Below are 288,358 nucleotides of genomic sequence, written 5' to 3'. Positions count from 1 at the left end.
ACTTTTGTCTTGCTCATTAAATATTTTAATATGGATCAATAGTGTGATGCTGACTTAAAAATCACATCTCTATTGCAGACAAGGCAATTTCGGAAAAAGCCGATGCCACGCAGCTGGCTTCCAAAGAAGGACCAGAGGGATGAAATTCCTTTAATCATGGTGGAACCAAAGGCAACCATAAACCAGGCTGAACCAGTGGAAAAGAAAGAGGAACCAGTGGAAAAGAAAGAGGAAGCAGCGGAAACCAAAGACCGAATCATAAGGCAGATGAATGCCGACTTACAAAGACTTATTGATGAATTACCATTTCAGATCCGTAAAAGTAAAACATTGGATTCACTTAATAAAATTGTAAAAGTACATAAAAAGTAACCATTCACAATAAAGATTTTACATTGACCTAATGTTCAGAAACCATTCAGTTTAAATAATTTTCTGCATTTCATGCTATCTCTTTTCTGAATGTGGTGTAAATCAATATTTTAAATTGGTTTAAATAAAAAAAAAGTTTTTTAACAGACTTGATTTAAATTGAGTTTTCTTCAATCTGAAATATGTATTCATTGCAAATAATATAAAAGGCTTCACAATTGGCATAATCTCAATGAGATCAAACGTTCTTTCAAATATTTATTAAGTCTTGTATGAAAATCACTGTTTTTAAGATTAGACTTTTTTGGCAAAACAAACATTGTTTTACAAATACAAATGTAATTCTTAGACAGTTCAAGTAATCAGTTAATTTCAAGTTGAATTTCATATATAGCAGCATTAAAATGTGAATATATCATATAAGAATAAGAAATAAGAACAAATACCTTAAAACAATTGGTCTGCTTCTCTCAGGAATTTTTGGCAGAAGAAATAAATGTAAATCAAATACAAAACATAGATATTGCCACATCCAGTAAACAACAAACAACTAGGTCAATATGTGAATATGTAAACTAGGTCAAGGCATTTCTGCCATCCTGTGTGTTTGTGTGTGTGTGTGTTCATCAAAGCACTGAAATAGAGGCTGCCAGTCAGTCATTGACTTTAACACTTTCTGAAAAAACTCAAAAGTGATTTTCAGTTCTTTTGGATACTTGAGGTTTAGCACATATGTCAGTCCAGGACCTCTGTGCTCTCAATGAGAACCCTGGTGTCTGTCTCACTGATTAAGACGGCCATCGGTTGCTCCAGTCGATCAGCTGGCATATCCTGGCGAGACAATACATAGTAATGATTAAAGAGTGCTGACCAGACAGTTGATGGAGTATCTCAGAAAATGAAAATATCACATAGAACCAAAAAAAAAAAAAAAAGTATTTGAAATACAGAAATGTATGCCTTAAGAAAAGTATGTTCATGTTCATCTCGTCAGTGATTGGTTGGAATACTTCTTTGGTTTTGAGTGGTTGGTAGCACTGTTGCGGTCTGTTCGTTTTGTGTACAGATCTCGGAGCCGAGGCTGCCTACAGACGCGTTTTTTTTTGACGGCCTGCTTATGGGGCGTGCAGCTAGCGGATCGTGAGGATGAATATGATAATTTATGTTTGGGCCTGTGTTACGATCCTTTTAAAGTCTAGGAGATGTTACGCAACATTTGTTTTATTAGTACTGCTGATGGATGAATACGGTGGAGAGGAAACCATGACAGACTCAACTTGAAGAGAAAGAAACTGGATTTTATGGTCACAAAGCCGAAGCCACTAGTTCCAGTTCGGATGAAAAATGAGTGTGCTATTTACAATGTTTACAAATATTACAATAATCAAATAATAGGAAAGAGAACCAAAAAGTGGCGCCAAAGAAAAGAACAGAATATAACAAAACAAGCCTTACTAAACCTAAACCTAACCAAAGGAAAAGGTGAAAAGAAAACCGAAATCTTCAGTGCATTCGGCACCTAAATAAACTAACTATTAAACAAAACATACAGAGTGGCGCTCACTCCTAACCTAGTGTATCTAACAAATAAACACTACGGGCATTATGTATACCGCGGAACCTGTCGTTCTCTTTCCCAGAGAGAGTCGAATTACAGGACCCCACAGCGTCAAACTGGGATACACATTGAAACTATGATCTCTACGACTAAAACATACTGAATATTAAGGTACATATAAACAAAGCATAAAGCACCCAACTCATTCCACTACAAAGAGCCAGTCATCACTTTCTGAATCTCCATTCACAGGTTTAGTAACCTCACAACGCTACACGAGCTCATGGCCGCTTCCGAGAGATCGAATGAATGAAAACGCCATCCTTTTGAACCCAGCTGGACAACTCTGATTGGCTCCCGGGCGCCGCCCCAACGATGAGTGACGTCCCGCTAGGCCAATCACAACAGCCTGCCAGCCAAGAGTGAGCTAGAAACAGAAACGAGAGTTACGTATGTAACTGCGGTTCTATGAGTTCTGGATGACCGCCAGAGGCAGTGCTTCACACTGGATACTATCTCTCGTTGCAATGCATAGGTCGAGTCTAATACAAACAATGTCCCTCGTGACCAGGATGACTCGGGGTGCTCCCCTATTTAACCCCGTGACTTCCTGCAGACTGTCCCTACGGAATCTTCTCGCCTGACTCCGAGTGACAGAAAGCTCTGGCGGTCATCCAGAACTCATAGAACCGCAGTTACATACGTAACTCTCGTTCTATTTCGTTCTTCCTGACCGCCAGAGGCAGTGCTTCACACTGGATGACTTATAACAACAAGGTCACGAGGAGGTCCTACTCACCCTTAAGAGGAAGTTGAGGGTCCGGAGAGGACAGCTGTTCCAATATTACCGGAAGCAGCCACATTTACCCTGTAGTATCTGGCAAATGTATTTGTTGATGACCACGTAGCTGCTGCACAGATGTCACTTAGAAGGACCCCTTTTAATGCAGCCCAAGACGTTGATATTCCTCTTGTCGAATGGCATCTCACCCCCAAAGGCACTGGATATTTATTAGATGTGTAAGCGTGGGTGATAACCTCCACTACCCAGTGCGACAATCTCTGCTTTGAGAGGGGCTGACCTCTTTTCGGGCCCCCGTAACAGAGAAAAAGTTGGTCTGATTTTCGAAAAACTTCCGTGGCCCTCAGATAGCCTCGGAGAGCTCTTACTGGGCACAGCAGTGTGCTTCCACTTCCTTCCAGCGCGTTTGACACCGGAGGATTAAACACTGCCAGCTCAATAGCCTGGTTTCTAAAAAGGGCAGAGAGCCGCTTGGGGAGAAATGCTGGGTTGGGCCATAATGTCACGACTGAGCCATCTGCGTTCCAACGCATACAGGATGCGTTAACTGATAACGCGTGGAGCTCACTCACCCGCTTAGTCGACGCAATGGCCAAGAGAAACGCTGCCTTCAATGAGATCCACTTCAGTTCGCTGTGCTCTAAAGGTTCAAACGGGGGCAATGTAAGAGACTTTAAGACTAGGCCCAGGTCCCATAAAGAAACCCTAATGGACTGAGGGGGGCGCAGTCGCTGAGCACCTCTAAGAAACTGAGTAACCAAGGCATGAGAACCCAATTGTTGACCATCTATTCGTACGTGATGTGCTGAAATTGCAGCCACATAAACTCTCAAAGTAGCAGCTGCTCTATTCTTTTCCAATAGTGACTGCAGAAAACGTAAAACCAGAGGAACAGGGCAGTGCTCTGGGACCACTGCCTGCTCCCTACACCACTCAGAGAAAAGCTTCCATCGATAGGCATAAGCACTCCTGGTGGAAGGTGCTCTAGAGTTCAATATGGTGTTCTGGACCCCCTGATCGCAGGCTCCAAAGAGTGGTTCCGGCCCCTCAGAGGCCACACACAGAGCTGCAGGCAGTCTGGGTTCGGGTGCCAAATCTGACCCTCCAACTGCTGGAGGAGATCCTTCCTCTTGGGAAGGGTCCAAGGAACCCCGTCTAGGAGCCTGTACATCACTGGAAACCAAGGTCTCCCCGGCCAGTTCGGCGCCACTAGCAACAGCCTGTGGTGCTCTTGAAGAACCCTGTGAACAGTCACTCCGATCATCGGTATCGGGGGAAAGGCATAGAGTAACCGATCTGGCCAGGCGTGGGCTAGAGCATCCTGCCCCAGCGGACTGGACTCCTCTGCTAGTGAGAACCAGAGACGGCAGTGGGTCGTTGTCGCCGAGGCAAATAGGTCCACTTCTGCCCTGCCAAACCGCTGCCATATCATCTCTACCACTTCCGGGTTGAGCCTCCACTCCGTCGATGGAATTCTGTGGCGTGACAAGAAATCTGGAACCACGTTTGATACCCCTGGGATATGCATTGCTCTGATGCTTGCAAAGCGAGGGAAGGCCCAAGTCAGCAGTTCCTGTGAAACTTGAAGGGATTGGCTGGACCGTGTGCCCCCTTGGTGGTTGATGTGATAAACCACCGATTTGTTGTCCGACCTGACGAGAATATGCCTGCCCTTCAAAAACGGAGCGAGGTGCTTCAGAGCTCGCAGAACTGCACGAAGTTCCAGGGTATTTATATTCTCGCCGTCTTCCTGAGGACCCCACTGTCCTGTGACTGCTCTGTGTTGCCAGACTGCCCCCCAGCCAGTAAGGGACGCATCGGTCTGGACTATCTCCCTCCGAGAGGGAATCATGCCCAGAACAACCCCCTTGGTCAGATACAATCTGCTCCTCCAAGAATTCAGGGCCAGAAGGCATCGCTGTGACACCTTGATCAACCTGTTCCTGTGCCAACTGGGGTTCAAGTGGAGACTGTTCACCCATATTTGAAAGGGGCGTAGTGAAAGGAGACCCAATGGTATGACTGCCGCTGCTGCCGCCAACATACCTGTGAGCCTGAGGAAGCACCTGAATGGAAGCCTGGCCTGCCTCCGAAAGCGTTGAAGGAGGAGTAGTATATTGTCCACTCGTTGTTCTGATGGAGCGGCTTTCATTGACCGTGAGTCCAGCGTGAGACCTAGGAACCTCACAGACTGACTTGGAGTTAATCGGCTCTTGCTGAAATTTACAGAAAGGCCCAGTCGAGTAATATGTGCGAGCAGCTGTGTGATTTCTAACACTGCCTGCTCCTGAGAGTGGGAGCAAAGGAGCCAGTCGTCCAGGTATGGAAGCACCTGTAACCCTCTGGCTTGGATTGGAGCCAGTGCGGCCGCCATGCATCTGGTGAAGACTCGTGGCGACAGAGAAAGGCCGAATGGGAGGACACGGAATTGATAGACCTGGTCCTGGAATGCAAATCGGAGGAACGGCCTGTGTTGAGGAGCAATTGGAACATGGAAGTAAGCATCCTTTAGGTCTACCGTAGTAAACCAGTGCTGCTGCTTGACCGCTTGAAGAACATCGGTTATGCGCAGCATACGAAATGGTAAGATCTTCAGGAACTTGTTGAGGCCGCGAAGGTCGAGTATGGGCCTTACACCGCCATCTTTCTTTGGAATGATGAAGTAAATGGAGAAGAACCCACTTAGCCGTTCTGACCAATCTACTGGTTCGATGGCACCTTTCTCCAGGAGTTGTGCTACTTCTTGTCTTAAGGCAAGTGAACTGTTGGCGTCTGAGACTACAGTCATCCTGACCCCTTTGAAGGCGGGCGGCCGCCGTCGGAACTGCAGCTTGTACCCTTGGGTTAGTGTTGCTATAACCCATGGGTCGGGAGTTGTTGCTTCCCAGTAACTGAGCTGCTGATAAGAAAACTGTCCGACGGCTGGCCGCGGACCTTCAGGACCTACGTCCATGGCCTCTAGCATCCCTGGTGGGCCGTTGGCCAGGTGCTCTACCCCTAGGGGCCTGAAATTCTTGCTGACCCCGAGCCCGGGGCCGCTGAGCAGAATTTCCTACTCGCGGTGATCTCGAAGGCTGGCTCCTGTGAACATCACCTGAGCGTGCTGAAAACGTAGAGCGTGGTAGTTCATACCCCCTAGAAGGCTGACGGTAATTTAAGTGAGCCTGTGGAACTCTCCTCAGGTCAGCAAACTGCTGCCTGGTCTGATTCACCTGGACACTACGCTCCAGTGTCTCCTGTGCAGCTGGCCCAAAGAGTTGCCCTGGAACTACTGGAAGGTCTCTCAGTGTTCTCCTACATGCCTCAGACAGAGGTGATTGTGCAAGCCAGACTTGGCGGCGTGCTTGTGTGAGCGTTGACATCAGCCTTCCCAGCTCCCTTGTCATGAATGCTATTGCCTGAAGGGATGCATCACTTAAGTTTTGGTTAAAAGGATCACTCCCTGATGATTGAAGGGATTGAGACAGGGCCAACATGATATGGGAGAGAGAATTGCCAATGCGACCCATTCGTGCTGCTGTGTTATATGCCTGGATAAGATGGTCATCTGTAATCCTACATTGAGGCCGGGGGCAACGAACATTAGGCCTCAATACCTCCTCTGGGGAAAGAACAAAAGAGGCAATAAATGGATCAACCTTAGGCATCTGACCCAAGCCATAAGTGTCTGCATCCTGCATCGCAGCCAATGCCCTGCTTGCACTAGTGGGGTGCGTAAGCGACCTAGGGTTAGCCCAGCATCTTTGCAACTCCTCGATATAATCCTTTGATGGTGGAATTGTAAGAGGAGAGGGTTGCGCTGAACCTCTGAAAAAAGCACTAGAAGAGGTTGCCACAGCAGGGGCTGCGTCAAGACCCAAGCGAGCCAATGCAGCCTGAAGAGCCTGCTTCACTAGCTCTTGCTCTGACTGTGGACCTTCTGCAGATCCATGACCAGCTTCCTGGGAGCCATCATGGGAGAATTGGGATTGATGATCAGATAAAACCTGCATCTCTCCATCAACATCATCATAGAACTGGCTCTGAGAAGCCGCCATTGAAAGGATATCCTCCTCCCCAATGGGCGACTCCATAGCAGGGGCTTCGACTGAGGATACTAGTCTCTCGCCCGGTTGCAACTTCATAAGCAAAGCCTTAATCTGAGCAAACTCAGCCGCCAGCACGTCCACCTTCTTCCCTAAAGGGTCTTCCTTGGATCTTTTACCAGCGGAAGCACTGGTTGATTCAGTATTTTTACGCTTACTTGTTGTTTTACGTGGTGGGGGTGGAGGTAGCGACTCCCCCAAAAGCCCTTGCACCATGGTTATCCTTGAAGTCCTCCTCTCTGAAGACATGACGCTACAGTTCATGCAGGCATCTTCTGTGAGGCCCTGTTTAAGGTGTTCTAGGCCTAAACAGGAGGGGCAGCAGTCATGCCCATCATCCGCCTGGAGAACAGCCATGCACAATGTGCAAGTATGAAGTAACTTTTCCATTTAGGCTCCGGAAGATATTTGGTAGGTCGAGCGGAATCACTCTGACTGTTACTGTCCTAAGCAAGCCTTGCCAGAAAACGTTACTAGAGAATAACTTCTATACAATATATTATACACACACAATTATTGAAGTGTACATGTAAATAAATATACTACAAATATTCTACCATAATTATTGTGTGTATATTGTTATATACACACCAGGCACAAGCTTAACCCTTTACAACAATGCTAGACTAATTCAATAACACAGTAGATGAGTATTGTACCTATTGTAGTCCAGATACCAATCGCCATACAGAGGGCACACCCTCCAAGCGTGGTCTTACTAACTTACTTACAGCTGCAAGTTGTTATGGCCCTTTCAACGAGCGAAAACACTCTGTCTAGCGACCAACACAATGCCAGGAAAACGAGAACGAACCCCAGCATAAATGTAAACAAACTCACCAGCCGTGTTGCTTTATTTCGTTATCAATGAATCCGTTGCAGCCTCTGGAGGACGCGCAGTCGCGAGACACCAACGAATGTTTTCTGTTGCGAAGCTGTGAAGAACGGATTCCAGTTATTTTTTTTTATATTTTTTTTTTATATAATCTACGACCTGCATACGTGCACGCGAGAAGATTATAGGGACAGTCTGCAGGAAGTCACGGGGTTAAATAGGGGAGCACCCCGAGTCATCCTGGTCACGAGGGACATTGTTTGTATTAGACTCGACCTATGCATTGCAACGAGAGATAGTATCCAGTGTTAAGCACTGCCTCTGGCGGTCAGGAAGAACGAAATAGAACAGATAATGAGCATATACTATCAACACGAGCGGAATATGCCAGCGTGCACAGACTAGTGAAAACAAAACAAACCCCACGTGGAACGTAACAGCCTGCAATCGCTGATACAACCTTTAACCCTCTGGGGTCCTTCGGCCCAAATGGACCCGAAGCATTTAATTTTTTTTTTTTTTTAAATCATTGCTTTATCGGAATGGTCCGAAATTTGGTGACTTTGTTGGTACTTGGCATATGAACACCCCAAAAAATTGGGGACAGGATTTGAATAGTCTAAGTGGTTGTAAAAAAAATAGTCACACTCAGGACCTTCGGGTCCAAATGGACCCGCATAGGAAATGAATGGGAAATTGGCAAAAATGTGAAAATACAGAGTTATTTTGTGCGTACAAACTACAAATCAGCCACGATCCAGAAAAAAAGCACACAACAGTGAAGGGGTGAATCTATAAAACATCAAGAGTGCAAAACAGACACATCCACACACACACACACACACACAAACACACTTTTATACACATAAACACTAATAAATTCAGATTACATATGGGTTTTGAATTTTTAAAATGCTCAGTTTGTCCACCAGATGGCATCCATCTCATTTCAAAAATTGCTTTCATGAGGCCTAGGCTTGACTCTAAAATGAAATACAGCTTTAAAAAAAATTAAAAAAAATAAAAATATTTTTTTTAAATTTCTATTATATTCAATGGGGAAAAAATAGGTCATAATTATTGCATTAATATTAATTATAAATCATTTTTATTTTTGAAATTATCTCAAAACACCAAAAAAGAAAAGAAAAAATATTATAAAAAACAAGTAAAAAAAAAAAAAGATGATTTTTTTTAAATAAATATTAATCCCACCCTTCCGGCCCATTTGGACCCGAAGGTCCTGAGTGTGACTCTGAAATGAAGGACCCCAGAGGGTTAAAACAACCTGGGCATTCAGCTGTGTCACATGCAGATTGCCTCCATATAACACCACACTGATGCAGCAATTCATGCAAAAGGAGGCCAAAATACGTGACCATAGCTATAAGCTGCAATCAACAGAAGTAACACATAATTGCGTGAAATATTTCACTTTGTGTAATGAATATATATAAAATGCACGAGTTACACTTTTTTACCGAAATTACTGAACTTAGACTACATCCTAATTTTTTTAGCCCTACCAGTATGTACAGTATGCAAGTATGTGCGTGGATGGCTGAGCAATGTACGTAGGGGAGAGCGGGGGCGAAAGTACCATTTTTCAGAAAAACATCTTTTTAAAAGATGATGGTTTAGACAGAGATATATTTTTGCTGTGGTCAGTTACTCACACGTGTGGTCTATCAATACCAGGTGGTATTTTGTAAAAATGTAGAACAACTTCAGTATAATTTCACTTTGAACTTAAGACTGCTCATGTTACTTTCGACCCCATCAGTTGGGACGAAAGTAACACACAGGTGGGTCAAAAGTAACACAACAATATACAAGCTAGATTTTTTGTGTTACTCTTGTTTTTTGTTTTGTTTTTGTTTTTTGCCTAAATATACCCGAGTATGACCTTGTTAACATGTAACTGCAAACATATTTTAGCCTTTATCTTTGCAAAAAATTGTTAATTTACATTTTTTCATTTTAAATTTCAGTTTCATCAAATGTTTCAAAAGTAACCCAACAGTACATACTTGAATTGTTTAGATTTTTTATTTTTATTGTCAATCCATTTTATAAAATGTTTTTTTCAACATGAAAAATATGAAATTAAATTAAATTAGCATAATATAAATTATGAACATAATGTAACAATAGTCATGTTTCCATCCAGCTGTTTTTATGCATAGCCTACATTTAAAATGTGCATAAAAAACATCTGGATAGAAATCCTGCAAATGCATAGGTGGAGGTGTTAAAGCTATAAGGTATGGCTAAAACCTAAATGTGACTAGGGTAAATGGAAACAGATTGAGTGAAAAAAATGGTGACACAGAAATCAGCTGATTTAAATGTGACTTAAGCTTTAAAAGCCCCCTCATAAACATCTGCCATATTCTGTTGGTATAATATGACATAAATATGTTTAAATAAATGCTGCAACACACAGAAAGTCACCACATTAGAGGAGGAACAAAAGAAACGCTTGTTTTCCCTATAGCGGGACAAAAGTAACGAGTGTTACTTTCGTCCCGACAGGAACTCCTGACATTTAAACCCGATTTACTTTTATACTGAAAAACTCTGACCAGGCAAACTTCAGGATGTGTTACAGCACTAAATAACCTATAGATTGATCATTACTGTGTGACACATGAAACGAAAAACACAACTTGTAATTAAAAAAAAGTACCGCTTCAGAAATTTACTTATCATACTGGAAAACTGCTTTCCGGACCTAACCGCGTGAAACGATGATGAAATCACGTGATATTTAGCAGCTCGGTCACTGGCTGCATGCCGAACGTGCTGTCATAGGTTGAAATGCAAATGTAGTCAGGGCTCAGAGAAAATCGCTTTGTTACTTTCGTCCCGTGTTACTTTCGCCCCGGTTCTCCCCTACCTGAATTTCCTTGATGAGATGGTGAACAGATTCACCAAAGTAGATGATTAAACATTTAAGAACTGATTCCCTCCTTGTGTTGATGTCCACGACCTGAACAAAATGCATTCATTAAAATTACATGCTCCTTTTTTACCACATACAGGAGAAATCCGGTTTGAAACAGACAAAAAGTATATTGAAACATGATAAAAAATTTGACCATTCATCATGGAGCATTTTTTTATGTCATGCCTGCCTTTAAAGACCACATTTAGCCTATATGTGCAAAAGGCTCACAATATTAGTGTTAGGGGCATCATGCTCGGTCCTATAATAAATCACTTTTTTTAAACCATAAACAAGGCTCAAAGTAGTCCCACACTTTGTTGGTAGTATAATTACGGTTCTAACATTTGAAATAAGGCATTGAGAACTTTGTAAGTGTACATAGTTTATTTAAAAAAAGACTGTTTTTACTGAAACGCAGTACTCTCCAGTAGAGAATCATTTGCTCCAGCCCTGCAATCAGTATTGAATGTAATGCACGAATGAATCACCTATTGACCCCAACCCCCCATGGCAAAAACAACTTACCAGTGTCAGCGAAGACTTGTCAGCATACCTGTCAACACTCCCGTTTTTCCCGGGTTTCTCCCGTTTTTTAGCCCTATCTCCCGGACCCCTCCCAATTTGTTATTTCTCCCGGGAAACTCCCGTAATTTGCATGGCCCAAACTCCTTTATGAATAATCGGACCAATATGTTTGTCTAATGTTGACCAGTTGCCAAATCTTGTATAAATGCATTATATTCACACAATTAGGGGTGTTACCGTTTCGGTACGAGGCTTCCGGTTCGGTACGCATACAAACCGAACGATTCCTTGGACCATTTTTCCAGCCGACAAAATCTTTTTTTTTTTAATTATTATTTTTTTAATAATGCTGAGAACAAGACCATACAAAAGAGAAAGCATACGTACATCACATAATATTAACCAAAACAATCATAAAGGAGACTTAAAAAAAAAAACCACACACAAAAAAAACACAGCAGGCTATATATATATATATAAAAGGAAGTAGGGCCATTACATCACATACAGATGTTCACATGAAGAGACCAAAGGCAGTGCAGATTCTAACAGTCCCTACAGCTTTCTTATTAGTAGATACTGAAATCACATTTAGATCATTTTCAATTTCTTTTAAGAAGACAGAGAATACAGGTTTACATTTTGAAAATTTGCATTTGTGAATGTAAAATTTGCTTATGAAAAGAATTAAATTAATAACAAAACAGATGTTTTCATTTGTGGGGTCTGAGTCAAAATACCCAAACATAATGTTTCTCATATGTATTGAGAAGCCTGACCAAATCTTACACTTGATAAATACATCAATCTCCTTCCAAAGCTTCTGAGTGTAGTGACACGACCAAAATAAGTGAACCACTGTTTCATCAGAATTCAAACAAAAAGAGCATGTTAGCTCAATGTCAGATTTAAATCTTTGTAAAACTTCTGCATCCAGCGCCCTCTACTGTACAGGAGTGAATCTGCATTTCCATCAGCCTGAGGCTTATTCACTTCACTGTTGGTGTGAACGGGTCTTTACATTTGCAGAAATAGAACTTCTTTTGTTGTTATTAAAAAACAAGCAAGCCCAGCCGAGGTGAGGAAAAAAAGTAATGCAAAAGTATTGTAACGCATTACTTTCCATAAAAAGTAACTAAGTAACGTTTTTAGGGAGTAAAGCAATATTGTAATGCATTACTTTTAAAAGTAACTTTCCCCAACACTGGTTAGTAGAGACACTTAATGCATGATCTATTCTGTGTTTTAACTGGCCATTGCATGCATGTAACTGTCTTTGAGTGAAAGGTTTCACCAAGCGAGCCTCAAATCCCACTTTTAGTGTCTTAGCAATTTGAAAAAACTGTAAAACAAACTGTCACAGCGGGATGTGCATCTCCATAGCTGAGGCCGATGCGATACGCATCTCGATGCATAGCCAACGATACGATACATTAAAGATACATATAAGCAGCTACCGATGCGATGCAATACGATTCAGTACTATTACGATGCGGTGCGATCCGGTTTCGATTCGATTCAATGTAATACGATGCAATGGCGCAAAATATGATGCTATGGAATTCAATATGGTATAGATAGTTAAAAATTTTCTTTCTTTTATTCAGACATACAGCAAATCATAAAACAGCTTAAGTGCCATCTGACTTTTAACGCATGGTTCTTTCATCTTTTTTTCACAAAACCAAAAGATTAAATAAAAGCAGGTGCTGTTTTAACATAAACAATAAAAAAAATAAAAACCTTTCACAAACAGGTCTTTCATAACTGTATTCAAATGTAATATATATATATATATATGAAAAACTATTATTGGCAGTCACAGGCTGCTGTAAACCAGATTAACTTAAATGTCCTAGTAGGTAGCCTATGACTCTCAGGACACGCCTCGCACTCCGTAGTGTTGTGATACGTCATATTCACGTAGCAGCTGCAGCAGTGGTGATGAGAGAACGCGCTTGAGCAACAGTTCAGAAAGGAGAAATCAATCTAGTCTATAGCATTCCGATCGGCTCTTTAATATAACTTTGCAACATGCACTCGTTACAATGAACGTCTCACTCAACGTCTTAATTTTTTTTTTTATTCTGCTATTTATTCCATTCAATTTAAGACGCAGACGTGACGCAGACGTGACGCAGACGTCACGTAAATCACGTGTGGCAGTGAAGTGTATTGTCAGACGTTTACGTGTCATTCACGTGTAGCAGTGAAGTTATAAATTGTTTTTTTCTCTAACACGGGTTTAACACTCTACTCAGCACAGCTCAGTGTGCCAGCGGTTATGGCGCTTGATCCGTGCCAAAATCAAACATTCGACCGACCGACCGACCGATCGAACGTCTATCCGAACGTCTGTCCGAACGTGTTGTACTTTTGAGCGTCTGACCGAGCGGGTTGACCCACGTGACGACCTGACGTGACGTCAACGTATTGAAATTAGCAGTTTTTTAGCCATGCAAGTATCCAAACTGATGTGTAAAGACTATAAATTAATATGAAAGGTCATACATATAAATATTGTATCACTAAAACAACACCAAAACATTTTTTTCCTGAATCTTGTGCTTGTGAGGCAGTGTTTTACTTTCATTGAGCAGAAATGCTGTAGAATAGCCTAGATACAGACATTCAATAGTCTTAATTTGACCAATATAATAATTTAAACTAGTTTATGTTGTTAATTGTATTGTCAATGTTCTCACAGTTTATAAAAAAAACACTCCAAATTAATAAATGTAGCCTACTTTTTGCATTAATATTTAAAACACAGATCCAGAAGGTTTTCATAGATTTATATCTTTGGATATCCATATATATACAGCATACAGTACAATGTATTCTGTCAGTACCAACTACTATACTTTGTTTTACATAAAACTGCAAAATTGATTTTGTTACAATACTCTTTTTCTGTAACTGCTTACTTTGGATGCTGTGTTCTCCTTTTTTAGATAGTGTCTAATGAATGATCTGAAAGTATTTGATTTTGAGCACAGATAAAATGGTTTTTTGATTTTGACAGAAGAGTCAGATGTTCTCTGAATGTAGTAGTTAGAAAGTTTTGTGTTTAAGGTTTGAGAAAATGGGTGATGGTTCCAAGACATGTTTTTTTTAGCAATTCAGGAAACCTGTAATAAAGATTAAAAACATGCATAAAATGTTTTATAGGCTACATATAATTTTTTTTTTTTAAATTAATAAAAAGTGAATCTAATCAAGCTTAATCTTTTATTTCAAGAACTTAGAGATCTCAACACTGACTCAATCTTAATAGAATTTTTAAATTATCATAATTTTTCACAAATAAACATCATAAATCTTAAAGTGGGTTTATTAAAGACACATGTATACGAGTTCAAATATTACATTTAGACATAATCAGCTTGATATACTTTACTTTGTAATAAGGTTCGTTGATTTTCATGTCTGCCACATATAAACAATGAGGCAAAACGAAATTATTGATCATTTTCATAAAATGATCTGTAACACGTTCCTACATGTGCTGACGTGTTGTTAACGCGTTCCTATGGCGACCGGTCGGCAGTGCGAGTAACCGATCGTCTTCCCAACGTGTTGTTTACGTGTGAAGACACGTTGTAACACGTTTGTGTTTTTCTTACCTTTGTTTGACTTCTTATGCTTCTATTGTATCCTATAACTAGTCCACATTTGATTAGTGCAATGGCTGATGGCTTACAAATTTATGTGCGGTGTAGGCTAATATTAAAGTTAAATATAGCAGAGGCTAAACATTATTGACAAACCTGGCATGCTTTAACGGCTATTTCGGAAAAACACGTTATTCTACATAATTTTTCTCCACCTCCCTTTAAATCGGGAGGTTCAGGAATAGATATCATTTCGGATTGTGTTTTATTTAATAGAAATATACGCTGCAGGCTAAGTTACCATATTCAAATGCAGCGAAACCTGCAATCAGTAACCTATTCCATCTGCTTTGCCTAATTTAAATATAAAAATAATACGCAATGAATTATATAAAGTAGGCTACATAAAATATCCTGACCATTTATATCAGACCAATTGACATCTAATAAAAGTCCGGCCTACATTTATGATACCTTTAAAGTGAAATGTAACCCTGACTTAATTTCAGGTGTAATAACAAGAATTAGGCCTACATGGTTTAAATCAGTTATAACTTATAGTTTTATGATTGTTAACTGAAATATAGTAAATAAATGTGGAAGAGGAATAATTCGAATAAGATGTATAATTTAATTGACAAATGAGACTGAGAAATAGAAAATACTGAGAAACTCCAGCTTGCTGAGTCATTAGAAGCAGCGTGATCTAACAATTAAGCGAGAATTCTCTAAAAAAGAAGGAAATAGTGTACTGTTGACTGTTTTAGATTTCATGAAGAGACAGTTGAAAGAATCCAGTTAATTTTATGTTCGTGTGCATGTATTATCTTGTGGAAATACTATATGTGGTAATCGAGTTATCGTTCGTGCTGTTTATTTTGAAATAAGCACAAGACAATTGTAAATAAAAATGTTTATTGAAACTGTAAGATGTATGTGTTAATTGCATGTGATTTAGCAATGTATAAGTTTAATCGTTGATGAGTTAGGCTAATTAGTCTCACACACAGAGCTGTAATTCACGTGGCTTTGACGTGATAATATTAATAGGCTATGTGAATATTGATTGTTGTAATATAAGGAAATTAGTTACATGAGGGATATTAAATACAGATAACTATATATTGTGTTGCGATCTCTGGCTTTTTAATTCAACAGAAACCCTTATTCTCAGCATAACAGAACACTTACTAACAAATGACTGTTTTTATTCACCTCACAAAACAATACAAAAACAAAACAGAGAACATTTCAGAGAACAGTCAACAGTTATTAAATATTTTAAACTGCATTTACAGGTCACAACAGTTTCACTTAGGTTTTCAAATAAAAAAATAAAAAAAACCTTCTGGATTTGGATTTAAATGACAGATTGTTGCCAGAAACACTGAAGCAAAGAAAACTCAACGACAAGTTCTCAATGGTGACATATTGAACTTATATATGTCATTATGAAATAATGGAAATAATAATTAAGTAAATGTAACATACAAAATGGCCCAAAGGTATATGAAAAAAAGAGAAAGTGATTGTATGAGTTAAGCAATGCCAAATGTCTTGGCACAAACTATGGCTAATGCCATGCCTTCTGAAAAGTCATTAAATGTTGAGCACATTGGTAAATTGAGGCTCACTGAGCAGGTGTTGGCTGTTGGAAGGCTTCGGCCTAACCCTGGTTCCAGGAATGTGATTGTTGGTTTCTCCTGAAATCCTCCCAGTGGGACCTTAGATGCCCCACTGGCAAAGATTAAAATATCCTCCAGCTTCACGTTGTCAACATTTCCTTCTAAAATTAAATAGAAAACAAAACAAAAATGTACATTACTAGAACAGCAAATAGCAAAACTTTTTAATGTTTTTGTCTTGATTACTATTGGACTGTTCATGTCTTCGTGATTCTTTGCTGCCTGCCCTGGACTGTTTTCTATTGTGGACTGGATTATGTAAGTTTGCTGCCTGCCCTGACCTTACGCCTGTTTTCGGTTTACAAGTTGCTTTATCTCTGCTGTTGTGTTTGCGGGGTTATTTACTTTTCCCTTGAAAAAGTAAAGTAAGGGATTACTCTTTTTTTTCTTCTACTATAATTTTATTAGTTACTTCTGATTTTAGATAATACTATAGACTGTAGAACAATTATAATACATTAGTAGAATTAACATTCAAATTTGAAATTGAACTTTAAAATGTTTTTATGTATTCTCACATTTGTAATACTTTGGTTAGTTAGGGTTAATAAGAATCATTTATTTAATATTTTATATTATTTATTCAAATTTATTATGAGTCGTTTCATGTCCATCCTTGAATAACTTAAGTAGTTGAGGTTGATATAGGATTTAGAAATTATTTAGAAATGAGTCATTTTGGAGAGAGTACTTTGTCTGATTACACTATTAAGGGGTGTAATTTGTAACTAGTAATTAATTCCTTTTTTTGAGACACCTACCCGACACTGTATAACATTATTTTTTTAGTAAGTAAATACTAATTCAAAAGAGGAAGCCACTCAGAGGATGCTATTTCAGATGAAGCCCAATCCCTGAAATGGATGGATCGTGTAAGGGAGACATCCAAAATGTGTACTGTTGGTGTGCCTCCAGGAAGATGGTTGGGAAACACTGAAATACATTTGCATCATTTAACTTACCTTCCACCTCCAGTAGCCAATCTCTCCAGAAAGCAAGAGTTCTGTTCTCAGACCTCCTCCTGTTGCTTCCAACTGGCGAGAAAATTGGTTCAAAAAGATTGACCATGTCGGTTGAAGTCAAAGGCACAACAGATTCAGTGAACACTGTGTGGAATATTTCGGGGTTGGCCACAACCTCATCTAGGACCCCCAAAGTCATTAGACCTTCCTTTAGCCTAGGGTGCAAGACAGCACAGAAAATTAATGATTTAAAACAAAAACAAACAAAAAAACATAGTAAATCCTTCAGCTAGTGTTATTATATATATATATATATATATTTTTTTTTTACAGGATTGCCAAAAGTAAATATTTTGAAATTAGAAATATAAATAAAAAACAAACGTACTGTGAAAGAGCCTGTGCAAGTCTGTCCTCAAGATAAAACTTCAATGCAATCTGTGTTACCCTATCCCGCTCTTCTAAATTTTTGATGTAAGTGAAGGCCCCCATAACACTTAGGGTGTCAGCAAAGTCAGAAATTGCTGCCCTTGCTTCCTCCACAGATCCTGCTGTGTTGATCTGAAACACAAAAACATTGTAAGAGCTCAATATTAAAAAAATGTATACTTCACATACCATCTAGCCCAGCAAACAGTGTGTTTTCACAGTGATTGCTGAGCATGGCAGTGAACTAAAGACAGTCTCAAAAACACGGTTTGAAATCGCCAGTTTTTCTTACTTTCTCCAACTGATTCCGGATGTCACGGTCGGCAACTTCCTCCAAAGTAAACTTGGGTGGCGGCACAGCACTAATTTGGCTGTAAAGCCTCTCTGAAAAAAAATGGATCGGCAACCCTCCCTGAACCACAGCCACCGAAATCATTTTACCAATGGTTCTATACAGCCCTTCTTGCACAGCTATAAAGGAAAATTTGTTATAATTAAACCATACATTAGCAAAACAATGGGAGTAAGTAATGCAGAGTGACTGTGAAACTAACTTACCATCACCAAGAAGGGCTAACGACCTTGATTCCTCTGGCCCTTCAAATATCTTGCAGTGTTGAACTTCCTGCATCAAAAGGCGCAGGAATTCACGTCTGGGCCCACCGTCATCAACTGATCCTTCCCCCCTGCCTTGGACATCAACAAATGCAACATCAATGCGGGCCTCTGCACTGAACCTCTGCCTCTGGAAGGCCCGTATGGCACAATCTAATACATCCTCCCTGTACACATTTATAATATTCGCTCTAGGTGGCTCTCTTTGTATATTTTGCTGAAGTTTTTTTATTAATTCATTAATATCAGTTGCAGAGTTTGAAGCCGGCATAACATTTTCAGGACCCTCTTCGTCCGATTCAGCCAAGACAGGGCTTCTCGCTGGGAGTGGTGAATGGACAGGTGAACCCTCTTCATCCGATTCAGCCAAGACAGGGCTTCTCGCTGGGAGTGGTGAATGGACAGGTGAACCCTCTTCATCCGATTGAGCCAAGACAGGGCTTCTCGCTGGGAATGGTGAATGGACAGGTGAACCCTCTTCATCCGATTGAGCCAAGACAGGGCTTCTCGCTGGGAATGGTGAATGGACAGGTGAACCCTCTTCATCCGATTGAGCCAAGACAGGGCTTCTCGCTGGGAATGGTGAATGGACAGGTGAACCCTCTTCATCCGATTCAGCCAAGACAGGGCTTCTCGCTGGGAATGGTGAATGGACAGGTGAACCCTCTTCATCCGATTCAGCCAAGACAGGGCTTCTCGCTGGGAGTGGTGAATGGGATGAATAAATTGAGCTTTCCATTTTCTCTGACCCGTCAGATGATGTAGCCTGAGGGTCAAAATGAACAGATTAGAGATTAATTAACTGTGAGGGTATTATATTAGCTATAATAAATTATAGTTATTTTTTGTACATTGTTAACCTCTGAAAGTTCATCTGGGTCAGCGCCTGTCATCTCATTGTCCATCTACAACAAAGACAAAAATTCAAATCTTGTCTACTAATGCATCATGTTATTTGTTCAGTATATCTCATTTTAAGTCAGGAATGTCAGGAATCAAACAATTGCATAGCTGTTGTAATTATTTTCACACTGTTGAAGTAAGAAAAAGTTTTCTTTTCCCAAAAAGTAGTTGAGGGAAAACATTGGCATGGTTCTAATTAATTAAAATCAGCCTAAAATTAATGTTTGTGTCCCTAATAAAAAGGCATATACCTGTGGTCTGATATACAGGGCAGATCGCCCAAGTTCACCAATAGCCCTGATTGCAGAAGGTGTCTTGATTGGGCAGGTCAAAACATGCAGCCTTCTGGTCTTGTCCATTCGGCAGAGATCAAAACTGTTTTGGCCAAGCAGTGGAAACTCTTTTCGAAGAAACTCTTCAAATTGCTGAGCATTTAGTGTCAGGGGCACCGTAATGCGTCGCATCTTATTTGCTGAGAGGGAAAATTCAAACATAGTCAGATCAGTAATGGCAAACTCTAATTTCAGCAATAAAAAATTAATAAAATAAAAACTCATGTACAAATCTTAAGTACTTAGTTCAGCATTTTTCTAAATATTTAGCGTTTAAATCAATGACATCTTCAAACAGTACCTTCCTAAAACTACAGCAAATAAAACCATAGGGTAAAGTTTAAGTTCTGTAAAAGAAATTACCATCTTTTGAATTATACACGTCCATGAATGGGTCATGCACCAGTACCACTCTTAAGGAAAATGATGGTTGCATATGTAAAGGGTTTTCATGGTGAGGGGTGCTGTGAAAAACAGGATTTTTTTAAAACCTGAAATATAGCATGTTGAAGCAATACAGATATTCTTCAATTCAGACTAGATTATCCCACAACAGGGCAGCACACAATACATAACACCAAATTATAAACCCCTTTCACATTTCTCAGAAGCGGAGGTCGTCATAGATAGGTAAACTTCTATAACGGAGAATGAGAGACTACATTAAATATATTTTTTGAGTTCCCATTTGCTCAAAAGAAAAACTCCCAGTATTAGAAACACCCTCACAGCAGCATTAACTAGTTTTTTGTAAATTGATACAAAGGTAATATAATACAAAGTATAGTGTTATAAATGAATCCACGTAAACAAAAATACATTTAAATATAAAACAAACTTGATTTACAATGCTGATGACTGTTTAAAAACGTCATCAGTCTGTGAAAAGGTCTATTGAAGCTGTAATGTAACTAAGTATCCAGAAAGGTCTACTGTAGTGTGCACTGTAAATGAACTTCATCTACATGTGTATTAATGGGCATTTATAACTGCCACCTCAGATATATTCTAATATATTTACATATACATTCATGCATACTTAATTACTAAATGCATTACAAAAATAGACGATTAAAGAATAAAGACTTACGGAGTACTCTCGTGCATTTCTGTTTGTTGATCTTGCCCTTTGGACCTTAAAAAAAACAAAAAAAAAAACACATGGTTTTATGTGGAATACTCAAACCAGTTATTTTTTATTGCATCTGAACAAGTTTCTGGGTTAAAGAATAAGCATAAGTATATAACAACGTTTTAAACAAAATAATTATGTTCATTATTTTTTTCAGAATGAAAATCATAAGAGATTATGAAAAAAGGGTTTGGTCTGCTAAAGAAGACAAAAATGTGTGCAGGAAAGGAAGTTTACCTTTTGCACTGTTGGATGTGTTTCTCCAGGTCAAAAAGGGGAACTACTCCAGAGCACTCCTGGCAGACTTCCTTTACAACATCCTTTACATAAACAACACACAACAACAACTCATATTATACAAGAATAATTATGTTAAATATTTTTGAAAGTATTCATTAACTACTAATTATTTATATATAATTTAGAATTATACTACTATTATTTCAGAATGTCTTCCTACTCTATATAGGTGTATTGAATTTTCACTTTATTTCACATTAATCTTACCATATCTTCTGTTGATGTTTCTGCCATTACAGATAGCAAAGGAAGGTTGTTTTGAAGTGGTGCAATGTAGGCTGTGGCTTTATTTAAGCCACGCTGACCCTTGAGGTAAGGTATGGAATACCCAGAATTTGGAATCGGTATCCCAATTAAGTTTTGGCTTCGAGTGCATCTTAGTATTTTAAATCCATGTGCACTTTTGAGAGGAGGGAAAGCACTGGTTAGATGGTTGTTTAGTTCTTCAAATGTGCCTGTCATGCACACCAGAACCACCCTTTTTATTCCTAGGCCAGATAAAGCCAAAATTTGGCGTTCTTTCTGGGAAGGAGGCAGTATAGAGTTCACTTCAGACAGACAACAAAATGTTTGTGTGTACTGAAAAGAACTTTTTGCCTGTGCTTTTTTGTATGGACTAAAAAGACCCCTTAACACAGTCTCTGTCTGTGTTCTCCTTCTGCTAAATGTGTGAGATTGTGTAGGCATATATGTCACTGAAGACAGAGGTGTCAGAGTAGCTGGTGTTGCATTGTTTTGCAGGTTGTTTTGTGACATGTAGGGTGTATTTGTCTGCAGTTCAGTTGGAATTGAGTTTGGTTGAAAACTTTGGATGATGGACTGTCTTGAGCTCTGCAGTGGCGTTGGTATGTATGATACAAAATTAGCTTGTGATGGTGTCAGAATGGCATTTGTTTGATCATTTTGTGACAAAGTATTTCTGTCCAACAGTCCAGAAATTGAAGATGATTGGATTATTGGGTTTGAATGCAGTGTGGATGTCTGTGTGAGAATGGAAGTGGATGGATGGTGTTGCGGGGGATTTAAGGTAAGGGAATTTGTGTGGGGAGATTGAGTCGGGATGAATGTGGATGACGGTATGTTTTGTTGTCCTCTGATCAAGCTTGATGCTCTACCAAGCATTTCAGAAGCTTGTAATCGTTCTGCTCTGTAAGGAAATAAGAGTCAAGTTAGAAATAAATGCTAAACTGACAAAACACATAACAACATAATAATTTATTCATATTGAAAATATAATGCAACAGTTTGTGGGAACAAATGCAAATAAATAAATAAATTGGAGAAAAATATCGTGAAAGAAGCTATTGCAAATTCATATTAGTGTTTACATAAAGTACCCCCACCCCCTCTTTTTGACAGTGCGCCAGTATTGTGTTCTCTTTTGAATCTTATTCTTACAACTCAGTGGGGGCGAGAGAGAACGGGGGGCTGGAGCGCGGTTGTTCAAACGAGCCGTTTTATTGGTTGGCACCAAGTTAATTTTTTTTTTTTTTTTTTTGACAATAAACAAACATACAAACAATAACATGACATCCAAAAAGACAACAATCCAAGATTTTCCAAAGTAAATTTAACATAAATAAACAAGAGACTAAACTAAAACAGATAAAGGAAAAAAAAAGAAATTAAAATAAAGGGGCTAAATTTAACTGTTTATAAATATAATAGCTATGAGAAGTTACAAACCAAGTCAGTATTGGAGAAAAAAAAGAAACAAATAAATCTTCACTGTTCAATTATTTTCAATTCTTTAGCAAATACAATTGTGTCAGTGCATTTCTTATTGTCTATACATTTAAGAGACTCAATATACAACATAAAATCAGCCAAAAAAAACCTTAAAACAAGGCTTAGAATTACTAAATTTACTTTTATGAATGTGAAATTTGCCTAATAAAATCATAAGATTAATCATAAAATTTACAGACATAGTTTTTGACTCAAAATATATAATAACATCTTTGGGTGTTAATACACAATTATGACCTGATTTCCGTTGAAAATATATAGATAGATTTTCCCAAATTTTTTTAGAATGATGACATTCAAAAAAAAGATGTAGAGTTTTTTCTGGTTGATTCAGACAAAATGAGCAATTCTCATCAATATCCATAAATTTTGATAAAGTGTAATTACTAACATAAATGTTATGAAGAATTTTTAAGTGTATTTCTCTATATTTGTTAGGAATGCAAAACCGAAATGGAAGCAACCAAGCTTTTTTCCAAATAATGTCTGGGAAGCAAATATTCCAGAAAAATTTCCCTCTAGGCTGAAAGGACCTATTTTTATAAAATATATTTCTAATGAATTTATTGGAGCATTTTTTACTATTAAGTTCTGGCACCAAGTTAATGAAATGGAACTATTGTATGCGATGATGTCACGAAACCCGCGTCCTCATGAGACGCTCTGAAACGCTATCATGGCATGCATTCGACTGATATTAAAAGAAATAGATGATATCAGTAAACCAAAACTCAATAAACACCATAGTAATAATGCATACTATGTACAGAAAACAGAATAGAAGATGAGCACAGAATATAAACGCAACTAGTTTAAGACAATGGCAGCCTATTAAAATACCAAACTCAGGAAACACTAAGCGTAACGTACAGAAAAGCAAATGAGCACAGAATATGAACGCAAAGCGTTTAGGCCTACGTTAAGTATTTTTCTCCCATGATAGAAAACCAAGAAAGCGCTAAATTTACATTAAGTGACTTACGCATGAGAACAATAGAAGCAGTTAAACAATTGGACAACAATATGCAAGTGCTATGACCCTTCTCAGTTTAATCTAACGCAGTACATCATGTACTTCTTTTTAGGCTTAATGTACCAACGTTATACAGATAAATAAACATACACAATTCGTTATACATTATTAATAAAACACAGGTTTATCTGCACTGAACACAAATGTGCTTTTCTGTAAGTAGTAGGCTACGCTTAATTAGTATGGTGTTTACTGAGTTTTGGATCCATGAGTTTGATAATGTCATTTATTTATTTTAATATCAGTCGAATGCATAAGCCATAGCGTTTCAGAGCGTCCCCGAGGACGCGGGTTTCGTGACATCACCACGTAGAATAGAAGTCCAATTTCATTGGCTTGGCGCCAACCAATAAAACGGCTCGATTGAACACCCGCGCTCCCGCCCCCCTTTCTCTTTCGCTTAACTGAGTTGCAAGCGGTTGCAAGTGCACAATATCGCGAAAAGATTAGCAAAAGTCAAGGCGCGAAATTTGAAATTGCAGTGACAGATTTGAAAAGATGCAATTGCAAGTGCCTAATTGAGCTTGTACTGCAAATGTGAATGTAAGAATAAGTGCAAATTTCAAGTTTGTGTCATTGTATTTCTGTAAATGGCATTTTACACATTAGTGACTACTTGTTTGCAGCTTCACATTCGGAATACAAGTTTGTGACTATTGTCTGCGAGTGCAAATTTCAATATTCAACTTCAGATTTGTATTGTACAGGTTTTCACATATTGGAGCCGTGAGTGTGTACAAGTACACAATTCACATCTACGTGCTCTGGAGTTGCTACTACCTTCAGGGACCCCCAATAACACTTGGTTCAATTCGAGCACCGATAATTGCTATAATTCATCAACAGTAGATTATGCAATCGGCATAAACATACGCTTATCATTGATCGCAAAATGCACTGAAACCGCGAGATGTGGTCCAATAGTTTTTTTCTCTTAACTTTGAAATTTGCAGCGCTCGTTTATGTTATAGCCTCTTAAAGTTTAATTTAATCATCAAAATAGGCTGTATCATAACTGTTTATTTACAGTTTATCCACACTTTTAAGAATTGAAATGGTCATTAAGAATTTCGTTATACTATTTAACCTTATCACCATTTGATAATGAACAAGACCTACAAGAAACTTTGTGATGTGCAGAACTTACAGACAATAATTAAAAAAAACATTACATAATTGTATTCTTATAAATTGGCACCTTAACAGGTTCTTATACATAACTTAACCATCTCGTTATTTGCTGATGCAGAAATTAGTTGTAGACAATAATGAACTTAGCCAAGACCCAGGAAACAAATATATAGTCTGCTTTTAAACATTAAAACGTCATAAATACATGATAAACTTAATACATATTAAGATATAAATAAATAAATAACTGCAACTTACGGAAATCCACCGCTCTGCATTATCGCTGAAATGAGGCGCGCAGCTCTGATCAAATTTGGCGGGCTGCACGCTTGCCTTCCCAAGGTGCAATTTTCAGTCTTCTAATTGGTCAATTACCCGCCCAATACCCGCACCCAAAAAAATCTGCCCATATTAATTAGTTATAGAAATCTTATTTTCTAAAGGATTCTCACACATTCACGATTATTTTATTTTATTTTATTGAAGATATAGCTACATATGTTTTATGTAGTTGATAATACCAGACATTACAAACAGTGACAGGTATTGTGTTTTTTTTTAAAGCAGTGGAAACAAAATGAACATTGGTTGCTTCTGTATATGGCTCTTAAGCAGCATGGGAATAAAACAGTAATCATAAATCTGTTTCTATATTATTTACACCACAAAGTAATTACAGTTACTTGCTGTTAATAATACATCAAGCAATTAAACTAAATCAATCCAATGTGCAAGCAGAGGCAACTCTTACAGCTTCCTTGTAAACCTCCATGCCAAATGTGTTACTGTGCATGAAAGGGTCAATACTGTCCTGTAATTTGGCCACAACCACCTCTCTAAGTAAGAAAAGGGGTTCTGGAACAGAAACTGTTGATACTTCATCAATCTCTGTGACGACCGGTCCATCCCAGTCAATGCTCAACTGATCAGATTCCAACTGAAATAACAGAGGGAAAAAAATTACAAGGATTTTGTGAAAAAAAAATTATTACTATTATTTTAAATACAGAAATACACAGCTATCAGTGCTTACTCCACCTGATCACACAATGTTTTTGTGCTTGAAATTTGTCCTGAAATCCAAAGTTGCTGAGGAGATTTGTTGCCTTGTGAAGAAAGAGGGTGTCGGTCCCATGTGCTTCTGAAAATATTAAGGTGTGCATTTATCCTGGGAATCATGACAAATTGTAGACATAAGATGTGCAGGTCATTGTTGGGATCTAGAAAGCCAGAGTCCTCAAGATGATGGAAGGCTGCATAATAGTTGCTGAGAACCGAGCACCACAAGTCACGCCATAATCGCTCAATTCGTTGATTGTGCACACTTCTGCCTGTGATCATGCTCCTTTTTTCTGCCAAGTAAAAAGGAAGAATTAAAGGTACAATGTTGGTTGTGTTAGTAATGTAGAAAAACAACAACATAATGAATATCAACATCTCATTCCATATCTATATATAGCATGCACCTTTTACGTACAGGGGATGAGATTGTAAGTTGAAAAATAAAGAAATATTGAAAGTTAAATTACCTGATCCCCTTAAGGGATGTTCTAACATGAAACGAGCAACATCAACATTTTCACCACCCTTGTCACTTCGGACACGAACAGGCAATCCATGACTCTGTACAGCCTCCAAAAAACACTCAAGCACTGTTGAGGCTTTGTTGTTGGTATTAGCTTGAAGGTACATAATTTTCCTGCTATACCCATCAATGCCTCCATGGACAATTATTCGCCATCTAAAAAAAGAACAGCAAAATAACAATTATTCCAAAGGAACACATGCGATATGATTGTTACAAATAAGTGCACCTTGGAAAGTATAGCTGATGAATAATGTATGCATTTAATATAGTGTAATATTACAGTTTTTTTCGAAGTGCTTGTACACAATTTCAAAGCTTTAGCTTGTTTTTTCTCAACTTTACACACAAATCCAAGAATTGCACACACAAAATGCAAAATGCCTAACATTTCTTGAAACATCAAGCACTGCATTCAAAATATCCAAAACAAAAGCAAACATTTGTTTTATGTTGCAAATGCCTTTGCCATAATATTATATTTTTGGATATATCCTAAACACACAGTTATTCAAAACCTAAAGCTCTTCTTTCATGAGGTCATTTGTACATTTCTGTACAGGATTGAAAGTAATGTAAGAGAGATGTTGAAAAATTCATGGTAAGCATGAAAGCAAGATTGAAACCAAACTTTTTATTCTTGTACTGTAAGCATTGTTGGTTGTGAATATAGTATTACAGAGTCCAAAAAACCTATAACTTGACCTTTGGGCTATTTATAGGCCTATCATAAAGCCATGATTAGTTGGTGTTAAGTAAAGCAATGAATGTTTGCACATGAGGAGTGTGTGTGAGGCTATGATGAATTAGTGTGGCATTTTGATAGGTTTGCGTTTGAAAAAGGAAATCAAGATACTTCCTGTTAGATTTCTATGTGTTGCATAGAGAATTGTGTGTTGTGGTTGCAAAAAGTGTTTTATAAAATTGAAAACTTAGTCCAAGGCCGAGAATTAGTGTACGGTTTTGCAGATTTGGTGTGTGGTTCTGGTGTTTTGACTGTCAGGTTTCAGAAATTGTGTGACAAGTAAGGATTTTGTGTGTAAGCAGTAAAAAAACAAAAAAAAAACGGTAAATGTATACAATCTGTATACACCAAATATTAATTTATAAAATACATCGACTGTATCTAGTGAGCCGGACTTGTAACTTGAAGGTTGGGGGTTCAACTCTCAGTACCAACAGGAAATGGCTGTGTGACTGAGGTGCCTTTGAGCAAGACCCCTAACCCTCAATCACTCCCCTGCCACCGTAGTGAATGTGTGTGCGTGTCCACAGTTTCAATTGCCATTTGGAGTGTGTGTGTGTATTCAGTACTCCTAATGTGTGTGCACTAACTTGGATGGGTTAAATGCAGAGGACAAATTCTGAGAATTACCATTCTTGGCCTTCACATCATGTCAACTTCCATAATTCTACACAGTCATAATATGTAACTGACATTGTTAAAAGGAAAAGGAAAATAATGAAAAAGGTTAGTTAACTTTTTTGTTACACATAGCTAAAATATAACTATAAAATATTTATAACCATTTGATTACTGATCAGTTTTAAAATTGCACAATTACATCAAAAATTTATATATATTTTCACAAAAAAATGTCTTTCAAGTATCTTGATGGTAAAATACATTATAAAAATGAAATTTATTTCATTAATATATAAGTTTGCTTTTAATTGACGGAAAAGGGAAACTGATCAACTAATATACTACTATTAAAAAAAGAAGTACCATCATAAATAAAAGACACTATATCCGCAATTTTGCCATCTATTAATCTGATTACTCGTTTTAATTTCAAGATTGAAAGTCTGTAAGACTTTTTTTAAAAACTTGTATTGTCTCCATGATGTATGGCTGAACAGTGGTTTTATTTTTTTTATTTGTGGATTTTGTTGAATTTGAAATTCTTTACATTATTGAATAGTAGGAAGTAAACAAAGACTTGCCTCACAAGCTTGTGATTTCCATCTATGTGCCAAAGTGACAGTGGCGAGGGAACGGAGTAGGGTCTTCTTGGTATGAGCATGACCTCAAGGCCTCGTAAGACACTTCCAATAGGATCAATGGATCGGAGAGTTGCTTGGACTCTTTGCTGAGTTATCCTTTTAAAGGAAAAAATGCATAACACTAAAATTCAAGTCAACAAACTTGCATTATCACATGTATGGAATCTATCTTAAAAAAAAAAAACGTTTGCCATGTATTTAGAGTTATTTTATTTCTTAAGTAAAACTTGTAGGTTAAGAACATATTTTTGGAGTACAATATAGTAAGCATATTATTTGCCATACCTTATGCCTATGCTCCTCAGATATCCAGAGATCATTCTGTATCCAGAATTGGGAGTGGTTGTAAGAAAGTCTGCCACAATTCGTTGGAGATCTTCCTCACTAATGTCTGTAAAACTCTGCTTCACTGATAACTCCAATTCTTTCATTCGTCTTCTAATTGTTCTAACACTCACATCCAAAAGTCTAGCAATTTCAAGAACAGTGAAGTCAAATTGAAGAAGGAATTCAATGTGCTCTTTTGATATGTCAAAACGAGGGCGTCCCGTTTTTCCTGATCGAATAATTGGTGCTTGGTAACCATTAAGAACTGTGCACTGACAACTGTCTAGTATTTCCAATGCAGACACCAGATTCAGCAAAACTTCTGGAGCATTTGGTATTAAAGTGGTTTCAGAAAACCTGGACAATACATTTAGAACTTGTTCAATTCTTATATAGACAAAGTCCATGTCCTCATTAATGGATGCCAATCTACATTTAAGGTCGAGCAATATGTTGGAGACCTCATCCAAAAATTCTTGGGGTAGCTGCCGTTCATCTCTGAAAAGAGAAGACAGCATCACTGTTTTTGGACAAATGTTACAAATACATGCAAAACAAATGTCATGGCTGATAGACAGAGGAAGAGGAGATGTGGATGTAAAAAACAGGTTATGCTTAAACAAAAACAGAAAAGGTGATCCATCATGAAACAAGAAAAAAATGCAACAGTTTAAGACAACAACCAGTCAAAGATTTGAATCAAAATAAGGGTAAACTAACACGTGATTACGATTAATTCAAATAGAAACAGGTGTGGAACGAAATGAATAACAACTAAAGCAAAATACTGACTAATAAGATCTGACAAGAACTAATAGGAGAAAACAAGAACAAAGAATCGACAGGGCAAAAATGAATACAAAATAATAGTCCTAGTCTAGAACACACAGACACACAAAGAAACTTGACAGCTGTGTTTGGGATTTTTTATGAAGGTTTCAAGCAGATCCAAGCTTTTCAGTTGGGGATCACTCATAACAAGTTGAACAAGGAATTAGGGATAATCCCATCAGATAATGATGAATAATTGCGCCAAATCAAACAAGTAACAAGACTTACCCTGAACTGGATTGGTTCATTTTGATAGATTTTAATTCGCCAACAAACATCCAATGTTAGTGAGTGAGCGGAATAGGTGCAGAGCCAGATTCAACGAGATTAACGCAGCAGGAGACAGACCTCCCCCCGCAGCCAATTTCATTGGTCAACTGGAGTAATGGGCGTGCAAGAGGTCTTCACAATTGGTCGAGAAAGCTGCCTATTCCACGAAAAGGCGGGCCGTAAATTTTAACATCTTTGGCCTAAGATTAAAAGGAAGTGATAAATTCAATGTAGACAAACTGTGTACATGTATTCATAATCCTATCAGATCAATTCTCTTCGTTAACTGTAAAATTGGCGAAAATAATATAATTTTTTTTTTTTGAAAATAGACCTAGCCTATTCTTCCTACATTCTGCATGGCAGCGAGTTACTGATACCTACACTACCACGATTTTTTTCTTCTTCTTATATTTCAATAATCAAAATTGTTACGTTAGGATGGCTATTTGTGCCATGGTGCTAAAACAAGCCTGCTGAGATGCTCGTGTTGACATGCAAGTTAAATTTATTCTCTTAACTTCTCACTATAACCATATCACCACAAATATAAATAGCGTAATCAAATAAACAATTTACAAATAAGCTATTATTTGAAGGATACAGATTTTTCTTAATATAACAGTTATTAAAAAATATTTTTTGTCTGCTTGCATATGATTGCAATGTGTTAGAGTGGAATTGTCTGTTTTACCTGTAATACAACTATGATTTTCAATTGCAAATTTTGCATGAAATTTGGTTGCACTATTTCATGTCAACCAAATAGATATGGTTGATAATAAAACATTTACCAGACAATTATAAAAATGGCTGTTTAGTAACAACAGTTTAAACATGCACACATGTCTGTCAACAAAAATAAAATAGATTATATTTCATCTATAAAAAAAATAGTTATATTTCAATTGAATCTAATAAAGAGATGCAATCTCTATGGATGTGATATAAATGCATTTAAGTTTAAATTGGGGTAAGGGCAGGGATTAGTATTTGCTTGACATGTCTATATCTTGAATATGCTGCGATTTTGTTATGTTGTTTCCTATTGTGTCAATATGCTATGCCTACACTGCCCTACAAAGGCAAAGCGCAGTAACTACACATTTGGTCAAAAATGAGTTAAGACTTGTAATGGCCTTTATGACGTGTTCCGTCTTGTGAAAAAAATATCTGGGTTAAATTATGTCCCGTTTAAGAGATGCATTACCATATAATCTACCCATAACATGTTTGACTGGCTGATATAAAAACTTACATTTTGCTACGCGTAACATTAACATTCAATAAAGCATTTACCAAAATAAACAGCAAATCTTTTATCACAGCTTGATCCATCTGAATCTAATCTCATTTCGACCTCTTATTTCAGTCTCCTGACTCAAATATACTGTGTAATCAGTATGTAGCCCATTTATATATAGCCTATAAATATCTATCTAACTATCTATCTATCTATCTATCTATCTATCTATCTATATATATATATATATATATATATATATATATACACACACACACACACATATACAAATATATAAATATGAAAACCTCCTGGATCTGTTTTTTAAAAGATTAGCCTTTGCAAAAAAGTAAAAAAAAAAAAAAACAACAACAACAACAACAACAACAAAACATTATGCTAAATTTATTAATTTGGAGTGTTTTTTTTTATAAACTGTGAGAACATTGTACAATACAATTAACAACATAAACTAGTTTAAATTATTATATTGGTCAAATTAAGACTATTGAATGTCTGTATCTAGGCTATTCTACAGCATTTCTGATCCTTGAAAGTAAAACACTGCCTCACAAGCACAAGATTCAGGAAAAAAATGTTTTGGTGTTGTTTTAGTGATACAATATTTATATGTATGACCTTTCATATTAATTTATAGTCTTTACACATCAGTTTGGATACTTGCATGGCTAAAAAACTGCTAATTTCAATACGTTGACGTCACGTCAGGTCGTCACGTGGGTCAACCCGCTCGGTCAGACGCTCAAAAGTACAACACGTTCGGACAGACGTTCGGATAGACGTTCGATCGGTCGGTCGGTCGGTCGAATGTTTGATTTTGGCACGGATCAAGCGCCATAGCGGTTGCGATCGGTTCTTTAATATGACTTTGCAACATGCACTCGTCTCAATGAACGTGACACTTGCGTCTGTCTTATAACGTCACGTCTGCGTCTGTGATTTATATATAGGATTTTTTATTTTAAATAATTTTAAAAGGCCAGCACTTTGGTAAACTAGAAAACAGACAACTCGATCGCACAACCACTGTTTCTGTAGATCCTTTAAATAGAAGAATAGAATTAAAAAATAATATTTTTTATAAATAGGCCTATATAAAACTATTAGGCTATAGGCTACTAAAATGGTTACAAAAACATAATGTCGGATATCCTAAATAATAGGCTACTACAATCTGCAAACTCAAGGCTATGAACACAAAACAGTTTAGGCTATGTCCTATTGGACGTCGTTTGTTTGTTTGTTTATTTATTTATTTAGCCTATTCAGTTTTTGTAGCAGCAGCATAATAAACAAGACGTGTTTCGTTTGTCACATGCTATTGTTTGGGTTTTCAGCGTATTTTTATTCCAAATGTTCTATAGCCTATAATTGAATACAAAAGTTTTATATTAGCCTATATATATAATAATATTATTAATAATATTTTTTGTTAATAGGCTATCTTCATTACATAGAGATATAATTATACAAAATACAAAAAGTAGCCTAGTCAAAACGCATAAAGAACATTACATTTAATATTTTTACTATATATTTTGTGCTTATTATTTTTAATTAACGAAATGTCAATCATCTTTATAACAGAAGATACAATACAATCCTTTTCGTGTAGGAACAAGCAATGCTAGTGTAACACGCCTCGCGGCTAGAACACAACCCCCACTCTCAAACTACGAAATATGCAGATGAGCATGAAGAAGGTGCACCGCTCTAAGATTTGGACCAGCGATCAGAACTCGCTCAAGAGACTCGCTCAAGAGACCGTGTGAACAACAAGGGGAAAGAATCAAGGACACACTCGAACTGCGTTAGAACAGGTAAGTATATTTCGAGGAATTGGTAAATAAAATAAAGAAATAGAAGAATGATAATAGGACAAGGCAGTAAAATTTCAAAACATTGTCACATAACTCAAAAGAGGAAAAATAATAAATAATCAGGAAGACGGCAAAAGTTTTGTTCTGGACAAGTGAAAATGTGACTTCTTTACACTAGAGTTAACTCCTATTTAGGTTCAAGCTAATAAATTTAATTTATTCTCCCTTTCTTTTCTTTTTTTTTAATTATATATATATATATATATAGAGCTAATTTGACCTATTTATACAATAATAATTTAGTTTTAGTAGAATAATAGAATAATTTAATTCTAATTACAGTTAAACCTAATTTTAGCTATGTTTAAATCTAATTCTAGCTACAACTTTTTCACCCAATTACCCTTTAAATTCTCCTTTCAACTCTCGTCACCTTAGAAACAAAATAGGAAACAAATGAGAAAAACAATACAATATTCAATCAGAATAAAAAAATATAAAAATGAAAATATAATAAAAATACAAAAGGACTTGAAACAATCAAAAAGAAATAACAGCAAGGTGGAAAATTTGAAATCACACTAAGTCCAATTTAGTGCTCAACCAACAGTGTCAGTTTATATCAGGTTACCGAATTTCAGCTTTAGTCTGATGATCCTTCCGCGAGATCCTTCTTCCGCAATTCAGGCTTAGTCAATACAGAAAAGAAAAGTGTGCACAATCCTACCACTCAGCTCATTTCCTTGATTCAAGACTCAGTCCTTATATGGGCATGGCTCGCCAGTTCCCGCTCACAATGGCTTCCTTTCTGATGTGCAACGGGGACAATACACGTGCGAAATCTTCGTCAAACTCGTTCAGCATCCAGGAATGTGCAACGTCCGTCTCAGCAAATGAACATGGAAAGGGGAAATATAATAAAAGTGTCCAAAAAGAAAACAAGGGAAAGGGAGAAAAAAAAAAAAAAACCCAACCTTGCAAAAGACAAGGCCAAAGATACAATTAGTCATTTCTCTCATTAATATACATCATTACAACATTTAATCTAAATATAAACAACATTCAACATCCTTAACTTCAATTTCATCTAACTTTTAGCACATTAAATTCACATAAATGTACTGAGAGCAAGTTTCAAATGACGCGCTTAGGCCTCATCTGCTCGTATTAAATGTGCGTCACAATCGGCCATTAACTCATAGCTCGAATACACGACAAAATGTCGCCAGAATAATATCTGTTAACTGTTCAAAGTACTTTTAGCTCGGAAACATTAATTATTTGACCCAGTCACGCAATATTTCTTCACATTTTAGACAAAATATTAAAGGAGCTGTATGTAAGAAATTTATTTCAATTAATCATAAAATGGCCCTGATATGTCACTAGACATTGAGAAATCATGTTCATTTCAAATACTTATATCACTGACAACAGTAGTCCAGCCAGGATATTGTCATTTAAAAAGTGAAGTTGCAGCCCTCAACTGATGTTGATGTTGTCATGTTGTGTTTTGGTCTGATGCGCCACCCTCCACCGATCTACCAATCACGGAGTCAGTAGTGTTGCGGCATCCCGGTTGCCAGCTCTGCTCTAGTTACCACAACTGCAGAGACAAGCGTTCCTGCTGGATCCTGCAGCCTATCTGGCAACCTCGCGTCAGGGGGAGGGGGAGGGGGAGGGGATATACCAGTCTACAGTCATTTGAAAGTGATTGCAGTACCAGTTTTGGCCACAATCTTACATACAGCTCCTTTAACTCTTATAATCTCTTTTACATACGAATGCATATAACACTAGCATTTAATATTTAAACACTATTTAATCGACATTTAAACAAGGAAAACTCTTTGTGATAGAAAATATAATTATTTCGCTTACCAAGAGGACTCAATTTTTCGATTATGAAGGTTTTCAAAGGCAACTCCTACTTTAGGCCCGAATCCTCTGCAGCCTAACGTGCAATCAGTCACACGTTCGCCCGTACTCATTCACCGATGAAACTCAATCCTTACTTTAGTTTCAAAGTCTCTCAAAAGTTATTTCTCCAATACAACTGATAGTTATTCTCGGTTCTAATTCAAATTTCTTCTCTCTTCAGAATCGCACCATCCGCTTCTCAAGATCGTGCCATCTGCTCTCTCTCTCGCAAGGAGTGTTTCATCATCTTACGTTTTGGCTCCACCCATTAAGGCTCATTCTCTGCTCATCAATTTAGAATAAAAATGAATTTAAATTCATGCATTTTCTCATTTTTCCTCTTTCAAGATATTTAATAAAATTACTTTACATATATTCATGTTAAGTGTCAGTGTCTTCTTTTTTTTTTCTTTTTTCCCTTATGTCAACAATGTCTCTTTAGTAACCTGGGTTACACCCTCCCCTCTTGAATATATGCACGTCCCGCTGCATCTGCATATTTTTGGGGTTGAGTCACAACCACAGGCGCATCATCAATAGAAGCAGCATTCCTCTCCTCCAAAGTACTACTGAATGCTACACTCAGACCTTGCAACAGAGATTGAATCACTACGGTAAGTGGATTCCCTAACTGTGGATACTCAAGCCTTTTTGCGGGCCGTCGCTCTCTTTGCGAACGCCTGGGAATAACTCCTTCCTCGAACTCTGTGTCATTCTCTCGTTCACTCTGATCAACTCCAATATTCACAGTTTCACTCAGAACTGTATTCTCTTCAGTTCTACTCTCAACCTCACAATTAACTTCTGGTTCAGCCTCATGAGAAGGAAACTCAGAACAAAGATCAAATCCTGGCTCTTTCCTCACCGGAACCTCTGAATCAACACAACTAGATTCCATCTCAACAGGAGGAACTTCTACTTCTCCAGATTCAAGTAAGTTCTCTCTCACAGATTCCACTGGATCCTCCTCTGAGAATCTACAGGTAGGTATACTTTCTCGTACAGGTTCAACGGCAGGTAAATCAACTGAGACATTCTGAGGATTTTGGCAGGGTAAGTGCCCAGGGCTCACTAGAACTCGGGTTTCAAAATTCAACGTATCCCCACATACAGGATTAAAGAATTGATCAGTATCAGACCCATATTCACATTCAGACTCTGGTTCTTGTAAATCATCGTTACTCACACAAGCTCTAGTTCTGGGCTTGCGACCCTTTTTCTCAGATTGCTTCTCACATTGACCTGGTTGCAAAAATCCACAGGGCAACAACAAATCACGATGTACCGTCCTGAGAGGACCACTCTGCCCAACAGGTCGAATAGTGTACACCGGTAAGTCTCCCGCTCTCTTAACCACTACTTGAACACCTTGCTCCCACTTGTCAGCGAGCTTATGCTTCCCTCGCAACCTAACATTGCGCACCAGGACCCTGTCCCCTTCCTCCAAAGTAGAAACTACCACGCGTTTATCAAACCTTCCTTTGTTGCGCTCTGCTAACTTAACAGAGTTCCCCTTAGCTATCTCGTAGCTCTCTCGCAGTCGATCTTTCAAATCTTTCACGTATTGAGAATGCGATTTGACTGGAGCTTCTGCTGGTAGACCAAAAGCTAGATCCACTGGTAAGCGAGGCAATCGCCCAAACATGAGCTCATATGGAGCGTACCCGGTCGTGTCGTTGCGCGTACAATTGTATGCATGCACTAAGGGCTTCACGAACTCTTTCCATTTAGACTTTTTCTCATTCTCCAGCGTTCCCAACATTTGCAGAAGCGTCCGGTTGAAACGCTCTACCGGGTTACCTCTGGGGTGATAGGGCGTGGTTCGAGTTTTATGAATACCCGCAATATGACACAACTCCTTGATTGTACGGGATTCAAAATCAGGTCCTTGGTCACTATGTAGCTTCTCAGGAAACCCATAGTGCACCAAGAAGTTTTCCCACAGACATTTTGCGACGGTACGAGCTGTCTGGTTCTGAGTCGGTATCGCAACGGCGTATTTCGTAAAATGATCCGTGATGACTAATATATTCTTAGTGTTACTTTGATCTGGCTCTAGCGACAAGAAATCCATGCAGACCAACTCCAACGGCCTACTGGTCTTGATGCCGACCAAAGGAGCTGCTCTGTCTGGGGGTCTCTTTCTGCGAACGCAACGCTCACACGTCTTAATCTTCTTTTCAACAGTCTGAGACATCCTGGGCCAGAAGAATCTGGACCTCACCAAGTCTAGAGTTCTCTCAATACCTAAATGCCCCATGTCATCATGAAGGCTGCACAACACTAACTTCCTGAATCCAGCTGGCAACACTAACTGATAGTGAGAGACTCCTTGTTCCTGTCTTCTCCTGTACAGCACTCCATTCCTTAGTTCAAGTCGACTCCATTCCCTCAACCACAATACCATTTCAGGTGTTTGACCCCTCAAAGTAACTGGCTTAGTCCCACTCTTCATCCACTCAATTATTACTTAATCTCTGGATCTTTCCCTTGCCACTCTGCTAACTCCGCCTCTGAGAGATTGGGAAGGTCAGGTAGACCATGCTCAGCTTCGTGTCTTAACTCATTCGGCAAAGCATCGACACAATGAGTGAGGGACTCAACCAACGCAATTGAAGAGTGTGTCAACCCCAAACCTTCGGGTAAACCAATCACTTGATGTCGCTCACATATGGCTCTTACCACATCGGCCATGAGAACATCAGAGCTGTTTCCAGACTCCGCGAGGTGGTGAAGTGTAAACTGCCTGATCCTCTCCCTTTCTTTCTGGGAGACTAGGTCATCTAAAAGCTCACCGTGCGGACGCCGAGAAAGCCCGTCTGCGTCTTGATTCTGACTCCCAGCCCTATATTGGAGCTTAAATGTGTAGGTCGACAAACTAGACAACCAACGGTAACTGGTAGCGTCAAGTTTCGCGGAAGTCACACGTACGTTAGGGGATTGCTGTCTGTTACAACCGTGAAGTCTACACCATACAAATAATCATTGAATTTGGCTGTTACAGCCCACTTTAGTGCCAAAAATTCAAGCTTATGTGCTGGGTATTTTGCCTCACTTTTTGTCAGTCCCCTACTGGCGAACGCTATCACTCGCATCTGCCCATCTTGCTCCTGGTAAAGTGCCGCGCCAAGCCCTGTAGTACTGGCGTCGGTGTGGAGCGTATACGGAAGCTTAGGGTCAGCAAATCCCAAGATAGGAGCAGAGGTCAGTTTAGAAATGATAACATCAAAGGCATTCTGACATGCAATAGTCCAACGATCACCGAACTGCTCTTTAGTGTTAAAGTACTCACCCCCTCTCGTTTTCCACTGCGGCCCCTACGAAGTGGAGGGTACCCTTCAGTGAGTCCCGTGAGAGGTTTGACTATCTTCGAGTAATCGCACACGAACCTTCTGTAGTACCCTGCAAAGCCTAAGAAAGCTCTCAACTCTTTCAAATTTGTGGGCCTTGGCCAAGTCTTTAGAGCTTCGATCTTAGCCGGGTCAGTCTTTACCCCGTCCCTCGAGACAACATGCCCCAAATATTTTACTGATGTCTGGAAGAAACGGCATTTCTCAGGTGCCAACTTCAACCCATACTCTTTAAGCCGATCGAGGACCTGTACCAACCGCGACTCATGCTCTTCCAAGGTCTTTGAAAAGACTATCAAGTCATCAATAAAGACTACTACCTGCTTCCGGTGGAGATCACCCATACATCGCTCCATTAATCTTTGGAACGTACTTGGTGCATTTGTGATTCCCTGAGGCATCCTATTGAATTCCCAGAAACCAAGAGGGCACACGAAAGCAGTCTTGCACTTATCGGCCTCATTCATCTCAATTTGGTAGAATCCAGACTTTAAGTCAAGCACTGAGAACCACTTTGAACCCGTAAGTACCGAAAAGACTTCCTCTAAGTTGGGTAGAGCGTACGCGTCCTTGATTGTCTGGGAATTCAGTTTACGAAAATCGATGCAGAGCCGTACCGAGCCGTCTTTCTTTCGGACTACCACTATAGGCGAAGAAAAAGGAGATTCGGACTCACGAATAACTCCAGCAGTCATTAACTCCTGAAGATGCTTTCGAACAGCATCGATGTCTTGGGGGTGAATCGGACGTGCCCTATGCTTGAAAGGTGTCTCGTCAGTTAGTCTGATTTGGTGCTTCACTTGACCCGTACGACCAAAATCAAGATCGTGTAAAGAGAAAACTTCACGCATGGAATTCAACCGGTTTGAAATTCGCTCCTTCCAGTCTGAAGACAAAGGAGAATCTCCGAAATCAAAGGTAAGATTAGCAGAGGTGGGTGCTGGTGATTCTACTCCGCTAGGATTCTGGGCTGCGTTCTCTATCACTTTCTCTACAGCGTGTATCTCCGCAAGTACAGCTTTAGGAGGGACCGTTATGTCTGTCTGAGTGTCATTCTTAAGCAAAACTGACAGCTGAGAAAATCGTCTAGACGGCAATGCGTGTACACAGCTTGCAACTGAAAGACCGCTTAGTGATGGGGTTGACGGTGGTTCAAGAGTTACCCATTTCTCCATACAAGGCTCCCAAAGCTGAACATAACCATTCAGGACTACTGTGCTCCCGGCAGGCACAACCTCAGGGATACTCCCCATCAATTTCACATGCCCCAATGGCTCACTGCTAGCTTGTCTCCATCTTGCTTCAAGAACATTAAGCACTGCCTGATACCCATGGAGATTCGAACAAGGATTATTCTGCTTTTCTCTAATGCAGTGGCCATAAAGTACATCCAGGGAGTTGGTACCTAGCAGAACTTGCGACAGACTCTTTAGATCCGGAACTACCAAAGCTAAGGTAGGGACTTCGACTTCTGCGCCTACAAACTCTTTCGGGAACTTCAAAGCCAACTCGATGTAACCCAAATACGGCACGGCTTGCCCATTGGCCCCCTCTACCTCCAACAAATTTTCCAACGACTTCAGCGGGTGATCAGATAGATGTGACTCGTAGAACGACTGAGGAACTGTAGTAACTTGAGATCCTGTGTCTAGGAGACAATTTACTACTTTACCGCCGATAACGATCTGCGCAGTGCACTTTACTCCCACTAACCCCTCCGGCAGGTTCCTTAAAGGTATTTTATGCTGATTGTTCGCGACAGGTGCTTGCTTAGCACACTTAGGGCGGGTTCTTTTACATCTCATCTCCGTATGCCCCACTACAGAGACGTCCCTTAGTTTAAAGGCAAAGAGGAATTCCCATGCATAGAGTCCCACTGAGCCTGTTGCTCTCTCAACTTACAGCGCTTTTCCTCAACTTTCAGGCGATTTACCGGATTATCGCAGGCAACAGCCAAATGACCATCCTCTCCGCATCGAAAGCAATATCCGGGACGAGGTCGATTAGTCATTGGTTTGGCCCTTCTAACATCTCGGCCAGTATCGGTTTTCAACAAATTCTGAGGCGGAAAAATTTGATGACTACCGGTCGCCCGAAAGTGATCTCTAGAATTCCTTTGAACAGCACTCTGAGCTTGCAGCTCAGCTACCTGTCGTCTTAAGTTAGCGACTTCTGAACTATCTGAATGTTCCCGCTTTACTTCTTGGGTCATGGAAACTCTCATGGCGGCTACCTGAGCGCGCAACTCTTCCACTACTCCCCTCAAAACGTTCAATTCTGCTTTCTCAGAGCATCCGCTCTGGCGTTTCTGATCTGGATTTCGACTTAGAGTAGCAAGTTGAACCTGAACATCTGCAAGTTGTTGTCTTAGAGAATCGCTTTCAGAAGTGCTAGCATTTGGTGCCTCATGTGAATATACTGACACTTGCTGAGTGGCCGCTCGTGGTTTCGGGTAAGCAACAGGAGTTTTCGACAACCCAAGATGCTTTCTCATTCGCTCTTCTTTAGAGGTACGCTTACTCTCCTCTGCTCGTATTAACACAACCAATTCAGCAAAAGTGGGTGGCCGGGTTCCGCTCTTCCCTAACTGAAGGCTGTCAATGAGACCATTATCCCAACATCCCCTCATAAACTGTTTCAAAAGACAACGGTCATGATCTCCCTCCGCGATGCCTCCCCTCTTAATCGTCGAACTTAGAAGAACTTGCAACCGGTGCAAGAAATCTGACGACTTTTCACCTTGGTTCTGTAAAGTGCCCATAAACTTGGCCAACAGTTCGTCACCATCCTCTACTGAACCATACACTGATTCTAGTAACTCAAGGTATACCGCAGGCAAAGCTGGAGGTCGCACATGCTTCACTACGTCTGCGGCAGGAGGCAATAAGCTATCTAAGATCCTACGTACCCTTTGTAAATCGGAAATGGCCGGATCACTTAACAGGAGCTCTACACTTACTCGCCAAGTGTCAAAATCAGGTTCATTTGGAGGGCGCGGGCACCTCCCTGAGAAATTCCTAAGGCGAACTGAGGTTTGCTGAAACATCGCAGCATCAGCCGACTTCACTATGTGCTCTACTACCATCCTTTGAATACCCGGTGGGTCTACAACGTTCATGGGGAAACCAGGGCTAGTAGTCACTGTGACACCATCAACGGTGGTCTCTGGATCTGGGGAGGCCATATGGGCCATCCGTCTCTTGGTTGGGCTTTTGGATTCTAAAATTCGCATCCCTACTGCTTCTGTATTGCTGAAATCATCACAGCTCACTTTTCGCGCTCTTTCTGGAGTACAGTTAGTGGAGTGAACTTCTTGGAGTTCGTCCAACTCCTCCTGAGAGACATTTGAGAGAGGCTTTTCACTAGTCGTCTGGTTACAGACGCTAGCCAGAGCTCGTACCTGGAACATAACGCTTGGGTCCGAAAGGCATCCCAGAGTTAAGGGTAACATCGGCGTTAAGTTCAGCATCGCAGAGTTGTGAGCATACTCTACAATAGCCTGCTTATGGAACTCGGAAGTTTGGTCATCAATTATCAAATTGCTCTTAATTGAGCCGTACTTTTGCAAAAAGTTTACTAGCTCTTCGTCTACCTCGGTCAACGTGAGGCCTTTGACTATGATCGCATTTCCCACGTTCACGTTCTCTTTCTCTATGATCTCCATAACCACGATGTAAAGACAACACTCGGAAAAAACTGATTTCACGTCACAAATCTGCTTGTTTCCTGCCTCCCTTACCGGTTGCTAACTTGTTGCTAAGCAAAGGTCTCCTGGCTGGCTCGCCAACTTTCTGTAACACGCCTCGCGGCTAGAACACAACCCCCACTCTCAAACTACGAAATATGCAGATGAGCATGAAGAAGGTGCACCGCTCTAAGATTTGGACCAGCGATCAGAAGACTAGACTCGCTCAAGAGACCGTGTGAACAACAAGGGGAAAGAATCAAGGACACACTCGAACTGCGTTAGAACAGGTAAGTATATTTCGAGGAATTGGTAAATAAAATAAAGAAATAGAAGAATGATAATAGGACAAGGCAGTAAAATTTCAAAACATTGTCACATAACTCAAAAGAGGAAAAATAATAAATAATCAGGAAGACGGCAAAAGTTTTGTTCTGGACAAGTGAAAATGTGACTTCTTTACACTAGAGTTAACTCCTATTTAGGTTCAAGCTAATAAATTTAATTTATTCTCCCTTTCTTTTCTTTTTTTTTATTATATATATATATATATATATATATAGCTAATTTGACCTATTTATAGTATAATAATTTAGTTTTAGTAGAATAATAGAATAATTTAATTCTAATTACAGTTAAACCTAATTTTAGCTATGTTTAAATCTAATTCTAGCTACAACTTTTTCACCCAATTACCCTTTAAATTCTCCTTTCAACTCTCGTCACCTTAGAAACAAAATAGGAAACAAATGAGAAAAACAATACAATATTCAATCAGAATAAAAAAAATATAAAAATGAAAATATAATAAAAATACAAAAGGACTTGAAACAATCAAAAAGAAATAACAGCAAGGTGGAAAATTTGAAATCACACTAAGTCCAATTTAGTGCTCAACCAACAGTGTCAGTTTATATCAGGTTACCGAATTTCAGCTTCAGTCTGATGATCCTTCCGCGAGATCCTTCTTCCGCAATTCAGGCTTAGTCAATACAGAAAAGAAAAGTGTGCACAATCCTACCACTCAGCTCATTTCCTTGATTCAAGACTCAGTCCTTATATGGGCATGGCTCGCCAGTTCCCGCTCACAATGGCTTCCTTTCTGATGTGCAACGGGGACAATACACGTGCGAAATCTTCGTCAAACTCGTTCAGCATCCAGGAATGTGCAACGTCCGTCTCAGCAAATGAACATGGAAAGGGGAAATATAATAAAAGTGTCCAAAAAGAAAACAAGGGAAAGGGAGGGGGGAAAAAAAACCCAACCTTGCAAAAGACAAGGCCAAAGATACAATTAGTCATTTCTCTCATTAATATACATCATTACAACATTTAATCTAAATATAAACAACATTCAACATCCTTAACTTCAATTTCATCTAACTTTTAGCACATTAAATTCACATAAATGTACTGAGAGCAAGTTTCAAATGACGCGCTTAGGCCTCATCTGCTCGTATTAAATGTGCGTCACAATCGGCCATTAACTCATAGCTCGAATACACGACAAAATGTCGCCAGAATAATATCTGTTAACTGTTCAAAGTACTTTTAGCTCGGAAACATTAATTATTTGACCCAGTCACGCAATATTTCTTCACATTTTAGACAAAATATTAACTCTTATAATCTCTTTTACATACGAATGCATATAACACTAGCATTTAATATTTAAACACTATTTAATCGACATTTAAACAAGGAAAACTCTTTGTGATAGAAAATATAATTATTTCGCTTACCAAGAGGACTCAATTTTTCGATTATGAAGGTTTTCAAAGGCAACTCCTACTTTAGGCCCGAATCCTCTGCAGCCTAACGTGCAATCAGTCACACGTTCACCCGTACTCATTCACCAATGAAACTCAATCCTTACTTTAGTTTCAAAGTCTCTCAAAAGTTATTTCTCCAATACAACTGATAGTTATTCTCGGTTCTAATTCAAATTTCTTCTCTCTTCAGAATCGCACCATCCGCTTCTCAAGATCGTGCCATCTGCTCTCTCTCTCGCAAGGAGTGTTTCATCATCTTACGTTTTGGCTCCACCCATTAAGGCTCATTCTCTGCTCATCAATTTAGAATAAAAATCTAAATGAATTTAAATTCATGCATTTTCTCATTTTTCCTCTTTCAAGATATTTAATAAAATAACTTTACATATATTCATGTTAAGTGTCAGTGTCTTCTTTTTTTTTCTTTTTTCCCTTACGTCAACAATGTCTCTTAAGTAACCTGGGTTACACAGAACTTTTACATTATGATGCTTTGCAGTGCATTCATTTTTTGTTAAGACTTTTGAGCCATAAATTACACACTGTGTGTACTTAGACAGTATGCCATTCAGTAAAACAATGTTGTACAATGAAGTGTCACAAGTGTATTGGTTGTTTAAATTGATGTCTTTGTTCATTGTCAACACTATTCTTATACTATGTTTACATAATGATGTTGACCACTTTTTAAAAAAATCATATATATATATATGAAACGGTGGTATAAAGGCGTTTTAAAAAGTGCTTATAGTAAAATACCAAATTTTAGCCTGCCTCTCAAATATGTCTTAGAGTTTTGCACAATGACCATGATTAGATATCCCTATGTTCAGTAAAGATAGTATTTTCTTTATTAAACGTTTTAAACTACATTACCCATGAGCCTCTATCATTATAAGCTATTTGGCAATAGTCTTTGTTTGTAGTTCAGTTAACTTATACTTAGGGTTAGGGTTAGGATCTCGGTAAAGGGGTAATTTCTCACAACAAATCAACACCACATTGTTAACTTTATGTATTACTGACGTAATTATAACAGCAAAACGTACTTTGCAACATTAAACGTTTAGTAATATGGGTTTAAAGATTGTCCAACAACAGCCAGTCCTGTAGGTGCCAAGGAAATGTCAAAGCCAATGACAACCCAGTTGAGCAGATGCGTCACACTTACTTGTCCATATATGGTCATTTATGACAGGATCTTCCAGGTTCTTGTGGTGAATGGACAAATTAAACATTTATTTGTCCCCATTAAATATAAAACTAAAATGACAGATTGCATTGCATAACCCGATGCAACAATAGATTACACGCAATAGAAAAATGTTGCAGTTGGATACTGTATGACAAATAAGTATTAAAATAATTCAAAAAGTTTCATTTGCTTACAAAAAACTAATCCTCTGATAATTATTCAAGCATTCAGTATTTCTTAAACAAAGATAAGTTCAGCTACTATTCAAATGTAGGAAATATAAATATAGGAATCAGAGCCGGCCCTAGACCTTTGGGGGCCCTAAGCAAAATTTGGTTGGAGGCCCCTTTGACCGTTTTAAGGCCTAAAGAAAAGCAATGACTACCTTATAACTATTATACCATACTATATAACTATATTATACTGTATATACTATGTTTGATGTCTAACAGGAAAATTATGATACCACTGAGCTGAATGGCAGTGCAAGACACACACACACACACTGATTAACTTGCTGAATAAAAAGACAGATAAAGTGATTTTCACTGAACAAAGATACATTTTTATTGACACAAGAGTTTAAGAGTCACAAAAAACTACAGCACATATATATATATATATAAAATTTAAATTAAATAGAGCAAATAGAATAACATTTAAATATAATATTATATAAAATAATAAATAGATTTTTCAAATAAACAAAATTAACAATAACATCTAAAACACCACAAAGAAGATCAATAGTAACGATATTAAGAATAAGGTAACATTTCAATATAACTATTAAAATCCAATCCAAATAAAGAAAATAATTATACATAAAGTTAGACTTAATTTTTAAAATGCAGAAGGTTATCATTTTACAGCCCCTTTATACTCACCAACAGCTGGAGCTTTGCTTACTGGCAGCATATAGCGTTACTTTAATAGTGCTCCTAAGGGGACATAAGGAGTAAACTAATGTTAGCCCTTTAGTGTAGAATCCAAACTGGGTTTATATTGTTCTGTTAAATGCTTTAACAGTAACACCACAGCAAATGGTATAGGCCTAATACTAAACCAATTTTATGCAGCATGTTATTAGCATGTAAGTTAAACAACTGTAGAAAATTAATACAAGCACGATTTAGGCTAATGTTAAGACTTTTAGTGCAGATTATCCATATTACAGAAATCGGAAAATTAAGCCTACAGGCTTACGTACCTTTATCTTCTTGCTTCTTCTCTTCTTCCAGGCTCTTTTTTGTCGTTTTTCTTGGCCAGAAAGATATTTTCGTTTCTTGTCAGACATCGTCGATTCGTCGGAGTCGCTAACTGACTGACCAAGTGACAACGAGTGACATCATAGGGGCAGTCGGGATCAAGACGCGCGCGCGCCTTCGCGGGGAGCTCCCGGTTGATTTGCCATAATACAGAACTAAATAAATAACAACTCTGTGCTTATCATGATGCCTGATAAAGAGCGCTGTAGGTCCATTTCTTTTTATTTATTTATTTTATGTTACTTTCGTTGTCCGATTTTTCCCCCCCACTAGCTAGCAGGGGGCCCTCTGCTGGCCACGGGGCCCTTTGCAATTGCAACGGTCGCTTAGTGGCTCGGCCGGCTCTGATAGGAATAAAAAAAAAGCTCAAAAAAAGCATAATGAATGGACACATTTTGTAGTAATTTCCCAATGTTTATTTATATGTCAAACTGTTTAAATACAAAGATAAGCGCCAAGCACAGCATCCTCTGTCACACAGGTACTTCTCCAGTTTGCGCCACTATGTAGAAAAGAAAACAAAAAATAGGTTGGTTATATAAAAAAAAATCTGCATTGAGGTAATCAATTATAGTGAAAAATAGAAAACTCTTAAAAAAACACTGATTGATAAAGTAACTGATATGTAACCGAAACCCCAACAATGAATAGTATACAACAAGTAATTTTGATTGGCATTTCAGATGGATGGAGAAAACTGAACTGGAATGATATATGTAAGGGATTATATATCCTTTTGAATGCTAACTTCCTTTATAAAAATCAATAATCAAATATATCCGCCACCGGAAGCTTTTGTTGCTGAAAACTCTCACCAGGGACCAAAACTTCATCCATGAACTGCTGCATATCCATAACCCTTTTCATCTGTTTTTTCACTGTTTGATTTTTCTTTTTGTTCTGCAAAAATAAAACCAACAACATATTATTATATGATGTTTTTTTCCCCAACTGCTAACATCCTTTTGTCCAATCTGTAGTCACATTTTCAAAACTCTAAACTCTGTCTGGCCGCCTTGGTCAGTGTGCTCCCTTACCTCTGCTCCATTGGTGATCATTAAAGACTTCTATCAAAAACATTTGAAGAAAAAAATCTTTATTCTTCCAAACTTTTGATAAGTAGTATAGTGTACACATGTAAACTCCTACATACATTTGTATATTTGTGTAATCTGTATTTTTGTAATCCGTGATTTATTTATATTTGAATTGCACTGCATATTTTAGGTTAATGCAATAATTATGATTTTGTAAACCAAGACATTTACTCTATTACATTTTTAAAAAATATTCTCTTTTTCTTCTTTTTGGTATTTTACCTTTGCTTGACTTAACTTGTTGACTAATTCTAGTTTTTACTAAACCCATGAATACGGCACTATGACAAATTGTGATGTTCCTCATTTGTAAGTCATTTTGGATAACAGCATCTGCCAAATCAATAAATAGAAACATAATCAAATCAGTACCTGCTGTTTAATTTGATGGACATTAACCTCGTAGTCACGTCTCGCCTCATTGTCTATATCAGCGTAGTCCTTTTCCATGTGAAACATTACATTCTCCAAATCCACACTCTCCTGCTGGTGCTGTGAAAGAATCTGCTCCCTGGAATTGAAAAGAAATAACATACAGATGATGCTACATCGGCTCAATCCTTCGCAGTGCATTTTCATGTCCCCATATAGATCTTTTTGTTTAGAATATTATACCATTTTTTGTGTGAAATCCTGTTCATGACATCACTTTTGGTGGGAAAACATTGTTATTAATGCTCTTGTGAATTAAGCAGTGTTGGTATTAGTTGGAGTTTCTTGTATTAAATTTCATAAATCCTCATGATAATATCAATATTTCAATAGATAATCAGAAAAATATACAAATTCAACAACAACATTGAAATGAACTTCAAGCTGACACCCTCGAGTTTACTTCTTTTTTAGAGCTGGGTTCAATCCTGTTGTTAACCTTGTGGTTAAAGTTTATTATGATAGTCCACTTTAGACATTCTACTATCTCTAATTAATTTGCACTACATTTCAAATAACTCTCTCTCATAGACTATTAGGGTTAGTACAATATGTTAACATGTACTTGCAAAGTTACTCTAACTGCGTCTAACTATGGTTGCAGTCAACTTGCTCTCGAATGTTGAACATTCACAGACTGGTTTTGACCGTTCCAGTATGGCGGACGGCTTACGTATAGTGGCCCACTGAAATGGCCGCTAATGGGGCATTTATGTATATCTGTGAAGCAGACAGTCTACTCTAATGACTGCTAGTTGACATAGTTGCAAAGATACTTACATTTATAGTATATAGAATGTTTAAAGCGGACTATTAAAATAAAAGTGTTACCTAACCTTCTTGTCATTGCAAAAAAAATCAAATGTGGTTTTCAAAAATCCATGGATACAAGTTGGGGTGGTCCCCCTAGTGGCAGTTATCCATAAAATCCAAATTGGCCCCCGCCGAAAAGAGAAAAGGTTATATCTCAGCTTCCTTTAGTCTTAAATTGTTGTATAATGTATTTTTTTCTACTTTGTTTAATACAAGGAATCCAATTCTGATATATTCTTCTTATTTTAAGTCCATTTCCTTGTTAAATCTATTATCATAGTCATATTTAGCGCAAATAAACTGTCAATATCTCGGAAAAAGTCACATTGAAATATTATTCCGGCCTCTAGACCCATATTTTTACCTCCAATGTATGCTTTTCTTTGTTGATTGGACAGGTCACTATCACTATAGTGTCAAAAATCACATGTTGTGACCAAAAGGACCATTGTTGAGGCTTTAAATGAACACAAATTCAGAACTATGCCACAGTGAAAAGTTATATTAGGCTTTTCACCATGTTAAGGATCAATATTACATTTTGATCAGTCAAATAACACAAAAATACAATACATACTTAAACATCATGTATTTATAAAAAAAAATCACTCTTCATCATTATTAGTACAGCCTCCCTCACCCTTGCACAAGCACTGCCCCTCTTCCATGCGTTCAAAGGATGTGACGTTGTATCAGCAATGTATGGAATTGGCAAAAAAACTGCATGGGATGCGTGGGCAGCTTACCCAGAAGCCCCCGACACCCTCATTGTGATCACCCAAGACCCAACCAGCCTCACACTGGAATTAGTGCACATGCGAGTTCTCGAACGCTGGACTGTACTCATGTACACTCTGAAGGGTTGGTCAAAATCCCTTGCCTCTTCAAATACATCTATAATCATATATCCTTTTGAATGCTTATATACTTCCTTTATAAAAATCAATAATCAAATATATTCATTATCACATAATCATTTTTATATTCTTTGTGCTTGTGAAATTATATTTTCTTAAATGCATGTGGTGTAAGTATTAGTAACCAGTTTCTTTTAGGTGCATTTCAATCTTACTTTGAGATTGCACGCAGTACACGAAGGCCACGTAACCCACAAGGCCGTTTGTCTCTTTCTCTGGGATCAGTAGAGGGTCCTAAAGGCAGCGTGGACACATATGATTCTTCCTTGGACATATGGTCAAGCTATATTGAGCGTTACTATCGACCTTTAATTGTTGTATTAAAATGTATTCTTTCCAGTATATTTCCTTCCTTGGGAGTAAATGCCAGTTATCTGTTTTTCTCCCAAACGAGTGAATGTTTTAGCATTATGTTTTGGTATACTTAACTGATAATAAGGAGCTCAGACTCTCTTCAGCCTTGATGGGAGCTGTTATTTGCTAGTGTCTGTTATTTGTGTGTGTGTGTGTGTGTGTGTGTGTGTGCGTATGACATTCTATGTAGGTTCTGGACGTTCGGACCAGACACCCCGGCGCCCTTCTCTAACCTGCGAGGCCACCACAGACCTAAATCTAATGAGTGGACGACAACTATCTTTTGACTAATGGCGATAGGCACCCCTATCTCCTCACATGTGTTAAATTGCTTAGGCTTTCATGTTTCTTAGCCAATGAGAATCATTCAACCTGAAGTAATGGCGTAGCTTAGACCTTGGAAATGGTATAACTGCTGTGATCTTTGTAACTGTAAGCGAGGCGGCCTACGAACTCCTGTGTGAGTCTTGAAGCTGACTTCTGCTGATGAAACTGCAACCTATCTTCAGTAAAACTTTTCTTTAATTTTTTATAATTCTGACTCCGGGTCTTCATTCTTCATATCTGGTTCTGGGTCTTTGACTGTATACCCCTTACAGTGCAAATCGTCATTCACGTATGAATCGCCTTGGGTGTGTGTGTGTGAACTAACCACGAGCAACACATTTGTTACTGTATAATACAACTGAACTGTTAATTGTTTATTCATGTTATGTCACAGTCAGTGCATTAACTATGATAACAAATACAACTTTTGATTTTAATGTTTTAGTAAATGCTGAAATTAATATTAACTAAGATTAATAAATGCTGTAGAAGTGCAGTTCTTTATTAGCTAATGTTAACTAATTTAACTAATGAAACCTTATTGTAAAGTGTTACTGATTCATGATAGCTAACACTGTCTTTCATACATATAATACATGCATTAAATTTGCAACATCAACAAAACTAAAAATAAATTACCTTCTTTATTCTCACTGTTTTGTTTGGTAAAGTAAATAATATTAAGTAATATTATCATCATCATTTCCCTATTCTCATTTGATGTGTTATGCATTCTAATAATTGTATCAACATATTTTCTTAGAATGCCAAAGAAAGAAATAATAAAATAAAATAAAAAATCAAGGAACTCTCTGATGCAGGCAAAGGAAGCATCCCTCTCACAAGTTGGCTGAAAAGAGAGAATAAAATGCAGGTACTGTTAAATTAAATTAAATAAAAATGTAGTGCCCTTTTTGGTCCCTCCGCCCCTGAGGAGGTCTGTGCACACCACTGATTAGGAGTGAATATCCAAATCAGTGAGTTTTGCCTTCATTTGTTGATTAAAAATGAACTACTGTTGCTTTCATTGTGTAATTGCCTCAGTATGTGTGATGCAAATAACACTGCCCTTATGACCCAGCTAACTTGGCTAACGTTCTGGCGAGGTTCTCTCCAAGTTATGGACAAACGTTCTTCCAGTCACGCAAATAGAGCGTTCGTTCAGAGTTATGTGGGCTTTAATAACGTTCTCACAATGTTAGCACAAAAAAAGTTATACCAGTAATTGTTCATGGAAGTTTTTTTTCTGAAACATTTACACGTTTGACTAACGTGTTTTATGTTAATACTTGTTTCAGAATGTTCCCTTAACTTTATTATAACCAAGACAATTTTCAGAAATAACGTTTTCATAACTTAATAAGAATGTTAGCAAGAATGTTAGCAAAACATTCATATTTTTGTTAGCTAGGTACATTAGTGTGTGTCTCAGAAGTGAATCGTACATGCATCATTCTCAAGGAATGCATGGACTGACACAAATGTTTACCTTGAGTCCAATTCAAGTCGCTTTTTAAAATGAAATTTGCCAGACGCGCTTGCTCAATGACCAGGAATCCAAAGACTGCGTTTGTAGATTTATTTGCGTTAGAAATGCATTTTACAGCGGTCAATAAAATAAGACTTCCCCCGCCCCCTATGGTGTTGCTAGGTTGTTGCTAGGGTATTCTGGGTGGTTGACTAATGTTAATATATAAAACCTTAAAGTTACTCAGTTACTGTAAAATGCATTTCTAACGCAAATAAATCTACAAACGCAGTCTTTGGATTCCTGGTCATTGAGCAAGCGCGTCTGGCAAATTCCCCTATCAGCTTCTCGGCCGACAAACTAATATGGCTTTTGAGATTGTCGCCCACAATAACTAAATGTATGTCCCAGGAACCGTTTGTGAATCAAAAAATTAAGACAAACAAAACTAACATAATAAATTAATACAATTAAGGAGATTGGTTTCATCAACAGAAACTCAAAATATTATGGTACTTTACAATGTAAAAATAAATATTAGTAGCCTACTACATTTATATCCCGGGAATCGTGTTTGAATGACGGAATCAAAAAATGGAGACAAACAAAACTAATATATCAGGAAAAATTAAATATTAAAAACTACCGTCTTTAAAAAAAGGCAACCTCAAAAAGCAGGATCTCTCCAGCTAGTTTGGACTGGTCTCAAATAATCTCCATATGCTTTTCCAAATGTTCTAACGTTTAAACGTTTCATTCTCCGCCGCTCTTCCCTGAGACGGGTGGTTCTGGTCTGCGCGGGCCGGCTCTGATCCAGTCCAGCGCTGGCGTGACGGTCCCGTCTCCGCTCCGCTGGGAGAAGCAGAGGAACCAGGCCCAGATGAACACGCAGCAGCCGGAGAACAAGGAGAACCAGGGGCCAGGGAGAAGTTCAGGAACTGTGAGCCGTGAAGAGCACTGACATGAGAACACACACACACACACACACACACACACACACACACACACACACACACACACACACACACACACTGCCCTACTCTCAGAGCACAAGGGACAAAAGCTGTCAGCGGGACACTTCCCTGTCTATTAAAAAGCCATAGCCTGCACAATTTAATTCCTGTTCCCCTTAAAACAGTCATCGGTGCTTTCTGTAATATGCATGTACTTATTTATACAGTGTAGAATAGGGTTGGAACGGTACATGTATTCGTATTGAACCGAAACTGTACGGGCGTCACGGTTCAGTGCATGAATATACACGGTATAAAAATAAATAAAACTTATTTAATGTAAATGCAAATTAATTAATGTAATGCGGAACTACTTTATACGCGGGTTCTTTAGGGACATAATCTGAGATCGCAATGCTGGAATGTGTGTGTGTGTGTGTGTGTGTGTGTGTGTGTGAGTGACAGAGGCGCGGGCGCGATCGAACAGTAGAAACAATGTTGTTTTTAATACCTCGTCATTATGTTCATACAGGACATCATTCAAACTGCAAAGTGTTAACTTGTTTATCCTCGCCAGCCATAACCTCCGTCGTTGTTCTGACAAAAGCTTAGTCTTCTCATATTCATGAACCCTCGGCACGATTTGAACATCCCTTGATTGACCCAGCAGGAGATGACCATTTTCACTTTTTATCACGAAATTAACTCGTTTCAGCTTCTTCTTTATTCTGCCCACAGAAATGGCGTCGGGTCGACAAATGTCCGTATGTTGTGACGTCATGTAGGATCTATATAATGATCAGTGGGTCAGAAGAACCATGGTCAGAACGTCATCAACTGTTATTTTAGTGATTTGAAAGATACGCGCGCACCGCTGGAAATATGTTGGTGGTTGCTAGGAAACGGTCAACAGAAACGTTTCACAGGCGGACATCACAAGGTAAGACGATGGGAAATAATGCTAGTAGCGCTAAAATATAATTATTTTTACCAACCACAATTATAAATATTAGAAATGGACACGTTTTGTGTATCTTTTTCAATTTCTACAGCTTACTGCGCGGAAAAAGTTTAACCCTCTGGGCTTCTTCGGTCAAAAATGACCGAAAACTGTTACGTTTTGAAATGTTTCATTTTTTTGCTTCATCGGAGGGGGATGAAACTTGGTGACTTTTGTTGTATTACCTATGTGAACACACAAAATAATCAAGGAGATGATTCGGATATGTTAAAGGGTCGTAAAAAAATAGTCACACTTAACGTTAGCTTCCTCCCGCTCAAAAATGACCGACCATAGGAAACTATTGGGAAATACGAAAAAATAGGAAAACTCAGAGAAACTTTTGGTGCTACAAACTACAGATCAGCCACTGTGCAGAAAAAAGTAAGTGTACAGCTTTATCAAATACTAAGTAACAAAAATCTTTGCATTGTGTTCGCTTTCTATTGTAATCATAATTCAAAACCTGATACTTATCTAAGAAAAATGTAATTTAAAAAAAAAAAGTCTTTTAGAATATCTAAATATATATTTAAATAGAAAAAAACGAATAAGAGAAATCATGTCTAAAACAACAATAGGAATCAAAAAGCCTTTCTATGTATTTATATAGGCAGCCTACAGGCGTTACAGGACATTTCACACTTTTATATATTTTTAAAGCCACTGGATGGCGCTCTTCTCACTTGATTTTTTTTTTTTGCCTGCACTCTATTTTGATGAGAAATGCTGCATTTATTGGATTTTTTTTAAATAATAAAAAAAATATATATTATATTAATTGTAATGGAAAAAATAGCTCATAAAAATTATATAATTATATAATTAATGCAAAGTATCATAAAAATCTTAAAAAATTCTAAATAATAATTAAAAAATATTATTGAACAAGAATATATTTGATTGGGGGGGGGGGGGGGGAAACGTTAAATTTTAAGGCTTCAGTCTTTTTTGACCGGGAGGAAGCTAAGTGTAACTCCTAAACGAAGAAGCCCAGAGGGTTAACGAAGCTCTGCATGTCTGTCTGTCTGTCTGTCTGTCTGTCTGTCTATCTGTCTGTCTATCTGTCTGTTTGTTTGTCTGTCTGTCTGTCTGTCTGTCTGTATTGACAAGCCAGTTCTGATTTTGTGTAATAAAATACATCTTCTCTTTTGAGGACTTTTGAATCTGTGATCCACAGTCAGCAAACATGTCTAAAAAAGCAGGGAAGAAAGGAGGTGGAAAACGTGCCGGGATGACTGAGGAGGAGAGACTTCTGAACATGCAGCAAAAGGCTCAAGCTGAGGAGGATATTGCCAAGAGAAGAGAGGACATGCTCACCCACTTCCTCAAGGTGTGACAAGCAGCTGACATATTATATATGAGCTGGAGTAAACATTTTAGATTTAGAAATCGCTGAGTCGTGTCTATATATTTGTATAGTGCTTTTCAACAATACATCGTTTCAAGGCAGATTGTCATATACAGAAAATGTAACGTTATGTCAGGCAAATGTTCTGTCGGGCGTTTCATATCTGTAGAACCAGCGGTTCCCATCATGGGATCATTTTATGGATTTAGTTTTAATTCAGTAATTTTGATTTTATATATTATTTATTTTGATGGAATTTTACAGCATGTAAACATACTTTATCACTAGAAATTTTTTTAACACAAAAGTATGCAATCATTTAAGACATTTCTCCTTATATAGAACCAAAGCGTTCTTGAAAATGGAATCAGGAACACTAGGGTTCTGTATTGAACCCCACTGGACCCTTTTTAAGTCCTAGAAGTCCAATTTATTCATTTATTTTATTTTTATTTAAAATAATTTAGCCAAAAAGCCTTGGTCATTGCAATAAATAAATTCTTTTGTACGAATTACGATAATATTTAATAAATATAGCTAAATGAAAGATTTTAAGTACAATTCACAGGTCTTTGGTTTGTCCTAAAATCTAATTTTGTAAATAAAAGTTTATGCATAAAATATGTCTCTATGAATACCCATCAGATCATCAAAAAAGTTATTTTTTAATTTATTATTATACGTGTTCACGGTTTTTGGTGCATTGCATAAAAATCTGAACTTTTTTCTTTTTTCACAACAGTTATTTACTTCTTAGTACTTCTACAGTTTTTTAATTGCTATAGGACACATTTCTTAATACTTAGGTCACTTTTTCGAAACTCTTCACACAGTTAACCAACTTTCAAGTTGGTCCAACAGTAAATTTCACATTCGAAATGCAAATTAACACGTCATTCATGTTTCAAATCAAACCATTCTTCCAGAACACTAGCAAAGGTTTTTACCCAACAAACTCACTTTGTCACTCATACCACAACAACCTAAAAACACTAACAACCGGAAGCATCATACATGGGTTTCCATTGTAAAATTTCTTTACAAAACATGAATGACTCTCTCTACTGTTTAGAATTCACTGCAGTTTATGTGACATGGTCAATGTTTACATTTAGTCTCTTTTGTCTAGAATAGATGGTAATGAAACTGAAAGACTAACACCTGTGTAGGTGTTCAGCTACATCTAATTGTTTTGATAGTAGGTCATTATTTCGATTCTGAATATATTCCAATATGGCATTAATGTAGAAATATAGCAAAATACTGTCTTATCTTATTCATTTGTGTATTATGTTTTCAACAGTTTTGAAAAGAGTATATAAACATGCAAATTAAAAGATGTAGCCTAATCATCGAATGCATTTTGTGTCAAAGCAATGATAAATGATCCAAAGTGTAGCCCACATAGACTGCTGTTGTGCTCACTGCACACTGTGTGAAGAGTTTTAAAAAAGTGAGCTATTGAGAAATGGGTCCTGGCTATTGTAAAAACAAAACTCAGGCAATGGAGTTCTGCACTGGAAATGATTTGTTTTTTAGGATAAACTGCAGAAAGAGGAGAAGAAAACCTCTCGTAATGTGGCCAAGCTGCGGCAGCAGTGGCGTGCTATTTCAACACAGGCCGAGACAGCAGAGCTACGCGATGACATCTCAGTCCTCAGCCAGAGCTTTGAGAAAGTCCTCGACTGCAAAGACAAAATCATTAAGGTGACTGTATATAATATATAGACTTGACTCTCAGTTTTAAATTCTATAGCTTTCATTACAGAGTCTGGGAGTAACAAACGTGTGTGTGTGTGTGTGTGTGTGTGTGTGTGTGTGTGTTTTTTACAGAGTTTGGTGGATGATCTGTCTGAGAGGGCGCAGCGGTCAGAGCTGGCGCGCAGTTCTCATCTGCAGAACGTGGACTGTCTGTTAAAGCTTCATAAGAGTCGGCTGGCAGAACTAGCGTCCAACTTCAACACCAGTGTCGGAGAACTTAGCTCAGAGTATAATACTGAGAGGTAAACACACAAACAATCACACAAAAGGTAGTGTTTTGTTTTCAAGGGAGTGAATTTGGCCAGTTTGCCAGTTCCTGACTATTTAAATCGGGTCATTCCTTTTAGGATATACCTTTTAACTTTAGAAAATGACAATGCTTTGGTTGTAAAGAAACAAATTCATATAAAATGGTATACCAAACTTTCAGAAATAAATTCAGGTCAAGCTTGGGCACTTTTTAATTATATCTTTATTATTTATGCAATGACAAGAAGGTTAGGTAACACTTTTATTTTAATAGTCCGCTTTAAACATTCTATATACTATAAATGTAAGTATCTTTGCAACTATGTCAACTAGCAGTCATTAGAGTAGACTGTCTGCTTCACAGATATACATAAATGCCCCATTAGCGGCCATTTCAGTGGGCCACTATACGTAAGCCGTCCGCCATACTGGAACGGTCAAAACCAGTCTGTGAATGTTCAACATTCGAGAGCAAGTTGACTGCAACCATAGTTAGACGCAGTTAGAGTAACTTTGCAAGTACATGTTAACATATTGTACTAACCCTAATAGTCTATGAGAGAGAGTTATTTGAAATGTAGTGCAAATTAATTAGAGATAGTAGAATGTCTAAAGTGGACTATCATAATAAACTTTAACCACAAGTTTAACAACGGGATTGAACCCAGCTCTAAAAAAGAAGTAAACTCGAGGGTGTCAGCTTGAAGTTCATTTCAATTTTGTTGTTGAATTTGTATATTTTTCTGATTATCTATTGAAATATTGATATTATCATAAGGATTTATGAAATTTAATACAAGAAACTCCAATTAATACCATAAAACACTGCTAAATTCACAAGAGCATTACTAACAATAATGTTTTCCCACCAAAAGTGATGTCATGAACAGGATTTCACACAAAAAATGGTATAATATTCTAAACAAAAAGATCTATATGGGGACATGAAAATGCACTGCGAAGGATTGAGCCGATGTAGCATCATCTGTATGTTATTTCTTTTCAATTCCAGGGAGCAGATTATTTCACAGCACCAGCAGGAGAGTGTGGATTTGGAGAATGAAATGTTTCACATGGAAAAGCACTACGCTGATCTTGACGATGAGGCGAGACGTGACTACGAGGTTAATGTCCATCAAATTAAACAGCAGGTACTGATTTGATTATGTTTCTATTTATTCATTTGGCAGATGCTGTTATCCAAAATGACTTACAAATGAGGAACATCACAATTTGCCATAGTGATTCATGGGTTTAGTAAAAACTAGAATTAGTCAACAAGCTAGAGCAAAGGTAAAATACAAAAAAGAAGAAAAAGAGAATATTTTTTTTTAAATATAATAAGAGTTCGAGTAAATGTCTTGGTTTACAAAATCATAATTATTGCATTAACCTAAAATATGCAGTGCAATTCAAATATAAATAAATCACAGATTACAAAAATACAGATTACACAAATATACAAATGTATGTAGGAGTTTACATGTGTACACTATACTACTTATCAAAAGTTTGGAAGAATAAAGATTTTTTCCTTCAAATGTTTTTGATAGAAGTCTTTAATGATCACCAATGGAGCAGAGGTAAGGGAGCACACTGACCAAGGCGGCCAGACAGAGTTTAGAGTTTTGAAAATGTGACTACAGATTGGACAAAAGGATGTTAGCAGTTGGGGAAAAAAACATCATATAATAATATGTTGTTGGTTTTATTTTTGCAGAACAAAAAGAAAAATCAAAGAATGAAAGAACAGATGAACAGGGTTATGGAGATGCAGCGGTTCGTGGATGAAGTTTTGGTCCCTGGTGAAAGTTTTGAGCAACAAAAGCTTCCGGTGGAGTCTTCTTCAACTCTACAGACCCCCGCTGCCACTGAGAGACGCGCTCAAAAGCGCCATGTGCTAAAAAAAAAGCGCTAAGAAGCAAATATTGTGCAGAAACAAGGAATAAATGTGAAACGTGTGTTTCTGGAAGAAATTAAAAGGTTTTATGCCTCTTGCATGCAGTCGGTGAATCTGTTTAATGCAATGACCTCAGTATATTTTTGATTAAATTTAGGATTTTAGGACACTTCCTCAAATCCCACAGCCTTTTCTTACAACTTTATATTAACTTGTGCAATTATGTAAATGTGTTGACCGATGCTGTTTCATCACCTCAAGATGTCGCCAAATCATTGAAGATTGTCCTTTATACATCTGGAAAACAGGTCGAGGCATTTTAGAATGAAAGGTGAAGTTGAAAATAGACTACATTTTTGAATTATTTGAAGACATTTTGCATCTTGTCATTTAATAACAAATAAGCTCAGCTATAACTATAAGCTCTATCTCTCATGGATGCATAGCAAACCTCAAACACTGATGCGTGATGTCTTTAATAAAGACATGCTGTATTAATCTAGTACAAAACAGGGCAACAAATAACATGAAGCTATGTTTTATGGAACTTGTTAACTAATGCATAATATTAATATTATTATGGAATCTTCTGGCCAAAGAAACGCATCAAAATACTGAAATGTTTTATTTTGCACTGCAATAATAAAAATCAAGGCAACATGAATAGGTTTTTTTAATCTCAAAATGTCGTCAGTAATTTGTTATTTAGCCAACTTGCAAAACTGTTGTCGGCTGTTTTTTTTAGTGAGAAACAAATCCTCAACCTCAACATTACCTGTATCATTTATGCATGTCGCAATGCATGCTGGGAACACACACACACTCAAACACAGACCTCTTTACACAACAGCAATGTTGTTCAATACAAAATGCTTAGCACAGTCTATCCTTTCCAAACGGTTGAAGACAATGCTGTAAGATCTGCTGACTCTTGAAAATCTCCCAACCTTTTAAAGCTGTTTGACCTTTAACCCTTCCTCTCCGCTGCTTGCTGATAATGCTGGACTGGTCACCTGGAGGAGAACACTCTTTCAAGAGCAGAGAAAGTCAGAATTACCCTACGTTTTGAGAGGCAGTATGTAGTGCTTAGTACTTGATTGAATTTTGGCCAGCAGAAAGACCTTTCACCTGCAAGACATGTAGTATCCCATTATCTCGATCATTTTAAAAAGCGAGTTGAATTGGATTCAAGGTAAACATTTGTGTCAGTCCATGCATTCCTTGAGAATGATGCATGTACGATTCACTTCTGAGACACACACTAATGTACCTAGCTAACAAAAATATGAATGTTTTGCTAACATTCCTATGAAGAGTCACGCTACAAATGTGTAAGGGACGCAGCACCTGTGTTAAAAACTGGTAGGAAGTGGTCAGCAAAGAAATCGGTGGTAGAGCCAAAGGCTGCCCTTCAAATTGGGGATATCGTGGGACAGGTACAGCATGGAAGAGGGGGTTTTGGGCTCAGTTTAGCTCCTCCTAAATGGCAGGCCCAGCTCAAAGGAGGAAGCTGGTAGTCAACGAGGTGCGAAAGCAGGAGGAGAGGATGAGGTGTATAAAGGCCATTTCCCAGGCCAAGCAGGGAGAGTGGATGAGATGGGAGAGTGTGGAACAACGCAAGATGGGCTGGCAAGACCTTTGGTCAATGGAAGAGAGTAGGATCAGTTTCCTTATCAGGTCAACATATGATGTTCTCCCATCACCGCCGAACCTAAACCTCTGGGTAGGAGAGGATCCCTCTTGTCCTTTGTGTTCAACACCTGCCACATTAAGGCACATTTTGACCGGATGTAAGGTGGCTCTTAGCCAAGGTCGGTTTACTTGGCGCCATGACCAAGTACTGCGATGTTTGGCTTTAGCACTGGAAGGCAAGCGTAACATGACCAATAAGTTGCCGCCTGTTCTAGCAAAACATTACACGCAGAAGACAATATTCCTCCGCCCAGGCGAGCAACCACCAAGAAAAGGTGTTAAAACCAATTCTCGCCCAGGACAACTGGAAGCTGCTAGGGACTGGAAGATGCTGATCTTGATCAACGGCTTATTTTTCCACCTGAGATTGCCACCACTAACCTACGACCAGATATTGTTTTGTGGTCTGGATCAGCACGCATTGTTCAACTGATAGAGTTAACAGTGCCATGGGAGGATGCGGTAGATGAGGCATATGAGAGGAAGAAACTGCGGTATGCTCATCTGGCCACTGAAGCAGAACAGCGAGGATGGAGAGTCCAGGTTTATCCAGTGGAAGTGGGTTGTCGAGGTTTTGTGGCACACTCTACAACCCGGTTCCTCAGAGACGTCGGATTCAGCGGCCAAGAGTTGCGTCGCACAGTAAAGAACTGATCTGAAGCAGCAGAGAGGAGCAGCAACTGGCTGTGGTTGAGACGGAGAGATTCTAGCTGGCTGTGTACAGGCCGCCACGCTACGGTTTCGTAGAGTTCTTGAAAACTTGAAGAGTCTGTTGGTTTATTTGTATAGGTTGTATAGTATTTACAGTCATTCCGTTCCTGTGGATATTGCGTGAATGACGGGTGGTTGGGCAGATATTGTGTTTTGCGGTAGGTAGTATGCCATACGGAACCGTTGACACTGAAACTGCATATTAACGCACCAGTGGGGCTCGACAGCCTTAGTCAAACGGGTTGGCGTGTATGGTCGGGTTGCGGAGAGATTGTGAGATTGTGGTTAGGTCTCAGCAGCAGGAGGGAGGTAGAGGTCAGTAAGCTGGGCTGAGTTGGGTGGGGGACGGAGGGGGGGGACTCTGGGACGCCAGAGTCACTGTCGAGCCCTCTTGATGTGTCGTGGGCTAGTCGACGAAACACTGAGGACGGAAGGTGCCCACTTGAAGACCCTAGAGATGTCCCCTACTCGGCTCAATCCAGACGGTTGTCGTGCTGGTCCACTGGGGAGACCACACTGTAGTTGCAGCCGTTGTGTGTACTGACGCGCCAAGTACACTGCAGCCGTTAACGCCGGACAGAAGGAGATTCACATCACCATATGGAAAGAAGCGTAAATGGATGGAGAGATGGAGAGAGAGAAGCATAGGTTACTGTAAAGCTACGTCTTAGCTTGTGCTTATCTTGGCGAAAGCCGAGTACAAATCAGCATGAGGTTTAACATCTACTCTCGTGTAATAGTTATGAAAACCTTATTTCTGAAAATTTTCTTGGTTATAATAACATTAAGCGAACATTCTGAAACAAGTATTAACATAAAAAAACGTTAGTCAAACGTCTAAATGTTTCAGAAAAAAAACTTCCATGAACAATTACTGGTATAACTTTTTTTGTGCTAACATTGTGAGAACGTTATTAAAGCCCACATAACTCTGAACGAACGCTCTATTTGCGTGACTGGAAGAACGTTTGTCCATAACTTGGAGAGAACCTCGCCCGAACGTTAGCCAAGTTAGCTGGGTCATAAGGGCAGTGTTATTTGCATCACACATACTGAGGCAATTACACAATGAAAGCAACAGTAGTTCATTTTTAATCAACAAATAAAGACAAAACTCACTGATTTGGATATTCACTCCTAATCAGTGGTGTGCACAGACCTCCTCAGGGGCGGAGGGACCAAAAAGGGCACTACATTTTTTTTAAATTTAATTTAACAGTACCTGCATTTTATTCTCTCTTTTCAGCCAACTTGTGAGAGGGATGCTTCCTTTGGCTGCATCAGAGAGTTCCTTGATTTTTTATTTTATTTTATTCTTTCTTTACTCTAAACGGCGAACTTGCACCCGGGGAGAACAAATCCATCAAGGAAACAACCATACCGGTAGTAACTGTAAAGACATCCATGGACCTATTCCTGTAAACCCCGTTTTTAAAAAACATCGCAGTTTTAAACTTTTTAAAACAGTTAATCATTCTAGAGTAATCTGGGATCCCCAAAAGAAACCCAGGGGACTATTAGGAGGGCATTTAAATATCCGTAGTGTAATGTCTAAAATTGAACAAGTCAAACATTTGTTATGTGACTCCAATCTAGACTATCTATGTCTTTCAGAAACATGGTTAAATAAGAACTCACCATCGGCAGCTTTGAATATACCCGGATATAATTTATTTAGACGAGATAGAGTTAAGGGAAGAGGTGGTGGAGTCATGGTTTACCTGAAGAATAATATTCACTGCACCCAGATTCAACTATCTAATGTAAATCTGGAATGTATTGGATTAACTATTACTCTTTCTTCACAAATGTCTTTTGCTATGTTTTTACTCTATCGTCCACCTTCTTCTACCAATACCTTCTATGATGAATTTAAAAGGTTACTCAAAGAATGTCATTCAAAACAAGAAGTTTTACTCTTAGGTGATTTTAATATAAATTGGGATGACAAGAGAAACAGGAATTCCTTAAAAAGAATTACAGATAATATGGACTTTACACAATTAATTAAAGGTCCTACTAGATTAACCGCTTCCTCACAGACGCAAATTGATTTACTTTTCACCAACAGGCCAGAAAGAGTTGAGAAAACATATAACCTCATTACTGGATTAACTGACCATAACCTAATTTTATTCTCAAGAAAGCTTACAAATAATAGATTTAAGACAAATAAATATCATTCTCAGCATTCTAGAATTCCTAAAAGTGAAGTTGAGAATTTCCAAATGACTATAAATAAAATAAACTGGAATGAAATTATAGCTGGGAGGAATGTAGAGGAAGATAGTGAGAGATTTATAAACACAATTCAAAGTATAGCACAAGAGTTTACAAAAACATCCCAAGGTACGAAAAAAAGTAAAAAGAACTGTCTACCATGGTTGAATACAGACTTACTGAAACTGATGAAGGACCGAGATCATGTATTAAAAGATTTTCTTAAGTTTAAGTTGCCAATTGATAGACAAAAGTTTATAATGTTACGTAATAGGGTCACTCGAGAATTAAGAAAGGCTAAAGCAAACTTTTTTATTATTATTATTTATGAGTCTAGAGGTAATACTACACAAATCTGGGAGCATATTAAGAAATTAATTGGTGTAAATAACAGTGGATCATCAAAGCAACTACAGTTAAAGCTACATGGTAAAATATCTGAGGATCCCTTTGAACTGGCTGAAGCCTTTAAAAGATACTTCATTGACTCTGTAGATGAGATTACTCAAAGTTTCACTGAAACAAAGAATAACATTTTGGTGGACTGTCAGCTCCAAACTTCTAAACCCCAATTCTGTTTAAGTAACATCTCCGAGCAAGAGGTATTAAGGATAATTAAAACACTTAAGACTTCCAAAGCTAAGGATTGTTACAGAATGGACTCTATAATGCTCAAGTCGTTAAAGGACTGCTTAGCTCCAACCATTACAAATATCATAAACCTTTCAATATTTCAAGGGATTTTTCCAAACACATGGAAAACGTCTCGGGTTATGACTATAACCCTTGTTCCCTGAGAAGGGAACGAGACACTGCGTCGAGAATCGACACTTTGGGGACGCTCCCTAAGCGTGCGCCTCTGAAGTATGAATGAAACTAATCCAATCCTGATTGGTGTTGCGTCGTGACGTAACATGTGACGGCATACCCGGAAGTATAAAAGTGACACTGTCACAACACACACTAGCCTCGCGATGAAGCAAGACGCTCCAAGGCCTCAAGGGGCGTGGCAGAACGACGCAGTGTCTCGTTCCCTTCTCAGGGAACAAGGGTTATAGTCATAACCCGAGACGTTCCCTTTCGAGGGAACTCTACACTGCGTCGAGAATCGACACTTTGGGGAACGAGTGCCCACTAGGCCACGCACCGAATAGGCCTGTCCCGGAGTGAAACTGTTTAGGCACTCAGCAAGGACTGAGCACGTGTGTGCCAGGCGTACTAGGAAGGTGGAACCTAATAAAAGTATGTGGAGTAGCCCAACCGGCTGCCTCACAGATCTCCTGTAGAGGAACTCCCGAAAGAAGGGCCCTAGAAGAAGCCATGCTTCTAGTTGAGTGAGCCCTCACGGCTAAAGGTGAAGGCAAATCGCGCACCTTGTAAGCCTCAGTAATAGCCTGAACAATCCAAAAACTAATAGTTTGCTTGGATGCCGGGAGCCCCTTCTTAGGTGACCCAAAACATACTAATAATTGGTCCGACCTTCTCCAAGAAGAGGACCTCTCAAGGTACACGCTCAAAGCTCTGACGGGGCAGAGCAAATTAAGCTTCTCTTCTTCTGCCGACACATGAGGTGGAGGATGGAATGCCTGAAGAACTGTAGACCGAGCCGTATTCGATACTTTAGGCACGTAGCCCGGACTCGGGTGCAAAAAAGCTTTACTCTGCCAGGGGCAAACTCCAAGCAAGCTGGTGTACCAGGGCTTGGAGATCTCCCGGCCTCTTAAGTGAGGTAATAGCTAAGAGAAAAACCATTTTCAGCGTTAAGTCCTTAGGCGAAGCCGACTGTAGAGGTTCGAAGGGGGCCAGGGACAACCCTTCCAGAACTATTGCCAGGTCCCAGGCAGGAACCCTGGACCTGGTTGCCAGTCTCATCCTCCAAGTACCACGGAGAAAACAAATGACCAACTGGTGCCTCCCCAGAGGCCCATCACTTAAAGGTGAGTGGAAAGCCGCAATGGCAGCCACGTACACCTTAAGCGTGGAAGGGGAGATACCCGCAGAGAAACGATCTTGAAGAAACTCCAGAACTGAAGCCACCGGGCAGTTAACTGGGTCCAACTCATGTTCTCTACACCAAGTGAAAACACATTCCACTTGAGGCCATTTAATCTCCTAGTAGATGGAGCCCTAGAGCTAAGTATGGTTTCAACTACTCCAGCTGATAGACCAGCATTTAGGTACTGAACCCCCTCAGAGGCCAGACCCACAGCTTCCACAGCTCTGGGTGAGGGTGGAAGACTGTGCCCTCTGCCTGAGACAACAGATCCCTCCTCAGAGGAATCTGCCATGGCGAAGCTATCAGGAGTGATATTATGTCTGAAAACCATACTCGGGTCGGCCACCTCGGGGCAACCAGAATGTAGACTGATGCCCTCTTGACGGACCCTCTCCAGGACTCCCGGGAGCAGAGCGATCGGGGGAAATGCGTACAGGCGAAGCCTCGGCCAGGCCTGTACCATGGCATCCAACCCCAGTGGGGTTGGATGTGTGAGGGAGAACCAAAGTGGACAGTGGGACGTCTCTCGAGACGCAAACAGATCCACTTCCAATGGTCCAAACCTCTCCCATACTGACTTCACCACATCTGGATGAAGTCTAAATTCCCCGGGCCTCAGCCCCTGCCTCGACAGGATGTCTGCTCCCTGATTCTGAACCCCCGGAATATACATTGCTCTGATAGAGAGTATTTTCCCCTGGGACCAAAGAATGATCTGATGCGCCAGTCTGCACAGAGGGCGCGATCTGAGTCCCCCTTGTTGGTTCAGATAAGCTACCACAGACGTATTGTCTGATCGTACTAAGACATGGTAACCATTAATGTCTGGGAGGAAGCTCCTCAAAGCCCTGAACACAGCCATCATCTCTAGACAGTTTATGTGCCAAGAATGATGATGGTCCTGCCACAGACCCCTGGCCAAAGCGGCCGTCCATGACCGCGCCCCAACCAGTGAGGGAGGCGACTGTCGAAACGGTTTTCCGGCGACATGACGCTCCCAGCACTGGCCTGTGGGATAGGAACCAAGGTTTCTTCCAAATTACCAGAGAACGAAGGCATCTGCGCGTAACTCTGACTATACGGAACAGATTCCCCTTGAGGGAAAAAACCCTTGGCTCTCAGCCACCACTGAAGGGGCCTCATGTGTAGAAGGCCCAAATGTATAATGTTGGATGCCGCTATCATGAGGCCCAGCAGTTTTGAAACTGCTTTACAGTGATGGCCTGGCCTAGCTTTATCCCGGACACCATGGCCAGGATGGATTCGATACGAGCAGGAGACATACGTGCCTGCATTGTAACCAAATTCCATTTCATGCCCAGAAGAGCAGTCTTCTGAGCTGGTTCCAACACATAGTGTTGAGTCTCAACCCCCGATTCTAATCTTGACCAAGGACGACATCTCAATGCCGAACTGCCATTCCTCGAGACTGGGCCAATAAGAGCCAGTCGTCGAAGTAATTCAGTGTACGGATGCCCTGAAGCCTCAGTGGAGCCAGAGTCGCATCCATAAACCTACACATGAACATGCGGGGAGAGAGTGCTAGGCCGAACGGAAGAACCCGATCTAAGAGAACCAGCCTCTCGAGACTGGCCTCTGGTGGTTTCCGAGCACCCTTCTCGACTGCCTGAAGCAGAAGACCGGCAGGCTGTAGTCGATACGGTTTTCGTAACCATAACTGATGCTCGTTTTTTTTTTTTTTTTTTTTTGAGGAAAAACGACGCATAGTGCATTCGCTGGAAAATGATGCGGCCCGAAGCGTCATAGACGGCGGGCAGTACACATCGTTTCCGGGCCCCGCTGCAAGAACCACATCCGATCCAGCCTCTCGAGACTGGTCTCTGGTGGTTTCCGAGCACCCTTCTCAACTGCCTGAAGCGGAAGACCGGCAGGCTGTAGTCGATGCGGTTTTCGTAACCATAACTGATGCTCGTTTTTTTTTTTTTTTTTTGAGGAAAAACGACGCATAGTGCATTCGCTGGAAAATGATGCGGCCTGAAGCGTCATAGACGGCGGGCAGTACACATCGTTTCCGGGCCCCGCTGCAAGAACCACATCCGATCCAGCCTCTCGAGACTGGTCTCTGGTGGTTTCCGAGCACCCTTCTCGACTGCCTGAAGCGGAAGACCGGCAGGCTGTAGTCGATACGGTTTTCGTGACCATAACTGATGCTCGTCTTTTATTTTTCGAGGACAGACGACGCAGAGTGCGTTCCCTGGAAAATGATGCGGCCCAAAGCGTCATAGACGGCGGGCAATACGCATCGTTTCCGGGCCCCGCTGCAAGAACAACATCGGTTGCCCTGCAACTGAGTGGACAGCCCCAACATTTAGATCTACCATGCCAAACCAGTCCTCGGATCTGATTTGGTTTCCGATAATGGAAATTGTAAGCCTTTTGAACCTGGATCTCCTCAAAGAACAAGTCAATAGCCTTAGATCTAAAATTGGCCTCAGTCCAACATCCTCCTTTGGAACTAAAAAGTACCGGCTGTAACACCTGGACTTTCTATCTGGTAGGGGAACACTCTCTATGGCCCCTTAACTCCAGTAGAGTCTGTACCTCTTGTTCCATAACCCGAGCCTGTTCTGGAACCCCTGCGGTCGGTACGACCCCAACAAAGCTGGGAGGTCGGTAACCGAACTGCAGTCCGTACCCATATTTAAAAATATTCAGGACCCATAGAGATAATTGGAAGGCGTTGCCATTCTACAAAATCTACTAAGGGAACCAGCCCCTTGGGACCGGCCTCGGGTGTTTCTCGAGCACTATTCTCGACTTCCTGAAGCAGATGACCGGCAGGAAAAAGTCTAGAAAAATTTTGTGATCATAGTCGGTGCCCGGTTGCAAGCTCTTGGGGTGAACGCCACGGTGTGCGTTCGCTGGAAATCGATGTAGCCCGAAACGTTCAAAAACGGCGGGACAACATATATAGTTTTATATATATATATTTATTTTTATATATATATATATATTTATTTTATTTATTTATTCATAAACCTGTCGACGATAGAAGTTACAGCGTCGGAGAACAGGCCAGAATGTGATAGCGGAGCGTTCAGCAGAAAATATTTGTCTTCCCTTTTTTATACCAGACAAATTAAGCCACTGATGTCTCTCAACCATCATAACTGCTACAATAAGCTATGGTACGTTTAGTGCCATTATACGCCTGTAAAATTGTCTTAGAGTACAGGTGAAAAAGAGTGTTTTTTGTTTGTTTGTTTTTTTCCCGGAGAGTTCTTATCTCTTTATTTGTAAGATTGGGGAAAAACAGTTAGCCCGGCACTGAGGTTGTGACCTGTGCTGCAGGAATCATCAAGCTTGCTTTCACTTGCGTTCCTTGCTCATCATGTGGCCAGCTAATGTTAAGTCTGGCCACAGCACGAGTCACAACCTCTACCAGCTCCTCATAGCTTTGGCCGTGAACTGGCGCGCTCAAATCACGGTCATCCGCATCAATACTGAGCACATCCACTTCCTCGGAAGCAGAGAGCTCAAGCATTGGGACCTGATCGTGGGCAGGAGAAGCCGCGATGCGGGCTCCTGTACCACTCTCAGGGGCTACGGGATCCTCAGACGAAGAATGAGAAAGTGCCGCAGCAGTCTCATTCTCATCTGTAAGATCCCGCTGCGAACCCCGCGATCTCAATCGTCGCGCCGCCTCAACGGACGCGGGACCAGAACCGTGGGGAACGCGAGCCTGACCGTGCTCATCAAAGCACGCCAGCCGGGAGCGCAGCACTCTAATAGGAAGTGCTTCACAGTCTGCACAAACAGCTCCCTGAAGAGCTGCTTGTGCATGCTGTGCTCCCAAACAATTCACACACAAAGCATGTGTGTCCCCACCCGTAATAAAACGAGGGCAAGGATGCACACATCTTTTAAATTGTTCGCTGGCCATTCTGATCAACTGATTGACAAACAACACCAAATAAGACAGACAGTTTCAACACAGAGCGCTTGCTGAAGAGCGAAAGCTAGTGTGTGTTGTGACAGTGTCACTTTTATACTTCCGGGTATGCCGTCACATGTTACGTCACGACGCAACACCAATCAGGATTGGATTAGTTTCATTCATACTTCAGAGGCGCACGCTTAGGGAGCGTCCCCAAAGTGTCGATTCTCGACGCAGTGTAGAGTTCCCTCGAAAGGGAACTGCTATTGTGTCACCAATTTTTAAAGGAGGAGATCCCCAGATTATCAGTAACTATAGACCTATCAGCATTTTGCCTGTTGTATCCAAGGTGATGGAGAAGTGGGTTTCAGAGAAAATAGTTTTTTATTTGAACAACAGTGACTTTAGCCTGCATCCTATGCAATTTGGTTTTAGAGCTCACCATTCAACAGAGACTGCTACCCTTTTCCTTCTGGAAAACATTAAATCTATGATGGATACGGGTGGTATTGTGGGGGCAATTTTCTTGGACCTTAAAAAGGCCTTCGACACTGTGAATCATGGAATACTTGTTAACAAATTAGCTTCTTTTAATTTTTCCAATGATACCATTAAGTGGATTGATTCATATTTAAAGGGAAGAACAAATTATGTAAAGGTTCAAAATCATAAATCCACTGCTTATACAAATAATACTGGTGTTCCGCAAGGTTCTATACTTGGGCCATTGCTGTTCAGTCTTTATGTTAATGATTTGCCTTTAGTTTGTCCCGATATAGAAATCCTATTATATGCTGATGATGCTGTTATTTATGTACATAGCAGCACAAAACAGCAAGCTGCTTTAAAACTAACAAGTGCAATGAACTATATCACAACATGGCTTGACAGATCATGTCTAACGTTAAATGTTTGTAAAACAGTTAGCATGTTCTTTTCAAAACGACCATGTAGCGTTCCAGACCCTGACATAATGATATCAGGTCAAAATTTGCAAGTTGTGACTGAATACAAGTATCTTGGTGTTTGGATTGATTCAAATCTCAGTTTTAGAACTCATGTAAAAAGTATGTGCAAACGAGTTAGATTTAATTTAAGTAATTTCAGATTTGTTAGGGAATCATTCAACTTTGAAACTGCTATGATATATATGAATGCCATGATTATCCCGCATTTTACATACTGTTTGACAAGCTGGGCACAAGCTAACAAGTCTACAATGAAGTCACTTGAAAGTCTTTATAAACGTACTCTTAAAGTTTTAGTTCAGAAACCTAATAGTTTTCACACCTGTCAAATTTTAAATACCCTTAGACTTCTGAGTTGGGAAAACTTGATCACTTATAGTAACCTTTGTCTAGTTTATAAGATATTGCATAGCACGGCTCCACCTCCACTGAAGAGATTTGTTATGCAGAGAGCAGGCACTCATGTCACCAGAGGTATCACAAGAGGGGACTGTATCATTCCCACTCGAAAAAGCGCCTTTAGTCAGTCAGCGTTCTCTGTAACTGCAACTAAACAGTGGAATCTATTGCCAAGTCTGATAAGAGAAACAAAGACTTATCGTTCTTTTACTGGTCAGCTTAAGAACTGGCTAATTGATAATCAGAAATGTGCACATTAGACTACTGACTGCCTACTGATAATTGTTGCTTGCTAGCAGATTGTCTTGTGTCAAACTTGTTTATCTCTCATTTTATAGGCTATGTTGTGTGCTGATGTTACTTGTTATTTATTGTTGTGTGTTGTATCTGTCTTATCATTACTTTTCTATGCTGTTATTATTTATGGACTGTAAAGAGTCATTTTTGTTTTTATATCTTGATTTTAGGTTGCCTTCATAATAACTGGCCAGGGACAACAGATGAAAATTAGCCTGTTGAGCTAACTCTGGCTCATTTACAGTTATTTTACTGTTAATTAATGAGCACTGTCCCTGTAAAATAAACAAATAAATGAAATTAAATGAAAAGTCTTCGCTGACACTGGTAAGTTGTTTTTGCCATGGGGGGTTGGGGTCAATAGGTGATTCATTCGTGCATTACATTCAATACTGATTGCAGGGCTGGAGCAAATGATTAGCTACTGGAGAAGTCAAGGTACTGCGTTTCAGTAAAAACAGTCTTTTTTTTAATAAACTATGTACACTTACAAAGTTCTCAATGCCTTGTTTCAAATGTTAGAACCGTAATTATACTACCAACAAAGTGTGGGGCTACTTTGAGCCTTGTTTATGGTTTAAAAAAAGTGATTTATAGGACCGAGCATGATGCCCCTAACACTAATATTGTGAGCCTTTTGCACATATAGGCTAAATGTGGTCTTTAAAGGCAGGCATGACATAAAAAAATGCTCCATGATGAATGGTCAAATTTTTTATCATGTTTCAATATACTTTTTGTCTGTTTCAAACCGGATTTCTCCTGTATGTGGTAAAAAAGGAGCATGTAATTTTAATGAATGCATTTTGTTCAGGTCGTGGACATCAACACAAGGAGGGAATCAGTTCTTAAATGTTTAATCATCTACTTTGGTGAATCTGTTCACCATCTCATCAAGGAAATTCAGGTACGTACATTGCTCAGCCATCCACGCACATACTGTACATACTGGAAGGGCTAAAAAAATTAGAATGTAGTCTAAGTTCAGTAATTTCGCTAAAAAAGTGTAACTCGTGCATTTTATATATATTCATTACACAAAGTGAAATATTTCACGCAATTATGTGCTACTTCTGTTGATTGCAGCTTATAGCTATGGTCACGTATTTTGGCCTCCTTTTGCATGAATTGCTGCATCAGTGTGGTCAGGGCCGGCGCTAGCCATTTGGGTGCCCTAAGCACAAATGCTTGGTGGTGCCCCCCCACCCCACTCACCCCCTCACCCACCCAAGGAATAACAACCATTCAGAATTTCTTAGTCTGATGAAGCACAATATAATAATTCTGTACATAATTTGTAGGGCTGGGAAAAGATTAATCGCGATTAATCGCATCCAAAATAAAAGTTTGTGTCTACATGAATGATATATGTGTGTGTACTGTGTATAATTATTTTGTATATACACTACCGTTCAAAAGTTTGGGCTCGGTACGATTTTAAATACTTTTAAAAGAATTCTCTTCTGCTAACCATGGCTGCGCTTATTTGATTAAAAATACAACAAAAATCAGTTATAGTATTAAATATTATTCCAGTGTAAATCAGCTGTTTTCTGTGTGAATATATAGTAAAGTGTAATTTATTCCTGTGATCAAAGCTGAATTTTCAGCATCACCAGTGTCAGTGTCTTCAGTGTCAAATGATCCTTCACAAATCAGTATAATATGAGGATTTGATGCTCAAGAAACATTAATTATTATTATCAAATTTTGAAACAGTTGTTGGTCTGTCAGTTGTACAGTTTTTTTTTTTTTTTTTTTTTAGGATTCTTTGATGAATAGGAAGTTCAAAAGACTTTTGTAACATTATAAATGTCTTTACTGTCACTTTCAATCAAATTAACTATTCCTTGATAAATAAAAGTATTGATTTCTATCCTCCAAAAAATAAAAATAAAATTCTCACTGACCCCAAACTTTTGAACGGTAGTGTATATAAAAACACATTTGCATGTATGTATTTAAGAAATATTTGTTATTTATATATAAAATATTTAAATCCTAAATTTAATAAAAAATATACTGAGATCATTGCATTAAACAGATTCACCGACTGCATGGCAGAGGCATAAAACCTTTTAATTGCTTCCAGAAACACACTTTTACATTACACGTTTCACATTTATTCCTTAAAGCTGTTTCTGCACAATATTCGCTGCTTAGCGCTTTTTTTTGAGCACATGGCGCTTTTGAGCGCGTCTCTCAGTGGCAGCGGGGGTCTGTAGAGTTGAAGAAGAAGACGCCACCGGAAGCTTTTGTTGCTGTAAACTCTCCCCAGAGACCGAAAGTTCATCCATGTACTGCTGCAGATTGATCTTCAGTTGTTCATTCTCCTGTAACAGAAGCCCTTTCTCTCGCTTCAGACACAAACTGTCAAGCTGAACCTTGTTGTAACGTTGCCAAAACGTCCCAAGAGGAGAATAGTCATGTATTAGCTGTGGACAGAGGATAGGACAAGGGGAGAAAAGTCAAAAGACAACACAAATGATATAATGAATTTAACAGATGACTAGAATAATGCAAAAGAACTGCTAGTACACATCAAATTAAAGTAATGAATCTGCATGAAAAATCTGAAATGACTTCCCCCAAAGCGACATATATCCGAGTGAAACAGGATATCCATTGAGAAAATAAAGATCTGGAATTAACTGGATTGTAAAAAGCGGCCACTCCATGTGAAAATGATGGCAGATTTAAAAGCAAGTTTACAGTGGTTTGTGGGATTGTGATGGAGTGTGATTTGAATAAACCTGAGGGAGTTTCTCATTCGTCGACTTCATGGCATTGGCTTTCTCCTGACTCAGCTCTTCTTCACTCAATGATGATTTGTAGAAGGGCAGAACCTTCTCGTGCTCCGTCTCCATCTTTCTGCACAGCTCAGAGCGACGCATCAACCTTTCCCCCTATGGAAGAGACAGAGTGGGTGACTGACTGGATGTTGCTGAGAGTATTGCTAAAATGAATTCACTTAGTTCCAGAATGACATAATCTCTACTTCCAAAAAATATACAAAACGCATCCCTGTTGCAAGAAAAATAAAAAAATATTCCTGGTCTACTAATGATACAAGACACAGTTTCTCCTGTTTTTTTTTTATGCATAAAATGCTTAAATGTAAATGTATCATTAAAGGGCATTCTGTGTTCTGATATGGTTTTGCATGTAGCATGAAATTATGATGTTTTTGATATGTCCATGATTCTCATTTTCAGCATGTAAAACATATATAAATATAATAGAATTTTAAATGTTGGTCATTACAGTTATTGGCCAGAGGGTGAAAATACTGTATAAAGCAATCCCAAATTGCATCTCACCAAGTTCCAACATCCTTGTTGATCCTGGAACAACATTCCAATCAACCAATCAGATTCAAGGGCTAGGCTTACAGTTAATGTCCAGTTTAGGCTGATAACAATGGTTAGTGGTTTTTGGACAGAAATGTTGTTGCAGGATCAACAAAATGTAACTATTACTTGAAGGCATAAAGCACTTGTTTGGAAAATTGTAAAAAAAAATTAAAAAAAATTAAATGAGTGTATATATTAAATGTGGGTGTAATAAATGTACCAAAGCGTTTGTCTCCTGTAGTTTTTTAGCAGCATTGTTGCTTTGAATGGTAAGTTTAGTGAGCTGCTTCCTCCGAGTGGTTCGGTCCGCAGCGAGCTGGACTCTGCGATGTTGAAGTTTCTGGGCGAGCTTGTCACGGTCTGAACGAAGCTGCTGATTTGTTCCTTCGCTTTGACTAGAGCTCAGCTGACAGCGCTGAGCTGTGATGGCCTCCTGCAAAAGTTTTGTACAGTTTAAATTTCAATTACAGTAAATCATCAAAATGATGAAATATCACAATTGGAAGGAAAGTGCTTGTCCAAAGTAGTCAGAAAAAACTGAATTTTTGTCTGACCTGCAACTCCTGAATCTGCTTATTATGTGCGTCAATCTCTTTTTCACTCTGTTTATTCTTGAGATCCAGAGACTCATATGCTTTAGACAAGCTTTCGATAGACTCTTTGTGTTTGTGTAAATCCTTCAGCTCTCGCCACAGTTTATCCACTTCTCCTTTCTTCTCGGCTTTTTTAGACATGTTTGCTGACTGTGGATCACAGATTCAAAAGTCCTCAAAAGAGAAGATGTATTTTATTACACAAAATCAGAACTGGCTTGTCAATACAGACAGACATACAGACAGACAGATAGATAGATAACGATAGATAGATAGATAGATAGATAGATAGATAGATAGATAGATAGATAGATAGATAGATAGATAGATAGATAGATAGATAGATAGATAGATAGATAGATAACATAGATAGATAGATAGATAGATAGATAGATAGATAGATAGATAGATAGATAGATAGATAGATAGATAGGCAGATAGATAGATAGATAGATAGATAGATAGATAGATAGATAGATAGATAGATAGATAGATAGATAGATAGATAGATAGATAGATAGATAGATAGATAGATAGATAGATAGATAGATAGATAGATAGGTAGATAGATAGACAGACAGATAGATAGATAGATAGATAGATAGATAGATAGATAGATAGATAGATAGATAGATAGATAGATAGATAGATAGATAGACAGATAGACAGATGGAGATAACATAGATAACATAGATAGATAGATAGATAGATAGATAGATATATAGATAGATAGATAGATAGATAGATAGATAGATAGATAGATAGATAGATAGATAGATAGATAGATAGATAGATAGATAGATAGATAGATAGATAGATAGATAGATAGATAGATAGATAGACAGATAGATAGATAACATAGATAGATAGATAGATAGATAGATAGATAGATAGATAGATAGATAGATAGATAGATAGATAGATAGATAGATAGATAGATAGATAGATAGATAGATAGATAGATAGATAGATAGATAGATAGATAGACTCTGGGCTTCTTCGTTTAGGGGTTACACTTAGCTTCCTCCCGGTCAAAACCAATCAAATATAATCTTGTTCAATAATATTTTTATTATTATTTTGAATTTTTAAAGATTTTTATGATACTTTGCATTAATTATATAATTTTTATGAGCTATTTTTTTCCATTAGAATTAATATAATATTTTCCTATTATAAAAAAAATTTTTTCAATAAATGCAGCATTTCACATCAAAATAGAGTGCAGGCAAAAAAAATAATAATAATTCAAGTGAGAAGAGCGCCATCCAGTGGCTTTAAAAATATATAAAAGTGTGAAATGTCCTGTAACGCCTGTAGCTGCCTATATAAATACATAGAAAGGCTTTTTGATTCCTATTGTTGTTTTAGACATGATTTCTCTCTCTTATTCGTTTTTTTTTATTTAGATATATATTTAGATATTCTAAAATACTTTTTTAGAATAGTATTAGGTTTTGCATTATGATTACAATCAAACAATAACATTTGGTTAGAAAGGGAACACAATGCAAAGATTTGTGTTACTCAGTATTTGATAAAGCTGTACACTTTTTTTCTGCACAGTGGCTGATCTGTAGTTTGTTCCACCAAAAGTTTCTCTGAGTTTTCCTATTTTTTCGTATTTCCCAATAGTTTCCTATGGTCGGTCATTTTTGAGCGGGAGGAAGCTAACGTTAAGTGTGACTATTTTTTTACGACCCTTTAACATATCCGAATCATCTCCTTGATTATTTTGTGTGTTCATAGGTAATCTACAACCAAAGTCACCAAGTTTCATCCCCCTCCGATGAAGCAAAAAAAAAAGAAACATTTCAAAACGTAACAGTTTTCGGTCATTTTTGACCGAAGAAGCCCAGAGGGTTAAACTTTTTCCGTGCAGTAAGCTGTAGAAATTGAAAAAGATACACAAAACGTGTCCATTTCTAATATTTACAATTGTGGTTGGTAAAAATAATAATATTTTAGCGCCACTAGCATTATTTCCCATCGTCTTACCTTGTGATGTCCGCCTGTGAAAGTTGACCGTTTCCTAGCAACCACCAACATATTTCCAGCGGTGCGCGCGTATCTTTCAAATCACTAAAATAACAGTTGATGTCCTTCTGACACTAGATAAAAAGTCAAACGATTCCAAATGTATTCCCCCCCCCCCCCCCCCCCCCGGCAAAATCAATATCATATAGGCCTATTATTGTCCAATAATAAAAAAAATTTCAGCCAAAATCAATATCATATAGGCCTATTATTGTCCAATAATAAAAAAAATTTCAGGCAAAATCAATATCATATAGGCCTATTATTGTCCAATAATAAAAAAAATTTCAGGCAAAATCAATATCATATAGGCCTATTATTGTCCAATAATATTTTTTTTTCAGGCAAAATCAATATCATATAGGCCTATTATTGTCCAATAATATTTTTTCCCCCGGCAAAATCAATGTCATATTGGGCCTATTATTGTCCAATAATATTTGTATATTTTACCACCTTGATGCTTAAATAGGTAACTGTTTATAACTGTTTACTTATTTAAAGTCAAGAGTTTTGTTTGATTATCATTACAACATAAATTTGCTACATTCCAGTAGAACCGCAGCCGCTGCACAAACGACAAAAACTGATGAAGGAAGATTGTCAGCCGATTGCATCAGAAAATGAAAATGAAGAAGCTCGTCTTTAGTCTGCTAAATTATTGTGTAATGTAAAAGAACACTAAAATTACTTAAGTTTGAAACCAAGATCGAACATTTCAAGGTTTAAATAGTGTCGGGGCAGTTTTTTTTTATTTTAAACAGGGTTGCATCGGGTTTAGAGTTTATTTCTTTTGCGATGCTAAATAAGAAACAATAGGCTAATCTTATTCTTGCGACATTTTAAATTTGTATTGCCAAAGAAATTACAGCTAAATTAAACAATTAAAACAGTACAAAACGAAAATTGTCCAAAGAAACATATTAAATTAAAAACATGCGTTTTTCTTTGCCTCTCTCGCGCTGGATCTCTTTTTAACAAGTTTGTTTAGTCTCCCTCGCTGCGCGCGCCGGGTCTCTCTCGAAATTAAACATTTCAGGGTAAAAACACATCATACAGCTGATAATACTGTATATGTCGCTGCGTGTCAGCCATTCAAATCACGAAATAATTATTTAGCCTTTAATTGTTGCTTCAAAGACACAGCATGCCTTGTTGAATTCACCTTACATTATACTTTCTGATATCATCTCATTCAATCCTGTGGTTTTGTAACATAGAAACCTGCATTTTCTGTAAAGCTGCCTTGAAATTATATGTATTGTGTAAAGGGTTATACAAATGAATGTGTGAATTAAATTGAATTGACTTGAAAGTGCCATTGCATGGTTTATGGACCCAATCTGACAATACAGAAGAGCTATCACATTGTTGGCCCATTTGGTTTTATGATGATTTATACCCTGCATCTGTGCTTGAATATAATCATGCACAATTTCAGATATTTTTACTGTATAACTTTGAAATCATGGACCCATGAAGTTGACATAGTACAGTTAGAAGAGCCATTGCATTGTTGGCTCAACTGGGGGCTCTATATCTCAGCTGTGTTTGAGGGAGCGTTAAAGGTGCACCGGGGCCTTTATACCCATTGTGCTTGCCTGTCACCCTGCACAAGATTAGACTTTTTTTTACTGTTGCATTTTGAGGTTATGCACCCATGAAGTTGACAGATGTCAACTATGCAGTCATAGGAGAAGTTGCAGTTTTGATTTCAATTGCATTTTCTGCCCATTACGCGGCGCTGTTTCTCGGCCGGCTCAGAGGATGCGTTAAAGTGGACATGAGTACATTATAGTAGAGCTACTCCTCGAACGAAACCCAAAATTTGAGCAATTATTACTGTGGAATCTTGTTTTTATGAAGCTTTGAACTTTGCACTTTACACAATGCACAATGAGCCGCCTATTGCATTTTCTGGCCATTTCGCGGCGCTGTTTCTCGGCCGCCTCAGAGGGTGCGTTAAATTGGACATTGTCCCATAATATGACAGCTGTTCCTCTAATGAAATCCAAATTTTGAGCAGTTTTTACTGTATAATTTTTTTTAATGAATTTTGCATTTTACATAGTGCTCAATAAGCCGCCCAATGCATTTTCTGGCCATTTCGCAGCGCTGTTTCACGGCCGCCTCAGAGGGTGCGTTAAATTGGACATTGTCCCTTTATAGTAGAGCTATTCCTCTAATGAAATCCACATTTTGAGCAGTTTTTATCCCGCTTCTGGTATTTTTGTGGTTTTGACGAAGACATTTTCCTCTCAGTAACATTCAGATATAAAAACATAAAATTAACTTGCTAGGGTAGCAGATATGGTAATTCGCAACAAACCTCCGTATTCTGTTTAACACACATGTGTCAATTACAAGGCCCGCGGGCCAAACACGGCCCGCCACGACTTTAAATCAGGCCCGCCAACAAATTATGGTGATCAATTTATAATGTGGCCCGTGCGCTGTTTAAAAATACGGCTGTGAATATTACAACACCGCGTTTCCATTACCCTTCAAATTGCGCAAATTGAAATTGCGAATTGAAAATACGCTCAATGGAAACACGCCCATTTCCCAAAAACTCCCGTTTAGGCCTATCGCAAAAAAGTTTTTACGCTCGCAGGAGGTTTTTCAGGCAATTCGAAAAAGGAATATTTCGCAAAACTGCAATGGAAACAGGTTTTGCGCATTTACAGTCAGCTGACTTAGAAGACGCAGGGATAATAATAATAATTATCATCATTATTATAACATTTATTAGGCTACATATGTAGAAGACGCTTTTATCCAAAAAAGGAACAAAGCAATTCGTCACATCTCATTCATAATACAGGGCTAAGATTATCACAAATATAGGCTAAACAAGATTTTGACCTATATCCAAGTGTGTGTGCGAGTGTGGAGCGCGCACTGGATGGCGTGGGCGCGAACACTTGCATTTTCCTATCAACAGTGGAAACAACTTAAAATACACTATCATTTCTGGTCATACAGAAAATAATAATACATTATTCGCAACTACTTTGTGTAAACTCACAATAACAAGAAAACGTTGTGCTTTTGTAAAATAAAATAAAACAATCAGGCGCGCTTCATGGTCTCCGTGAACTGAAGCGCTAGAACTGAAACAAAATATAGCCTAAGCTAAAGCTTGAAATGTCCACTTTAAAACGAACAAATTCGAATCGAAAGCTAATACCTTCTGATTATGTAATCCGTATGAAAGGTGCATTTCTCTCCAAAGGTGCATCCGCCTTACAGTGGAGATGTTTTAGCCGACACTGATTTTTTATTAATAAACAATTAAAATATCTTGTTATTTTTTCATACACATTTATTATAGCCTATAACTCACCTATAAATCACCTTTCTGTGGGCTGTGGACCTGTGGTTATACGGCTCTTCTCATTCAGCACTGCGGGAAAAATATAATTTCCAGGTTCTAATTTGGCCTTAGAAAACCAGTAAAATCTAATTTTTTTCATATTAATTTGTCAATATTTTAAATGTTTAATAAAGGGGCAAAAAGTCATAAACAAAAATCTGAAAATTCGTCGATATTTTTTTTTTTTTTGCGCAGCATTTGGTTTGTGCAGTTCAAATAAAAATTTTGGTGTTCAACTTTGCGTTTTAAAAATACAACCATTCATTTTTCGTTTTGCAATTACGGGTTAAATAAGGAAAAACGAATGGACACAAAAGTACACTGACCGTTTGGACGTAATACAAGACAGAGTTCTTTCTTAAATTCATAAAAGAAACAATAATTACAGGAATACTGGATTCTAAACCTCAAAGAAATGCCACAATCAAGACCTCGGAGCAGAAATGAGGGAGAAACAGCCAGGAACTCTTAGGCTACATGTGCCGTTCGCAGTATAAGGGTCTGCCATTAATGCTTGGATAACACACCACGTCTCCTTCCATTAATAATAATAATGTCTAGAGCGGTGGCTGTGATATCTATAAACCTACCAACATCCGTTACCATGATTTTTGGAATGACTTATCGCGAGAGCATGGGCGGCGCTAGGGAGGGGCTAGCAGGTGCTTCAGCACCCCCAAGAAAGACCAAAGCACCCCGATAGCACTCCCCAAAATAATGTTGCCAGGGAGGCTGAACAGGTCCTTCAAATTAGGTAATGTTGAACACATTTATTTATAGCTGATTTGCTAATGAATGTATCCTTAGTTTATGTTTTATCAACTCTCCTTAAAGTCCTTCCTCTCAAATAATTTGGTCACGGATCATTTTTAACACACTGTCTCAACATGTATATATTTCTCTTTGTTTCAGCTGAAAAGGAAGTGCTGTCAAGGGCTTGTTAAACCTGTCTTCGTGGAGAGGGATGAATTCGGCCATCTTGTGCGTTTATGGAGAAGGAAAAAAGCTGCAAAGGCAAATGTTTCCAATGGTATGTCTGTGTTGGTCTTAACCCTTGATTGAACATTACTGCAGTTACATTTTGCACAGCATTTGATGTTTCTTAAACTTTGTTTTACATACTACACTACCCCATCAGTAAAGCGTCACTTCTGATGTAGAAATAGTTCATACAATTGACCAAGTCAGCAAATTCATGTGATATTGTGCAAGTGCACTCGTACAAAATTCTATAACTTTTACTCCAGCTGCTGTCATTGGCCATTGCCTCAACTCTCTTGCAGATTCTGCCCATTAAGTAGTCGGGACGTTTATATCAGAAAGTTCATATCAAGTCCATTGTATTCTTTATTAACCTTTAGATTATTGGCGCCGTCTCTTCTCGTACCAACAGTACATGATATCTTTCCACATGTTGATTTTTATTGACCACATCTGTTTAAGAAGCAAGAGTCTGGAAATGCTAGTTTAACAAGTTACGTGACGCATCAGATCTTCAAATAACTTGTCCTAATCAGATCACTTAAACGATTAGTTCACCCAAAAATAATAAAAGTAATTACTCACCCTCACCCTCATGTTGTTCCAACCCCGTAAGACTTTCATTCATCTTCAGAACACAAATTAAGATATTTTTGATGAAATCTGAGAGCTGTCTCACTCCTCCATAGAAGCTAAGGGATCGAAACTTGCCGGCCTAGAAAGTTAGAAAAGACAATGTTTAAAATAGTCCAAGTGACTACAGTGGCTCAACCTTGAGTTTATCCAGCGACGAGAATACTTTTTGTGCGCAAAAATAACGACTTATTTAACTCTTCATTTTCTTCTCTGTGGGCCTCTGAGTGAGTTTACGTAGTGTAACAGCGCAGCGCTTCTGTGTTGTACGTCAGAACGTAGGCACGCTATTGGCCGACGCAGGTCATGTGTGTGATGCGTGTGACGTACAACACAGAAGCGCTGCGCTGTTACACTACGTGGCTCACTCAGAGGCCCACAGAGAAGAAAATGAAGAGTTGAATAAAGTCATTATTTTTGCTTGTTTTTGCGCACAAAAAGTATTCTCGTGGCTTGATAAACTTATGGTTGATTGACGAAAGTCTTACGGGGTTGGAACTTGTAACAACATGAGAGTGAGTAATTACTGACAGAATTGTCATTTTTGGGTGAATTAACCCTTTAAGTTCGTTCATAACGCCAAGAACAATAACTATAATGATAACTATTCTAACATCCACAACAAACGGACGATAAAGTTCTGTTTATTATCAAAAGTGTGTGCTGTGGTAATGTTGTCTGCCATTTTAAGTGCTTAAGCTTTTTAAAGTCGAGTAGATTCTGATTGGCTGTCAAAGATTTTATAGTTCATCAGCTGGAAAAAAAAAAAATTTCTGAAAGTGATTCCAACGAAATTGTTCCTCTGTGTCGTTATATGTTAAATAGCTGCAGTGTGGGCTCATCCTTTGTGTGAAGAGGCCTTTAAACTAACAATACTGGCAGCAAGTAATCATGTTTAAAGGAATTAATTTATTAATATAGCTTGCTATTGAAGATACAGCTTTTTCTACCACCTTTCTCTCATTTTTAAAACTTACACCCAAAATTCTGCCAGTCTCAGTTCCTGTCTTAATGTATATGTTTAAACAACAATAGTATTTAAACATGGGTTCAATAGACATTTCTTGTTTTACAGCTGAAAAAGAGCAAGCCAGGCAAACCAGTATTCACCAGGACAACCAGTCCTGTTGGGGATGAGAAATGAACATGGCCTTCTCATGTATTCATAGATACTCATACATACATGTTTATAGCTGGAAATTACTTTATATGGTGAGTACTGACAGTTTTTCTGGAGTTTGTCACAAGGTGACGAACCAGCAGCGGAACTATATATTCCACGGAGGAATGTTTCCACCCGGAGCGCTTTCAACGGAACCCCCAGCCAGCCTTGTATGCATCACTACCATGGCAACAGCAGCCGCTGATGACAGAGTGGCAGCAGGTGCGGCGCATCAAGGGGCTGTTTGATGATTGGGACACACAGCGGTTGAAGCAGATAAAAACCAAGCTTTGGGAGACCAAGGGGGTGCAGTTCAGTTCAGTGCAGTGTTCTGTGTTCGGGTGCTGTGTCCTGACTTTGTTCCGTCGAGGAGGGCTGAGAGTTTCTGTGGGACAAATCGGCTGGTGAGATCGACCGCGGAAGGGAATCCGCTACTAAGGATTGGGTGGTGTGGAACAGAGAAGCAGAGGAGAAGTCGCCTTGGAGATATCAAGTCCCCCAGCTAAAGCCGCTTGCATACTGTTCCATCATCACTGTTGTGGAGAGCGGAGGAAACCCAGGTATCTGTTGTTCTGAGTGTCGTACATTCCAAGCCTGCTGTGTTCCGATTCATCATTGATGCTGTCCTGGAGAACGGAGGAAATCCAGTTATCTGCTGTTCTGAGTGTCAGATAATGTTTCATAATGTTTTTATGAAGTCAGACAGTGTTTGTACATGTGTGCTGAGCAGAGAGCTGCTTGAGTTATATTTTGCTTAGAGGTACAGTATGTCTGCAATGCAATGTTCACGGAGACAGTTGGCATGTTCTTTGCAGGGAAAGGAATGTTTCCACTGATGCAAATGTACCACTAATGTATACAACAAGGTTAGTTCTTAATATGGAAGTGGATTGTGCCATGTTTAAGCATGACGTGTACATATGACATATGTGTTCTAATTTTAAGAAGCTCAGAGCAACATGTTTTGTTACCTTACAAGGAAGCTGTAAGACTCTCTGTGATGTATAAAAACTCAATCTTACTGTACCACCACAGAGAAACATAAGGCATGAGGAGGTGAGAGGAAGGAGTAAACTTAGAGATGATGATGGGGTGAGAAGATAGACAAATGGGGAACAGTTAAATCTAGAATGAGACTTCCTCACCGGTAGCCTTATTGTTATATGCCTGTTTCTCTCTGTCTGACATGACAAACATTTAAATAATAAATCTATTGGCAAAAGTAACTGGTGTAGCTTCCGTGATTCAACATTAAATGGGGGAAGCATGATTTTCAAGTCTACACTATAACTAAGTGATTTTGTAAATAGGCCTAAATTGCAGGACAGTCAACAAGAGGTTCTTAATGATTCTGTGTGCAATCTGCACGTAATATGAGACCTACTGTTTGCGAAGTTCAAATCAGGGACAGAAAACTAAAAGGTTTTGAGCTAAGCACTCACGGAGTTGACCCGGCAGATGTTGAGAGTGTGGACTGGCCGGGACTGAATCTGCTTAGGGCCTGTTGCGGCGGCCTGACGCTGGAGGAAGGCCCGTTCCTTTGCGTTAAGAGGGCAGCATTGCCGTGTCCATTTCCCTATGGCAGGAATTTTAAATGGTCCGGTTTAAAGAAATACGTAGAAGTAGATTGGGAATGTTTCGCCCGCGGTTGCGAGGACCCGTTTGTTTGGCTTGACGCCCTAATTCTGTCCTAAAGATTCCTAATTCTGTGGATGAAAGATTCTTTATCGAACAGAAAGCTCGATTCGGACGTGTTAGGAAGGTACTGCGAGCCAAACGCTGCTAAACTGTCAGAGAAATGAGGTGAGACTGCTGAGTCTATATGTACACGTTTAAATCATGATTGCTGAGTGCTCTCCACCCGTGTTAATTATCTGAACGTGCTTCTCCCGAACTTTGTTAATAAAACATCATTTATTGAGTAACAACAACTCAAAGCACTTTCTGTGTCGTGTATGTAGCTTATGTTCTGTAGAACATGAATACATCACATTGTGTTGTGACTCATCAAGTTGAACTAAACAATAACAAATAAATGAAAGGCTTATTTCCTTTAGGAAGTAGATCAGAACCAACATACTGTAGAAATTGGACAATTTTCTTCTAGAAAGACAAGGTGTTGTTGAGGTGGAGGAAGACTGCAGGTTGCAGTCGAAACATGTCAAGGTAAAGAAAAAGTTTTTTCCTCCACCCGAACACCTTGTCTTTCTAGAAGAAAATTGTCCAATTTAATCATTAAGAAGACAAAATGAACATTTTTGAACAGCTTACTGTAGCTTCAGCTTATACTGTACTGTAGAAAACAGTGACAAAATGCAACACACTAACTAGACAGGCCTTTATAATTTAGTGATATGTTGTTCTTTGAGTGTAGGCCTAGAGTCCTCACTTCTCTCTGGTAGTTTTCCAAACTCCCTGAAAACTGCAGTTGTCAAGGCCCTCCTGAAAAAGAGCAATCTGGATAAGACCATCTTGAGGAACTATAGACCGATCTCAAATCTTCCTTTCATAGGCAAGATCATTGAAAAAGTTGTCTTCAATCAGCTGAACTAATTCTTAATCTCGAATGGATACTTCGACAATTCTCAATCTGGTTTCAGATCGCATCACAGCACTGAGACAGCGCTCATAAAGATAATAAACGATATTCGCTTAAATACTGATACAGGCAAATTATCAGTGCTGGTACTACTCGACCTCAGTGCTGCATTTGACACTGTCGATCACGACATACTTCTTGACAGGCTGGAAAACTGGGTGGGGCTTTCTGGGATAGTCCTAAAATGGTTCAGGTCATACTTAGAAGGGAGAGGTTATTATGTGAGTATAGGAGACCATAAGTCTGAGTGGACATCCATGACTTGCGGAGTCCCTCAAGGCTCAATTCTTGCACCACTCCTGTTCAACCTGTATATGCTCCCAATGAGCCAAATATTGAGAAAGAACAAAATTGCTTACCACAGCTATGCAGACGACACACAGCTCTACTTAGCCCTATCACCTAACGACTACAGCCCCATTGACTCCCTGTGCCAATGCATTGATGAAGTCAACGGTTGGATGTGCCAAAACTTTCTTCAGTTAAACAAAGACAAAACTGAAGTCATTGCGTTTGGAAACAAATATGAAGTTCTCAAGGTGGATGTCAGGAATCTTGGTGTGTCTCTAGAGTCAGACCTTAGTTTCAGTAGTCATGTCAAAGCAATAACTAAATCAGCATACTATCATCTGAAAAATATTGCAAGAATTAGATGCTTTGTTTCCAATCAAGACTTAGAGAAACTTGTGCATGCTTTCATCACCAGCAGGGTGGATTATTGTAATGGACTCCTCACTGGCCTTCCTAAAAAGACCATAAGACAGTTGCAGCTCATACAGAACGCTGCTGCCAGGATCCTGAGCAGAACCAGAAAATATGAACATATCACACCAGTCCTCAGGTCTTTACACTGGCTCCCAGTTACATTTAGGATTGATTTTAAAGTATTATTACTGGTATATAAATCATTCAATGGGCTAGGACCTCAATATATTGCAGATATGCTCACTGAATATAAACCTAACAGATCACTCAGATCATTAGGATCACATCAGCTAGAAATACCAAGGGTTCACTCTAAGCATGGAGAGTCTGCTTTTAGCTATTATGCCAGCCGCAGCTGGAACCAGCTTCCAGAAGAGATCAGATGTGCTCCTACAGTAGTCACATTCAAATCCAGACTCAAAACACATCTGTTTAGCTATGCATTTACTGAATGAGCACTGTGCCACTGTTCATCCGACTGTTTTTACTGTACTGGTTTTGTCTTTGTTTGTTTTCTAATTTCTAATTTATTTATTTTTATAATCTCTGGAAGAGATTTTGAAGGAGAGCGGGAGAGCCTTCACTCCGATGAGGCGAGTGAAGGAGTAAGTTATACTGCTGTATAAGAAGTCGCTGAGAGCGTCGTTAAGGGTAACGGCAGCAGACAGCGCACACGAAGCGTGCTCTGTGGGGGCCCCGCTGGGCATTACTGGTGTAGCACCACCCCAGCAGAGTACATCCCTGGGCTAGAGGTCCAGTGGCACCGTAAACCGTCTCAATCTCTTCCATCTCAGATAGGGGTGGACCAGTACTACTTTATTTTATTTTTTATTCTAAACTGTTTTAATTATTCTTATTTGTTTTGATTATTTTAAATTCTTCTATGTAAAGCACTTTGAATTGCCATTGTGTATGAAATGTGCTATATAAATAAACTTGCCTTGCCTTGCCTTGCCTTGCCTAGGCCTAGAGTCTCTAATCTCTAAAAATCTCCAAATGCTCGACATGAAACTGCGGTCTTCCGTCCGACCTTTTACTATCGTGTCAATTGATTTTGATATGCGCGAGGGAGAGAGAGACCAAGACAGCGCTCGTGTTGTTTGAAGACGTGAGAGTGCGCGCGCGCGGCCGGGGCTCTCTCTCTCTCTCTCTCTCTCTCTCTCTCTCTCTCTCTCTCTCTCTCTCTCTCTCTCTCTCTCTCTCTCTCTCTCTCTCTCTCTCTCTCTCTCTCTCTCTCTCTCTCTCTCTGCTCGCGGCTGTCAAGCGCAGCAGTCATTTTTTTCTACATCACTCACCGATCAAAAAAGGCTTTGGCGGGACAAAAATGTGCTTTGGTGGCCATATGAAACGTGTCATATGGCTTCTCATATTTGTCGTGTTTTCCGAAATATTTTAGTTTTATTCCACAAAGCTTACAAATAGTGTGGCTCTTGTCCAGCTCCCCCTTCAACTTCACAGAAGCCAAAATATTTCCACACGTCAGCTTTTAACGAGGAGGGTGTTTGGATCAGTCATCGCGTCTCTGTTATGTGCACAACACAGACGGTCCGGGCACTGCACTTCCGCGCTTCAGAGTTCCGTCAATATATTACGTTATTATACATATATATGTATGTAACCCAGTAGGTTATAACTATGTTGTTAATCAGTTACCTCAATTTATTAGCTTGTATTTGTTTAATTCAGAGATAAAATGTGAATTAACCGTTCATCTTTGTTTGTGATCATACGTGTATTTGTGCCTTTAAGAGCGCGCGTGCATGAGATACAAGTTTGATCGAGGTGTACATGTGGAAAACGTGGCTTTAACCATCAAGTTAGGTGTTTGATTATTTTATTGGTGTATGTGAATTAAGTCCCGCCCTCACTGGTGTTTTGTGTAATGTGAGTGGTTGTTCGGGACATGAGAGTTTTTGTTGACAAGCGCGAGAGAGAGAGAGAGAGAGAGAGAGACGGAGATTCAGAGAGACGCGTTTGCGGGTACAGAGTGATTTGATTGACGATTTATAAGTTTAAACAACCTTTAACTGTAATGTAGATCCAAGATGAATCGCTTGCGTGTGGGTCTTTGAGTTTGTAGCCAGTGTTTTTATAGTTTTTGTTTCGTGTGGCTAACCTGCCGTGTGGGAGCGAATCCGAGTGTTTTTCGGTTAGTTATCACTGCGCATATCAGCGCATCTGAACTGATAGTTTACAGCGACAGTTATACAACTGACTAAAGACTGTTTAACCTGGTTGTCGTCCTTCACCACGAGGGAGACCTTGAGGACCAGATAGCGCCCCAAATACCCGCGTTATTTGGGGTTCCTCTGGCGGCGTGGGAGGTGCATTTCGTCGGCTGACGAGGGAGAGAGAGGACGAGGAGCTGCGTGAGGCCTGCTGCAGGATTCCGGAGTTGCAGTATCATTGCACGTGGAATTGAGGTATCTTTGTTTGATTGATTTTGTGCTCAGGAGAGTGAAGGGGCCATTTTTCAGTTTCCCGGCCACCACGAACACGAGCCACGATTCAGGCCTGCAACGGGGTGGGTTGTGTGAATGACTGGTGTGTATGTGTGGGCCCACCGCATTAAATATTATTCAGTGCACTGAAAATAATATGTGTATATTTAGAGTATCGTTTGTATAATCTGAGTGGGTTATTGTGTACATTTCTCCCGTTTGAGGTCATTGGTGCTACCTATACCAAGTATATTTGACCTGGAGACTAATTCCAGTAGGTCTGGCAACTGATATAGATTGCCTTTAAAGTTTCAGTGTTTAAATTGTGTCAGATTTTATGGCAATGTGATTTTGTGAATATTTCACATTCTGAAATGAATGTGCTTAGCTAGTTATCCTTCAGTTACTTTATTCCAATTAAATCTTTTATTTGTTCTGTACTTTTACTCGTGTGTTATTCCTTTAAAAGTGTTGGTTGATGTCATTAGTCAGGGGGTGAGAGATTTAATTCTGAGTAACTCGTAAAAGGAAAGTATAGATTATTATTCTAATTTTCTAAAAGATAATTAATTCATTTAGTGACACCAGAGGGGCCTAACTTCAACATCTGTAGGCATTTAGTTATTGAATCTGGAGCGCTGTCCTACTTAGTTACAAGAAAGACAGGTAGGGGGCGCTACATAAAGTGGGGGCTCGTCCGGGATCTCCCTCTGTGAGTCACACAATAGTTGATGCTGAAAGAAGAAAAAGAGGAATTAACCTCAACACACCCCTGTAATTACATCATAATTAACTGAAAAGTGCATAAAGTGTCATCATGGCTCTATCAAAAGACCCCAGTCTCCAAGCAGAGTTGGCCAACTGGTGCAAAGATGCTAGCATTGAAGAGACTCATGCTTTAATGCTGTTAAACGTACCCGTTCACACCGAAGTGGCCGAAATTGAAGAGGCGATGGAAGCTGTAAAAGCTCTAGGGAGAGTTCGTGTAAGGGACACGAGGGAAGGACCCACTTCACATTACCTGCTGGTGTTGTGTGAGTGCAGACAAGCCATCGACCCAAAGCGCATACCTCCTGAAGTGTCACGGGGAGACAAGAAAGAGCCATGGCCAGTCATAGTAATCCAGACAAAGGAATCGGCTGCTGACACCGCTTCTGCAGGTTTTACAGAAAAGTTTGCGAAGTTCCTGATGGAAGAAGGAAAGTCTCTTAGCGATGTACATGCTTTGATTTCTCCACACAGTGCCACCGACAGTTCCCCTGAGTCAATTATACGCGCCATGGGGGAGGTCCTGGAAAAGACAGTAAAGCACTCGAGTGACAGCAACACCTACCGACGCCTGCGCACCTTTTCAGCCGTAGTTCCAACCCCCATGGGTGAGGAGAATATGGAAAATTGGATTGATCAAGCCAGGCTGCTGATAACTGAGTGTGACTGCTCCGAAAAAGAAAAACGACGCAGAATTGTGGAAAGCCTCAAGGGACCTGCAATGGACATTGTAAGAGCTGTCAGATTCTCTGATCCTGAAGCTAGTGCCTCACAGTATCTGGAAGCGTTGGAGAGCACCTTTGGATCATCTGAGTCTGGTGAGGATTTATACTTCAAGTTTCGTCTTATGCGCCAGGGAACAGGGGAGGCCTTGTCTGAATTCCTGAGACGGATGGAGAAGACCCTCAGCAAAGTAGTGGAAAGAGATGGACTGACTCACAGTCTGGTCGATAAAGTACGAGTGGAACAGCTGATTAGAGGGGCTGTGAATTCTGACATGATGTTGCTCCAACTGAGGCTGAGGGAAAGAAAAAATCACCCACCTTCTTTCCTGAGTCCGTTGAAGGAAATCCGTGAGGCGGAGGAGAGTGAATCGGCTCGCCACAGAATGTCTGCAAAAGCTAAGGCCATACATTTCCATGAAGAAGAAAGAGCCAGCACGTCTGTTATCCAGGAACTCAAGGCCGAGCTTCAAGAATTGAGAACCCAAATAAGGGGAGTTGAGCCAAAAGCCATGTCTACTTCATCATTAGTGATTGAAACTAAAGAAAAACCATTCAAGAAGACTGAAAAAACTGATGATTCAGAAGTACAAGAGTTAAAGAAACAGGTCCAACACTTACAGCAGCAGTTGGCAGTTCTGAGTGTCAGTTCTACTCAATACTCACCTCATGTTCCAGAGCAGCGGCCAAAACCATCCCAGTCTGTTTCCACGTCGTTAAGATACCAGTCAGCCCGAACAAGAGATGACTACTTCTGCTACAAGTGTGGAGAAGATGGCCATATTGCCACAAAGTGTCAAGCGCCACCAAATTCTGATCAAGTGATTCAGAAGCTGATTCGTTCTTTGAGGCAGGTAAAGGGTGGAAAGCCTGAGACGGCTGACAATAGAACTACTCAAAACCAAGCCTGTTTCTCCAAAAAGAGCCAGACCACCATCCATGAATCCAGCCGTCTTCCTAAAGGACTAGTAGGACCGGCATACACTGTAAAAGTGAAGCTTAATGATCGTGTATGTCAAGCACTGTTAGACAGCGGATCACAAGTGACGATTGTGTTTGAAAGCTGGTATTCCAAGAATCTGCCTGATGTGCCCATTCACCCGTTGACTGGATTATCCATATGGGGCCTCAGTTATTCCAGTTACCCGTACAAGGGATATATCATCGTGGATGTCACATTTCCCGCCTCTGTCACTGGTGTGGAGGAGCCGTTGTCCATCCTGGCTCTTGTATGTCCTGAACCCCAGGGTCCTTCCCAATTGCCAGTCATTATTGGTACCAATGCCAGTTTCTTCACCCGCCTTGCGGCCCTTAGCCATGATACAGAAGGATCCAGTGTTGCACGTGCTTTGAGAATCCAGACTCGACACCCTGCAATCCATCTGTCACAGCCGAAAAAGCCGGACCCTCTTCCTGATTCACCTGAAGGAGAAGTTCGATGGATAGGACCTGGCGATTGCGTAGTTCCCCCGAGGGGAGAAGTGTGTGCTGTCTGTAAACTGGAGACTGACAAGCCGTTAAGAAAAGAGATTTTTGTGGTGGACACGCCTGAGGACGCTAGTCTTCCAGCTGGAACATTCATAACCCCAGTGGTACTACCATCATCCGCCGTAGAAGGACAACGCATCCAGGTGATGATTCATAATGTAACATCAAAAAATATCTCCATTCCGGTGGGAACAGTAATTGCCAATGTATATCCAACTGACACACTCACTGCCAGGACTGAAGAACAGAGCTCCCAAGCAATAGACCCAAGTTTGTTTAAGTTTGGTGAGTCGTCCATTTCTGAGGCCTGGGAACGGAGACTGCGCCACAAGTTGGCCACCAGAGGTGATGTGTTTTCTGTTGAAGAATGGGATGTTGGATTAGCTCGTGGAGTGGAGCATCCCATCAGACTGAAAGACCCAAAACCGTTCCGCGAACGCTCCAGACGCATCGCTCCTGCAGACATCGAGGATGTACGACGTCACATCAAAGACTTGTTAGCAGCGGGAATAATTACAGAGTCCAGGAGTCCGTATGCATCGCCCATTGTGGTAGCACGGAAGAAGAGTGGGGCAATCAGAATGTGCATCGATTATCGCACTCTAAATGCTCGTACTATCCCTGATCAGTACACTACTCCCAGGATCGACGATGCCTTGGACAGTTTGGCTGGTAGTAAATGGTTTTCCGTGCTGGACCTCCGCAGTGGGTACTATCAGATAGCCATGGCGGAGGAAGATAAAGAAAAGACAGCGTTTATCTGTCCCCTGGGATTCTTCCAGTTTGAACGGATGCCTCAAGGGATCACTGGAGCTCCAGCCACCTTCCAGCGGCTCATGGAGAAAGCTGTTGGTGACATGCATCTCCTCCAAGTAATAGTATACCTGGATGACATCATTGTGTTCGGACGCACCCTTGAAGAACACGAAGAGAGGCTGTTAAAAGTCCTGGACCGTCTGAGAGAATGTGGCCTGAAAGTGTCAATAGATAAGTGCCAGTTCTGCCAGGCTCAAGTTCGGTATGTGGGACACATTGTATCAGCTGCTGGAGTATCACCAGACCCAGCCAAGGTTGAAGCCGTAACACGCTGGAAAAGGCCCACTGACCTAAAGACATTGAGGTCGTTCCTGGGGTTTTGTGGATTTTACCGGAGGTTCATAAAGGATTACTCCGCCATTGTAAGGCCTTTAACAGAGCTCACTAAAGGTTACCCGCCAACATCTGGGCAAAAAAAGCAAGTCAAGTGATGGGAAGATTTACTTCAGAGTATCGGAACCCTTTGGAGAGCGTTGGGACGACACTTGTACAGCAGCGTTCCATAAAATCATTTACTGTCTCACCCATGCCCCAGTACTTGCTTTCGCGGATCCTGCCAAGCCTTATGTACTGCATGTAGACGCTAGTCTGAGTGGACTGGGGGCCGTTTTGAATCAGGAGCATTCTGGAGGAATGAGGCCCGTGGCCTACGCAAGCCGGAAACTGAGTGCATCAGAACAACGGTACCCCATACATCAGCTAGAGTTCTTGGCACTCAAGTGGGCGGTAGTGGATAAGTTTCACGACTACCTATATGGAGCCCAGTTCGTGGTAAAGACCGACAACAATCCCCTGACCTATGTGTTGTCAAGTGCCAAGCTGAGTGCGACGGGTCATCGTTGGTTAGCTGCCTTAGCTACCTATAACTTCAGCTTGCAATACAAACCAGGAAGTGCCAACATCGATGCGGATGTATTGTCTCGCTACCCCTGTGAATCAACTGCTTGCTCTGAATGGAAGGAGATACCCAAGTCAGGAGTAAGAGCCATCTGTCAGTTAGCAGTGGTTGCTGAAAGTGGAAGCTCATCATCCAGACTGGTGGATCCGTTGGGTGTGTTACCTGAGGGTATTCCTGAAGCTTTCTCTTGTCCCACAGCTTTGGGGCTTAGTCAAATGGAACAGTTGAGCACTACTGAGTTGAGGAAAGCTCAAGAGGAAGACCAGGTAGTTGGTGTAGTAAAGCGAGAAGTGGAGTCAGGAAGGATTCTTACTGGTACTAGGAGTTCTGATGCTACCATTGCTCTGTTACAGCGGCAGGGAGACAAGTTAAAGATAAAGAGTCAACTTCTGTACAGAGTCACCAAAAGTTCCTGTGGTAGAGACAAGACACAACTCGTCTTACCCGAGAAGTACTGGGCTACTGTGTTACAATCATTGCACGACGACTCTGGTCACTTGGGAGTAGAAAAAACTACGGAACTTGTGAAAGACCGTTTCTATTGGCCTAGAATGTCTGCATACATAGAGCAGTATGTCAAGGATTGTGGCCGGTGTGTAATGAGAAAGACGTTACCCAAGAGAGTGGCCCCACTGAATCACATACACAGCAGTGGGCCATTCGACTTAGTGTGCATCGACTTTCTGTCAATTGAACCTGACTCAAAAGGTATTGGTAATGTTCTCGTCGTAACAGACCACTTCACACGCTACGCTCAAGCGTTCACCACCAAAGACCAGAAAGCTCTGACTGTGGCTAAGATACTGTGTGACAAATTCTTCGTTCACTATGGCTTACCCTCTCGCATCCATTCTGATCAGGGTCGAGATTTTGAGAGTGGTCTCATAAAAGAGCTTCTAAGCATGTTGGGAATCCGAAAGTCCAGAACGACTCCCTATCATCCACAAGGAGACCCACAGCCAGAAAGGTTCAACCGAACACTTCTTTCCATGCTTGGTACGCTGAATCCCGCAGAGAAAAACAGATGGAGTCAGCACATTAACAGATTAGTACACGCTTACAACTGTACTAAGAACGAAGCAACTGGGTTTTCCCCATATTATCTTCTGTTCGGAAGAGATGCTCGTCTGCCAGTGGATGTGTGTTTCGGGACTTCGCCTGATGGAAAGGAAGCGGGTAGCCATCGACAGTATGTGGAGAAAATGAAATCAGAGTTACAGAGAGCATATCAGTTAGCCACCGAAACTGCCCAGAAAAGTCAACAAAGGAACAAACGGTTGTACGACAAGCGAGTGAAACACCAGAGCTTGACTGTGGGAGATCGTGTGCTGATAAGAAATCTGGCCATGAATGGAAAGAACAAACTTGGAGACAAGTGGAATTCTGTTCCTTACCTGGTGGTGGAAAAGCTAGAAAACTTACCAGTGTATCGCCTGAAACCTGAGTCCGGAATGGGAAGTGCAAGAACATTACACCGAGACCATCTCTTGCCAGTTGGGGATCATGTGAGGTTGACAGATGCTGGAGAACCTACAAGAGTTGTTGCTCCGGCTGAGACCTGGACAAGATCTAGGGAGAGAAAACGGAGAAGAGGATTAGGAGAAAGAAATGTAGTGCCGACAGGGTGTGAGTTGAGAAACTCCTCTGAAAGTGAAGAGGATGACGTGTGTTATTACTACTCGGATAGAGTGGAGAGACAGCACAGTCCAGAGTGTGTTACACTGGAGGACTCTACAATGGAGGATGAACCGGTTAACTGTGGATGGGAGGTGGATAGACCTTTTGACGACATGGCAGAGCCGATGATCATGGAAGAAGGCCCTAGAGAGTTTCCCGATCGAAGTTCAGAGACTAGGGGAGATCCTGGTTTAGAAGGGGGAGAGATGGAAAGAATTAACGCTACTAAAGAGGTAGTAGAGACAGTTCATTCCCGCCCAAAAAGGGAGATACGACCCGTAGTCAAGTTGAGCTATGATTCTCTGGGACAGCCCACTAACAGACCCTTAACTCTGATTCATAGAGGGATGGTCATAAATGTAGAGGGTGGGGAAGGTTCAGAAAGGAAACCCTGTAACACCATGTGGTGTCATCCTATGGCACAATGTGTTCGTTGTACTCGGGTAAACCCTTCTACTGAGCCTAAAGTCACCATTAAGGTGTTGAGAAGTAATCTCATGGGGTCATGAGATGTTTAGAAGGGGGAGCATGTAACCCAGTAGGTTATAACTATGTTGTTAATCAGTTACCTCAATTTATTAGCTTGTATTTGTTTAATTCAGAGATAAAATGTGAATTAACCGTTCATCTTTGTTTGTGATCATACGTGTATTTGTGCCTTTAAGAGCGCGCGTGCATGAGATACAAGTTTGATCGAGGTGTACATGTGGAAAACGTGGCTTTAACCATCAAGTTAGGTGTTTGATTATTTTATTGGTGTATGTGAATTAAGTCCCGCCCTCACTGGTGTTTTGTGTAATGTGAGTGGTTGTTCGGGACATGAGAGTTTTTGTTGACAAGCGCGAGAGAGAGAGAGAGAGAGAGACGGAGATTCAGAGAGACGCGTTTGCGGGTACAGAGTGATTTGATTGACGATTTATAAGTTTAAACAACCTTTAACTGTAATGTAGATCCAAGATGAATCGCTTGCGTGTGGGTCTTTGAGTTTGTAGCCAGTGTTTTTATAGTTTTTGTTTCGTGTGGCTAACCTGCCGTGTGGGAGCGAATCCGAGTGTTTTTCGGTTAGTTATCACTGCGCATATCAGCGCATCTGAACTGATAGTTTACAGCGACAGTTATACAACTGACTAAAGACTGTTTAACCTGGTTGTCGTCCTTCACCACGAGGGAGACCTTGAGGACCAGATAGCGCCCCAAATACCCGCGTTATTTGGGGTTCCTCTGGCGGCGTGGGAGGTGCATTTCGTCGGCTGACGAGGGAGAGAGAGGACGAGGAGCTGCGTGAGGCCTGCTGCAGGATTCCGGAGTTGCAGTATCATTGCACGTGGAATTGAGGTATCTTTGTTTGATTGATTTTGTGCTCAGGAGAGTGAAGGGGCCATTTTTCAGTTTCCCGGCCACCACGAACACGAGCCACGATTCAGGCCTGCAACGGGGTGGGTTGTGTGAATGACTGGTGTGTATGTGTGGGCCCACCGCATTAAATATTATTCAGTGCACTGAAAATAATATGTGTATATTTAGAGTATCGTTTGTATAATCTGAGTGGGTTATTGTGTACATTTCTCCCGTTTGAGGTCATTGGTGCTACCTATACCAAGTATATTTGACCTGGAGACTAATTCCAGTAGGTCTGGCAACTGATATAGATTGCCTTTAAAGTTTCAGTGTTTAAATTGTGTCAGATTTTATGGCAATGTGATTTTGTGAATATTTCACATTCTGAAATGAATGTGCTTAGCTAGTTATCCTTCAGTTACTTTATTCCAATTAAATCTTTTATTTGTTCTGTACTTTTACTCGTGTGTTATTCCTTTAAAAGTGTTGGTTGATGTCATTAGTCAGGGGGTGAGAGATTTAATTCTGAGTAACTCGTAAAAGGAAAGTATAGATTATTATTCTAATTTTCTAAAAGATAATTAATTCATTTAGTGACACCAGAGGGGCCTAACTTCAACATCTGTAGGCATTTAGTTATTGAATCTGGAGCGCTGTCCTACTTAGTTACAAGAAAGACAGGTAGGGGGCGCTACATGTATATGTATATGTATATGTATATGTGTATATATATATATATATATATATATAATATATATATATTTTTTTTTTTTTTTTGAAAATCGATTTTTGACATTTGCGAATCGATTCAGAATCGTCCACGTCCGCATCGCGATGCATAGTTATTATGTCTTATTACAAAATCTAATTGTGTATTTACCAAACACAATCCTTAATAAATAATATTCACCATATTTTGTTATCCAACACCATACAAAACTTTACTGGATAATACAGCATAAATACAGCTAAAGTAGCATATAAAGACTTATGATATTTGAGAGAAATAAAAAAAGGGTTGTTATAATCATGATATTTATCTCCCTATCAAAATCTTCTTCCATGTATATAAGCAATTTGCAATTGTTATCGAGCACAGTACAGTACAAATGATGGACAAAAGATGTGATCAAATCAAATAATTTTATTTTCACAAAACCATGAACCCAAGTGTGTACAGGTGATGAAATTCTTTTTTGCAAACTCTGCAGAATGACAGTATGGATGACAAGTATAGCATATTTACACAACACATACAGTATTCATATACACAGCATATGTTAGGGACTCAATACAAGTAGAGAACAATCTATGGTACAATATTATACTACACTGTAAAAAAGGATTCGAGGCTTTTGCTTCCTCAACTCATTTTCATAAGTCAGTTCAACTAAAATGTTGAGTGTACTTAAGATATCAAGTTTACCTGTGCCCAACTACTTCGTTGAATCAGAGTAGTTCAGGCAACATAGATTTCTTAGTTGTATGATGAGCGGCCCCTGCATGAATAGTAGGGAAACCCCGCAGAGCAACGGCTTACAACGCGTGCAACCTACGAGAAACCTCCATTTTGGATCAAGAGTTCCTGAGGTAAGCTTGAACTTCTATCTTTCTTGTTTGTATGAAAATGTTTGTTAAATTAATTGTGTAAACTAGATACATATTACACAGGGTTGTCAGTGGCCACGAATTTGTCCTTTGTTTTACGAATTCGTTCCCTCTATAACGTTAGTTAAGTCTTGTCGTCGAATTAAGAATTCATTCACTTAACTTATTAATTTGTTCCCTCGTTTTATTAAATTGTGGCCACGTTATACTACGTTCCCTGAACTTCCCTCATTTTTAATAAATACGAGTGAAGGAATTATAATGCAGCACGAGGGAATTATTTTTTTAATGTGTGATCACAATTTAATTAAAACGAGGCAATGAATGAATATGTCGTAGGGAACGAATATAGAATAAAATATAGAATACGTAAGTTGTCTCGTTTAGTGCTGTTTCAAACCTTAGATATCAATAAAACATCCAACAGTAATGTTAAATTTACCTCAGAAAAGCCATAGGGTATCTTGCTAAATGTATTACATTTTTTTTTAATACTTTTATCCTAGCTTGTTGAACATTGGTGACCTTGAATGTGCTCTTATTATGACTGTTGACTAAGGGGGTGTGAGTCTAAGGGGTGTGGTTCGTTCATAATGTTTTTCAGGTGTTGCAATTTAATAAAATGACTGCATGCTCCTGTGTGAGTGTGCACGACAGTCAAACGAAACCCGATGGCTCCGTGAGTTTATTCCTGCGTCATGTTTTAGCCGGTTTTCTACCCTTTATGTTATGATGGCGAACTTAACAGGTTATGGGCCCAGGAAGGAGTTTGGAAGCCGGTGGAACCGTTTATGTTTTGACGGGGATGAGAAAAAGTATGAACTGTGGGAAACTAAGTTTCTTGCGCACCTGCGTCTGCTCAGTTTGAAGAGCACCATACTGAGCGAACCACCTGATGATGACGGTGTAGAAGAAGACGCGGAGAAAAATGAGGACGCGTATGCAGAACTGATTCAGCTGTTGGATGATAAAAGCCTTTCCCTTGTGATGAGAGATGCAGCGGATGATGGAAGAAAGGCGCTAAAGATTCTGAGAGAACACTATGCTGGTAAAGGGAAACCACGAGTGATCAGCTTATACACAGAGCTTACGTCTCTTCAGAAAGCTGTCAATGAGAGCGTCACAGATTATGTCATTCGCGCAGAGACCGCTATTACAGCTTTGAGAAATGCGGAAGAGACTTTAAGTGATGGCTTGTTGATTGCAATGGTTCTGAATGGCCTACCGGACTCTTTTAAGCTATTTTCCATCCACATAACCCAAAGTGATGAAACGATAACTTTCACGGAGTTCAAAACAAAGCTGAGGAGTTATGAGAGCACAGAAAAGTTTAGTGCTGCTTGCTCAGAGGATGACAGCGTGATGAAGGTGAAAGCAAGAGACGGGTGGAATATGAAATTGACCTGTTTCAACTGCGGACAGAAGGGACATAAGGCTGTGGAGTGCATTTCTACGAGTGAGCATAGAGAACAGCGACAGTGGTGTAATTTTTGTAAAAGTTCCACGCACAGGGATGTGAATTGCAAGTGGAGAAAGCGGGACAACGTGAAGCAGGTGATGGATGAGGAGGACCATACCTTTGCTTTTAAGGTGGGCCAAGTGGATGCCGTCCTGGCCAGCGAGGTGAGGGAAAAAGGTCTCATGGTTGATACAGGAGCCACGTCGCATATCATCCGGGACATGACACAGTTCAAGGACTTTGATGAAAGTTTTGAGCCACATAAGCACATCCTAGAGCTGGCTGATGGAGAGAGGACCAGCGGTATCGCCTTGAGGAAAGGTACGGCCAAAGTTCGCCTGAGAGACAACAATGGTCAAGTGGTGGAAACGATGCTGATGGGGGCGTTGTACGTCCCATCTTTTCCACAGGACATCTTCTCAGTCAAGGCAGCGACGTCCCAGGGAGCGACGGTCATTTTCAAAGAAGGTCAGAACAGACTTGTTCATAAGAACGGTGTAACATTTGACATTCAGGTGTATGATAGACTGTTCTATTTAAGCACGGTTACAGACGATGTTGATCAATGTCATGTATGTTACGATATCCACACATGGCATGAAATTCTTGGTCACTGTAATTATGAGGATGTGTTGAAGCTGGAAAATGTCACAAAGGGGATGAAAATTAAAGGTAGAACTGAAATGTCTAATTTAAAATGTGAAGTGTGCATACAGGGAAAGTTTGCTCAGAGCAGGAACAGGGAGGCAGATGAAAAAGCAAAAGTTCCCCTTGGACTTGTGCATACAGACTTAGCTGGACCTATGGAGCCGGTAGCAAAAGATGGTTTCAGGTATATCTTGGCCTTTACTGATGACTATTCAGGTGCAATCTTTACATATTTTTTGAGAGCAAAGAGTGATACAGTCAAAGGAACCGAGAAGTTCATTGCTGATGTTTCACCTTATGGTAAAATTAAATGTATGAGATCTGATAATGGCACCGAGTTTGAATTTCAGTCCCTGCTCAGCAAAAATGCAATTAGACATGAAACCTCAGCTCCCTATTCACCCCATCAGAATGGGACAGCTGAGAGGAGCTGGAGAACTTTGCTTGATATGGCAAGGTGTATGTTAATCGAGAGTAGCTTACCAAAAATGTTATGGACGTACGCAATCCAGACTGCAGCTGTTATTCGCAACAGATGTTATAACAGACGTGTAGAACAGACCCCATACTATATGCTGACTGGAAAGAAGCCTGATCTTTCAAGAATGAGAATATTTGGGTCAGAGTGCTATGCATACAAACAGAACAAGAAAAAGTTAGACTCTCGATGTGAAAAAGGGATTTTCATTGGTTATGACAAGAATAGCCCTGCATATCTAGTTTTCTATCCAGACTCAGGAAAAGTGAACAAAAGTAGGTTGGTGGAGTTTATCACAAAGAGTGGGACAGAATGCCACACTCAGACAGATCAGTTAACGTGTGAAGATGATGTGCGTAGGGAGAGCGCCGAAACTCACCTATCAAAACCTGAGAAAATAGAATTAATAAATCCCCAGGACATAAGATCTGAAACGTGTGACCCAAACCCCAACACAGGTGAAAGGGAAAGTGTTGAGAGCAGGCGTTATCCACAGAGAGAGAAGAGGCCTCCACAGTATTTGAGGGATTATGAGTGTGGAATAAAATGTGATGATGACCATGCACTAGCCAGTATTGATTATTGTTATAGAGTTGCATGTGATGTACCCCACACTCTAAAGGAGGCTATAAGTTCACCAGAGTCAGAATTGTGGAGTAAGGCCATGCAGGAGGAGATGAACTCTCTTAAGGAGAATGATACGTTTACCCTTACAACACTACCTGAAGGTAAAAATATAGTGGGAGGCAGATGGGTCTACACATTGAAGGAAAACCCAGTTGGGACAACATACAAAGCTCGGTATGTGGCGAAGGGGTATAGTCAAGTTGCAGGCATTGATTATAATGAAACTTTTTCTCCAACTGCTGACATGACATCAATACGTAGTTTAATGCAAATTGCAGTTCAATATGGTTTAGAACTGCATCAAATGGATGTAAAGACTGCATATTTGCACGCCCCTATTGATACTGAATTATATATGGAACAGCCAGAAGGGTTTGAGGTCAAGTCAGAAACAAGTGAGAGGCTTGTCTGTAGACTTAACAAATCACTCTATGGTTTGAAACAGTCAGGGCGGAATTGGAATAAAATGCTAGATGATTTTCTGATTCAAAATGATTTTATTCAAAATCCTGCTGATCATTGTGTTTACAATAAACAAATTGGAGGTGAGAGAATCATACTGATAGTCTGGGTTGATGATCTTCTTATTGCAGCAAGTGATAGTCAGATACTCAGAAATGTGAAAAGAATGTTGGAGGAAAGATTTAAAATGAAAGATCTTGGTAAACTTACACATTTCCTGGGTATTGATTTTGCACAAGGAGATGGTGAGATAAAAATGAACCAGAAAAGGTTCATTATTAAGATTTTGGAGAGGTTTGATATGATTAATTGTAAACCAAGGTCAACTCCATGCGAAAACAGAATGCAATTTGATAATGAAGGTGAACGTGTTGATCCAAAGCGGTATCGAGAAGTGGTTGGTAGCTTGATCTATCTAATGACTTGTACTAGACCAGATCTAGGTTTCATTGTCAGTAAGCTGTCACAACACTTTTCTGAACCAAAGAACCAACACTGGGTAGCAGCTAAGCATGTATTGCGATATTTAAAGGGAACTGTGAACAAGGAATTGTCTTATAGGAGAAATGATGTAAATCTTAATCTCTTTGCATTTAGTGATGCTGATTGGGCAGCAGACCAAAATGATAGAAGAAGTACAACTGGTTACTGTTTTAGTTTGTCTGCCACTGGTCCTGTTATTTCTTGGAGATCTAAGAAACAATCCACAGTTGCTCTTTCCACATGTGAGGCGGAGTATATGGCTTTGGCAGCTACTGCACAGGAAAGCCTATATCTTGTCCAGTTATTAAACAAAATGGACAATGAATGTGTTTACACACCAGTGACAATTTATGAGGACAATCAAGGGGCAATTGCTTTGTCAAAGAACCCCATATGCCGTCAAAGGTGTAAACATGTTGACATTAAGTATCATTTTGTTCGATCTGCACTTGAAGATGGAAAGATAACTATTGAATATTGTCCTACAGCAGCCATGGTTGCAGATATTCTGACCAAACCTGTAACCAAAGTCATGCTTGATAGATTTGTGTGTTTTATTTTTGGTGTGATGTAAATGTACATGATAAATGTATGTTATTCAGCCTAAGAGCAAGTGGGGGTGTTGAACATTGGTGACCTTGAATGTGCTCTTATTATGACTGTTGACTAAGGGGGTGTGAGTCTAAGGGGTGTGGTTCGTTCATAATGTTTTTCAGGTGTTGCAATTTAATAAAATGACTGCATGCTCCTGTGTGAGTGTGCACGACAGTCAAACGAAACCCGATGGCTCCGTGAGTTTATTCCTGCGTCATGTTTTAGCCGGTTTTCTACCCTTTATGTTATGATGGCGAACTCAACATAGCTAACACACAACGTAACGTGACAGTTGCATACGTTAATGTATTCGTGGGCCTACTTTTTCTTTTGGTAATTTCATGCCTTGGATATAATAACTGACAACGTAACTTCGACGTGGCATGCCCGTAATTTCAGTACCATCACAAGTTATTTATGCTCTGATGATCGCAGCATTTGCTATTTAAAATGTGCAATGAAACGTCAGACACAATATTGTTGAATTTGCTCTTTATACTATATCTTTTTGACAGTATAGTGACGTGAAATGCAGCGCGCGCGCCTCCACCAGGCGCACTGTTTTTTTTGTTTTGTTTTTTGCTCTGGCACTTTTTACTTAAACTGCGACCTGAAGAAGGAATTCGTTTTTATGAAGTGAGTCTTACACTTCACAATAATAAATAGCTTTTATAAAAATTTATAAAATAAAGTAGGCCTATATACTTGAACTCTGGAAAGAGGCTAAAAACGTTATTTTATGTATAATGCTGATGGCCAACCGTTTAGTTGTCATGCTAACCGCGCACTATTTTTTTATTTATTTTTTTGGCACTTTTTACTTAAACTGCGTCTGACGAAGGAATTCGTTTTTCTGAACAGCTGAAAAGGTAAAAACGGACAATATAGTGTAATTGATAGTGTAGTATGCAACTATAATGTTTTGTTTGTTGAACTGTTGTATAAATCAATATTACATATTACTACAATATTGCATTACTGAAAGCCCTTCACAACCTCAAAAGTATTTAGAAGTCAGTATGACTTTGACTGACTGTCTTTTTCTTCAGAGCTGGTGGCTGCACTGAGACTACAGAGCAACCTGTCCTGTGAGTCATATGAACTGGTAAGTACTGCACATTTTCTTCTGCCAACCAACGCAGCATTATAAGGCATTACAAGCTAAAACACGGACACTTTAATAGATCTTGCCCCTTACCTTGCATTTACAATGACTGTTTGTGCTCCTTTAAGACACAAGTTGCTCTTAAAAAACATTTGTTGAAACATTTTCCAGAAAATGTAACTAGACAACAGTGATAATGTGTATGAAATGCATGGAATTCTGTGTTAGAAAAATCAAAAACTTTTGGGCACCACACATTCCATTTTTTTCAGGATGCAAGCAGTAGTAGTTGGCTTTTTCAGTTAGCACAAAAAAGTGGGAACAAAAAAATTGAATTATTAAAACCATCACAAAGTGATGGTAAGTGACACATCAGCGGCATGCTTAGTCCTACAGTTGTCACAGTTTGTCTAACGTTCTTGTTTTTGTTGTGTGTCGAGACTTCAAACCAGAAGAGAAGAGCAGCTGCTTTGCTCGGACTTCCATATTACCTAAAGGAGGATCCCAACAGTTTCATCCGTGTCTGTGAGGTGCGTGAGTTGATATGACATGGGTAGCCTAACTGTTGTCACAGTAAAAAACATTTATTAAAGGTATAGTTCACCCAAAAAAAAAAAATTGGTGTTATTATATGGTGTAAATATACTGAGAAATATATGAAATAATATATTGCGTTAATATATTGTAACATTTAAGGCAATCGGTTTCCACGTTATCTAAGTACACTCAACTAATTACATTTTACAGTGTAAATATATTGTAAATACATTTTTTAATATATGAAAAGCCGCAATTTCTTATGTATTATTCAATATTTTCACGTGTTTTTTCATATATTTTTCAGTGTATTTACACCATATAATATATATTGATCATAAAAATTCTCATGATGCTTCATAACATTAAAGGGATAGTTAACTTTGAAATTAATTTTTGGTATGTTTTAGCTTACCTCAAGGGCATTCAAGATGTAGGTGTCTTTGTTTCCACAGTAGTTTCAATTTTGATATTTTTACGTAAAATTTTTCAGATATTTTTAGGATATATCTTGTCTGTCAGTCATATAATGCAGGTCTATGGTCACCACCTCAAAGAGCATCCACAGAGAAGTCCAAATTAAACATGATTTAATGACTCGTAAATGTAAGTACACATTGATGGCCTAAGACACGAAACGAGCTGTTTGTGTGAGAAAACGAACAGTATTTATATCGTTTTTACCTCTTGTAAACACAGCCACGTCCAAGTGATCTGAGGGCGCGGGCGCTTCGGTCTGGAAGTGATCTCTCGCGCGTGTACGTCACTCATTGTTTACACAGAGATTTCGGAAGTGTTACCTTTCACTGTGAAGATCTAATGGTGCGTTCACGTGCTATGGTAATTATGGTAAATACCAAAAGCCGACGTGGAAAATACACATGAACACCCCCTCATGTGGTATTTTCCACTGGGCAACTCGTAGAATATTTTGATTCACGAGTTGCCGAGATGAGATAATAACCTTTTGTGGATAATAACCTTTGACCTTTTGTGGCGGAGAGCAACGCGAGTGCGAGAGTCGTGAATGGTAAAAATATGTACTATTCATGATCTAGAAAATATACAGCATTATTTACCGTTTGAGTTTTGATAAATAATTTTCTTGCTGTAGCAATGACTTAAGCAATCTAAAATAGTTTTAGCTAAATAACAGGTCTGGATCTCCATCTTTTTACCACATTACGACAACAAAAGCACTTGAACGCAACACACTGGTAAATACCAGTTCACAAGTGGAAAATATCATATTTTCCATAGCACCTGAACGCACCATAAACCTATTTAGATATACATGAAATCGCAATGGAAGACGATTTCGATATATCAACAGACAACGTTGAATTTTTTTAGATCACTTTCGGCGCTTGCGCAGACCGAAGCGCCCGCGCCCTCAGATCACTTGGACGTGCTGTGGTTACAAGAGGTAAAAACGATATAAATACTGTTCGTTTTCTCACACAAACCGCTCGTTTCGTGTCTTAGGCCATCAATGTGTACTTACATTTACGAGTCATTAAATCATGTTTAATTTGGACTTCTCTGTGCATGCTCTTTGAGGTGGTGACCATAGACCTGCATTATATGACTGACAGACAAGAACGCTTTGACCTAAAAATATCAAAATTGAAACTTCTGCGGAAACAAAGACACCTACATCTTGGATGCCCTTGAGGTAAGCTAAAACATACCAAAAATTAATTTCAAAGTGAACTATCCCTGTAAGGTTGAACCACTGGAGTCACATGGACTATTTTAACGTCGTCTTCACTGCCTTTCTGGGCCTTGAAAGTGGCAATAACGTTGCGTCGTTATGCATAGTATCTTAATTTGTGTTCCAAAGATGACGAAGGTCTTAGGGGTTTGGAATGAAATGAGGGTGAGGAATTAATGACTGAATTTTATTTTTTGAGTGAAGTAACCCTTTCAAATATATTGTAACAGTACATGCTTAGTTACTAAATACTTCATTATGTTCTTTAGATTACCAGTTCCCGAAAAAGAGGCTACAAAAGAAGTTGACGTTGGCCTTCTCATTGTTACTAAGGAAGGCAGAAGCAGGCAAGCACTACTGGCAAAGGAGATAGTCGATATTGCAGCTGTGCTGGAAGAGAACATCATCATACGTGAGCTAGGAGATGTTGCAAATGCCTTTTCCTCACTTATGGGTCCTCTTTACTGTCTTGACATAGACTATCCCAAGGGACTGAAGTACACATTCGAGATGGTACAAAAAGTTTTCATGGGCATCGGCAGTGGCAATTGTTCTGTGAAAGTTCATGGACTCCGCAACAAGTTGCTTCAAGGCAAAGTGTAGTGGCAAGTTGGCCAAGTTAATAGCAGCAGTGTTCACTAAAGACTGCATCACACCACCCTTTCCATATAAGTATTATATGGGATAGGCCTGTATAAGTTACAGACGAAAGTTTAATGCAGAGGTTCTAAAAATGTTATTAGAATGATATTGTGTTCAGTTAATCTGCTCAGAGATAACCTGCTACCAAAATGTTTGTGCAATTTAACTACAGCACTTTTAAGACAGTATGGTTTTATATTTCCCAAGTTCAAGGCAGATTTTTATATTTATATTTTTCTATATTTACTTTTGTGTACTAGAGCTCGTTTGCATTATTTTTTTTAGATAAATGTTCATGTAACATGTTATGAAATGCCCATTTTCAGCTTGCAATTAACTACAGCACTTTTAAGCCAGTATAAGCTTTTTTTTTATTTCACAACTTCAAGGCTGTAAGATTTTAATTCTATATTTACAGTTTTATGATAAATGTCCATGTTAACAGAAAGGTTAATATGAAATGTCAACGTTTAGCTATGTGTTTTAATGGTAAGGTGTTTTAACATGCAGTACATTAATACAAAGAAGGATTTTGTCTACTTTGAAATAAAATAAAATAACATTCTGCATGTTCTTCTATCCCAATGAATCATTTTTATGTAAAGCAAGGCAAGTTTATTTATATAGCACATTTCATACACGATGGTAATTCAAAGTGCTTTACATAGAAGAAATTAAAATAATCAAAACAAATAAGAATAATTAAAACACTTAATAATAAAACTTTTCTAATGTAGTACTTTAGAAAACAGAAACTTAAGTTGTGTGGGCAAATTGCGTAGTTCAGTCTGTTGAATGAACTTAACATTCCAACTAAAATGAACTATTCTTGAAAAAGTAACCTGGCTGCCTTAAAAAAATAAGTTAATTCAACTAAATTAATAGTTTAGCCAATTTTTATATTGTTTGCACAACTAATAATTATAAATTGACTCAACAAGATGCTTAGTTTAAACAACTCAAGATAGCAGACAAGTTTGTTGGTGTCACTAATTTTATGTTGTCTTAACTGGGATTTAGGTTTACACAACTTTTAATGTCTTGTTGGAGTAACTAAAAAACTAATTCATTAAACTTTAATTAAAGTTGATCAGACTATTTTGTCAGCTTCACCTTTGTTACCCCAACATATAATTCTAGGTTTAAAGAACTCCAATATATGTACAAACAACTGAAGTTTTTTAGCTTACTTAACACAACATTTTAAGGCAGCCAGGTTACAAATTATTTTAAGTTGAATGAACTTGTTCGTTTACACCCAAAACCACGGTGACTTTGAGATTTATCAATATGGACGTTGGCGTACGGCACGCTCAAATCCTACGCCAGCTCAGGAGGTGGTGTACGCACGTTTTGAGTTAGTGCGGAAATGTGCAGAAAAACAATTCCTAACACCACAAAACGCACTGACAAACTAAAAGATATTATATATTATGACCCACAGTAAAAAACAACAACAACATAGTAATTATAAACTTCAGTGTTTATTTTTGTGCAACATGGACTTCAATGTTTAATTTGTGTGACTTTACCAAAGCATTTGATTTGTAGCCATATGTATTCCTTCAGTTGCGAGCCTGTGCGCTTTACCCTGACGTTTCATGGTTAGGCCCGGCAGGTGCGCACGGACTGAGTTCGGTAACGAAAGGCTTTCAATGACCAAAAAATAATTCAGACTGACAAAATAATAAAAAATACATTCTTCTTCTTTTAAATAATAATAATAATACAAATAATAATAATGACATTCTTCTTCTAAATAACAAAAAGCGTCATTAATAATACAAATCATACTTATAATAAGAAGAATATTACAAATTGTCATGCAATTATTAATGTGAATGAATGGTACTCCACATCACATCATCATCATCACTATTGTAGCCTACACCCCAATACATGTAACGTGATTCGAAATTGAATGCTAATCATAGACTGTAAGATGCTAATTCAAAAGACGTGCTGTAAAATAATGCATTGTGATAGGTCATTTCGGCTTCACGTCAGAGAAGTTTCTCTTCTATGCCGTCTTCCGTGTGTCCATGGCGTAAAATGAGGGCGTGGGGGAAGCGGAGACTTGAATATATAGGGGCGTGTTATTCTAATGACGATCGTTTTTAGCCGCGGGATTTATCAAGGGCAGGCATTGCGTACACCTGGATTTCAAAGGTACGCACAGCTTCATAAATCAGGCGGTGAGAGGAGTGTAAGCATAATCTTACGCCAACATATACGCCCGTTTCTACGCAAGAATGATAAATGAGGGCCATTGTCTCTGGACCATTGACAGAATTAAATGATATCTTAATAATTAGGTAAGATATCATTTGCAAAGGCCATTTGTCTGCTTATCAATTTTTTTTATGAATTATTGGTTTGTCACAACTTGGGCTATTAATACTTTAACTATTTCTCATTTTACATTTTCACCCGTTCACATTAACACAAATCTCAAAATCTTTAAGCTTTTGTAGTGTGCTGTTTATTAAACATGCTTATTTTTAATTTATTTTAAACAGGGGCTCCCTCAACAACAATTTTGCATTGACTGTGGAATCTTCATGATGATGATGGTGAGTGAACAGTTTTCCCGTAAAATATAAATTTGATTCATGATCTTTCACAAAATGGCCATTAATGGTGTCTTGCCCATTTCACACATGCAGCTTTTTCCTTTCCTTTCCTTTACTGGCATTGGACTTGTGTAAATGGAATAAGGCCCAAATGGTGGCAGCACCGTGTCAGCGCTCTTTGACGCAGCTTTAGTTTATTCCCTTCTCCTCAGTTCCACCTAAAGCAGTTTTTGTTAATGTAATGGAAATCATACTGTTGTGAAAGAGGATTCTCTCTTTTTATTTTCACATTTAATTCACATGCACCCCCCCCCCCCCCCCCCCCAAAAAAAAACAGAATTACAACTTTAGTACATTCACAACTTTGCTATATTTGCTGTACTCCTGGTATGCTGTCATGGAGGCTCCATTTGATTTCACAATTGTAAGTATAACTTCAATGCTCATAGATATGGTTATATTATGTGGAATTTGGTTTTTGCTTTTGTCCAGGAAGTCCTTCCTGATATTTCTTCCCTTTTTACCTTTGGGGTTTTTTGAGAGAGTTTTTATTTTCTTACTTCTATGGGGGTTTAAGTCAGGGATTGTCGTCCTTTTTTGCTTGATATAAAGTGGGCCTGTTAAGCCCTATCGGACTGGAAAATTGAGTTGGGCCTCAAAATTAACTTGCAACTTGAACTGTAAATGTATTGTACTCCGTTCTCTTCTTCAGCATGACATGCCGTGCTTAAGGAGGTGGTGGTGCACAATGTTGGTGGAGAATCTTGAGATTGAAGGGTACCAGTGTCTTTACATTTTTTTTTGATAAATTTGAAATATCATTAGCAGTAATCTGCCGCAGCAAGGTCATTTTTTTTTTTTTTTTTTTTTACTTATTACTACAGCCATGGCCGGAGGTTTGCCCACTTTACCGAGCAGGGCATACAGATGGCCAGGGGAAGTCTGGACCCAATTTTCCGCATCCCTAAAAGAAGAGGAATATGATGAGGTCACCATGGTAAGAATTATGGCGCAATTTTTACAGGTCCAAAAACTTGGTCTAAAGTAATCATCTTTCTTGTGCTTTTACATGTACTAGGCTATTATGTAATATGCATCTCACTCCCTTGTTTTAAAGGAACCTGTCCCCTTAAAACGCTGCAAGGCGAAGGAGCCATGCAGAGTCGAGTCCTCTCCAGACGGAATTGCCATTTTGCAGGCATGTATCTGTGAAGCACATCTAGGAGCCATAGTTTAAACTCACTCACAGGATCACAGTTAGTTATATGTGCACTCCATGTAGACATGCCAGCTTGCCACTTCTTACATACTGTAGCTTAATCCAAGATGCAACAATAACTTCATATGGCAGAGGTCTTCAACCCTGCTCCAAGGGACCCACTATCCTGCAGAGTTTAGCTCCAACTCTAATCAAACACACCTGACCTCTTCAGGATCGCTTGAAAATCACAGGCAGGTGTGCTGAAGCGGGTTGGACAGGAGCAGGGTTAAAGACCTCCAGCATATGCTATTAGCAGGACACAAATGAGCAGGCGACAGAACATGCCAATTAAGAGGCATGTTCATCCTTCACCCTTTCCTGGTCGATGATGATGATGGAGACCCGTTATTGAGCCTACTGCTTTTGTAGTGACTCGTGTTTTATGTTCACAGCTGCCTGAGGAAATTTTGCACATGATCTTCATCCTTGTGGTACTACAAGATGGTGATCCTGCAATTTGCACCCTTGCTCTCACATGCACTCGGTTCTGGAGGATAGTGAGAGAGGAATCCTTTCTGAAGGAAGCACACTTCTGCTGGCTAGACAGTAAGTTATGTCTCTTTCCTTCTGTCCTCCTCTGAGCTATAGGTGAAAGTCTCCCACTCACAGGATCACGCACTCAACTAGGACATGCCGGCTCGCCGCTTTTTACATCACAGCAAGGGCAAAGAAAAGCTACTCAATCTGTGTCCCGCAGATGCCAGCAACACAACGCATTAGATGGCCCTGGAGTGGTCACTTGCTATTATTAAAATGTAAATGCATGTTGTACATAGATGTTGCCTAATTTATTCTTTTCTATACCAGTATATGACTGTTTCCTTTGTGATTTTTGTGCAGCTGTGGTGCTTTTGAGTGACGATTCTACATAGGCCCAGACATAGACAGTTAAGTGGACAAAAGTTATGATTCAAGTCAAGGTTCTAGTGCTAAAATTAATTCTCACAATTATAATCTTGATTTTATAATTTATGATAATTATATAATATGATATATTAAAATATGATAATTTAATCATCATAATATAATCTACACTAGACTAATGCTTTTTGTTTTTGGCAATAAGTGTTTCTTTTAATTGCTAAAAAAAAATATTGTGGAGGCACACCACTAATAAAATGAATACTGAAGACACACTGCTACCAGAAAATTTCGTATTAAAAAAAAGAAAAAAATGCAAACATGTTTTACACCATACTTCTTTTGTCATCAGGTGTGGTAAACTGGAACTCCTTTTCAGAGGACCATAGAAGGACCTACAGAATTCCCTATCTGATCTCTCGTTGCATTCAATGTCATATGTACAAAGACTGTGAAGGATACTGGGGATGTGGACAAAGAGGAAAACTACAAGGGTTCTACTCTGAAAATGATTTTGCAGGATACTGCATCATGGACTTTTTTATTGCGGCTGGAGGCACGGTCTGATTTTCTATGACCGTATTAGTGCCTGAAAGACAGAACTTATAGATTGGGTTTGCATAAACCCTTGTGTTGCCCTTCAATAAAAGTGTTTGTGATGAGTGTGCTTGTAGTTAATTTGTCTCAAAGTATCATAAGATGTGTTTGACAGCGGTGCATTTAACTGTTCATTAATGATGTCAAAAATGAATTGTCAGCACATCAGGCATACAATACGATATGGAAAGATGTTTAAAAATATTTGTTTAAAAAAATATATTTAGAAGAAAAAAAAGTTTTAGACAAAGCCCAATTCCACAAGGACAAATTGAAAAAAAACAATACATTGCAATATGGTTTCTAGCAATACATTATCAATACATTGGTGCTAATGCAGATTCCAACTTGCTTTGCTGTATATACAGACAAAACAAGAATTTTGAAGATGTCATCTCAGAGGTTTCTGTTATGTTAAACTCGTGCAAGAGCATATGGAACTGTGCTCGCGGTAATTTGGAAGTAGGCGTAACTTGAAGGGGCGTGACTAAAAGTGGGCGTAACTTGAAGGGGCGTAACTTGAAGGGGCGTGACTTGAAGTCTTGCTAAAGTGGGCGTAACTTGAAGTCTTGCTAAAGTGGGCGTAACTTGAAAGGGCGTAACTTGAAGTCTTGCAGACTGCAGACAGATACTATTGGCTCCGCCTCTCGACAAAACTCGGACAGACAGTCACGTGCTCATATACACTTTTTCCACCGTGACAGTTCTGTCGCGATTCCCGCTTGTGTCCATTCTCTAACCGTGTAGTTTGCCGATAGTGCCGATAGACTTTACCTAAGGGATTCCTTATGCGCATGCGCGTGCGGTCTGTGTTTGTGTTTGTAGCTCCGTCGAATTGATTCATTAATCCTTGATTTTCTTCTTTACCACTCATTTATAAACAAGCACTTTCTATTTTTACATCGTGTGAACTTATCCTCGATACTATTCCCTATAAAAAACAATCGGATTGCTTTGATATCGCTACTTAGATCCAACTTTGCGAATCTCGGCTACTAGCCTTTCAGCCCGCTAGCATTTCACGCGTGGCCTCGCGCCTATTGACCGTCTGATTTTACACCCGTTTCACTGAAAGGATACAGGTTATATCCAGCATTCCAGTCCTAAATTAGTAGTGATATTGGTAGTATCACTACTAATTTATTGTTCATCTGTTATAATGGCGAACATATCGGATGTATGTCTAACGTTACCTCTGAGTGCAGGTGAGGACACATTCGAGCTGATTTCGGTACGATTGGAGCTGGAATCGGTGGAGAAACAGATCCGTGGTCTGCTAGAGAGACAAGCCGAGCTGCGGGATCGGCGATCAGCGCTTGAAACGTCACGCGCCGATGCACATAAGTCAGTGGCTAGTAACTTTTTGACTCCGACTTCGTCTACTCCGTGCGTTTCTCTGCCCAGGAGGACGCGATCATCTCTGGCATCATTCACTCCGGCACCGACCCAACACCATGGACCCTGGGTGATCCCACAGCGGAAGACACGAGCCAGGACCAGAGCAAGAACCTCCCCGCCCCTCCCGGTCTTCGAGATCTCCACCCGGAACCGCTTCTCCCCTCTTCGCGAGTCGGAACGCGACGACGCCGTGATCATCGGCACTTCCATGGTCCGTCATGTCCGTGCTACCTCAGGTAAGGGTAAGGTGCGCACTCACTGCTTTCCTGGTGCTCGTGTTCTTGATGTCGCCGTACAGGTTCCCGAGATCCTGAACGGTGACGAGCGCGTCGGAGCTGTGGTGCTGCACGCGGGAACGAACGACATCAGGCTGCGGCAGACGGAGGTTCTGAAGAAGGACTACAGCAGCCTGATCGAGACGGTGCGCAGCACAGCGCCTGAGGCAACGATCATCGTGTCTGGACCGCTTCCCACGTACCGACAAGGACAGGAAAGGTTCAGTAGATTATTTGCACTAAATGAATGGTTTATGTCATTGTGTAATGAACAGAAACTGCTCTTTGTAAATAATTGGAATCTGTTCTGGGAGCGAGCTAGGCTCTACCGTGCTGATGGCCTGCACCCCAGCAGAATCGGAGCGGCTGTTCTGTCGGACAACATCTCCAAGACGTTACACTCCGTATGACTAGTAAGTCAAATTCCAAATCACAGTCTTTGCTGTCTCAACTTAATTGATATAAGTAGTGTAGAACATTATATAGAAACTGTGTCTATTCCTCGTCTAGTGAGGCCAAACAATCTAGTGTAGGATCTAGGAAAAATCTTATTATAATTAAACCAGAAAATCTAAATATCAGCGAACAAAAACAATTTCTAAAGCTAAGTCTCCTAAACATTAGATCGCTCACACCTAAGGCGGTTATTGTAAATGAAATGGTCACAGATAATAGCTTCGATGTACTTTGCCTTACTGAAACCTGGCTTAAACCAAATGAGTATTTCGGTCTAAATGAGTCCACTCCGCCAGGATACTGTTATAAGCATGAGCCCCGTCTGATCGGTCGTGGCGGCGGAGTTGCAACAATCTATAGAGATATTCTTAATGTTACTCAGAAAACAGGTCACAGGTTTAATTCGTTTGAAGTACTTGTGCTAAACGTTACGCTCTTAGATGTAAGAAAGAAATCCCTATTATCTCTAGCCTTGGCTACTGTATATAGACCTCCAGGGCCATATACTGAATTCCTAAAAGAGTTTGCAGACTTTCTCTCAGATCTATTGGTCAATGCTGATAAAGCAATAATTGTTGGAGATTTTAACATACACGTGGATAACACAAATGATGCGTTAGGGACTGCGTTAACAGATTTATTAAACTCCTTTGGGGTCAAGCAAAACGTCAGTGGTCCCACTCATCGTCTAAATCATACACTAGATTTAATTATATCACACGGAACCAATCCAACCGATATAGATATTATACCGCAAAGTGACGATCTCACTGATCATTACATGGTAACTTTTATACTACGCACTGCTGAAATTTGTCATGTTGCGCCACGTAATAGACCAGGCAGAACAATCCTTCCGACCACTATAGATAGATTCTCAAATAGCTTACCTGATCTATCTCAGCTGCTAAGTGAACACAGTCAAACAGATGAACTAGAGGAAATGACTAGCAGTTTGAGCAAAAAAAAATTCTAGTACATTAGATATTGTTGCACCAATTAGATTCAAAATGGTAAGGGTGCTTTCACACCTGGATCGATTTGTTTTGTTCCGGAACAGATCCGAAACAGAATACTTTGTTCCGAATCAATTTAATACGTCACTCTGTTCACACCACACTGTTGTAAAGCGGTCCAAATCGCGCACCCTTCGAGGGCTTTCCTTACGCCATTACGTCACTACCTCATGCGTGCAGGTCGCGCATTCCATTGGGGGACATCGCCATGACAACAATAGCCTAACACAAAACGAATCGCGGGTTGACTTGGTGCTACGAAGAGGTGAAATGCCTCATAGATATTTGGTCGGAAGAACACATCTCCCGGATGTTGGACACTACACACAAGAACACCGAAGTGTACAAGAAGATCAGCTATAAAATGAAAGAGAGGGGTTATGAACGGTCCGTCGAGCAGTGCCGCGCAAAGGCGAAAAAACTCCGACAGCAGTACGTTACATAAAGGTACGAGACCACCTTGCCAAAAGTTGATTTGTTCCGGTTCGTTGTGTTCTCACTGCAAACGAACCGCTCCAGGGTTCGTATGGAATTGAGCCGAGACCACCTCTTCTAGGCGGTCTCGGCTCGGTTGTTTTGTTCCGATTCAGAGTGCGATTGTTGTGTTCACATATGACCAAACGAACCGGGCCAAAAGGGAAACGCCCCTTTGTTTCGGAACAACGTCTCCAATCGATCCAGGTGTGAAAGCACCCTTAGAGAGAAAACTAAAGCACCATGGTACAATAGTACTACACATGTTATCAAGAGAGAAACTCGTAACTTAGAGCGTAAATGGAAACAAGCTAATTTAGAGGTCTTTAGAATCGCGTGGAAAGACAGTGTGTCACGTTATAAAAAGGCTCTAAAAGCAGCCCTAATTATGGCCCCTCAAGAACAACTACAAAAACTACACTGGTGTTCAGGGACAGGCATTAAGCTGGTTCAGATCGTACTTATCAGACCGTTACCATTTTGTCTGTTTAAATGGGGAAAGAAGATAACGTCAGTAGACTATGGAGTGCCGCAAGGATCGGTGTTAGGCCCTCTGCTATTCTCAATATATATGCTGCCACTTGGCAATATTATAAGAAAACATGGAATTAATTTCCACTGCTATGCTGATGACACTCAATTACATATTTCATCACGACAGATGAAAACATTAACTTATCTAAATTGACAGAGTGTCTTAAAGATATAAAATGCTGGATGACGTGTAATTTCCTGCTATTAAATCCAGATAAAACTGAGGTATTACTTATTGGTCCAAAAAACTACCCACAAAATCTCTTACAATACAACTTTAATTTAGAAGGATGTCCTGTTACTTTATCCACTACAGTAAAAGACCTGGGTGTTATACTAGACCACAACTTGTCTTTCGAAAATCATATTTAATATGTTACAAGAACTGCCTTTTCCCACCTTAGAAACATTGCTAAATTACGTTACATGCTATCTGTTTCCGATGCAGAAAAGTTAGTTCATGCATTTAATTTTTATCCCGTCACACATTCATGACCTCGAGACTAGATTACTGTAATGCTGTATTAGCTGGTTGTCCTGCATCCTCAATAAACAAGCTACAGTTAGTGCAAAATGCAGCCGCTAGAGTTCTTACTAGGTCAAGAAAATATGATCATAACACCGATTTTATCATCTCTGCACTGGTTACCTATTAAGTTCCGTATCAATTACAAAGTACTATTACTGACCTATAAAGCCCTAAATGGTTTAGCTCCTGTGTATTTAATGGACCTTCTATCGCCCTACAATCCATCGCGTTCTTTAAGATCCCTAAATTCGAGGCTTCTGGTCATTCCTAGGATATCTAAGTCCACTAAAGGAGGGAGGGCGTTCTCACATTTAGTTCCTAAACTCTGGAATAGCCTTCCTGATACTGTTCGTTGCTCAGACTCGCTCTCCCAGTTCAAAAAGACGCATCTCTTCAGCCAAGCATTCATATAATGCTTACCTTTTATACCACTGTTGAATCAGATCGAATGCATTAATATTATGAACAGCAGCTACGCTAATTATTTCCCATCTGCTTTTCTGCTGTTATCTCAGGACGCTAGTCCCGAGGTAAATAGCGTTCGTCAGCTCCAGTTTGTATCCAGCCTCTCACGGAGACTTCAGATGCCCCAACACCTCCGATGAGACGACTCGACGCCTGTGAAGAGACGACTCAATGCCGGCGATATGTTATGCCCTAAATTAATACATGATGATTAACTGTATTTTTCTATGTACATTTCTGAAAGGCACTTTCTGTAAAGCTGCTTTGAAACAATATATATTGTGAAAAGCGCTATTCAAATAAATTTGAATTGAATTGAATTAGTGCTGCACGGATCACAATCCGCGGGTCGAGCGGGCCGAGTAATAAAAACATTCTATTCAATCGAGGGTGGATGACAGCTAATTGAGTGTAATAAAGACACTAGTGATGTTACGTATGACACTGAAGCTTCGATGCGCGTATCACAGATGCGACACAATTTCTAGTGAAGCCCCGTATCGGGGTGTGTATTGGTTTCCCCAGAGTCACGTGATCGATGACAAACGAAGCCTCACTTTCTGTCCAATCACGTGCGCGTTTCGCTTTGGGTGTCAGAAGGCTCGAACTCCAGATCTTCTCATTTAATGAGTTTCCATTACAGATTTGCGCAAAACTTTTGCGATTTTTTCTAAATATCGATAAAAAACTATTGCGAAATGACGGCGTTTCCATTAACCGATGTTATGCGACTTTGGACGTTTGTAGGTTTATAGCACATGTGAATAGACGTGCAGCCACCGCACTAGACATTATTATTATTAATGGAAGGAGACGTGGTGTGTTATCCAAGCATTAATGGTACGGAAAGACCCTAATACTGTGAACGGCACATGAGGTGTTTCTGTGTGTTTCTCCCTCATTTCTGCTCCAAGGTCTTGATTGTGGCATTTCTTTGAGGTTTAGAATCCAGTATTCCTGGAATTCTTTTTCCTTTTATGAATTTAATAAAGAACTTTGTCTCGTATTCTGTCCAAACGGTCCGTGTACTTTTGCGTCCATTTATTTTTCCTTTTTTAACCCGTAGCCTATTGAAAAACGAAAAATGAACGGTTGTTGTATTTTTAAAGCGCAAAGTTGAACAACAAATTTTCAATTTGAACTGTAGTACACATCAAATGCTACGCAAAAAAATAAATATAGACGAATTTTCAGATTTTTGTTTATGACTTTTTGCCCCTTTATTAAACATATAAAATATTCACAAATTAATATGAAAGTTTTTTTATTTTACTGGTTTTCTAAGGCCAAATTAGAACCCGATGATATTTTTCCCGCAGTGCTAAATAAGAAGAGCCATGTCTCTGGAACCATAGCCGACAGAGAGGTGATTTATAGGTGATTATAGGCTAATGATAATAAATGTGTCTGAAAAAATAACGAGGCATTTTAATTGTTTATTAATAAACTAGTGTTAGTGCCGACTGCAAACATATTTTCTTCTCCACTGTAAAACGGATGCGCCTTTAGAGAGAAATGCACCTTTCATATGGATTACATAATCAGAAGGTATTTGCTTTCGATTTGAATTTGTTCGTTTAAAAGTGGACATTTCAAGCTTTAGCCTACATAGGCTATATTTTGTTTCAGTTCATTTCTGAGACATGTTCCAGTTCACGGAGATCATGAAAGCGCGCCTGATTGTTTTCTTTTATTTTGCAAAAGAAGAACGTTTTCTTGTTATTGTGAGTTTACACAAATAAAAGTAGTTGCGGATTATGTATTATTATTTTCTGTATGACCATAAATGATAGAGTATTTTAAGTTCTTTCCACTGTTGACAGGAAAATGCAAGTGTTCGCGTCCGCGCCTCCGTCATGCATTGCGCGCTCCACACTCGCACACACACTTGGATAGGCTATACGTCAAAATCTTGTGTTTATTTGTGATAATCTTAGCCCTGTATTATTATTGTCTAACCTGTATTATGAATGACATTTGACGAATTGCTTTGTTCCTTTTTTGGATAAAAGCGCCTTCTAAATATGTAGCCTAATAAATGTAATAGGCTAATAATAATAATTATTATTATTTGCGTTTATAACTATAAATGACTGCACTTAAGACAGTAATATGTTTATCATAAAATAATTGATGAATGTATTATTTTTATATAACCTTTTACAGTTTTGGAAAATGAGTTTGTGTTATATTTCTTTTTTTGTATGAGAAGTCTTTTTTTTTGCTATTCTATTATAGCCTACTGAGCTTTTTCCGATCGAGGGAACAGTTTGTACTCAACCATGAGTAGGCCTACGGTTTATAAACTTGAGGGGACGGATTGCAAAACCGTCGCCACAGATTTTTTTTTCATTTAGGCTATTTTATTTTTTTCACAGACGCTCCATATTATCTAAATGTTCCGGGTCAAAATGAAATGCAGAAATCAAATTTCGCAAAGTTGTAGGCCTATGTCAATTAGGCCTATTTGATTTTCAATTAAATAAGCAATAGGCTATATAAGGAAAATAAGTTTGTATGTGAATATTTTTTCACCAGTCTAAAAACTAATAAAGAAGAAAGCATGTTTTTCGTTTTTCATACGAGTTAAAGGAAAAACGAATGGAGGCAATAGCCTAACACGGACCCCAAACACACGCGCCTTCTAAGTCAAGTGACTGTAATTGCGCAAAAACTGTTTCCATTGCAGTTTTGCGAAATATTCCTTTTTCGAATTGCCTGAAAAACCACCTCATGCGAGCGTAAAAACTTTTTTGCGATAAATGGGAGTTTTTGCGAAATTGACGTGTTTCCATTGAGCGTATTTTTAATTCGCAATTTCAATTTGCGCAATTTGAAGGGTAATGGAAACGCGGGGCTCAGTCTGGTTGATGGGTGTTTCAGGAGAGTGCTGTACTTTGAAAGTTAATAAATATAATACATTAAATAACCTAAATTTATTTTTCACTACTTAGGCTATTCTTTTGTCTTTTTGTTTTTTTGTAATATCTTTGCACTTTTGGTGATTTTAGGTAATTTGGTGTTGGTATTTGGGATTAGGGTGGGCTTAGGGGAGAGGGGATAGGGTGTTGGTGTTTGGTGAAGGGTTTGTATTTAGAGCAATGGCAACAGCCAAAAAAAGGAAGACTTCCCCTATCTGGGAATATTTTGAGCTTATAGCTTCCAATGTGTGTATGCATATATATATATATTATTTAAAAAATGTTATTGTTGTACATAATTTCTTACTTTCATATAACTCTTTTAGAAGGTGAGATGCTTGGTGTGTGACAAAGAGCTTGTTTATGGAAACAACACATCATGAGACTGCTCAGACCCACAATCCAAGCACACAAAGTAGGACTGTTGCTTCATGATTTTTATTCATAATTGTGAATGCATTATCATGATTTCAATTAATATATTATGTATATGGCCAAATCTGCCCATTGGCCTCTGTCCACCATGGCCTCCTAATCATCCCCATATATACTGATTGGCTTCTTCACTGTCTCCTCTCCACCAGTAAGCTAGTGTGTGGTGAGCGTTCTGGCGCAATATGGCTGCCGTCGCATCATCCAAGTGGATGCTGCACATTGGTGGTGGTTGAGGAGATCCCCCCCTCTATGTAAAGCGCTTTGAGTGCCTAGAAAAGCGCTATATAAATGTAATGAATTATTATTATTATTATATATTTCTTCTTTCATTATAGTATCTCGCAAGCAAATGGTTGATGAGGCATTGGTCAACATGGTCATAAAAGACTCACAGCCATTTACAGTGGTTGAGGATGAGGGTTTCAAGGGCCTCATCCATGCCCTTGATCCTTCCTATATAATCCCAACCAGACAGGTGAGGATAGCAGCAGAGGTTGATTTTTATGTATAATCTATATAATAAATCTTTATCACTAATAATATAATTTTACTATAACTGTTTTGTGAACTCAAAAAGGCTTTAAAGAAAATGGTGGCTTCAAAATATGAAGAAGCAAAGAGGAAGGCCAAGGCAGACATGGAAAAAGCAACTGCTGTGTCTATAACATCGGATATGTGGACTTCTATCAACATGGATGCATATCTTGCAATAACCTGCCACTACATTGATGACAGTTATAAGCTGAATACAGTGTTGTTGGATGTTGAGAAGTTCCCAAACAGGCACACAGCGGAAAATATGGCCCTGGTGAAAACGAATGTCATGATGGAGTGGGCAATCAAGGACAAAGTGAAGTGTCTTGTCACAGATGCAGCAGCAAACATGATTGCTTGTGCAAGAATTCTGCAAGTGAGACATTCAGTTTGCATTGCACATGCACTTAACACCATGGTTAAAAAGTCTTTTGATCAGGTACAGCTCTGTGTGACATTCGGAACAAAGCTAAAAAGGTGGTCACCTATTTTCGAAGCAGCACCTCTGCCAAAGAAATGTTGACCCATGTGCAGCAAGAGATGAACAGGCCAGTTCTTAAACTTGTGAATGAAGTGGAAACACGCTGGAACAGCACTTTTCACATGCTTCAACGGCTGCATGGGGAAAGGCAAACTGTGGGAGCATCCCTTGCCTCACTTAAAACTGATATAGCTCCACTTCATGCCCTGGACTATGAAGCCATACAGCAAGTTCTGTGTGTTCTCGCCCCATTCCACCAGGCCACAGTAGAGCTGTCCGAGGAAAAACGTGTGTCTGGCTCCAAAGTAATTCCTTTGCTAAAAATGATTCACCATTCATTACAGGTTGAACAACTAAGGTATTTATTTTTATTTGTGTAGAATACTCTTAATTATTAAATTATTGAATTATTGAATTTGTATTTTTGCACAGAGTAAATAATTTTCTATTTCATAGGTTAACCATGCAAATAACAAAGGAATTAACTGAAAAGCTTATCAGGCGTCTGAGGGAGCATATCTGGAATATGGAGTCGCTCAGTATAATGACCATGGCAACTCTGCTGGACCCAAGGTTTAAAAAGTTGGGTTTCCTTAACCAAACTAAAATGACAGAGGCTGTCAAACGGCTAAAAGCAGAATGTGGTAATGTCATCAGGGCCGAAGATGAAAGACCATCCACATCATCAAGCACTCAGTCAACAGAAGCACCATCATCAACTCAACAGCCCACACCAAGCTCAAGTATTTATTTATTTTTATTTTTATTTATTTATTGTATTTTATAATTGTTGACCGTTGATGTGTCTTATATTCAATCAATGTACATGTACAGTCACTCCCAATAAACATAATAATAATAATTTTCCTCACACTTGTAAGGTGGAAACCTTTGGCTTCTGTTGGACAGTGCTGTGGAGCAAAGCTCAAATGCCACTTCTGATGCGATCGTAGAAGTGGATAAATACCTTACAGAGACAAACATACAAAGAGCTGAAGATCCACTTGAATACTGGAGAATGCAGAAACATGTCTACCCCCACCAATATACATTGGCATTACAGTTTCTTTGTACCCCGGCCTCCTATGAGCCATGTGAAAGAGTCTTCTCTAAGGCTGGGGAAGTACTGTCTAAGAGGAGAAATAGACTCAGCCCCAACACTGTGAAACAGCTTTTATTTCTTAATAAAAATAATTAAAAACTTTATCACATTTCTGTCATTCCTACAGTAACATAAGCACTATCACTGCCAAGTGTCATAAGCACATTTAATAACAGATGATCCTATCAGACAATGTTCTTATTCAGAATCAATTGTTCTTATTCAGTGTGTGTGTGTGTGTGTGTGTGTGTGTGCGCGTGTGTGTGTGTAGAGAGAGAGAGAGAGAGAGAAATAGGCCTACATTAAATCTTAGTGAATCTTATAAGCTTATATTATATTTTATTGTCACACTTTAATAGGAAAATGAATTTGTTTAATGAGCAAATCAAACACAAACATGTAAAGCTTTTATTTGTACACATAACATTGAAACTATGGAGTGTGTTGTGGTTGCTTCATCTGCCAGAGCTTCTAACACAGGCTTCTGGCTGCTTTATTTTAAATAAGCACCAGATGGCGCTGTTCTCGACACTCTCGAAGCTTTGAATCTTTTCCCGGAACAGTCAGGGGAAAGCCTCATTGATGCACGAGGCTTCATTTCCCCATCCCTAAAAGACACGGAACTCCCATCATGCTACCAGAGAATGTCTAATATGGGGAGAACTCCCACTCACAATAAACTTCCGGGGTCTGAACTGGTTGCAGTTCCACTCTAGATCCATATGAGGGCGCTCACAGGCGGAGTGCAGAATGAATGGAGGTCTATGGAGCAATACCCCTAAAAATCCACTTTTCTCAGGATATAATTTTTTGTCTAGTAATTTGAATGTTGTATTCGAAAGAAGATGCAACAAAATTACACATTACTGGGTGTTAGATTTTTTAGAGTCACTTATTTGCTTTAAAAAGTCTTTTAAAATGTCAATGACGTCATACACATCGTACGACCAGAAACCTGCTTTACGGCAATCCTTCATTCACCGGTGCTTTCGCGCATAGACAGACGAGAGAAGCCGCGAAATTTAAAAATACTACTGTTATTGTGTCACGAAATGTAGTTTTAATAGTTTTTCAGTCGACAATGTAGTTGTTTAAAGCTCAAATCTGTGGTTTATTTATAAAGATAGCGCCTATTTAAAAGTTTGATCTGACGTGTTCGGAGTTGTGAGGACCAGTCTTTCACCGGGTCTCAGCGCTCTGCACTCCGCCTGGAACAGCCTTTCCTCGGCTAGTGCGTCTGACGTGTGCCGCTGGCTCTGATGTCTCTAGTAGTGGTTAAACGAGGTATAATTCGTCTTGTGTATATCTAACGGGAGATCTTTGGGCTTATTAATCGTATCATTTGTTCCCTGGCAAATCGTTTTGGCTGAGGGCAAAGTGAAGTTTCATAACTTTATATTTTGGCTATTTTAACGTTGTATCCTGCTGTGTCTGAATGGTTTACTTTATTTCTTGTCTTGTATAACTTATTATACCTTTTAGGCTACTTATACTGTTATAATGTCTCTTACTGATCAATAAAACTGAAATTTAACAAAAATAGACAGGGTTGTGTCATTTTATTTTATATAGCCTATATTTTATATAGCCTTTTCATTACTATTTTATTTGCTGTATACTGTTTGTTTATTTTATTGACTAAACTATTTACTATTACTCACTGTATTATATTTACTATTTGCACTGCATTGTAGTTGTACCATATCGTATTACCATAGATAAAGGATCCATCAGTTATCTTTGTTATTGCTAAAATCGGGTCAATCACAGAAAATGCTTTTTCCACAAAGCGGCCAATAGGGCGTCTGTGTATTTATTATGTTTATGCTTTTGCACTTTCTTTTCTCTCGAGGCATCAACTACACATCTGACACGGGTGAATATCTTTTTTTACAGTCTATTGTATATAAAGAGTTCAGTCCGTTTGTCCCGCTTCGGATGCCACAATGCCATCAAGCGGTGTCTCTGGTCGTAATCAGTCCTTCACTGACCAATCAGCGTCCATTAGCAAAATGCTAGCGTGTTATGGGCAACAACAACTCAACCTGTAAGAAATCGAAAGGACATAAGCACTCGTTCATTCAACTTTCGACCTATAACCCATGTTGAACTTGCAGAACCTACATTCAAATCTGAGATTTCTCAATGACAATCGGGTAAAAGATCATGATCATGACTTTTCATTCTACTCCTCAGTCCATAAAACATATTCAAGAATTGACTTTTTCCTAATAGATTCAAGATTGTTGCAATGTGTAGTTTCAACTCAATATCATAATAGATTATTATCAGACCATGCCCCTGTTTCTCTTCATTTAAGAATACAATTTAGTAGAGGAAATTATGCCTGGAAATTTGATAATATGTTATTAAATGATGTCAAATTTTGTGAATACATTTCTAACAAGTTTACATTATTTTTAGAAAACAATGAGGAGATGTATCTGACTCGGTCCTGTGGGAGGCAATGAAGGCAGTCATCAGAGGTGATATTATAGCATATCAAACTGCAAAGAATAGAGAGAATAGAGCCAAATTGAATAATATTGACACACAAATAACAAATTTAGAGATGGAATACAGATCAACCAGTTGTGACTATACTTAAGAAAATAGTTGCGCTGCGAAGCGAATATAACTCGATTCTTTCTAAGAATATTTCAAGACAACTCATGTAGGCTATATTAGGCAAAGGCAGTTTGAAATAGGTGATAAACCCCAAAAACTACTTGCACGCCAATTAAAGCATTCTCAGGCAACTCGTGCAATACATAAAAATAAAGTCGGATAATGGGAAGATGATTGTTGATCCTAAGGAAATTAATTGTTGCTTTGCTGATTTCTATAGAGAAGTCTATGAATCAAAATGTGAAACAAGCTCGGAAGTAATAGAAGATTTCTTTTCTGATTTGGACCTTCCCATTCTTAGCACTGAAGCAAAACAATTTTTAGACAAAGAAATCACACTGGAAGAAATAAATGAAGTAATATCACAGTTACCTAATAATAAATCGGCCGGACCTGATGTCTTTAGTGCTGAATTCTTTAAAAAATTCAGGAATAATCTTGTACCTGTAACCCAGTAGGTTATAACTGTGTTGTTAATAAGTTACTTCAATTTATTAGCTTGTATTTGTTTAATTAAGAGAGAAAATGTGAATTAACCATTCATCTTTGTTTGTGATCATACGTGTATTTGTGCCTTTAAGAGCGCGCGTGCATGAGATACAAGTTTGATAGAGGTGTACATGTGGAAAACGTGGCTTTAACCATCATGTTAGGTGTTTGATTAGTTATTGGTTTATGTGAATTAAGTCCCGCCCTCACTGGTGTTTTGTGTAATGTGAGTGGTTGTTCGGGAGATGTGAGTTTTGTTGACAAGCGCGAGAGGAGTGAGTGAGAGACACGGGGAGGAGAGAGACGCGCTTGCGGTGAGAGAGTGATTTGATTTAATGATTTACAAGTTTTAAAAATCTTTAACTGTAATGTAGATCAGAGGTGAAGGACTGACACAGAGATGAATCGTTGGTGTGTGCATCTTTGAGAGTGCCGCGAGTGTTTTACGGCCGTTTCCAGTGTTGTTAATCTGCCGTGCAGGCGCGAATACAGACTGTTTAGATTAATTATCAATGCGCATATCCGCGCATCTGAACGTTTAAGCTAAAACAACAGTTACCAGACTAAAGACGGTTATCGCCGTTGTTTCCTTTTCAACGAGGGAGACCTTGAGGACCAGATAGCGCCCCAAATACCCGCGTTATTTGGGGTTCCTCTGGCGGCGTGGGAGGTGCGTTTCGTCGGCTGACGAGGGAGAGCGAGGACGAGGAGCAGCGCGAGGCCTGCTACAGGATTCCTGGAAGTGCTGTGTGGTTGCACGTGAAATTGAGGTATCGTGGTTTGATTTGTTTTGTGCTCAGGAGAGTGAAGGGGCCATTTGTCAGTTTCCCGGCCACCACTAACACGAGCCACGTTTCAGGCCTGCAACGGGGTGGGTTGAGTGAATGACTGGTGTGTGTGTGTGTGGGCCCACCGCATTAAAGATTGGTTCATTCTAGTGCTGTCAAACGATTAAAATATTTAATCGCGATTAATCGCATTAATGTCATAGTTAACTCGCGATTAATCGCATTTAATCGCACATTTTTATCTATTCTAAATGTCTCTTGATTTCTTTTTGTCCCATTATTTTTTTCTCATTTTAATGCTCTTATCAACATGGAAAAGTGGATCGGCTTGCTTTGTGCAAATGTTTTTTATTGAAAACAATATTGGCATATACTGTTCAATTTCACACTAAAACATTATCACTTGGAGCAAATAATCTCTCACACAATATAACACTGTCCATCAATAAAAGGGTGAAATAAATACTGACGAGGTCCTGATATTGACGAGGGGGCGGAGAATTCGCATCAGCTCTGTGTGTGTGTGTGTGTGTGTGTGTGTGCTGGCCATCATCAAGTGGTATTCAGACTGGACGTGCTGCGATGATGATAGCTCAGTTCACAACGACAAAACACACAGATCACTTTGGTCTTGTCAATGGAACCATTTGGCAACTTTTTAAAAGTAAACTTTCCATTCAGAATCTTATTGGCATCCATTTCGGCGTCTCACGCTCGTCATCCACTCAAAACTGGACGTTTTGAACGTTCCTATAACATTCAGAAATAACGTTTTTATAACTTAATGGGAACGTTATGAAAACATTCTTATAACCTAAAATTGTTAGCTGGGGAAGAGGAGAGATTCGCGATTGCACTGAACACGTTTTAAGTGCAGGCATATTCTCTGAGTGAGCCCAGAGAAAATTCTTACAAGAGCAGCGTGTATCTGAGAGCGCGCGCGACTCGAGCAGAGAGATTCGCGCTCGCGCATTCGGCTCGCAAGCCCAAACAAGTGTGTGCGGCGTGCCTGTTGTTTTGTTTCCGGTCTAGCTAGATCCGCTTGCGCTTTCAAAACGTCCTCGCGCGCCGCAAGCCATTGAAATGAATGGGTTTCATAGCGCAGCGGCCCGCATGCCGTCCTGTTGCAAAAGCATGTGAAAAAAAAACGACAAAGTTTGCTAGGCCAAAAAGACCTTTAATCGCGCGATAAAAAAATTAACGCCGTTAAAATGGGTTTGCGTTAACGCCGTTAATAACGCGTTTAACTGACAGCCCTAGTTCATTCTTATTCAGTGCACTGAAAATGTGATTGTTTATATTCAGAGTATATTTGGTATAATTTGTGAGTTATTGTATACATTTATCCCATTGAGGTCATTGGTTTAATATATACTGATTCTATTTGACAGGTAACATTATACTAATTTCAGTAGGTCTGGCATCTGAGATATTGTCCTTCGGGGATTAAATTGTGTCTCATTTAGTGTGTATGTGATTGTGGGAACACTTCACATTCTGAAACTCATTGTTTGAGCCAGTTAACATTTGATAATTCTATTCTAATTAAATCCTTTATTTGTTTTGTACTTTTACCAGTGTGTTATTCTTTCAGAAGTGTTTGTTGACTTCATCAGTTAAGGCGCGTCGAGATTTAATTCTGAGTAACTCGTAAAAGGAAAGTATAGATTATTATTATAATTTTCTAAAAGAGAATTAATTCATTTAGTGACACCAGAGGGGCCTAACTTCAACATCTGTAGGCATTTAGTTCATGAATCTGGAGCGCTGTCCTACTTAGTTACAAGAAAGACAGGTAGGGGGCGCTACATACCTATAATCCAAAGATTGATTAAAAATGCAACAACACAATGTAAATTTCCGCCAACAATGTACCGAGCGAGTATAGTATTAATTCCAAAACCAGGACGGGATAAACAGAGGATGTCTTCCTATCGACCGATTTCTCTTATTCCCATTGAATCTAAGATTATAAGCAAAATTCTTGCGAATAGGCTGAAAAAGTCCCGAAAAAGACCCAGAATAGATGGTAATGAAACTGAAAGACTAACACCTGTGTAGGTGTTGAGCTACATCTAATTGTTTTGATAGTATGTCATTATTTCGATTCTGAATATATTTCAATATGGCATTACAGTTTTTTTCGATTGCTTAAGCAAAATTTTGAAAACAGGGCCCGGTTTGTCAAAACACTACACACAACTAGAATGTACATTTCCAGAAGAAAATGTGAAGTGGTGCTTGCAGTGGCAAAACTCGCCGCTCGGTTGCTAGAGTGTGGTACATTATTGCATACGAGCCAACAACCATGTCTGTACGATGTTCTGGTGCTGAGATATGGCTTATTCATGTGTTCAGGTGGTTGCTAGGCAGTTGCTAGGGTGTTCTGGGTGGTTGCTAAGGTGTTACTAGGTGGTTGCTAGGGTGTTGCTAGGCAGTTGCTAGGGCGTGGCTAGGAAGTGTTGAGGTGATTCATGATTGGCTGTTTGCTGCCCCGAGTCAAACGAGACCACCCTCGTGTTTCTATGACAATTCAGTCCGGAGATATTGTTTTGATCTCTTTCAATGGAAGTCTATGGAACTTGTTGCTAGGGTGCTTTAAATGGTTGCTAGGGCGTGGCTTGGCAGACGCCAATGATGAAACTCCAAAGGCTGCTTGTCAGTATGAACGATATAATACAACTCCCATGCCTGTGACATTCAGAATGGAAGATATCCCTCTATGGATTTTGGTTGCTAAGGTGCACGACAATGGTTGCTAGGGAGGGACTAGGAAGTGTTGAGGTGATTCATGATTGGCTGTTTGCTGCCCCGAGTTAAACGAGACCACACTCGTGTTTCTATGACACTTCTATCCGGAGATATCCTTTTTATTTCTTTCAATGGAAGTCTATGGAACTTGTTGCTACGGTGCTGTAAATGGTTGCTAGGGCGTGGCTTGATAGCTACATAATTATTCTGAGAGACTGATTGGTCGTCTGAGTAAAATGAGCCCGCCCCCTTGTCTCTATGACACTGTGATCCACAGCTATGTTCAATACAAAATCCCAATGCAATTTACCATAGTAGGAGAAACGCATGCATTTCATGGGCCGTCCTACACCATTGTAAGTCAATGGGGCAACTTTGGGCAGCTCCCCCTAGGGCGAACATCGTACCCCCGATCTCTTATTAAAAGTCATAGCACACTTCTCCTCAATAGGCTGCAGGATTTGACGCCTCATTCATGGGTCTGTGACAAAAGCTGCGGGCGGAGGAGTGCGCCAAACTTTTTCCTGAAAATAGTAAATGCTATACTAGAAAATTTTCAATGGGAAAAATTTGGGCAGCTCCTGCCCCCCAGGGGTGCAACTTTTACCCCATTGTGAGGTATTTTCTTACAGAGCCTGTCAGCCTCTTCAAATGTGGTGAATCGCAGGCTTCTGTGAAATCCTCGCTCGGAGCTATGAGTCGTCAAAGTTTTCGCAATGTTAAGTCTATGGGATTTTTCGACCGCTTTTTCGCCCCTGGGGCGACCATCGTACCCCCGATCGCTTATAAAAGTCATAGCACACCTCTCCTCAATAGGCCGCCCGTTTTGATGCCTCATTCGTGGGTCTGTGACAAAAGCTGCGGGAGGAGTAGCGCGTCAAACTTTTTGGCGGACTTGAAAAAAGCAATAGTAATAGTGTTGCCTTGCTTTCAGCTCAAGCACCACTAATTAACACAACCCTACACCAAAGTAGCACAACACTTCAGATCATTTGCAGAATGGAACACTTTTGTCAAAACTATTCAATGTCTTATAAAAACCTTATTTTGTTGTCATAACATAAACACAACCATCATATGGTTTGACTCTGTTTGAATCAGTTAAACACTCCTGGGCTCAACCTAAAACACTTTTAGCATTTACAGAGAAAGTGTAAAAATAAATTCACCAACACCACATGACACAAATTTTGCAGACTAATGAAAATATTTATTTCTTTTCATGTACTCAAGTCAGTCAATTCTGAACATTTCAACAAAAAAACATTTTCCAGTTTTCATACAGTATTACTGAACGTACCATTGTACTGTAAGCTTACAGTAATACTGTAACAAATTACATATCCAGTTCAGTACTAAACATCTCTCCGCCTAGCTGGTTCTGGCCACAGGGCCTCGTCAACATCACAGGCTGTATTTTCATTTGCAAGGCAACGTGGGAAGAATCTTTTCGAGTGACGAATCCATCCTTGTATGGATGCTGCTTCAATTTGATCACAGGCTTCCTCCATAGCTTGAATGAGGGGCATCTGGACATAGGGCCGGAGATCATAAACCTTCCACCGCCATGTTGAGAAGAACTCCTCGATGGGGTTTAGGAAGGGGGAGTATGGTGGAAGATACTGAACCGTAAATTGTGGGTGTTGATGAAACCAGTTTTGGACCAGAGCAGAACGATGGAAAGCTACATTGTCTCAGATGACAATGTATTGCATCTGGTCCCTTTGGTTTGCTGCTGTGATAATATCGTGTAATCTGTCTAAAAATGTAAGAATGAGGACAGTGTTGTAAGGACCCAAGTTGGCATGGCGGTGGATGACCCCATTCTGTGTAATGGCAGCACAAAGGGTAATGTTACCCCCACGTTGCCCTGGTACATTGACAATAGCCCTGTGGCCAATGATGTTTCTTCCCCTTCTTCGCACTGAATTTCTTTCAAATGGCACTTTATACAGTTGTTTCATCAGAACTTGATGTTTTTTAAGGATACGGGCTATTGTTGACAGAGAGACCTGTTGGACATTAGTGAAAATGAGGTGATCATTGACAATATGGGCTTGAATTTCTCGAAGTCTGATTGCATTATTGGCCAAAACGAGGTTTATGATCTCTCTCTCTTGCTCCTGTGTGAATATGGGGCCCCTCCCTCCTTGGTGCTCACGACGTTCAATCCTATGTTTGCCAAACAAAATACATAGCTTACTGTAAAATGATACATGCAGTAACCAATGGATTTTCTGTTGATTGAAGAGAAGTTTCTCACCTGTGCTCTTGACGAAATGTCAATTGTTGCATGAATTTTGTTACACAGATTTGGTTGTCTTCTTCTTTGTGCATGTCCTACCACTCCTCCAGGTCTTCCTCTTCCTCTTCCACCTCCACCTCCACCTTGTTCTCTCCGGATTCCCCCTCTCATCCGCATTCTCCCTCTTCCTCTTCCACCTCCACCTCCACCTTCACCTTGTTCTCTCCGGATTCCCCCTCTCATCCGCACTCTCCCTCTTCCTCTTCCTCTTCCACCTCCACCTCCACCTTCACCTTGTTCTCTCCGGATTCCCCCTCTCATCCGCACTCTCCCTCTTCCTCTTCCTCTGACACCGTCCATTTTTTAACTTACCTGTTCCCTTTTTACAGTACTTAAACCTGAATGGTGTGTCTACAATTAAGCACCAGTGTGTGTGCACACCTGGTGGCTGTGTTTAACCAATTGGTTCATGGGTGTGTTCATTTGATAGCCTTTGCTTTGAAATTGCAAGGAAATTACATCATGATAAATGTATGTGTCAAATGCATACAAGTGTGTTTAGTGTTTTGCAAATCACTGTGTGTAATGTTTAGCAAAAAGTGTGAAGCTGACAATGTGCTTACAGTTGTGCAAATCTAGGCCGGTTTTTTGCTCCTTGAGTGTAAGGTTTTGCTAATTGTGGGAAAGTTCTAATTTTAGTGTGTAAGCAATCGAAAAAAAACTGTAATGTAGAAATATAGCAAAATACTGTCTTATTCATTTGTGTATTATGTTTTCAACAGTTTTGAAAAGAGTATATAAACATGCAAATTAAAAGATGTAATCATCGAATGCATTTTGTGTCAAAGCAATGATAAATGATCCAAAGTGTAGCCCACATAGACTGCTGTTGTGCTCACTGCACACTGTGTGAAGAGTTTTGAAAAAGTGAGCTATTGAGAAATGGGTCCTGGCTATTGTAAAAACAAAACTCAAGCAATGGAGTTCTGCACTGGAAATGATTTGTTTTTTAGGATAAACTGCAGAAAGAAGAGAAGAAAACCTCTCGTAATGTGGCCAAGCTGCGGCAGCAGTGGCGTGCTATTTCAACACAGGCCGAGACAGCAGAGCTACGCGATGACATCTCAGTCCTCAGCCAGAGCTTTGAGAAAGTCCTCGACTGCAAAGACAAAATCATTAAGGTGACTGTATATAATATATAGACTTGACTCTCAGTTTTAAATTCTATAGCTTTCATTACAGAGTCTGGGAGTAACAAACGTGTGTGTGTGTGTGTGTGTGTGTGTGTGTGTGTGTGTGTGTGTGTTTTACAGAGTTTGGTGGATGATCTGTCTGAGAGGGCGCAGCGGTCAGAGCGGGCGCGCAGTTCTCATCTGCAGAACGTGGACTGTCTGTTAAAGCTTCATAAGAGTCGGCTGGCAGAACTAGCGTCCAACTTCAACACCAGTGTCGGAGAACTTAGCTCAGAGTATAATACTGAGAGGTAAACACACAAACAATCACACGAAAGGAAGGGTTTTGTTTTCAAGGGAGTGAATTTGGCCAGTTTGCCAGTTCCTGACTATTTAAATCGGGTCATTCCTTTTAGGATATACCTTTTAACTTTAGAAAATGACAATGCTTTGGTTGTAAAGAAACAAATTCATATAAAATGGTATACCAAACTTTCAGAAATAAATTCAGGTCAAGCTTGGGCACTTTTTAATTATATCTTTATTATTTATGCAATGACAAGAAGGTTAGGTAACACTTTTATTTTAATAGTCCGCTTTAAACATTCTATATACTATAAATGTAAGTATCTTTGCAACTATGTCAACTAGCAGTCATTAGAGTAGACTGTCTGCTTCACAGATATACATAAATGCCCCATTAGCGGCCATTTCAGTGGGCCACTATACGTAAGCCGTCCGCCATACTGGAACGGTCAAAACCAGTCTGTGAATGTTCACCATTCGAGAGCAAGTTGACTGCAACCATAGTTAGACGCAGTTAGAGTCACTTTGCAAGTACATGTTAACATATTGTACTAACCCTAATAGTCTATGAGAGAGAGTTATTTGAAATGTAGTGCAAATTAATTAGAGATAGTAGAATGTCTAAAGTGGACTATCATAATAAACTTTAACCACAAGGTTAACAACAGGATTGAACCCAGCTCTAAAAAAGAAGTAAACTCGAGGGTGTCAGCTTGAAGTTCATTTCAATGTTGTTGTTGAATTTGTATATTTTTCTGATTATCTATTGAAATATTGATATTATCATGAGGATTTATGAAATTTAATACAAGAAACTCCAACTAATACCAACACTGCTTAATTCACAAGAGTATTAATAACAATGATGTTTTCCCACCAAAAGTGATGTCATGAACAGGATTTCACACAAAAAATGGTATAATATTCTAAACAAAAAGATCTATATGGGGACATGAAAATGCACTGCGAAGGATTGAGCCGATGTAGCATCATCTGTATGTTATTTCTTTTCAATTCCAGGGAGCAGATTCTTTCACAGCACCAGCAGGAGAGTGTGGATTTGGAGAATGAAATGTTTCACATGGAAAAGCACTACGCTGATATAGACAATGAGGCGAGACGTGACTACGAGGTTAATGTCCATCAAATTAAACAGCAGGTACTGATTTGATTATGTTTCTATTTATTCATTTGGCAGATGCTGTTATCCAAAATGACTTACAAATGAGGAACATCACAATTTGTCATAGTGCCGTATTCATGGGTTTAGTAAAAACTAGAATTAGTCAACAAGTTAAGTCAAGCAAAGGTAAAATACAAAAAAGAAGAAAAAGAGAATATTTTTTAAAAATATAATAGAGTAAATGTCTTGGTTTACAAAATCATAATTATTGCATTAACCTAAAATATGCAGTGCAATTCAAATATAAATAAATCACGGATTACAAAAATACAGATTACACAAATATACAAATGTATGTAGGAGTTTACATGTGTACACTATACTACTTATCAAAAGTTTGGAAGAATAAAGATTTTTTTCTTCAAATGTTTTTGATAGAAGTCTTTAATGATCACCAATGGAGCAGAGGTAAGGGAGCACACTGACCAAGGCGGCCAGACAGAGTTTAGAGTTTTGAAAATGTGACTACAGATTGGACAAAAGGATGTTAGCAGTTGGGGAAAAAACATCATATAATAATATGTTGTTGGTTTTATTTTTGCAGAACAAAGAGAAACATCAAACAGTGAAAGCTCAGATGAAAAGGGTTATGGATATGCAGCAGTTCATGGATGAAGTTTTGGTCTCTGGTGAGAGTTTTCAGCAACAAAAGCTTCCGGTGGAGTCTTCTTCTTCAACTCTACAGACCCCCGCTGCCACTGAGAGACGCGCTCAAAAGCGCCATGTGCTCAAAAAAAAGCGCTAAGCAGCGAATATTGTGCAGAAACAGCTTGTGAAAAGTGTGTTTTTTGGAAGCAATTAAAATGTTTTATGCCTCTGGCATGCAGTCGGTGAATCTGTTTAATGCAATGATCTCAGTATATTTTTTATTAAATTTAGGATTTTAGGACACTTCCTCAAATCCCACAGCCTTTTCTTACAACTTTATATTAACTGGTGCAATTATGTAAATGTGTTGACCGATGCTGTTTCATCACCTCAAGATGCCGCCAAATCATTGAAGATTGTCCTTTATACATCTGGAAAACAGGTCGATGCATTTTAGAATGAAAGGTGAAGTTGAAAATAGACTACATTTTTGAATTATTTGAAGACATTTTGCATCTTGTCATTTAATAACAAATAAGCTCAGCTATAACTATAAGCTCTATCTCTCATGATGCGTGATGTCTTTAATAAAGACTTGCTGTATTAATCTAGTACAAAACAGGGCAACAAATAACATGAAGCTATGTTTTATGGAACGTGTTAATAATGCATAATATTATTATGGAATCTTCTGGCCAAAGAAACGCATCAAAATACTGAAATGTTTTATTTTGCACTGTAATAATAAAAATCAAGGCAACATGAATAGTTTTTTTTTTAATCTCAAAATGTCGTCAGTAATTTGTTATTTAGCCAACTTGCAAAACTGTTGTCGGCTGTTTTTTTAGTGAGAAACAAATCCTCAACCTCAACATTACCTGTATCATTTATGCATGTCGCAATGCATGCTGGGAACACACACACACTCAAACACAGACCTCTTTACACAACAGCAATGTTGTTCAATATAAAATGCTCAGCACAGTCTATCCTTTCCAAACGGTTGAAGACAATGCTGTAAGATCGGCTGACTCTTGAAAATCTCCCAACCTTTTAAAGCTGTTTGACCTTTAACCCTTCCTCTCCGCTGCTTGCTGATAATGCTGGACTGGTCACCTGGAGGAGAACACTCTTTCAAGAGCAGAGAAAGTCAGAATTACCCTACGTTTTGAGAGGCAGTATGTAGTGCTTAGTACTTGATTTAATTTTGGCCAGCAGAAAGACCTTTCACCTGCAAGACATGAAGTATCACATTATCTCGACATTATCTCGATCATTTTAAAAAGCGACTTGAATTGGACTCAAGGTAAACATTTGTGTCAGTCCATGCATTCCTTGAGAATGATGCATGTACGATTCACTTCTGAGACACACACTAATGTACCTAGCTAACAAAAATATGAATGTTTTGCTAACATTCTTATTAAGTTATGAAAACGTTATTTCTGAAAATTGTCTTGGTTATAATAACGTTAAGGGAACATTCTGAAACAAGTATTAACATAAAACACGTTAGTCAAACGTGTAAATGTTTCAGAAAAAAAACCTTCCATGAACAATTACTGGTATAACTTTTTTTGTGCTAACATTGTGAGAACGTTATTAAAGCCCACATAACTCTGAACGAACGCTCTATTTGCGTGACTGGAAGAACGTTTGTCCATAACTTGGAGAGAACCTCGCCAGAACGTTAGCCAAGTTAGCTGGGTCATAAGGGCAGTGTTATTTGCATCACACATACTGAGGCAATTACACAATGAAAGCAACAGTAGTTCATTTTTAATCAACAAATAAAGACAAAACTCACTGATTTGGATATTCACTCCTAATCAGTGGTGTGCACAGACCTCCTCAGGGGCGGAGGGACCAAAAAGGGCACTACATTTTTATTTAATTTAATTTAACAGTACCTGCATTTTATTCTCTCTTTTCAGCCAACTTGTGAGAGGGATGCTTCCTTTGCCTGCATCAGAGAGTTCCTTGATTTTTTATTTTATTTTATTATTTCTTTCTTTGGCATTCTAAGAAAATATGTTGATACAATTATTAGAATGCATAACACATCAAATGAGAATAGGGAAATGATGATGATAATATTACTTAATATTATTTACTTTACCAAACAAAACAGTGAGAATAAAGAAGGTAATTTATTTTTAGTTTTGTTGATGTTGTAAATTTAATGCATGTATTATATGTATGAAAGACAGTGTTAGCTATCATGAATCAGTAACACTTTACAATAAGGTTTCATTAGTTAAATTAGTTAACATTAGCTAATAAAGAACTGCACTTCTACAGCATTTATTAATCTTAGTTAATATTAATTTCAGCATTTACTAAAACATTAAAATCAAAAGTTGTATTTGTTATCATAGTTAATGCACTGACTGTGACATAACATGAATAAACAATTAACAGTTCAGTTGTATTATACAGTAACAAATGTGTTGCTCGTGGTTAGTTCACACACACACACCCAAGGCGATTCATACGTGAATGACGATTTGCACTGTAAGGGGTATACAGTCAAAGACCCAGAACCAGATATGAAGAATGAAGACCCGGAGTCAGAATTATAAAAAATTAAAGAAAAGTTTTACTGAAGATAGGTTGCAGTTTCATCAGCAGAAGTCAGCTTCAAGACTCACACAGGAGTTCGTAGGCCGCCCCGCTTACAGTTACAAAGATCACAGCAGTTATACCATTTCCAAGGTCTAAGCTACGTCATTACTTCAGGTTGAATGATTCTCATTGGCTAAGAAACATGAGAGCCTAAGCAATTTAACACATGTGAGGAGATAGGGGTGCCTATCGCCATTAGTCAAAAGATAGTTGTCGTCCACTCATTAGATTTAGGTCTGTGGTGGCCTCGCAGGTTAGAGAAGGGCGCCGGGGTGTCTGGTCCGAACGTCCAGAACCTACATAGAATGTCATACGCACACACACACACACACACAAATAACAGACACTAGCAAATAACAGCTCCCATCAAGGCTGAAGAGAGTCTGAGCTCCTTATTATCAGTTAAGTATACCAAAACATAATGCTAAAACATTCACTCGTTTGGGAGAAAAACAGATAACTGGCATTTACTCCCAAGGAAGGAAATATACTGGAAAGAATACATTTTAATACAACAATTAAAGGTCGATAGTAACGCTCAATATAGCTTGACCATATGTCCAAGGAAGAATCATATGTGTCCACGCTGCCTTTAGGACCCTCTACTGATCCCAGAGAAAGAGACAAACGGCCTTGTGGGTTACGTGGCCTTCGTGTCCTGCGTGCAATCTCAAAGTAAGATTGAAATGCACCTAAAAGAAACTGGTTACTAATACTTACACCACATGCATTTAAGAAAATATAATTTCACAAGCACAAAGAATATAAAAATGATTATGTGATAATGAATATATTTGATTATTGATTTTTATAAAGGAAGTATATAAGCATTCAAAAGGATATATGATTATAGATGTATTTGAAGAGGCAAGGGATTTTGACCAACCCTTCAGAGTGTACATGAGTACAGTCCAGCGTTCGAGAACTCGCATGTGCACTAATTCCAGTGTGAGGCTGGTTGGGTCTTGGGTGATCACAATGAGGGTGTCGGGGGCTTCTGGGTAAGCTGCCCACGCATCCCATGCAGTTTTTTTGCCAATTCCATACATTGCTGATACAACGTCACATCCTTTGAACGCATGGAAGAGGGGCAGTGCTTGTGCAAGGGTGAGGGAGGCTGTACTAATAATGATGAAGAGTGATTTTTTTTTATAAATACATGATGTTTAAGTATGTATTGTATTTTTGTGTTATTTGACTGATCAAAATGTAATATTGATCCTTAACATGGTGAAAAGCCTAATATAACTTTTCACTGTGGCATAGTTCTGAATTTGTGTTCATTTAAAGCCTCAACAATGGTCCTTTTGGTCACAACATGTGATTTTTGACACTATAGTGATAGTGACCTGTCCAATCAACAAAGAAAAGCATACATTGGAGGTAAAAAATATGGGTCTAGAGGCCGGAATAATATTTCAATGTGACTTTTTCCGAGATATTGACAGTTTATTTGCGCTAAATATGACTATGATAATAGATTTAACAAGGAAATGGACTTAAAATAAGAAGAATATATCAGAATTGGATTCCTTGTATCAAACAAAGTAGAAAAAAATACATTATACAACAATTTAAGACTAAAGGAAGCTGAGATATAACCTTTTCTCTTTTCGGCGGGGGCCAATTTGGATTTTATGGATAACTGCCACTAGGGGGACCACCCCAACTTGTATCCATGGATTTTTGAAAACCACATTTGATTTTTTTTGCAATGACAAGAAGGTTAGGTAACACTTTTATTTTAATAGTCCGCTTTAAACATTCTATATACTATAAATGTAAGTATCTTTGCAACTATGTCAACTAGCAGTCATTAGAGTAGACTGTCTGCTTCACAGATATACATAAATGCCCCATTAGCGGCCATTTCAGTGGGCCACTATACGTAAGCCGTCCGCCATACTGGAACGGTCAAAACCAGTCTGTGAATGTTCACCATTCGAGAGCAAGTTGACTGCAACCATAGTTAGACGCAGTTAGAGTAACTTTGCAAGTACATGTTAACATATTGTACTAACCCTAATAGTCTATGAGAGAGAGTTATTTGAAATGTAGTGCAATTAATTAGAGATAGTAGAATGTCTAAAGTGGACTATCATAATAAACTTTAACCACAAGGTTAACAACAGGATTGAACCCAGCTCTAAAAAAGAAGTAAACTCGAGGGTGTCAGCTTGAAGTTCATTTCAATGTTGTTGTTGAATTTGTATATTTTTCTGATTATCTATTGAAATATTGATATTATCATGAGGATTTATGAAATTTAATACAAGAAACTCCAACTAATACCAACACTGCTTAATTCACAAGAGCATTAATAACAATGATGTTTTCCCACCAAAAGTGATGTCATGAACAGGATTTCACACAAAAAATGGTATAATATTCTAAACAAAAAGATCTATATGGGGACATGAAAATGCACTGCGAAGGATTGAGCCGATGTAGCATCATCTGTATGTTATTTCTTTTCAATTCCAGGGAGCAGATTCTTTCACAGCACCAGCAGGAGAGTGTGGATTTGGAGAATGAAATGTTTCACATGGAAAAGCACTACGCTGATATAGACAATGAGGCGAGACGTGACTACGAGGTTAATGTCCATCAAATTAAACAGCAGGTACTGATTTGATTATGTTTCTATTTATTCATTTGGCAGATGCTGTTATCCAAAATGACTTACAAATGAGGAACATCACAATTTGTCATAGTGCCGTATTCATGGGTTTAGTAAAAACTAGAATTAGTCAACAAGTTAAGTCAAGCAAAGGTAAAATACCAAAAAGAAGAAAAAGAGAATATTTTTTAAAAATGTAATAGAGTAAATGTCTTGGTTTACAAAATCATAATTATTGCATTAACCTAAAATATGCAGTGCAATTCAAATATAAATAAATCACGGATTACAAAAATACAGATTACACAAATATACAAATGTATGTAGGAGTTTACATGTGTACACTATACTACTTATCAAAAGTTTGGAAGAATAAAGATTTTTTTCTTCAAATGTTTTTGATAGAAGTCTTTAATGATCACCAATGGAGCAGAGGTAAGGGAGCACACTGACCAAGGCGGCCAGACAGAGTTTAGAGTTTTGAAAATGTGACTACAGATTGGACAAAAGGATGTTAGCAGTTGGGGAAAAAACATCATATAATATGTTGTTGGTTTTATTTTTGCAGAACAAAGAGAAACATCAAACAGTGAAAGCTCAGATGAAAAGGGTTATGGATATGCAGCAGTTCATGGATGAAGTTTTGGTCTCTGGTGAGAGTTTTCAGCAACAAAAGCTTCCGGTGGCGTCTTCTTCTTCAACTCTACAGACCCCCGCTGCCACTGAGAGACGCGCTCAAAAGCGCCATGTGCTCAAAAAAAAGCGCTAAGCAGCGAATATTGTGCAGAAACAGCTTGTGAAAAGTGTGTTTTTTGGAAGCAATTAAAATGTTTTATGCCTCTGGCATGATATACCTCAAAAGGAAAGTCGCCCTTATCATTATCCATCTTTAATTGACCCAACTTTAGAAGACATCAAATCACGCCTATTATTATTTAGCGATGATATACCTCAGAAGGAAAGTTGCGTATCTGAAAGAGAGCTGAAGGCAGGAAATAATAGTTTCAGTCGCCCTGATTATTATCCATCGTTAATTGACCCAACTTTAAACTACATCAAACCACGCCTCAGAAAAAAGCAGACTTTGGATACGTGGTAAGATATAAAAATACATGTCTTTATGACACAAAGCGATAAAGCTACTGTGATGATCATCAGTGGCTATTATAATTTTATGGATTGAGTGACCTCTTGATAATCTCACTCTTGCTTTCTCTGTTTCACAGTGACCGTGAAAGGCTAGAAGCTGAAAGGCTAGTGCTGAAAGAGAAATTGAATCAGTTTCCAGTGAACATAGTAAGTGGCACACAGAACCAGCACTACTTCTCCCGTACTTTTGTCTTGCTCATTAAATATTTTAATATGGATCAATAGTGTGATGCTGACTTAAAAATCACATCTCTATTGCAGACAAGGCAATATCGGAAAAAGCCGATGCCACGCAGCTGGCTTCCAAAGAAGAACCAGAGGGATGAAATTCCTTTAATGATGGAGGAACCAGAGGAAACCATAAAACAGGCGCGTGCCGATCTAAAAAGAGTCCTTGATCAATGTACTATTCCTATAGAGATGAGAAGCGGCTCGAACCAGTGGGACGAAATTCTTTAAAGAAAGAGGAACAAGGGACGCCATATTCCAGGGGAAAAAGCCGATGCCTCCAAAGAAGGTTATAAAGAAAGAGGATCCAGTGGAAACCAAAGACCATTCCTTAAGGCAGCTTTATGCCGATGTACACAGACTCCTTGATGAATCAACTATCTTAGATCCGTTAATCTATGGCAATACGCAATTGCACATACGCAAGCGCAAGCTCAGGCCCCCGACATTTCTCTTCAGTTGTGAGCCATGCCTAGAGTCTAGACTGAGACCACAACCACCGCCTCAAAGACACCCAGAAGGCATTGCGACGATGAGAAGAATGCTATCATAGGATTGAATGTGTTTTTTCAACCATCAGTAAATAACGTATTCGGTTACTAACATAACCTCAGTTCCCTGAGTAAGGAAACGAGTATTTTAGCGGAAGTGCACTGCAAACCAATCATGGTGCTTCGCGCCTCGCACGCGCCGAAACCCGCCAGAACGGGCATGACGGACTTATCTTCAATGGCACCATTTATTTTCAAGTATTACAGCTGTATCTTAAATGGCATCTTTTTATGAATGAAAGCCAGTATCACTAATATTATTTAACTCATTTAAGACTGTTCTTGTGAGGATACTCGACAAAACGGACATTCTGGCATAAATGTGTGTTTTATTGTTCGTTCAAGTGCGAAAGAGAACTCGATACTGGCGCGCGTCTTTCTGTGCGCCGTGTGTGTGTGTGTGTGTGTGTGTCAGGAGGACATTCACTGAAAGCGCGATCTCTTTTGTCTTGTCGCGCAGGAATGGTTTAAATCATTTGGGTGAATGAGCGTGATCATAACCCTAGCTAAAGGATGACAGAAAGAACGGATGCTGCGTTAAATATTTTAAAACTGGACAAAAATGAATCGCATGCGTTGACAACACTTGTCATACATTGCTGACAGAAAATACTGCAGTTTGAAGTGGACTCGTTTTCATGGTAGGCCTACACAGAATGTTTTTTTTAGTAAGCTACAGGGAATGTTCTACATTTAATATTTAACAGTCTGAATTTACCCATTATCCTGAGCTGAGCTAATTTCCTGAATCAACCAACTCGCATCTCCTTCCTTTCTTTCCATCCATGATGACATTAGTCACCTGTTGTTGTTTCTGGGGTCTCATCACGACTGTGTCGCAATCTATTTTTTTTTATAGTATGATCGCAACCGCTATCCCTGCTCATTAGAACTTTCAGTGAGCTATTTTACACAGGCTCGGTCCTGCTCCTCCGTGGCAATGACGGCGTGCAGTTAAACATCATAACAAACGAATCTGAAAGTGGGGGGGACCTTACAATTACACCCGGGCTTTATGAACTTGTGCTCCATGCTTTCACCGATGACGCTAACGTGACGTATGGATCTCAATCACACTGTGTTGCCAGGACCCGCCCTGCTCTGCTTCCGATAGGCTTGTAACGTTAGTTTGAGCTGCGATCCTCTCATATGATTGGTAGGTGAAATCAATTGACTCGAAAATATTAAACCTCATACAAGTTCCCAATTTTTTTTTTAAGCCGGATCCGGCTTAATACTTTGAACCAAACGCTCAGATTCATGCAGGGCTTAGACACTCGCATGATTCTGACAGATTTCACATTCCAAAAGCACCAAGAGTCAACACAAAACACAACAAATGTTCACACTTTGTGACCTCCACCTCCAGCTCTCCCGGAAGCATGTTTAAGCGTCTCAGCCATAGCAGCCCTGATTTCAACTTCTGTGGCAGTTTTACTCCACTTCATTACTGCAGCTGCAAAAGAAAATATATTAGATGGTGCATTAATAAACCATGTCTTACATCATTAAGGCTCCTACACATTGTATTTACATTTAATCAATTGACAATTACATGGATTTGCATACCTTCCCAAAATAAATACAATTGGTTGGCTAAATTATATATATATATATATATATATATATATATATATATATATATATATATATATATATATATAAACCTGAAAAATAGGGATGCAACGATTCCGCTTTTTCAAAACCGATCCGATACAAAAATTCTGAGTATCGGCCGATGCCGATACTAGCGCAGTTTTTTTTTTTTTTTTAAATCAAGTAGAATTTCTATAACTCTGTTTGTTGAACTGATCATTGACTTGTAGTCAAGACCACCTAAACCGAGACCAAGACCAGAGGGTATCGAGACCAAGACCGAGTCGAGACCGGAACAGACTAGTGTTGAAGCTAAGCAATAACTTGTAGATAACACAAAATCTGGTAAAACGTTACACATTGCTCTTTGTATTGTTGTAAAATACATTCATGAAAAACAAGATAACAAAAATAATTTTTTATATAGCCTAGTCTACTATAAAAGTGAGACATGTTTAAATGTATAGCACAGCTGTGTAATGAGGCAGCAACATATGATAGGACAGAACAAGAAAGGCTATTAATAATCTTTCATTGCCCAAAAGTATTATGATATGAAAGGCTCAATACTAGGGGTGTGACGGTTCACAAAATTCACGGTTCGGTTCAAAACGATACAGTGGCGTCACGGTTCGGTACGTTTTCTACATCTACATCTTGAAACTTTCAGGTTTATAAATGAAGGATGAACAAATAATGTTTTGGTCATCACATTAAAAATAACATTTAAATATATATTAATATATATATTATTTAGATAATATTTGAGTTTTGAAGTGCTGGGAAAAGATGTGTGAAGCACTTGAAATCATTTCACTATTCCAGCCAAACTTCCATGGTTACAGTTAGTGTTAGTATATTGAATATATGGTGAATGTTGTTGATCTGTGGACTTAAAGCCTATAACTAACGTTAGTTCATTCACGGCACAATGTTTCTCCTGGTTTCCACGTCAGCGCTGTTTGATCTAATAGAGATCTACGATTTATAACGGAGAAATTTGAATGCTTCTCACTAGATCTCGCAGCGATGTTATTACAGGGCTCCAGACTAACTTTTCTCACTAGGAGCACAGTGGCCCCCAACTGAAAATTTTAGGGGCACCACCAGAAAATTTAGGAGGACACACCGTAAATCAACATACTAACCAAATATTTCTACTAATTTCCAGTGTGTTACTCATAAATACTTTGATAATAGATGCAGAAATTACAATGCCTTTGCCCTCTGATTTAACATTACAACCTCTTGTCTTCTAAAAGCAACCGGCAGTGGCGTTGCTTTTTGATTTATTAACATGTCACCGCATACTCTATGCTTGAGGCTAAGATTGTGTTAAACTGTTGTGTTTAAACTGTGAAGTGCCTGCACTGTCGGCAAACTTCGTGTTCCCCGCAGTTACGGGGTAGCGACTGCAACATTCGCAGGTCATGGAGTTCGTCTCCTTCCAGTACTACCTTAACCAGCTGAAGTCTCGCAGCCAGTCTTCACGAAAATGGTGGGTTTGGCCTTTTTCGCCACAAAAACCTCTTGAATCATCTTCCGACTGTGACACTGCACTAGCTGCAACGTGTCAAATAGCTCACGGTTCAGTTTGTATCACTGTTTTAGGTTCACGGTTTTAGGTTCACGGTTTCGGTATGTGCTATGTTCTGGGAAAACAAGACTACTGGCAAATAAAATAAAGAAAATATGAACAAATAATCTAACCACAAGCAAAAGCACAAATAAATACAATAGAGCAAAGATACTAATAAAATAAACGATGCTTTTCAGGTAGGTCCAACATTAGTTTTCAGGTACAGAAATTGAATAAAATAATCAAATGTAAAATAACATTGCATATTTGACTAGGCCTATATAAATTAAAGATTAATCCTTATTAAAGTTACAAAAGCTATTCAATTCAGAGCTGATTCAGTAGGCCTACACAATACTGTGAGTGTCTTTTCTTGACCATATAAGTTCACTTAAAGAATAACAGACTATGTCTGCTAGGATACTCATCAAGACGGACATGTTGACATACTTTTTGTGTGAATTTGTCCATTCAAGTGCAAGACTTGAAAGAGAACTCAATATTTGCGCGCTGTCTGAGATGAGTAGCCTACACACACACACACACACACACACACACACACACCCGCGCGCACAGACACACGCGCACAAATCTTCTAGACGCGAGTTCTCTTTCGCGTCTTGCTCTTGAATGTTTACATTGGCAAATGTAGTTTAGTATAATAATATAATATAATAATAGTATATATACACTCACCGCCCACTTTATTAGGTACACCTGTCCAACTGCTCGTTAACACTTAATTTCTAAGCAGCCAATCACATGGCGGCAACTCAGTGCATTTAGGCATGTAGACATGGTCAAGACAATCTCCTGCAGTTCAAACCGAGCATCAGTATGGGGAAGAAAGTTGATTTGAGTGACTTTGAACGTGGCATGATTGTTGGTGCCAGAAGGGCTGGTCTGAGTATTTCAGAAACTGCTAATCTACTGGGATTTTCACGCACAACCATCTCTAGGGTTTACAGAGAATGGTCCGAAAAAGAAAAAACATCCAGTGAGCGGCAGTTCTGTGGGCGGAAATGCCTTGTTGATGCCAGAGGTCAGAGGAGAATGGCCAGACTGGTTCGAGCTGATAGAAGGGCAACAGTGACTGAAATAACCACTCGTTACAACCGAGGTATGCAGCAAAGCATTTGTGAAGCCACAACACGCACAACCTTGAAGCGGATGGGCTACAACAGCAGAAGACTCCACCGGGTACCACTCATCTCCACTACAAATAGGAAAAAGAGGCTACAATTTGCAAGAGCTCGCCAAAATTGAACAGTTGAAGACTGGAAAAATGTTGCCTGGTCTGATGAGTCTCGATTTCTGTTGAGACATTCAGATGTTAGAGTCAGAATTTGGCGTAAACAGAATGAGAACATGGAACCATCATGCCTTGTTACCACTGTGCAGGCTGGTGGTGGTGGTGTAATGGTGTGGGGGATGTTTTCCTGGCACACTTTAGGCCCCTTAGTGCCAATTGGGCATCGTTTAAATGCCACGGCCTACCTGAGCATTGTTTCTGACCATGTCCATCCCTTTATGGCCACCATGTACCCATCCTCTGATGGCTACTTCCAGCATGTCACAAAGCTCTAATCATTTCAAATTGGTTTCTTGAACATGACAATGAGTTCACTGTACTAAAATGGCCTCCACAGTCACCAGATCTCAACCCAATAGAGCATCTTTGGGATGTGGTGGAACGGGAGATTCGCATCATGGATGTGCAGCCGACAAATCTGCGGCAACTGTGTGATGCCATCATGTCAATATGGACCAAACTCCCTGAGGAATGCTTCCAGCACCTTGTTGAATCTATGCCACGAAGAATTGAGGCAGTTCTGAAGGCAAAAGGGGGTCCAACCCGTTACTAGCATGGGGTACCTAATAAAGTGGCCGGTGAGTGTATATATATATATATATATATATATATATAAATGAGACATATACCGGTAGGCTATTACTAATAGTGTCTACACTGTTGTAAACCCACAGAAACATGAAAACAGTGTGTGTTATGATCATATCCCAAATTAAAAAGGTACAATATTACTATTATGTTGATAAAAATAACGACTAGTTTCAACTTTTAATGCATAAATCATTCGTTTATTTTCCGGAACCTACACAAACAACAGCGCACCTACGGTGGCCTGACAGTGTCAGAATGTGCAACGTAAAACAGGCATCCTGAATAGCAGAACTAGAACTGTATATATGTATACTGTATATACCCCCCCCCCCCCCCCAGTAGTCCAGCTGGAAGTGTGCCAGGATCGGAGACGTGGTGTGGAGACGCTTCAGTTCGTCAAACCCTGCCTGGCATTCAGAAGTCCAGGTCCAGAAGTCTTGAGCAGCATCCTCAGTGGGGCCGTGACAGAGGAGTACTGTGGCAGGCAGTGGCGGTTCTACATTGAATTACACCCTGGGCGAGACCCCCTTCGAACTTCGAAAAGTAGGCCTAATACACAATGAAATCTATTCACCAAGTTAATAACATTAAAGATGATGGCCAAATTTTAAAGGAGTGTGTTTTATGTTATCTAATAACATGTACACGTTCAAATAAACTTTTGACAAAAAAGGTTTTATAAAAAGATAAACCTCACATATTTCAGCCTTTAAATCATCTTTATAAAAAGAATGGGTCAATAAAGATAAATTCCTGACATTTATAATGCACAGTAGCTTATTTTTTATTATTGATAGTAAAATTCGGTCCGATTTTCCCATGGCTGTCGTTGCTATACAACCATGCACTGCGCTCTCCACAACGACAAAGAAGTTTTAGTAGCTAATGGATTTCCACCACAGAAAAACGCTTGCTGTAGCTCTGCTAAAAGATTTATTTACGGAGAAGAGAAAAACACCCACGTGTTTGGGTGCACCCCCATACTGAAAAGATTAAAAATGTTCATCTCGCTGCTCCTGGAAAAAATGAGCGCGTCGCTTCAATTATGAGCGCGCTTCCCGTGCGCCTACATTTGAAATAACGACCTCGAGCGCGCAAAAGACGCGATATGTGAACGGCCCCTTGGTGAGCTACCTCCAATCTGGAGACCCCCTTGACATAGCTTCTGTGCACGGCACCTTCTCAGCAAGCAGGGGCGCCATTGCCAATAATTGAATTGAAATGATAGAAAATAGAAAACCTTCGCGGTGCAGAGGATTTTTTTTAACTGCTCGTGCCGCCCCCCATGTGACATGAAAAAATGCCGCCCCAGGCGACTGCCCGGTTCGCCCGTGCCTAAAACCGCTACTGGTGGCAGGAAACGCATGCAGTAGGCTGTCATCCCCAAGAACGAAGCCAGCTGCGAGGCTGTCGTGGGGTTGGGGATGGGGCTGATGGCTGCCACATTCGACTGGAGAGGGGCGATGACATCTGCCGATGCACGGAACCCTACAAAATCAATTGCTGGTGCGGAGAACATACACTTCTCCGTGTTCAAAGTGACATGATGGGAGTCAAAGACCTGTTTCAGGCGGGCGTTGTGTGTGTCAACATCTGGCTCGTGTACCACAATGTCGTCCAAATAGGCCACGGTACCGGGATAGCTGGCGAGGATTGTGGACATGATCTTCTGGAAACAGCTTGGCGCTGAACTGAGCCCAAAAGGCATCCTCGTATAGCGGTACAGGCCAGTATGGGTGATAAAAGCCGTCAGGTTCCGACTCTCCGGGTGCAGAGGAATTTGTAAGTAGCCCTGACGTAAGTAACTTAGAAAAGACCTGGGAGCCGTAGAAGTGGGTTACACCTACGGTGCCCTCACAGTGTCAGAATATGCAACGTAAAACAGGCATCCTGAATAGCAGAACTAGAACTGTATATATCTCCATCTCGCTGTAATGAGTAATGCATTTCTGGAGACAGTGGCTACTGTGAATAGAGCAGTTGGAGTCCAGGGAAGACTGGAGGACAACCAGGAGAGACTGGTGGCAGCAGGATAGACTGCACCGGGAGAGGCGGGCTAGTAACCCTACCCTCTAGTTTTTCAAGAGGAAGACACCCAAAGTCTACTACGAAGAAGAAACAAAGAAAACAACCCGACGACCCTCCGAGAGGCGGGATGAAAGAAGGGCCAACAAGGACGGACCACACGGTAACGAACGCAAGGATATCGGCAAAAGAGAAGATCCCAAGGAAGTGTGGGTGCGGCTGGGAAAAAACAACAACTCTGAGGGGACTTCACATCCACATGGGAAAGAAGAAGTGTGGTGGTGGTAGCCTAATGCAACCTTGCACTGCCCTGGTAAGGGCAGGTCAGACAAATGGGATCCAAGGCCGGGTTGACAACCATAGTGCCAATGGGCCCAATGTTGCAGAGGCAGGGCAGGTTGAAAGGGAAGAGGAAGAAAGGGATGTTGATGAACCCCAAGAAGTGAACCCAGTAGCACCCCCGAGTGACTAAAGAACAGAGTTGAGCCAAAGGGCCAGGAACCTGAAGAATCCACTCCGAAGGAATAAGATCAAGTGGCCAAAGGCCAACGAAGCTGAGGAGTGGAGAAAGTTGGACGAACATCTGAGTGGGCTGCTGCAAAAAGCTCTGCGCGGGTCAGTGGTAGCCAAGCTAAATCTGTTCGGGGAAATCCTGTATGAAGAATGCAGCAACAGGTATGGCGAGGTGACCATCAGAGAAGACGCAATAAGATCAAAGGGAAGGAGGGAGAAAGAGATTGATGACCTGGTGGCAAGTAGAAGGCAGGTTCGCAAGCGTTGGAGGAAGGCAGAGGAGTCTGAGAAGGAGGGCCTGAAAGCTCTCTGGGATGAGATCAGAAGACGCCTTGCTAACCTGCGGAGAGCAGAACGCATTAGAAGACGGAGGAAAAGGAAAGAGAAGGAAAGATCAAACTTCTTCAGGAATCCATTTCGGCATGCACGTGGACTCCTTGAGGAGAAGACAAGTGGAACCTTGGATATCTCCAAAAAAGAACTACAGGAGCACATCCGCACTCAGTACAGTGACCCAGCAAGGAACAACCCCCTAGGTTCGCCAGGGTATGTGCCTAGACCCTCAGAACCATCAGCCCTGTTTGACGTATCACCACCCAAGCTCAGCGAGGTCAGGCAGGTGATCCAGCGGGCAAGATCTGCTTCAGCACCAGGCCCGAACGGAATACCGTACAAGCTGTATAAGAACTGTCCAGGAGTGCTGAAGCTGTTATGGACCCTGATGAGAATCACCTGGTCTAAGCAGACCATACCATCTGAGTGGCAGAGGGCAGTGGCAGTCTCTATTCCCAAGCAACAGAACGCCAAGACCATCGAGCAGTTCAGGAGCATAGCTCTACTGAATGTGGAGGGGAAAATCTTCTTCTCCGTGATGGCAAGAAGAATGTCCACCTACTTCACGGAGAACAACTACATTGATACCAGCTGCCAGAAAGCCGGGATTCCAGGTTTTCCTGGCTGTGTAGAGCATGCTTCCATGATTTGGGAACAGATCCAGACCACTAAGAGGGAGAAGAAAGATCTGCATGTCATATGGTTAGACCTAGCCAATGCCTATGGCTCAGTGCCGCACCTGCTCATAGCCTACGCTTTGGAATTCTTCTACATCCCAGACAACATCAGGACCATGATCATGAACTACTTCCAGGAAATGCACATGTGCTTTGCACTGAAGAAGTTCACCACCGGCTGGCAACAACTGGAAGTAGGGATTGCAATGGGATGCTCCATTTCCCCCATCCTCTTCGTGGCAGCGTTTGAGGTCATTTTGATCGGGGCAAGGCAAGTGGTGGGTGGGGTCCGGTTGCCTTCAGGCCAGAGGCTCCCGCCCCTAAGGAGCTATATGGATGACATCACCTGCCTCCTACGAACTGCCCCATGCACATCTAGGCTGCTTAAGAGGCTGGAGGAGCTGATCACCTGGGCCAGGATGAAGTTCAAGCCGCAGAAGTCAAGGAGCCTCTCATTGCGAATGGGGGAGAGAAATGACAGACTTACCTTCACCATCAGCGGGGAAGACATCCCCCGCATCGTGGATCAGCCCATCCGAAGCTTAGGAAGACTTTATACATCTGGTCTCTCAGACAAGGAGATGGGGAAAAACATCCTTCTGAAGCTGTCAGAAGGCCTATCCAAGATTGATGCAAGCCAGCTACCTGGAAAGTACAAGGTGTGGTGTTATCACTTCACCCTGTACCCAAGGGTGATGTGGCCTCTGAAGCTGTGCGAAGTCACCTCATCAGCCGTAAGCCGGATGGAGGCAAAAGCCAACTCCTTCATCCGTAAATGGCTTGGCCTACCACGGTGCTTCTCAGCTGCTGGCCTGTATGGATGGAACTCACTCCAGCTACCCTTGAAATCCATCACCCTGGGCTATAGGCAGGAGAAGGCAAGGCTGGTGATGGAATTAAGGGACTCCTCCGACAGGACAGTGGCTGATGCAAATGCCAGAGTTGAGACTGGAAGGAAGTGGAGGGCCAAGGAGGAGGTGGAGAAGGTGATGGGAAGACTGCAACATCAAGTCGTGGGCATGGTCCAGACAGGACGGGCAGGTCTGGGATGGAGCAAGCCACCCATCCCATGGTCCAAGGCAAGCAGGAAGGAGAGGAAGGACCTTGTTGTTGCAGAGGTCACCAGGATTGAGCAGGAGGAGATCAGAGTGAGGTCTGTAGTACAGGGGCAGCAGGGGCGGTGGACAACTTGGGAGGGTGTCACGAGCCGAGCAATCAGCTGGCCAGAGCTCTGGAAACTGCCGCAGGCTCGGCTCAGTTTCCTCATTAGGGCAACGTACGACACCCTCCCGAGCCCTAAAAACCTCCACCAATGGCTTGGAACAGAGCAATCCTGTGACCTCTGCGGGACCATCAATGCCTCACTCCAGCATATTCTGTCTTGCTGTAAAACAGCACTGACACAAGGGCGGCTCAGATGGCGGCACGACCAAGTGCTCAGAAAGCTGGCAGAGGTGCTGGAGAAAAGTCGACAGGAGGCAAACAACCAGAGTCCATCAGAGAGCCGATGCAGGATCCACTTCATTAGGCAGGGGGAAGACGTAATTCATACCAGCAAGACACAACCTGCCAAGCTTTTAACACCAGGGGCGGTGTGGAAAATGGAAGTGGACTTGGGAAGGCAGCTCCAGTTCCCACAGGAGATATGCAGCACCACCTTAAGACCAGATGTGGTGCTGTGGTCTGTAGCTGTGAAGTCAGTAATACTAATCGAGCTGACAGTGCCATGGGAGGAGGGTCTGGAAGCTGCCTACGAGAGAAAGAAGGCGAAGTATGCAGACCTGGTTGCGGAGTGCAGGGAAAGTGGATGGAATGTGAGGCTGTACCCGGTGGAGGTGGGAGCCAGAGGCTTTGTGGGCAGATCAATATCACGTTTGCTCAAGGACCTGGGACTACGGGGAGCCACACTGAGCAGATCCACCAAAGAGCTCTCTGAGGAAGCTGAGAAAGCAAGCCACTGGCTCTGGCTGAAACGACGAGACAAGTCGTGGGGAGTAACATGAAGTTAGGTTTTGCTGCAGGGGGTGTCAGGGAGACGTCCCTGTTCACTGCCCCGCCACCATGAGACGTTCTGGGTTAAGGGGCGAAACGTCAATGAGCGGTGGTCCCCAGCTGAAGACCCTGCAGCAAAACCGTGTGGTATGCAGTCAGGTTTAAGCCTGCCTCAGAGAAAAGGACGCCTCTGCCATGCATAGTCCACAAAAGGCACCGTTGGAGGTGCGACAGGCCTAAGGCCCAGCAGAAAGACCATCTCGCTGTAATGAGTAATATATGTATACTGTATGTATTATGTGAACACAACAAGTACAGATGATAGAATTTAGCCTAAGTATTAGGCTAATATTCAGACGTTTATACACACGTTTATCCACACCTACGTTATCCAGACGTTTATATAATGCACTTTTATCCACACGTAAGTTACGTAAAGTGAAAAACATCCTTTCTCAGCTCCGTCGCCACCACGCCGCCACGCCGCCGCGCACTTTGAGCGCAGCTCCAACACGTGACCATGACGTCTAACGTCTCAGATCTTACGTCTGACGCCTGAATACTATGGGATTTCGGCCAGGCGGCTGGCGAGCGTATACACGTTAGTTCACCTCTCAGTTTTTTTAACGATCGCCAAAAAGTGCACAAATCACACCTCATACATCGCTCGCTCTCACACACACACACACACACACACACACACACACACACACACACACACTGTTACAGGGTATCCTGTTGTACTGCCTACAAGGTGGCAGAAGCTCCACCTTGTGGAAAACTTGGGTATGTTAACATGTAACAGGAAGTCAGCAGTTGTTGTGTGCTGCGTGAGCATGTGAGTTCTGCAATATATAAATACACGGATCTTAACCCACTGTATGCGTAGCGTCCTTATTCACCTACTTGCAACATGGTGTCAGATAGATTAGGACCCAAAAGTGAGCTTATGTAGACCATCGCTAACGCGACGCGTTTTGTTTGTTTACTGGAAAGTTAAGTTTGCGGCAAACCAGTTAACGTTAGCCATAACATTGTGACTGTAATATGGCGTCGTCCATTCCGCCACCGGAGCCGATGAAGATGCCTTGTGACCTGAGCAGCAATTGGGCAAGTTTTCGAGCTGAGTTTGACGATTACTTACTGGGGAAAGCCTTTATGTGGCAGAGGGACAGCGACGGCGGCCTATCAGCAGGCCATTTGAGCAGACCATCAAACCTGCACAGAGCATGAGAGGGACAGGCGAGTGCAGGTACTGTGGAACTCAACACAGACGTGGGCGGGACCAATGCCCTGCTTTTGGGAAAACATGCCGCTCGTGCGGCACCCCTCAATCACTTCGCTAAAGTGTGCATGAGAAGAGGCCAAAACACACGCCAGTTGCACACTATGGACGCCCCCTCTGAAGAGGACCAAGATGATGATGGCGGCAATCTGGGCCAGATCTACACAGCACTGAGCATAGGAGCAGTGAACACACAGGGTAAGAAGTGGTTTGTCAACCTCCCACTGCAGAATGGGCCCCAGAGATGCCAGCTCGACTCTGGAGCAACCTGCAACGTGAGCATTAAGGACAAAATGGTGTACAAGCCAGGACCGGAAATGTACATCAGTGACACGCTCAGCAGAGCTGCTACCCCACCACAGAGCACAGACACACAGTACAGGTGGGAAATGGTCTGCAGCCTGCAGCTGGAACAGTACGACACCGCAGCAATTCAGCAGACAGACTATCTGAACGTCACCAGCCAACGCCTCACACAAATCCAACAACACACAGAGAAGGGTGAGTGCCTTCAGATGCTCAAGACTGTTGTGCTTGAAGGATGGCCAGACTGCAGAGAGGAGACGCCCATAGTGATTAGAGGGTACTGGGCCATCAGAGACGAAATCAGTGTGCAAGATGGCATACTCTTCAGAACCCAGCGTGTTATCATTCCTAAAAATTTGCGACCGGAAATGCTGAGACGGATCCACTACAGCCCGTGACACTCTATTCTGGCCCAACATGCAGGGGGAAATCAAAGACTTTGTGCAACAATGCTCTGTGTGCAATGAGTATGCACATGAACAACAGAAGGAGACCATGATGTCACACCCATTACCCACACGTCCCTGGCAGATAATGAGCATGATTGCAGGTGAGGTGACGCGGCAAGGCTTGGGCGGGTGAGTCACTTTAGCTTTCCATCCTCGAGGGGAGGCATCGCCTCGTAACCTTTTTCAACAGCGCCGTCGACAGTCGAGAGCGTTGAGAAAAATGAAGGCTTTAGACGAGCTGAATGTGGTGCTTTCCACGACTTCGTTAGCTTGTCGTGCACCTCAGGGAAGAAAGGTGCAGGCCTCTGCTGATGGGCCTGTCGGCGCCCCTGCAGGAACCACTCGAGCCCGAAGTGTTCGACGGCCTTAGTTAGCACGCGGGGAAGCTCTGCGTTGAGGCTGGATCTCACATCACTCGTGCTAGCTTGCGTTGAGGGGGCGGGGTCAGACCCCGTCCATTCCTCATGTTTGGATGCAGCGAGAGAAAGGCTGTAATCCTCGTCGTCCTGAAGAAGGCTTCTAATCCGTAGGTCAGCGAAGTGAAGACTTACTGAAGGAGATTAAATCTGTTTTTTGGCGAAAATGGGGCCTTTTTATAGCTATAGGCCACGCCTAAAATACATTATTTTGTGTTCAACAGAAGAAAGAAACTCATACGGCGTTGAAACAACTTGAGAGTGTTGGGGAATTTCATTTGTCTCATACATGTCTCATACATGGGTCTGAATATAAAATGCTGTAATGCTAGAGAAAACCAGGTCTGAATGCTGTAATGCCAAGCAGAAAAAGTAGGTCACAGGGCATGTGAGGATAGGGCACATGAGAACATGGACAAGAGAGTGGAAAAATACCCAAAAGACTTGTAGCACAGATGCAGGTGTTGGGAAGCACTGGAAGAGAAACATATTGTATACAATGTAACGATGTACCACCAAGAAAAAGATACTAAAACAAGATGTCCATTGAGTAAACGACTGCTAAAAGCAAGAGGTCCATTGTGTGAAAAGAAAAACTAATACAGATGCCCATTATGTGAAAAGATACTAATACAGATGCCCATTATGTGAAAAGATACTAATACAGATGCCCATGGTGTAAAAAGATACTAATACAAACGCTAATTGAATACTAAAGATAAGAAAAAGGTATAAGACTAGAGCACTGGCCCATGAAAGATCAGATGAGTGGCCGTCATCTCACTTTGTTGAACTGCTCAATAAAGTTATTCTTCTGAGACCTGAAACTTCGACTCTGAAAGATTTCTTCTGAGACCTGAACCAGACTTTGAAGAATTGAACCAAAGATCGAGAATTTGCCACAACATAATTGGCGGTGCTAGCCAGGAGCGGGAAGGGGTCAAGCAGCCGTGGTGGGGGCCCAGCAGAGATCTCACAAAACAAAGAGCCGGCATAAAAATAGGTAAGCAGCTTTTGCTTATTATTTTGTTTTGTGTGATCACTGCTGGTAAGCTGTCACCCTGGTAAGTAATTGTTTTTAAATACTAGACTCCACCGTAAAAAGAACCTAAACAGACAAAAATTAATTGAGAAGAGGGCAGAGGAGAGTCGAGCTTTCAGGTCCTGGAGAAGCGCATGTGTGTGAATGAGTGCATGAATGAATGTGATTAACACCTACAAGAGGGGCTGTAGGGGGTAAACAACACAAGAAGGGCTGTGTTTTACCTGAGTGAATGTTAAAAAACCTGTAAGAAGGGCTACAGGGGGTAAACAACACAAGAAGGGCTGTGTTTTACCTGAGTGAATGTTAAAAACCCTATAAGAAGGGGTATAGGGGGCAGATCACAAGAAGGGCTGTGAATTTGCTTGTATGAATGACAAAGATATAAAGAAACGCTATAATTGTTGTTAGTGTTGTTAAGTGTAAAAGTGTGCCGGCTGAGGGATAGCGTAAAAAGTGGAAGATCTGCAGAAAGAAAAGAGAGAACATTGAATTACAATATATCAGTTTAATAAAAATATTAATCAAAACAGGTGATTAATTTAAAGAAAAAGTTAAGAGAATAGTTAAAAATTCCCCAGATAGAGAGAAGGGGTGCCTTCTGACTGTAGAAGCAGACGGAGTGGCCTTGCAGTCAAAACTGGGCACACTACCAAAAAGCCCCTGAGCTACTGATAAGAGAGAGACTGAGTTGAGGGAGAAAGAACAACAGTAATAAAATTGTGCACAGTGAATAAGAAGCTTCAAACTATGAATTAACAAAATAATTGAAGAAATTGATGGATGGCAAAAATCTAATTGGCGAAAGGAAATCCCAGAAATATAGAAACTATTAAGCAAAGAATATCCCAAGATATTGGTTTCGTCGTTTGTTTGGTCACCTGCCAGATTGCAAGCTCTGTGACCCTGACAAAGAGACACAACCTCTACTAGACAAAAAGTAAAGTCTATTAGTATATTAGGAAAAGCAGTGAAAGTGTGTGAGTGTTGTAACGTGAGAAGTGTGTGTGTGTTGTGGGTGTGAGTGTTGCAACGTGAAAAGCGCATGTGTGTGTGTGAGCGCTGTAGCGTGTGTAACTATTCCAGCACAAGGAAATGCGTTTGGCGTAAAGAAAATACGCTTTTAATGCAAAGAAGTGCTGCACTTGTATATGTTTGTTTGTCTTAAACGCAAGAAGTGCGTGGTGCGCGAGAAGTGCGCCAAAAAAGCGCGAGAAGTGCACTTGGGGGGCTGTTAGTCTTTATTTGTTTGTTTGTTCTAGATGTTTTGTTTGTCTTAAATGTAGAAAGTGCACTGAGTGTTTGGTTATTTTTACCAAGACTGAGTGGTGAGGAGGGCAGTGTAGAGAGAGGTTAATTAAATATATACATATATGCAAGAAGTGCATTAACTAAATAAAAAGATTATTAATAGATAACTGAGATAAAATAAGGTGGTTAAAAATACAAGAATAATAATATGTTGTAGGAACATCTATAAGAAAACATAGACAAGAGGTGCCTTTTTGCTTATCTCTGGACACACTGCAGGTCCAGTCTGGGCGTATTGCCAGCAAAGCACTGTAAGCGCTGCGATCCAGACAGAGAGAAACAGTTTTTGCTCGACAAGAACTGAGTAAAGAAGCATTGTTTTTGCATTTGGTATAAGATATCAAATAGCGAGTGAATGTATGTGTATGTGTATGTGTGTGAATGAAATCCCGGGTGTGTGAATGAATATACTAACAAACTAAGTGTATCTGAGTTGAGATAAAGAAATAAGGAGGGAGAGGAGTGACAGAGAAGGAGAGCTTTTTATTATTTTATTCTTTTTTTTTATTCTTATTCTTTGAAAAAAAAAAAAAAAAAAAAGACACATGTGGACCAGAGTGAGAGATCATTATGAGGCAGAGGAGAAGAGAATATAGAGAGAAAGAAAGGACGAAGATGATTTTAAACAGGCATTAAAACTAACCAAAGGCATTGAGAATCACTTCTGGTTAGAAAATGAATTTATAGATAACGAAGGGCAGAGACAGGAGTTGACAGACCAAAGGAAAAGTGAGCTCTTTAAAAATTGACAAAGATCACAAACTTGGATCAGCTTGAGCAAGAATGGCCCTTAGCGGATTGGCGTAATGTGATCAAAAAACAGTTAACTCTTGAAACCCTGAGACCACACCTGAACAAATTCAATCCATCTCTTACTTATTTGTATAGGGAAGGAGATATAACTGTACGAGGCCAGTGGTTTGAGGAAAACATAGCCTTTTGAATTAATATACCTGGGGGAGAACATAATTTGGCAGCGCAGTACATAGAACAAGATAGAAGAAGTGACGCGAAGCCATTGTCTAAGGTACCAATACGAACCATTTTGAAATATTTTAAGAAAACAAAACAAATACCTGAATTATTAAATATTAGCAGAAGACTAAGTGATTGTGCCTTAACTAATTAAGTGGGGTACAAATAAATAGGTGCTGAAACGATGACTTCGGTGTCACCTCAAGAAAAGTCCCCCGTAGAACAGCTTGCATCACAATATCCGATATGCAGGGATACAATTAAAAACTTGTCAAAAAAGTGGGAAAAAAGGACCAAAAAATTAAATACTAAGTGGCCAGCAGAGGGAACATTTGATTTGGCTATGTGTAGGGAAATGGGAGCATTGATAAAAAATCACAAAGCCCATGATAAGAGCAAGAAAAGAGATGAGAAACGGGGAAAGGAACAAGAGGTGTTGAATTTATTTAGAAAAAAGGGAGCACAATTGATAAAAGAACTTAGAGAGAGAGTAGGGAAAAAAGAAAGCATAATAGAGACCCCACCCCCATATGCACCATCCTATGACTTGACTGGTAAACAGCTCCCACTAGTGACTGGAACAGTGGCTATAAAAAGCAAAGTGAATTTTGAAAATGAGAGGGAAGAAGAAATAAAGGTAAAACAGGGCTGTAGAGGAGCAGAGGCTGCAGACATGAGTGACCCTCTAATTTTATCAAGATGGGATGCTGTGAGCCATGAGGGGAGTCAGGGAAGTGACTTAGACCTCAAACACCTGATTGACGCTCACGGAAGCCCTACATTGACTAACCCGTATTTCCATGCAAGTCAAGCTTTGCAGGAACTCGGAGGAAAGATGGGGAAGAAGGTGGAGGTTGACAGACAACAACGAGCCAGACTTGACCGAGAAGAAATAGAACGAGATATACGGATAACTAAAGAACAGATCGACCAAGAAGCTGAAGCCATGCGAAGACTCCTAAGAGACTCCATGAAAAGGGACCAACAGAGACTTCGGGAACATCAAAGACGAAGATCTCATTCAGCCAGCCCTCACAGGGAATACAAGCATGTGTCTGGAACCCTCCTTTCAGAAGAAGCACCCCCAAGCGAACCACACTGGAGGAGAGGAGACAATTTGAAAGAGATACCAGCACGCAAACTGAGTCCATATAAAGATGAAGAGGAACAACTGGAAGAAGATCCCTTACAATGCCCCATCCTGATCAAAGGACATCAAGGACAGTACGTGCTATGGGCAGGACAAGATCTGGAGGGACTGATAGCCCGCCTCCCTGACCTACATGAAGGGGCTGGCAAATGGATCAAACTGCTGGAAGAAGAGACAATGGGAAAGATACTGGCCATTGGAGATGTCAAGGCCTTGCTGGCAAAGAGCGTTGGAAGTGCAAAGACTAATGAAATCCTTAAAGCCTCTGGACTTGGAGCTGCAGTCGATTCGATCAGGATGGATGCCACACCATTAGACAGGCACAGAGCTGCAATATGGCGGGCTCTTCGAGAACATTATCAAACTCAGATGGATCCGAAGATGCTAAAAGGGGAACCAATAGGAGATGAAGAAAATCCAGTCACCTATGTTCAAAGACAGTTAAGAAAGTGGAAGCAAGAGCTGGAGAGAGACCCTGAACGGGATCCAGTAATAACAGCACTGTTCAGATCCGCCATAATTGACGCCATGCCTCCCTCTGTAAAAGCCAAGCTGGAAGATGTGGTCGGGTTAGGCTCAAAGACATTAAAGGAGTTCAACGACCATGTGGCTCACGCAGTGGAACAGTACAGGAAGAATGAACTAAAGCTGAAGAATCAAGAAAGAGAGCTTCAAAGAAAATTGACTCAGCTACAACTGGATGAACTGCTTAACAAGAAGAAGAAAGTACAGGCTGCAGTAAAGGAAGTAGAAGATCAGTCTGCAGTGATGGCTGCTGTGAACATACCAAGTCAAGTGCCACATGTCATACAGCAAGCTCCAGCCAACATGGGTCAGAATGTGCCAGTCAACGCAGGAAGCCCACAACAACCAAGTGCACCCATTGTGATCTACCTTCCTGAACACCAAGAAAACAGAAACAGAACAATGCCAGGAAGAGGAAGACAATACAACAACCAGCAGAGAATCCCAGACCAACAAGTCATGTGCTGGGGATGCAACCAGCCTGGACACACCAAGAGATACTGTCCAGTCAGTCCATGGCCTCGAGATGACTCACCAGGTCAGATGAATCAACGATGGCAGCAGAGACCTGAGAATCAACAGCACCAAGTATCCGGACCCGTCAACCCATGGCGTGGTCCAGACCAAGGATACTAGGGATGCCCAGAAAATCCTACGGGGAGGGGTCAGCTGCCAATGTTATCATTCAATGCTGACCAAGAACCTATGCTGCGGGTTAAAATAGAGGACAAGATAATACCCATATTGCTTGACACAGGGGCAACATTCACATGCCTTTCACCTCCCCAGGTCTGTAAAATACGTCAAGACAGTAGGATTTTCGGGACTGACGCAGCTAATCCAAATGACAGCCCCTGTCAGCATAAAAGTCAAAGACTCTGAAATAAAAATTCCTATCCTAGTGTCTGATCAAACACCAGTCAATTTGTTGGGTAGGGATGCGATATGCAAACTAAAATGACAGATATGGTGCTCTCCTGAAGGGATATACATAGAAAATGCAGGTATAAAACAGATGACAGTTATGGGTAGAGCTGAGCAACAAGAACCACAGACAAACATATTCTGGATAGGGAATTTAGATTGGGGAGTATGGGATACACTTGAAAAATGGGGAAGATATATAAAAGAGCAACTTCAGAAACCAGTTCCTCCAGAAACTGAATTCCATTGTACAATGAGATATGATCCCCTTAGAGATCCAAAAATGGAAAAAGAGTGGTTAGAAGGAACTAAAGGACAGACTGTGTGTCTGACTTCAAATTACATAATCGTAGGACCAGAGGGAGCAGCGTTACAAATTGAACACTGTGAATTCACTAATACTTGGTTTAGAGTAGATGATTCAGTACCACATGTTACATTATTTATAAATGAGGGGAGTCAAGCACAAGATCTAGGCCCAATGATGTTAAAGGCAGAAGGAAGGCTTTGGGAAGCCACTGATAACCCTTTCATTTTTCAAACAAAAGATATGACACATCTTAAAATCATCTGCACAACCAAAATGGTAGGGATTCCAAAATTAATAGTTGAGACAGTAGAGAAAAGCGAATTGAAGTCTAGAATGGACGAGCTTATCTCATCAATGGAACAACAAGTGCCTGCACAGTTATGGTCAAAACATGACATAGATGTAGGCCTAGTAGTTAGATCAGCAAACCCCATTAGATTTGTAGTTAAACCAGGAGTTCAGTTACCAAGAAAGCAACAATACCCATTAAAACGTGAAGCAGTGGAAGGGATAAAGAAAACAATTGATGGATTGGTTGAGGCAGGAGTACTGGTTGAGACAATCAGTTATTGTAATACCCCAATTTTACCAGTTAAAAAAGCCAACAAGTCAAAGTGGAGGTTAGTGCACGACGCTATTGACGAATGTTCCACCTGCTGCCAATAATTTGACTGTGATTGATCTCTGTTCTGCATTTTTCAGCATTCCATTAGCGGAAGAAAGCAGACACCTTTTTTCCTTCACTTACCAAGGTAAACAGTATACATACATTAGAATGGCTCAAGGATTTAAACACTATTTACACTCATCATAAGACTGCTGAATTATTAGAACAAGGACGAGTTGTTTTGACACAGGCCAGATGCTTAGCATATTCTACATTGACAACTTATCCTGATATCACGATAAAGCGATGTACCACAACAAATCCAGCTACTTTTGTCCCGCTGGAGGGGGAAGGAACACCTCATGAGTGTGTTTCTGTCTCTCTAGCTTTTACTCGTCTGAGACCAGATTTGGAATCAACACCAATTGTAGATGCAGACGTAGATTATTTTGTTGATGGCTCATGTTTTAGAGACCACTTAGGTAACCATGCTGGTTTTGCTGTTGTACAAAAAGATGGAGACAATTTTACTCCTGTATTAAGTCAACATTGTGAGCAACCTTGCTCAGCACAATTGGCTGAACTTAAAGCACTTACTGAAGCTTGCATATTGGCTAAAAACAAAGCAGCCAACATTTATACTGACTCTGCATATGCCCATGGCGTATGTCATTTATTCGGTGCAGTGTGGAAGCAAAGAGGATTTAAAAAGAGTGATGGAACCCCAATTCAACATGGAGACCAAATTACTAAATTGATTACAGCTATGATGTTTCCTAAAAAATTGGCCATAATTAAATGCCAGGCCCATAAGAAAGGTAATGACTTTGTCATCAAAGGCAACAATGCGGCTGATATGCATGGAAAACAAGCCTCTGGATGCCAATTAGCTGTAATGGCACCCTAAGTCCTGATCCAGCCTCTCCCCACCGTAGAAAGTATTGCCCAAATGCAGTCCAGAGCAGCAACACCACCTGATATATATTATTGCAGCAAAGGGGGGCGACAAGAGATGCAGACAACATATGAAGATCACATGAAGGTCATGTGATAGCCCCCACCCCATTGCTTAACATTTCAATTCTGGATTCCCACAGTTTTGTTCACTGTGGAAGGGGGGAAAATGATAAGGAAGATTAAAAGACAAGGATTCTGGTCCCCATACTTACAAACAAGGGTAGATTAATTTTTAAATTAATGTGAAATTTGTGCAAAAAAAAAAATAATGTCAGAAAAGGAACAGCAACCCAAATAGGCTCTATTCCAGTTCCAGAAGGATATTTTAAGCATCTAGTAATGAATTGTGTAGACATGACCGAATTAGTAAGAGGAAGAAGATACATGTTGGTTATTATAGACAGGTTACAGCCAAGATGGATACCATATGAGTTTAAAGCTAGAGACGAGGCAGCAGCAGGACTTGAATATGGATAACGCCAAATAAGAACATATATTACAATCAGCAGAGATTCATCAACTACATAGATCACTTGATGTCTTAGGTCACCAACTAAAATACACTAGCAGAATGACATGGCAAAACAGACAAGCCCTGAATTGGTTATTTGCAGAAAAAGGAGTATGTGTAATGTTTGGATCTGATTGTTGTACCTTCATCCCCAATAACACAGCCACGGATGGATCATTTACTAGGGCCATGAAGAAGATAAAATAATTAAGACAGGAAGTTGCTACCAATGCGGGGAGAGACGGGAGCTTGGGATACTGGTTTGATTCCATATTTTGATCATGGAAAGAATGGCTTATTAAGGTGGGAATAATAATAGCAATGACTATTGGTGTTGTTTTTGTGCTGCTCTGCTGTGTTGTGCCTTTTCGAGACTGTCCTCCTCCGAAAAACGACCCCATTTGTCGTTTGTGCATGCAGCGTATTACGACCTATAGTGGCGTTTTAAAATGAAGCGCCCTCTAGCAGTCTTATATATCCTCCTGGGACCCAAGAATAGACTTTTGTCCACTGTAGTGGACATTATATTTTAGTGAATTTCTCTGACATCATACATGTCACATGACACAACCTGGGTGTCCTGTAAAGAGCACATTCAGGACTTTTCAGAGATACCAAATGTTTGGAGGTTTCACCATGAAAACAACTTCTCCTTGGTCTTTAAAAATGTCTGAGATTAATTTAGTGATCAAATGTAGCATTCTTATGGAAATATGATAATATAGTGTAATTATAATATAAATTGGACTACTTTTCAAATTGTATTTCATAAAACAACATCTCAGGAAAATGTTACGGGGTTTCAAATAAAAAAAAAACTTTCTGTTACAGAACAGGGCATTGATTTCAAACGTGTCCACTGTGGAGGACATCAGGACTAAAATCATGTTTATCAGGCATTCTGGGAGACACAACAAGTGAATATGGAAATAAATTATACATCAATATTCCTATGAAATGTTAGATATTATTATTAAAATGTTGCCAATTATTACTCCAATTATTACCCTTATTCTTTCATTAAATGTTGCTCCAAGAACACATTAATGTGCAAATTAGATACAGTGTATAGATACATTGCATTGAATGGGAATATTAACTTATGGCCATTTTACCCACATATTGCAAAAAGTAAAATGGTGTATCAATTCATTCCATTATTTCTTTCATAACATAGTTGAGAATAATCTTTAAACAAATTTTGGTTGAAAAAATCCTGAAACCCCAAAATGTATTGGTGATTGAAAAAAAAATCCCATTGTTTTTGCCTATACATATAATTTCATGTCATTTTATTTTTTAAACAACTTAGTCCTGGCGTCCACTACAGAGGACATAGCATAACGTATGAATAAAATATTATTTTATATATATGTTTTTTTACCATTTGTTTATTGTGCTCTAAACAGTGTGATGACATGGGAAAAAACTAAATTCAAAAAACTTTTTTTTTCTGGGTCTCAGGAGGATATGGCAGTCTCGTTTATCGGGTGTGTCGTCATCAAATGACCTTTGACTGTCGTTACCAATAAAAACAAAATGCGGCAAGAAAAAGAATGTCCCTGAACGCCGTAATCAATATCTGTTTTATTTTATTTAAAGATCTATTTAATGTATCGTTGTGACTGTCGGGAATTCATGTGTAAGTATAAGTGTAGTTTGATGTTTTTTTTCTTTACAAATCAGTTGCGAATGCCACTGAATGAATGTGATTTTACCACAGTATATTAGCTCGATCCTGCTAGCACAGTGCCCATAAATTTTACCATAGTAATTAGTTTTACTGTGGTATTTTTAGTTAAATAAGACAACGCCATGCTTTTAAGACTGTGGTTTTACTGTGGTATTTGTAAACACAGTAACACAACAGTTACAATGGTTTTACCTAAGTTAAGTAGTTTTACTGTGGAATTTGTAGTTAAAGCACAGTACCACAATACAAACCTTGGATTTAGCACAGAAACTGTAACGTTAGATTTACTGTGGTATTTGTAGTTAAAGCACTGTAACTTGCATGCTTTTACCACAATAACTGTTTTTACTGTCTACTATTTGTAGTTAGAGCACATGAGTAACCACAGCACTTACCATGGTTTTACCAGAGTAACTGTCGTTTTACTGTGGTATTTGTAGTTGAAACAGTAACAAATCACTTGCCATGGTTTTACTACAGTAACCATAGTTTTACTGTGGTGTTTGTAGTTGAAACAGTAACACAACACTTGCCATGGTTTTACCACAGTAACCATAGTTTTACTGTGGTGTTTATAGTTGAAACAGTAACACAACACTTGCCATGGTTTTACCACAATAATCACAACACTGGCCATGCCTTTAATACCTTTTTGTAATTTAATTGTAATTCAATATTCTTTTTCTGTCTTGCAGTTACTTCAGATCACATCCTCCATCTCCATCTCCCACAACAACCTTTAATCCAACAGTTCTTTTAAGAGGCCATATCTTGCAAAAACCTCTCTCTCTCTCTCTCTCTCTCTCTCTCTCTCTCTCTCTCTCTCTCTCTCTCTCTCTCTCTCTCTCTCTCTCTCTCTCTCTCTCTCTCTCTCTCTCTCAGTTTTTTTTTTAACTGTAATTAATTTACAAAATTTTTTGCTCTCTTTCTTTCTCTTCTTCATCATGAAATATTTTAAAAAATCAAAATTTGATAAATTCTGTCAAAAAGCTGCTAATAACAGGGAACTTGAACTTAAAGCTCCCAGTGCTGATCTTGAAGAAGCTGCCAGGGAGGCTGAACAGGTCCTTCAAATTAGGTAATGTTGAACACATAGTTATAGCTGATTTGCTTTAATGAATGTATCCTTATTTTATGTTTTATTAACTTTCCTTAAAGTCCTTCCTCTCAAATAATTTGGTCACGGATCATTTTTAACACACTGTCTCAACATGTATATATTTCTCTTTGTTTCAGCTGAAAAGGAAGTGCTGTCAAGGGCTTGTTAAACCTGTCTTCGTGGAGAGGGATGAATTCGGCCATCTTGTGCGTTTATGGAGAAGGAAAAAAGCTGCAAAGGCAAATGTTTCCAATGGTATGTCTGTGTTGGTCTTAACCCTTGATTGAACATTACTGCAGTTACATTTTGCACAGCATTTGATGTTTCTTAAACTTTGTTTTACATACTACACTACCCCATCAGTAAGAACCCACAATAAAGCGTCATGTTGATGTAGTAATAGTTCATACAATTGGCCAAGTCAGCAAATTCATATGATATTATGCAAGTGTACTCGTACAAAATTCTATGACTTTTACTCCAGCTGCTGTCATTGGCCATTGCCTCAACTCTCTTGCAGATTGTAAGTAGTTGGACCGTTTATATCAGAAAGTTCATATCAAATCCATTGTATTCTTTATTAACCTTTACATATTGGCGCCGTCTCTTCTTGTACCAACAGTACATGATATCTTTGCACATGTTGATTTTTATTGGCCACATCTGTTTAAGAAGCAAGAGTCTGGAAATGCTAGTTTAACCCTCTGGAGTTCTTCGTTTTCCAGTCACACTCAAGACCTTCGCGGTCAAAAGTGACCGGACCCCTGAAATCAATTTTTAATTTTTTTCAGTAAAATCAATGAAATTTATTTTTGTTCAATAATATTTTTTCTTTTTCTTTTTTGTGTTTTGAGAGAATTTTATGAAAATAATTAATATTTATGCAATAATTATGATCAATTTTTTCCCATTGAATATAATAGAAAATGTATATATATATATTATTTTGATTATTTTTTAATTAATGCTGTATTTCAGGTTAAAGTGGATCCTTGGCCTATAGAAAACATTTTTTTAAATCACATTGGAGCCATCTGGTGGATGTAGTGAGCATAATTATCATGCAATATCATATTTTAACCACTAGATGGATTTACAGCCTCTGTAGAAAGGCTTGTGAATTCTAGTTGTTTTTGCACATATTTGCCTATTTTTTTCAGGTTGTGGATTTTAATTTATAATAAGTGATTCTCAAAGACTATTTTTGTCAAGTTTTTTGTTTGTTTGGTTGTTTTATTTTATTTAAAAAAAATAAAATAAAAATTATATTATTTTCGCATAGACATGAAAATCACTATCCAAACTTAAATGGTTGTAATTCAAGAATGCTTTGGAATATAGACCTATGGTTGGTCTTGTTTTAAAGAAGACATTTGCCAGATTATTGTAGAAGTGAAAGAAATTATGAAAGTGAAACATAAAAAAAGTTATGAAAGTTTGAGTTAATAAAAATGAACAATGTAAAAAAATTATTATTTATATTTTATATAAAATATATATATTATAAAATATATTTTACTCTAAAACTGCAAGAAAATGAAAGCCAAAAATCTTAAGAAGTTGTGTTCCAAATTTTAGGTTGATATCTCAAAAAATAAGCTTTCAGTCAAGATTTTATTTTGGCGCATACCAAACTTTTTCACTAGATGCATGGAACGCCAAGCTTCCTTACTGACCATATAAGGGCGCCTCCATTTTCATATATGTTTTGAGTGATCTGAACCATGTATTTCCATAATTTTCATACAATTTATGAAGTAGACATCCTATTCAGAAGTAGTATGGGTAGTTTGACAGTATTTGATTTGAATTCAACCTCTAATAAACACATCAAAAGAGCACATATGTGCTGCAATAGGCCTGGAGGTTACTAGGGAAGAATTCCATCGTTTGATCTTACACTGTGTGTGTGTGTGTGTGCGTGTGTTCAAGAGAGAGAGACATAGTGTGTGACCTTTGCATTTTGGACCCAATGTCTCCCCTTTATTTGATTCATTGATTTGATTTCACATATTCTCACATTTCTCTGTTACAGTTTCACCAGTCTCATATTTCCCTATGTGTGTGTGTGTCTGTGTGTGTGTGTGTGTGTGAGCATGTCTATTTTGCAACCTTGATGGCTTACAGTCTCATGCTTTCATATCTGTGTGCTTTTTATTCCTTACATTGATGAATAATTGCTTTTATTTCACACATTTCCCAAAATTAGCTTTTGCAATGACACACGTTCATTTGTGTGTGCGTGTGTTTTTGTGTGTATAAGTGTGTGTGTGTGTGAGTGTATTTGTCTGTTTTGCACTCTTGATGTTTTAGAGATTCACCCCTTCACTGTGTTATGCTTTTTTTCTGCATCGTGGCTGATTTGTAGATTGTACGCACAAAAAACCTCTGTATTTTCATATTTTTGCCATTTTCCCATTCATTTCCTATGGCCGGTCATTTTTGACCGAAGGCCATGAGTGTGACTATTTTTTTTACGACCACTTAGACTTTTCAAATCATGTCCCCAATTTTTTTGTGTGTTCATATACTAAGTACCATAAAAGTCACCAAGTTTCGTACCATTCCGATGAAGCTACAATTTTTAACATTTTTTTATTTAAAAAATTCCGGTCGGAAACGACCGAAGAACACCAGAGGGTTAACGAGTTACGTGACACATCAGATCTTCAAATAACTTGTCCTAATCAGATCACTTAAACAATTAGTTCACCCATAAATGAAAAGTCTGTCAGTAATTGCTCACCCTAAACCTCATGTTGTTCCAACCCCGTAAGACTTTCGTTCATCTTCAGAACACAAATTAAGATATTTTTGATTAAATCTGAGAGCTGTCTCACTCCTCCATAGAAGCTAAGGGATCGAAACTTGCCGGCCTAGAAAGTTAGAAAAGACAATGTTTAAAATAGTCCAAGTGACTACAGTGGCTCAACCTTGAGTTTATCCAGCGACGAGAATACTTTTTGTGCGCAAAAATAACGACTTATTTAACTCTTCATTTTCTTCTGTGTGGGCCTCTGAGTGAGTTTACGTAGTGTAAAGGGGGTCGCACACCGGACGAGAAGCGCAGCGCCACGTCGCGCCACGTCTAGGACAACTCCAGGTATCGCACACCGGACGCGCACATTCTAATCGCGCGAGCACAATTTTGAATCAACTCCTGGTAGAAGAGCTGCACGATGTGTGTTTTATCTTGATTTATTATTTATTTTTTTATGTTCATTGAATAATAGCTGATGTTTGAACGTTAATCAAGTAAAAGTGTCTATCACGTTGAGTCTGTTATTTTGTTGTAACGTTATCCGTTGTCTAGGCAACTATGTCACATAATACAATAGTATTTATTTAGCTAGCGTTTAGCTAACCCGAGTGAAAACAGCACGGGGTGAAGCCATGTACATTAACGACGATTTGAGACAAATAAATGTAAATTTAATATAAAACTATGCAAATGGCGCTCTGTGGCGCGGCAGGGTTTTGAACAAGGTCCTGAGCCGTAGCTGGGCGCCGCGGACAGACGCCGAATGCCGCCGCCGGTGTGTGTACACTCATAGAGAATAATGTGTTCGAATTTTAAAGACCTGGCGCTGCGCGACGCGGCGCTGCGCTTCTCGTCTGGTGTGCGACCCCCTTAACAGCGCAGCGCTTCTGTGTTGTACGTCAGAACGTAGGCTCGCTATTGGCCGACGCAGGTCATATGTGTGATGCGTGTGACGTACAACACAGAAGCGCTGCGCTGTTACACTACGTGGCTCACTCAGAGGCCCACACAGAAGAAAATGAAGAGTTGAATAAAGTCATTATTTTTGCTTGTTTTTGCGCACAAAAAGTATTCTCGTGGCTTGATAAACTTATGGTTGATTGACGAAAGTCTTACGGGGTTGGAACTTGGAACAACATGAGAGTGAGTAATTACTGACAGAATTGTCATTTTTGGGTGAATTAACCCTTTAAGTTCGTTCATAACACCAAGAACAATAACTATAATGATAACTATTCTAACATCCACAACAAACGGACGATAAAGTTCTGTTTATTATCAAAAGTGCGTGCTGTGGCAATGTTGTCTGCCATTTTAAGTGCTTAAGCTTTTTAAAGTCGAGTAGATTCTGATTGGCTGTCAAAGATTTTATAGTTCATCAGCTGGAAAAAAACAACATTTCTGAAAGTGATTCCAACGAAATTGTTCCTCTGTGTCGTTATATGTTAAATAGCTGCAGTGTGGGCTCATCCTTTGTGTGAAGAGGCCTTTAAACTGCTTACAACAATACTGGCAGCAAGTAATCATGTTTAAAGGAATTAATTTATTAATATAGCTTGCTATTGAAGATACAGCTTTTTCTAGTACCACCTTTCTCTCATTATTAAAACTTACACCCAAAATTCTGCCCGTCTCAGTTCCTGTCTTAATGTATATGTTTAAACAACAATAGTATTTAAACATGGGTTCAATAGACATTTCTTGTTTTAAAGCTGAAAAAGAGCAAGCCAGGCAAACCAGTATTCACCAGGACAACCAGTCCTGTTGGGGATGAGAAATGAACATGGCCTTCTCATGTATTCATAGATACTCATACATACATGTTTATAGCTGGAAATTACTTTATGTGGTGAGTACTGACAGTTTTTCTGGAGTTATTATTAATTTTTTTTTTTTTTTGTCTGATTGTTTGAAGGACGATGAAGCCAGTTGCTGAAGAAATAGGCATGTTGCTCTAGTTTTAAATACATTATTAATTTGTTATGACTGCTTGTATTATGTTCTCATTTTCTACTTGTACAGAAAGACTACATCAAGAGGAGCCGATAGCTGGCACTGAACACACTCAATGCTCAGGTCCGTCTTCACGCAGTTGGTCAGTTCACATGGTCCAGACTAAGGAGAAATGGGTCTGAGGCCAGAGATGGAGTTTTTGTTGACAGGAGACGATTCTGTGGCCACCAAGTGCAGCACTGCATCAGTTATCCACTGTGAAGAATACATTCCAGCTCTACATTGACAGGTCAGAGTTACGGCCCATGGAATCAATGGTAAGTCTAGTGCAGGGGTAGGCAAGTTCGGTCCTAGAGAGCCGCTGTCCTGCAGAGTTTGGCTCCAACACTGAGAAAAACCTCACCTGCCTATAGCCTTAGTAATCCTGAAGACATTGATTAGCTTGTTCAGGTGTGTTTGATTAGGGTTGGAACTAAATTCTGCAGGACAGTGGCTCTCTAGGACCGAACTTGCCTACCCCTGGTCTAGTGCAACAATTTTAAATAATACTATTAGATATGGTTTGCTGATTTACCACCTCCTAAATACATATTTTCTTTGGTTAGAACTTCACCCATCCACCCTGATGCTGTGCTGAAGAAGGCTCATCAGTGTCTTTTCTTACTCAGACAGCTGAGGAAGTTCAGTGTGAGCACCAAAACCCTCAAATCAACCCTCAATTTTACACTGTGGAGAGGATCCTGACTGGCTGCATCACTGCAAAGCTCTATGAACTGCACAGAACACTGTTGAAGGTGAGCTTCCCTCCCTCCAGGACAAGGGAGTGTGTGAGGAAACTTCCCTTCCTACAGGTGTGTGTGAGGAAAGCACGGAGAATCTAGACACCCGAGCCATGGACTGCTCTCACCGTTACCATCAGGCAGAGGCTATCGTAGAACCCGCACCAGCAGACTGGACTCATACCAGTAAAACACACAGCAACTCCCACCCCCCAACCTCATATGCTCTACATTTTTTCAATTAAACTGACTAGACTCTTACTCAGTACTCTAAATTTTTTCAATTAAACTGACTGGACTCTTACTCAGTATTATTCTGGACCCTGACATTCTATTTTCACTCATTCATACCGTACTGCACTGTATATGTATACTGTGAATATTTTGTTTGTTATTTTTTTCATTTTTCAATCTGTGTATAGTATAATATTGTACCATATATTGTTCTCTACTTGTATTGAGTCCCTAACATATACTGTGTATATTAATACTGTATGTGTTGTGTAAATATTCTATACTTGTCATCCATACTGTCATTCTGCAGAGTTTGCAAAAAAGAATTTCATCACCTGTGCACACTTGGGTTCATGGTTTTGTGACAATAAAATTATTTGATTTGATCACATCTTTTGTCCATCATTTGTACTGTACTGTGCTCACTGCTCGATAACAATTGCAAATTGCTTATATACATGGAAGAAGATTTTGATAGGGAGATAAATATCATGATTATAACAACCCTTTTTTATTTCTCTCAAATATCATAAGTCTTTATATGCTACTTTAGCTGTATTTATGCTGTATTATCCAGTAAAGTTTTGTACATGGTGTTGGATAACAACATATGGTGAATATTATTTATTAATGATTGTGTTTGGTAAATACACAATTAGATTTTGTAATAAGACATAATAACCATGATTGTTTTAATTGAGACATGAAGATTTGTCATATTAATGACATTTGGGACAATCATTTGCTAGAATGTTACCATTGTATATGTTTTAGGACTAAGATGCTGTGTCAAATACAGTAAATATGCCAAATTTCAGTTAGATGAAGTGAAAGGCTGAAAGATGCATCACAAGAGACTGCATGGGCTATATTGTAATGGGTAATGGGCACTTCAGGCACACTGAGGATGATGTACCAGGGAAAGATCAACATGGATCCTGTACTATAAGCAGGATGAGCATTCAAATTTCTGATGTCCAGAACTTTTACATTATGATGCTTTGCAGTGCATTCATTTTTTGTTAAGACTTTTGAGCCATAAATTACACACTGTGTGTACTTGGACAGTATGCCATTCAGTAAAACAATGTTGTACAATGAAGTGTCACAAGTGTATTGGTTGTTTAAATTGATGTCTTTGTTCATTGTCAACACTATTCTTATACTATGTTTACATAATGATGTTGACCACTTTTAAAAAAAATCATATATATATATATGAAACGGTGGTATAAAGGAGTTTTAAAAAGTGCTTATAGTAAAATACCAAATTTTAGCCTGCCTCTCAAATATGTATTAGAGGTTTGCACAATGACCATGATTAGATATCCCTATGTTCAGTAAAGATAGTATTTTCTTTATTAAACGTTTTAAACTACATTACCCATGAGCCTCTATCATTATAAGCTATTTGGCAATAGTCTTTGTTTGTAGTTCAGTTAACTTATACTTAGGGTTAGGGTTAGGATCTCGGTAAAGGGGTAATTTCTCACAACAAATCAACACCACATTGTTAACTTTATGTATTACTGACGTAATTATAACAGCAAAACGTACTTTGCAACATTAAACGTTTAGTAATATGGGTTTAAAGATTGTCCAACAACAGCCAGTCCTGTAGGTGCCAAGGAAATGTCAAAGCCAATGACAACCCAGTTGAGCAGATGCGTCACACTTACTTGTCCATATATGGTCATTTATGACAGGATCTTCCAGGTTCTTGTGGTGAATGGACAAATTAAACATTTATTTGTCCCCATTAAATATAAAACTAAAATGACAGATTGCATTGCATAACCCGATGCAACAATAGATTACACGCAATAGAAAAATGTTGCAGTTGGATACTGTATGACAAATAAGTATTAAAATAATTCAAAAAGTTTCATTTGCTTACAAAAAACTAATCCTCTGATAATTATTCAAGCATTCAGTATTTCTTAAACAAAGATAAGTTCAGCTACTATTCAAATGTAGGAAATATAAATATAGGAATAAAAAAAAAGCTAAAAAAAAGCATAATGAATGGACACATTTTGTAGTAATTTCCCAATGTTTATTTATATGTCAAACTGTTTAAATACAAAGATAAGCGCCAAGCACAGCATCCTCTGTCACACAGGTACTTCTCCAGTTTGCGCCACTATGTAGAAAAGAAAACAAAAAATAGGTTGGTTATATAAAAAAAAATCTGCATTGAGGTAATCAATTATAGTGAAAAATAGAAAACTCTTAAAAAAACACTGATTGATAAAGTAACTGATATGTAACCGAAACCCCAACAATGAATAGTATACAACAAGTAATTTTGATTGGCATTTCAGATGGATGGAGAAAAGTGAACTGGAATGATATATGTAAGGGATTATATATCCTTTTGAATGCTAACTTCCTTTATAAAAATCAATAATCAAATATATCCGCCACCGGAAGCTTTTGTTGCTGAAAACTCTCACCAGGGACCAAAACTTCATCCATGAACTGCTGCATATCCATAACCCTTTTCATCTGTTTTTTCACTCTTTGTTTTTCCTTTTTGCTCTGCAAAAATAAAACCAACAACATATTATTATATGATGTTTTTTCCCCAACTGCTAACATCCTTTTGTCCAATCTGTAGTCACATTTTCAAAACTCTAAACTCTGTCTGGCCGCCTTGGTCAGTGTGCTCCCTTACCTCTGCTCCATTGGTGATCATTAAAGACTTCTATCAAAAACATTTGAAGAAAAAAATCTTTATTCTTCCAAACTTTTGATAAGTAGTATAGTGTACACATGTAAACTCCTACATACATTTGTATATTTGTGTAATCTGTATTTTTGTAATCCGTGATTTATTTATATTTGAATTGCACTGCATATTTTAGGTTAATGCAATAATTATGATTTTGTAAACCAAGACATTTACTCTATTACATTTTTAAAAAATATTCTCTTTTTCTTCTTTTTGGTATTTTACCTTTGCTCTAACTTGTTGACTAATTCTAGTTTTTACTAAACCCATGAATACGGCACTATGACAAATTGTGATGTTCCTCATTTGTAAGTCATTTTGGATAACAGCATCTGCCAAATGAATAAATAGAAACATAATCAAATCAGTACCTGCTGTTTAATTTGATGGACATTAACCTCGTAGTCACGTCTCGCCTCATTGTCTATATCAGCGTAGTGCTTTTCCATGTGAAACATTACATTCTCCAAATCCACACTCTCCTGCTGGTGCTGTGAAAGAATCTGCTCCCTGGAATTGAAAAGAAATAACATACAGATGATGCTACATCGGCTCAATCCTTCGCAGTGCATTTTCATGTCCCCATATAGATCTTTTTGTTTAGAATATTATACCATTTTTTGTGTGAAATCCTGTTCATGACATCACTTTTGGTGGGAAAACATTGTTATTAATGCTCTTGTGAATTAAGCAGTGTTGGTATTAGTTGGAGTTTCTTGTATTAAATTTCATAAATCCTCATGATAATATCAATATTTCAATAGATAATCAGAAAAATATACAAATTCAACAACAACATTGAAATGAACTTCAAGCTGACACCCTCGAGTTTACTTCTTTTTTAGAGCTGGGTTCAATCCTGTTGTTAACCTTGTGGTTAAAGTTTATTATGATAGTCCACTTTAGACATTCTACTATCTCTAATTAATTTGCACTACATTTCAAATAACTCTCTCTCATAGACTATTAGGGTTAGTACAATATGTTAACATGTACTTGCAAAGTTACTCTAACTGCGTCTAACTATGGTTGCAGTCAACTTGCTCTCGAATGGTGAACATTCACAGACTGGTTTTGACCGTTCCAGTATGGCGGACGGCTTACGTATAGTGGCCCACTGAAATGGCCGCTAATGGGGCATTTATGTATATCTGTGAAGCAGACAGTCTACTCTAATGACTGCTAGTTGACATAGTTGCAAAGATACTTACATTTATAGTATATAGAATGTTTAAAGCGGACTATTAAAATAAAAGTGTTACCTAACCTTCTTGTCATTGCATAAATAATAAAGATATAATTAAAAATTGCCCAAGCTTGACCTGAATTTATTTCTGAAAGTTTGGTATACCATTTTATATGAATTTGTTTCTTTACAACCAAAGCATTGTCATTTTCTGAAGTTAAAAGGTATATCCTAAAAGGAATGACCCGATTTAAATAGTCAGGAACTGGCAAACTGGCCAAATTCACTCCCTTGAAAACAAAACCCTTCCTTTCGTGTGATTGTTTGTGTGTTTACCTCTCAGTATTATACTCTGAGCTAAGTTCTCCGACACTGGTGTTGAAGTTGGACGCTAGTTCTGCCAGCCGACTCTTATGAAGCTTTAACAGACAGTCCACGTTCTGCAGATGAGAACTGCGCGCCAGCTCTGACTGCTGCGCCCTCTCAGACAGATCATCCACCAAACTCTGTAAAAAACACACACACACACACACACACGTTTGTTACTCCCAGACTCTGTAATGAAAGCTATAGAATTTAAAACTGAGAGTCAAGTCTATATATTATATACAGTCACCTTAATGATTTTGTCGTTGCAGTCGAGGACTTTCTCAAAGCTCTGGCTGAGGACTGAGATGTCATCGCGTAGCTCTGCTGTCTCGGCCTGCGTTGAAATAGCACGCCACTGCTGCCGCAGCTTGGCCACATTACGAGAGGTTTTCTTCTCTTCTTTCTGCAGTTTATCCTAAAAAACAAATCATTTCCAGTGCAGAACTCCATTGCTTGAGTTTTGTTTTTACAATAGCCAGGACCCATTTCTCAATAGCTCACTTTTTCAAAACTCTTCACACAGTGTGCAGTGAGCACAACAGCAGTCTATGTGGGCTACACTTTGGATCATTTATCATTGCTTTGACACAATGCATTCGATGATTACATCTTTTAATTTGCATGTTTATATACTCTTTTCAAAACTGTTGAAAACATAATACACAAATGAATAAGACAGTATTTTGCTATATTTCTACATTACAGTTTTTTTTCGATTGCTTACACACTAAAATTATAACTTTCCCACAATTAGCAAAACCTTACACTCAAGGAGCAAAAAACCGGCCTAGATTTGCACAACTGTAAGCACATTGTCAGCTTCACACTTTTTGCTAAACATTACACACAGTGATTTGCAAAACACTAAACACACTTCTGTCAGGTCCATTAAGTCAAGAACACACAGACAAAATAATTAAGAATTATTTGAATAGATTGCAAACAGGTTGATGTTCCTGAATTGAAATTTGGCGGTATGGCTCTGTTCAGGGAGTCCTCTGACCTTTCATGAGCACCATGAAATAGCAGAGAGTCAGAGGACAGCAGCAGCAGCATTAGGGAACGCTCACACAGTTTTAGACTGTGAGAGCTAAAATATCCCCCCAAACAAAACCACACCTGGCAATCCTCTGTGATACAGAGGATGATTATTTGACCACACGAGCTATTCCCCCCAAAACAAAATTGAGTGTCTCGAACGGTGTCGACTGAGCCGCCCTAATTTAGCGATTTATAATAGTAAAAATATTGATTTAGCGATTTATAATAGTAAAAATATTGATTAATTACTGAAATGACTAATCAAGACCGCAATAGCTAAAACATGCTGTTACCTAGATTATCTGTATTTACTGTTTGACAGTCTACAGTGTAAGCTCTATGGATAGATGATTAATCCACCTCTGAGAACGAGCTAGATGAATAAATGAACAGCTGATAGCGCATTCAGGGGCGTTAACTGAGCAGAGCGCGAGCAAAATAATGATCAAATGTGTTTTATTAACGAAACAAATCAGAGACTTGAGCTCATGGCTTCTGGGCGTCAAGAATATCCCGAACATCGGGACGGAGGTATCGTTCGTAAGCAGCAGAAACCACCGCCCCATAGCTTAAAGGGTTAAACCGGAGCGAGTACGTGTCACCGCCGTAGTTGTTGCACAATGCGTAAGAATGAGCTGTATACGGTCCGGAGGCAGTCCGCAGAAGTGAATTCCTATCACAGCAAGCTGTTTGAATCTGCGCTGCATAGTGGTAAAAGCCAGCGTGAGCAACGCGATCAGTTGCCAATGACAACAGATAACGAATCGGTTACCTAACGTAACCTCGGTTCTCTCTAGAAGAGGGAACGAGTATTGCGTAAGCTAGCTTACGCTGCGGGAAAGATTCATCTTTGCTGAGATATTGAAGCCAAAAAATTATTTCATAATTTTGTATCCATACACAACGCAGTTCCTCTGCGGCAGACCTAGAGCGGGCTAGCTAGCAGCTCATTGGTTCGCTCATACCCCTTTTCCACCAACGCATTTTGAGAGCCGGTTCGGAGCCGGTGCCTGCGCGCGAACCAGTTCTTTGTGTTTCGACAGGCAAAGAACCGGTTCTCGGCCAGGAAAACTGGTTCCAAAGCGGCACCAACTCTTTGCTGGACTAGAACCGTTCTTTTACCACGTCATGCTTACGTCGGGGGCTGGGGGCGGGTTTAGATAACATATTTTCTGACATAATATAGGATCGCAAAGCCAGGAGAAACATTTGCAGAAACACGATGTAGTCCGCCATTGTAATTGTTATGCTTGAAGTTGGCGCAAGCGTTTCTAGTTTATTTTTTTATTGAAAACGTTATGTAAGCAAAGGAGAAAACAGTCACAATATAGAACAAATAAATGGAAAGAAAAAAAAGACACAAGACAGGAGTACATAACTAATCAGAAAAGATTACATATCAAAGGAAAAGATTAAAAGACTTACATATTTCAATTGTTTTTAAAGCCTTCTTGGTTCACGAGTTAGAGATAATCCCAAAGTAATGTTGTACTTGCAAGCGTTTCTAGCTAAGATGTATGGCGACGTACACAGTGACGTAACGACGTCGTTCGCTGGGCGCTCTAGTCAGTGGAAAAACAAACAGGTTCTGAGAAGGTTCGCAAGTTGAACCAACTCCGAACCAACTTTGAACCAGCACCAGTTCCGAACCAGTTCGTTTTTGGTGGAAAAGGGGTATCAGAGAGAACTGCTTAAGCCTATGGGAGAGCGGGGCTGAACCCGCTTCCAATGAGAGGCGCCCGCGCGCTCATTGCGTCATGACCCGCCAGAATGGGCGTGGCCATGGTGTATATAAGGCGCTCTCCCAGGCTTATATGTTGATTTATTTCAGCGTGAAGCGAAACGCTAGTAGCGCAAGCACGGCCGGGAACGCAATACTCGTTCCCTCTTCTAGAGAGAACCGAGGTTACGTTAGGTAACCGATTCGTTCTCTTACGAGAGGTTCTCTCGTATTGCGTAAGCTAGCTTACGCTGCGGGAACACCTGGCCAACGCCGTGCGCGCTACGAATCCACTCATGAAAAACCCAGGGATATACCGGGGGAATTTCCTAACGTGGAGTGAATGTACAAAGAGGCCGCAGAGCGGGCTCATGAAGTGTACACATAAGCATGTATGGGGCCAGCAGAGCGGGCACATGAAGTGTATAAGCATTACAGGAGAGCACAAGGGGCGAACCGGTTGTGAGGGACCTCCAGAAATGCAGCTTCTTAGAGAGCTGTTCGTCAGACAGCTAGTAATTTTGCCTGCAAGGCGGGAACTTCCAAGTTATAAAACCTGACAAAAGTGGACGGGGAGGCCCATCCCGCGGCCACACAAATGTCATGAATGGAAATTCCACAGGACCATGCCCACGATGAGGCCATGCCTCTAGTGGAGTGCGCCCTGATGCCCAGAGGGCAGGGCAGGCATTTAGATGCGTAAGCAGAGGCGATAGCGTCCACTATCCATCTAGACAGTGTCTGTTTTGAGGCGGCCAGACCCTTGGTGCGCCCCCCAAACGACACGAAAAGCTGCTCAGCGCGTCTGAACGCGGCAGCGCGCGTAGTGTACAATCTCAGAGCCCGCACCGGACAAAGGAGATTGGCATCGCGCTCACTATCGGATGAAGGCAGAGCCGATAGGGAGATAATCTGAGCCCTGAACGGGGTACCAATCGCCTTCGGGACATAGCCATGCCTAGGTTTGAGAATGACAATCGAATCATTCGGTCCAAACTCAAGACACGCGGCGCTGGATGAGAGCGCGTGAAGATCCCCAACGCGTTTAACTGAGGACAGAGCCGTCAGGAAAACGGTTTTGAGCGAGAGGTATTTCAGATCCACAGACTCGAGCGGTTCGAACGGGGGTGCTTTCATAGCTTCAAGGACTATAGAAAGATCCCAAACCGGAACCGACGGGGGCCGCGGAGGGTTCATCCTCTTAGCTCCCCTGAGGAAGCGGATGACTAACTCGTCTTTGCCCAATGACTGAGCGCGTCGGGGTTCCGCGAACGCCGCGACGGCTGCCACATAAACCTTGAGAGTGGAGGGGGACCTGCCCTTGTCCAGCATCTCTTGAAGGAAAACAAGCAAAGACGGCACCTCGCACGACCGTGGGTCCAGCTGTTTGTCGGTGCACCATTTTGAGAACACAGACCATTTAGACGCATAGAGCCTTCTCGTGGAAGGTGCTCTAGCCTGTATGACAGTGTTTCTTACTCCCTCTGGCAAATCAACGAATAGTCGTTGATCACCCATGCATGCAGCGCCCAGCGCTGTGGATGGGGGTGCCAGATCGTGCCGCGAGCTTGAGAGAGGAGATCTGCTCTGACTGGGATGGGCCACGGGGCTGTCTGTGACAGCTGCGTGAGCTCCGGAACCCAATTCTGACTCTCCCAACGCGGGGCTATGAGGAGCACCGAGTGGCGTGTGTCCCTGATCCTCTGAATTACCTGTGGTAACAGAGCGATCGGAGGGAATGCATAGAGCGGGCGGCGAAGCCATTCCTGGGCTAGCGCGTCCTCGCTCTTCGAGAAATATATTGGGCAGTGAGCGTTCTCTTCTGACGCGAAGAGGTCTACTTCTGCTCTGCCGAATAGTCGCCACAGTAACTGGACCGTCTGTGAGTTCAGGGACCATTCTCCTGTGGAGATGAGGTTCCTGGACAGTATGTCTGGACCGTCGTTCAGATGGCCCGGCACGTGCGTCGCTCTGAGCGAGAGCAGGCGGCTCTGAGACCAAACTAGAATGCGGTGCGTCAGTCGACAGAGATTTCTGGATCTGACACCGCCCTGACGGTTGAGATAGGAGACCACGGCCATATTGTCCGAACGGATCAGGACGTGGTGTCCCTGGATGCGCGGGAGAAAGTGCGAGAGCGCGTTCTCGACCGCCAGCATTTCCAGACAGTTTATATGTAATGGGCTTTCCTGAATCGACCAGTGGCCGAAGGCCGGTGAGCCCTCGCAGACTGCACCCCAACCCGTGTTGGATGCATCTGTCGAGATGACTTTTCGGCAGGAAAAGGTCCCCATCGTGACGCCTAGACGAAACCATTCTGCTACTGTCCATGGCTGCAGCGCCGTGAGACACGTTTGCGTAACCCTGATCAGCTGGCGACCCGTGTTCCACGCGCGTTGGGGTACACGGCTGTTCAACCAGAACTGAAGCGGACGCATGTGCAGAAGGCCCAGCTGAAGTACAGCGGAGGCTGAGGCCATGTAACCCAGCATCCTCTGAAAAGTTTTCAGAGGCCTGCGGGTGCCCATCTGGAACGAGGCGGCTAGGCGCTGAACACTGCGCGCGCGCTGTGTAGACAGGCGAGCCGTCATCGTGACCGAGTCCAAATCTATTCCTAGGAAGGAAATCGATTGACTGGGATGAAGGGAGCTCTTTGTCCAGTTGACAGAGAGGCCCAGCGTTTCCAAATGGTCGAGGAGAACTGCGCGGTGCGACAGAAGCTCCGTCTGTGATTGGGCCAAAATCAGCCAGTCGTCCAGATAATTCAGAATGCGCAGCCCCTGGCTTCGCAGGGGGGCGAGCGCCGTATCCATGCACTTCGTGAATGTACGGGGCGCCAGAGATAAGCCGAACGGGAGAACGGCGTATTGATAAACAAGACCCTCGAAGGCGAAACGTAAGAATGGCCTGTGACGGGGATTTATCTGGATCTGAAAATAGGCGTCTTTCAGGTCTAGAGATATGAACCAGTCCCCTTGGCGCACCTGCGCGAGGAGTTTCCTGGTAGTGAGCATCTTGAACGGTCTCTTCATGAGCGCTTTGTTCAAAGACCTGAGATCTAAGATCGGTCTGAGGCCGCCGTCTTTCTTGGGAACCAGAAAATAACGGCCGTAAAACCCCGACTCGGTCATAGATGGCGGGACTCTCTCTATCGCGCCCTTTTGCAACAGCGTCGCAATTTCTGAGCAGAGCGTGCCGGCGGCCAGCGGGCTGACAGAAGATTCGAGCTGCGCGCGCGCACGAGGCGGGCGGCGGCGAAACTGTAGCAGGTAGCCGTTCTTTATAATGCTTAACACCCACGGGGAAATGCCTGGAATGGCTTCCCACGCTTTGGAGCATGCGGCTAGTGGCCGAATGGCTGTATTGCCCTGATTGCTGCACATAGCGGGCTGGACACAGTGTGTGGGCGCGCTTTGAATGTGTGTGGCAACGGGATTTGCACTCAGAGAGGAGTCTATGGGCCGTGACACAGAGCGAGCAGAGAGGGGACACGTGCACGAGCTCGTGGGCGTGTTTATGTTCTCTGATATTAGAGCGGGCTGTGCCCGTTTCATGTGATGGGGCTCTGATAGAGACACGGGATATGTTATGCTTGTGTGTATGGGTGAACACATGATTGTGGGCACATTTTCTAGACAACTGGCAAAATTTCTCTTTTTGAGATTTCTCTGGGTAGCCGTAAAAACGGCTTTTTGTCGCTCGCAAGCGGGCTGGGACACCGGCTTGTTTGTGGCGGTCAACACTACAGCAGTCGGCGAAATAACGGGGACTGGCAGAGGGCGAAGCTTTGACGGCGGTCCGGCCGCGGCGGGAGAGCACCGTCGTTTTCTTGACATTGTTAGGCAGACTTCTGATGATCAGGCTTCAGCGTGATCTTGGGTCGCGGGCCACGGGGGGGCGGCGGTCTGCGGCGGCTGTCAGAGCGAGAGCGAGGGCGAGGGCGGCCGCTCTGACTGCGCTGAGTTGTTTGAGTCTGCGGAGGGGGGCGCTGTGATGGGGCTCTGGCGGAGGGCTCGTGAGAGCGGCCCGCTGAAGAGCTAGCGCGGCGGGGTAGAAACAAGTTCATCGCCTGAGAAGCTTTCTGTACTTCAGAAAAGCGATCGACAATTCCCGTGACGGCAGATCCAAACAGGCCCGTCGGGGAGAGGGGCGCGTTGAGAAACGCGGCGCGCTCAGAATCTCCCATGTCGGCGAGCGTGAGCCATAAGTGTCTCTCAGCAACACAAAGGCTGGCCATGCATTTCCCCAGAGCTTGTGCGGCGGCTTTAGTGGCGCGAAGGGCGAGATCCGTAGCACTTCTCAAATCCGTGACGGCGGGGGGGGGTTTTCTACCGCCTTCGGCCCATTCACGGAGAATATCGCTCTGTAACACTTGGAGGACAGACATAGAGTGAAGCGCAGCGGCGGCCTGACCGGCGGCGGCGTAAGCGCGAGCATGAAAGCTCGAGGTCGCTCTGCAAGCCTTCGAAGGAAGCGTGGGTGAAGAACGCCATCTAGCGGAGGGCGGGCAGAGGTGTGTGGCGACCAAGTCCTCGACGGGCGGCATGGCTGCATAGCCTTTCTCGGCGGCTCCGTCCACCGAGCGCAGCGAGGCGGATACATCGGAGCGATTTCTAGCCGAGAGCGGTGCATTCCAGGATTTTGTCAGCTCTGCGTGAAGTTCAGGCAGGAATGGAGCGGCCCGGGTGCACGCGGGGGTCGAGCGCCGATGAAAAAAGCTACCGTCCATTCGGTTCGGGGCCTGCTCGGGTGGAGGAGACCACTCGAGACCGAGGCGTTCGACGGCCTGTGAGAGGAGGCGCATCAGCTCCTCTTCTATCCCGGCGCGGGTCCCCGTTGACTCTCTCGCGGATCCGAGAGATGACCAGTCTTCACTGTCAGAAGCGAGCAGTGAACAGGAGTCCTTCTCCTCCGCGGCGTCATCGGAAACAACAGAGCGGCCACTCGGCGGCAACTGAATGTCCGGCAGGGGCGGGGAGGGAGAGCGGGAAGCGGGAGGCGGCGGCGGCGGCCCGCATGTTTCCGCTGGGGGCTCCGGCGGCCTTTGAGAGCGGCGTTTCTTTTTACGCGGCGAGAGAATAGGCGGCGCGGGAGCGGTTTTCACTGCCAGAAGTCGTGCCCGCAGGGACGATAACGGCAGGCTTTCACAGAGGTCGCATCCTCCATCAGCGAGGGCGAGTTCTGCATGCTCGAGTCCCAAGCAGAAAGCGCAGATGACATGGCGGTCTCCGTCCTCGAGACGAGCGCGGCAAGAGCCGCAGGAAAAACGAGACATCTTTAAAAAGACGCTCGGCTCTTTTAGAAATAGAGAAAGGATACAATCGTCGGATGGCCTAGCTTGCTGGGCGGCTGAAGGTGGCGAAGACGGCCGGCTTCTTCAGGGTCCTTGAGCTCGCTAGAGGATGCCTTCTTCGACGGCGATGGCTTTTCTCAGGAACAGCAGAAGCGTGCAGCTTGCTGAAGATGAAATGAATCAACATATAAGCCTGGGAGAGCGCCTTATATACACCATGGCCACGCCCATTCTGGCGGGTCATGACGCAATGAGCGCGCGGGCGCCTCTCATTGGAAGCGGGTTCAGCCCCGCTCTCCCATAGGCTTAAGCAGTTCTCTCTGAGCGAACCAATGAGCTGCTAGCTAGCCCGCTCTAGGTCTGCCGCAGAGGAACTGCGTTGTGTATGGATACAAAATTATGAAATAATTTTTTGGCTTCAATATCTCAGCAAAGATGAATCTTTCCCGCAGCGTAAGCTAGCTTACGCAATACGAGAGAACCTCTCGTAAGAGAACGCACGTAGCCAATATGATCGCATAAGCATTTTTATGAAAACGATTAGTTAGATAAGCCCAAATGCCACACGAATAGCATTAACAAGAAGGATGTTGCCAACACACTGATAGCTTTTAGCAATGAATATTAAAAAGGAACTTAGCTTCGTGAAGATTTTCAGAGATGAATGGAGAATGAATCACGTCGTCCTGTGTCAATATTGCAGCAGAAGCGAGCAGCGAGCTAGCAGAGCGAGCAGCAAGCATGTATGAGCAAGGTGAATGAGCTTAAAATAAGGCGCCTTGTTTGAGCTTGGCCATTGAACAGCGAGGGGAGTTAACCAGCTAATGCAGCTCAGCTGGAGCAGATCAGCTGACGGGACAGTGTTGATAGCAAATAGCATAAGCAGCAGCTTGACTACCTGGCCTGCCAGAACTGACGCTGACGCTCGATTTGTATGCATTTGACACATAAATTTATCATGATGTAATTTCCTTGCAATTTCAAAGCAAAGGCTATCAAATGAACACACCCATGAACCAATTGGTTAAACACAGCCACCAGGTGTGCACACACACTGGTGCTTAATTGTAGACACACCATTCAGGTTTAAGTACTATAAAAAGGGAACAGGTAAGTTCAAAAATGGACGGTGTCAGAGGAAGAGGAAGAGGAAGAGGGAGAGTACGGATGAGAGGGGGAATCCGGAGAGAACAAGGTGAAGGTGAAGGTGGAGGTGGAAGAGGAAGAGGAAGAGGAAGAGGGAGAGTGCGGATGAGAGGGGGAATCCGGAGAGAACAAGGTGAAGGTGAAGGTGGAGGTGGAAGAGGAAGAGGAAGAGGGAGAGTGCGGATGAGAGGGGGAATCCGGAGAGAACAAGGTGAAGGTCGAAATAATGACATACTATCAAAACAATTAGATGTAGCTCAACACCTACACAGGTGTTAGTCTTTCAGTTTCATTACCATCTATTCTAGACAAAAGAGACTAAATGTAAACATTGACCATGTCACATAAACTGCAGTGAATTCTAAACAGTAGAGAGAGTCATTCATGTTTTGTAAAGAAATTTTACAATGGAAACCCATGTATGATGCTTCCGGTTGTTAGTGTTTTTAGGTTGTTGTGGTATGAGTGACAAAGTGAGTTTGTTGGGTAAAAACCTTTGCTAGTGTTCTGGAAGAATGGTTTGATTTGAAACATGAATGACGTGTTTTGCATTTCGAATGTGAAATTTACTGTTGGACCAACTTGAAAGTTGGTTAACTGTGTGAAGAGTTTCGAAAAAGTGACCTAAGTATTAAGAAATGTGTCCTATAGCAATTAAAAAACTGTAGAAGTACTAAGAAGTAAATAACTGTTGTGAAAAAAAGAAAAAAGTTCTGATTTTTATGCAATGCACCAAAAACCGTGAACACGTATAATAAAATAAAAAATAAAAAAACTTTTTTGATGATCTGATGGGTATTCATAGAGACATATTTTATGCATAAAATTGTATTTACAAAATTAGATTTTAGGACAAACCAAAGACCTGTGAATTGTATTTAAAATCTTTCATGTATAGCTATATTTATTAAATATTATCTACTAATGTAATTCATAAAAAATAATTTATTTATTGCAATGACCAAGGCTTTTTGGCTAAATTCTTTTAAATAAAAATAAAATAACTGAATAAATTGGACTTCTAGGACTTAAAAAGGGTCCAGTGGGGTTCAATACAGAACCCTAGTGTTCCTGATTCAATTTTCAAGAACGCTTTGGTTCTATTGGCGCTTTTCCACTGCATAGTACGGTACGGTTCGGTTCGGTACGGCTCACTTAAGAAATGTCTTAAATGATTGCATACTTTTGTGTTTAACAGGTTATTAAAAAAATGTCTAGTGATACTGATAAAGTATGTTTACATGCTGTAAAATTCCATCAAAATAAATAATATATAAAATCAAAATTAATGGATTAAAACTAAATCCATAAAATGATCCCATGATGGGAACCGCTGGTTCTACAGATATGAAACGCCCGACAGAACATTTGCCTGACATAACGTTACATTTTCTGTATATGGCAGTCTGCCTTGAAACGATGTGTTTTATATTTGCACTATATATTTGCACTATACAAATATATAGCCACGACTCAGCGATTTCTAAATCTAAAATGTTTACTCCAGCTCATATATAATATGTCAGCTGCTTGTCACACCTTGACGAAGTGGGTGAGCATGTCCTCTTTTCTCTTGGCAATATCCGCCTCAGCTTGAGCCTTTTGCTGCATGTTCAGAAGTCTCTCCTCCTCAGTCATCCCGGCACGTTTTCCACCTCCTTTCTTCCATGCTTTTTTAGACATGTTTGCTGACTGTGGATCACAGATTCAAAAGTCCTCAAAAGAGAAGATGTATTTTATTACACAAAATCAGAACTGGCTTGTCAATACAGACAGACAAACAGACAGACAGACAGACAGATAGACAGACATACAGACAGACATACAGACAGATAGATAACTTAAGATATCTAAAGATTTGTATGATACTTTGCATTAATTATATAATTTTTATGAGCTATTTCTTCCATTAGAATTAATATATTATTTAATTTTTTTATTTAAAAAAAAATGTCAATAAATGCAACATTTCACATCAAAATAGAGTGCAGGCTGCAGGCAAAAACAATTTCAAGTGAGAACAGCGCCATCCAGTGGCTTTAAAAATATATAAATGTGTGAAATGTCCTGTAACGCCTGTAACATTAGGCTGCCTATCTGCCTAACGTATATAAATAGAAAGGCTTTTTGATTCCTATTGTTGTTTTTATACATGATTTCTCTTATTCGTTTTTTTTCTATTTAGATATGTATTTAGATATTCTAAAAAGATAGATTTTTTTAATAATTTTTTTTTAGATAAGTGCTATCAGGATTTGCATTATGACTACAATCAAACAATAACATTTGGTTAGAAAGGGAACACAATGCAAAGATTTTTGTTACTCAGTATTTGATAAAGCTTTACACTTTTTTTCTGCACAGTGGCTGATCTGTAGTTTGTACCACCAAAAGTTTCTCTGAGTTTTCCTATTTTTTTTCGTATTTCCCAATAGTTTCCTATGGTCGGTCATTTTTGAGCGGGAGGAAGCTAACGTTAAGTGTGACTATTTTTTTACGACCCTTTAACATATCCGAATCATCTCCTTGATTATTTTGTGTGTTCATAGGTAATCTACAACCAAAGTCACCAAGTTTCATCCCCCTCCGATGAAGCAAAAAAAAAAAAAAAACATTTCAAAACGTAACAGTTTTCGGTCATTTTTGACCGAAGAAGCCCACAGAGGGTTAAACTTTTTTCGTGCAGTAAGCTGTAGAAATTGAAAAAGATACACAAAACGTGTCCATTTCTAATATTTACAATTGTGGTTGGTAAAAATAATAATATTTTAGCGTTACTAGCATTATTTCCCATCGTCTTACCTTGTGATGTCCGCCTGTGAAACGTTTCTGTTGACCGTTTCCTAGCAACCACCAACATATTTCCAGCGGTGCGCGCGTATCTTTCAAATCACCAGGGGTGGTAAAAGTACTCAAAAGTTATACTCGAGTAAAAGTAGGCTATATATAGGCCTACCTAAATAAAAAATTACTCCAGTAAAAGTAGAAAGTCCTCCATTCAAACATCACTTGAGTAAAAGTACAAAAGTATCTGATTTAAAACATACTCAAGTACCGAAAGTAAAAAGTAAATATTCAAATAAACTGTAAATATCAATAATTAAGCAGATCCAGGGTTTTTCCTGGCTCAAAATGAGGCGGAGGTGGTAAAATTGTAACACTAGGGGGGTCTGGGTGCATGCCCCCCCCCCCCCCCCCCCCCCCCCCCAATTTTCTTATTGGTTCCCAAATTTTAATGAAAATAGATAATTTGTCTTTTAATATAAATCTCAGTTCTTCCAAGTACAACATATTTCCCAGTTCCCTAGCCCACATCTCAAAGGTGGGGACAGAATCTGCTTTCCACATTTGTAAAATAAGTCTTTTTGCCAACATCATACACAGCGAAATGGCCTGTGTCTGATATTTATTACAAAAAGCATTCTCTGCTCCTAAAAGTCCAGTGCAAGGCTCAGGCTCCAACTCAATAGAATTTGCTTCAGAAATAAATTTAAATATACATTCCCAAAATGGCTGAATTTTACTACATGACCATAAAGAATGAAACAGTGTGCCTTCTGACACTTTACACTTATTACATAGTGGAGAAATCGTGGGATATATTTTATGAAGTTTTGACTTAGAATAATGAAGCCTATGAATTACCTTGAACTGAATCAAATTGTGTCTAGCATTCACAGAGCATGTATGTATGTTTCTCAAGCATGCATCCCACACGTTTTCATGAATGTTAAAACCAATTTCCTCCTCCCAGTCATGTTTTATTTTTTCTGTGCTACTGTCCACATTTTTTTGCAGTAATTTGTAAAAGTTAGACACACTACCATTCATACCAGGATGTACATTAACGATTCTCTCTAAGGTGGGATTCAAATTCAAAACTTCAAAGTTTGGAATGTGCTTTCTAACAAAGTCTCTAACTTGCAAATAACGGAAGAAATGTGCAGAAACAAGAGCATAGCTTTGTTTTAGCTGTTCAAAAGAGCTAAATGTACCTTCTCTATAAAGATCCTGAATTGTTATGTGTTTCCATTGAAAAAAGAGCTTATCATGTAACCCCGGAGGAAAAGCATGATTATTACAAATTGGAGTGTCCAGATATATATCTGGAATTTTCAAAAATACCTTAATTTGTTTCCATACTTTAATTAAATTAGAGATAACTATGTTTCCGTTGATACTCTTGACGTCAATTTTAATGGGACTATTAAGCAAAGCAGTTAATGAAGTCTTATTACAACAAGCTTCTTCAATTGCTAACCATTCTGGCTTGTCAACTAACTCCACCAATCCGGATTTCCTCCACCATGCTAAAGTACATAAATTAGCTGCCCAATAATAATATTTAAAATTGGGAAGCACAAATCCTCCTTGATCCTTAAGTTTATTTAGATGCTTCTTGTTAATCCTAGCAGTCTTGTTGGCCCGTATGAAGCTGGTTATAATAGATTCTAGCTGTTTAAAATGATAAAGGGGAATAAAGAAAGGAATACATTGAAATACATACAAAAATCTTGGAAGTACGACCATTTTTATAGCGTTTATCCTGCCTACCATGGACATGGGGAGTGTCTTCCAAAAAATTATATTATCTTTAAGCTGATCAATTTTCTTTTTCCAATTCAATTTTAATAACGTTTCAGGGTTTTTAGTGATCAACATACCCAAATATTTAAAGGAGTTGTTTGCAATTTTAAATTTGGTACTGGCTAAAAATGTTTTATCTAGATCGTCAGAGACTGGCATTAATTCACTTTTTTTCCCAATTTATCGTGAATCCGGAAAGACTGCCAAATTTTTCGATAAGCTCAAGTAATGGTGGAATAGACATTTCAGGGTTAGAAATGTACAATATAATATCGTCCGCATACAGCGAAAGATGTTGGGGTCTGCCCTTGATCATAATAGGCGCTATGTTAAGATGTTGCCTGATCCTTGCTGCCAATGGTTCCATCGATATGGCGAACAAAAAAGGAGATAGGGGGCATCCCTGTCGTGTGCCACGAGATAACTGAAATGGATTTGAAGCGTCTTGGTTAGTAATAACAGAAGCTACTGGATGCGCATAAAACATTTCAATCCATTTAACAAATTCTGAACCGAATCCAAATTTCTTTAGTACAGCAATCATATATTTCCACTCTAACTGGTCAAAGGCTCGTTGAGCGTCTAGTGAAATTACACATGTCTTTACGTTTTTTTTTGTTGTTGTTATAAATCATGTTAAATAGCCGCCTCAAATTAAAATATATATGCCTATTGGCAGGGGTTAAATTGGGATTTATTATGTGGGGGTGCTCTCCCTAGGGGGGTCCGGGGGCATGCCCCCCCGGGAATTTTTTTTTGAAAAATAAACCATTAAATAGCACTTTCTGGAGAGTTTTGTGCAAAGAAATGGAGAAATTGAGTATTACATGATATGTGAAAAACTGCAAGGTTAAGAGGATTTACTTTGCAACAGGTATTAGGACATTTAGCATTTACATTACTGTTAATCAGTCATCACTTGATTACACGTTGTATTACCTTGTTATGATATAGTGACCCATACAATGTGCCAAACATAATGTGCCACATGGAGAGACAGTGCAGCATATGACAGTAGCAACAGCTGAGAAGATTTGGGTCTGTGGTGACCAGGTCCACCTCATACAAACTTCCTTCTCCCATTCTCTCTCTTTACTACGACAACACACACACACACACACACACACACACACATAAAAAGGCAAAGTTTGGATTTCTGGCTCCAGTGGTTGCCTCATTACACAACCCACGTAAAGTTGATAATTCCGAGAATAACTGCAATTGCAGATTTCGAACAGAGATGGCGAAAACTGCGGACTGCAGCTTTAAGATATAAAAATGATGATAACACTGGTTAGTTTTACAATCAACATTTGAATTTATTTGTGTTTTACCTTTGTAATTTAATTTTGATTTTACATTTAATTTCATACACATTCTTAAAATCAGTACAGAGAACACACATCTATAACTCATCACTCATCTATAACTTTATTACTTCCCACAATGGCTGGTATGCAAACACCTCAGTATTAGTACAGTATTCAGTATTCTGAACATATTGAACATACTTTTAAAAATACCGCAATAATACCGAACAACACTGATAATTTTGGTCATTTTCATACTGTCCCATCTCTACTGCCAACATGTTACAGAGCTAGTCATGCTAAAAATGTCTGGAATATCACCCCACCTGTTGAAGAAGTAAGTCAGTTTCCTCTTCTTGGGTGGATATGCTCCACTCATTTTAATTTATCTCTGAAAGTTGGAGAATAAATGGTTGATTTAATTTTCATTAACCACAGAGCTTGGTAGCTAAAAGTAACTTAGGTCTAGCAAGTCTTATATTTCTGTAATTCACACAGATCAAATACAAATATGCTGACTGAATAGATTGCTAGTTTATTTTAAGTAGCCAGCTAACGTTAAATTAGCAGTTCTCTTGGCAATTTGCTGATAATCCGGTATCTGAAGTAAAATGCTCAAAACATCTCCTGAGAAAAATCACATGGTCAACCTAGTCCTGGTTATTTAATTTTGATTTAGTCTTATTTTCCTTACCTTGTCATTCAAGGCCAGGGCACTTTTTTTGACATTTCTGGAACATCAACATCCCGCGCAACCACGGTCTCCCAGGAACATTCATTATTGCTGCGTACATTTATCCGTGTCAGATGCGCATGCGCGAGCGGTGCGCGATCATGGTCGACTGACAACGAGATTAAGCAGCTGAACAAAAATACGGCCGTGTTCCGATTGTTCTCATCTCAGCTCCGCCGAGACAAAATAGACATGCCATTTCAAAAATCTTTCATTTATTGTCAGAAATATGTTTTCAAAAGCATCACTTTCATCAAATTGTATGTAACATAATTTCCAGTAGACTGCAAACGAGCAGGCTTATGTGCCGGGGCTGAGCCCCGGAGAGCCCCGGCCCAATTTAACCACTGCCTATTGGGCATAAAACCAGTCTGGTCCTGATGAATTATTGAACAAATGTACTTTTTCAGCCTATTCGCAAGAATTTTGCTTATAATCTTAGATTCAATGGGAATAAGAGAAATCGGTCGATAGGAAGACATCCTCTGTTTATCCCGTCCTGGTTTTGGAATTAATACTATACTCGCTCGGTACATTGTTGGCGGAAATGTACATTGTGTTGTTGCATTTTTAATCAATCTTTGGATTATAGGTACAAGATTATTCCTGAATTTTTTAAAGAATTCAGCACTAAAGCCATCAGGTCCGGCCGATTTATAAGGTAACTGTGATATTACTTCATTTATTTCTTCCAGTGTGATTTCTTTGTCTAAAAATTGTTTTGCTTCAGTGCTAAGAATGGGAAGGTCCAAATCAGAAAAGAAATCTTCTATTACTTCCGAGCTTGTTTCACATTTTGATTCATAGACTTCTCTATAGAAATCAGCAAAGCAACAATTAATTTCCTTAGGATCAACAATCATCTTCCCATTATCCGACTTTATTTTATGTATTGCACGAGTTGCCTGAGAATGCTTTAATTGGCGTGGAAGTAGTTTTTGGGGTTTATCACCTATTTCAAACTGCCTTTGCCTAATATAGCCTACATGAGTTGTCTTGAAATATTTTTAGAAAGAATCGAGTTATATTCGCTTCGCAGCGCAACTATTTTCTTAAGTATAGTCTCACAACTGGTTGATCTGTATTCCATCTCTAAATTTGTTATTTGTGTGTCAATATTATTCAATTTGGCTCTATTCTCTCTATTCTTTGCAGTTTGATATGCTATAATATCACCTCTGATGACTGCCTTCATTGCCTCCCACAGGACCGAGTCAGATACATCTCCTCATTGTTTTCTAAAAATAATGTAAACTTGTTAGAAATGTATTCACAAAATTTGACATCATTTAATAACATATTATCAAATTTCCAGGCATAATTTCCTCTACTAAATTGTATTCTTAAATGAAGAGAAACAGGGGCATGGTCTGATAATAATCTATTATGATATTGAGTTGAAACTACACATTGCAACAATCTTGAATCTATTAGGAAAAAGTCAATTCTTGAATATGTTTTATGGACTGAGGAGTAGAATGAAAAGTCATGATCATTGGGATGCAAAGCTCTCCAGCAATCGATTAGATTTAACTTTTGCATGTAATTGCTTAGTACACCAGGCGATTTATTTGTTGTGGTTCGGCGGGGATGCGTGTCTAGCCTAGCATTTAACACGCAATTATAATCACCTGCTATGATGACTCGTGAATGCATAAAGTCAGGTATGATTTTAAAGACATTTTCAAAAAATGAAGGGTCATCGAATCTGTTGTTAAAAATAAATAATAATCCACCCGCCAAACAAAGAATGGCAAAATTACATTTTCTTTATAGCCTAAACAGAGGCTTTACTCCCTTTAAACTTATTGTCAATGTTTCATTTTTGAAAACACTCTTATCGGAATAATTTTTTGTACCTTTATAAAGGGCATTTCCCCCCTAATTTTATTTAATGTATGCTCTAAATTTCATTTAAAATTCTCACATTTTATCAATACATTCAATTAAAATAATAAGACACTAGGCTGTTACCAATCAAATTAAATAATTTACATTGAAAAATTATAACTGTATTAAATGAGATTATTTTGAATATGTTTTGAATATACAAGGAATGTTGAAAAGAATGATACTTTGAAACTAAACCGCCAGTAGGAGGCGGCAGGCGGCCGTCTTAATGAGCGAGTCATTGAGTCATTAATGTAAACGATTCGTTCAAACGGCTGATTGATTCAGAATGAGGCGGTTTAATAATGGGCAATTGAATCTTTGACTCAATCGATTAGTTCAAAACGCTGAATGATTCAGTAATGAATCATGGATGAGTGTTGCTGTGAGACGCGATATGGTTCTGTTGTTTGGAACTATTTTCGCTGCTAAAACAGAACAAAAACAGTCTAAAAATGTAAGAAACTTAATTTTAACTATTTGTTTATTGAACTGTTATGAAATTAATATCTCGGTTTCAATCGTGATGGCATTCAGGGAAACAGCACTCTGGTCGTCTGTAGCCTATATATTGTTTCTTAACTATAATTAATGTTATAAATAACTGCGCGAGACTCAACAGCGCAACTTTGTTACCGTCCGTACATTAGGTAGCATGATGGGAGTTCCGTGTCTTTTAGGGATGGGGAAATGAAGCCTCGTGAATCAATGAGGCTTTCCCCTGACTGTTCCGGGAAAAGATTCAAAGCTTCGAGAGTGTCGAGAACAGCGCCATCTGGTGCTTATTTAAAATAAAGCAGCCAGAAGCCTGTGTTAGAAGCTCTGGCAGATGAAGCAACCACAACACACTCCATAGTTTCAATGTTATGTGTACAAAATAAAAGCTTTACATGTTTGTGTTTGATTTGCTCATTAAACAAATTCATTTTCCCATTAAAGTGTGACAATAAAATATAATATAAGCTTATAAGATTCACTAAGATTTAATGTAGGCCTATTTCTCTCTCTCTCTCTCTCTCTCTACACACACACACGCGCACACACACACACACACACACACACACACACTGAATAAGAACATTGTCTGATAGGATCATCTGTTATTAAATGTGCTTATGACACTTGGCAGTGATAGTGCTTATGTTACTGTAGGAATGACAGAAATGTGATAAAGTTTTTAATTATTTTTATTAAGAAATAAAAGCTGTTTCACAGTGTTGGGGCTGAGTCTATTTCTCCTCTTAGACAGTACTTCCCCAGCCTTAGAGAAGACTCTTTCACATGGCTCATAGGAGGCCGGGGTACAAAGAAACTGTAATGCCAATGTATATTGGTGGGGGTAGACATGTTTCTGCATTCTCCAGTATTCAAGTGGATCTTCAGCTCTTTGTATGTTTGTCTCTGTAAGGTATTTATCCACTTCTACGATCGCATCAGAAGTGGCATTTGAGCTTTGCTCCACAGCACTGTCCAACAGAAGCCAAAGGTTTCCACCTTACAAGTGTGAGGAAAATTATTATTATTATGTTTATTGGGAGTGACTGTACATGTACATTGATTGAATATAAGACACATCAACGGTCAGCAATTATAAAATACAATAAATAAATAAAAATAAAAATAAATAAATACTTGAGCTTGGTGTGGGCTGTTGAGTTGATGATGGTGCTTCTGTTGACTGAGTGCTTGATGATGTGGATGGTCTTTCATCTTCGGCCCTGATGACATTACCACATTCTGCTTTTAGCCGTTTGACAGCCTCTGTCATTTTAGTTTGGTTAAGGAAACCCAACTTTTTAAACCTTGGGTCCAGCAGAGTTGCCATGGTCATTATACTGAGCGACTCCATATTCCAGATATGCTCCCTCAGACGCCTGATAAGCTTTTCAGTTAATTCCTTTGTTATTGGCATGGTTAACCTATGAAATAGAAAATTATTTACTCTGTGCAAAAATACAAATTCAATAATTCAATAATTTAATAATTAAGAGTATTCTACACAAATAAAAATAAATACCTTAGTTGTTCAACCTGTAATGAATGGTGAATCATTTTTAGCAAAGGAATTACTTTGGAGCCAGACACACGTTTTTCCTCGGACAGCTCTACTGTGGCCTGGTGGAATGGGGCGAGAACACACAGAACTTGCTGTATGGCTTCATAGTCCAGGGCATGAAGTGGAGCTATATCAGTTTTAAGTGAGGCAAGGGATGCTCCCACAGTTTGCCTTTCCCCATGCAGCCGTTGAAGCATGTGAAAAGTGCTGTTCCAGCGTGTTTCCACTTCATTCACAAGTTTAAGAACTGGCCTGTTCATCTCTTGCTGCACATGGGTCAACATTTCTTTGGCAGAGGTGCTGCTTCGAAAATAGGTGACCACCTTTTTAGCTTTGTTCCGAATGTCACACAGAGCTGTACCTGATCAAAAGACTTTTTAACCATGGTGTTAAGTGCATGTGCAATGCAAACTGAATGTCTCACTTGCAGAATTCTTGCACAAGCAATCATGTTTGCTGCTGCATCTGTGACAAGACACTTCACTTTGTCCTTGATTGCCCACTCCATCATGACATTCGTTTTCACCAGGGCCATATTTTCCGCTGTGTGCCTGTTTGGGAACTTCTCAACATCCAACAACACTGTATTCAGCTTATAACTGTCATCAATGTAGTGGCAGGTTATTGCAAGATATGCATCCATGTTGATAGAAGTCCACATATCCGATGTTATAGACACAGCAGTTGCTTTTTCCATGTCTGCCTTGGCCTTCCTCTTTGCTTCTTCATATTTTGAAGCCACCATTTTCTTTAAAGCCTTTTTGAGTTCACAAAACAGTTGTAGTAAAATTATATTATTAGTGATAAAGATTTATTATATAGATTATACATAAAAATCAACCTCTGCTGCTATCCTCACCTGTCTGGTTGGGATTATATAGGAAGGATCAAGGGCATGGATGAGGCCCTTGAAACCCTCATCCTCAACCACTGTAAATGGCTGTGAGTCTTTTATGACCATGTTGACCAATGCCTCATCAACCATTTGCTTGCGAGATACTATAATGAAAGAAGAAATATATACATAATATATTAATTGAAACCATGATAATGCATTCACAATTATGAATAAAAATCATGAAGCAACAGTCCTACTTTGTGTGCTTGGATTGTGGGTCTGAGCAGTCACATGATGTGTTGTTTCCATAAACAAGCTCTTTGTCACACACCAAGCATCTCACCTTCTAAAAGAGTTATATGAAAGTAAGAAATTATGTACAACAATAACATTTTTTAAATAATATATATATATATATATGCATACACACATTGGAAGCTATAAGCTCAAAATATTCCCAGATAGGGGAAGTCTTCCTTTTTTTGGCTGTTGCCATTGCTCTAAATACAAACCCTTCACCAAACACCAACACCCTATCCCCTCTCCCCTAAGCCCACCCTAATCCCAAATACCAACACCAAATTACCTAAAATCACCAAAAGTGCAAAGATATTACAAAAACAAAAAGACAAAAGTATAGCCTAAGTAGTGAAAAATAAATTTTGGTTATTTAATGTATTATATTTATTAACTTTCAAAGTACAGCACTCTCCTGAAACACCCATCAACCAGACTGAGCCGACAATGACTCATTAAATGAGATCTGGAGTTCGAGCCTTCTGACACCCAAAGCGAAACACGCACGTGATTGGACAGAAAGTGAGGCTTCGTTTGTCATCGATCACGTGACTCTGGGGAAACCAATACACACCCCGATACGGGGCTTCACTAGAAATTGTGTCGCATCTGTGATACGCGCATCAAAGCTTCAGTGTCATACGTAACATCACTAGTGTCTTTATTACACTCAATTAGCTGTCATCCACCCTCGATTGAATAGAATGTTTTTATTACTCGGCCCGCTCGACCCGCGGATTGTGATCCGTGCAGCACTAATTCAATTCAATTCAAATTTATTTGTATAGCGCTTTTCACAATATATATTGTTTCAAAGCAGCTTTACAGAAAGTGCATTTCAGAAATGTACATAGAAAAATACAGTTAATCATCATGTATTAATTTAGGGCATAACATATCGCCGGCGTTGAGTCGTCTCTTCACAGGCGTCGAGTCGTCTCATCGCAGGCGTTGGGGCATCTGAAGTCTCCGTGAGAGGCTGGATACAAACTGGAGCTGACGAACGCTATTTACCTCGGGACTAGCGTCCTGAGATAACAGCAGAAAAGCAGATGGGAAATAATTAGCGTAGCTGCTGTTCATAATATTAATGCATTCGATCTGATTCAACAGTGGTATAAAAGGTAAGCATTATATGAATGCTTGGCTGAAGAGATGCGTCTTTTGAACTGGGAGAGCGAGTCTGAGCCACGAACAGTATCAGGAAGGCTATTCCAGAGTTTAGGAACTAAATATGAGAACGCCCTCCCTCCTTTAGTGGACTTAGATATCCTAGGAATGACCAGAAGCCTCGAATTTAGGGATCTTAAAGAATGCGATGGATTGTAGGGCGATAGAAGGTCCATTAAATACACAGGAGCTAAACCATTTAGGGCTTTATAGGTCAGTAATAGTACTTTGTAATTGATACGGAACTTGATAGGTAACCAGTGTAGAGATGATAAAATTGGTGTTATATGATCATATTTTCTTGACCTAGTAAGAACTCAAGCGGCTGCATTTTGCACTAACTGTAGCTTGTTTATTGAAGATGCAGGACAACCAGCTAATAAAGCATTACAGTAATCTAGTCTCGAGGTCATGAATGCATGAACTAACTTTTCTGCATCAGAAACAGATAGCATGTTACGTAATTTAGCAATGTTTCTAAGGTGGAAAAATGTAGTTCTTGTAACATATGAAATATGATTTTCGAAAGACAAGTTGTGGTCTAGTATAACACCCAGGTCTTTTACTGTAGTGGATAAAGTAACAGGACATCCTTCTAAATTGAAGTTGTATTGTAAGAGATTTTGTGGGTAGTTTTTTGGACCAATAAGTAATACCTCAGTTTTATCTGGATTTAATAGCAGGAAATTACACGTCATCCAGCATTTTATATCTTTAAGACACTCTGTCAATTTAGATAAGTTAGTGTTTTCATCTGTCGTGATGAAATATGTAATTGAGTGTCATCAGCATAGCAGTGGAAATTAATTCCATGTTTTCTTATAATATTGCCAAGTGGCAGCATATATATTGAGAATAGCAGAGGGCCTAACACCGATCCTTGCGGCACTCCATAGTCTACTGACGTTATCTTTGATTTTTCCCCATTTAAACAGACAAAATGGTAACGGTCTGATAAGTACGATCTGAACCAGCTTAATGCCTGTCCCTGAACACCAGTGTAGTTTTTGTAGTTGTTCTTGAGGGGCCATAATTAGGGCTGCTTTTAGAGCCTTTTTATAACGTGACACACTGTCTTTCCACGCGATTCTAAAGACCTCTAAATTCGCTTGTTTCCATTTACGCTCTAAGTAACGGACCGGCGGGCCGTGTTTGGCCCGCCGGCCTTGTAATTGACACATGTGTGTTAAACAGAATACGGAGGTTTGTTGCGAATTACCATGAACTTATCTGCTACCCTAGCAAGTTAATTTTATGTTTTTATGTTACTGAGAGGAAAATGTCTTCGTCAAAACCACAAAAATACCAGAAGCGGGATAAAAACTGCTCAAAATGTGGATTTCATTAGAGGAATAGCTCTACTATAAAGGGACAATGTCCAATTTAACGCACCCTCTGAGGCGGCCGTGAAACAGCGCTGCGAAATGGCCAGAAAATGCATTGGGCGGCTTATTGAGCACTATGTAAAATGCAAAATTTATTTAAAAAAATTATACAGTAAAAACTGCTCAAAATTTGGATTTCATTAGAGGAACAGCTGTCATATTATGGGACAATGTCCAATTTAACGCACCCTCTGAGGCGGCCGAGAAACAGCGCCGCGAAATGGCCAGAAAATGCAATAGGCGGCTCATTGTGCATTGTGTAAAGTGCAAAGTTCAAAGCTTCATAAAAACAAGATTCCACAGTAATAATTGCTCAAATTTTGGGTTTCGTTCGAGGAGTAGCTCTACTATAATGTACTCATGTCCACTTTAACGCACCCTCTGAGGCGGCCGAGAAACAGCGCCGCGTAATGGGCAGAAAATGCAATTGAAATCAAAACTGCAACTTCTCCTATCACTGCATAGTTGACATCTGTCAACTTCATGGGTGCATAGCTTCAAAATGCAACAGTAAAAAAAAGTCTAATCTTGTGCAGGGTGACAGGCAAGCACAATGGGTATAAAGGCCCCAGTGCACCTTTAACGCTCCCTCAAACACAGCTGAGATATAGAGCCCCCAGTTGAGCCAACAATGCAAGGCTCTTCTAACTGTACTATGTCAACTTCATGGGTCCATGATTTCAAAGTTATACAGTAAAAATATTTGAAATTGTGCATGATTATATTCAAGCACAGATGCAGGGTATAAATCATCATGAAACCAAATGGGCCAACAATGTGATAGCTCTTCTGTATTGTCAGATTGGGTCCATAAACCATGCAATGGCACTTTCAAGTCAATTCAATTTAATTTTAAACATTCATTTGTATAACCCTTTACACAATACATATAATTTCAAGGCAGCTTTACAGAAAATGCAGGTTTCTATGTTACAAAACCACAGGATTTAATGAGATGATATCAGAAAGTATGAATGTAAGGTTAATTCAACAAGGCATGCTGTGTCTTTGAAGCAACAATTAAAGGCTAAATAATTATTTCGTGATTTGAATGGCTGACACGCAGCGACATATACAGTATTATCAGCTGTATGATGTGTTTTTACCCTGAAATGTTTAATTTCGAGAGAGACCTGGCGCGCGCAGGGAGGGAGACTAAACAAACTTGTTAAAAAGAGATCCAGCGCGAGAGAGGCAAAGAAAAACGCATGTTTTTAATTTAATATGTTTCTTTGGACAATTTTCGTTTTGTACTGTTTTAATTGTTTAATTTAGCTGTAATTTCTTTGGCAATACAAATTTAAAATGTCGCAAGAATAAGATTAGCCTATTGTTTCTTATTTAGCATCGCAAAAGAAATAAACTCTAAACCCGATGCAACCCTGTTTTAGATAAAAAAAAACTGTCCCGACACTATTTAAACCTTGAAATGTTCGATCTTGGTTTCAAACTTAAGTAATTTTAGTGTTCTTTGACATTACACAATAATTTAGCAGACTAAAGACGAGCTTCTTCATTTTCATTTTCTGATGCAATCGGCTGACAATCTTCCTTCATCAGTTTTTGTCGTTTGTGCAGCGGCTGCGGTTCTACTGGAATGTAGCAAATTTATGTTGTAATGATAATCAAACAAAACTCTTGACTTTAAATAAGTAAACAGTTATAAACAGTTACCTATTTAAACATCAAGGTGGTAAAATATACAAATATTATTGGACAATAATAGGCCTAATATGACATTGATTTTGCCGGGGGAAAAAATATTATTGGACAATAATAGGCCTATATGATATTGATTTTTGCCAGAAAAAAATATTATTGGACAATAATAGGCCTATATGATATTGATTTTGCCTGAAAAAAAAAAATATTATTGGACAATAATAGGCCTATATGATATTGAGGGGGGAGGGGGGGGGGGGGGGGGGGGATACATTTGGAATCGTTTGACTTTTTATCTAGTGTCAGAACGACATCAACTGTTATTTTAGTGATTTGAAAGATACGCGCGCACCGCTGGAAATATGTTGGTGGTTGCTAGGAAACGGTCAACAGAAACGTTTCACAGGCGGACATCACAAGGTAAGACGATGGGAAATAATGCTAGTAGCGCTAAAATATTATTATTTTTACCAACCACAATTGTAAATATTAGAAATGGACACGTTTTGTGTATCTTTTTCAATTTCTACAGCTTACTGCACGGAAAAAGTTTAACCCTCTGGGCTTCTTCGGTCAAAAATGACCGAAAACTGTTACGTTTTGAAATGTTTCATTTTTTTTGCTTCATCGGAGGGGGATGAAACTTGGTGACTTTGGTTGTAGATTACCTATGTGAACACACAAAATAATCAAGGAGATGATTCGGATATGTTAAAGGGTCGTAAAAAAATAGTCACACTTAACGTTAGCTTCCTCCCGGTCAAAAATGACCGACCATAGGAAACTATTGGGAAATACGAAAAAATAGGAAAACTCAGAGAAACTTTTGGTGGTACAAACTACAGATCAGCCACTGTGCAGAAAAAAAGTGTACAGCTTTATCAAATACTGAGTAACAAAAATCTTTGCATTGTGTTCCCTTTCTAACCAAATGTTATTGTTTGATTGTAATCATAATGCAAAACCTAATACTATTCTAAAAAAGTATTTTAGAATATCTAAATATATATCTAAATAAAAATAAAAAAACGAATAAGAGAGAGAAATCATGTCTAAAACAACAATAGGAATCAAAAAGCCTTTCTATGTATTTATATAGGCAGCTACAGGCGTTACAGGACATTTCACACTTTTATATATTTTTAAAGCCACTGGATGGCGCTCTTCTCACTTGAATTTTTTTTTTTTTTTTTTGCCTGCAGCCTGCACTCTATTTTGATGTGAAATGCTGCATTTATTGAATTTTTTTTTTTTTATATAATAGAAAAATATTATATTAATTCTAATGGAAAAAATAGCTCATAAAAATTATATAATTAATGCAAAGTATCATAAAAATCTTTAAAAATTCATAATAATAATAAAAAAAAATATTATTGAACAAGATTATATTTAATTGGTTTTCCTGAAGGGGGGGGGGGGGGGGGGGGGGGGGGGTATTACATTTTAAGACTTCTGTCTTTTTTGACCGGGAGGAAGCTAAGTGTAACCCCTAAACGAAGAAGCCCAGAGTCTGTCTATCTATCTATCTATCTATCTATCTATCTATCTATCTATCTATCTATCTATCTATCTATCTATCTATCTATCTATCTATCTATCTATCTATCTATCTATCTATCTATCTATCTATCTATCTATCTATCTATCTGTCTGTCTTGACAAGCCAGTTCTGATTTTGTGTAATAAAATACATCTTCTCTTTTGAGGACTTTTGAATCTGTGATCCACAGTCAGCAAACATGTCTAAGAAAGCCGAGAAGAAAGGAGAAGTGGATAAACTGTGGCGAGAGCTGAAGGATTTACACAAACAGAAAGAGTACATCGAAACCTTGTCTAAAGCATGTGAGTCTCTGGATCTCAAGAATAAACAGAGTGAAAATGAGATTGACGCACATAAAAAGGAGATTCAGAAGTTGCAGGTCAGACTCCCTCAGGTTTATTCAAATCACACTCCATCACAATCCCACAAACCACTGTAAACTTGCTTTTAAATCTGCCATCATTTTCACATGGAGTGGCCGCTTTTTACAATCCAGTTAATTCCAGATCTTTATTTTCTCAATGGATATCCTGTTTCACTCGGATATATGTCGCTTTGGGGGAAGTCATTTCAGATTTTTCATGCAGATTCATTACTTTAATTTGATGTGTACTAGCAGTTCTTTTGCATTATTCTAGTCATCTGTTAAATTCAGTATATCATTTGTGTTGTCTTTTGACTTTTCTCCCCTTGTCCTATCCTCTGTCCACAGCTAATACATGACTATTCTCCTCTTGGGAAGTTTTGGCAACGTTACAACAAGGTTCAGCTTGACAGTTTGTGTCTGAAGCGAGAGAAAGGGCTTCTGTTACAGGAGAATGAACAACTGAAGATCAATCTGCAGCAGTACATGGATGAACTTTCGGTCTCTGGGGAGAGTTTTCAGCATCAAAAGCTTCCGGTTGCGTCTTCTTCTTCAACTCTACAGACCCCCGCTGACACTGAGAGACGCGCTCAAAAGCGCCATGTGCTCAAAAAAAAGCGCTAAGCAGCGAATATTGTACAGAAACAGCTTGTGAAAACGTGTGTTTTTTGGAAGCAATTAAAATGTTTTATGCCTCTGCCATGCAGTCGGTGAATCTGTTTAATGCAATGATCTCAGTAATTTTTTTTATTAAATTTAGGATTTTAAGACACTTCTTCAAATCCCACAGCCTTTTCTTACGACTTTATATTAACTGGTGCAATTATGTAAATGTGTTGACCGATGCTGTTTCATCACCTCAAGATGTCGCCAAATCATTGAAGATTGTCCTTTATACATCTGGAAAACAGGTCGATGCATTTTAGAATGAAAGGTGAAGTTGAAAATAGACTACATTTTGAATTATTTGAAGACATTTTGCATCTTGTCATTTAATAACAAATAAGCTCAGCTATAACTATAAGCTCTATCACTCATGGATGCATAGCAAACCTCAAACACTGATGCGTGATGTCTTTAATAAAGACATGCTGTATTAATCTAGTACAAAACAGGGCAACAAATAACATGAAGCTATGTTTTATGGAACGTGTTAACTAATGCATAATATTATTATGGAATCTTCTGGCCAAAGAAACGCATCAAAATACTGAAATGTTTTATTTTGCACTGTAATAATAAAAATCAAGGCAACATGAATAGTTTTTTTTTAATCTCAAAATGTCGTCAGTAATTTGTTATTTAGCCAACTTGCAAAACTGTTGTAGGCTGTTTTTTTAGTGAGAAACAAATCCTCAACCTCAACATTACCTGTATCATTTATGCATGTCGCAATGCATGCTGGGAACACACACACACACTCAAACACAGACCTCTTTACACAACAGCAATGTTGTTCAATATAAAATGCTCAGCACAGTCTATCCTTTCCAAACGGTTGAAGACAATGCTGTAAGATCGGCTGACTCTTGAAAATCTCCCAACCTTTTAAAGCTGTTTGACCTTTAAGCTTTAACCCTTCCTCTCCGCTGCTTGCTGATAATGCTGGACTGGTCACCTGGAGGAGAACACTCTTTCAAGAGCAGAGAAAGTCAGAATTACCCTACGTTTTGAGAGGCAGTATGTAGTGCTTAGTACTTGATTTAATTTTGGCCAGCAGAAAGACCTTTCACCTGCAAGACATGAAGTATCCCATTATCTCGACATTATCTCGATCATTTTAAAAAGCGACTTGAATTGGACTCAAGGTAAACATTTGTGTCAGTCCATGCATTCCTTGAGAATGATGCATGTACGATTCACTTCTGAGACACACACTAATGTACCTAGCTAACAAAAATATGTTTTGCTAACATTCCTATTAAGTTATGAAAACGTTATTTCTGAAAATTGTCTTGGTTATAATAAAGTTAAGGGAACATTCTGAAACAAGTATTAACATAAAACACGTTAGTCAAACGTCTAAATGTTTCAGAAAAAAAACCTTCCATGAACAATTACTGGTATAACTTTTTTTGTGCTAACATTGTGAGAACGTTATTAAAGCCCACATAACTCTGAACGAACGCTCTATTTGCGTGACTGGAAGAACGTTTGTCCATAACTTGGAGAGAACCTCGCCAGAACGTTAGCCAAGTTAGCTGGGTCATAAGGGCAGTGTTATTTGCATCACACATACTGAGGCAATTACACAATGAAAGCAACAGTAGTTCATTTTTAATCAACAAATAAAGACAAAACTCACTGATTTGGATATTCACTCCTAATCAGTGGTGTGCACAGACCTCCTCAGGGGCGCAGGGACCAAAAAGGGCACTACATTTTTATTTAATTTAATTTAACAGTACCTGCATTTTATTCTCTCTTTTCAGCCAACTTGTGAGAGGGATGCTTCCTTTGCCTGCATCAGAGAGTTCCTTGATTTTTTTATTTTATTTTATTATTTCTTTCTTTGGCATTCTAAGAAAATATGTTGATACAATTATTAGAATGCATAACACATCAAATGAGAATAGGGAAATGATGATGATAATATTACTTAATATTATTTACTTTACCAAACAAAACAGTGAGAATAAAGAAGGTAATTTATTTTTAGTTTTGTTGATGTTGTAAATTTAATGCATGTATTATATGTATGAAAGACAGTGTTAGCTATCATGAATCAGTAACACTTTACAATAAGGTTTCATTAGTTAAATTAGTTAACATTAGCTAATAAAGAACTGCACTTCTACAGCATTTATTAATCTTAGTTAATATTAATTTCAGCATTTACTAAAACATTAAAATCAAAAGTTGTATTTGTTATCATAGTTAATGCACTGACTGTGACATAACATGAATAAACAATTAACAGTTCAGTTGTATTATACAGTAACAAATGTGTTGCTCGTGGTTAGTTCACACACACACACCCAAGGCGATTCATACGTGAATGACGATTTGCACTGTTAGGGGTATACAGTCAAAGACCCAGAACCAGATATGAAGAATGAAGACCCGGAGTCAGAATTATAAAAAATTAAAGAAAAGTTTTACTGAAGATAGGTTGCAGTTTCATCAGCAGAAGTCAGCTTCAAGACTCACACAGGAGTTCGTAGGCCGCCCCCCTTACAGTTACAAAGATCACAGCAGTTATACCATTTCCAAGGTCTAAGCTACGTCATTACTTCAGGTTGAATGATTCTCATTGGCTAAGAAACATGAAAGCCTAAGCAATTTAACACATGTGAGGAGATAGGGGTGCCTATCGCCATTAGTCAAAAGATAGTTGTCGTCCACTCATTAGATTTAGGTCTGTGGTGGCCTCGCAGGTTAGAGAAGGGCGCCGGGGTGTCTGGTCCGAACGTCCAGAACCTACATAGAATGTCATACGCACACACACACACACACACAAATAACAGACACTAGCAAATAACAGCTCCCATCAAGGCTGAAGAGAGTCTGAGCTCCTTATTATCAGTTAAGTATACCAAAACATAATGCTAAAACATTCACTCGTTTGGGAGAAAAACAGATCACTGGCATTTACTCCCAAGGAAGGAAATATACTGGAAAGAATACATTTTAATACAACAATTAAAGGTCGATAGTAACGCTCAATATAGCTTGACCATATGTCCAAGGAAGAATCATATGTGTCCACGCTGCCTTTAGGACCCTCTACTGATCCCAGAGAAAGAGACAAACGGCCTTGTGGGTTACGTGGCCTTCGTGTCCTGCGTGCAATCTCAAAGTAAGATTGAAATGCACCTAAAAGAAACTGGTTACTAATACTTACACCACATGCATTTAAGAAAATATAATTTCACAAGCACAAAGAATATAAAAATGATTATGTGATAATGAATATATTTGATTATTGATTTTTATAAAGGAAGTATATAAGCATTCAAAAGGATATATGATTATAGATGTATTTGAAGAGGCAAGGGATTTTGACCAACCCTTCAGAGTGTACATGAGTACAGTCCAGCGTTCGAGAACTCGCATTTGCACTAATTCCAGTGTGAGGCTGGTTGGGTCTTGGGTGATCACAATGAGGGTGTCGGGGGCTTCTGGGTAAGCTGCCCACGCATCCCATGCAGTTTTTTTGCCAATTCCATACATTGCTGATACAACGTCACATCCTTTGAACGCATGGAAGAGGGGCAGTGCTTGTGCAAGGGTGAGGGAGGCTGTACTAATAATGATGAAGAGTGATTTTTTTTTATAAATACATGATGTTTAAGTATGTATTGTATTTTTGTGTTATTTGACTGATCAAAATGTAATATTGATCCTTAACATGGTGAAAAGCCTAATATAACTTTTCACTGTGGCATAGTTCTGAATTTGTGTTCATTTAAAGCCTCAACAATGGTCCTTTTGGTCACAACATGTGATTTTTGACACTATAGTGATAGTGACCTGTCCAATCAACAAAGAAAAGCATACATTGGAGGTAAAAATATGGGTCTAGAGGCCGGAATAATATTTCAATGTGACTTTTTCCGAGATATTGACAGTTTATTTGCGCTAAATATGACTATGATAATAGATTTAACAAGGAAATGGACTTAAAATAAGAAGAATATATCAGAATTGGATTCCTTGTATCAAACAAAGTAGAAAAAAATACATTATACAACAATTTAAGACTAAAGGAAGCTGAGATATAACCTTTTCTCTTTTCGGCGGGGGCCAATTTGGATTTTATGGATAACTGCCACTAGGGGGACCACCCCAACTTGTATCCATGGATTTTTGAAAACCACATTTGATTTTTTTTGCAATGACAAGAAGGTTAGGTAACACTTTTATTTTAATAGTCCGCTTTAAACATTCTATATACTATAAATGTAAGTATCTTTGCAACTATGTCAACTAGCAGTCATTAGAGTAGACTGTCTGCTTCACAGATATACATAAATGCCCCATTAGCGGCCATTTCAGTGGGCCACTATACGTAAGCCGTCCGCCATACTGGAACGGTCAAAACCAGTCTGTGAATGTTCAACATTCGAGAGCAAGTTGACTGCAACCATAGTTAGACGCAGTTAGAGTAACTTTGCAAGTACATGTTAACATATTGTACTAACCCTAATAGTCTATGAGAGAGAGTTATTTGAAATGTAGTGCAAATTAATTAGAGATAGTAGAATGTCTAAAGTGGACTATCATAATAAACTTTAACCACAAGGTTAACAACAGGATTGAACCCAGCTCTAAAAAAGAAGTAAACTCGAGGGTGTCAGCTTGAAGTTCATTTCAATGTTGTTGTTGAATTTGTATATTTTTCTGATTATCTATTGAAATATTGATATTATCATGAGGATTTATGAAATTTAATACAAGAAACTCCAACTAATACCAACACTGCTTAATTCACAAGAGCATTAATAACAATGATGTTTTCCCACCAAAAGTGATGTCATGACCAGGATTTCACACAAAAAATGGTATAATATTCTAAACAAAAAGATCTATATGGGGACATGAAAATGCACTGCGAAGGATTGAGCCGATGTAGCATCATCTGTATGTTATTTCTTTTCAATTCCAGGGAGCAGATTCTTTCACAGCACCAGCAGGAGAGTGTGGATTGGGAGAATGGAATGTTTCACATGGAAAAGCACTACGCTGATATAGACAATGAGGCGAGACGTGACTACGAGGTTAATGTCCATCAAATTAAACAGCAGGTACTGATTTGATTATGTTTCTATTTATTCATTTGGCAGATGCTGTTATCCAAAATGACTTACAAATGAGGAACATCACAATTTGTCATAGTGCCGTATTCATGGGTTTAGTAAAAACTAGAATTAGTCAACAAGTTAAGTCAAGCAAAGGTAAAATACAAAAAAGAAGAAAAAGAGAATATTTTTTAAAAATATAATAGAGTAAATGTCTTGGTTTACAAAATCATAATTATTGCATTAACCTAAAATATGCAGTGCAATTCAAATATAAATAAATCACGGATTACAAAAATACAGATTACACAAATATACAAATGTATGTAGGAGTTTACATGTGTACACTATACTACTTATCAAAAGTTTGGAAGAATAAAGATTTTTTTCTTCAAATGTTTTTGATAGAAGTCTTTAATGATCACCAATGGAGCAGAGGTAAGGGAGCACACTGACCAAGGCGGCCAGACAGAGTTTAGAGTTTTGAAAATGTGACTACAGATTGGACAAAAGGATGTTAGCAGTTGGAGAAAAAAACATCATATAATAATATGTTGTTGGTTTTATTTTTGCAGAACAAAGAGAAACATCAAACAGTGAAAGCTCAGATGAAAAGGGTTATGGATATGCAGCAGTTCATGGATGAAGTTTTGGTCTCTGGTGAGAGTTTTCAGCAACAAAAGCTTCCGGTGGCGTCTTCTTCTTCAACTCTACAGACCCCCGCTGCCACTGAGAGACGCGCTCAAAAGCGCCATGTGCTCAAAAAAAAGCGCTAAGCAGCGAATATTGTGCAGAAACAGCTTGTGAAAAGTGTGTTTTTTGGAAGCAATTAAAATGTTTTATGCCTCTGGCATGATATACCTCAAAAGGAAAGTCGCCCTTATCATTATCCATCTTTAATTGACCCAACTTTAGAAGACATCAAATCACGCCTATTATTATTTAGCGATGATATACCTCAGAAGGAAAGTTGCGTATCTGAAAGAGAGCTGAAGGCAGGAAATAATAGTTTCAGTCGCCCTGATTATTATCCATCGTTAATTGACCCAACTTTAAACTACATCAAACCACGCCTCAGAAAAAAGCAGACTTTGGATACGTGGTAAGATATAAAAATACATGTCTTTATGACACAAAGCGATAAAGCTACTGTGATGATCATCAGTGGCTATTATAATTTTATGGATTGAGTGACCTCTTGATAATCTCACTCTTGCTTTCTCTGTTTCACAGTGACCGTGAAAGGCTAGAAGCTGAAAGGCTAGTGCTGAAAGAGAAATTGAATCAGTTTCCAGTGAACATAGTAAGTGGCACACAGAACCAGCACTACTTCTCCCGTACTTTTGTCTTGCTCATTAAATATTTTAATATGGATCAATAGTGTGATGCTGACTTAAAAATCACATCTCTATTGCAGACAAGGCAATATCGGAAAAAGCCGATGCCACGCAGCTGGCTTCCAAAGAAGAACCAGAGGGATGAAATTCCTTTAATGATGGAGGAACCAGAGGAAACCATAAAACAGGCGCGTGCCGATCTAAAAAGAGTCCTTGATCAATGTACTATTCCTATAGAGATGAGAAGCGGCTCGAACCAGTGGGACGAAATTCTTTTAAAGAAAGAGGAACAAGGGAAGCCATATTCCAGGGGGAAAAGCCGATGCCTCCAAAGAAGGTTATAAAGAAAGAGGATCCAGTGGAAACCAAAGACCATTCCTTAAGGCAGCTTTATGCCGATGTACACAGACTCCTTGATGAATCAACTATCTTAGATCCGTTAATCTATGGCAATACGCAATTGCACATACGCAAGCGCAAGCTCAGGCCCCCGACATTTCTCTTCAGTTGTGAGCCATGCCTAGAGTCTAGACTGAGACCACAACCACCGCCTCAAAGACACCCAGAAGGCATTGCGACGATGAGAAGAATGCTATCATAGGATTGAATGTGTTTTTTCAACCATCAGTAAATAACGTATTCGGTTACTAACATAACCTCAGTTCCCTGAGTAAGGAAACGAGTATTTTAGCGGAAGTGCACTGCAAACCAATCATGGTGCTTCGCGCCTCGCACGCGCCGAAACCCGCCAGAACGGGCATGACGGACTTATCTTCAATGGCACCATTTATTTTCAAGTATTACAGCTGTATCTTAAATGGCATCTTTTTATGAATGAAAGCCAGTATCACTAATATTATTTAACTCATTTAAGACTGTTCTTGTGAGGATACTCGACAAAACGGACATTCTGGCATAAATGTGTGTTTTATTGTTCGTTCAAGTGCGAAAGAGAACTCGATACTGGCGCGCGTCTTTCTGTGCGCCGTGTGTGTGTGTGTGTGTGTGTGTCAGGAGGACATTCACTGAAAGCGCGATCTCTTTTGTCTTGTCGCGCAGGAATGGTTTAAATCATTTGGGTGAATGAGCGTGATCATAACCCTAGCTAAAGGATGACAGAAAGAACGGATGCTGCGTTAAATATTTTAAAACTGGACAAAAATTAATCGCATGCGTTGACAACACTTGTCATACATTGCTGACAGAAAATACTGCAGTTTGAAGGGGACTCGTTTTCATGGTAGGCCTACACAGAATGTTTTTTTAGTAAGCTACACAGAATGTTCTACATTTAATATTTAACAGTCTGAATTTACCCATTATCCTGACCTGAGCTAATTTCCTGAATCAACCAACTCGCATCTCCTTCCTTTCTTTCCATCCATGATGACATTAGTCACCTGTTGTTGTTTCTGGGGTCTCATCACGACTGTGTCGCAATCTATTTTTTTTTATAGTATGATCGCAACCGCTATCCCTGCTCATTAGAACTTTCAGTAAGCTATTTTACACAGGCTCGGTCCTGCTCCTCCGTGGCAATGACGGCGTGCAGTTAAACATCATAACAAACGAATCTGAAAGTGGGGGGGACCTTACAATTACACCCGGGCTTTATGAACTTGTGCTCCATGCTTTCACCGATGACGCTAACGTGACGTATGGATCTCAATCACACTGTGTTGCCAGGACCCGCCCTGCTCTGCTTCTGATAGGCTTGTAACGTTAGTTTGAGCTGCGATCCTCTCATATGATTGGTAGGTGAAATCAATTGACTCGAAAATATTAAACCTCATACAAGTTCCCAATATTTTTTTTAAGCCGGATCCGGCTTAATACTTTGAACCAAACGCTCAGATTCATGCAGGGCTTAGACACTCGCATGATTCTGACAGATTTCACATTCCAAAAGCACCAAGAGTCAACACAAAACACAACAAATGTTCACACTTTGTGACCTCCACCTCCAGCTCTCCCGGGAGCATGTTTAAGCGTCTCAGCCATAGCAGCCCTGATTTCAACTTCTGTGGCAGTTTTACTCCACTTCATTACTGCAGCTGCAAAAGAAAATATATTAGATGGTGCATTAATAAACCATGTCTTACATCATTAAGGCTCCTACACATTGTATTTACATTTAATCAATTGACAATTACATGGATTTGCATACCTTCCCAAAATAAATACAATTGGTTGGCTAAATTATATATATATATATAAACCTGAAAAATAGGGATGCAACGATTCCGCTTTTTCAAAACCGATCCGATACAAAAATTCTGAGTATCGGCCGATGCCGATACTAGCGCAGTTTTTTTTTTTTTTTAAATCAAGTAGAATTTCTATAACTCTGTTTGTTGAACTGATCATTGACTTGTAGTCAAGACCACCTAAACCGAGACCAAGACCAGAGGGTATCGAGACCAAGACCGAGTCGAGACCGGAACAGACTAGTGTTGAAGCTAAGCAATAACTTGTAGATAACACAAAATCTGGTAAAACGTTACACATTGCTCTTTGTATTGTTGTAAAATACATTCATGAAAAACAAGATAACAAAAATAATTTTTTATATAGCCTAGTCTACTATAAAAGTGAGACATGTTTAAATGTATAGCACAGCTGTGTAATGAGGCAGCAACATATGATAGGACAGAACAAGAAAGGCTATTAATAATCTTTCATTGCCCAAAAGTATTATGATATGAAAGGCTCAATACTAGGGGTGTGACGGTTCACAAAATTCACGGTTCGGTTCAAAACGATACAGTGGCGTCACGGTTCGGTACGTTTTCTACATCTACATCTTGAAACTTTCAGGTTTATAAATGAAGGATGAACAAATAATGTTTTGGTCATCACATTAAAAATAACATTTAAATATATATTAATATATATATTATTTAGATAATATTTGAGTTTTGAAGTGCTGGGAAAAGATGTGTGAAGCACTTGAAATCATTTCACTATTCCAGCCAAACTTCCATGGTTACAGTTAGTGTTAGTATATTGAATATATGGTGAATGTTGTTGATCTGTGGACTTAAAGCCTATAACTAACGTTAGTTCATTCACGGCACAATGTTTCTCCTGGTTTCCACGTCAGCGCTGTTTGATCTAATAGAGATCTACGATTTATAACGGAGAAATTTGAATGCTTCTCACTAGATCTCGCAGCGATGTTATTACAGGGCTCCAGACTAACTTTTCTCACTAGGAGCACAGTGGCCCCCAACTGAAAATTTTAGGGGCACCACCAGAAAATTTAGGAGGACACACCGTAAATCAACATACTAACCAAATATTTCTACTAATTTCCAGTGTGTTACTCATAAATACTTTGATAATAGATGCAGAAATTACAATGCCTTTGCCCTCTGATTTAACATTACAACCTCTTGTCTTCTAAAAGCAACCGGCAGTGGCGTTGCTTTTTGATTTATTAACATGTCACCGCATACTCTATGCTTGAGGCTAAGATTGTGTTAAACTGTTGTGTTTAAACTGTGAAGTGCCTGCACTGTCGGCAAACTTCGTGTTCCCCGCAGTTACGGGGTAGCGACTGCAACATTCGCAGGTCATGGAGTTCGTCTCCTTCCAGTACTACCTTAACCAGCTGAAGTCTCGCAGCCAGTCTTCACGAAAATGGTGGGTTTGGCCTTTTTCGCCACAAAAACCTCTTGAATCATCTTCCGACTGTGACACTGCACTAGCTGCAACGTGTCAAATAGCTCACGGTTCAGTTTGTATCACTGTTTTAGGTTCACGGTTTTAGGTTCACGGTTTCGGTATGTGCTATGTTCTGGGAAAACAAGACTACTGGCAAATAAAATAAAGAAAATATGAACAAATAATCTAACCACAAGCAAAAGCACAAATAAATACAATAGAGCAAAGATACTAATAAAATAAACGATGCTTTTCAGGTAGGTCCAACATTAGTTTTCAGGTACAGAAATTGAATAAAATAATCAAATGTAAAATAACATTGCATATTTGACTAGGCCTATATAAATTAAAGATTAATCCTTATTAAAGTTACAAAAGCTATTCAATTCAGAGCTGATTCAGTAGGCCTACACAATACTGTGAGTGTCTTTTCTTGACCATATAAGTTCACTTAAAGAATAACAGACTATGTCTGCTAGGATACTCATCAAGACGGACATGTTGACATACTTTTTGTGTGAATTTGTCCATTCAAGTGCAAGACTTGAAAGAGAACTCAATATTTGCGCGCTGTCTGAGATGAGTAGCCTACACACACACACACACACACACACACACACACACACCCGCGCGCACAGACACACGCGCACAAATCTTCTAGACGCGAGTTCTCTTTCGCGTCTTGCTCTTGAATGTTTACATTGGCAAATGTAGTTTAGTATAATAATATAATATAATAATAGTATATATACACTCACCGCCCACTTTATTAGGTACACCTGTCCAACTGCTCGTTAACACTTAATTTCTAAGCAGCCAATCACATGGCGGCAACTCAGTGCATTTAGGCATGTAGACATGGTCAAGACAATCTCCTGCAGTTCAAACCGAGCATCAGTATGGGGAAGAAAGTTGATTTGAGTGACTTTGAACGTGGCATGATTGTTGGTGCCAGAAGGGCTGGTCTGAGTATTTCAGAAACTGCTAATCTACTGGGATTTTCACGCACAACCATCTCTAGGGTTTACAGAGAATGGTCCGAAAAAGAAAAAACATCCAGTGAGCGGCAGTTCTGTGGGCGGAAATGCCTTGTTGATGCCAGAGGTCAGAGGAGAATGGCCAGACTGGTTCGAGCTGATAGAAGGGCAACAGTGACTGAAATAACCACTCGTTACAACCGAGGTATGCAGCAAAGCATTTGTGAAGCCACAACACGCACAACCTTGAGGCGGATGGGCTACAACAGCAGAAGACTCCACCGGGTACCACTCATCTCCACTACAAATAGGAAAAAGAGGCTACAATTTGCAAGAGCTCGCCAAAATTGAACAGTTGAAGACTGGAAAAATGTTGCCTGGTCTGATGAGTCTCGATTTCTGTTGAGACATTCAGATGTTAGAGTCAGAATTTGGCGTAAACAGAATGAGAACATGGAACCATCATGCCTTGTTACCACTGTGCAGGCTGGTGGTGGTGGTGTAATGGTGTGGGGGATGTTTTCCTGGCACACTTTAGGCCCCTTAGTGCCAATTGGGCATCGTTTAAATGCCACGGCCTACCTGAGCATTGTTTCTGACCATGTCCATCCCTTTATGGCCACCATGTACCCATCCTCTGATGGCTACTTCCAGCATGTCACAAAGCTCTAATCATTTCAAATTGGTTTCTTGAACATGACAATGAGTTCACTGTACTAAAATGGCCTCCACAGTCACCAGATCTCAACCCAATAGAGCATCTTTGGGATGTGGTGGAACGGGAGATTCGCATCATGGATGTGCAGCCGACAAATCTGCGGCAACTGTGTGATGCCATCATGTCAATATGGACCAAACTCCCTGAGGAATGCTTCCAGCACCTTGTTGAATCTATGCCACGAAGAATTGAGGCAGTTCTGAAGGCAAAAGGGGGTCCAACCCGTTACTAGCATGGGGTACCTAATAAAGTGGCCGGTGAGTGTATATATATATATATATATATATATATATATATATATATATATATATATATATATATATATATATATAAATGAGACATATACCGGTAGGCTATTACTAATAGTGTCTACACTGTTGTAAACCCACAGAAACATGAAAACAGTGTGTGTTATGATCATATCCCAAATTAAAAAGGTACAATATTACTATTATGTTGATAAAAATAACGACAAGTTTCAACTTTTAATGCATAAATCATTAGTTTATTTTCCGGAACCTACACAAACAACAGCGCACCTACGGTGGCCTGACAGTGTCAGAATGTGCAACGTAAAACAGGCATCCTGAATAGCAGAACTAGAACTGTATATATGTATACTGTATATACCCCCCCCCCCCCCAGTAGTCCAGCTGGAAGTGTGCCAGGATCGGAGACGTGGTGAGGAGACGCTTCAGTTCGTCAAACCCTGCCTGGCATTCAGAAGTCCAGGTCCAGAAGTCTTGAGCAGCATCCTCAGTGGGGCCGTGACAGAGGAGTACTGTGGCAGGCAGTGGCGGTTCTACATTGAATTACACCCTGGGCGAGACCCCCTTCGAACTTCGAAAAGTAGGCCTAATACACAATGAAATCTATTCACCAAGTTAATAACATTAAAGATGATGGCCAAATTTTAAAGGAGTGTGTTTTATGTTATCTAATAACATGTACACGTTCAAATAAACTTTTGACAAAAAAGGTTTTATAAAAAGATAAACCTCACATATTTCAGCCTTTAAATCATCTTTATAAAAAGAATGGGTCAATAAAGATAAATTCCTGACATTTATAATGCACAGTAGCTTATTTTTTATTATTGATAGTAAAATTCGGTCCGATTTTCCCATGGCTGTCGTTGCTATACAACCATGCACTGCGCTCTCCACAACGACAAAGAAGTTTTAGTAGCTAATGGATTTCCACCACAGAAAAACGCTTGCTGTAGCTCTGCTAAAAGATTTATTTACGGAGAAGAGAAAAACACCCACGTGTTTGGGTGCACCCCCATACTGAAAAGATTAAAAATGTTCATCTCGCTGCTCCTGGAAAAAATGAGCGCGTCGCTTCAATTATGAGCGCGCTTCCCGTGCGCCTACATTTGAAATAACGACCTCGAGCGCGCAAAAGACGCGATATGTGAACGGCCCCTTGGTGAGCTACCTCCAATCTGGAGACCCCCTTGACATAGCTTCTGTGCACGGCACCTTCTCAGCAAGCAGGGGCGCCATTGCCAATAATTGAATTGAAATGATAGAAAATAGAAAACCTTCGCGGTGCAGAGGATTTTTTTTAACTGCTCGTGCCGCCCCCCATGTGACATGAAAAAATGCCGCCCCAGGCGACTGCCCGGTTCGCCCGTGCCTAAAACCGCTACTGGTGGCAGGAAACGCATGCAGTAGGCTGTCATCCCCAAGAACGAAGCCAGCTGCGAGGCTGTCGTGGGGTTGGGGATGGGGCTGATGGCTGCCACATTCGACTGGAGAGGGGCGATGACATCTGCCGATGCACGGAACCCTACAAAATCAATTGCTGGTGCGGAGAACATACACTTCTCCGTGTTCAAAGTGACATGATGGGAGTCAAAGACCTGTTTCAGGCGGGCGTTGTGTGTGTCAACATCTGGCTCGTGTACCACAATGTCGTCCAAATAGGCCACGGTACCGGGATAGCTGGCGAGGATTGTGGACATGATCTTCTGGAAACAGCTTGGCGCTGAACTGAGCCCAAAAGGCATCCTCGTATAGCGGTACAGGCCAGTATGGGTGATAAAAGCCGTCAGGTTCCGACTCTCCGGGTGCAGAGGAATTTGTAAGTAGCCCTGACGTAAGTAACTTAGAAAAGACCTGGGAGCCGTAGAAGTGGGTTACACCTACGGTGCCCTCACAGTGTCAGAATATGCAACGTAAAACAGGCATCCTGAATAGCAGAACTAGAACTGTATATATCTCCATCTCGCTGTAATGAGTAATGCATTTCTGGAGACAGTGGCTACTGTGAATAGAGCAGTTGGAGTCCAGGGAAGACTGGAGGACAACCAGGAGAGACTGGTGGCAGCAGGATAGACTGCACCGGGAGAGGCGGGCTAGTAACCCTACCCTCTAGTTTTTCAAGAGGAAGACACCCAAAGTCTACTACGAAGAAGAAACAAAGAAAACAACCCGACGGCCCTCCGAGAGGCGGGATGAAAGAAGGGCCAACAAGGACGGACCACACGGTAACGAACGCAAGGATATCGGCAAAAGAGAAGATCCCAAGGAAGTGTGGGTGCGGCTGGGAAAAAACAACAACTCTGAGGGGACTTCACATCCACATGGGAAAGAAGAAGTGTGGTGGTGGTAGCCTAATGCAACCTTGCACTGCCCTGGTAAGGGCAGGTCAGACAAATGGGATCCAAGGCCGGGTTGACAACCATAGTGCCAATGGGCCCAATGTTGCAGAGGCAGGGCAGGTTGAAAGGGAAGAGGAAGAAAGGGATGTTGATGAACCCCAAGAAGTGAACCCAGTAGCACCCCCGAGTGACTAAAGAACAGAGTGGAGCCAAAGGGCCAGGAACCTGAAGAATCCACTCCGAAGGAATAAGATCAAGTGGCCAAAGGCCAACGAAGCTGAGGAGTGGAGAAAGTTGGACGAACATCTGAGTGGGCTGCTGCAAAAAGCTCTGCGCGGGTCAGTGGTAGCCAAGCTAAATCTGTTCGGGGAAATCCTGTATGAAGAATGCAGCAACAGGTATGGCGAGGTGACCATCAGAGAAGACGCAATAAGATCAAAGGGAAGGAGGGAGAAAGAGATTGATGACCTGGTGGCAAGTAGAAGGCAGGTTCGCAAGCGTTGGAGGAAGGCAGAGGAGTCTGAGAAGGAGGCCCTGAAAGCTCTCTGGGATGAGATCAGAAGACGCCTTGCTAACCTGCGGAGAGCAGAACGCATTAGAAGACGGAGGAAAAGGAAAGAGAAGGAAAGATCAAACTTCTTCAGGAATCCATTTCGGCATGCACGTGGACTCCTTGAGGAGAAGACAAGTGGAACCTTGGATATCTCCAAAAAAGAACTACAGGAGCACATCCGCACTCAGTACAGTGACCCAGCAAGGAACAACCCCCTAGGTTCGCCAGGGTATGTGCCTAGACCCTCAGAACCATCAGCCCTGTTTGACGTATCACCACCCAAGCTCAGCGAGGTCAGGCAGGTGATCCAGCGGGCAAGATCTGCTTCAGCACCAGGCCCGAACGGAATACCGTACAAGCTGTATAAGAACTGTCCAGGAGTGCTGAAGCTGTTATGGACCCTGATGAGAATCACCTGGTCTAAGCAGACCATACCATCTGAGTGGCAGAGGGCAGTGGCAGTCTCTATTCCCAAGCAACAGAACGCCAAGACCATCGAGCAGTTCAGGAGCATAGCTCTACTGAATGTGGAGGGGAAAATCTTCTTCTCCGTGATGGCAAGAAGAATGTCCACCTACTTCACGGAGAACAACTACATTGATACCAGCTGCCAGAAAGCCGGGATTCCAGGTTTTCCTGGCTGTGTAGAGCATGCTTCCATGATTTGGGAACAGATCCAGACCACTAAGAGGGAGAAGAAAGATCTGCATGTCATATGGTTAGACCTAGCCAATGCCTATGGCTCAGTGCCGCACCTGCTCATAGCCTACGCTTTGGAATTCTTCTACATCCCAGACAACATCAGGACCATGATCATGAACTACTTCCAGGAAATGCACATGTGCTTTGCACTGAAGAAGTTCACCACCGGCTGGCAACAACTGGAAGTAGGGATTGCAATGGGATGCTCCATTTCCCCCATCCTCTTCGTGGCAGCGTTTGAGGTCATCTTGATCGGGGCAAGGCAAGTGGTGGGTGGGGTCCGGTTGCCTTCAGGCCAGAGGCTCCCGCCCCTAAGGAGCTATATGGATGACATCACCTGCCTCCTACGAACTGCCCCATGCACATCTAGGCTGCTTAAGAGGCTGGAGGAGCTGATCACCTGGGCCAGGATGAAGTTCAAGCCGCAGAAGTCAAGGAGCCTCTCATTGCGAATGGGGGAGAGAAATGACAGACTTACCTTCACCATCAGCGGGGAAGACATCCCCCGCATCGTGGATCAGCCCATCCGAAGCTTAGGAAGACTTTATACATCTGGTCTCTCAGACAAGGAGATGGGGAAAAACATCCTTCTGAAGCTGTCAGAAGGCCTATCCAAGATTGATGCAAGCCAGCTACCTGGAAAGTACAAGGTGTGGTGTTATCACTTCACCCTGTACCCAAGGGTGATGTGGCCTCTGAAGCTGTGCGAAGTCACCTCATCAGCCGTAAGCCGGATGGAGGCAAAAGCCAACTCCTTCATCCGTAAATGGCTTGGCCTACCACGGTGCTTCTCAGCTGCTGGCCTGTATGGATGGAACTCACTCCAGCTACCCTTGAAATCCATCACCCTGGGCTATAGGCAGGAGAAGGCAAGGCTGGTGATGGAATTAAGGGACTCCTCCGACAGGACAGTGGCTGATGCAAATGCCAGAGTTGAGACTGGAAGGAAGTGGAGGGCCAAGGAGGAGGTGGAGAAGGTGATGGGAAGACTGCAACATCAACAAGTCGTGGGCATGGTCCAGACAGGACGGGCAGGTCTGGGATGGAGCAAGCCACCCATCCCATGGTCCAAGGCAAGCAGGAAGGAGAGGAAGGACCTTGTTGTTGCAGAGGTCACCAGGATTGAGCAGGAGGAGATCAGAGTGAGGTCTGTAGTACAGGGGCAGCAGGGGCGGTGGACAACTTGGGAGGGTGTCACGAGCCGAGCAATCAGCTGGCCAGAGCTCTGGAAACTGCCGCAGGCTCGGCTCAGTTTCCTCATTAGGGCAACGTACGACACCCTCCCGAGCCCTAAAAACCTCCACCAATGGCTTGGAACAGAGCAATCCTGTGACCTCTGCGGGACCATCAATGCCTCACTCCAGCATATTCTGTCTTGCTGTAAAACAGCACTGACACAAGGGCGGCTCAGATGGCGGCACGACCAAGTGCTCAGAAAGCTGGCAGAGGTGCTGGAGAAAAGTCGACAGGAGGCAAACAACCAGAGTCCATCAGAGAGCCGATGCAGGATCCACTTCATAAGGCAGGGGGAAGACGTAATTCATACCAGCAAGAGACAACCTGCCAAGCTTTTAACACCAGGGGCGGTGTGGAAAATGGAAGTGGACTTGGGAAGGCAGCTCCAGTTCCCACAGGAGATATGCAGCACCACCTTAAGACCAGATGTGGTGCTGTGGTCTGTAGCTGTGAAGTCAGTAATACTAATCGAGCTGACAGTGCCATGGGAGGAGGGTCTGGAAGCTGCCTACGAGAGAAAGAAGGCGAAGTATGCAGACCTGGTTGCGGAGTGCAGGGAAAGTGGATGGAATGTGAGGCTGTACCCGGTGGAGGTGGGAGCCAGAGGCTTTGTGGGCAGATCAATATCACGTTTGCTCAAGGACCTGGGACTACGGGGAGCCACACTGAGCAGATCCACCAAAGAGCTCTCTGAGGAAGCTGAGAAAGCAAGCCACTGGCTCTGGCTGAAACGACGAGACAAGTCGTGGGGAGTAACATGAAGTTAGGTTTTGCTGCAGGGGGTGTCAGGGAGACGTCCCTGTTCACTGCCCCGCCACCATGAGACGTTCTGGGTTAAGGGGCGAAACGTCAATGAGCGGTGGTCCCCAGCTGAAGACCCTGCAGCAAAACCGTGTGGTATGCAGTCAGGTTTAAGCCTGCCTCAGAGAAAAGGACGCCTCTGCCATGCATAGTCCACAAAAGGCACCGTTGGAGGTGCGACAGGCCTAAGGCCCAGCAGAAAGACCATCTCGCTGTAATGAGTAATATATGTAAACTGTATGTATTATGTGAACACAACAAGTACAGATGATAGAATTTAGCCTAAGTATTAGGCTAATATTCAGACGTTTATACACACGTTTATCCACACCTACGTTATCCAGACGTTTATATAATGCACTTTTATCCACACGTAAGTTACGTAAAGTGAAAAACATCCTTTCTCAGCTCCGTCGCCACCACGCCGCCACGCCGCCGCGCACTTTGAGCGCAGCTCCAACACGTGACCATGACGTCTAACGTCTCAGATCTTACGTCTGACGCCTGAATACTATGGGATTTCGGCCAGGCGGCTGGCGAGCGTATACACGTTAGTTCACCTCTCAGTTTTTTTAACGATCGCCAAAAAGTGCACAAATCACACCTCATACATCGCTCGCTCTCACACACACACACACACACACACACACACACACACACACACACTGTTACAGGGTATCCTGTTGTACTGCCTACAAGGTGGCAGAAGCTCCACCTTGTGGAAAACTTGGGTATGTTAACATGTAACAGGAAGTCAGCAGTTGTTGTGTGCTGCGTGAGCATGTGAGTTCTGCAATATATAAATACACGGATCTTAACCCACTGTATGCGTAGCGTCCTTATTCACCTACTTGCAACATGGTGTCAGATAGATTAGGACCCAAAAGTGAGCTTATGTAGACCATCGCTAACGCAGCGCGTTTTGTTTGTTTACTGGAAAGTTAAGTTTGCGGCAAACCAGTTAACGTTAGCCATAACATTGTGACTGTAATATGGCGTCGTCCATTCCGCCACCGGAGCCGATGAAGATGCCTTGTGACCTGAGCAGCAATTGGGCAAGTTTTCGAGCTGAGTTTGACGATTACTTACTGGGGAAAGCCTTTATGTGGCAGAGGGACAGCGACGGCGGCCTATCAGCAGGCCATTTGAGCAGACCATCAAACCTGCACAGAGCATGAGAGGGACAGGCGAGTGCAGGTACTGTGGAACTCAACACAGACGTGGGCGGGACCAATGCCCTGCTTTTGGGAAAACATGCCGCTCGTGCGGCACCCCTCAATCACTTCGCTAAAGTGTGCATGAGAAGAGGCCAAAACACACGCCAGTTGCACACTATGGACGCCCCCTCTGAAGAGGACCAAGATGATGATGGCGGCAATCTGGGCCAGATCTACACAGCACTGAGCATAGGAGCAGTGAACACACAGGGTAAGAAGTGGTTTGTCAACCTCCCACTGCAGAATGGGCCCCAGAGATGCCAGCTCGACTCTGGAGCAACCTGCAACGTGAGCATTAAGGACAAAATGGTGTACAAGCCAGGACCGGAAATGTACATCAGTGACACGCTCAGCAGAGCTGCTACCCCACCACAGAGCACAGACACACAGTACAGGTGGGAAATGGTCTGCAGCCTGCAGCTGGAACAGTACGACACCGCAGCAATTCAGCAGACAGACTATCTGAACGTCACCAGCCAACGCCTCACACAAATCCAACAACACACAGAGAAGGGTGAGTGCCTTCAGATGCTCAAGACTGTTGTGCTTGAAGGATGGCCAGACTGCAGAGAGGAGACGCCCATAGTGATTAGAGGGTACTGGGCCATCAGAGACGAAATCAGTGTGCAAGATGGCATACTCTTCAGAACCCAGCGTGTTATCATTCCTAAAAATTTGCGACCGGAAATGCTGAGACGGATCCACTACAGCCCGTGACACTCTATTCTGGCCCAACATGCAGGGGGAAATCAAAGACTTTGTGCAACAATGCTCTGTGTGCAATGAGTATGCACATGAACAACAGAAGGAGACCATGATGTCACACCCATTACCCACACGTCCCTGGCAGATAGTGAGCATGATTGCAGGTGAGGTGACGCGGCAAGGCTTGGGCGGGTGAGTCGCTTTAGCTTTCCATCCTCGAGGGGAGGCATCGCCTCGTAACCTTTTTCAACAGCGCCGTCGACAGTCGAGAGCGTTGAGAAAAATGAAGGCTTTAGACGAGCTGAATGTGGTGCTTTCCACGACTTCGTTAGCTTGTCGTGCACCTCAGGGAAGAAAGGTGCAGGCCTCTGCTGATGGGCCTGTCGGCGCCCCTGCAGGAACCACTCGAGCCCGAAGTGTTCGACGGCCTTAGTTAGCACGCGGGGAAGCTCTGCGTTGAGGCTGGATCTCACATCACTCGTGCTAGCTTGCGTTGAGGGGGCGGGGTCAGACCCCGTCCATTCCTCATGTTTGGATGCAGCGAGAGAAAGGCTGTAATCCTCGTCGTCCTGAAGAAGGCTTCTAATCCGTAGGTCAGCGAAGTGAAGACTTACTGAAGGATATTAAATCTGTTTTTTGGCGAAAATGGGGCCTTTTTATAGCTATAGGCCACGCCTAAAATACATTATTTTGTGTTCAACAGAAGAAAGAAACTCATACGGCGTTGAAACAACTTGAGAGTGTTGGGGAATTTCATTTGTCTCATACATGTCTCATACATGGGTCTGAATATAAAATGCTGTAATGCTAGAGAAAACCAGGTCTGAATGCTGTAATGCCAAGCAGAAAAAGTAGGTCACAGGGCATGTGAGGATAGGGCACATGAGAACATGGACAAGAGAGTGGAAAAATACCCAAAAGACTTGTAGCACAGATGCAGGTGTTGGGAAGCACTGGAAGAGAAACATATTGTATACAATGTAACGATGTACCACCAAGAAAAAGATACTAAAACAAGATGTCCATTGAGTAAACGACTGCTAAAAGCAAGAGGTCCATTGTGTGAAAAGAAAAACTAATACAGATGCCCATTATGTGAAAAGATACTAATACAGATGCCCATTATGTGAAAAGATACTAATACAGATGCCCATGGTGTAAAAAGATACTAATACAAACGCTAATTGAATACTAAAGATAAGAAAAAGGTATAAGACTAGAGCACTGGCCCATGAAAGATCAGATGAGTGGCCGTCATCTCACTTTGTTGAACTGCTCAATAAAGTTATTCTTCTGAGACCTGAAACTTCGACTCTGAAAGATTTCTTCTGAGACCTGAACCAGACTTTGAAGAATTGAACCAAAGATCGAGAATTTGCCACAACATAATTGGCGGTGCCAGCCAGGAGCGGGAAGGGGTCAAGCAGCCGTGGTGGGGGCCCAGCAGAGATCTCACAAAACAAAGAGCCGGCATAAAAATAGGTAAGCAGCTTTTGCTTATTATTTTGTTTTGTGTGATCACTGCTGGTAAGCTGTCACCCTGGTAAGTAATTGTTTTTAAATACTAGACTCCACCGTAAAAAGAACCTAAACAGACAAAAATTAATTGAGAAGAGGGCAGAGGAGAGTCGAGCTTTCAGGTCCTGGAGAAGCGCATGTGTGTGAATGAGTGCATGAATGAATGTGATTAACACCTACAAGAGGGGCTGTAGGGGGTAAACAACACAAGAAGGGCTGTGTTTTACCTGAGTGAATGTTAAAAAACCTGTAAGAAGGGCTACAGGGGGTAAACAACACAAGAAGGGCTGTGTTTTACCTGAGTGAATGTTAAAAACCCTATAAGAAGGGGTATAGGGGGCAGATCACAAGAAGGGCTGTGAATTTGCTTGTATGAATGACAAAGATATAAAGAAACGCTATAATTGTTGTTAGTGTTGTTAAGTGTAAAAGTGTGCCGGCTGAGGGATAGCGTAAAAAGTGGAAGATCTGCAGAAAGAAAAGAGAGAACATTGAATTACAATATATCAGTTTAATAAAAATATTGATCAAAACAGGTGATTAATTTAAAGAAAAAGTTAAGAGAATAGTTAAAAATTCCCCAGATAGAGAGAAGGGGTGCCTTCTGACTGTAGAAGCAGACGGAGTGGCCTTGCAGTCAAAACTGGGCACACTACCAAAAAGCCCCTGAGCTACTGATAAGAGAGAGACTGAGTTGAGGGAGAAAGAACAACAGTAATAAAATTGTGCACAGTGAATAAGAAGCTTCAAACTATGAATTAACAAAATAATTGAAGAAATTGATGGATGGCAAAAATCTAATTGGCGAAAGGAAATCCCAGAAATATAGAAACTATAAAGCAAAGAATATCCCAAGATATTGGTTTCGTCGTTTGTTTGGTCACCTGCCAGATTGCAAGCTCTGTGACCCTGACAAAGAGACACAACCTCTACTAGACAAAAAGTAAAGTCTATTAGTATATTAGGAAAAGCAGTGAAAGTGTGTGAGTGTTGTAACGTGAGAAGTGTGTGTGTGTTGTGGGTGTGAGTGTTGCAACGTGAAAAGCGCATGTGTGTGTGTGAGCGCTGTAGCGTGTGTAACTATTCCAGCACAAGGAAATGCGTTTGGCGTAAAGAAAATACGCTTTTAATGCAAAGAAGTGCTGCACTTGTATATGTTTGTTTGTCTTAAACGCAAGAAGTGCGTGGTGCGCGAGAAGTGCGCCAAAAAAGCGCGAGAAGTGCACTTGGGGGGCTGTTAGTCTTTATTTGTTTGTTTGTTCTAGATGTTTTGTTTGTCTTAAATGTAGAAAGTGCACTGAGTGTTTGGTTATTTTTACCAAGACTGAGTGGTGAGGAGGGCAGTGTAGAGAGAGGTTAATTAAATATATACATATATGCAAGAAGTGCATTAACTAAATAAAAAGATTATTAATAGATAACTGAGATAAAATAAGGTGGTTAAAAATACAAGAATAATAATATGTTGTAGGAACATCTATAAGAAAACATAGACAAGAGGTGCCTTTTTGCTTATCTCTGGACACACTGCAGGTCCAGTCTGGGCGTATTGCCAGCAAAGCACTGTAAGCGCTGCGATCCAGACAGAGAGAAACAGTTTTTGCTCGACAAGAACTGAGTAAAGAAGCATTGTTTTTGCATTTGGTATAAGATATCAAATAGCGAGTGAATGTATGTGTATGTGTATGTGTATGTGTGTGAATGAAATCCCGGGTGTGTGAATGAATATACTAACAAACTAAGTGTATCTGAGTTGAGATAAAGAAATAAGGAGGGAGAGGAGTGACAGAGAAGGAGAGCTTTTTATTATTTTATTCTTTTTTTTTATTCTTATTCTTTGAAAAAAAAAAAAAAAAAAAAGACACATGTGGACCAGAGTGAGAGATCATTATGAGGCAGAGGAGAAGAGAATATAGAGAGAAAGAAAGGACGAAGATGATTTTAAACAGGCATTAAAACTAACCAAAGGCATTGAGAATCACTTCTGGTTAGAAAATGAATTTATAGATAACGAAGGGCAGAGACAGGAGTTGACAGACCAAAGGAAAAGTGAGCTCTTTAAAAATTGACAAAGATCACAAACTTGGATCAGCTTGAGCAAGAATGGCCCTTAGCGGATTGGCGTAATGTGATCAAAAAACAGTTAACTCTTGAAACCCTGAGACCACACCTGAACAAATTCAATCCATCTCTTACTTATTTGTATAGGGAAGGAGATATAACTGTACGAGGCCAGTGGTTTGAGGAAAACATAGCCTTTTGAATTAATATACCTGGGGGAGAACATAATTTGGCAGCGCAGTACATAGAACAAGATAGAAGAAGTGACGCGAAGCCATTGTCTAAGGTACCAATACGAACCATTTTGAAATATTTTAAGAAAACAAAACAAATACCTGAATTATTAAATATTAGCAGAAGACTAAGTGATTGTGCCTTAACTAATTAAGTGGGGTACAAATAAATAGGTGCTGAAACGATGACTTCGGTGTCACCTCAAGAAAAGTCCCCCGTAGAACAGCTTGCATCACAATATCCGATATGCAGGGATACAATTAAAAACTTGTCAAAAAAGTGGGAAAAAAGGACCAAAAAATTAAATACTAAGTGGCCAGCAGAGGGAACATTTGATTTGGCTATGTGTAGGGAAATGGGAGCATTGATAAAAAATCACAAAGCCCATGATAAGAGCAAGAAAAGAGATGAGAAACGGGGAAAGGAACAAGAGGTGTTGAATTTATTTAGAAAAAAGGGAGCACAATTGATAAAAGAACTTAGAGAGAGAGTAGGGAAAAAAGAAAGCATAATAGAGACCCCACCCCCATATGCACCATCCTATGACTTGACTGGTAAACAGCTCCCACTAGTGACTGGAACAGTGGCTATAAAAAGCAAAGTGAATTTTGAAAATGAGAGGGAAGAAGAAATAAAGGTAAAACAGGGCTGTAGAGGAGCAGAGGCTGCAGACATGAGTGACCCTCTAATTTTATCAAGATGGGATGCTGTGAGCCATGAGGGGAGTCAGGGAAGTGACTTAGACCTCAAACACCTGATTGACGCTCACGGAAGCCCTACATTGACCAACCCCGTATTTCCATGCAAGTCAAGCTTTGCAGGAACTCGGAGGAAAGACGGGGAAGAAGGTGGAGGTTGACAGACAACAACGAGCCAGACTTGACCGAGAAGAAATAGAACGAGATATACGGATAACTAAAGAACAGATCGACCAAGAAGCTGAAGCCATGCGAAGACTCCTAAGAGACTCCATGAAAAGGGACCAACAGAGACTTCGGGAACATCAAAGACGAAGATCTCATTCAGCCAGCCCTCACAGGGAATACAAGCATGTGTCTGGAACCCTCCTTTTAGAAGAAGCACCCCCAAGCGAACCACACTGGAGGAGAGGAGACAATTTGAAAGAGATACCAGCACGCAAACTGAGTCCATATAAAGATGAAGAGGAACAACTGGAAGAAGATCCCTTACAATGCCCCATCCTGATCAAAGGACATCAAGGACAGTACGTGCTATGGGCAGGACAAGATCTGGAGGGACTGATAGCCCGCCTCCCTGACCTACATGAAGGGGCTGGCAAATGGATCAAACTGCTGGAAGAAGAGACAATGGGAAAGATACTAGCCATTGGAGATGTCAAGGCCTTGCTGGCAAAGAGCGTTGGAAGTGCAAAGACTAATGAAATCCTTAAAGCCTCTGGACTTGGAGCTGCAGTCGATTCGATCAGGATGGATGCCACACCATTAGACAGGCACAGAGCTGCAATATGGCGGGCTCTTCGAGAACATTATCAAACTCAGATGGATCCGAAGATGCTAAAAGGGGAACCAATAGGAGATGAAGAAAATCCAGTCACCTATGTTCAAAGACAGTTAAGAAAGTGGAAGCAAGAGCTGGAGAGAGACCCTGAACGGGATCCAGTAATAACAGCACTGTTCAGATCCGCCATAATTGACGCCATGCCTCCCTCTGTAAAAGCCAAGCTGGAAGATGTGGTCGGGTTAGGCTCAAAGACATTAAAGGAGTTCAACGACCATGTGGCTCACGCAGTGGAACAGTACAGGAAGAATGAACTAAAGCTGAAGAATCAAGAAAGAGAGCTTCAAAGAAAATTGACTCAGCTACAACTGGATGAACTGCTTAACAAGAAGAAGAAAGTACAGGCTGCAGTAAAGGAAGTAGAAGATCAGTCTGCAGTGATGGCTGCTGTGAACATACCAAGTCAAGTGCCACATGTCATACAGCAAGCTCCAGCCAACATGGGTCAGAATGTGCCAGTCAACGCAGGAAGCCCACAACAACCAAGTGCACCCATTGTGATCTACCTTCCTGAACACCAAGAAAACAGAAACAGAACAATGCCAGGAAGAGGAAGACAATACAACAACCAGCAGAGAATCCCAGACCAACAAGTCATGTGCTGGGGATGCAACCAGCCTGGACACACCAAGAGATACTGTCCAGTCAGTCCATGGCCTCGAGATGACTCACCAGGTCAGATGAATCAACGATGGCAGCAGAGACCTGAGAATCAACAGCACCAAGTATCCGGACCCGTCAACCCATGGCGTGGTCCAGACCAAGGATACTAGGGATGCCCAGAAAATCCTACGGGGAGGGGTCAGCTGCCAATGTTATCATTCAATGCTGACCAAGAACCTATGCTGCGGGTTAAAATAGAGGACAAGATAATACCCATATTGCTTGACACAGGGGCAACATTCACATGCCTTTCACCTCCCCAGGTCTGTAAAATACGTCAAGACAGTAGGATTTTCGGGACTGACGCAGCTAATCCAAATGACAGCCCCTGTCAGCATAAAAGTCAAAGACTCTGAAATAAAAATTCCTATCCTAGTGTCTGATCAAACACCAGTCAATTTGTTGGGTAGGGATGCGATATGCAAACTAAAATGACAGATATGGTGCTCTCCTGAAGGGATATACATAGAAAATGCAGGTATAAAACAGATGACAGTTATGGGTAGAGCTGAGCAACAAGAACCACAGACAAACATATTCTGGATAGGGAATTTAGATTGGGGAGTATGGGATACACTTGAAAAATGGGGAAGATATATAAAAGAGCAACTTCAGAAACCAGTTCCTCCAGAAACTGAATTCCATTGTACAATGAGATATGATCCCCTTAGAGATCCAAAAATGGAAAAAGAGTGGTTAGAAGGAACTAAAGGACAGACTGTGTGTCTGACTTCAAATTACATAATCGTAGGACCAGAGGGAGCAGCGTTACAAATTGAACACTGTGAATTCACTAATACTTGGTTTAGAGTAGATGATTCAGTACCACATGTTACATTATTTATAAATGAGGGGAGTCAAGCACAAGATCTAGGCCCAATGATGTTAAAGGCAGAAGGAAGGCTTTGGGAAGCCACTGATAACCCTTTCATTTTTCAAACAAAAGATATGACACATCTTAAAATCATCTGCACAACCAAAATGGTAGGGATTCCAAAATTAATAGTTGAGACAGTAGAGAAAAGCGAATTGAAGTCTAGAATGGACGAGCTTATCTCATCAATGGAACAACAAGTGCCTGCACAGTTATGGTCAAAACATGACATAGATGTAGGCCTAGTAGTTAGATCAGCAAACCCCATTAGATTTGTAGTTAAACCAGGAGTTCAGTTACCAAGAAAGCAACAATACCCATTAAAACGTGAAGCAGTGGAAGGGATAAAGAAAACAATTGATGGATTGGTTGAGGCAGGAGTACTGGTTGAGACAATCAGTTATTGTAATACCCCAATTTTACCAGTTAAAAAAGCCAACAAGTCAAAGTGGAGGTTAGTGCACGACGCTATTGACGAATGTTCCACCTGCTGCCAATAATTTGACTGTGATTGATCTCTGTTCTGCATTTTTCAGCATTCCATTAGCGGAAGAAAGCAGACACCTTTTTTCCTTCACTTACCAAGGTAAACAGTATACATACATTAGAATGGCTCAAGGATTTAAACACTATTTACACTCATCATAAGACTGCTGAATTATTAGAACAAGGACGAGTTGTTTTGACACAGGCCAGATGCTTAGCATATTCTACATTGACAACTTATCCTGATATCACGATAAAGCGATGTACCACAACAAATCCAGCTACTTTTGTCCCGCTGGAGGGGGAAGGAACACCTCATGAGTGTGTTTCTGTCTCTCTAGCTTTTACTCGTCTGAGACCAGATTTGGAATCAACACCAATTGTAGATGCAGACGTAGATTATTTTGTTGATGGCTCATGTTTTAGAGACCACTTAGGTAACCATGCTGGTTTTGCTGTTGTACAAAAAGATGGAGACAATTTTACTCCTGTATTAAGTCAACATTGTGAGCAACCTTGCTCAGCACAATTGGCTGAACTTAAAGCACTTACTGAAGCTTGCATATTGGCTAAAAACAAAGCAGCCAACATTTATACTGACTCTGCATATGCCCATGGCGTATGTCATTTATTCGGTGCAGTGTGGAAGCAAAGAGGATTTAAAAAGAGTGATGGAACCCCAATTCAACATGGAGACCAAATTACTAAATTGATTACAGCTATGATGTTTCCTAAAAAATTGGCCATAATTAAATGCCAGGCCCATAAGAAAGGTAATGACTTTGTCATCAAAGGCAACAATGCGGCTGATATGCATGGAAAACAAGCCTCTGGATGCCAATTAGCTGTAATGGCACCCTAAGTCCTGATCCAGCCTCTCCCCACCGTAGAAAGTATTGCCCAAATGCAGTCCAGAGCAGCAACACCACCTGATATATATTATTGCAGCAAAGGGGGGCGACAAGAGATGCAGACAACATATGAAGATCACATGAAGGTCATGTGATAGCCCCCACCCCATTGCTTAACATTTCAATTCTGGATTCCCACAGTTTTGTTCACTGTGGAAGGGGGAAAAATGATAAGGAAGATTAAAAGACAAGGATTCTGGTCCCCATACTTACAAACAAGGGTAGATTAATTTTTAAATTAATGTGAAATTTGTGCAAAAAAAAAAATAATGTCAGAAAAGGAACAGCAACCCAAATAGGCTCTATTCCAGTTCCAGAAGGATATTTTAAGCATCTAGTAATGAATTGTGTAGACATGACCGAATTAGTAAGAGGAAGAAGATACATGTTGGTTATTATAGACAGGTTACAGCCAAGATGGATACCATATGAGTTTAAAGCTAGAGACGAGGCAGCAGCAGGACTTGAATATGGATAACGCCAAATAAGAACATATATTACAATCAGCAGAGATTCATCAACTACATAGATCACTTGATGTCTTAGGTCACCAACTAAAATACACTAGCAGAATGACATGGCAAAACAGACAAGCCCTGAATTGGTTATTTGCAGAAAAAGGAGTATGTGTAATGTTTGGATCTGATTGTTGTACCTTCATCCCCAATAACACAGCCACGGATGGATCATTTACTAGGGCCATGAAGAAGATAAAATAATTAAGACAGGAAGTTGCTACCAATGCGGGGAGAGACGGGAGCTTGGGATACTGGTTTGATTCCATATTTTGATCATGGAAAGAATGGCTTATTAAGGTGGGAATAATAATAGCAATGACTATTGGTGTTGTTTTTGTGCTGCTCTGCTGTGTTGCCTTTTCGAGACTGTCCTCCTCCGAAAAACGACCCCATTTGTCGTTTGTGCATGCAGCGTATTACGACCTATAGTGGCGTTTTAAAATGAAGCGCCCTCTAGCAGTCTTATATATGGCAGTCTCGTTTATCGGGTGTGTCGTCATCAAATGACCTTTGACTGTCGTTACCAATAAAAACAAAATGCGGCAAGAAAAAGAATGTCCCTGAACGCCGTAATCAATATCTGTTTTATTTTATTTAAAGATCTATTTAATGTATCGTTGTGACTGTCGGGAATTCATGTGTAAGTATAAGTGTAGTTTGATGTTTTTTTTCTTTACAAATCAGTTGCGAATGCCACTGAATGAATGTGATTTTACCACAGTATATTAGCTCGATCCTGCTAGCACAGTGCCCATAAATTTTACCATAGTAATTAGTTTTACTGTGGTATTTTTAGTTAAATAAGACAACGCCATGCTTTTAAGACTGTGGTTTTACTGTGGTATTTGTAAACACAGTAACACAACAGTTACAATGGTTTTACCTAAGTTAAGTAGTTTTACTGTGGAATTTGTAGTTAAAGCACAGTACCACAATACAAACCTTGGATTTAGCACAGAAACTGTAACGTTAGATTTACTGTGGTATTTGTAGTTAAAGCACTGTAACTTGCATGCTTTTACCACAATAACTGTTTTTACTGTCTACTATTTGTAGTTAGAGCACATGAGTAACCACAGCACTTACCATGGTTTTACCAGAGTAACTGTCGTTTTACTGTGGTATTTGTAGTTGAAACAGTAACAAATCACTTGCCATGGTTTTACTACAGTAACCATAGTTTTACTGTGGTGTTTATAGTTGAAACAGTAACACAACACTTGCCATGGTTTTACCACAATAATCACAACACTGGCCATGCCTTTAATACCTTTTTGTAATTTAATTGTAATTCAATATTCTTTTTCTGTCTTGCAGTTACTTCAGATCACATCCTCCATCTCCATCTCCCACAACAACCTTTAATCCAACAGTTCTTTTAAGAGGCCATATCTCGCAAAAACTCTCTCTCTCTCTCTCTCTCTCTCTCTCTCTCTCTCTCTCTCTCTCTCTCTCTCTCTCTCTCTCTCTCTCTCTCTCTCTCTCTCTCTCTCTCTCTCTCTCTCTCTCTCTCTCTCTCTCTCTCTCTCTCTCTCAGTTTTTTTTAACTGTAATTAATTTACAAAAATTTTTGCTCTCTTTCTTTCTCTTCTTCATCATGAAATATTTTAAAAAATCAAAATTTGATAAATTCTGTCAAAAAGCTGCTAATAACAGGGAACTTGAACTTAAAGCTCCCAGTGCTGATCTTGAAGAAGCTGCCAGGGAGGCTGAACAGGTCCTTCAAATTAGGTAATGTTGAACACATAGTTATAGCTGATTTGCTTTAATGAATGTATCCTTATTTTATGTTTTATTAACTTTCCTTAAAGTCCTTCCTCTCAAATAATTTGGTCACGGATCATTTTTAACACACTGTCTCAACATGTATATATTTCTCTTTGTTTCAGCTGAAAAGGAAGTGCTGTCAAGGGCTTGTTAAACCTGTCTTCGTGGAGAGGGATGAATTCGGCCATCTTGTGCGTTTATGGAGAAGGAAAAAAGCTGCAAAGGCAAATGTTTCCAATGGTATGTCTGTGTTGGTCTTAACCCTTGATTGAACATTACTGCAGTTACATTTTGCACAGCATTTGATGTTTCTTAAACTTTGTTTTACATACTACACTACCCCATCAGTAAGAACCCACAATAAAGCGTCATGTTGATGTAGTAATAGTTCATACAATTGGCCAAGTCAGCAAATTCATATGATATTATGCAAGTGTACTCGTACAAAATTCTATGACTTTTACTCCAGCTGCTGTCATTGGCCATTGCCTCAACTCTCTTGCAGATTGTAAGTAGTTGGACCGTTTATATCAGAAAGTTCATATCAAATCCATTGTATTCTTTATTAACCTTTACATATTGGCGCCGTCTCTTCTTGTACCAACAGTACATGATATCTTTGCACATGTTGATTTTTATTGGCCACATCTGTTTAAGAAGCAAGAGTCTGGAAATGCTAGTTTAACCCTCTGGAGTTCTTCGTTTTCCAGTCACACTCAAGACCTTCGCGGTCAAAAGTGACCGGACCCCTGAAATCAATTTTTAATTTTTTTCAGTAAAATCAATGAAATTTATTTTTGTTCAATAATATTTTTTCTTTTTCTTTTTTGTGTTTTGAGAGAATTTTATGAAAATAATTAATATTTATGCAATAATTATGATCAATTTTTTCCCATTGAATATAATAGAAAATTTATATATATATATATTATTTTGATTATTTTTTAATTAATGCTGTATTTCAGGTTAAAGTGGATCCTTGGCCTATAGAAAACATTTTTTTAAATCACATTGGAGCCATCTGGTGGATGTAGTGAGCATAATTATCATGCAATATCATATTTTAACCACTAGATGGATTTACAGCCTCTGTAGAAAGGCTTGTGAATTCTAGTTGTTTTTGCACATATTTGCCTATTTTTTTCAGGTTGTGGATTTTAATTTATAATAAGTGATTCTCAAAGACTATTTTTGTCAAGTTTTTTGTTTGTTTGGTTGTTTTATTTTATTTAAAAAAAATAAAATAAAAATTATATTATTTTCGCATAGACATGAAAATCACTATCCAAACTTAAATGGTTGTAATTCAAGAATGCTTTGGAATATAGACCTATGGTTGGTCTTGTTTTAAAGAAGACATTTGCCAGATTATTGTAGAAGTGAAAGAAATTATGAAAGTGAAACATAAAAAAAGTTATGAAAGTTTGAGTTAATAAAAATGAACAATGTAAAAAAATTATTATTTATATTTTATATAAAATATATATATTATAAAATATATTTTACTCTAAAACTGCAAGAAAATGAAAGCCAAAAATCTTAAGAAGTTGTGTTCCAAATTTTAGGTTGATATCTCAAAAAATAAGCTTTCAGTCAAGATTTTATTTTGGCGCATACCAAACTTTTTCACTAGATGCATGGAACGCCAAGCTTCCTTACTGACCATATAAGGGCGCCTCCATTTTCATATATGTTTTGAGTGATCTGAACCATGTATTTCCATAATTTTCATACAATTTATGAAGTAGACATCCTATTCAGAAGTAGTATGGGTAGTTTGACAGTATTTGATTTGAATTCAACCTCTAATAAACACATCAAAAGAGCACATATGTGCTGCAATAGGCCTGGAGGTTACTAGGGAAGAATTCCATCGTTTGATCTTACACTGTGTGTGTGTGTGTGTGCGTGTGTTCAAGAGAGAGAGACATAGTGTGTGACCTTGGCATTTTGGACCCAATGTCTCCCCTTTATTTGATTCATTGATTTGATTTCACATATTCTCACATTTCTCTGTTACAGTTTCACCAGTCTCATATTTCCCTATGTGTGTGTGTGTCTGTGTGTGTGTGTGTGTGTGAGCATGTCTATTTTGCAACCTTGATGGCTTACAGTCTCATGCTTTCATATCTGTGTGCTTTTTATTCCTTACATTGATGAATAATTGCTTTTATTTCACACATTTCCCAAAATTAGCTTTTGCAATGACACACGTTCATTTGTGTGTGCGTGTGTTTTTGTGTGTATAAGTGTGTGTGTGTGTGTGTGAGTGTATTTGTCTGTTTTGCACTCTTGATGTTTTAGAGATTCACCCCTTCACTGTGTTATGCTTTTTTTCTGCATCGTGGCTGATTTGTAGATTGTACGCACAAAAAACCTCTGTATTTTCATATTTTTGCCATTTTCCCATTCATTTCCTATGGCCGGTCATTTTTGACCGAAGGCCATGAGTGTGACTATTTTTTTTACGACCACTTAGACTTTTCAAATCATGTCCCCAATTTTTTTGTGTGTTCATATACTAAGTACCATAAAAGTCACCAAGTTTCGTACCATTCCGATGAAGCTACAATTTTTAACATTTTTTTATTTAAAAAATTCCGGTCGGAAACGACCGAAGAACACCAGAGGGTTAACGAGTTACGTGACACATCAGATCTTCAAATAACTTGTCCTAATCAGATCACTTAAACAATTAGTTCACCCATAAATGAAAAGTCTGTCAGTAATTGCTCACCCTAAACCTCATGTTGTTCCAACCCCGTAAGACTTTCGTTCATCTTCAGAACACAAATTAAGATATTTTTGATTAAATCTGAGAGCTGTCTCACTCCTCCATAGAAGCTAAGGGATCGAAACTTGCCGGCCTAGAAAGTTAGAAAAGACAATGTTTAAAATAGTCCAAGTGACTACAGTGGCTCAACCTTGAGTTTATCCAGCGACGAGAATACTTTTTGTGCGCAAAAATAACGACTTATTTAACTCTTCATTTTCTTCTGTGTGGGCCTCTGAGTGAGTTTACGTACTGTAAAGGGGGTCGCACACCGGACGAGAAGCGCAGCGCCACGTCGCGCCACGTCTAGGACAACTCCAGGTATCGCACACCGGACGCGCACATTCTAATCGCGCGAGCACAATTTTGAATCAACTCCTGGTAGAAGAGCTGCACGATGTGTGTTTTATCTTGATTTATTATTTATTTTTTTATGTTCATTGAATAATAGCTGATGTTTGAACGTTAATCAAGTAAAAGTGTCTATCACGTTGAGTCTGTTATTTTGTTGTAACGTTATCCGTTGTCTAGGCAACTATGTCACATAATACAATAGTATTTATTTAGCTAGCGTTTAGCTAACCCGAGTGAAAACAGCACGGGGTGAAGCCATGTACATTAACGACGATTTGAGACAAATAAATGTAAATTTAATATAAAACTATGCAAATGGCGCTCTGTGGCGCGGCAGGGTTTTGAACAAGGTCCTGAGCCGTAGCTGGGCGCCGCGGACAGACGCCGAATGCCGCCGCCGGTGTGTGTACACTCATAGAGAATAATGTGTTCGAATTTTAAAGACCTGGCGCTGCGCGACGCGGCGCTGCGCTTCTCGTCTGGTGTGCGACCCCCTTAACAGCGCAGCGCTTCTGTGTTGTACGTCAGAACGTAGGCTCGCTATTGGCCGACGCAGGTCATATGTGTGATGCGTATGACGTACAACACAGAAGCGCTGCGCTGTTACACTACGTGGCTCACTCAGAGGCCCACACAGAAGAAAATGAAGAGTTGAATAAAGTCATTATTTTTGCTTGTTTTTGCGCACAAAAAGTATTCTCGTGGCTTGATAAACTTATGGTTGATTGACGAAAGTCTTACGGGGTTGGAACTTGGAACAACATGAGAGTGAGTAATTACTGACAGAATTGTCATTTTTGGGTGAATTAACCCTTTAAGTTCGTTCATAACACCAAGAACAATAACTATAATGATAACTATTCTAACATCCACAACAAACGGACGATAAAGTTCTGTTTATTATCAAAAGTGCGTGCTGTGGCAATGTTGTCTGCCATTTTAAGTGCTTAAGCTTTTTAAAGTCGAGTAGATTCTGATTGGCTGTCAAAGATTTTATAGTTCATCAGCTGGAAAAAAACAACATTTCTGAAAGTGATTCCAACGAAATTGTTCCTCTGTGTCGTTATATGTTAAATAGCTGCAGTGTGGGCTCATCCTTTGTGTGAAGAGGCCTTTAAACTGCTTACAACAATACTGGCAGCAAGTAATCATGTTTAAAGGAATTAATTTATTAATATAGCTTGCTATTGAAGATACAGCTTTTTCTAGTACCACCTTTCTCTCATTATTAAAACTTACACCCAAAATTCTGCCCGTCTCAGTTCCTGTCTTAATGTATATGTTTAAACAACAATAGTATTTAAACATGGGTTCAATAGACATTTCTTGTTTTAAAGCTGAAAAAGAGCAAGCCAGGCAAACCAGTCCTGTTGGGGATGAGAAATGAACATGGCCTTCTCATGTATTCATAGATACTCATACATACATGTTTATAGCTGGAAATTACTTTATGTGGTGAGTACTGACAGTTTTTCTGGAGTTATTATTAATTTTTTTTTTTTTTTTGTCTGATTGTTTGAAGGACGATGAAGCCAGTTGCTGAAGAAATAGGCATGTTGCTCTAGTTTTAAATACATTATTAATTTGTTATGACTGCTTGTATTATGTTCTCATTTTCTACTTGTACAGAAAGACTACATCAAGAGGAGCCGATAGCTGGCACTGAACACACTCAATGCTCAGGTCCGTCTTCACGCAGTTGGTCAGTTCACATGGTCCAGACTAAGGAGAAATGGGTCTGAGGCCAGAGATGGAGTTTTTGTTGACAGGAGACGATTCTGTGGCCACCAAGTGCAGCACTGCATCAGTTATCCACTGTGAAGAATACATTCCAGCTCTACATTGACAGGTCAGAGTTACGGCCCATGGAATCAATGGTAAGTCTAGTGCAGGGGTAGGCAAGTTCGGTCCTAGAGAGCCGCTGTCCTGCAGAGTTTGGCTCCAACACTGAGAAAAACCTCACCTGCCTATAGCCTTAGTAATCCTGAAGACATTGATTAGCTTGTTCAGGTGTGTTTGATTAGGGTTGGAACTAAATTCTGCAGGACAGTGGCTCTCTAGGACCGAACTTGCCTACCCCTGGTCTAGTGCAACAATTTTAAATAATACTATTAGATATGGTTTGCTGATTTACCACCTCCTAAATACATATTTTCTTTGGTTAGAACTTCACCCATCCACCCTGATGCTGTGCTGAAGAAGGCTCATCAGTGTCTTTTCTTACTCAGACAGCTGAGGAAGTTCAGTGTGAGCACCAAAACCCTCAAATCAACCCTCAATTTTACACTGTGGAGAGGATCCTGACTGGCTGCATCACTGCAAAGCTCTATGAACTGCACAGAACACTGTTGAAGGTGAGCTTCCCTCCCTCCAGGACAAGGGAGTGTGTGAGGAAACTTCCCTTCCTACAGGTGTGTGTGAGGAAAGCACGGAGAATCTAGACACCCGAGCCATGGACTGCTCTCACCGTTACCATCAGGCAGAGGCTATCGTAGAACCCGCACCAGCAGACTGGACTCATACCAGTAAAACACACAGCAACTCCCACCCCCCAACCTCATATGCTCTACATTTTTTCAATTAAACTGACTGGACTCTTACTCAGTATTATTCTGGACTCTGACATTCTATTTTCACTCATTCATACCGTACTGCACTGTATATGTATACTGTGAATATTTTGTTTGTTATTTTTTTCATTTTTCAATCTGTGTATAGTATAATATTGTACCATATATTGTTCTCTACTTGTATTGAGTCCCTAACATATACTGTGTATATTAATACTGTATGTGTTGTGTAAATATTCTATACTTGTCATCCATACTGTCATTCTGCAGAGTTTGCAAAAAAGAATTTCATCACCTGTGCACACTTGGGTTCATGGTTTTGTGACAATAAAATTATTTGATTTGATCACATCTTTTGTCCATCATTTGTACTGTACTGTGCTCACTGCTCGATAACAATTGCAAATTGCTTATATACATGGAAGAAGATTTTGATAGGGAGATAAATATCATGATTATAACAACCCTTTTTTATTTCTCTCAAATATCATAAGTCTTTATATGCTACTTTAGCTGTATTTATGCTGTATTATCCAGTAAAGTTTTGTACATGGTGTTGGATAACAACATATGGTGAATATTATTTATTAATGATTGTGTTTGGTAAATACACAATTAGATTTTGTAATAAGACATAATAACCATGATTGTTTTAATTGAGACATGAAGATTTGTCATATTAATGACATTTGGGACAATCATTTGCTAGAATGTTACCATTGTATATGTTTTAGGACTAAGATGCTGTGTCAAATACAGTAAATATGCCAAATTTCAGTTAGATGAAGTGAAAGGCTGAAAGATGCATCACAAGAGACTGCATGGGCTATATTGTAATGGGTAATGGGCACTTCAGGCTAACAGGATGATGTACCAGGGAAAGATCAACATGGATCCTGTACTATAAGCAGGATGAGCATTCAAATTTCTGATGTCCAGAACTTTTACATTATGATGCTTTGCAGTGCATTCATTTTTTGTTAAGACTTTTGAGCCATAAATTACACACTGTGTGTACTTGGACAGTATGCCATTCAGTAAAACAATGTTGTACAATGAAGTGTCACAAGTGTATTGGTTGTTTAAATTGATGTCTTTGTTCATTGTCAACACTATTCTTATACTATGTTTACATAATGATGTTGACCACTTTTAAAAAAATCATATATATATATATGAAACGGTGGTATAAAGGAGTTTTAAAAAGTGCTTATAGTAAAATACCAAATTTTAGCCTGCCTCTCAAATATGTATTAGAGGTTTGCACAATGACCATGATTAGATATCCCTATGTTCAGTAAAGATAGTATTTTCTTTATTAAACGTTTTAAACTACATTACCCATGAGCCTCTATCATTATAAGCTATTTGGCAATAGTCTTTGTTTGTAGTTCAGTTAACTTATACTTAGGGTTAGGGTTAGGATCTCGGTAAAGGGGTAATTTCTCACAACAAATCAACACCACATTGTTAACTTTATGTATTACTGACGTAATTATAACAGCAAAACGTACTTTGCAACATTAAACGTTTAGTAATATGGGTTTAAAGATTGTCCAACAACAGCCAGTCCTGTAGGTGCCAAGGAAATGTCAAAGCCAATGACAACCCAGTTGAGCAGATGCGTCACACTTACTTGTCCATATATGGTCATTTATGACAGGATCTTCCAGGTTCTTGTGGTGAATGGACAAATTAAACATTTATTTGTCCCCATTAAATATAAAACTAAAATGACAGATTGCATTGCATAACCCGATGCAACAATAGATTACACGCAATAGAAAAATGTTGCAGTTGGATACTGTATGACAAATAAGTATTAAAATAATTCAAAAAGTTTCATTTGCTTACAAAAAACTAATCCTCTGATAATTATTCAAGCATTCAGTATTTCTTAAACAAAGATAAGTTCAGCTACTATTCAAATGTAGGAAATATAAATATAGGAATAAAAAAAAGCTAAAAAAAAGCATAATGAATGGACACATTTTGTAGTAATTTCCCAATGTTTATTTATATGTCAAACTGTTTAAATACAAAGATAAGCGCCAAGCACAGCATCCTCTGTCACACAGGTACTTCTCCAGTTTGCGCCACTATGTAGAAAAGAAAACAAAAAATAGGTTGGTTATATAAAAAAAAATCTGCATTGAGGTAATCAATTATAGTGAAAAATAGAAAACTCTTAAAAAAACACTGATTGATAAAGTAACTGATATGTAACCGAAACCCCAACAATGAATAGTATACAACAAGTAATTTTGATTGGCATTTCAGATGGATGGAGAAAACTGAACTGGAATGATATATGTAAGGGATTATATATCCTTTTGAATGCTAACTTCCTTTATAAAAATCAATAATCAAATATATCCGCCACCGGAAGCTTTTGTTGCTGAAAACTCTCACCAGGGACCAAAACTTCATCCATGAACTGCTGCATATCCATAACCCTTTTCATCTGTTTTTTCACTCTTTGTTTTTCCTTTTTGCTCTGCAAAAATAAAACCAACAACATATTATTATATGATGTTTTTTCCCCAACTGCTAACATCCTTTTGTCCAATCTGTAGTCACATTTTCAAAACTCTAAACTCTGTCTGGCCGCCTTGGTCAGTGTGCTCCCTTACCTCTGCTCCATTGGTGATCATTAAAGACTTCTATCAAAAACATTTGAAGAAAAAAATCTTTATTCTTCCAAACTTTTGATAAGTAGTATAGTGTACACATGTAAACTCCTACATACATTTGTATATTTGTGTAATCTGTATTTTTGTAATCCGTGATTTATTTATATTTGAATTGCACTGCATATTTTAGGTTAATGCAATAATTATGATTTTGTAAACCAAGACATTTACTCTATTACATTTTTAAAAAATATTCTCTTTTTCTTCTTTTTGGTATTTTACCTTTGCTTGACTTAACTTGTTGACTAATTCTAGTTTTTACTAAACCCATGAATACGGCACTATGACAAATTGTGATGTTCCTCATTTGTAAGTCATTTTGGATAACAGCATCTGCCAAATGAATAAATAGAAACATAATCAAATCAGTACCTGCTCTTTAATTTGATGGACATTAACCTCGTAGTCACGTCTCGCCTCATTGTCTATATCAGCGTAGTGCTTTTCCATGTGAAACATTTCATTCTCCAAATCCACACTCTCCTGCTGGTGCTGTGAAAGAATCTGCTCCCTGGAATTGAAAAGAAATAACATACAGATGATGCTACATCGGCTCAATCCTTCGCAGTGCATTTTCATGTCCCCATATAGATCTTTTTGTTTAGAATATTATACCATTTTTTGTGTGAAATCCTGTTCATGACATCACTTTTGGTGGGAAAACATTGTTATTAATGCTCTTGTGAATTAAGCAGTGTTGGTATTAGTTGGAGTTTCTTGTATTAAATTTCATAAATCCTCATGATAATATCAATATTTCAATAGATAATCAGAAAAATATACAAATTCAACAACAACATTGAAATGAACTTCAAGCTGACACCCTCGAGTTTACTTCTTTTTTAGAGCTGGGTTCAATCCTGTTGTTAACCTTGTGGTTAAAGTTTATTATGATAGTCCACTTTAGACATTCTACTATCTCTAATTAATTTGCACTACATTTCAAATAACTCTCTCTCATAGACTATTAGGGTTAGTACAATATGTTAACATGTACTTGCAAAGTTACTCTAACTGCGTCTAACTATGGTTGCAGTCAACTTGCTCTCGAATGTTGAACATTCACAGACTGGTTTTGACCGTTCCAGTATGGCGGACGGCTTACGTATAGTGGCCCACTGAAATGGCCGCTAATGGGGCATTTATGTATATCTGTGAAGCAGACAGTCTACTCTAATGACTGCTAGTTGACATAGTTGCAAAGATACTTACATTTATAGTATATAGAATGTTTAAAGCGGACTATTAAAATAAAAGTGTTACCTAACCTTCTTGTCATTGCATAAATAATAAAGATATAATTAAAAATTGCCCAAGCTTGACCTGAATTTATTTCTGAAAGTTTGGTATACCATTTTATATGAATTTGTTTCTTTACAACCAAAGCATTGTCATTTTCTGAAGTTAAAAGGTATATCCTAAAAGGAATGACCCGATTTAAATAGTCAGGAACTGGCAAACTGGCCAAATTCACTCCCTTGAAAACAAAACCCTTCCTTTCGTGTGATTGTTTGTGTGTTTACCTCTCAGTATTATACTCTGAGCTAAGTTCTCCGACACTGGTGTTGAAGTTGGACGCTAGTTCTGCCAGCCGACTCTTATGAAGCTTTAACAGACAGTCCACGTTCTGCAGATGAGAACTGCGTGCCAGCTCTGACTGCTGCGCCCTCTCAGACAGATCATCCACCAAACTCTGTAAAACACACACACACACACACACACACACACACGTTTGTTACTCCCAGACTCTGTAATGAAAGCTATAGAATTTAAAACTGAGAGTCAAGTCTATAGATTATATACAGTCACCTTAATGATTTTGTCTTTGCAGTCGAGGACTTTCTCAAAGCTCTGGCTGAGGACTGAGATGTCATCGCGTAGCTCTGCTGTCTCGGCCTGTGTTGAAATAGCACGCCACTGCTGCCGCAGCTTGGCCACATTACGAGAGGTTTTCTTCTCTTCTTTCTGCAGTTTATCCTAAAAAACAAATCATTTCCAGTGCAGAACTCCATTGCTTGAGTTTTGTTTTTACAATAGCCAGGACCCATTTCTCAATAGCTCACTTTTTCAAAACTCTTCACACAGTGTGCAGTGAGCACAACAGCAGTCTATGTGGGCTACACTTTGGATCATTTATCATTGCTTTGACACAATGCATTCGATGATTACATCTTTTAATTTGCATGTTTATATACTCTTTTCAAAACTGTTGAAAACATAATACACAAATGAATAAGACAGTATTTTGCTATATTTCTACATTACAGTTTTTTTTCGATTGCTTACACACTAAAATTAGAACTTTCCCACAATTAGCAAAACCTTACACTCAAGGAGCAAAAAACCGGCCTAGATTTGCACAACTGTAAGCACATTGTCAGCTTCACACTTTTTGCTAAACATTACACACAGTGATTTGCAAAACACTAAACACACTTCTGTCAGGTCCATTAAGTCAAGAACACACAGACAAAATAATTAAGAATTATTTGAATAGATTGCAAACAGGTTGATGTTCCTGAATTGAAATTTGGCGGTATGGCTCTGTTCAGGGAGTCCTCTGACCTTTCATGAGCACCATGAAATAGCAGAGAGTCAGAGGACAGCAGCAGCAGCATTAGGGAACGCTCACACAGTTTTAGACTGTGAGAGCTAAAATATCCCCCCAAACAAAACCACACCTGGCAATCCTCTGTGATACAGAGGATGATTATTTGACCACACGAGCTATTCCCCCCAAAACAAAATTGAGTGTCTCGAACGGTGTCGACTGAGCCGCCCTAATTTAGCGATTTATAAGTAAGTGTTGTGGGATGTGTCTCCAATGTGTTTAGTTCAGGACAGCTCAGTGTGTGTGTGAACGAGAGTGAGTGCGCGTGTCCGAGGCGCGCGCGCCGCCCCTGTTGATTCCCCGTGAGGAGCGGATGAGAGTGTTGTGATAGTGATACAGCGACCGGTGCAGGTAGTTAGCGATTACAGTGTATTTTAGTGCAGCCAGCAAAATAAAGCACCTAAACTCTTCGGCAAGACGGCCTCTTTGTCATTTATATGCTACCATCACACTAAACAGCGTGAGGTTTAGGGAGTTAACCCCGGGAGGAAAACTACCGGCCCTGGAGAAGACGAATCTCCCCTGTGTCTCCCAACCACGGTTAGGAGACGGAAGCAGGAAAGGTTAACACTGGCGACCACGAAGGGACGGTCACGTTGTTAAAAGACTGGTGAGCATTGAAAATAGAAGGACAATAAAAAGTAAAGCCGAGTGACTGTAATACAACCTAAATAGCGGCGTGAATAAGCTAATACAAAATGGCGGCCGCTCGCTATCCCTCCGATGTTTACGGACGAGAAACCAACTACTCAAACCCGTTCATGTCGCTAACCAATGTGGAGGACAACAATCAAGTTACTGTGAAAGCTTACGAGCGCAAGGCTGAGAGAAAACGCGAACATTATAACCCATTCCTGTGTGATGAAAGTTGCACTGCCGCACTTTCTAATGGAGAAGATCTGTTCGCGCCGTTCGACAGCCCCGCCCATTTTTCACCCACAAATCCTTTTAGTAGAGGCAACAGTCAAAGCCACGGCTCCGTGAGAAGGCCAGACATGCACCTTTTCACATATCCCACTCCAGACATGCCATTTAAGGGGCACTATGAAGTCACAAATCCCTTTGCCAATGTTCACATGGGAAGTTTTGTACATAGCACACCAGCTATATCCAAACCCGAAGCCAGTACGTTTCCCATGCCATATTCTTCTATTAATCCAGACATGACTGTAAAACATGGACATTTTCCATTGCGCCAGGCCGGTCCCTCATCTCCAACACGTAAGAGCCGCTCTGCGCCCCGTCAGCCTCCTCTGTCGGACAGTGATGAGGACTATAACCCCAAAGAGAGAGTCCCCACTCTACGTCCCGGCCAGTACGACGGCAGCACACCGTGGAGAGAGTTTCTGCACAGGTTTGAGAGTTGCGCGGAGGCAAATCACTGGTCAGTCAAAACAATGGCTATTCAGCTGAAATTCTGCCTCACCGGAGCTGCAGGCGCCATCGTCCACAGAAACCCCCGTTCATCCAAATGGGACTACCGCCGCCTGCTGGAGGAACTCGAAACTGCTTATGGCCCTTCTTCAGATCATGCAGCGGCTGTAGCCATAGAGCTGAGGCAAAGAGTGCGTAAACCAGGTGAGGCGCTTCATGTGTTCAGGGATGACATTTATGGAAAAGTATCCATAGCTTATGGTGACTGGTCAGAGGCTGAGCAAGACGCTATAGCGGTTGAAGTTTTCACAAACGGCCTGGGTGATGCAGAGCTAGTTCAGAGACTGTTAGAAAACCGTCCAGCTACCCTAGCTAAAGCTTATGAGATAGCCCACCGTCATGACACTACCAAGAGAGCTGCTTCCTATGTCACCAACATCATGCAGCCAGGGGCCCGCAGCCTCATTGAACGCAGGCCCCGGGCCGCTGTTGTCAGAGAAAGAGACAAAACTGAGACTGTGACTACCACTACCTCTGCAGTTAGCCCATCACCCACTCACTTTGACGCGCGCACATCTGCAAAAACACCGAAGCCGCACAAGAACTTTAAAAGGGGTGACATTCGCTGCTATAACTGTAATGGTTGGGGTCACAAGCAGAGTCAGTGCTCATCCCCGCTACGGAATACAGAGACTTTCCGTTCAAAGGCCGCCAAAGGAAGCCCGCTGACCACTGTGTTCCACCTTAAAAGCCAGAGTCGTGAAATGAACATTCACATGCGCATATCTGAGCTGGAGGTATGTGCAGTCCTGGACAGTGGAGCGCGGAGGAGCGTGCTGCCCCTTCACCAATACAACGCCATTCACCAAGATGTAAGACCACCGCTTCAGTCATCCATCGTTGAGACTTTGCTCGGGGTGGGACCAGGGGACGTGCCAGTGCTTGGTGAGGCCAAGGTACCGGTCAGTATCAACAACCGTCAAGTTGAGGTGGACTTCCTTGTAGCGGACATAGAGGGCAATGAGGTGCTGCTTGGCCATCCTTTCCTCACCCAAGCTGAGGCCCGCCTTGATTTCGGTAAGCACCGCATAATTCTGTTTGGAGAAGAAGTGCCCTACTTTCACCCAGAGACTGTTCCAAAGTCACACGCTGTAAGAGTTGCCAGAACTGTTGTGGTTGAAGCGGGACAAGAGTACCTAGTCAAGGGCAATGTGCACTTTTGCAGAGAAGCCCAGGGAGACATGATGCTTAGCCCCACAAAAGGCTTTGTTGAAAAGCACAAAGTACTCATTGCCAGAGCCCTAGTCAATGCACAGCCCACCAACATCGTTCCATTACGCCTCTTTAACCCTGGCAACAAGGCTGTGACTATTAAAGAAGGTGCCATTGCAGGTCTCCTCCAGCCAGCTGAAGCTCTGTCCTCGTCCAGTGTTCCCACAGCGGCAGACTTTCCAGCCAGCCTCCCTGCAGTTCCAGAGCACCTCCAGGAGCTCTATGCCCAGAGTTCCACTGACTTTAATGACAATGAAAAACTTGAATTATCTAACCTGTTGTGTGTCTATGAAAGTGTCTTTTCCAGGGGACCTGGTGATCTGGGCCGGACCAGTCTTGTGCAGCATGACATCATAACCCGGCCGGGACCTCCAGTGAAGCAGCCTCCTCGTCGTATGGCTGGGGAAAAGCAGCGAAGCGCAGAACAGCAGATCAGTGAGGGCCTCCAGAGCGGCATCGCCACACGCAGCCACAGCAGTTGGGCCTCGCCGATCGTTATGGTGCGTAAAAAGGATGGGACTTATCGCCTTTGTATAGACTACAGGGCACTCAACAGCCACACCATCACTGACGCGTACCCGCTACCCCGCATCCAAGACACGCTGGACACTCTCGCCACAGCCAAATGGTTCAGCACTTTGGATCTTGCTGCAGGTTACTGGCAAGTTGAGCTAACACCAAGAGCCCGCCGCGCAGCCGCCTTTTGCACCCGTAATGGACTATTTGAATGGAACGTTATGCCATTCGGGTTATGTAACGCGCCGGCGACGTTCCAACGCCTTATGGACCGCGTCCTTGCCGGCATGCAGTGGGAGACCTGTCTCGTCTACCTGGACGACATCATCGTGCTGGCCAAGAATGTGCCCGAGATGCTGCAGCGACTGAGCCAAGTGTTCCAGAGACTTAAACAGGCAAATCTCAAACTGAAACCAGCCAAATGCTGCCTGTTCCGCCGCCAAGTTGCCTATCTAGGTCATATTGTGTCTGAGCACGGTGTGGCCACTGACCCCAATAAAGTCAGCAAAGTCAAAGCCTGGCCCACTCCCACATCAGTTCAAGAGGTCAGACGTTTCATTGGCCTCGCCTCCTACTATCGCAGGTTTGTGAAAGACTTTGCCTCCATTGCCGAACCGTTACATAACCTGACTAAGAAGAATGCACACTTCCAGTGGCACGCTGAACACCAAGCCGCCTTTGACACGCTCAAGCACCGCCTTACCACAGCCCCTGTCTTAGGCTATCCACTGGACCATGGTGAAATGATCCTGGACACCGATGCCAGCGACACCGGTATCGGCGCGGTCCTGTCGCAAATGCAGGGTGGCACAGAACGCGTGTTGGCATACGGCAGCCGCAAACTAGCCAAAGCTGAACAGAACTATTGCACTACGAGACGGGAGTTGCTAGCCATTGTCGATTTCACATCGCATTTTCGGCAGTACCTACTTGGGAGGCCTTTCAAGGTACGAACCGACCACAGCAGCCTGCGCTGGCTCACGCGCATGAAAGAGCCGGAAGGTCAGTTAGCCCGGTGGCTTGAGAAGCTAGCGGAGTATGAGTTCGAAATCATCCATCGCCCAGGTCGCTTACACACGAATGCTGACAGTCTCTCCCGCAGGCCCTGCCGCCAGTCCTGTCCTTGTAATCTGCAGGATCCTTCCTTGCAGCAGAGAACCATGAGTCACCAGGCAATTCAGTGTGATTTGGACTCTGACATCAGCTCCCTGTTGCTGAGTCCGGTGGGGGTAAGCGCTGGTAATGTTAGCAACACAGACACTTTAAAACAAACAGAGATTATTTATGTGACAAACACAAACGAGATCAGACTGTTTCCTGGCTGGACTTTGGAGGAGTTGCGCCAGGCTCAAGCTGCTGATACAGACATTGCACCAATCAGAGCTTGGTTAGGGGTCAGCAGTGAGCGGCCCCCGTGGGTCACAGTCTCCCCATGCAGCCCAGCCACCAAAACGTACTGGAGTCAATGGAGAAGACTGTACTTCAGAGATGGAGTACTGGTCCGCCGCTTTTACTGTTTAGACGATACACAGTTCTATCCTCAAATTGTTCTCCCGCGCAAGATGCAACCCGATGTTATGCGCCAAATGCATGAAGGGCCAGTAGGTGGACATTTTGGTATTGAAAGGACGGTGGCCAGACTTCAAACCAGATACTACTGGTACCACATGAGAGAAGATGTGGCCCTCTGGTGCCGGACTTGTACAAATTGCGCATGCAGAGCCAGACCCCACAAGACTCCACAAGCGCCTATGGGAACTGTCAGAGTTGGAGCCCCCATGGAGCGCATTGCACTGGACATTATGGGCCCACTCAATGAGACAGAGCGTAAGAACAGTTATATACTCGTAATACAGGAGTATTTCACAAAATGGACTGAAGCATTCGCAATCCCTGACGAAAAGGCTGTGACAGTGGCAAACGTTGTGGCAACTGAATGGGTGTGTCGCTTTGGAATGCCTCACTCTCTGCACAGCGATCAAGGACGCAATTTTGAATCAGGGGTATTCCAAGAAATGTGCCGTTTGTTTGGCATCGACAAAACCCACACTACACCATTCAGACCGCAGTCCGACGGCCAAGTTGAACGTTTCAACGCCACACTACAAAAGATCCTGGCCTCTACTGCAGAGCACTGTCACTGGGATTGGGACCTGATGATCCCATATGCAGTTATGGCCTACAGAGCGACCAAGCACAGCGCTACTGGTTTCACCCCCAACTTCATGATGTTCGGCCGTGAAATAAGTGAGCCAGTGGACCTTGTGGCTGGTTTGCCCCCTGACTCTGAACATGCAACTTCAGCCTCTGAGTATGTGCAACAAATGCGTGAGCGGTTGGAACTGGCTCATAACATCACCCGAGAAGCCCTCGGTGAGTCAGTCACACGTGCAAAAAGACAATACGACAAAAACGCTTGCCACACACAGTACAAAGTCGGCGATGCGGTGTGGTATCTTATCAAAGGAACACGTCATGTCCGAAACAAAGTTAAAAAGTTCCTCCCCTCCTACGAAGGACCCTACTTTGTTATGGGACATTTAGACGACTTAGTCTACCGGATCCAAAAGGGTCCCAGAGCTAAGGTCAAAGTCGTCCACCATGATCAACTCAAATGCTACCGCAGCCGTGAGCCCCTGGACAACACCTGGGTCCTGGACCAATCCCAGAACTGGACGCCTTCTGAGATCCTGCCACCGGATGTGGACGGGCACCCAGCAGACCGTGAGGATCTCGGCCTGCACAGCCTCTACTCTACTGCCTCGAGTGATGCCCCCAGCGACTCCTGGCCGTCCACTCCACCTGCTACTAATTCTCACATTATCGGGTCTCTTCCATCCACTCCTTCCCATGTGATACTTGGCCATGGTGGGGGTGCGGTGGGAGATCCACACCACCAGTCTCCGCGTGAACCTCGGCCCCAACGTCAGCGCCGAGGACCGCTCCGGTATGGGGACTGGGTCACTGAGTGAGTCACCTATGACAGTTCATATTTGCACTAGAGACTTTACAGTTTACGTTTTTGGACTCTAGTCTAGTTTGTTCTATACTTTTTCTACAAAAAGCACTTTTGCACGTTTAAAAAAAAAAAAAGCTGAAGAGCTTTTCAATGCTTTTACATGCTTGCACTTTATTGCATTCAATGTATGATTTGATTATTACCAGATTAGTCCGACAGTATTACCTCTGGTCACCGAAGAATAGGATTTAAAAGGTGATGTACTCTTATGTTTTATTAGAGACTATTGCATTTCTATTATTTTTCTTTTCACTCCTGTGTTCACTGTTGAATGAGCTTTAGAACTTTTAACATTGTTTAGACACTTGTTAAATTGATATATCCTATCTGTTTGGATTTACATACTATTTGGAACACAGCTGTCTCTTCACATTTTAGGCCTACAGATATAGAGAGTGTGTGCTAAGTATGTTTAAATGGAATGGAATTAGTGTTAATTGCCAGTCCATGGTGGGGGTAGTGTTGTGGGATGTGTCTCCAATGTGTTTAGTTCAGGACAGCTCAGTGTGTGTGTGAACGAGAGTGAGTGCGCGTGTCCGAGGCGCGCGCGCCGCCCCTGTTGATTCCCCGTGAGGAGCGGATGAGAGTGTTGTGATAGTGATACAGCGACCGGTGCAGGTAGTTAGCGATTACAGTGTATTTTAGTGCAGCCAGCAAAATAAAGCACCTAAACTCTTCGGCAAGACGGCCTCTTTGTCATTTATATGCTACCATCACACTAAACAGCGTGAGGTTTAGGGAGTTAACCCCGGGAGGAAAACTACCGGCCCTGGAGAAGACGAATCTCCCCTGTGTCTCCCAACCACGGTTAGGAGACGGAAGCAGGAAAGGTTAACATAAGCAATAAGGTACGAGAGGCTGTGCTGTATCGTGAATAAGTAACGGCTGGAGGGCGTTGTTAGGCACGACGCGAAGCGGAGTGCCTGCAACCCCTTCAGCCGTTACTTATTCACGATACAGCACTTGCCTCGAGTACCTTATTGCTTTTATAAAACGGTTGCCACACAATAAAAATATTAAAGCCGAAAAATATGTATCTATGCAACTTTCATGAAGTAAAATCACTAAAAGCCTGCCTTCCGCTGGAAAAAATAGTCCCGGAACGTGAACAGCAACAGAAGTTACATATATTATTTCGCCAATAGATGGCGGCAAAGACTGTCTTTATGAGTGAGTGAGTGAGTGAGTCTGTAGAGAAGGCTTTTGAAAGGACTCGAACTTGTGATCACGGAGAAGACAGACGCAACTGACAGATGACTAACGTTATGCACGGAAAACCCCATGACTGTTAAAAGGACAAAATATGCAGCGGACATTCAAACGCATTTTTTTATTATGAATATAGGACTGACCTGAAGGAAAATGCTACGTCTACTGTAAATGCAGGTACACTCGCTTACTCGATCTCTCACAATGCTCTGCTCTAGCTTTAAATGAACAATATCAATGAGATGAAACATCTGTTTAAGTTGCTAAGAGTGGTTGCTAGGGGTGTTGTGTAGTGATACATAGAACCGTTGGGTGAAGCGGTCATAGCCGTGTTTTATCGTGAATAAAGCACAGCTATTGACCAATCAGAATCAAGGATTGGAACTAACCGTTTTATAATAGTAAAAATATTGATTTAGCGATTTATAATAGTAAAAATATTGATTAATTACTGAAATGACTAATCAAGACCGCAATAGCTAAAACATGCTGTTACCTAGATTATCTGTATTTACTGTTTGACAGTCTACAGTGTAAGCTCTATGGATAGATGATTAATCCACCTCTGAGAACGAGCTAGATGAATAAATGAACAGCTGATAGCGCATTCAGGGGCGTTAACTGAGCAGAGCGCGAGCAAAATAATGATCAAATGTGTTTTATTAACGAAACAAATCAGAGACTTGAGCTCATGGCTTCTGGGCGTCAAGAATATCCCGAACATCGGGACGGAGGTATCGTTCGTAAGCAGCAGAAACCACCGCCCCATAGCTTAAAGGGTTAAACCGGAGCGAGTACGTGTCACCGCCGTAGTTGTTGCACAATGCGTAAGAATGAGCTGTATACGGTCCGGAGGCAGTCCGCAGAAGTGAATTCCTATCACAGCAAGCTGTTTGAATCTGCGCTGCATAGTGGTAAAAGCCAGCGTGAGCAACGCGATCAGTTGCCAATGACAACAGATAACGCACGTAGCCAATATGATCGCATAAGCATTTTTATGAAAACGATTAGTTAGATAAGCCCAAATGCCACACGAATAGCATTAACAAGAAGGATGTTGCCAACACACTGATAGCTTTTAGCAATGAATATTAAAAAGGAACTTAGCTTCGTGAAGATTTTCAGAGATGAATGGAGAATGAATCACGTCGTCCTGTGTCAATATTGCAGCAGAAGCGAGCAGCGAGCTAGCAGAGCGAGCAGCAAGCATGTATGAGCAAGGTGAATGAGCTTAAAATAAGGCGCCTTGTTTGAGCTTGGCCATTGAACAGCGAGGGGAGTTAACCAGCTAATGCAGCTCAGCTGGAGCAGATCAGCTGACGGGACAGTGTTGATAGCAAATAGCATAAGCAGCAGCTTGACTACCTGGCCTGCCAGAACTGACGCTGACGCTCGATTTGTATGCATTTGACACATAAATTTATCATGATGTAATTTCCTTGCAATTTCAAAGCAAAGGCTATCAAATGAACACACCCATGAACCAATTGGTTAAACACAGCCACCAGGTGTGCACACACACTGGTGCTTAATTGTAGACACACCATTCAGGTTTAAGTACTATAAAAAGGGAACAGGTAAGTTCAAAAATGGACGGTGTCAGAGGAAGAGGAAGAGGAAGAGGGAGAGTACGGATGAGAGTACGGATGAGAGGGGGAATCCGGAGAGAACAAGGTGAAGGTGAAGGTGGAGGTGGAAGAGGAAGAGGAAGAGGGAGAGTGTGGATGAGAGGGGGAATCCGGAGAGAACAAGGTGAAGGTGAAGGTGGAGGTGGAAGAGGAAGAGGAAGAGGGAGAGTGCGGATGAGAGGGGGAATCCGGAGAGAACAAGGTGAAGGTCGAAATAATGACATACTATCAAAACAATTAGATGTAGCTGAACACCTACACAGGTGTTAGTCTTTCAGTTTCATTACCATCTATTCTAGACAAAAGAGACTAAATGTAAACATTGACCATGTCACATAAACTGCAGTGAATTCTAAACAGTAGAGAGAGTCATTCATGTTTTGTAAAGAAATTTTACAATGGAAACCCATGTATGATGCTTCCGGTTGTTAGTGTTTTTAGGTTGTTGTGGTATGAGTGACAAAGTGAGTTTGTTGGGTAAAAACCTTTGCTAGTGTTCTGGAAGAATGGTTTGATTTGAAACATGAATGACGTGTTTTGCATTTCGAATGTGAAATTTACTGTTGGACCAACTTGAAAGTTGGTTAACTGTGTGAAGAGTTTCGAAAAAGTGACCTAAGTATTAAGAAATGTGTCCTATAGCAATTAAAAAACTGTAGAAGTACTAAGAAGTAAATAACTGTTGTGAAAAAAAGAAAAAAGTTCTGATTTTTATGCAATGCACCAAAAACCGTGAACACGTATAATAAAATAAAAAATAAAAAAACTTTTTTGATGATCTGATGGGTATTCATAGAGACATATTTTATGCATAAAATTGTATTTACAAAATTAGATTTTAGGACAAACCAAAGACCTGTGAATTGTATTTAAAATCTTTCATGTATAGCTATATTTATTAAATATTATCTACTAATGTAATTCATAAAAAATAATTTATTTATTGCAATGACCAAGGCTTTTTGGCTAAATTCTTTTAAATAAAAATAAAATAACTGAATAAATTGGACTTCTAGGACTTAAAAAGGGTCCAGTGGGGTTCAATACAGAACCCTAGTGTTCCTGATTCAATTTTCAAGAACGCTTTGGTTCTATTGGCGCTTTTCCACTGCATAGTACGGTACGGTTCGGTTCGGTACGGCTCACTTAAGAAATGTCTTAAATGATTGCATACTTTTGTGTTTAACAGGTTATTAAAAAAATGTCTAGTGATACTGATAAAGTATGTTTACATGCTGTAAAATTCCATCAAAATAAATAATATATAAAATCAAAATTAATGGATTAAAACTAAATCCATAAAATGATCCCATGATGGGAACCGCTGGTTCTACAGATATGAAACGCCCGACAGAACATTTGCCTGACATAACGTTACATTTTCTGTATATGACAGTCTGCCTTGAAACGATGTGTTTTATATTTGCACTATATATTTGCACTATACAAATATATAGCCACGACTCAGCGATTTCTAAATCTAAAATGTTTACTCCAGCTCATATATAATATGTCAGCTGCTTGTCACACCTTGACGAAGTGGGTGAGCATGTCCTCTTTTCTCTTGGCAATATCCGCCTCAGCTTGAGCCTTTTGCTGCATGTTCAGAAGTCTCTCCTCCTCAGTCATCCCGGCACGTTTTCCACCTCCTTTCTTCCATGCTTTTTTAGACATGTTTGCTGACTGTGGATCACAGATTCAAAAGTCCTCAAAAGAGAAGATGTATTTTATTACACAAAATCAGAACTGGCTTGTCAATACAGACAGACAAACAGACAGACAGACAGACAGATAGACAGACATACAGACAGACATACAGACAGATAGATAACTTAAGATATCTAAAGATTTGTATGATACTTTGCATTAATTATATAATTTTTATGAGCTATTTCTTCCATTAGAATTAATATATTATTTAATTTTTTTATTTAAAAAAAAATGTCAATAAATGCAACATTTCACATCAAAATAGAGTGCAGGCTGCAGGCAAAAACAATTTCAAGTGAGAAGAGCGCCATCCAGTGGCTTTAAAAATATATAAATGTGTGAAATGTCCTGTAACGCCTGTAACATTAGGCTGCCTATCTGCCTAACGTATATAAATAGAAAGGCTTTTTGATTCCTATTGTTGTTTTTATACATGATTTCTCTTATTCGTTTTTTTTCTATTTAGATATGTATTTAGATATTCTAAAAAGATAGATTTTTTTAATAATTTTTTTTTTAGATAAGTGCTATCAGGATTTGCATTATGACTACAATCAAACAATAACATTTGGTTAGAAAGGGAACACAATGCAAAGATTTTTGTTACTCAGTATTTGATAAAGCTTTACACTTTTTTTCTGCACAGTGGCTGATCTGTAGTTTGTACCACCAAAAGTTTCTCTGAGTTTTCCTATTTTTTTTCGTATTTCCCAATAGTTTCCTATGGTCGGTCATTTTTGAGCGGGAGGAAGCTAACGTTAAGTGTGACTATTTTTTTACGACCCTTTAACATATCCGAATCATCTCCTTGATTATTTTGTGTGTTCATAGGTAATCTACAACCAAAGTCACCAAGTTTCATCCCCCTCCGATGAAGCAAAAAAAAAAAAAAAACATTTCAAAACGTAACAGTTTTCGGTCATTTTTGACCGAAGAAGCCCAGAGGGTTAAACTTTTTTCGTGCAGTAAGCTGTAGAAATTGAAAAAGATACACAAAACGTGTCCATTTCTAATATTTACAATTGTGGTTGGTAAAAATAATAATATTTTAGCGTTACTAGCATTATTTCCCATCGTCTTACCTTGTGATGTCCGCCTGTGAAACGTTTCTGTTGACCGTTTCCTAGCAACCACCAACATATTTCCAGCGGTGCGCGCGTATCTTTCAAATCACCAGGGGTGGTAAAAGTACTCAAAAGTTATACTCGAGTAAAAGTAGGCTATATATAGGCCTACCTAAATAAAAAATTACTCCAGTAAAAGTAGAAAGTCCTCCATTCAAACATCACTTGAGTAAAAGTACAAAAGTATCTGATTTAAAACATACTCAAGTACCGAAAGTAAAAAGTAAATATTCAAATAAACTGTAAATATCAATAATTAAGCAGATCCAGGGTTTTTCCTGGCTCAAAATGAGGCGGAGGTGGTAAAATTGTAACACTAGGGGGGTCTGGGTGCATGCCCCCCCCCCCCCCCCCCCCCCCCAATTTTCTTATTGGTTCCCAAATTTTAATGAAAATAGATAATTTGTCTTTTAATATAAATCTCAGTTCTTCCAAGTACAACATATTTCCCAGTTCCCTAGCCCACATCTCAAAGGTGGGGACAGAATCTGCTTTCCACATTTGTAAAATAAGTCTTTTTGCCAACATCATACACAGCGAAATGGCCTGTGTCTGATATTTATTACAAAAAGCATTCTCTGCTCCTAAAAGTCCAGTGCAAGGCTCAGGCTCCAACTCAATAGAATTTGCTTCAGAAATAAATTTAAATATACATTCCCAAAATGGCTGAATTTTACTACATGACCATAAAGAATGAAACAGTGTGCCTTCTGACACTTTACACTTATTACATAGTGGAGAAATCGTGGGATATATTTTATGAAGTTTTGACTTAGAATAATGAAGCCTATGAATTACCTTGAACTGAATCAAATTGTGTCTAGCATTCACAGAGCATGTATGTATGTTTCTCAAGCATGCATCCCACACGTTTTCATGAATGTTAAAACCAATTTCCTCCTCCCAGTCATGTTTTATTTTTTCTGTGCTACTGTCCACATTTTTTTGCAGTAATTTGTAAAAGTTAGACACACTACCATTCATACCAGGATGTACATTAACGATTCTCTCTAAGGTGGGATTCAAATTCAAAACTTCAAAGTTTGGAATGTGCTTTCTAACAAAGTCTCTAAGTTGCAAATAACGGAAGAAATGTGCAGAAACAAGAGCATAGCTTTGTTTTAGCTGTTCAAAAGAGCTAAATGTACCTTCTCTATAAAGATCCTGAATTGTTATGTGTTTCCATTGAAAAAAGAGCTTATCATGTAACCCCGGAGGAAAAGCATGATTATTACAAATTGGAGTGTCCAGATATATATCTGGAATTTTCAAAAATACCTTAATTTGTTTCCATACTTTAATTAAATTAGAGATAACTATGTTTCCGTTGATACTCTTGACGTCAATTTTAATGGGACTATTAAGCAAAGCAGTTAATGAAGTCTTATTACAACAAGCTTCTTCAATTGCTAACCATTCTGGCTTGTCAACTAACTCCACCAATCCGGATTTCCTCCACCATGCTAAAGTACATAAATTAGCTGCCCAATAATAATATTTAAAATTGGGAAGCACAAATCCTCCTTGATCCTTAAGTTTATTTAGATGCTTCTTGTTAATCCTAGCAGTCTTGTTGGCCCGTATGAAGCTGGTTATAATAGATTCTAGCTGTTTAAAATGATAAAGGGGAATAAAGAAAGGAATACATTGAAATACATACAAAAATCTTGGAAGTACGACCATTTTTATAGCGTTTATCCTGCCTACCATGGACATGGGGAGTGTCTTCCAAAAAATTATATTATCTTTAAGCTGATCAATTTTCTTTTTCCAATTCAATTTTAATAACGTTTCAGGGTTTTTAGTGATCAACATACCCAAATATTTAAAGGAGTTGTTTGCAATTTTAAATTTGGTACTGGCTAAAAATGTTTTATCTAGATCGTCAGAGACTGGCATTAATTCACTTTTTTTCCCAATTTATCGTGAATCCGGAAAGACTGCCAAATTTTTCGATAAGCTCAAGTAATGGTGGAATAGACATTTCAGGGTTAGAAATGTACAATATAATATCGTCCGCATACAGCGAAAGATGTTGGGGTCTGCCCTTGATCATAATAGGCGCTATGTTAAGATGTTGCCTGATCCTTGCTGCCAATGGTTCCATCGATATGGCGAACAAAAAAGGAGATAGGGGGCATCCCTGTCGTGTGCCACGAGATAACTGAAATGGATTTGAAGCGTCTTGGTTAGTAATAACAGAAGCTACTGGATGCGCATAAAACATTTCAATCCATTTAACAAATTCTGAACCGAATCCAAATTTCTTTAGTACAGCAATCATATATTTCCACTCTAACTGGTCAAAGGCTCGTTGAGCGTCTAGTGAAATTACACATGTCTTTACGTTTTTTTTTGTTGTTGTTATAAATCATGTTAAATAGCCGCCTCAAATTAAAATATATATGCCTATTGGCAGGGGTTAAATTGGGATTTATTATGTGGGGGTGCTCTCCCTAGGGGGGTCCGGGGGCATGCCCCCCCGGGAATTTTTTTTTGAAAAATAAACCATTAAATAGCACTTTCTGGAGAGTTTTGTGCAAAGAAATGGAGAAATTGAGTATTACATGATATGTGAAAAACTGCAAGGTTAAGAGGATTTACTTTGCAACAGGTATTAGGACATTTAGCATTTACATTACTGTTAATCAGTCATCACTTGATTACACGTTGTATTACCTTGTTATGATATAGTGACCCATACAATGTGCCAAACATAATGTGCCACATGGAGAGACAGTGCAGCATATGACAGTAGCAACAGCTGAGAAGATTTGGGTCTGTGGTGACCAGGTCCACCTCATACAAACTTCCTTCTCCCATTCTCTCTCTTTACTACGACAACACACACACACACACACACACACATAAAAAGGCAAAGTTTTGATTTCTGGCTCCAGTGGTTGCCTCATTACACAACCCACGTAAAGTTGATAATTCCGAGAATAACTGCAATTGCAGATTTCGAACAGAGATGGCGAAAACTGCGGACTGCAGCTTTAAGATATAAAAATGATGATAACACTGGTTAGTTTTACAATCAACATTTGAATTTATTTGTGTTTTACCTTTGTAATTTAATTTTGATTTTACATTTAATTTCATACACATTCTTAAAATCAGTACAGAGAACACACATCTATAACTCATCACTCATCTATAACTTTATTACTTCCCACAATGGCTGGTATGCAAACACCTCAGTATTAGTACAGTATTCAGTATTCTGAACATATTGAACATACTTTTAAAAATACCGCAATAATACCGAACAACACTGATAATTTTGGTCATTTTCATACTGTCCCATCTCTACTGCCAACATGTTACAGAGCTAGTCATGCTAAAAATGTCTGGAATATCACCCCACCTTTTGAAGAAGTAAGTCAGTTTCCTCTTCTTGGGTGGATATGCTCCACTCATTTTAATTTATCTCTGAAAGTTGGAGAATAAATGGTTGATTTAATTTTCATTAACCACAGAGCTTGGTAGCTAAAAGTAACTTAGGTCTAGCAAGTCTTATATTTCTGTAATTCACACAGATCAAATACAAATATGCTGACTGAATAGATTGCTAGTTTATTTTAAGTAGCCAGCTAACGTTAAATTAGCAGTTCTCTTGGCAATTTGCTGATAATCCGGTATCTGAAGTAAAATGCTCAAAACATCTCCTGAGAAAAATCACATGGTCAACCTAGTCCTGGTTATTTAATTTTGATTTAGTCTTATTTTCCTTACCTTGTCATTCAAGGCCAGGGCACTTTTTTTGACATTTCTGGAACATCAACATCCCGCGCAACCACGGTCTCCCAGGAACATTCATTATTGCTGCGTACATTTATCCGTGTCAGATGCGCATGCGCGAGCGGTGCGCGATCATGGTCGACTGACAACGAGATTAAGCAGCTGAACAAAAATACGGCCGTGTTCCGATTGTTCTCATCTCAGCTCCGCCGAGACAAAATAGACATGCCATTTCAAAAATCTTTCATTTATTGTCAGAAATATGTTTTCAAAAGCATCACTTTCATCAAATTGTATGTAACATAATTTCCAGTAGACTGCAAACGAGCAGGCTTATGTGCCGGGGCTGAGCCCCGGAGAGCCCCGGCCCAATTTAACCACTGCCTATTGGGCATAAAACCAGTCTGGTCCTGATGAATTATTGAACAAATGTACTTTTTCAGCCTATTCGCAAGAATTTTGCTTATAATCTTAGATTCAATGGGAATAAGAGAAATCGGTCGATAGGAAGACATCCTCTGTTTATCCCGTCCTGGTTTTGGAATTAATACTATACTCGCTCGGTACATTGTTGGCGGAAATTTACATTGTGTTGTTGCATTTTTAATCAATCTTTGGATTATAGGTACAAGATTATTCCTGAATTTTTTAAAGAATTCAGCACTAAAGACATCAGGTCCGGCCGATTTATTAGGTAACTGTGATATTACTTCATTTATTTCTTCCAGTGTGATTTCTTTGTCTAAAAATTGTTTTGCTTCAGTGCTAAGAATGGGAAGGTCCAAATCAGAAAAGAAATCTTCTATTACTTCCGAGCTTGTTTCACATTTTGATTCATAGACTTCTCTATAGAAATCAGCAAAGCAACAATTAATTTCCTTAGGATCAACAATCATCTTCCCATTATCCGACTTTATTTTATGTATTGCACGAGTTGCCTGAGAATGCTTTAATTGGCGTGGAAGTAGTTTTTGGGGTTTATCACCTATTTCAAACTGCCTTTGCCTAATATAGCCTACATGAGTTGTCTTGAAATATTCTTAGAAAGAATCGAGTTATATTCGCTTCGCAGCGCAACTATTTTCTTAAGTATAGTCTCACAACTGGTTGATCTGTATTCCATCTCTAAATTTGTTATTTGTGTGTCAATATTATTCAATTTGGCTCTATTCTCTCTATTCTTTGCAGTTTGATATGCTATAATATCACCTCTGATGACTGCCTTCATTGCCTCCCACAGGACCGAGTCAGATACATCTCCTCATTGTTTTCTAAAAATAATGTAAACTTGTTAGAAATGTATTCACAAAATTTGACATCATTTAATAACATATTATCAAATTTCCAGGCATAATTTCCTCTACTAAATTGTATTCTTAAATGAAGAGAAACAGGGGCATGGTCTGATAATAATCTATTATGATATTGAGTTGAAACTACACATTGCAACAATCTTGAATCTATTAGGAAAAAGTCAATTCTTGAATATGTTTTATGGACTGAGGAGTAGAATGAAAAGTCATGATCATTGGGATGCAAAGCTCTCCAGCAATCGATTAGATTTAACTTTTGCATGTAATTGCTTAGTACACCAGGCGATTTATTTGTTGTGGTTCGGCGGGGATGCGTGTCTAGCCTAGCATTTAACACGCAATTATAATCACCTGCTATGATGACTCGTGAATGCATAAAGTCAGGTATGATTTTAAAGACATTTTCAAAAAATGAAGGGTCATCGAATCTGTTGTTAAAAATAAATAATAATCCACCCGCCAAACAAAGAATGGCAAAATTACATTTTCTTTATAGCCTAAACAGAGGCTTTACTCCCTTTAAACTTATTGTCAATGTTTCATTTTTGAAAACACTCTTATCGGAATAATTTTTTGTACCTTTATAAAGGGCATTTCCCCCCTAATTTTATTTAATGTATGCTCTAAATTTCATTTAAAATTCTCACATTTTATCAATACATTCAATTAAAATAATAAGACACTAGGCTGTTACCAATCAAATTAAATAATTTACATTGAAAAATTATAACTGTATTAAATGAGATTATTTTGAATATGTTTTGAATATACAAGGAATGTTGAAAAGAATGATACTTTGAAACTAAACCGCCAGTAGGAGGCGGCAGGCGGCCGTCTTAATGAGCGAGTCATTGAGTCATTAATGTAAACGATTCGTTCAAACGGCTGATTGATTCAGAATGAGGCGGTTTAATAATGGGCAATTGAATCTTTGACTCAATCGATTAGTTCAAAACGCTGAATGATTCAGTAATGAATCATGGATGAGTGTTGCTGTGAGACGCGATATGGTTCTGTTGTTTGGAACTATTTTCGCTGCTAAAACAGAACAAAAACAGTCTAAAAATGTAAGAAACTTAATTTTAACTATTTGTTTATTGAACTGTTATGAAATTAATATCTCGGTTTCAATCGTGATGGCATTCAGGGAAACAGCACTCTGGTCGTGTGTAGCCTATATATTGTTTCTTAACTATAATTAATGTTATAAATAACTGCGCGAGACTCAACAGCGCAACTTTGTTACCGTCCGTACACAGTGGCGGCTCCAGACAATTTTGATTGGGGGGGCAATGGGGGGTCCTGGTCATTTCAAGGGGGGTCTCATGAAAACCAACAAAAAATACAGTGGACACGGCTAATAACTGCATATTGCTGCTACTTAACAAATGGTAAATGGTAAATGGACTGCATTTATATAGCGCTTTCACAGACCCAATGGCCACCAAAGCGCTTTATATATTGCCTCACATTCACCCATTCACACACCGACGGTTTTTTGTTTTTAATTAATTAATCAATTGCAGTTTGCAAACAATATGCTCGAACTTTAATTGACATAGCCACACCCATGACAGAAAACATATTTACAAAATAGTATCCTCCTCATCCTCCAATTCCTCGGTGTCCTCTGTTTCCAGTCTTTACTAAGAAATCCTATGAAAAATTATTTACAAAATCTTCTGCAGGACAGTTCAATTCTTTACAATAATATAATATATTATAAAAGAAAATTAAGCTGTTACACTGAGATGGTTTAGGAAAACCATAAAGTGTTTTTGTACAGTCAATTAATTGTACAGGCAGCATTAAACCATCAAAGTTAAATGATTGTTTATAGCTTATGAATTTCCTAGCCTACATTTTTTTTAGCAGGGGGTTTCAAACTTTTTAATGGCAATGAGCCCTAAACAATACCCTTGTGAGATTCTTTATTTAGGCTTATAATATAATAAAATATATGCCCAATATAATATAATATAAAAAAATGAATTGAAGTATTTGAAGTGATAGTTTAAATGCTTCGATTTGTTTTCATATTATATTATTATAATATGAAAACAAACTGAAGCATTTACTGTAAATAGCTAGATCTAATAGCTAAATATTTTCAAGAAAAGTCAATATGTGAACTCTTTTATAGTAGCCTAATCTAACCATGCCTGAAACTATTTAAATCTATGTAAACTAATGATGTATTTTGAGTTTGCACGCGGGTGGGTGTGTAATTGTTACCGTTCTGTGTCCATCATCCGTTATTTCCACCACTTTAATCAAACCACTCTTCTTTAAAACATGATATTGTGATTTTATTACACATGTCTTTGCGTTTCTCGTCGCCTCTCGTATTGAGATATTTGGTCCGCACACACGACTCACTGCCAATCACACGCGCTCACACCATTCTCTTTCTTTGAAACCTGTTAACTGCACTCACCAGTTTGAGCACTGCAATTATTTCTCACATACAATCAAATGGATTTCCCCACACATTTCGCGTCAGTCCTCCGCGTGGCATATTATTCTTTTCTGCGCGGCCGCGGCAACAGAAGTGCACGACCGCGCACGCGCGCAGCTTAGAGGGAACGTGATTCTTATGTTTATATATTTTGTATGTCGAATACATTTTTAATTATTATTGTTCTGCGTAGTTTGAAGATAAACATTTTTAAATATTTATCCCGGCGGATATATATTTTTTTTAATCAGGAAGGGGGTGGGGGGTCAAATGGGGGGTCAAAGCATTTTTTGGGAGGGTCTTGAGACCCCCCAAGACCCCCCCTGGCGCCGCCTCTGTCCGTACATTAGGTAGCATGATGGGAGTTCCGTGTCTTTTAGGGATGGGGAAATGAAGCCTCGTGAATCAATGAGGCTTTCCCCTGACTGTTCCGGGAAAAGATTCAAAGCTTCGAGAGTGTCGAGAACAGCGCCATCTGGTGCTTATTTAAAATAAAGCAGCCAGAAGCCTGTGTTAGAAGCTCTGGCAGATGAAGCAACCACAACACACTCCATAGTTTCAATGTTATGTGTACAAATAAAAGCTTTACATGTTTGTGTTTGATTTGCTCATTAAACAAATTCATTTTCCCATTAAAGTGTGACAATAAAATATAATATAAGCTTATAAGATTCACTAAGATTTAATGTAGGCCTATTTCTCTCTCTCTCTCTCTCTCTCTACACACACACACGCGCACACACACACACACACACACACACACACACTGAATAAGAACATTGTCTGATAGGATCATCTGTTATTAAATGTGCTTATGACACTTGGCAGTGATAGTGCTTATGTTACTGTAGGAATGACAGAAATGTGATAAAGTTTTTAATTATTTTTATTAAGAAATAAAAGCTGTTTCACAGTGTTGGGGCTGAGTCTATTTCTCCTCTTAGACAGTACTTCCCCAGCCTTAGAGAAGACTCTTTCACATGGCTCATAGGAGGCCGGGGTACAAAGAAACTGTAATGCCAATGTATATTGGTGGGGGTAGACATGTTTCTGCATTCTCCAGTATTCAAGTGGATCTTCAGCTCTTTGTATGTTTGTCTCTGTAAGGTATTTATCCACTTCTACGATCGCATCAGAAGTGGCATTTGAGCTTTGCTCCACAGCACTGTCCAACAGAAGCCAAAGGTTTCCACCTTACAAGTGTGAGGAAAATTATTATTATTATGTTTATTGGGAGTGACTGTACATGTACATTGATTGAATATAAGACACATCAACGGTCAACAATTATAAAATACAATAAATAAATAAAAATAAAAATAAATAAATACTTGAGCTTGGTGTGGGCTGTTGAGTTGATGATGGTGCTTCTGTTGACTGAGTGCTTGATGATGTGGATGGTCTTTCATCTTCGGCCCTGATGACATTACCACATTCTGCTTTTAGCCGTTTGACAGCCTCTGTCATTTTAGTTTGGTTAAGGAAACCCAACTTTTTAAACCTTGGGTCCAGCAGAGTTGCCATGGTCATTATACTGAGCGACTCCATATTCCAGATATGCTCCCTCAGACGCCTGATAAGCTTTTCAGTTAATTCCTTTGTTATTGGCATGGTTAACCTATGAAATAGAAAATTATTTACTCTGTGCAAAAATACAAATTCAATAATTCAATAATTTAATAATTAAGAGTATTCTACACAAATAAAAATAAATACCTTAGTTGTTCAACCTGTAATGAATGGTGAATCATTTTTAGCAAAGGAATTACTTTGGAGCCAGACACACGTTTTTCCTCGGACAGCTCTACTGTGGCCTGGTGGAATGGGGCGAGAACACACAGAACTTGCTGTATGGCTTCATAGTCCAGGGCATGAAGTGGAGCTATATCAGTTTTAAGTGAGGCAAGGGATGCTCCCACAGTTTGCCTTTCCCCATGCAGCCGTTGAAGCATGTGAAAAGTGCTGTTCCAGCGTGTTTCCACTTCATTCACAAGTTTAAGAACTGGCCTGTTCATCTCTTGCTGCACATGGGTCAACATTTCTTTGGCAGAGGTGCTGCTTCGAAAATAGGTGACCACCTTTTTAGCTTTGTTCCGAATGTCACACAGAGCTGGTACCTGATCAAAAGACTTTTTAACCATGGTGTTAAGTGCATGTGCAATGCAAACTGAATGTCTCACTTGCAGAATTCTTGCACAAGCAATCATGTTTGCTGCTGCATCTGTGACAAGACACTTCACTTTGTCCTTGATTGCCCACTCCATCATGACATTCGTTTTCACCAGGGCCATATTTTCCGCTGTGTGCCTGTTTGGGAACTTCTCAACATCCAACAACACTGTATTCAGCTTATAACTGTCATCAATGTAGTGGCAGGTTATTGCAAGATATGCATCCATGTTGATAGAAGTCCACATATCCGATGTTATAGACACAGCAGTTGCTTTTTCCATGTCTGCCTTGGCCTTCCTCTTTGCTTCTTCATATTTTGAAGCCACCATTTTCTTTAAAGCCTTTTTGAGTTCACAAAACAGTTGTAGTAAAATTATATTATTAGTGATAAAGATTTATTATATAGATTATACATAAAAATCAACCTCTGCTGCTATCCTCACCTGTCTGGTTGGGATTATATAGGAAGGATCAAGGGCATGGATGAGGCCCTTGAAACCCTCATCCTCAACCACTGTAAATGGCTGTGAGTCTTTTATGACCATGTTGACCAATGCCTCATCAACCATTTGCTTGCGAGATACTATAATGAAAGAAGAAATATATACATAATATATTAATTGAAACCATGATAATGCATTCACAATTATGAATAAAAATCATGAAGCAACAGTCCTACTTTGTGTGCTTGGATTGTGGGTCTGAGCAGTCTCATGATGTGTTGTTTCCATAAACAAGCTCTTTGTCACACACCAAGCATCTCACCTTCTAAAAGAGTTATATGAAAGTAAGAAATTATGTACAACAATAACATTTTTTAAATAATATATATATATATATATGCATACACACATTGGAAGCTATAAGCTCAAAATATTCCCAGATAGGGGAAGTCTTCCTTTTTTTGGCTGTTGCCATTGCTCTAAATACAAACCCTTCACCAAACACCAACACCCTATCCCCTCTCCCCTAAGCCCACCCTAATCCCAAATACCAACACCAAATTACCTAAAATCACCAAAAGTGCAAAGATATTACAAAAACAAAAAGACAAAAGTATAGCCTAAGTAGTGAAAAATAAATTTTGGTTATTTAATGTATTATATTTATTAACTTTCAAAGTACAGCACTCTCCTGAAACACCCATCAACCAGACTGAGCCGACAATGACTCATTAAATGAGATCTGGAGTTCGAGCCTTCTGACACCCAAAGCGAAACACGCACGTGATTGGACAGAAAGTGAGGCTTCGTTTGTCATCGATCACGTGACTCTGGGGAAACCAATACACACCCCGATACGGGGCTTCACTAGAAATTGTGTCGCATCTGTGATACGCGCATCAAAGCTTCAGTGTCATACGTAACATCACTAGTGTCTTTATTACACTCAATTAGCTGTCATCCACCCTCGATTGAATAGAATGTTTTTATTACTCGGCCCGCTCGACCCGCGGATTGTGATCCGTGCAGCACTAATTCAATTCAATTCAAATTTATTTGTATAGCGCTTTTCACAATATATATTGTTTCAAAGCAGCTTTACAGAAAGTGCATTTCAGAAATGTACATAGAAAAATACAGTTAATCATCATGTATTAATTTAGGGCATAACATATCGCCGGCGTTGAGTCGTCTCTTCACAGGCGTCGAGTCGTCTCATCGCAGGCGTTGGGGCATCTGAAGTCTCCGTGAGAGGCTGGATACAAACTGGAGCTGACGAACGCTATTTACCTCGGGACTAGCGTCCTGAGATAACAGCAGAAAAGCAGATGGGAAATAATTAGCGTAGCTGCTGTTCATAATATTAATGCATTCGATCTGATTCAACAGTGGTATAAAAGGTAAGCATTATATGAATGCTTGGCTGAAGAGATGCGTCTTTTGAACTGGGAGAGCGAGTCTGAGCCACGAACAGTATCAGGAAGGCTATTCCAGAGTTTAGGAACTAAATATGAGAACGCCCTCCCTCCTTTAGTGGACTTAGATATCCTAGGAATGACCAGAAGCCTCGAATTTAGGGATCTTAAAGAATGCGATGGATTGTAGGGCGATAGAAGGTCCATTAAATACACAGGAGCTAAACCATTTAGGGCTTTATAGGTCAGTAATAGTACTTTGTAATTGATACGGAACTTGATAGGTAACCAGTGTAGAGATGATAAAATTGGTGTTATATGATCATATTTTCTTGACCTAGTAAGAACTCTAGCGGCTGCATTTTGCACTAACTGTAGCTTGTTTATTGAAGATGCAGGACAACCAGCTAATAAAGCATTACAGTAATCTAGTCTCGAGGTCATGAATGCATGAACTAACTTTTCTGCATCAGAAACAGATAGCATGTTACGTAATTTAGCAATGTTTCTAAGGTGGAAAAATGTAGTTCTTGTAACATATGAAATATGATTTTCGAAAGACAAGTTGTGGTCTAGTATAACACCCAGGTCTTTTACTGTAGTGGATAAAGTAACAGGACATCCTTCTAAATTGAAGTTGTATTGTAAGAGATTTTGTGGGTAGTTTTTTGGACCAATAAGTAATACCTCAGTTTTATCTGGATTTAATAGCAGGAAATTACACGTCATCCAGCATTTTATATCTTTAAGACACTCTGTCAATTTAGATAAGTTAGTGTTTTCATCTGTCGTGATGAAATATGTAATTGAGTGTCATCAGCATAGCAGTGGAAATTAATTCCATGTTTTCTTATAATATTGCCAAGTGGCAGCATATATATTGAGAATAGCAGAGGGCCTAACACCGATCCTTGCGGCACTCCATAGTCTACTGACGTTATCTTTGATTTTTCCCCATTTAAACAGACAAAATGGTAACGGTCTGATAAGTACGATCTGAACCAGCTTAATGCCTGTCCCTGAACACCAGTGTAGTTTTTGTAGTTGTTCTTGAGGGGCCATAATTAGGGCTGCTTTTAGAGCCTTTTTATAACGTGACACACTGTCTTTCCACGCGATTCTAAAGACCTCTAAATTCGCTTGTTTCCATTTACGCTCTAAGTAACGGACCGGCGGGCCGTGTTTGGCCCGCCGGCCTTGTAATTGACACATGTGTGTTAAACAGAATACGGAGGTTTGTTGCGAATTACCATGAACTTATCTGCTACCCTAGCAAGTTAATTTTATGTTTTTATGTTACTGAGAGGAAAATGTCTTCGTCAAAACCACAAAAATACCAGAAGCGGGATAAAAACTGCTCAAAATGTGGATTTCATTAGAGGAATAGCTCTACTATAAAGGGACAATGTCCAATTTAACGCACCCTCTGAGGCGGCCGTGAAACAGCGCTGCGAAATGGCCAGAAAATGCATTGGGCGGCTTATTGAGCACTATGTAAAATGCAAAATTCATTTAAAAAAATTATACAGTAAAAACTGCTCAAAATTTGGATTTCATTAGAGGAACAGCTGTCATATTATGGGACAATGTCCAATTTAACGCACCCTCTGAGGCGGCCGAGAAACAGCGCCGCGAAATGGCCAGAAAATGCAATAGGCGGCTCATTGTGCATTGTGTAAAGTGCAAAGTTCAAAGCTTCATAAAAACAAGATTCCACAGTAATAATTGCTCAAATTTTGGGTTTCGTTCGAGGAGTAGCTCTACTATAATGTACTCATGTCCACTTTAACGCACCCTCTGAGGCGGCCGAGAAACAGCGCCGCGTAATGGGCAGAAAATGCAATTGAAATCAAAACTGCAACTTCTCCTATCACTGCATAGTTGACATCTGTCAACTTCATGGGTGCATAGCTTCAAAATGCAACAGTAAAAAAAAGTCTAATCTTGTGCAGGGTGACAGGCAAGCACAATGGGTATAAAGGCCCCAGTGCACCTTTAACGCTCCCTCAAACACAGCTGAGATATAGAGCCCCCAGTTGAGCCAACAATGCAAGGCTCTTCTAACTGTACTATGTCAACTTCATGGGTCCATGATTTCAAAGTTATACAGTAAAAATATTTGAAATTGTGCATGATTATATTCAAGCACAGATGCAGGGTATAAATCATCATGAAACCAAATGGGCCAACAATGTGATAGCTCTTCTGTATTGTCAGATTGGGTCCATAAACCATGCAATGGCACTTTCAAGTCAATTCAATTTAATTTTAAACATTCATTTGTATAACCCTTTACACAATACATATAATTTCAAGGCAGCTTTACAGAAAATGCAGGTTTCTATGTTACAAAACCACAGGATTTAATGAGATGATATCAGAAAGTATGAATGTAAGGTTAATTCAACAAGGCATGCTGTGTCTTTGAAGCAACAATTAAAGGCTAAATAATTATTTCGTGATTTGAATGGCTGACACGCAGCGACATATACAGTATTATCAGCTGTATGATGTGTTTTTACCCTGAAATGTTTAATTTCGAGAGAGACCTGGCGCGCGCAGGGAGGGAGACTAAACAAACTTGTTAAAAAGAGATCCAGCGCGAGAGAGGCAAAGAAAAACGCATGTTTTTAATTTAATATGTTTCTTTGGACAATTTTCGTTTTGTACTGTTTTAATTGTTTAATTTAGCTGTAATTTCTTTGGCAATACAAATTTAAAATGTCGCAAGAATAAGATTAGCCTATTGTTTCTTATTTAGCATCGCAAAAGAAATAAACTCTAAACCCGATGCAACCCTGTTTTAGATAAAAAAAAACTGTCCCGACACTATTTAAACCTTGAAATGTTCGATCTTGGTTTCAAACTTAAGTAATTTTAGTGTTCTTTGACATTACACAATAATTTAGCAGACTAAAGACGAGCTTCTTCATTTTCATTTTCTGATGCAATCGGCTGACAATCTTCCTTCATCAGTTTTTGTCGTTTGTGCAGCGGCTGCGGTTCTACTGGAATGTAGCAAATTTATGTTGTAATGATAATCAAACAAAACTCTTGACTTTAAATAAGTAAACAGTTATAAACAGTTACCTATTTAAACATCAAGGTGGTAAAATATACAAATATTATTGGACAATAATAGGCCTAATATGACATTGATTTTGCCGGGGGAAAAAATATTATTGGACAATAATAGGCCTATATGATATTGATTTTTGCCAGAAAAAAATATTATTGGACAATAATAGGCCTATATGATATTGATTTTGCCTGAAAAAAAAAAATATTATTGGACAATAATAGGCCTATATGATATTGAGGGGGGGGGGGGGGGGGGGGGGGGGGGGGGGGGGATACATTTGGAATCGTTTGACTTTTTATCTAGTGTCAGAACGACATCAACTGTTATTTTAGTGATTTAAAAGATACGCGCGCACCGCTGGAAATGTGTTGGTGATTGCTAGGAAACGGTCAACAGAAACGTTTCACAGGCGGACATCACAAGGTAAGACGATGGGAAATAATGCTAGTAGCGCTAAAATATTATTATTTTTACCAACCACAATTGTAAATATTAGAAATGGACACGTTTTGTGTATCTTTTTCAATTTCTACAGCTTACTGCACGGAAAAAGTTTAACCCTCTGGGCTTCTTCGGTCAAAAATGACCGAAAACTGTTACGTTTTGAAATGTTTCATTTTTTTTGCTTCATCGGAGGGGGATGAAACTTGGTGACTTTGGTTGTAGATTACCTATGTGAACACACAAAATAATCAAGGAGATGATTCGGATATGTTAAAGGGTCGTAAAAAAATAGTCACACTTAACGTTAGCTTCCTCCCGGTCAAATATGACCGACCATAGGAAACTATTGGGAAATACGAAAAAATAGGAAAACTCAGAGAAACTTTTGGTGGTACAAACTACAGATCAGCCACTGTGCAGAAAAAAAGTGTACAGCTTTATCAAATACTGAGTAACAAAAATCTTTGCATTGTGTTCCCTTTCTAACCAAATGTTATTGTTTGATTGTAATCATAATGCAAAACCTAATACTATTCTAAAAAAGTATTTTAGAATATCTAAATATATATCTAAATAAAAATAAAAAAACGAATAAGAGAGAGAAATCATGTCTAAAACAACAATAGGAATCAAAAAGCCTTTCTATGTATTTATATAGGCAGCTACAGGCGTTACAGGACATTTCACACTTTTATATATTTTTAAAGCCACTGGATGGCGCTCTTCTCACTTTTTTTGCCTGCAGCCTGCACTCTATTTTGATGTGAAATGCTGCATTTATTGAATTTTTTTTTTTTTATATAATAGAAAAATATTATATTAATTCTAATGGAAAAAATAGCTCATAAAAATTATATAATTAATGCAAAGTATCATAAAAATCTTTAAAAATTCAAAATAATAATAAAAAAAAATATTATTGAACAAGATTATATTTAATTGGTTTTCCTGAAGGGGGGGGGGGGGGGGGGGGGTATTACATTTTAAGACTTCTGCCTTTTTTGACCGGGAGGAAGCTAAGTGTAACCCCTAAACGAAGAAGCCCAGAGTCTGTCTGTCTGTCTATCTATCTATCTATCTATCTATCTATCTATCTATCTATCTATCTATCTATCTATCTATCTATCTATCTATCTATCTATCTATCTATCTATCTATCTATCTATCTATCTATCTATCTATCTATCTATCTATCTATCTATCTATCTATCTATCTATCTGTCTGTATTGACAAGCCAGTTCTGATTTTGTGTAATAAAATACATCTTCTCTTTTGAGGACTTTTGAATCTGTGATCCACAGTCAGCAAACATGTCTAAGAAAGCCGAGAAGAAAGGAGAAGTGGATAAACTGTGGCGAGAGCTGAAGGATTTACACAAACAGAAAGAGTACATCGAAACCTTGTCTAAAGCATGTGAGTCTCTGGATCTCAAGAATAAACAGAGTGAAAATGAGATTGACGCACATAAAAAGGAGATTCAGAAGTTGCAGGTCAGACAAAAATTCTACTTTGGACAAGCACTTTCCTTCCAATTGTGATATTTCATCATTTTGATGATTTACTGTAATTGAAATTTAAACTGTACAAAACTTTTGCAGGAGGCCATCACAGCTCAGCGCTGTCAGCTGAGCTCTAGTCAAAGCGAAGGAACAAATCAGCAGCTTCGTTCAGACCGTGACAAGCTCGCCCAGGAAGTTCAACATCGCAGAGTCCAGCTCGCTGCGGACCGAACCACTCGGAGGAAGCAGCTCACTAAACTTACCATTCAAAGCAACAATGCTGCTAAAAAACTACAGGAGACAAACGCTTTGGTACATTTATTACACCCACATTTAATATATACACTCATTTAATTTTTTTTTTTTTTAACAATTTTCCAAACAAGTGCTTTATGCCTTCAAGTAATAGTTACATTTTGTTGATCCTGCAACAACATTTCTGTCCAAAAACATTGCCCTAACAACTATTCGTACCTCTAAATCTAAACCTATCCCTAACTTCTTAAATCAGAGGGAAATGACAAGTGAATAAGAATGGTGTTAAGAAACCCCTAACCATTGTTATAAGCCTAAACTGGACATTAACTGTAAGCCTAGCCCTTGAATCTGATTGGTTGATTGGAATGTTGTTCCAGGATCAACAAGGATGTTGGAACTTGGTGAGATGCAATTTGGGATTGCTTTATACAGTATTTTCACCCTCTGGCCAATAACTGTAATGACCAACATTTAAAATCTTATTATATTTAATGTTTTACATGCTTAAAATGAGAATCATGGACATATCAAAAACATCATAATTTCATGCTACATGCAAAACCATATCAGAACACAGAATGCCCTTTAATGATACATTTACTGTAAGCATTTTATGCATAATAAAACATACAACTTTATTTAGTTTAGATACATCCTTATTAGTTGATATCTCAGTCAAGCTGAAACAGGAGAAACTGTGTCTTGTATCATTAGTAGACCAGGATTTTTTATTTTATTTTTCTTGCAACAGCGATGCGTTTTATATATTTTTTGGAAGTAGAGATTATGTCATTCTGGAACTAAGTGAATTCATTTTAGCAATACTCTCAGCAACATCCAGTCAGTCACCCACTCTGTCTCTTCCATAGGGGGAAAGGTTGATGCGTCGCTCTGAGCTGTGCAGAAAGATGGAGACGGAGCACGAGAAGGTTCTGCCCTTCTACAAATCATCATTGAGTGAAGAAGAGCTGAGTCAGGAGAAAGCCAATGCCATGAAGTCGACGAATGAGAAACTCCCTCAGGTTTATTCAAATCACACTCCATCACAATCCCACAAACCACTGTAAACTTGCTTTTAAATCTGCCATCATTTTCACATGGAGTGGCCGCTTTTTACAATCCAGTTAATTCCAGATCTTTATTTTCTCAATGGATATCCTGTTTCACTCGGATATATGTCGCTTTGGGGGAAGTCATTTCAGATTTTTCATGCAGATTCATTACTTTAATTTGATGTGTACTAGCAGTTCTTTTGCATTATTCTAGTCATCTGTTAAATTCAGTATATCATTTGTGTTGTCTTTTGACTTTTCTCCCCTTGTCCTATCCTCTGTCCACAGCTAATACATGACTATTCTCCTCTTGGGAAGTTTTGGCAACGTTACAACAAGGTTCAGCTTGACAGTTTGTGTCTGAAGCGAGAGAAAGGGCTTCTGTTACAGGAGAATGAACAACTGAAGATCAATCTGCAGCAGTACATGGATGAACTTTCGGTCTCTGGGGAGAGTTTTCAGCATCAAAAGCTTCCGGTGGCGTCTTCTTCTTCTACTCTACAGACCCCCGCTGCCACTGAGAGACGCGCTCAAAAGCGCCATGTGCTCAAAAAAAAGCGCTAAGCAGCGAATATTGTGCAGAAACAGCTTGTGAAAACGTGTGTTTTTTGGAAGCAATTAAAATGTTTTATGCCTCTGCCATGCAGTCGGTGAATCTGTTTAATGCAATGATCTCAGTAATTTTTTTTATTAAATTTAGGATTTTAAGACACTTCCTCAAATCCCACAGCCTTTTCTTACGACTTTATATTAACTGGTGCAATTATGTAAATGTGTTGACCGATGCTGTTTCATCACCTCAAGATGCCGCCAAATCATTGAAGATTGTCCTTTATACATCTGGAAAACAGGTCGATGCATTTTAGAATGAAAGGTGAAGTTGAAAATAGACTACATTTTGAATTATTTGAAGACATTTTGCATCTTGTCATTTAATAACAAATAAGCTCAGCTATAACTATAAGCTCTATCACTCATGATGCGTGATGTCTTTAATAAAGACATGCTGTATTAATCTAGTACAAAACAGGGCAACAAATAACATGAAGCTATGTTTTATGGAACGTGTTAACTAATGCATAATATTATTATGGAATCTTCTGGCCAAAGAAACGCATCAAAATACTGAAATGTTTTATTTTGCACTGTAATAATAAAAATCAAGGCAACATGAATAGTTTTTTTTTAATCTCAAAATGTCGTCAGTAATTTGTTATTTAGCCAACTTGCAAAACTGTTGTAGGCTGTTTTTTTAGTGAGAAACAAATCCTCAACCTCAACATTACCTGTATCATTTATGCATGTCGCAATGCATGCTGGGAACACACACACACTCAAACACAGACCTCTTTACACAACAGCAATGTTGTTCAATATAAAATGCTCAGCACAGTCTATCCTTTCCAAACGGTTGAAGACAATGCTGTAAGATCTGCGGACTCTTGAAAATCTCCCAACCTTTTAAAGCTGTTTGACCTTTAACCCTTCCTCTCCGCTGCTTGCTGATAATGCTGGACTGGTCACCTGGAGGAGAACACTCTTTCAAGAGCAGAGAAAGTCAGAATTACCCTACGTTTTGAGAGGCAGTATGTAGTGCTTAGTACTTGATTTAATTTTGGCCAGCAGAAAGACCTTTCACCTGCAAGACATGAAGTATCACATTATCTCGACATTATCTCGATCATTTTAAAAAGCGACTTGAATTGGACTCAAGGTAAACATTTGTGTCAGTCCATGCATTCCTTGAGAATGATGCATGTACGATTCACTTCTGAGACACACACTAATGTACCTAGCTAACAAAAATATGTTTTGCTAACATTCCTATTAAGTTATGAAAACGTTATTTCTGAAAATTGTCTTGGTTATAATAAAGTTAAGGGAACATTCTGAAACAAGTATTAACATAAAACACGTTAGTCAAACGTGTAAATGTTTCAGAAAAAAAACCTTCCATGAACAATTACTGGTATAACTTTTTTTGTGCTAACATTGTGAGAACGTTATTAAAGCCCACATAACTCTGAACGAACGCTCTATTTGCGTGACTGGAAGAACGTTTGTCCATAACTTGGAGAGAACCTCGCCAGAACGTTAGCCAAGTTAGCTGGGTCATAAGGGCAGTGTTATTTGCATCACACATACTGAGGCAATCACACAATGAAAGCAACAGTAGTTCATTTTTAATCAACAAATAAAGACAAAACTCACTGATTTGGATATTCACTCCTAATCAGTGGTGTGCACAGACCTCCTCAGGGGCGGAGGGACCAAAAAGGGCACTACATTTTTATTTAATTTAATTTAACAGTACCTGCATTTTATTCTCTCTTTTCAGCCAACTTGTGAGAGGGATGCTTCCTTTGCCTGCATCAGAGAGTTCCTTGATTTTTTATTTTATTTTATTATTTCTTTCTTTGGCATTCTAAGAAAATATGTTGATACAATTATTAGAATGCATAACACATCAAATGAGAATAGGGAAATGATGATGATAATATTACTTAATATTATTTACTTTACCAAACAAAACAGTGAGAATAAAGAAGGTAATTTATTTTTAGTTTTGTTGATGTTGTAAATTTAATGCATGTATTATATGTATGAAAGACAGTGTTAGCTATCATGAATCAGTAACACTTTACAATAAGGTTTCATTAGTTAAATTAGTTAACATTAGCTAATAAAGAACTGCACTTCTACAGCATTTATTAATCTTAGTTAATATTAATTTCAGCATTTACTAAAACATTAAAATCAAAAGTTGTATTTGTTATCATAGTTAATGCACTGACTGTGACATAACATGAATAAACAATTAACAGTTCAGTTGTATTATACAGTAACAAATGTGTTGCTCGTGGTTAGTTCACACACACACACCCAAGGCGATTCATACGTGAATGACGATTTGCACTGTAAGGGGTATACAGTCAAAGACCCAGAACCAGATATGAAGAATGAAGACCCGGAGTCAGAATTATAAAAAATTAAAGAAAAGTTTTACTGAAGATAGGTTGCATTTTCATCAGCAGAAGTCAGCTTCAAGACTCACACAGGAGTTCGTAGGCCGCCTCGCTTACAGTTACAAAGATCACAGCAGTTATACCATTTCCAAGGTCTAAGCTACGCCATTACTTCAGGTTGAATGATTCTCATTGGCTAAGAAACATGAGAGCCTAAGCAATTTAACACATGTGAGGAGATAGGGGTGCCTATCGCCATTAGTCAAAAGATAGTTGTCGTCCACTCATTAGATTTAGGTCTGTGGTGGCCTCGCAGGTTAGAGAAGGGCGCCGGGGTGTCTGGTCCGAACGTCCAGAACCTACATAGGATGTCATACGCACACACACACACACACACACAAATAACAGACACTAGCAAATAACAGCTCCCATCAAGGCTGAAGAGAGTCTGAGCTCCTTATTATCAGTTAAGTATACCAAAACATAATGCTAAAACATTCACTCGTTTGGGAGAAAAACAGATAACTGGCATTTACTCCCAAGGAAGGAAATATACTGGAAAGAATACATTTTAATACAACAATTAAAGGTCGATAGTAACGCTCAATATAGCTTGACCATATGTCCAAGGAAGAATCATATGTGTCCACGCTGCCTTTAGGACCCTCTACTGATCCCAGAGAAAGAGACAAACGGCCTTGTGGGTTACGTGGCCTTCGTGTCCTGCGTGCAATCTCAAAGTAAGATTGAAATGCACCTAAAAGAAACTGGTTACTAATACTTACACCACATGCATTTAAGAAAATATAATTTCACAAGCACAAAGAATATAAAAATGATTATGTGATAATGAATATATTTGATTATTGATTTTTATAAAGGAAGTATATAAGCATTCAAAAGGATATATGATTATAGATGTATTTGAAGAGGCAAGGGATTTTGACCAACCCTTCAGAGTGTACATGAGTACAGTCCAGCGTTCGAGAACTCGCATGTGCACTAATTCCAGTGTGAGGCTGGTTGGGTCTTGGGTGATCACAGTGAGGGTGTCGGGGGCTTCTGGGTAAGCTGCCCACGCATCCCATGCAGTTTTTTTGCCAATTCCATACATTGCTGATACAACGTCACATCCTTTGAACGCATGGAAGAGGGGCAGTGCTTGTGCAAGGGTGAGGGAGGCTGTACTAATAATGATGAAGAGTGATTTTTTTTTATAAATACATGATGTTTAAGTATGTATTGTATTTTTGTGTTATTTGACTGATCAAAATGTAATATTGATCCTTAACATGGTGAAAAGCCTAATATAACTTTTCACTGTGGCATAGTTCTGAATTTGTGTTCATTTAAAGCCTCAACAATGGTCCTTTTGGTCACAACATGTGATTTTTGACACTATAGTGATAGTGACCTGTCCAATCAACAAAGAAAAGCATACATTGGAGGTAAAAATATGGGTCTAGAGGCCGGAATAATATTTCAATGTGACTTTTTCCGAGATATTGACAGTTTATTTGCGCTAAATATGACTATGATAATAGATTTAACAAGGAAATGGACTTAAAATAAGAAGAATATATCAGAATTGGATTCCTTGTATCAAACAAAGTAGAAAAAAATACATTATACAACAATTTAAGACTAAAGGAAGCTGAGATATAACCTTTTCTCTTTTCGGCGGGGGCCAATTTGGATTTTATGGATAACTGCCACTAGGGGGACCACCCCAACTTGTATCCATGGATTTTTGAAAACCACATTTGATTTTTTTTGCAATGACAAGAAGGTTAGGTAACACTTTTATTTTAATAGTCCGCTTTAAACATTCTATATACTATAAATGTAAGTATCTTTGCAACTATGTCAACTAGCAGTCATTAGAGTAGACTGTCTGCTTCACAGATATACATAAATGCCCCATTAGCGGCCATTTCAGTGGGCCACTATACGTAAGCCGTCCGCCATACTGGAACGGTCAAAACCAGTCTGTGAATGTTCAACATTCGAGAGCAAGTTGACTGCAACCATAGTTAGACGCAGTTAGAGTAACTTTGCAAGTACATGTTAACATATTGTACTAACCCTAATAGTCTATGAGAGAGAGTTATTTGAAATGTAGTGCAAATTAATTAGAGATAGTAGAATGTCTAAAGTGGACTATCATAATAAACTTTAACCACAAGGTTAACAACAGGATTGAACCCAGCTCTAAAAAAGAAGTAAACTCGAGGGTGTCAGCTTGAAGTTCATTTCAATGTTGTTGTTGAATTTGTATATTTTTCTGATTATCTATTGAAATATTGATATTATCATGAGGATTTATGAAATTTAATACAAGAAACTCCAACTAATACCAACACTGCTTAATTCACAAGAGCATTAATAACAATGATGTTTTCCCACCAAAAGTGATGTCATGACCAGGATTTCACACAAAAAATGGTATAATATTCTAAACAAAAAGATCTATATGGGGACATGAAAATGCACTGCGAAGGATTGAGCCGATGTAGCATCATCTGTATGTTATTTCTTTTCAATTCCAGGGAGCAGATTCTTTCACAGCACCAGCAGGAGAGTGTGGATTTGGAGAATGAAATGTTTCACATGGAAAAGCACTACGCTGATATAGACAATGAGGCGAGACGTGACTACGAGGTTAATGTCCATCAAATTAAACAGCAGGTACTGATTTGATTATGTTTCTATTTATTCATTTGGCAGATGCTGTTATCCAAAATGACTTACAAATGAGGAACATCACAATTTGTCATAGTGCCGTATTCATGGGTTTAGTAAAAACTAGAATTAGTCAACAAGTTAAGTCAAGCAAAGGTAAAATACAAAAAAGAAGAAAAAGAGAATATTTTTTAAAAATATAATAGAGTAAATGTCTTGGTTTACAAAATCATAATTATTGCATTAACCTAAAATATGCAGTGCAATTCAAATATAAATAAATCACGGATTACAAAAATACAGATTACACAAATATACAAATGTATGTAGGAGTTTACATGTGTACACTATACTACTTATCAAAAGTTTGGAAGAATAAAGATTTTTTTCTTCAAATGTTTTTGATAGAAGTCTTTAATGATCACCAATGGAGCAGAGGTAAGGGAGCACACTGACCAAGGCGGCCAGACAGAGTTTAGAGTTTTGAAAATGTGACTACAGATTGGACAAAAGGATGTTAGCAGTTGGGGAAAAAACATCATATAATAATATGTTGTTGGTTTTATTTTTGCAGAACAAAGAGAAACATCAAACAGTGAAAGCTCAGATGAAAAGGGTTATGGATATGCAGCAGTTCATGGATGAAGTTTTGGTCTCTGGTGAGAGTTTTCAGCAACAAAAGCTTCCGGTGGCGTCTTCTTCTTCAACTCTACAGACCCCCGCTGCCACTGAGAGACGCGCTCAAAAGCGCCATGTGCTCAAAAAAAAGCGCTAAGCAGCGAATATTGTGCAGAAACAGCTTGTGAAAAGTGTGTTTTTTGGAAGCAATTAAAATGTTTTATGCCTCTGGCATGCAGTCGGTGAATCTGTTTAATGCAATGATCTCAGTATATTTTTTATTAAATTTAGGATTTTAGGACACTTCCTCAAATCCCACAGCCTTTTCTTACAACTTTATATTAACTGGTGCAATTATGTAAATGTGTTGACAGATGCTGTTTCATCACCTCAAGATGCCGCCAAATCATTGAAGATTGTCCTTTATACATCTGGAAAACAGGTCGATGCATTTTAGAATGAAAGGTGAAGTTGAAAATAGACTACATTTTTGAATTATTTGAAGACATTTTGCATCTTGTCATTTAATAACAAATAAGCTCAGCTATAACTATAAGCTCTATCTCTCATGATGCGTGATGTCTTTAATAAAGACTTGCTGTATTAATCTAGTACAAAACAGGGCAACAAATAACATGAAGCTATGTTTTATGGAACGTGTTAACTAATGCATAATATTATTATGGAATCTTCTGGCCAAAGAAACGCATCAAAATACTGAAATGTTTTATTTTGCACTGCAATAATAAAAATCAAGGCAACATGAATAGTTTTTTTTTAATCTCAAAATGTCGTCAGTAATTTGTTATTTAGCCAACTTGCAAAACTGTTGTAGGCTGTTTTTTTAGTGAGAAACAAATCCTCAACCTCAACATTACCTGTATCATTTATGCATGTCGCAATGCATGCTGGGAACACACACACACTCAAACACAGACCTCTTTACACAACAGCAATGTTGTTCAATATAAAATGCTCAGCACAGTCTATCCTTTCCAAACGGTTGAAGACAATGCTGTAAGATCGGCTGACTCTTGAAAATCTCCCAACCTTTTAAAGCTGTTTGACCTTTAACCCTTCCTCTCCGCTGCTTGCTGATAATGCTGGACTGGTCACCTGGAGGAGAACACTCTTTCAAGAGCAGAGAAAGTCAGAATTACCCTACGTTTTGAGAGGCAGTATGTAGTGCTTAGTACTTGATTTAATTTTGGCCAGCAGAAAGACCTTTCACCTGCAAGACATGAAGTATCACATTATCTCGACATTATCTCGATCATTTTAAAAAGCGACTTGAATTGGACTCAAGGTAAACATTTGTGTCAGTCCATGCATTCCTTGAGAATGATGCATGTACGATTCACTTCTGAGACACACACTAATGTACCTAGCTAACAAAAATATGAATGTTTTGCTAACATTCTTATTAAGTTATGAAAACGTTATTTCTGAAAATTGTCTTGGTTATAATAACGTTAAGGGAACATTCTGAAACAAGTATTAACATAAAACACGTTAGTCAAACGTGTAAATGTTTCAGAAAAAAAACCTTCCATGAACAATTACTGGTATAACTTTTTTTGTGCTAACATTGTGAGAACGTTATTAAAGCCCACATAACTCTGAACGAACGCTCTATTTGCGTGACTGGAAGAACGTTTGTCCATAACTTGGAGAGAACCTCGCCAGAACGTTAGCCAAGTTAGCTGGGTCATAAGGGCAGTGTTATTTGCATCACACATACTGAGGCAATTACACAATGAAAGCAACAGTAGTTCATTTTTAATCAACAAATAAAGACAAAACTCACTGATTTGGATATTCACTCCTAATCAGTGGTGTGCACAGACCTCCTCAGGGGCGGAGGGACCAAAAAGGGCACTACATTTTTATTTAATTTAATTTAACAGTACCTGCATTTTATTCTCTCTTTTCAGCCAACTTGTGAGAGGGATGCTTCCTTTGCCTGCATCAGAGAGTTCCTTGATTTTTTATTTTATTTTATTATTTCTTTCTTTGGCATTCTAAGAAAATATGTTGATACAATTATTAGAATGCATAACACATCAAATGAGAATAGGGAAATGATGATGATAATATTACTTAATATTATTTACTTTACCAAACAAAACAGTGAGAATAAAGAAGGTAATTTATTTTTAGTTTTGTTGATGTTGTAAATTTAATGCATGTATTATATGTATGAAAGACAGTGTTAGCTATCATGAATCAGTAACACTTTACAATAAGGTTTCATTAGTTAAATTAGTTAACATTAGCTAATAAAGAACTGCACTTCTACAGCATTTATTAATCTTAGTTAATATTAATTTCAGCATTTACTAAAACATTAAAATCAAAAGTTGTATTTGTTATCATAGTTAATGCACTGACTGTGACATAACATGAATAAACAATTAACAGTTCAGTTGTATTATACAGTAACAAATGTGTTGCTCGTGGTTAGTTCACACACACACACCCAAGGCGATTCATACGTGAATGACGATTTGCACTGTAAGGGGTATACAGTCAAAGACCCAGAACCAGATATGAAGAATGAAGACCCGGAGTCAGAATTATAAAAAATTAAAGAAAAGTTTTACTGAAGATAGGTTGCAGTTTCATCAGCAGAAGTCAGCTTCAAGACTCACACAGGAGTTCGTAGGCCGCCCCGCTTACAGTTACAAAGATCACAGCAGTTATACCATTTCCAAGGTCTAAGCTACGTCATTACTTCAGGTTGAATGATTCTCATTGGCTAAGAAACATGAGAGCCTAAGCAATTTAACACATGTGAGGAGATAGGGGTGCCTATCGCCATTAGTCAAAAGATAGTTGTCGTCCACTCATTAGATTTAGGTCTGTGGTGGCCTCGCAGGTTAGAGAAGGGCGCCGGGGTGTCTGGTCCGAACGTCCAGAACCTACATAGAATGTCATACGCACACACACACACACACACAAATAACAGACACTAGCAAATAACAGCTCCCATCAAGGCTGAAGAGAGTCTGAGCTCCTTATTATCAGTTAAGTATACCAAAACATAATGCTAAAACATTCACTCGTTTGGGAGAAAAACAGATAACTGGCATTTACTCCCAAGGAAGGAAATATACTGGAAAGAATACATTTTAATACAACAATTAAAGGTCGATAGTAACGCTCAATATAGCTTGACCATATGTCCAAGGAAGAATCATATGTGTCCACGCTGCCTTTAGGACCCTCTACTGATCCCAGAGAAAGAGACAAACGGCCTTGTGGGTTACGTGGCCTTCGTGTCCTGCGTGCAATCTCAAAGTAAGATTGAAATGCACCTAAAAGAAACTGGTTACTAATACTTACACCACATGCATTTAAGAAAATATAATTTCACAAGCACAAAGAATATAAAAATGATTATGTGATAATGAATATATTTGATTATTGATTTTTATAAAGGAAGTATATAAGCATTCAAAAGGATATATGATTATAGATGTATTTGAAGAGGCAAGGGATTTTGACCAACCCTTCAGAGTGTACATGAGTACAGTCCAGCGTTCGAGAACTCGCATTTGCACTAATTCCAGTGTGAGGCTGGTTGGGTCTTGGGTGATCACAATGAGGGTGTCGGGGGCTTCTGGGTAAGCTGCCCACGCATCCCATGCAGTTTTTTTGCCAATTCCATACATTGCTGATACAACGTCACATCCTTTGAACGCATGGAAGAGGGGCAGTGCTTGTGCAAGGGTGAGGGAGGCTGTACTAATAATGATGAAGAGTGATTTTTTTTTATAAATACATGATGTTTAAGTATGTATTGTATTTTTGTGTTATTTGACTGATCAAAATGTAATATTGATCCTTAACATGGTGAAAAGCCTAATATAACTTTTCACTGTGGCATAGTTCTGAATTTGTGTTCATTTAAAGCCTCAACAATGGTCCTTTTGGTCACAACATGTGATTTTTGACACTATAGTGATAGTGACCTGTCCAATCAACAAAGAAAAGCATACATTGGAGGTAAAAAATATGGGTCTAGAGGCCGGAATAATATTTCAATGTGACTTTTTCCGAGATATTGACAGTTTATTTGCGCTAAATATGACTATGATAATAGATTTAACAAGGAAATGGACTTAAAATAAGAAGAATATATCAGAATTGGATTCCTTGTATCAAACAAAGTAGAAAAAAATACATTATACAACAATTTAAGACTAAAGGAAGCTGAGATATAACCTTTTCTCTTTTCGGCGGGGGCCAATTTGGATTTTATGGATAACTGCCACTAGGGGGACCACCCCAACTTGTATCCATGGATTTTTGAAAACCACATTTGATTTTTTTTGCAATGACAAGAAGGTTAGGTAACACTTTTATTTTAATAGTCCGCTTTAAACATTCTATATACTATAAATGTAAGTATCTTTGCAACTATGTCAACTAGCAGTCATTAGAGTAGACTGTCTGCTTCACAGATATACATAAATGCCCCATTAGCGGCCATTTCAGTGGGCCACTATACGTAAGCCGTCCGCCATACTGGAACGGTCAAAACCAGTCTGTGAATGTTCACCATTCGAGAGCAAGTTGACTGCAACCATAGTTAGACGCAGTTAGAGTAACTTTGCAAGTACATGTTAACATATTGTACTAACCCTAATAGTCTATGAGAGAGAGTTATTTGAAATGTAGTGCAATTAATTAGAGATAGTAGAATGTCTAAAGTGGACTATCATAATAAACTTTAACCACAAGGTTAACAACAGGATTGAACCCAGCTCTAAAAAAGAAGTAAACTCGAGGGTGTCAGCTTGAAGTTCATTTCAATGTTGTTGTTGAATTTGTATATTTTTCTGATTATCTATTGAAATATTGATATTATCATGAGGATTTATGAAATTTAATACAAGAAACTCCAACTAATACCAACACTGCTTAATTCACAAGAGCATTAATAACAATGATGTTTTCCCACCAAAAGTGATGTCATGAACAGGATTTCACACAAAAAATGGTATAATATTCTAAACAAAAAGATCTATATGGGGACATGAAAATGCACTGCGAAGGATTGAGCCGATGTAGCATCATCTGTATGTTATTTCTTTTCAATTCCAGGGAGCAGATTCTTTCACAGCACCAGCAGGAGAGTGTGGATTTGGAGAATGAAATGTTTCACATGGAAAAGCACTACGCTGATATAGACAATGAGGCGAGACGTGACTACGAGGTTAATGTCCATCAAATTAAACAGCAGGTACTGATTTGATTATGTTTCTATTTATTCATTTGGCAGATGCTGTTATCCAAAATGACTTACAAATGAGGAACATCACAATTTGTCATAGTGCCGTATTCATGGGTTTAGTAAAAACTAGAATTAGTCAACAAGTTAAGTCAAGCAAAGGTAAAATACCAAAAAGAAGAAAAAGAGAATATTTTTTAAAAATGTAATAGAGTAAATGTCTTGGTTTACAAAATCATAATTATTGCATTAACCTAAAATATGCAGTGCAATTCAAATATAAATAAATCACGGATTACAAAAATACAGATTACACAAATATACAAATGTATGTAGGAGTTTACATGTGTACACTATACTACTTATCAAAAGTTTGGAAGAATAAAGATTTTTTTCTTCAAATGTTTTTGATAGAAGTCTTTAATGATCACCAATGGAGCAGAGGTAAGGGAGCACACTGACCAAGGCGGCCAGACAGAGTTTAGAGTTTTGAAAATGTGACTACAGATTGGACAAAAGGATGTTAGCAGTTGGGGAAAAAACATCATATAATATGTTGTTGGTTTTATTTTTGCAGAACAAAGAGAAACATCAAACAGTGAAAGCTCAGATGAAAAGGGTTATGGATATGCAGCAGTTCATGGATGAAGTTTTGGTCTCTGGTGAGAGTTTTCAGCAACAAAAGCTTCCGGTGGCGTCTTCTTCTTCAACTCTACAGACCCCCGCTGCCACTGAGAGACGCGCTCAAAAGCGCCATGTGCTCAAAAAAAAGCGCTAAGCAGCGAATATTGTGCAGAAACAGCTTGTGAAAAGTGTGTTTTTTGGAAGCAATTAAAATGTTTTATGCCTCTGGCATGATATACCTCAAAAGGAAAGTCGCCCTTATCATTATCCATCTTTAATTGACCCAACTTTAGAAGACATCAAATCACGCCTATTATTATTTAGCGATGATATACCTCAGAAGGAAAGTTGCGTATCTGAAAGAGAGCTGAAGGCAGGAAATAATAGTTTCAGTCGCCCTGATTATTATCCATCGTTAATTGACCCAACTTTAAACTACATCAAACCACGCCTCAGAAAAAAGCAGACTTTGGATACGTGGTAAGATATAAAAATACATGTCTTTATGACACAAAGCGATAAAGCTACTGTGATGATCATCAGTGGCTATTATAATTTTATGGATTGAGTGACCTCTTGATAATCTCACTCTTGCTTTCTCTGTTTCACAGTGACCGTGAAAGGCTAGAAGCTGAAAGGCTAGTGCTGAAAGAGAAATTGAATCAGTTTCCAGTGAACATAGTAAGTGGCACACAGAACCAGCACTACTTCTCCCGTACTTTTGTCTTGCTCATTAAATATTTTAATATGGATCAATAGTGTGATGCTGACTTAAAAATCACATCTCTATTGCAGACAAGGCAATATCGGAAAAAGCCGATGCCACGCAGCTGGCTTCCAAAGAAGAACCAGAGGGATGAAATTCCTTTAATGATGGAGGAACCAGAGGAAACCATAAAACAGGCGCATGCCGATCTAAAAAGAGTCCTTGATCAATGTACTATTCCTATAGAGATGAGAAGCGGCTCGAACCAGTGGGACGAAATTCTTTTAAAGAAAGAGGAACAAGGGAAGCCATATTCCAGGGGAAAAAGCCGATGCCTCCAAAGAAGGTTATAAAGAAAGAGGATCCAGTGGAAACCAAAGACCATTCCTTAAGGCAGCTTTATGCCGATGTACACAGACTCCTTGATGAATCAACTATCTTAG

The 288,358-nt window shown here is 39.8% G+C and overlaps 2 protein-coding genes across 2 annotated transcripts; one reads left to right on the top strand and one right to left on the bottom strand.

Annotated features, from left to right (window-relative positions):
* The first annotated feature begins 54,779 nt into the window (after positions 1 to 54,779).
* On the top strand, positions 54,780 to 275,647 carry LOC130100552 (dynein regulatory complex subunit 2-like). Its single transcript, XM_056266034.1, has 13 exons — positions 54,780 to 55,000; positions 56,558 to 56,725; positions 56,852 to 57,021; positions 58,041 to 58,179; positions 112,724 to 112,735; positions 135,291 to 135,306; positions 203,366 to 203,402; positions 249,014 to 249,057; positions 269,714 to 269,727; positions 273,693 to 273,764; positions 273,873 to 274,085; positions 274,901 to 275,053; positions 275,372 to 275,647. Exons 1-13 carry the CDS (start codon positions 54,857 to 54,859, stop codon positions 275,645 to 275,647), a joined length of 1,458 nt encoding a protein of 485 aa, XP_056122009.1. The 5' UTR covers positions 54,780 to 54,856.
* LOC130100551 (dynein regulatory complex subunit 2-like) lies at positions 73,269 to 187,365 on the bottom strand. Its single transcript, XM_056266033.1, has 12 exons — positions 187,222 to 187,365; positions 176,730 to 176,897; positions 176,450 to 176,619; positions 175,299 to 175,437; positions 174,693 to 174,734; positions 136,770 to 136,793; positions 117,011 to 117,035; positions 76,731 to 76,777; positions 75,017 to 75,088; positions 74,683 to 74,895; positions 73,863 to 74,015; positions 73,269 to 73,544 (listed from the first exon to the last, which is right to left on the bottom strand). The coding sequence occupies exons 1-12, from the start codon at positions 187,363 to 187,365 to the stop codon at positions 73,269 to 73,271; spliced, it is 1,473 nt and encodes a 490-aa protein (XP_056122008.1).
* Positions 275,648 to 288,358: the final 12,711 nt, after the last annotated feature.

This window comes from Rhinichthys klamathensis, unplaced genomic scaffold (genome assembly GCF_029890125.1).
Source record: "Rhinichthys klamathensis goyatoka isolate OS25496 unplaced genomic scaffold, OSU_Roscu_1.1 h1tg000244l_1, whole genome shotgun sequence".
Lineage (NCBI taxonomy): Eukaryota > Metazoa > Chordata > Actinopteri > Cypriniformes > Leuciscidae > Rhinichthys > Rhinichthys klamathensis.
Note: the sequence above shows the minus strand (reverse complement) of the source record. Positions and strands in the feature narration are given on the sequence as shown.

Bases quoted from the DNA above. Each gene is read 5' to 3' on its own strand.
- LOC130100552 (XM_056266034.1), top strand. From the start codon at position 54,857: ATGTCTAAAAAAGCAGGGAAGAAAGGAGGTGGAAAACGTGCCGGGATG. The intron at 56,726-56,851 runs GTGACTGTATAT...TGTTTTTTACAG, and splicing joins GCAAAGACAAAATCATTAAG to AGTTTGGTGGATGATCTGTC. The intron at 274,086-274,900 runs GTACATTTATTA...TCTCTTCCATAG, and splicing joins TACAGGAGACAAACGCTTTG to GGGGAAAGGTTGATGCGTCG.
- LOC130100551 (XM_056266033.1), bottom strand. From the start codon at position 187,365: ATGTCTAAAAAAGCATGGAAGAAAGGAGGTGGAAAACGTGCCGGGATG. The intron at 176,898-187,221 runs GTGTGACAAGCA...TTTGTTTTTTAG, and splicing joins TGCTCACCCACTTCGTCAAG to GATAAACTGCAGAAAGAAGA. The intron at 74,896-75,016 runs GTCAGACAAAAA...AAACTTTTGCAG, and splicing joins AGCAGATTCAGGAGTTGCAG to GAGGCCATCACAGCTCAGCG.